Source organism: Lygodium microphyllum, chromosome 11, assembly GCF_053477565.2.
Source record: "Lygodium microphyllum isolate KBCC chromosome 11, Lygodium_microphyllum_v1.1.10, whole genome shotgun sequence".
NCBI lineage: Eukaryota > Viridiplantae > Streptophyta > Polypodiopsida > Schizaeales > Lygodiaceae > Lygodium > Lygodium microphyllum.
In genome coordinates, this window is record NC_141145.1 from 50,518,223 (window position 1) to 50,806,580 (window position 288,358).

Here is a 288,358-nt window from a genome sequence, read left to right on the forward strand (position 1 = left end):
TGACCTGATAGAGATGGTTTAGCAGGGGATTTTGGTACCCAAATCCATCGGTTATCTGCGTAATACCCTTGAGCACGTAGCAACGCTTTGGATATCCATCATGGCGTTGTGCTGACCCTCCATCGATGCATTTGTCTGTAAGGCTTGGGCTTCTTTTGGGGTCTTCTATTATATTTATAGGTCGAGATCCCGTCCATGGCATTGTCTCTTGACCTCCTTGTTCCAAGCATGGCCTTACTCTTCGCTAGTTCTCGTTGTTCGACCTATGCTTGTATCAGCTCTTCCAACAAGTCCTTGCTCTTGATGGTGGGCTTGACTGTTACGTCAGCACCTTCCTTGCCTTTCCCTCGAGGTTCGATGGGGTCACCCTTGCTAAAGGTTGTGACTATCCTCACACTCGGTAATGTCAGGTGTATCCTCTGTGCTACATAGTCAACCTCACATTTGGTTGCCCTTTTGAAGGGTCTTCCCAGGAGGGTTTCCTTACCATATTTAGCACTATTTGGAGGAACATGAAATAGGATAGGCAAGCTTTCAGTTTCAATTATTGCAAGGATATTGCACTTCCCTATGAGTGCTTGTGGAGGTCCCCCATAAGGGCTAAGAGTTGCATTAGTCAGTGTCAGCTCTGGTTGGCCTAGTAGTGTCCACGCCTCATAGGTCAAGACATTAAAATCTGCTCCTTCGTCAATCAGAGCATCGATAGTATGCTCTCTTTTCACGGTGAGTTTGACCCTAAGATAAGCAGGTGGTACTATGTCTTCATCTTCTGGGTCTTGGCTTGTAAATTTAAGCATTCTGACAAATGCCCTTGAGTCCCCAACTGCACGACCAAATGTGGATTCTCCACTAATATCTTGGCTTGTCAATGCAGTGCTATTCAAGGAGCATCTATTGTCAGGACTGTCATATCTTGTCATTCTCACTATCGTAGCCTGATATTGTTGCCTTCTGCTTTTACTAGATGTAGTCTGAAAACACGTATGTGTTTTTGCAATGTGGCCTCCTTGCCCTTGTTGGCTAGATTAGCCCATTGAGGTTCTAGGGTCTCTGTTTGTCTCCATTCGAGTACAGGCTCTTGGTTGCTCTCTTGCAAGTGAGAATCCATGCTCGTGTAGAGCCATCACTATGCTAGGGTCGAATTTGGAGGACTTGTCACGGCGCGTGTTTTCTCTCCGACCTACTTGGGGAAGGTGCGGAGAGGGGGGAGACCCCTCTGCGAGGATCCTCTCCTACTGGTGGGGTCCTTGAGTGGTTTATCTGACAGAGTTTCTTCAGTGATTAAATGCAACCCTCACTTTATGGTCACTTAATGTGTGTGTCACTCCTCGTGCACTTGTGCTCAGTCAGGCTTTCAATTTCTTTAAGTGCATTCAAGTGCGGAAATTCGCGGTGAGTGCAACAAACTACTCGAAGCGTCTTATGCACTCCCGCTTTGTTCGGGCCTGATAGGCTTGTTGATCACTTTTCTGGCCGCCTTGACAGGGTTCAGCACCTTTCTAATATATTACCGCGTTCGTTTTTAGCCAATCAGGTTTTAACTGCTCAGCGCTTTGCATCTAGGTCTCTGGGTCTTACTACTACCTAATTAAAGCTACCAAGCGGCTACTCCCTACGATTTTGTCTATTTCGTGTGCCAAAATCAGGTTCTGAGCATCCGAAGGACTTTTGACAGTTTGTGCTGCTGAGTTCTAGCCGGGTCAAGTAAAATTTCTAAAAATTTGATGAAAATCTACACTCAGCCCAGCTGGTCCGAATTGCAAGGTCCGAGTGGATCACTCGGGCAGGCCTAGGCACAGGGCCGAATTCCTGACTCGGGCAGAGCAGACTCGGATGAGGTTACTCGAACGGGCTGAGGCGCTTGGGCCGAGGGCCGAATGTGACACGTGGCTAAGGGCCCAATTATTGGCTCGGACGGGTTGAATCAATAGGCTCGAACGTTTTTATTCGGACAGGCCGAATGTCAGACTCGGACGGGTCGAGGCCTCATTAGGGTTTCGGGCCGAGTGGCCTGAATGGTAAGGGGCAAGGGCCAAGGGCCAATTCTGGGACTCGGCCCAGGAAAGACCACTCAAACGGGCCGAGTGCGGCGCGACGACAACACCCCGATGTCGATCTTGCCTGATTCTCGTGATTTACCCATTCATACCAAGCACAAACCTCTAGATCCTATCTAAGGGGATAGGGAAAGGGATTCATGTACCTGACTAGAGTGGTAGGCTCTTCAATGGCGAGATCCGAGTGGATCGTGCGATGGCTCTCTCTCTCCCCCTCTCTCTCTCTCTCTCATTGAAATGGTCACAAATGAGCTCTCCCTTGGCCTCTTGGCTCTTATGCCCCTTCCCGAATAAGGTGTTGATGCCCCCAATCACTCACTTGCTGATCTTGGGCATCACAAGCGAGCTTTTGCCATTTTTTGCACAATTTTTGCCCTATTTTACCCTACTTTGCAACAGTAAACCCTAATGCTTACTTTCTTTGTTTTTCTTTGTTTTCTCCTACTCTAATGCATCCAATTCACAAGGTAAATACCTACACTACTTCATTTCACAACATAAATCTCAAAAAAGCAAAAGACCTACTTGCCAAGGAGATCAAATACCATCTTCAACCCCCTCACTTCCTACCTATCTCAAACACCGGTTCAGGGAAAGCCCTTACTTCAATGCTCGATTTGAAGCGCGCAAATGCTCAAGGCTTGAATCCGTTGGTCCCGGCAACGGAACCAAAATGTGGAAGCTTTCGCTCAACCACCAAGACCCACGGATCGCTTATTGTTTCAAGCGTTCCAAGTCAAGCACTAATGGCTACCTCTCACATAGCCGACGCGCCATCCATATCTACGGGTGTAGTGAGCTTTCCTCCATATCGATCAAGTTACCTCCTCTCCCACGCACTCCGGTAGCTCCACGATCCAAGTGCAAGCTTCAAGCAAGCTCCATCCTAAAGCTCCATGCTCCAAGCTCCATCGCCGCGAGTAAGACAAGAGAAGAGAAGAGAAGAGAAGAAGAGAGGAGAAGATGGAGAGCTTCTCCTCCTCGGTCCCTCACCCTCACACACTCACTCCCTCACACTCTCACACTCCCTCTCTCAAGCACAAGCTCAAGAAGCAAGAACAAGAAGAAGAAGAAGAGGAGGAGAGCCACTTTTGGCCACACACAAGAATAAGCTTTCCATTCACTTTTCAACTTTATATACAAAACCCTAAATCCCTTTTGGGCGGTCATCCCCTTTTCCCGTTTTTTACATGGCTAGCCGTAGCCTAGGCCCTTTTTCCTATTGTTCTTCTATCTTCCTAGCTTCCTTTCCACTGCCCGTCTACATTTAAAAATTGCACGGGTGAGAGCCCGGCGCACCTTGAATTAAACCATGATGCGCTTGTGCTCTTTTACAAAAGTTTTGACTTGCACTTTTCCTTGTGCGCCTTTGTCTTCCATTTCTCTTGCCTTGGCCTTTGTCTTTGTCTTCTATTTTAGCTTTCCGGATTTTCCACCGCCTGGCACTCTTTTACAAGATTTTAGGGTGCGCCTTTGTACTTTAAAATGCACCTTTCCCCTTTTGCATTTGCCTTGGGCTTTTTAAGGTTGCCTCTGCTCTTTTGGCCTTTTCTCCTCTTCTTTCCTTTGTCGGGCTACCTTTTTTCCGCCTTTGCCCTGTGTCTTTTTTATTTCCTTTTTCGTTTTTTCGTGTTGGAGTTAATACAGTTGCTTATTTTTAACTTCATCTGTCATGAATACGATGCATAGTTTCCTTAGTACAATTTACCATTACATATATCATCTTTCATAGCATAACATTGGGTTGTAATATGACATGCTTTGCCATAATAATGTCAAACAATGTCAAAATTGCTAGAACCCCTATTCTGCTATCCACCGATTTCTGTAGAGCTCCACATGTCTCTAAAGTTTCCATGGTCTTCTTCTGAAACCTGCATTTCACTGAACTATTGATTTAAATTGTTTTGTTAGTTATCACAATAATGTCCCATACCATGGTCTCTTGAAGAGAATCTGCCATGTCCCCTTCCTGAACTTGAGTAAAATGATTGGATCTATTTATCGTTGCTTTTAGTTGATTCACCCTCCATGTTGATCTCTTTAATGATCATGAGAGAGATCAACTCATCAAAAACTGGAAAAGGCTTCCATACATACACAGAAGTAACAAACAATTTTTGGTAGGCCTTCTCATTATTAAGGCCACCTAAAGTAGATGAAACTAAATCATGATCGTTACACATTGCATCAATTGCTGCTAAGGCATGTACAATGCATCTCATTTTTAAAATATACTCATTTATAGACATCTTCCCTTTCTTCAAAGCATTCAACTCTTGCTTAAGTTGAATCTTTTATGCCTTTGTGTTTACTAAAAACATATTCTCAAAGATTGTACAAGTTGCATATGAAGTTTATGTATTTCTTATATATTCCAACACAGTGTTATTAATGATTGTAGACAACCAATACATTACTTTTTCACCTTTTGCATTCCATTCTTTCCATACCTTTATTCTTCTATAGTCTCGCAAGATTATATGGCTCTGACTCCTTTTTTTCACTTGAAACAAACTCATAGATGCCTTTTCCACCAATAAGAAAGTTTGTTACAAGAAACTTCATGAAGAGTAGTTATTATTGTCTAGATTCTCGATGATGGGGTTTTCACTATTCTTTGTCATTATTATAAAATTGATACAAAATAGTAAGCAAGTCTTCTGCAACCTTTCATAACAAGTGCATAGCAATACACAAAGTAGTCTTTTTTATTGATTATTCAATAGTACATGTAATCTGCATCTCATTAGCAAATAAAACTTGTGTTTACTTCTTGGAAAATATCTCAAAACTTACCATAAATCTCTAATATGTGTACTTACTTTTGATTGATACAGCTGAAATCATAGTATACTTTGAAATTGCTATTCGCCACTTTGTGGGTCTAAAATGGGACTTGAAATAGCCTTAAATGGCCAAAAAAGTAGCAAGAGTATACCAAAGGGCTTACCTATAGAATATATAGTGCTCTACTTGTATAATAAATCTCACAACAATCTGAGATTCTTGCTCTACCCTACTTTTGGTGCTTCCACATGCATTATCCAAGAGAAATAGTGAAAGAATGGAAGAGCTTCTTACCTATTACTTGCTTGCTCAAATCCTTGCTTCTTCTCTCCTTCACTTTACCCTTCAAAACTAGCCTCTCTTAGTGGCACTAGTCTGATATCATATCAAAATCATGTGGTGGGGGAGATTGCTTGAGCTATTGTACCAGAGACACATTATACACACAAGAGGAAGCTCACTTAAGAATAGAAGAAGAGGGATGGAGGCCAAAATATTTTCTTGCTGGTTTTTTCTTCTCATTTCACCAACAATACAATGTACACAAAGTAAAAATACAGCATGAAGAAAAGTGGCCTATTAAGTCAAATAGTGCATAATTGATTATACTAATTGATTGGCACTATAACCATGCTAGCTATAGGTAGGTGCAATAAACCAAATATAATAAGTGATAAGTCAATATCCATGTAAGATTTATAACAACTACTAACATGCTAAGTATAGATGTGCGAATCCATCTAACCAAGTTATTCACCATCAATGTTTGTATGTGTTTTGCCATCTCAACAGAGGAGAGTAAGTATTTAACACTTATTATGATATTGATGCTCATTGTTAAAATTTGAAAGAGGTACAAAATTTTGAAATGTCAAGCTCAACATGAGTTGACACTCACATACCTGAATGACCTATTTTGCATTCATATCACTGCTAAAATTCAGGGTTCAAAGATTTGATGTATGCAATCCACCGAAGCATAGCAATGTCCGAGGTAGCACAACTAGTAATCATACCCAATATCGGCAAACAATTAATCTCAATGACTACATGAGCACCCATTAAATACTACTTATCACATTTAAGGGCTATCACAATTCGCCATAATTCTCTTTTTACCTGTGGATATCTTCTCTGTCGTTCAGTCAATACTTTTGCACCAAAGCGAATTGCATATCTTTGCCCTTCCTCATCATCTTGCCCAATTGCCCATCCAATCCCAATTGGGCTTGTATCAACAGTAATAATGATAGGCTTTCCATGTGAATGGTTAGCCTTTCTCAATGTAGGAGTAGATTTTAAGAGTTGCTTCAAATTCTTCATTGCTTTCTGATGCTTCCTTTCCCAATGAAATTTCTGACCTTTCCTCAGAAGCTGATATAGAGCATCAGCTACATATTCAAAGTGAGGAATCCATATCAAATAGAGCACACATGTACCCAAGAATCTACGCACCTCTGATACATTCGTGCATACATCTTGCATTCTATCAATCCCATCTATTTTTGTCGGCGATGGTCTATGCCCATAGGGCCCACACATATGCCCAACAATCAAAACCTCTTCAACTCCAAAGACAGACTTTTGTCCAAAAAGAGTTAAATGCACCTCTTCTAGACGTGTCAAAATCCTCTCACAATCCACAATATGGTCTGCAACAAACTGTCTGCATCCATGAGCATCCATCTCTTCATTCTTTTCATCCACTGCACACCCTTTGATTGGAACATCATCCAAGAAAGGCATTGTCAATTGTGGTATAAAATCCTTGAGTATCCTATTTATAGCATTTGTCATGTGTGCCACTGAGTTTGTTGCACCCTGTGGGAGAGTACACATCCGTACTAACCCCAAAGGAGTCTTCATGGTTGTGATATCCCTACTTTCAATTGCAAGCTGAAACTGATCATAACCCGAGTAAAGATCACCCAAAGAATAGATTGTTCTACTTGCAAAAGCCTCTACAAATTCATCAACCACAGGACCTGCACCCACATTTCTTATGGTCACTTTATTGACCGGTTGCATGTCTTGAATAAATCTCAAAGCCCCATTCTTTTTGGGCATAGTAAACCAATGATTTGAGTATGGGGCTGAAGAAGGCTCCAAGATCTTCATGTGAATCTTTTCATTTAGCAAATCCATCAGCTTTGGCAAGTAAGCTTTAGGCACTGGAATAGGCCTCAAGTTCCATGGTACATGTGGCACAGTAAATATGACCATAGGAGAGACAACATTTGGGTCCACACAACCTATTTCAGTTGGCTGAAATGCAAATGCCTTTCCATGCCTAGCCAACATCCGCATAAAACAGTCTCTCTCTACAGGCAAAAGAAACCCTTCTGCACCAACTTTCAATTCTTGTAATGCTTCAGATGTAAACTGATGACCTATATCTTTAGGATCTCGTAAGCTTGGCTGTCTTGACACTTTTTCATACAAACCCTCGCTCTCTAGTGGAAGTGGCAAAGCAATTGGTTTCACTTTTTGTCAACTGTCTTATACTTTTTCTCCACAAGTGCTTCAGCCCATTGTAATCCTTCCTGTTGTGAGCAAACAATGCTATGACATCATACATGTCCAAAGAACATACTGACAACACTCTGTTTTCAGCCACATTTTCTGCATGTATAGTTGCTGAAATTTTAGCCATAGTGTCAGTAATATTCAGCCCATAAAAGTTGCTTGAAATGCCATCATTTTCAACTAACAACCCCAATGCTCTCAGTTTCTTAGTAGCCATTTCATAGATATGCATTCAGCCCTACACATAGCTTCCATAGGCTTAAACCAACATGAACTGTTTGTTGTAAATTGAGAATTACCAATAGTAAATACATGCTTCATTTCATCAAGAGGCGAGTACACCCTCTGAACAACACTACTATGGCCCCACATTACAGTAGTGCTTAATGAAAATCTAGGTCTTTGAATTCCCTTGTATTTGGAACCAAAGGAGACTCTCAAAGCATATCCCGATTTCTAGGATGATTAACACAAATAGTAAGAAATTGGACTACTTTTCTCCCATCCTTGCTTTTGACTCTTGCATAAGCAGAACCATCATCAAGCACCTTTGTTTCCATATGCACACCTGTAATATAGGGCTGTCCCAAAATCATTGCATATGAGGAATTATCTTGCACAAAGAAGTGTTGCTCTTCATGTACATCACCAATCGTCACTTTTACATTAGGACATGCAGCATAGAGCTCCCCTGAAGAATTATTTGTAGCCCTCATTCGCCAACCATGATCAATGTCTACAGGCCATGCACCATTTTCATACAATCCACGCTCAATGACATTTATCTCAGACCCATGGTCAAGTAAAGCAACACAAGGAGTTTTACACTCCCCTATTTTCACTACCGTTTCAGTGGTAGCTCTAGCCCAATGATTTCTTGTGTAGTGATTTCGAGAAATAAATCCTAGAGTCTCTTCTACATATTGTTGCATTTGCCTTACTCCACCATGCATATTGCTACAAGACAATGCATTTTTAGCCACTTTCTTCTCTTTTCCACATGCTGTCCATTGATTAGTAGCATCCTGCATAAACAATCTTGTACTTACTTCATGCTCATATTCAACCTGAATACCCAATAAACCAGTTTCCTCTTCAAATTGCAGCAATGCACTAGTGGTATCACCAAGGAACTGATGCTTCCTTTTAATTATGTCAATGATCTCATCATGAAATTCTTGCTTGGCAATGCCAAGCACCTCTCCCAAGGTAAATTCCACCCGACTGTTTAAGATTCGTTCTTCAAGAACCTTCTTAAGATATGTGGCTGTCTCAATGTTAGATTGCAACTTATATCCTGGCTGTTTGCCCTTCTTTTTGCCCTCTTGTTTGTTATCCTGTTTTTGCTCTTGACTAACCTCTTCCATAACATGCTTGAGAGGTGGCTGATTTGTAGCTTTAGGCTAATCCACACTTCTTCTTGTCATTCTTTTAGATGTCCCTACAATATCTTCATCTCTTTTTCGTTTTTCTTCCACAAGTACATCCGTGTTTTGTACCTTTGCTAAATATGCATACACTGAATATGCATCTATCGGTGATTCCCAACTAGCTATGCTACGAATGTCTTGCCCTGCATGAGACATTTCACTATCAGTGACCTTTCTCTTTTCAGCTATATGTAAATCATGTGTCCATATTTCAACCTTTGGACCAACCATCACTTGGCCATGCATTCTATCCAACTGTAAACCAAAAGTAGAAGCATGTATTGTCGCATAAGCATTTCGGACAGCCAAGTCTTCCAACAACTTCTGCATACATCTGTTTCCAAAATTCAAAGCAAGAGACAATCTCTTTACTTGTGCATGGATCTTGCCATCTTTCCAAAAGATAAGCTGTCGTGCCAAGGCCTCCTGATAGGCAGCACAATCCTTTCTCTCGTGCTACAAACTATCACACCACATACATCTTTCTCCAAGCTTAGGGGTTGTTGCCCGTCCCCTTTCCTCTTGTCCTTTTTCATCCAATTTTGCAACCTTCAATTGAAGATTCCGCATGCCTTTGACCAATTCATCTAATACATCTTCCCTAATAGAGGAAACAATAGTAGGTACAACCATAGGGTTAGCCATAGAAGTAGGTGGCTTACTGGATACATCAATTGTTTTGCCCGTAACAGTGGGCAAGCTAGAGACATGAAATATTTCTCTTCTTCTATGCTTCTTCACAAGTGCAGTAAAAGCTTCCTTGACATGTCTCCACTCTGTTTTCAAACTTGTCTCTGTAGTCTAATCCTCCAGCAAATCATCAAGCTTCTCTTGAAGCTCAGGATCAGCTGCCTATAGAAACAATTCAATTTTCCGACTTGCAAGAGCTTGCTGTTCTGTGAGATCCAACTACTCAAATTGACTTTCAAATTCTCTTAACAATTCCGTAGCCACAAGACCCTTATTGGGTTGTAAAAGCCACTCTTGAAAAGTCTTGCACGTAATCAAACCGGTGTCCTCAATGTAAAATTCTTCCTTGAGTGTCTTCTTGAAGGCTATCCAATATGCATCCTGCGAGTATAATTCAGTAATCCGCGCTTTCAGTTCATGAACAGTAACACGTACAAAATACTGGCTCCATGCAGATTGAGCCACTCCAAAGGATTCCATCTTTTGAGCATAGGTATGTACATATGCAGATACATTCCTGCCACCATTGAATAACTTCACCTCACACTCATCTGCTTGCAAAGCATTCATCACAACACTTTCTATTTGAGCTGAAGCTTACATCACCTATTGTTGTTGTTGTACGTGCATAAGTATATTCATATTTTGCACCAACTCTGGCAAAACATCACTGGAGAATGTATTCGAAGATTCTCACATCTTGTCTTTCCTTCTTCTAACGACCTTTCACATCGGGTTCACCAATGTCGGAGGGGTTTTTGTCAAAAGGTCGAATCCACCGGGGATCAGAAGTAGAAGGAAGTAGAGATAGGAGATGGAAGAGAAGATAGAGAATACCCAAGTGGTAAACACTACAAAAACAAATCACAATGAATTGAATCAATATGTATTGAAAGAACCTGGAATCTTCGCACTACTCAGAAGCAATCTCCAGGCATTAGATCTCCTGGAGCTTCTTCATAGAATAAAACATACATAAAAATTACAGCTCCTTCTCTATTGCTCGGAACCCAAATCTGATGGCTCCGTTGGCTCCGAAAGGGGGGTAAAACTCCAAGACACCTATTCACGCATCTCCCAGATCACTCCTTCTTCTTCTTTCAATTCAATCTGCAGTTTTCAGCCTGTTTACAGCGGTCGCGACGCACGCGATTTCGTCAATCTGTCCTTCTTGTGAAAATCCCCTAATTGGCTGAAAAAGCAACTTGCTTTTTGCATGCCATCCTAATCTAGAAGCTTTTCTAACTTTTTTGGCTTTTTACAATAAATAATATCAAATATAGGCTAAAATTATCCAAAAATCTAGTATTTTTTGATAATCCATGCAACTCACACTAATACTAATGACTCATATCACATTGACTCTCTTGATTAATAAGAAGTCAGATGATGATACATTCCATACTTTTTCACACTCTGTCCTCATAATATCACGACACCGTATTTACAATATTAAAGTGAATCTTGCTTTCCCCAAAGATAGGCCCTTTACAATCACTCTTTTTGCAACAGAGTTTGAATTAACTAGATCGATGGTTACAATCAGTTGCACAACTCTAAAATATCTTCAGTATATATTCTAAAAATCTCAAGTATCAATAAATATTTACAAAGATGATGTACGCATGCCTTAGAATAAATAGAGGTGCATTTATTTAAATATGTCAATGAAGAAGTCTTTGGAATAAATTGCTTGCCGCATATATCCAATTCATCTTACTCTACACATTAGCTGTCAAAAATTTAGAAAACTAATTAAATGATTAAATGCAACTAGCCATCATAAATCAACTAATCATTGGAATTCCATTAAATAATCAAATCACGTAGACGTTAACACTTGAGATGTGAATATTGTAGCATCACCTACGTACGGTGTCACCCACGTTCACATCTGCAAATCTCACTCTCAAAAAGGATAGGAATCCCCATCAACCTTCCACCAAGATGAAAAGTAATTTGCTCTTAGGAACGTGCCCCTCTTTAATGGAGAACCATTCAAGGCATTCATCTCATCAATGTGCACACAAGGGAGAATCATTGAAGGCGCTCATCCCCTCATGTAGGTCCACTTGGCAACAAGACATGTCAATCAAGATAGCCCACATTTTTCCACTCTAGGAGACATTCAAAGCTTGTGATATGGGCAAGTTATTCATCAAGGAGATCTTTCACTTACATGGACTATCCAAAAGGATTGTCAATGTGACATAGATATGCTCTTCACCTCCAAATTCTAAACGTGTCTCTTCCATTCCATTGGTAGGTAGTTATGATTTATTATATCTTATCACCCTGACACTAATAACCAAACTAAATATTCCATTGAGTTATTGAGAATATCCTTAAAGTTTACTATAGCAGTGAATCTAAGAGGTGGATTGAATACCTTCCTTTGGTGGAATTTTGATTACAATAATTCCTATCATCAACACATAGGGATGACTCCTTTCCAAACTTTGTATGGCAAGATTCTTTGTCCCCACAAAAATTTCCCAATCTTACAATCAAAGGTTTAAGCTTCTAAAAGAATGATTGTAGAGTAAGTTAAATAAATTAGGCAAGACATCAAAGCTACAAAAGGTAGCTAGAAAGCTTAGTACATCCAAAGATGTCAAAATTAGAGTTCAAGGAAGGAGACATGATTTTCTTATGTCCAACTCAAGATGACCTCGCTATCACTTGGTAAGTTTAAGAAGCTAAGTCAAGATATTGTGGGCCTTACTAGATTAGCATAAGAGCTTGGGTGAGCATGCCTATATGTTAGAACTTCCATTCAATCTCAAAGTATATGATGTATCCCATGTGAGCTTGCTCAAATCCTACATACCTAGTCCAAAATGTATACTCCATGAGGATCAAATTGTAATGCCACACACAATGAATTCTTAAAATGCAACTAGAAAGGATACTTGAAGTTAGAGAGAAACCTCTTAGGAATAGAGCTCTCTAGGAATACTGGATTGTACGGAAGGATTTCCTAAAAGAAGATGCAATTTGGGTTGAAGAAACCAATCATAAAAAAAGATACCCCAACTTTTGCTTGAGGTGAAGACATGGTGATTCCTCTAAGATGAGGATATAATGTACCCAACTTCCATTTCAAAAATTTTCTTGAATTTTTAACCTTGTCAAAAACCTTAGATCAAACCTAAGGGTAAAACCAAAAGTAGAAATCTAGAAGGAATACTTAATTGTTATTGGATTTGAAAAGGTTAAACTAACCTAGAGTTATATAAAAGATCAAACTAGCCCACATAGATAAACTAGAAGAGAATCTTAGAAATAAACTTAATGGACATGGTATAAGGAACAAAGTGTTGACTCGATAAAGCTATTTAGACAAAGGCCCAACCTTACCTTAAAAATTAAGAAGTGTAATACTAATTCCCTTCACTTAAAGATCTAATTATGGACCCAAAGTAAATCTTATAATAGCCAAGAGATATTGTAACTAGAGTATCCAATGAATTAACTTATCAAAATTAGAGTCAAATAAAGAATAAACCAAGCAAATTGGCGAAGATAATAAGTATTGGAAATCAAAGTAGATATAGTATCAATGTCTTGTGGACAAACTCGAATCAATGTAACCCAAAGATTGAAAGGGACATCAACATGATATATCTATTCTTATTGTACTAAACAGGATACCAATAGAAACCTGACTAAGAGACACAAAACATGAGAAGGAAAGACCTAGATTACTTTGACTGTTCAAAATTTATAACTACCCTAAAGACCCAAACATAAAGTTGGGTTGATAGGTCATTAGAGACCTATTGCTAATATGAATCTCAAGGAGTGTTTACCTAACCTTACAATGATATTACATCTACAATGAGTTAGAAGTGATACTTAGAATTGTCTGATTGTGAAGCTTTCTTGCCAAAGTTATGGAAAGTTGATGAGATATATCTTCAAAAGACTATTTCCAAGGTTGGAACTTGGTTGCATTGTTCTTGATTCTTAAAAGTTTACTAATGATAGTCTGCATATTCTAGTTGGGCAAGAATGAGTTATGGCAATGTGATCCCAAGGTCTTCATTGAGACCATGAGAAATTGGCAAGGCTCTCTTACCAAGAGATATGGACAAACTAATCAGAGGGGTGATTGATGCCTCAAGTAGTGGGTCTCTACAGAGGGAGGCTCTAGTCATCATTATAGTCCCCTTTACTTATCCTATGATGGAGAGCAAAGCCTATATAAGCATAATGCATTGGGCATTGAAAGATTCAATTCTAGATAAGAATGGGTTGAGCTAAGAGGGGTGGAAATTTGTTCTCAAGTGAGGAAGTTATATAGGAACTTCTTTGAAATGATTGTTTGCATCATCTTCATGTTTATGCCCAATGAATATTTCAAGGAACCATGTGTATTAGGTTTGCATCATCTTCATGTTTTTGCCCAATGAATATTTCAAGGAACCATGTGTAATATTTCAAAGAAGTTATATAGGAACTTCTTTGAAATGATTGTTTGCATCATGTTTGTGCCCCATGAATATTTCAAGGAACCATGTGTAATAGGCTAATTACAGAAGTCGCTTTTATATGTCACATAATGTGGTAGTATGCTTTGCTTAAATAGCTAAATATGTTTTGGATTTGTGCATGGAAAGTGGGTGTATGTTACTCTCAAGAAGTGCGTCCTATGGTTGGGGGAACACAATTGGCCATTCCAAATAGAAAATGATTGTCTAGTACTTGTCATTGGGCCATGGAAGTAATTGCCACTCTCCATGAACAAAGTGCAAGTTGATACATGTTTTGTGCTAATGCCTTTGTCCCAAAAGCACAACATTTTCCAATCTAGATTGCCTGTGATGATTGACATCAAATGCATGCTATGCCAAACGAGTCCATTGTATAATCCAAGACAAGATTGTCACAAGAAAATGGACCCATTCATGTGAAAGGAAAATGTAGCAAGAGAGAGTGTGTGTGATGCTCTTGAAAGAATAAGTGTATACTACACTCCATCACTAGGACTCATGGAGATACTTACTCAATGGTGCTCAATTTCCTTGCTAGTTGGAGGACTGGGAAGCAATCATTACTTGGAAGGATGGAGTGGTGATATAGTTTCCTTTCAGGAAAGAAATCTTGTAAACCCATCCAACCAAAATAAAAAGGCTAAATCAAGAAGATCCCATTTGGTGGAATAGGTAGAGTAGTAAATCAAGAAGAATCCATTTGGTGGAATAGATAGAGTAGGAACACTCTAAAAACTCTTAAAACCATACATTTACATATTGCATTTGAGCATTTGTATTGAGCTTTACTTTGGATGTTTTATGCATTGGATGCATTTTGGGCTCAAAAGATTATGTAAGAATCAAGAAAATCACTAAATTAATACTTCTCAATAATAAAATTAGTTATGTACCTCTCAACAGTGGCCTAGATTAATTCCATGCTTGCTTGACTTATTTTATACCTATCTTTCTACTTGCAATCTATCTAGTGATGGTATATTGGGACATATGCAATGGCTAACAAAGCTTCAATCGACTTGAGCTTCACATGTGAGCTTGAAATATTAAGGGAGATTAGTATTTTGATTTTTATATCACAAAATTTGATTGCTAATTATGTAAATATGAACATTTTAAGACTTTTGGGCCCTCCTTTTCAAGGGTTTTCTAAAAGGCTTTTTCTTGTTATATTGTTATGCACTTAATGAAATGGGTGCGCTACTTCTCTTTATTACTATTCTATGTATAAAGGTCCTATCTGCTTAATTGCTCTTTGATTTAGAGATCTTATTTTGTCTTCTTCTTTGCTCATTTTTCCACTTTATATTGCATCTTTATTTTGCTTTGTTTTAGATAAGACATAGACATTCACTACAAGATACATGCCTCATACCGATGTTCAAAGTGATAAAAATGTTCACCAAAAAATTGCCCCCGTCGTCGTTACACACGTCGATAATAGCAACACTGATAGCGACGATTTGTGATGTAAACTATGACACTAGTAGCAACACGTGCAGCAAATTTGTGACGTAATAGCGACGGTTACAAAAGAAAAAAAATTGTGGGTTGTATTTAGGGTATACAAAAGTGTTATAGTAAGGTGTACAATGGTTGTCAAAATGAAGGTAAAGTGTACTTGAATCCACAACTAGACTAATACATAAAATAAATACAAGATCGCTTAATAAAAGCGCTCATGGAATCATGGCAAGATACAAAGGATGATAATAACATAGTGCATTGAAAATGCTTACATAAATCACAAGACCAAAAAAGAAGAGGATGTGCGCTCCATGAATCCAAGCGCGAGCTATAGATCCTTGCCATCCGAAAGCTCGTCCCATCACAAAGGAGCATCGAACAAACTCTACAAAAAAAGAAACAACAAGACATTAGTCCACCCTACAATAATGCATTTTAATTAAAATTAGTAACCATATGGACAAGAAAGATGAGTGACTTACTGGGCCACCATGTGCATACATTCTATCGATCAATGTAGTGAGACCATGTCTCTCTGCATATTGAGTCTCTAGGCCAGTGGGATCACAGTTTGTAATGGAGTGCTGCAAAGAAAACAAAATAAAACTTTTAGAAATATGATTGTCAGTACAAGTGATATTGCAAAAAAATAAGTGAGAAGAAGAAAAGAAAAACTTACAAAGTCCTCTAGATAAGTCCTATGGTTGCCACTCCCAAGATGATGGATCACTCCTGCCTCCAATTGTGCCCTCGCTGCCTCACACTACTCTCTCCAACGTCCTGGATCACTTCTACTGAGTTGGCGGCAGTCATCTGTGTCTGGTCTCCTCATCAAAAGGTATTCATCGCCCATTAGTAATGATGTCATAAGAGACATGTGTGGGATCTTTCCCTCAACCGCCAAGACCCACGGACCGCTTATTGTTTCAAGCTTTCCAAGCCGAGCACTAATGGCTGCCTCTCACATAGCCAACGCGCCATCCATATCTACGAGTATAGTGAGCTTACCTTGATGCCGTTCGAGTTACCTCCTCTCCCGCGCACTCCGGTAGCTCCACGATCCAAGTGCAAGCTTCAAGCAAGCTCCATCCTAAAGCTCCAAGCTCCAAGCTCCATTGCTGCGAGCAAGACAAGAGAAGAGAAGAGAAGAGAAGAAGAGAGGAGAAGATGGAGAGCTTCTCCTCCTCGGTCCCTCACCCTCACACTCTCACTCCCTCACACTCTCACACTCCCTCTCTCAAGCACAAGCTCAAGCAAGCAAGAACAAGAAGAAGAAGAAGAGGAGGAGAGCTACTTTTGGCCACACACAAGAATGAGCTTCTCATTCACTTTTCAACTTTATATACAAAACCTTAAATCCCTTTTGGGCGGTCATCCCCTTTTTACATGGCCGGCCACAGCCTAGGCCCTTTTTCCCATTGTCCTTCTATCTTCCTAGCTTTCTTTCCACCACCCGCCTACATTTACAAGTTGCACGGGTGAGAGCCCGGCACTCTTTTACAAGATTTCAGGGTGCGCCTTTTTATTTTAAAATGCACCTTTCCCCTTTTGCCTTTGCCTTAGACTTTTAAGGTTTCCCTTGCGCTTTTGGCCTTTTCTCCTTTTCTTTCTTCAGTCGGGCTACCTTTTTTCCGCCTTTGCCCTGCGTCTTTTCCACTTCCTTTTGCTTTCTTCGTGTTGGGGTTAACATTACCCCCCTCCTAGACGAGTGCCAGTCCCATGGCACTCACCGTCGTAGGTAGTAGGCTGTAGCATGCACCGAAGACGTGGGTGACAAGGACGCCTGTGGTTTCCGTGGAGGAGTGTTGGTGGTGGTGTGGCAGAAGGTCCTGGGGGCCTGTTGGTGGCCAAGGTGGCTGGTGGAAGGTTGTTGGAGTTGGTGGTAGGTCTATGCTGTGTCACGTCCGATTCTAGGAGTCGGATCAAAAAGTGGTCCGATTCTGGGAATCGAATCGGACAGGGTGGTCCGATTCTGACTGGTCTGATTCTGGCCGGTTCGATTCTAGCTGGTCCGATTCTGGCTGGTCCAAGTCTGGGACTCGGACGGCCTGGTCCGATTATGGACTCGTCCGAGTGTCCGAGTCGGACGGATTGGTCTGAGCGTCCGATTCTCAAAATCGGACGGGTTGCTCCGAGTGCCACATGGCACGTCCGATCGGGCTGGTCTGATTCTCAGAATCAGACAAGGAATGATGGCTGGTCTGATTCTGGGAATCGGACCACAACGAGTTGGTCCGAGTGCGTCAGCGGGCGGGCGCGATTCCCGCGCATTTGTCCCTTCCTCACTGTCTGGTGCACAAAATCACCACAGACTTTCTAGATCTAATCAGAGCACTTATTGGAAAACACCAGACTCACCTGGAGTAGCATGAATCACCGGCTCCTAGAAATTGGGGCAGCGCTTCCTCGTCTTATGAACCAGAAGTTCTCTCTCTCTCACACACACACAAGGCAAACCAAGGAAATGAGGTATGTCCTGGTCTTCCAGGCCTCTTAAGGTCCTTTCCCAGCACTGCAAAACCTTACAGCTAGTTTCCTATCCCTATCTTACCCAGAGCTTGAATCTGGTCCCCTGTTTCCATGTTTTAGCCTGTTATACAGCAACAAAGAACCCTACTGTTTGTTTCTTTTTCTTTGTTTTTTCCTATCCTAAATGCATCCAAATCACAAAATAAATACCTATACTACTCCATTCCACAACATAAATCTCAAAAAGCAGCAAACCTACTTGCCAAGGAGATCGAATACCATCTTCAACCCCCTCACTTCCTACCTATCTACCTCAAGCACTGGTTCGGGGGAAACCCCTTACTTTGATGCTCGATTCGAAGCGCGCAAGCGCTCAAGGCTTGAATCCGTTGGTCCCGGCAAACGGAACCAAAATGTGGGATCTTTCCCTCAACCGCCAAAACCCACGGACCGCTTATTGTTTCAAGCATTCCAAGCCGAGCACTAATGGCTACCTCTCACATAGCCGACGCGCCATCCATATCTACGGGTGTAGTGAGCTTACCTTGATGCCGTTCGAGTTACCTCCTCTCCCGCACACTCCGGTAGCTCCATGATCCAAGTGCAAGCTTCAAGCAAGCTCCATCCTCAAGCTCCAAGCTCCAAGCTCCATTGCCGCGAGCAAGACAAGAGAAGAGAAGAGAAGATAAGAAGAGAGGAGAAGATGGAGAGCTTCTCGTCCTCGGTCCCTCACCCTCACACACTCACACTCTCACACTCCCTCTCTCAAGCACAAGCTCAAGCAAGCAAGAACAAGAAGAAGAAGAAGAAGAGGAGAGCTACTTTTGGCCACACATAAGAATGAGCTTCTCATTCACTTTTCAACTTTATATAGAAAACCCTAAATCCCTTTTGGGCGGTCATCCCCTTTTTCCCCTTTTTACATGGCCAGCCACAGCCTAGGCCATTTTTCCCATTGTCCTTCTATCTTCCTAGCTTCCTTTCCACCGCCCGTCTACATTTACAAATTGCACAGGGTGCGCCTTTTTATTTTAAAATGCGCCTTTCCCCTTTTGCCTTTGCCTTAGACTTTTAAGGTTGCCCTTGCACTTTTGGCCTTTTCTCCTTTTCTTTCTTCAGTCGAGCTACCTTTTTTCCGCCTTTGCCCTGCGTCTTTTCCACTTCCTTTTGCTTTCTTTGTGTTGGGGTTAACAACATGTTGTCCCAAAAGCTTATCTATCTTAGCTAAATTTGGATTGTCCTCCAAACCATCTTGATGCAAATTCATTCTCTTAACAATTTTGTACTTAGTTGGAAACATTTACGTAAATATATTCCACATGAATAGATTTAAGCAAGGTACATGAGTTGCCTTCTTGACCCTCCATCCACAATTTGTGTTGAAAAGTAGGAAATATCCTTTCCCAAGCCACAAAATCCATGAAGTGTCTATTAAAGGAAGGTGTGTCCTTCAATTCAAACCAATCTTCTTGAAGATGGTGGTAAGCCTATTTTGCAATGCCTTCATGAGTATGGCGCCCTCATTCTTTCCTTTGAAGAGGTCCATTCGAGAGGATGTCATCTTGGTCCTCTACTCTTTGCCATTATTATTAATTAATCCCATGCTACAAATGATTGAAAAAGAAAGTGCAAAAAGGGGCTATTTGGGGCATTTTGTTGCTAGATGGATAGATCCTTCCATTACAGTTCTTTCTAGATGTGATAACTCTAGTTTAGTATAGGTTGAAAAGACATCAATGGATTCACGCTTGGGAGTGCATGGAGAATTTGCTAAGTTCATAGCTTTGATAAGTAGTCATGCCAAGGCCCAAATGGTTCCCTTGACTTGGAAAGAGCAAGCATCGGCTTATGCGATATAACTTTAAGGTTCCAAAACATGGTGATCTTCAAGTACATTGGTTGCCATTTAGAGCTTAAGATATCCATGAAATGGATTTCTCTCAAGTTTGACAAATGGAGACAATTCCCTATCAATTTTGTAGCCATATTAATAATCTTGAACTCCATGCTCACCTCCTTGATTACCTTTGTTGTGACTAGCATGGTTTTTAGTTGAGCTGGTTGGGATGTTATAGAGAAGCACTTTGAAGATTTCTTATGGACAACTAATGGTAAGCACCGCCGATGTTTAAGAGCTACCTCTTAGAAAAGAAACAGATGGCTTGGTATTGAAAAACTAAGTGAGCAGGCTTGATTGCTACGCCTCTCCATGTATAAGAAGTTGGAGGGATGAACCTCGTGCAATCATTTTAGGGCATTGAATAAATGCGGGAGCTTTCGCTCAACCGCCAAGACCCACGGACCGCTTATTGTTTCAAGCGTTCCAAGCGAGCTCTAATAGCTATCTCTCACCTAGCCAACGCATCGTCGATCCTACAAGTGTAGTGAGCTTACCTTAGTGCCGATATGAGTTTCCTCCTCTCTTCCACACACCGGTAGCTCCACGATCCTAGATGCTAGCTCAAGCATCCTTAAGCCTCCTCCACCTCCAAGCTCCATCCTCCATAGCCGAGCGTGCAAGAAGAGAGAAGGGAAGAGAAGAAGAAGAGGAGGAGATGGTGAAGAGCTTCACCCTCTTGATCCCTCACTCTCACACACACTCACTCCCTCACACTCTCACACTCCCTCTCTCAAGAGCACACACAAGCAAGAGGTGAGAAGGAGAGAAGAAGAAGAAGACTCCTTTTGCCACACACCAAATAATGATCTCTTATTCACTTTTTGAACTTTATATATACAAACCCTAAAATCCCATGGGCACCCATCCCTTTTTTACATGACCGGCCATTGTGGCAAGGTCCTTTTTCCATTTTCCTCTTTTAGCCTCGTGCCTCTAGCCTACACCCATCTAATATTTTACAATTGGCACAGGAGGGAGCCTGGCACTCTTTTACAAGAATTTTCTGAGTTTTTTGAGGCGCCTTTTCTTTTAAGGTTGCGCTTTTTACCCCGGTTCATCTTTAGAGGCCGCCTGCGTGTCTTTGCTCTTTTTCCATCTTCCTTTTGCTTTTCCTCCATTTTTCGCCATCTTGACTTGGGGTTAACATTGCCCCCCTCCTAGACGGGTGCCAGTCCCATGGCACTTTGGCGTGGGTGTAAGGGTGAGGGCCACATGTGGACTCAGGTGCTTGTGGAGGCTCAAGAATGATGTTCGTTGGAGCAGCTCACTGGATGGCATGGGTATATGAGGGCCTCCGAAATTGGTGGTTGGGCGTTTTTAGTATACCTGAAGAAGAAGGTGCGGTGCTCTACCTAAGGGGAGTGCTGTCCTTAGCATGTTGGTGCAATGTGCTCATGCTAGTGGAATGGAAAAGTGGGTCTAACCGTAGGCGAGCCCGGGTGATGTCCCACACTTGAGGACCCCATTTGTACCAAGGGGATGTGGTGCCAGTGGCTTAGGGTGACAGGTCGAACCATAAGTGAGTGTTACCTCCCTAGGTGTGTCCTATCGTTGATGTGCCCTAAGCATGACATGGGGGATCAAAAAGGGCTAGGGGGTTAGGAGCAGAGCCAGCCGACCAAGGTCACTGGACACACCTAACTTAAGGACCCCTAGGTGCAGTGACCGTGCGTTTTTTTTTTTTGGATACATTTCGAGATGAGATTATCTGAGAAGCAGGACAGCCAAGTCTAATGCTCGTCTCGTCGGAATGAGGCCTGGAGGGCGGGCTGATGGATTTGCATAAAAATTGGTGGCTCGGCATGTACCCTTTCAGGTTCATACAGACGTGGAGAGAGGTGGTGAATATAGGAAGGGGTGATTGCACCCAGTGAATTGGTTGTCGCTCATATCCTCTAAGAGAGCTAGGCAAAATGAAAATAGTAGGCTAGTCCTCATTATTAAGCGGGTCATAAAGCAACTATCAATAGCATTAGGATCAAAAAAGAGGGGAGACAAGCCGTTTTCTTGCGGTGCCGGATCTTGCTTAAGTAGGATTTTAAGGAGCCTAAGTTAATTATAGGTGGTTATGAATGCGGAATCTGGGCATGAGGAGAACTCAATGAGGAAGCGCGTCATGGAGGCGGGCAAGCTTCCTAGATCAAAAAGTAGAGCGTCCTCAAAGGAAGTGGCGTTGGGATTGTAGATGATGGGGAAGTCATGCCTCCCATGGAGGGTGGCAACAAAATCCACACCTACCCTACGGGGATACGCCATAAACGTGGGGTCGTTCGGCTCGTAGGGTAGGGTGTTACAAAATGCCATCCAGGCGAGCATGTTGGTATTACATATTCGCCTCCTCTAGAGGGGTTGGCATCGTAGCCCCTTACCATGTGTGGCACTTCATATATTTTGTCTTGCCAAAATTCGGCCTCCTTCGTGACCCACAAAGTGGGGGTCCTTGCCCTATCCTCCAGCCATCTTTGGCCTAGTCGGCTGCCAGCCGCGATCACCTCCTCCATCACTTTGATCAGCAGGACCCTTCTCAGGCTATCAGGCATAAGGAAACTGAAAGAGAAAGGGTCATTTTCCATTTCTTGCCATTCCTAGACTACTAGTTCTATGTGGAATTCCATTGGGAGGTCTTTGGGGCATGGTGGGAGGGGTGCGGATGGCTGCACGACTGGCTTGGCCTACAGCCTTTTTCTAGCTTCTTCCAGCAGCTTTTTCCGTCGCTCCTTGAGAGCGGCTTGTCTGTCCAAGGGCGGGTCAGGTTGTTGCTGATCCTGTTCGTGCGGCAAGGGGGGTTGCGGGATTACATCTTCTCTGAATCTGTTCATGTCGATTTCGAGTTCAACTTCCTCCCCCTGCAGGTTTTCTTGTAGTGCTTTTTCTTCAAAGCCGAGGGCATCTACCTCCTGGGGGGTTAGACCGGCCAATAGTAGATACTTTCGCTGCTCCTCTAGGCCCAACCTTACCTCCGCCAGTTGGGGTGGCATCTGCAGCCCAGCATGCAGGGCTCTGCGTGCAATGCTTAATTTCTTCTTCACCACCTCCAACGGCTCCGTTCCCTTTGGTTGAGTTGTATCCAGCAGTATCTTGAGGAAGACCTGTTGTTGGGCAGTGAAGGCTATCTGGGCAGCATCCGCTTTGCTTTTTGCCAAGATTTTTTCCTTCTCCACCAAGGCGAGGCACCACACCAGTGCCTTCACCCATGCCTCGTTCTGCATAGCCCATTCCTCGGCCCTTTTGCTCATTCCTTCCATGCTCTCCCCCTGCTTTTGAGCTAGGGTTACGAGCTTTTGCTCCTGGGCCCTAAGCTCTTTGCTCATGTTGTCTTGTTCTTTCTTCCCGAGGTGTAGCTGATCAGTCATAGACTTGATCTCCTTTCATTGTTGCTCCTTCTCTTGGCTCCTCTCCTCTTCCTTGGCGCTCAACTCCTCCATCATCTGCTCAATGGTGGCGATCTTTGACTCCAATTCCTTATATTGCATCAGGAGGAGCTTGTACTCCCGCTGCATCTGCACGAGTTCCTGATTCTCGTCCTCCAGCCCTGCTTGTAGCTTTCTTCCCTGTCCTCTTTGGCTTTCAACTCTTGCTTGAGTTCAAATATTTGGCATTGATGCATGGCGATGATGCGGGTTTTTCCCAGTTGGAAAGCTGCCCACTGACTGATTTTCTGTCATCAACTCAGCCACAGCCATCCTTTTTTCCTCCTTCGCTCTCTCCAGTTGGGAGAGCAGCTCAGCGACATATTCGTCATAACTGGCTGATGGCGTCATTGTTGTGTGGGTGGGGGTGGTTGAGGCCTCCATGCGTAGACGCTTTTGGTCATGCCTTGATTCAACATCTGCAACTGGCCTTTTTGGTCCCGTGGTCATAGTTTCCATGCTTTTCCCTTGGGCCATTTCCTTGCTGATGAAGTATTGCATCCAAGCCACCACGTTGGACACTTCCAAGCTGGTGGGGATGCTAGGGGTAGGCGTAGTGGGTTCAGCGGGGGGTGCCATGAGGGTGGGGATGGGGTGCAGGGGTGCTTTGTCTTTTCCTTCTAGAACTGCGGGGGGCGTGGGTTATGGTGCATGCATGCTGGAGCTATGCCTCTCTTCCCTGGGCTGATTCCAAGCTTTTGGGTCATCTGCCCTGCACTGCTGCTCGATGGACCGGCGTGTAGCTTTGCCCAGGTCCTCCTCCTCTTTTCTTCTTAATTCCTCTTCCTCCTCTGCGACTCTTCTTTTCCTTTTCTCCTCAGTCTTTTTGCATTCTTCCTCTAGTTTTTCTTTTTCCTCCTGCTCTTCTTTTCTTCTCCTTTCAGCCTCTTGCTTGGATGCCTTTTTAGCATGCCTGACTTGCTCCGTTGTCTCTTCTTCTTCCTGCTTCCTCTTCCTTTCTCTCTCCTCTACCTCCCTAAGGGATTGTTGTTTTGCTTTCTCCAAGTCCTCCCTCTCCTTTCTACGGCCTTCATCCTGTTTCTTTTTCTTCTGCACTACTTTTTTCTTAGTCTCCTTAACCTACTTTTTGCTCTTCTGCTCTTCCCCTTCTTCCTCGGTCTCTGTCCTATCGTTGGACCTCTCCTGGTGTTGATGGGGAGGTGATCAGTCGGGTGTTTCTCCCTCCCCCTCTTCTGCTTTCTTCAAGGCCTCTTGGATAAGCGCCGTTAAGACGCCCCTGTATGCGATGAACGAGGCTTTGGAGGAGGCCCTTTTTCTTTCTACGGCCTTCGACATCGGGGATTCTCCTCCTGCTGGAATGCTTCCTAAGGCTAGCACTCGGGCTACTTGGTCGATAGTCTTGCGCACGTAGCCGTTCCAGTCGACTTCATGCAGGGTATGGGCCGCTACATTTTCCAGTATTGGTACGCTGATCCGATGCATCAACGCATTGTAGCGCTGGCTGGAAAAGAGTGCATATATGAGCTTCCCTGTAGCCTGGTCTCTGCATTGGGGATGTCCTGGATACTGATGCCATCGTTTGTTAGCACGTCCTCCTTTCTCATCCCCAGCATAGCATATACGTCCCTCTTTTGCTTCTTTTCCACCTTTGGTTCCAGTCCCAGTGCCTTCTCCACCAAGGCCGAGGTTAGACGAACCAATACCTGCTTAGCATTCTATCCTCTTCTCACTATGACAGTGCCGCATTCACTGTCGGGGTTGTAGGACCTGAGAAATTCCACACAGCTCGTGTGCTCAGGTTCTTGTGCGAAACTTTCCAGGTACTTCTTGAGGTTGCAGCTTTCCATGACGCTCCTGGCCACCTCTTCCTTGGCCATTAATTCTTCCAAATTGTGAATAGTTTGAAATTTCAATTGATTATAGGTGCGGCTCTCCAGGTTGATGCTGTACCGCGTTCTCTCCTCCTCCGTGAAGGGGAGTCGGTGGGCTCGGTCTTGCTGCGACATTTTTTGTTCCTATCATAAATCGTAATTTTCATTAGTGCTTGCAATATAATAATCGCTGAAAAAGAAAAAACTCTATGCTTTTGAATGAATTCATTAAGGTCTAGTGCAGATTCCCTTTTCAGACTTTGACTTTTTGCTCTTTAATTCAAAGTTTTCATGCCCTTTTCCTACCCCATCCGTCTTTCACAGTGTATGTCTACATACTTCACTGACTTTGATTTGATTTACTGCTTCTGATTTGATTCATCTTACCCCCTCCCCTTCTAGTTTGAGAAGAATCCTCCCTAGGATTGAGGGTTAGAAGGTGAAGGGCTTTCGACATGGAGATGTAGGGGCTACTTGTGAAGGAGACAAGTATAGTAATTGGGATTGTATTCCAAATGGGCTTTGTGGTCCAGGTCGGAGGGTTTAATCCCCACTTGGGTGATGTATGTGAGAACATCAATTAGGAAGTCACCCGAGTTGACACGGCTAGCAATGTGTAACTCCTCTTTGGTCAACAAGCGGTCGAGGTAGGGGTGTCTCTTAATGTGTTCTTCTATAGGATGGCCCCACAGCGTGGTTAACACTCAATATGATGTTGGTGCGACGTATGTGGGGTCGTATTTTGCTGTTTTGATAGCGCTTTACTACTCAGCGTTGGTCATTACTCAACATCCTTCAACTTTCCATTGCAGCCTAAGAGCGTACCAATGCCTTAAGAACTGGGATTTCGTCTCAACAAGTTTTGACAGCTCTGCCACTTCTTGGTCAGTGATGGCAGAGGTGGTTCGTTGATCATACGACATGATGAGGAGTTGTTTGATCGCTTGCTCTTTTGAGATCTCACCCGCTGAGCAACTTAGCAGCGGAGGTAGTGGCTTTTGTAAATGCAAATTCAAACTCTTCCCAAGAACAAGGCATCGTTTGAACTTCGGCTGCGAAGGATTCATCCAATAGGCCTAGGTCGAGGCAATCGTAGCTCAGAGCTAGTGACACAAAAGTGGCGTCCAGTCGCTTAATGCAATCCACCACGTCATCCCCTGTTTTCTCAGCTAAATAAACTGCTAGTGAGAGAAAGGATTTCCTCTCGTAAGAGGGCCTAAGACTTGCGGGTGGTTGGGGTTTGGTAGGACTTGAGCCTTTGGCGACGGAAAGTTACGGTGGTGAGTGTTCTTGAGCTTGCGATTGGGTCGCTGGGATGGAGGCTAGGTTAGCAGCGGCCTCAAGTGACAGCCTGTTGCTTTCAGGATGGATTTGGAAAGTTAGATCGTTTCCTACTTGTGATGATGCCTAAGCTGGCGGTTGTTGCTTGGTTCGACAGGCTTGGGCAATTCGCATAGGTTCGCGCATGGATGAGCTTGATGGTTGCGGGTCGGGGAAGCTCTGCGGCTTGTGTTTCAAGGTCCTACAGTTTTTGGGATGATCAAGCTTGAGGTTAGCGTACGAGTGGTGCTTCTGGCTGTGTGGGCCTTAGGTATCCATAGCCAAGCATTGCCCTCATAGTAGCCTTGTGCGCGCAAGAGAGCCTTGGGGACCCATCTTTGACTCATTATACGTCTATTCCTGTAACTGCGTTTGGGCCTCCTAGGTTTAGAGTTTCTGGTCTTATGAGGGTAGGAGCGTCGACTCCTAGGCGGCTGTTGCGGTTGTTTAGGCACCCTTTGAAGGCAAGGCTGTGGGGCCTTAGCTTTGGTTGGTATGGGTCACGATCAATGAAACTCGGAGAGGCCGCACACTACCCCCCTCCTTAGAAATTGCCTACAGGCATTTCTATCGGTGTGGCTGGGTGGCCCGTGATGAGGTTGCGCAACCCTTGCTGAAAGCTGTAACAATGCGAACGTTGCCTATTGCTAGGTGGATGTGCTGCGACGCGTAGTCGACATTGCAGTGGGTCTGCTTTTTGAAGGTGTGCCCCAGCAGTGACTCTGTGCCTGCATTTTTAGCATTTATCAACACGTAAAAAATCATTGAAACAGTCTCAGACTCGATAGAAACGACTGCCTTGCACTTGCCGAGTAGTGCATGTTGAGATATCGAGCTCCACTCATGATATGCCAGGGTGACCGTTGTGCATTTATGTCACCGACTTGTCAATTACAGATGCGGTTGGTACACCGCCCATGAATAATAGCTAGATGATAGCCATCCTTATCTACTCTAGTTCGTGGCTTAGTTAGTATGCCACCTTAGTTAGTTGAGTTTGGTTTGAGACCCATATATAGGGTTCTTCTATTTCTATGTACTAGAGTTCTTTTGGCTTATACAACTAAGAACAGGAAAATTGTTTTCAGCCTCCACCTTTGTGTGTATTCCCCCATTGTGCAAGCAGGAAAGCTACAAGTGAGACTCCTTCCTTCTCTCCCACAATCTTGACATGGTATCAGAGCCTTGTTCGTGGTAAGAAGATCAAGAAAGCAAGCCGAGTTCGCGGTGTTCTGGTAAGAGAACCAGTGTTGCTTTCATTTTTCTGTTTTTGGGAGCAAGTCTCTGTAGGTAGCACAGCCGGAAAGTGCAAGAGTGCATTGTCTCAGATTGAGACGCCCTTCGCGGTGTAGCAAGAGGGCAGTATATGCTGCGGGTAAGGGCTTTAGCCCTTGGTTGCTCTGTTTTTTTGATTTGAGGCCATTTCGGGCCTGTTTTGGAGGCGGAAGTTTTTTGCACGCACTCAGGAAAAGGCCCTGTTTTATGCTGTGCGACCACTGTTCTACAGGTCTGTGAAAAGTTACTGTAAAAAATTGCATCGTATGCTTGTGCGCAGAGACATTGGGAGTTACAGAATCATCCTTGTTGCCTGTTGATGCAAAATCGTCACTAGGAAGTGACTGTGTGGTCAAATACCACTTTTGTCAGTTTTGCAGTTTTGCCCTTGTGAGGCTGAAGCTGTGTTTTTGCAGTGTTCTGTAATGGCATCTGATTCTCTTTCACAGATTGTCACTGAAAAGCTTGACAAGAACAACTTCCAAGCATGGAAGTTCAGAATGACGAATTTCCTTATGGGAAAAGGATATTGGGATTTCGTTGCAGGAAATGAAGAAGAATCAGTTCTTCCTGATGTTCCCAATCAATAGCAAATGCAGGCATTTAAAGCATGGCATGAGAGAGCCAGGAAAGTTATGTACTGGCTGTCTATTAGCATTTCAGACTCTATGATTGTGCATATTCAAGATGCAAGTACGCCAAAGGAGGCATGGGATACTTTGTCAAAAATGTATAGCACAAATACGCAAGCCAAGAAAATGCAGTTCAAGCAAGAGTTGCACAATGTGCAAAGAGAAAGTATGAGCATCAATGACTACCACATGAAGTTGAAGAAGATTGCAGATGCACTTGCTTCTATTTGGTCGCCAGTGGAAGATGATGATTTAGTTTCTGTGACCTTGAATGGTCTAGGAAAGGATTATGCACAGTTCCGAACATCCATTTCCATCCGTAAAAGATTTCCTGATTTTGAGGAGTTGATTGCTCTTCTAATTTCTGAGGAGCAGAGAAATGGTGGTGCATCTTCTTCAGGAGGAACTTCAAAAGAAGCTGTCTTCTACTCAAATGCTGGAAGAGGTAGAGGCCGAGGTAGAGGAGGTCGATCTGGAGGCCGTGGTAGAAATCAGAATTTGCAGCAAACTCAAGAAAACCAATCCTTTGGAGGAGGACGTGGTAACTCTAGAGGCAGGGGGAGCCAAAGAGGTCGTGGTGGATGGCAAAGAGGCCAAAATGCAAACAGCAATGTTGAATGCTACTACTGTGGTAAAATGGGTCATATGGCTAAAGACTGCTATAAAAAGCAGAATGACATCATGAATGGAAAATTGCAACAAGGGAATTATGCATCTTCTAGTAGACAGGGTGATGACAGAAATGAGCATTTGTTTATGGTACAGCACATGACCAATTCTGTGACAAGTGCAGAAGAAAGCAACGATGTGTGGTATGTTGACTCAGGTGCATCAAACCACATGACAAGTCATGCAGAATGGATGCAGGATGCAAGGAAAATGGAAAAACCAGGATTTGTGGAGACTGGTGATGATACTGCACATCCTATTGTGTAGATTGGAAAATTTCTTTTGTCTATGCAGGATGGGAAAAAGAAATACCTGTCGGATGTATTTCATATCCCGAATATCACCGAGAACCTAGTTTCTGTTGGTCAAATGGTTGAGCAGGGCTTGCAGGTCAGATTTAATTCTCATGGATGCTTTGTTGAGGATATGAAAAATAAAGGTCGCTTGATAGCAAAAGGAAATAAGAAGGGCGGAATGTTTATGTTGGATGCAGGCATGCCTGAATTGAGTGCAGCAATGTTTGCACATGGGACAGGTGTAGTTGCAGATATTAATATTTGGCATAAACGCAAGGTTGCAAAAATGCAAAAGGTATATGAAGCCTGTCAATTTGGAAAACATGCAAGGAAACCATTTCCTAGACATGTTCAAGAGAGTAAGAAGCCATTGGAATTAATCCACTCTGATGTGTAGACTACTAAAGCATCTCTTGGAGGCTTCATTATTTTGTCACTTTTATTGATGACTATAGCAGAAAAGTTTGGGTGTATTTTATAAAAAAGAAAAGTGAAGTTTTTAGGCATTTCAAAACTCTTAAAGCTATGGTTAAAAAAGAAACAGGCCTGCAAATAAAATTCCTAAGGTCAGATGGAGGGGAAGAGTACCTCTCAAATGAGTTTGCAAGGTTCTTGCAGGAGCATAGCATAAAGCAACAATATTCATGTAGTCATACCCCACAACAAAATGGAATTGTAGAAAGAAAAAGGAGGCATATTGGAGAGGTATCTCATGCCATGCTAAATGAAAAAGACCTGCCAGATTTTTACTGGGTTGAGGCAGTTGCTACAGCAGTCTACATAATGAATATGACTCCCACTGCAGCAATACATGGCATGACTCTAGAGGAGAGGTATACTGGTAGGAAACCAGATATTTCTCATTGGAAAATTTTTTGTTGCATTGCCTATGTTCATGTGCCAAATGAGTTGAGATCCAAGTTAGATCCAAAAGCTGAGAAGTGCATCTTTATTGGTTACTCTCTGCAGCAAAAAGGGTATAGATGCTATAACCCTCTACTCATAAGTTTACAATGAGTAGAGATGTTGTTTTTTATGAGATGAGTAGCTAGTATAAACCAGTAAATGTGATTGATAATGTAGATGTACAAAATGGTAATGTTGCACAGAATTCACAGCAGCAGTCAAAAGATATTAGTGGACCAGGAGCGTCCTCTAGCAGTGGTTCACATTCTTCGCCATGGACAGGCAGATTGAGATCAGGAGAATCTTCTCAAAGCAATGCAGATAGTGGTATGCAGGTATCACGAAAAGGAAAAGAGAAGGTAGATCAGCCCATGTTTGATGTGAATGTAGGTCACTCTTATGTGGATGGTGAATCCAGTGGCTCAGAACAGAGCATTGATGATGAGTTGGATATTCCTTCTATTGTTATACCTGGAGTAAGGAAGACCAGGGATGTTTAGAGAGCACCTGGGAGTGAGCCTACTTTGCACAGGTCTACCAAAGCTAGGTATCCTATGGATAGGCTGAAATATGATGGGTTTACAGCCATTCACTATGCCTATATGGTCAAAGTGATACAGGAACCAGAACCCACTTCTTTTGAGCAAGCCATGGGAAAAGAAAAATGGAAGAAAGCCATGGATGAAGAAATGGATGCCTTGGAAGCAAATGCAACATGGGAATTGGTACCTTTGCCTAAAGATAAGAATGCAATTGGTTGTAAGTGGGTTTATAAGGTGAAACACAATGCAGATGGTTCTGTGAATAGATACAAGGCAAGATTAGTAGTCAAGGGGTATGCACAAACATATGGCATTGATTATGAAGAAACATTCAGTCCGGTGTCAAGGATGGCAACCGTAAGAGCAGTCATTGCTATGGCTGCATCAAAGGGATGGTCTTTACATCAGATGGATGTAAAGAACGCCTTCTTGCATGGTGATTTGCAAGAAGAGGTCTATATGGAGCAGCCACCAGGTTATGTGCATGTTGTTCATCCGGAGTTTGTTTGCAGGTTGAAGAAAGCATTGTATGGCTTGAAGCAAGCACCTAGAGCATGGTCTGACAAGATAGGACAGTATTTTGTCACTATTGGCTTTCAGATTTCCAAGGCAGATTTCTCACTTTATGTGAGAAAAACGGAGAAATGTATTATGCTGCTTGTCATTTATGTTGATGATTTGATTATCACAAGTGATAGTGATGAAGATATCCTTCATGTGAAAATGCTATTGAAGCAAAAGTTTGAGATAAAGGATTTGGGAGAGCTACATTATTTCTTGGGCATTGAGGTGATTAGATCACCAAGTGGAATATGGCTCTTGCAGAGGCAGTATGGATTGGACATGCTGTCCAAATATGGGATGACAAGCTGTAAGCCTATTTCAGTTCCTTTGGAGTAGAATGTGAAGTTGAGCACAGATGCATGTGAGCTTCTCGAAGACCCTACTATGTACAGACGCATAGTAGGAAGTTTGATTTATATAACTATTACCAGGCCAGATTTGAGCTATGTTGTTGGATTGGTAAGTCAGTTTATGCAGGCTCCAAGGAAACCACATTTGGATGTGGCTAGACGCATACTCAGGTATGTGAAGTCCAGATTGCAGTATGGACTATTTTATGAGACTAGGATTCAGATACAGTTGCATGGATACACTGATGCTGATTGGGCTGGTAGTATTTCTGATAGACGATCTACCAGTGGATATGTGTTCTCTTTTGGGAGTGCTGCAGTCACTTGGAGCAGCAAGAAACAACCTACAGTTGCCTTGTCGAGCGCACAGAGGCTGAGTACAGGGGTGCAACAATGGCTGCATGTGAGGTAGCTTGGTTGCATAAGCTACTTTATGATATGCATCAGTCTACAGATGGGCCAGTTGTCATTTATTGTGACAACATGAGTAGTATACACTTGGCAAATAACCCAATCTATCATGCTAGAACAAAGCACATTAAGGTGCATTATCACTATGTGCGGGAGAGGGTTTTACTAGGTCTTATTGATCTAGTTTATGTCAGCACAGAGGATCAAGTAGCTGACATATTCACGAAGGCATTGGGCCCATAGAAGCGGTGGAAGTTCAGAGACCTGCTTGGTGTGCAGGAATTGGGATTGAACTCGAGGGGGAGTGTTGAGATATCGAGCTCCACTCGTGATATACCAAGGTGACCGTTGTGCATTTATGTCACCAACTTGTCAGTTGTTGCAGATGCGGTTGGTACACCACCCATGAATAATAGCTAGATGATAGCTATCCTTATCTACTCTAGTTCGTGGCTCAGTTAGTATGCCACCTTAGTTAGTTGAGTTTGGTTTGAGACCCATATATAGGGTTTTTCTATTTCTATGTACTAGAGTTCTTTTGGCTTACACAACTAAGAAGAGAAAACTGTTTTCAGCCTCCATCTTTGTGTGTATTCTCCCATTGTGCAAGCAGGAAAGCTACAAGTGAGACTCCTTCATTCTCTCCCACAATCTTGACAGTGCATAGGAATGAGCCCCATATGGGCTTAATTTTGCAGTGGTGGGTTGAAGTTGTGGCTGGCCAAGTTGAGTCCAATGATCATAGGTCAGGACGTTGAAGTCTGCTATCTCATCGATCAAGGCAATGAAAGCACATGTTTGTTTTGTCGTGACCGTGATATGAAGGTATGCGAGTTCCACAGCTTCCTCGTCCTCATCGTCGATTTCAGTGATTGTGGCTACTCGTACCTTGACAGACAGTTCTAACATCGATGGTTCGTGCAAAGGATACGTAGGAGGGTAGTACCTCTTAACACGACTGCCATTGAAGAAGCCTATTCCTTCACCGTTTAGGGTCTTGAGTTCAACGTTGCCTGTTTGGCTAATTGCACGAACTTTGAAGGGTCCAAGACCTCTAAATTTCATCTTTTGCTTATGCCCTTTAACCGAGTAGAGGAGCACTAAGTCACCCTGTTCGAACTCGTGCTGCTTGACGTGCTTGTTAAACCATCTCTTGCATTAGGCTTTCTCACAGATCAGTGCATGGGTGGCAAGAAGACGAGTCTCCGAGAGACATTCGAGCTCAACTAGTCGTTGCGTCCATGCCTCCTTCCCTTCCCATCGCTCTTGAAGCGCTATTCTCATGCTAGGAATGAAGAACTCTAATGGTAGAATCGCTTCTGTCCCATACGTCATTCTGAAGGGGATTTGATCGACAGCCATTTTATAAGCGGTTCGGTAAGCCCACAGAGCTGCCATCAATTTGTTGTCCCAGTCGCTGCGTGAAGCAGAGACAACCTTGGTTAGGACATTGACAAGAATCTTATTCGTTGATTCGGCCTGGCCATTTGCCTGAGGGTAGTATGGCGAGGATTTGCGATGGATGATGAGGAAGGTGGACAGGAGATGCGCGATCACTTCATTGATGAAGTGCATGCCTTGGTCCACTGACCAGTTTGATGGGGCAACCGAATCGTGAGATTACTTGCTCCCATAAGAACTTAGCCGTCATTCTAGCGTCGTTTTTTCGTGTGGCTTGCGCTTCTGCCCACTTAGTAAGATAATCCGTGGCCACAATGATGTACTTAGCCTGCAAATACTGTGCCGTAGGACTGATGGGCCCAATGAAATCAATTCTCCATTTTTTGAAGGGTTATCAAGCAATAACCGAGGTTAGTTCCATTCGATCTTTGTGAATTGGGACCTTCGTCCGCTGGCACTCATCACAGTGCTTGACGAATTGTGCTGCGTCGTGGAAAAGCATGGGCCACCACAGTTGAGACTGCAACACTTTTCGTGCTGTCATGTCTCTGCGAAAGTGCCCCCCCGTAATGCCGTCGTGCGCTTATGAGAGCACATCGTGCATATTATATTTGCACACGCATCTGCGCAACAATCCGTCTTGCCCCAACCTATAGAGTTGGCCTACAATCAGCTGATAGGGCTGAATCTTAAGGATTAATCGCCTAAGCCGAGCTTTTTCTATTGGTCGATCAGGTAGTCCGTGCTCAAGCACTTGGACTACGTCATCTGCCCAATACGGCGTTAGATCAGCCTTAAATAGGTTTCTCTCGCTAGAGAGGTTAAACAGATGGGCATCGGGCACCTCATCAACAACACCTTGTCCAGTGGCTTCTCCGATGGGAATGCGCGGCATGTGATCAGCCATGTAATGCTGTTTTTCCTTCTGTACCACTACGGAGAAGTCGAACTCTAAAATTAGGAGCCATCGAGCTATGCAACCTGTAGCACAAGGTTTGTTTACTAGATAAAGCAAGGCTTGATGGTCCACAAAGAAGGTGAAGGGCGTGGCCAAAAGATAATGCCAGAATTTCTTCACTGCAAATACCATGGCTAATCCCTCTCTTTCCGTCGTCGAGTAATTCATTACCATCTCAGTGAGTTGTCTGCTAGCAAAGCTCACTAGATAGTCTAAATTGTGTGCGCCAGGCTGGCACAACACCGCCCCCATGGCAAACTTAGAAGCATCGATATGCACGTGGAAGGTGATGGTCTAATCTGGGGCTCGTAGGATTGGTGCTGTGGTTAGAGTCTTCTTCAATTCTTCGTATGCCCGTTGGCATGCTTCAGTCCATTCGAAGACTATAAGCAGCTTGTATAATGGTCTGGCGATCAACGCATAATTGAGTACAAACCGCCGATAGTACGCGGTATGGCCTAGGAAGCATTGAACTCCTTTGTAGTTGCTCGGGGGTGGAAGGTCAACAATGACGCTAACCTTCGAGAAGTCACAGAGGTCATTGACAAAGACTTCTAACTCCTTGCGAAGCATGTCCTTAAAGGTGGTGCACATGAGGTGTTGGAAAGTGGCAGGGGCATTAGTCAACCCGAAGGGCATGACTATATAAGCAAAGACGCCCCACTCAGTGGCGGAGGGAGTCTTATGCCTATCCATAGGATGCACTTGCACCTGGTTGTACCCTGAGAAGCCATCCAAGAAACTGTAGACTTCCTTGCCTGCCACTCTCTCAAGCATGTGCTCGGTGTACGGCAACGGACAGTTGTCCCTCTTGGTGGCAGTGTTTACCTTCTTGTAATTAACGCACACTCGGATTTTTCCATTCTTCTTCATCACGATGACTATGGGCGATACCCAGTCTGTGTGCTCAATTTCATAAATGAATCCTGCTCTCATCAGCTTATCAATCTCCTCCTTGACAGCATGAGCATGTTTTGGATTCATAGGGTACGGTCGCTGCTTGACCGGTATTGCGTCTGATGTCATGGGTGTATGTTATGAGTCACGACACTCGGATCTACTCCCTTAAGCTCTCCTAAGGACTAGGCGAAACATCTATGTACTCTCGCAAGAGAGTGACAAGACTTGTTTCTTCTTCATTAGTCAAGTCATCAGCAATGAAGACTGGTCGGGGTGGTTCCCCTTCTTGGGCTAGGTCCATCTCCTTGACCTTGGCTGGTCCCTCGATTGGTTCGCTTGTCTGTGCTTGACGTTTGGCACCTAACAGAACTACCACCCTATTACCCTTTTTGAATTTCGTGAATTGTTTAGGGAGGTCCTGCGGATTTCGCTATTCTTCCGTTCGAGTATCCCTGGGTTGTTTTGCCTTTTCCTGTCTCAATCGTCCGCGCCTCAGGTGGACTGGTAGGTCCCCCTTGGTGCGTCTGGTTGTGGGCGGCCTAGGGATCTCTGGATCACTATCCGAACTAACCTCAGATTCAGAGTCGAATCCCCCTCCTTCGCTAGAAGAGGTGGTCTCCCCTGGTGGGCACAGTTCAGATGGTGATTCAGTTCTAAATACTGATGTCATTCCTGGCTAGGCTAGTCCCACTTGCTCGAGGTCTATGGCTCCTACGTGTTTCAACCAGACACGGTCACATTTCACGCTCATGACTCCTCGCTCCATCCGGAAGATACTCTTTCTCTGCGGCTTGGAGTCTGCTCATATTTGCTCTATTTCTTGTCCTTCAATGTCGTATTCAACGGTATCTACCTCACCCTCACTTTCATCACTCACTGAAGGATTGGCAGTCTTCGTATTCGTCATTCGAATTCTCTTCATCAGATTGCTCGTCATCTCCTAGGACTCGGTCTATCCCTGGTCGTTGGTCAAGCACCAGGGCCCAGTTATACATGAGGTTTAAGTCATGCACTCTGGTCCATTGCCACTTGGATTCATCTAAGAGATCCTCGAGTGGTTTGAGATTTGCAGCTGGATTGCCAGCTAGCTTGTCCGACAAACATTCCAGTATCTCCTGGAGTTCCCTTTTGTTGGTTGGGATGTGGGAGTTGACCGGCTTTGGCTTCCCATGAAGGCTTCCTGCCATCATGTAGACTGGTATGGAGGGTATGTTGTCAGCCTTGCCGGTTGTTTTGATGGCTTGCTCATATGCCTCCTGATCAGAGAACGACAGGTCGATTGTAGCAAGGACATGCATCCAATCCCGCTCGTCCTCTGGGCATGGGATATACCTGGTCAAGGGCCCGTGGGACTTCTTGACCTGAGCATTACCCTTGAGCATAGTAGAGATGGCATCTAAGTCGACGGATGAGGTCTTCCAGGTGTCCATCTCTACTCTCACGGCGTCCGTCCTATTGCTAAGGAAGATTAAGCCGTTACCCCAATCTTCGATGACCCTAGCGTTGCACATCCAGGGGCGACCTAATAGGATGTCGTAGTCCACTCCCTTCATGACTATAAAGTCAATAGAGAACTGGACACCTGCAATCTTCACTGGCCAATTCTTAAGCACCCCGAATGGCTTAACTCTCATACCATTTGCTAGTGTGACATTAAACCTAGCAGTCTCAACAAGTGGGTTTTCCCAAGTTTGAAGCACTGTGTGGCTAAGCACACTAACCCCAGCCCCATTGTCTATGATTCCCTTCCTCGTTGTATCGCCTAGGGCTAGGACCGGTAAGACTGCATGCATCTCGGAGCCTTCCCAAAAGGCATTGATGTGCAAGGACTTAGGCGTAGAGTGCAGTGTCAAACTTGGCATTTGCATTTCTACCTCATGGTCATGAGGGTCTGTCGTGACATGCTCTTGTGACCCTTCCACCCACTGCTTAAGATCTTGCCATAGGGTGGGGTGCTGCCTAAGCAGATCTCCCAGGCTGTGTTACAGGGGTAGCAACCAACGTGGTTAGGAGATCGTTGGGTGTTCGTCTCCCTCCTAACCTGGATTGTCTTGGCCAGTGGCCGTGACTGAACCGCGGCCCTGTAGCAGCGCGGAGGCTTGGCCTTAGCGGCACCGCTTGTGGTGCAGTTGCTTCTCTTGACTTTGGTTGTGGGAGCAAGGTTGGCATACTTATGCTGGAGAGATCATCGATCCCATCCTCTATGATGGGCTCAGCGTCTTTTAGATGTTCTTGGGCTTCCCTCACCCATTCTCTCACCTTTTCTATGGCCTCTAAGTGTCGCTTCGGGTGCGGGTATTCCCCTACCTTAGCGCTTCCCTTTTCGGCCGTCTTAGGGACTAACATCTCTGCTTCCGCGTCCGAGACCTTCTTTCCAACGGGCAGAGTTGTAGCGCTCTCAGTTTTTAGTGTGATTTTAGCTTCCGACTTCATCCTTCGCCGTCTACGGCTCTTCTTTCCTATCAAGGTTGCATCGAGATTGCTAGGTCCTGGCAGAGAGATGCTAGCTTGCTTTGTTTGGGCACGGGTCATGACCCACAATGGGATAGGTGTGGCCTCCCCGTCGTGGTTCTCGACACCGAACAACCCCAATGGGACCGATGGCTCGTTGGCTGAGTTAGATGACGGTTTTCGCCTTGGGCAGTCGACGAAGAGATGGGTGATTCTGCACTCAGCACACCTTTGGTCAGCCTTATCTCTGTTTTGCTGCTCCCTTTCAGGGCAGCGCAATGAGACATGACCTGGGTGGCCGCAGGTTCAACAAGTGATTGGATCCTGTGTCTGCCCTCCTAGGCCTTTACCTCGTCCTCTTCCTAATACCATCAACGGTACAGGGCGATAATCCATGAGAACAGCGTTGCCCTCGTCGTCATATGAAATGTAAGGGCATATGTAAGCTTCCTCCTCATTTGGTTCTTCCACATAGTGGACATGAGCGTCACTCGATGGGTGGGTTACGTAAGGACCAGGCGGCCTAGGAATGCCTGTAGGATTTATTTCCATCCTAGGAATGACTGGCTTAATGTCATTAGGCACAGGGAGGGCCAATGGGGCTCCCCTTCTGAAAAATGGCTGCGGCCTATTCACTAGGTAAGGCTGGCCGTATGGTTGTGAGTATGGAAGTCTCATTGGCAGTCTACAATGCGCAACGTCATGACTGAACCTACCGCAGATAGCGCAAGGTCGTGACCTAGGGTCTTGACACTCGACTGGCAAGTGGTTTCTGCCACAATACACGCATTGGATGTGTGGGTGCATTGGTCATCTCAACATATCTTGCAACTTGGCTAGTTCCATTCTAACGTCATCCAAGTCTTGGTTCGTTTCGGTGGTTTTCCCCTTATCCTGGGATGATGGGGCTAATCGTTCACTCGAGGCTGACGCTCTCTCTGAGCTTCATGAGTTGGTCTCCTCTAGGTTCGCACTTCTGGAACTCCGCTCCTCCAGCTGATTGTCAACTCGGATGGCCTCCTCAAAGACCCAGGCTAGCACGTCTCGCTGCAAGCTCGAGTTGTCTGGCAAAGCCTTGTATAGTTCCTCGTTCTGAATCCCGCTAATGAATACAGTTGACACTGCTCTTTCAGTCGGTCGCTCTCCAGTAGGGATTCTCTTGAAGAGAATCCCTACTGAATACAGTTGACACTACTCTTTCAGTCGGTCGCTCTCCAGTAGGGATTCTCTTGAAGAGACTCCGTACTTGGGTCACGTAATCACGAATATCCTCCTTCTCTTTCTGCTTGACATTCATCAAGCGTACTAGTAGATTATCGGAGTATCCGGGCTCGGTAAATCTCTTAATGAAGAGATCCTTGAGGCCATCGAAGTTGGCTCACTCTGCGTTATCTAAGCTCATATACCATGTCCTACCCTTGTTGCCCAAGCAAAGCCCGAACGATTGAGAGCATTGAGTCAGGTCGTTGAGGCTGTTGGCCTCGCAAACTTGCTCGAATTGCTCAACAAAGCTATAGGGATCGTCATGGGGCTGGTACTTATCAAGTTGCTTGGCAACAATAGGGATTTTAGCCTGGCTCTTTGAGCCCTGGTTTGCTCCTAATCCTGCGAGCAGCGATGTCGCTAGAGCCGTGGCACTTTACTCTGCAGACAGCCGTGTTATCGAGCAGTCGCTTCATGAGAAGCTCACCCAGCGTTAAGTCTCCTTCTAGTACCCTCTCATGGTCCGTTCAATTCCTGCCAGCCAAGTTCAGTACCCGCTACACCTCTCGCAACTCCATGCCTTGCCTTTGGCTCCTAGCCTACTGATCCCTATTGTACTCAGCCATGCTTTGCAACGCTTTGCGGGCCAGCTTCCTCTCCTCTTCTAGATCTGCGATGATGGCGTCAGCCATCCTACCGCGGTGCTTGTATCGAGCATGAGCGTCGTAACTACTGACCAGCTGGGCTGAACTGAATTTGGAAAGGCTCTTAAGTCGAATTCCTCGCCATATCTGCGGTCTGGACTTTCTTCTGTCATTGTCGAGTTATCGTGCTCCACCAAGCTATCGATCAGGTTCAGTAGGCCCGTCAGGTCCACTTCGTCGATGTCCCTTGCTTGGTCCTACTTCTGCACATTGATGGTTTGTCTATGTATTGGGTTCTCTCCTATTGGTGGGTTCCTTGAGTGGTTTATCTGGGTGAGTTCCTTCAGTTATTTAATACAATCCTCAATTTATGGCCACTCAATGTGTCTTTCCTCGTGCACTTGTGCTCAATCAGGCTTTTAGTTTCCTTAAGTCTACTTCAAGTGCGAAAATTCAGGGTTAGTGCAGCAACCACTTCCTAGTCGTCTTACACACTCTCATGTTGTTTTGAGCCGAATAGGCTTGTTGGTCAACTTCCTGGTTGTCTTGTCAGGGTTTAGGGTTTCCCTAAGATGTTGCCTCGTTCGTTTTTGGTCCGATCAGGCCTTATAGCTCAGCGGGTTGCGTCTAAGCCTCCGGGTCTCACAACTGCCTACGATTTTGCCTATTCCGCGTGCCAGAATCAAGTTCTGAGCGCCCTACGGGCTTTCGACAATTTGAGCTATTGTGAGTCCTAGCCGGGTCAGGTCAAATTTCTAAAAATCTGGTAAAAATCTACACTCGGCCCAACTGGTCCAAATTGCAGGGTCCGAGTGGGTTACTCGGACGAGCCAAGGCGCATGGGCCGAGGGGCGAATCCAGGACTTGGACAGGGTGGACTCGGATAGAGTCACTCGGACTGATTCGTTCGGACGGGCCGAGTGGTTGACTCGGACAAGGTTGCTCGGATGGGTCGAGTGGTTGACTCGAACAAGGTTGCTCGGACGGGCTGAGGCAAGTGGGCCGAGGGCTCAATTTGACACGTGGCCAAGGGCCGAATTTGTCCACGGTCCGAATTATAGACTCGGACGGGCCGATTAGGGTTTTGGTCGGATGGGCCGAATGGCGAGGGGCCGAGGGCCGATTCTGGGACTCGGCCTAGGAGTGGCCACTCGAACGGGCCAAGCGCGGCGCATGTAAACATCGCAAACTCGATTTCGATTGTTTCTCATGCTTCTTTCAATCATACCAGGCATAACCCTCCAGATCCTACCTAAGGGAGTAAGAGAAGGGATTAATATACCTGGATGGAGTGACGGGCTCGTCGTTGGTGTGATCGAATCGAATCGGCCAGTAGCTCTCTCTCTCTCTCTCTCTCTCTCTTTCACATTGAAATGTTGCAAATGAGTGCTTCCTTGGCCTCTTGGCTCTTATACCCCTTCCTGGGTATGGTGTTGACGCCCCTAATCACTCAGTTACCAATCGTAAGCATAGCAAGCGATCTTTTTGCCAATTTTTGCACAAATTTTTGCCATGTTTTGCAATAGTAAACCCTATCCTTCTTCGGTGTGATTTCCTAATCCTATCCTACTCTAAATGCAACATGAATCGAAAGCAAAATACTAAATTGATTTCTCCATGTTTCCTAATCATCAAACAAACAAAATAACCCAAAATACTTACTTATTTTGAAGATAAAAAACACCCAACTTCCTACCTATCTCAAGCTCTGGTTCGGGGATGAATCCCTTACTTCGATGCTCTATATGAGGCACGCAAGTGCTCAAGCTTGAATCCGTTGGTCTCGACAACAGAACCAAAATGTGGGAGCTTTCGCTTAACCACCAAGACCCACGGACCGCTTATTGTTTCAAGCGTTCCAAGCGAGCTCTAATGGCTATCTCTCACCTAGCCGACGCGCCGTCGATCCTACGAGTGTAGTGAGCTTACCTTAGTGCCGATATGAGTTGCCTCCTCTCTTCCACACACCGGTAGCTCCATGATCCTAGATGCTAGCTCAAGGATCCTCAAGCCTCCTCCACCTCCAAACTCCATCCTCCATAGCCGAGCGCGCAAGAAGAGAGAAGGGAAGAGAAGAAGAAGAAGAGGAGATGGTGAAGAGCTTCACCCTCTTGATCCCTCACTCTCACACACACTCACTCCCTCACACTCTCACACTCCCTCTCTCAAGAGCACACACAAGCAAGAGGTGAGAAGGAGAGAAGAAGAAGAAGACTCCTTTTGCCACACACCAAATAATGATCTCTTATTCACTTTTTGAACTTTATATATACAAACCCTAAAATCCCATGGGCACCCATCCCTTTTTTACATGACCGGCCATTGTAGCAAGGTCATTTTTCCATTTTTCTCTTTTAGCCTCGTGCCTCTAGCCTACATCTATCTAATATTTTACAATTGGCACAGGAGGGAGCCTGGCACTCTTTTACAAGAATTTTTTGAGTTTTTTGAGGCGCCTTTTCTTTTAAGGTTGCGCTTTTTGCCCCAGTTCATCTTTAGAGGCCGCTTGCATGTCTTTGCTCTTTTTCCATCTTCCTTTTGCTTTTCCTCCATTTTTCGCCATCTTGACTTGGGGTTAACAAATCATAAGAGCTTTGATTAGAGGGGGTGTTTGGCAATGCCTTTCTTAGGAAGATGTATTGGAAAATGGCCATCTGACTATTAGAATCCTACATGCAAAAGTTGTGTAAGCCCTCATTAAGGCTTGGAGTATGGTGCTGTAGGAGACTACTTGGTTGGGTGTTCATGGTCTAAAGGAAGACTCTTTCGTAATTCATGACATTTGGGTGGCATCCTTTTGCTTTGACTCACCTTTTGTCTTAGTATACGTGAGTACTCAATCTTTAATGTCATTCACACGAAACATTTAATGAACTAGAAAGATGTATGAGACCTAAGTAGCCATGATGATTTTCAAGATGTAGACAACATATTTTTGCATTACAAGCTCAATGATGACAATGAAGCAAATTGGCTCCTCAAAGTTTGGCAAGAAAAGAGACATGATTGGCTAGCGGCTCAAGGTGTCTTCGCAATTCTAGACCTCAAAGGATTTTGTATTAATTGCATGTTAGGGCTTACATTGAGACTTGTCATCAAGGGGCGCTTGAACCCTTGACTACCCACTCAACATGTGGTCCCATTACAATGTCCATGTTGGTGATTGACAAAGTGGAAACATAATCACTTTTTTACATTGTACAAGATGCCTTCATCTACTGCTTGAGAGCATGAAACCCTTGATGTTGGGTCTAAGGCACCAACTTACTATTTCTTGTAGCGAGTCATGGCACACCTTTGCAATTTTATACCTAAAATTTAGTAACTTTAAACGTTTTAAAATTTTTTAAAGAAATGTGATGTTCTTAGGGCAATGTATTAAAGAGACCTTACACAACCCCATACTTGAAGAGAGCAATATATCCATTGTTATTGTTCACCAAGAACATTTTTGTTAGCATATACAATAACCTTTAGCTCGAAATTATGGAAGAATTTTGGAATCAAAATTTACATATAGCTGAAAATTTTATAAAACGGAGTTGAAGCCTTATTCTTCTGAAAATTTTACAATTTGAAGGTTCTGTGGTTCGAAACTTTTGCGCTAAACCTCAGGTTTAATTACATTAAGCGCTACCTAGCATCGACTCAAATGTACGAATAGAGGAGGAGGACGAGGAGGAGGAGGAAGCCATGGTTGGTCAGCAGGGACGAAAACTTGCGCATGAGCTCATCCAGAACCAATTCGGAGACATAGTCGGTGTAAGCTCTCCCGCTTTCCTGTTTTCTGACGAAACAAACGTCTTAGTTTAACTTCAAGGACAAATGAAGAATCCATTAGTGTGCCGGTGATGGCAGAAAGTTTGCAAGTCTCTGCTCTTCCGGGGTCGCCTTTCTTTGCCAGAGCTGGCAAGGTTCTCGGAGATCACCATTCCGGAGCTTCGCAACTGCCTTTTAGTCCTCGTCCAGCATAATTGCGTGCAGGGTTTTAAGATTGAGATTGAAGGTTGGTGCTGCATCCTGTTTTCTTCCATCCCTTACGAGAAAGATGTTTGTATTGAAGCTACATAATTCACTGACTTTCCGTTTTTAAAACGTTTATTGCCTCATTTCAAACATATAGTCTGGATATTTAAAAGGCGAACAGACATCTTGTTCTCAAAATCTACAGTGAAACACTCCTAGCTGGTTATCAGGAAGATCTTCAAGATCAAAGAGACTTGTATGAGGAATTGAAGATATGGAAGATTCCCTAAATGATGTAGCGCCTTATTCGCCTTCTTGTGGTGAAGTGGCTAATACATTGCAGTCGCAACCTTTTTGCCTGGCACCAAGATGCACCATTGTGCGAAGCAAGGCCAACACATCCCAAGGACAAGTTGGTCCTAAAGTTTATTGGATGCAACGTCACCTTGATTTTCTTCACATTTCTAGTATCGCACTCAATAGCCATAGCATGAAGAAGGCCCAACATATCACAAGGATAAGGGCCTCTCGTTAGAATATGTATTACCTCCTTTGACATCTCGCATAATATGCCTTACTTGAGAAATCCTTTCTTAAATATCTTGGTAGTTTTCTTGCCTAGAATTGTGATTGGGATTCCAACTAGTTCTAGTGATGCTGCATTGGCCTTTGGAAGGCTTACTCTAGGCATTTTTGCAATTGAAGGATGTTGCCCCTCTCTAAAGTAGCCAAAGCACTCGAAGGGTGTTTGCTAGAATGAGATGGAAACCTCCCTTGTAATCTTATGGCAAAATTGTGCTCAAGCAGCATCAATGTCATGGGTTGAAAATTGACAGGAGAATTTGATGTCTAAGCTCGTAATACATTTGTAGCACCACGAAACTTAGGCAAGAGTTTGTAAAGAACAGTCCCCATGAGATGGGCTTTGGGAAGAGCGCATTGCATGTTGTGAAGTGGATCTTGGATTTATGTCAATCAGAGAGTGAATGATTGAACTGTATTAGTTGCTTTGAATCCAATATTTTGTAATTGGCCGTAGAAGGTAACAACCCTCATGGTTGATGTAGCCTCGTACACAAGCTGGAGCTTCCCCTACACCTCGGGATATGTCCTACGAGATGTAAATATTGGTAAGACTTCCTTCGAAATGCATTGAAGAAGCACTAACAATGCTTTGGCATTGTCATTGTCTCAGTCTAGGATTGACAATGACAATGCTTTGGCATTGTCATTGCCTCAGTCTAGGATTGCTTCCTCATAATTGTCTTTGTCCCAATTAGATGGAAGAGGAGAAAATCATCATTGATGCTAGGGAAAACCTGAAACAATGTACTATAGACACTTTTGCACAAAACCGTGCTTTCATCACCACACTCTAAGTTAATTAGTTAGGGCGAGGGGCCTTGAAGCTTGTCATTAGTGTTACATAAATGAGGGTTTTAGAAATAAAATCTGTGGCACTTTATGGTTAATAAGGCCGATACCAAGAGTTCAACTAGTCAAGCAAGAATACTGGTGTAGCTTAAAGATGAGGAAGATATGATATGTGAAGTGAGTTTGGTCAACAGAGGCATAACAACCATCATGTATGGACCTTTTTTTGGATGTGTAAATCAGGCTGAAAAATGCAAAAAAGAATGGAACATACACAATCAACTGGTGATGCTTGTGAAGGAAATGGAAAACAACCACAAAATGATTAAAACTTTAACTGTATAGTACAAAACGGTGGTAGGGCTGATTAAAATGCAGGCTGTAGATGTCAAAGCTCTAAGCACAGGTACAACAAGGTACAACACAACAAAAATCAGTTAGCAACATCTAACAGATTTCATGGAGTATCTAAATGTTGTTGCTTGCAGCCTAGTTGTAGGATGATGCCCATGCCAGTGGGATAGGAATGGCAGCAAGATGCAAGGTTGCAAGATTTGAGGAGGGTGGATCAAACTTGAAGCAATAATCAACAAATACAAACAACATCAGATATCATAAGGACATGTATTTTTAATGCTTATCTTTGTATTGTTAAGTTATGCACATGTGAGGTGCATATGTGAAGTGCAAGTCAGTTAAGTCATGGTGATGGCCTAAGTAACTCACGTGAATAGTGGGTGACATTGGCAAAAGTTGTACAAAGTTATGTCAGGCAACTACTTGGTGTCAGTTTGGGGTCTAGGCTAGTAATTGGGCCATTAAATGTCTAGTGGTGACATTATGGGATTGGGCATTAATTAATAAATTAATGCTAGTCCAAGGCCAATTTATGTTGGGATTATTTAATGTCCCATGCCGGTTAGCACATTAATTTTCAGCTAGCCAGAGGGTGACCAGCATTTTGGCCCATTCCAGCGACAATTGAGAACTCTCTCTCTCTCTCTCTCTCTCTCTCTCTCTCTAGCTTGTGTCAAAATATGACAACTGTGAAAGCAAACGAGAGAGAGAGTAGGGTTTGTGGGGAGAAACATTGAGTGTGTACAACAAATATTGAGAGAGAAGAGAAACTCAGAAAACACAAAAGAAGAATAAGATGAATGAATAATCATTGAATCATGCTAAGTGAATCAAGTTGATATAGTGGAGCCAAAGCTTTGAAGATAACTACATTGTCCTGTCTGAATCAGGTGGCAACACCTGTAGGGAATCTGCACAATGAAGGGAGTGAAAAGCAATCCTTAGGTAGTAGAATATCGAAGGTAAATGCTGAAGATGAAGGATAGCTGTTGTGAGGGAGCAGAATGCAGTCCTCTCAGGTCGTCAGAAGAAGTAGGAGCCTCCAATCTCCAAAATGAAAATTTGAAGGTGATGCCAAATGAACTATTGATGCCAAGTGGAGGAATTGTCAAGCATAGGCAGAACGATGATACGAGGTGGAGCAGAGTTGACACTTGATGGAGGAGTAGTCACTAGAGGGATAAATGCAGCTTGTGGAGGCCAGAAAACCCCAAATGCAAATGTTTGAGGTGCAAAAGCTGATGCCAACTATTGAGTGTGGTCACTAGTAGGAGAGAGAAGGTCTACCACAATAAGTGCAAGCTTGAGGATGATGAAGACATGGCACCTAGCAATAGGAGTGATGGAGATGATGAAAGCCAACCACGAAGTGTAATGTCCTTATAAGGGGTGTGAACAGTGGAGAGGCTGGAGAGAGAAGGGAGGAATGTGGAGAGAGAATGACAAAATGTTGGAAGGAATGAATGAGTGGGATGGTGAATGGGTGGAGTTAGTGTTGTATTCATAGGCATAAATTGTTTGGAGTGGTGCCCATTGAAGTCTCCTGGGTGGTGCCCTGACTCTTTCAGGAGGTGCCCAAAAAGCCTTTTTGGAGCTGTAAATGGAAAGCAAAAATAGAAATGGAGGGGGGAAAATATATTGAATGACTTGGTTTCTCAACACCCCCTCTTAGACACAAAAAGGAGCGAAAAAGAGGAGCGCAAGAGGGAGAAAGATCAACCCGAGGATCATGGTGTTCCACTTGTAAGGTAACATGTAGTGAAAAATAGTAGACATGATGAGTGGATAGAACCCAAAACTCAAACCTCGGGAGAGAAGCCGCAAGGTCTATTACTCCATGTTGGGAGGTATAAACAAGCCTAGCCACCAAGCCATGGTTGAAACATCCAAAGCCTCGAACTAGGAAGAACTTGTAGATCTTGGTATCAATGGTAAAAAGAGAATGAGGAAATAGATGAGGAAATGGGTGATGTGGCATAGAGATGCCAACCACCCCAAGGGTTCTCGACAAGGTGTGTGAAGAACAGTAGGATGAGGAAGGACCCCTTTTGAAGCCGAAGGAAAGGGTTTCCCCTTTGAAGAAGAAAGATGAGTCCCTTTTGAATCCCCTTATGAGAGAGATAGGGAATCAAGAAACTCATGGGTCATGGCCTCCGAAAAATCTAAAGATGAAGAAAATACTACCAATAGTGCCAAAGAAGGTATTTGAGGCTCCATTGGAATAGAGATTGGGTAGCTTCTAGAGGTGGCCTCTCAAACCTAAGTAGAAGAGGGAGTGGAGGGAGGGGTATCACATAGAATCTCCTCGATGCCCGCGTCGAAATCAGTGTCCATGGTGCAAGACAAGGGAGGGGAGGAAATGGATAGCTCCTAGGGAGCCAAGGGTGAACAATAGTCACTCTCAGTGGAGCGGACTGCGGAGTCGAAGAAGAGGAAGGAGTCGGACAGCCTTTGTCTCTCAAAGGAGTGGATTGACAAGAAGACGGTATCCAACAATTGGTGTCTCTCATGTTGAGTCATTTCCTGGACGTGGCCGCATGGCAGGCTGCCACGTGGCAGCAGTCGGATAGTCCCGACTGCATTTAATGCAATCGGATAGTCCCGACTGCATTTAATGCAGCTGACCTGATCATTTATTGATTTATTTACAGCCTATAAATAGGCTGAGTTTTCAGTAGTCTATACATTCTCTTTGATAGATTTCAGTTTGCTGATTGCGGAGATTGCTCTTAGGGCTGACGAAGATCGAGATCCTCAAGGTGGAGACATACACAAATATTTTCTCTGCACCCGTGTATAATTCTGCATCCTTATACAACATTCTTCACTATAGATTTTTTGCGTTTCACTCTCTTTCTCTCTCTTTTCTCTCTCGGTTCACTCTTTGTCACGGTCATTCATTTCCGCATTGCTTCACTCTGACATGGTATTAGAGCATTGAAGGAGACTTATTTGAATGAGGAGTTTTCAGCGTGACACAAGGCTGCGTTTTCAGTGTTCAAGTTGAAGGGAAGAGAGTGCGAAATGGAGTGCGACTGCGAGTGCGCAATTGAGTGTGAGAGCGCGAGACGTGAGCTGTAGAACTAAGAGTTAGAGAGAGTGAACGCAGAGATAGGTGTACCAAATCGTGATGGTACACAAAGAATAAAAGAATGTATTTATATGTTAGGGTACAATAAGGGTGTGTTCACACCCGCATGACTATATACACGGAGATGAAGGGACTTTACACCCAACAACCTCCCACTTAAAGGTCCAAAGTGGTACCTTTAAGCTAACCAACTCCCACTAAACGAATGCAATGCTCATGCTAAGCCTTTGCAAGATACTTAGTGAGAACATTTGCAGGGTTATCTTGGGTTTTGACCTTAGTCAGTGTGACAAGACCATCATCCAAGACTTGTCGAATAAAGTGATACTGAACATCTATGTGTTTGGTATGCGCATGGAACATGGCATTCTTAGCTAGACATACTGCACTCTGGCTATCACAACCAAGCATTGGAGTACGTGAAGAAAGACCAAAATCTTGACCAGACGGCCAAGCCAAATAGCTTCTTTAGAAGCTTCGGCGGCTGAAATATATTCAGCTTTTGTAGTACTCAATGCCACAATTTTTTGCAATCTTGAACACCAAGAGATAGCCCCACCAGCCAAAGTAAAGACATACCCACTGGTAGATTTCCTAGTGTCAAGATCTCCTACCATGTCCAAATCACAAAATCCCTGCAATTCTAGTGTACTCTTTCCATAACATATACACTTTTCTTGTGTACCTTTCAAGTATTTGAAGATACATTTCATTGCTTTCCAATGTGGCTTGCCAAGGCTAGACATGAATCTACTAACAACTCCCACTGCATGAGCAATGTCAGGGCGAGTTGCAACCATGGCATACATCAAAGATCCACAAGTTGATGCATAAGGTATACCCTTCATGGCACTAGCAGCTGCATCATCCTTAGGGCAATCAGCTTTGCTAAGCTTTGTATGTGGTGGTAAAGGCACACCAAGAGGCTTAGCATCAGCCATATTAAACCTGTCAAGTACTTTGCTGATGTACTTGTTGTGTGAGAGAAATAGCAAACGCTGCCCCCTGTCTCTTTCAATGTGCATGCCCAAAATGCGTTCAGTTGCCCCCAAATGTCTCATAGAGAAGGCTGAACTCAGCTGCCTTTTAAGAGCATTCAAAGTACTTTATGCTATCTTGCAATCAGCATGTCATCCACATATAAAACCTGCACAATAAGGCTTCCATCATCAGCCTTTTTAGTGTATAAGCAATGATCTGCATGACTGCGTTTAAATCCATGGCTGAGCGTAAAGGTATCAAATTTTTTGTACCATTGTCTAGGGGTTTGTTTCAGCGCATATAAGCTGCGTTTCAGCTTACAAACCAAATGCTCTTTTCTTGGAATAGCAAATCCTTCTGGCTGCTTCATGTATAGCTCTTCATCCAAGTCACCATGAAGAAAAACAGTCTTCACATCCATTTGATCCAACTCTAAATCCAAGGATGCAGTGAGAGCAAACAAAACATGGAGCGTAGTCATCTTCACGATTGGTGAAAAGACCTCTTGAAAGTCTATGCCTTTCTTATGTGTTATTTGCATATAGAGACTTCATCTTTTCCTGCATAGCAAGCTCCCACTTTATCTTGTTTTCACATGATTGTGCCTCTTTAAATGTCAGAGGCTCACCCTCATTAGTCAAGAAAATGCAATCCAAAGATGGCTGAAACCTTTGTGATTGCCTTCTGACACGTGTAGACCTTCTTATCCAATGATCTGTATTATTAGGTAGTGGGCCTACATCCTGAGGAATGTGCACACCATCACTAGGTGGCTGATTTTCAGCATTTTCTTACTGCTGCAATCTGTTTTCAGCATGTTCTTCTTGCTGTCCTACTTCATCCTATGCATCTATTTGCTGTCCATGATCTTCTGGCTGTAGCACAATAGGTTGCTGCTCATTTTCAGCATCAAAAGAGGGACAAAACTTTCAGCCAAAGGCTACTGAATGGCATGGCTGTTCATGCTGAAGTTTGACCTTCTTTTTGTCAAGATCACCATGTGTAGCATTTTTTAGCAACTTTGCCTCATTAAATACTACGTCTTGGCTGCATACTATCTTTCTACCCTGAGGAAGCCAAACTCTATAACCCATCTCTTCCTCATCTCCATATCCCATGAAGATGCCCTTGATGGATTTCATGTCATGTCTAGTTTGGTCCTTTGTTCTACAGGTACATGTACAAAGGCATTACAACCAAAGACACGTAAATGGTCATATGAAGAAGGTTTGCCAGACCAAACCTCTTCAGGAATGCCATTTTCCAATGCATGATTGGGAGAGCGATTGCATACATGAACTGCAGTTTTAAGAGCCTCTTCCCAAAACTGCTGCGGGAGATTAGCTATGGACAGCATGTATCTGACCCTCTTACTAAGTGTGCGATTAAATCTTTCAGCCACGCCATTTGATGTAGGATTATAAGGGGTTGTCAACTCCCTCTTAATACCATGCATCTCACAAAACTTGTTAAATTCATTTGAGACATACTCACCCCCATTATCTGTTTTTATGTCTTTCAACTTAAGCCCTTTCTGTGTGGTAACAAAAGCATGAAACTTTTTAAAAGCATCCAACACTTCCTTTTTGCTCCATGACTTTCTATTGAAATCATCAATGAAAGTAACAAAGTACCGTGCACCTCCATACGAATTAACAGGCATAGTGCACACATCAGAGTGTACTAAGTCAAGAGCATTAGACTTCTTAATGACACCAGAGTAATAAGGAGACTTCACTTGTTTTCCATATAAGCAATCATTACAAAATTCGAGACCAAAGCCTTTTACATCAAATCTCCCTAAAGAGGAGAGAACCTGAAGGCCTTTCTGGCTCATATGACCAAGTCTTTTGTGCCAAAGCTCCATCTGTGAATGGACTTCAGCCACAACCAAGAACTTGCCAGGTAATGCTTTACAATGCAAGTAATATAAAGTCCTCTTTTTGCTGCCTTTAATAATCAGCATAGAGTCCTTATGGACCTTCCAAGATCCACCACCAAAGGTAGTAAAATACCCTTTAGCATCAAGTTGCCCAATTGATAGTAAACTTTTCTTTATACCAGGTGCAAATTTGACATCCTGCAAAATCAGCTCTTGGCCATTTTCAAGGGCCAAGTTAATGGTGCCAACACCCTCTATTTCACATGCATAGTTATTACCCAAATAAACTTTGCCTAGGCAACCTGCAGTGTATTGAGAAAATGACTCCAAAGAGAGGTAATATGAAAAGAGGCACCGCTATCCACTATCCATGATTGTGACAGCCCATCATGAGCTGAAAGTAAGGCATTAATTACCTCCTTTTTGGTGATGTGCATATCACTTGCTGCTGCCATAATATCTGCATCATTACATGAGACTACAACAAGTATCTCTTCAGTGTGAGGAAGCTTTTCAATGACCACACTAGATGCAACATTTGCCTTTGCAACTTCTTTTGAGGAAGACCTGTCATCATCTTTCTTATTATCCTTCTTTTTCTTACCTTGATGTTTTTTTCTTTCTTGCTCTTTCTTGAAGTATCGACAATCGGGCTTTTTATGCCCTTTACACCCACACTGATAGCATGTGACATCCTGCTGTTTGCCCTTGCTTTTGCTTTTGCTTTTGCCTTTACTGGTTGCATTACCCCTCTTTTCAGACTTGCCTCTTACATGGTAAGTTGAGCCACTGCTTTCACCGCTAGACTTTCTTCTGATTTCTTCATTAAGGATTGAACCTCTAATACCATCAAAAGTCAAAGCGGGGTTGTTGCTAAGTGACACAACCAAAGATTCCCAGCTGTCAGGCAAAGTCATCAATAGGAGAATAGCTTTCAATTTATCATTGAAAGTTGCCAAACTACAGTCTTGCAATTGACTCAAAACCCCTGTGACAGCACTCAAATGCTCAGATGCTGGCTTAGACTCATTCAACTCCATGTTCACAAGTTTACGCATAAGATGCACTTGATTCACAGGAGTTGTATTTTCATAAGTGTCCTTAAGCTTTTTCCGTATAGCATAATCTGTATCAAGACGCTTGATATTTGTAAGTACATCATCAGACACTGCTATCTTAATGTATGCAATGGCCTTCTTGTTAAGTCTAGCCCAATCCACATCTGTCATAGTCGTAGGCTTACTCTCCAAGAGAGCATTCACAGTCCTTGAGAAACAAAATTCCTTGCATCCTATCCTTCCACAAGTCAAAGCCAGTGCCATCAAACCTCTTGATTTCAAAGAGGGATTAGTGTCATTGCTGCTAGAAGCATTGCAGCCATTTTTCAGCAATACACCAGAAATTCAATGTTGCAATTTATGAAAGCAAAAATGAGCTGAATATTTAGCTGATTTCAGCCCAAATTTTCAGCAAATAATAGCAAGATTCAGTCCAAGTATATGTACAGCAGTAGAACAAATGACTTTTAGTAGTATGACTGCAATTTCAACATACATTAAATGCATATATCATTGCCATGTAACTCCCACCATGTAACTCCCACTTCAGCAATATCACCAAAAATACATCTGCAACAATCCCAAATCTGCAAATGATCACTAAGATTGCTGCAACATGAATAATCAGCAATACATCAACTCGATGGGAGTTGTCCAACATGTGTACTGCATACATATGTGCTCGTATCAACTTCTGATACACAAAACACTAAGAAATCTCTGCAATTTCTCCAAAATCGCACAAGCGGAAGATAAAAATGCTCAAATCACTCTGCCTATGGCAACAAGATTGCTTCAGCAATATTCCCAAAGTGCATTTCACGCTTCAACTTTGACAAAATCCACAAATTTCAGCAAAAGCACCAAAATTTCACTGACATTTGCCTCGATTGCATTAAAACATGTTTCCGAAAGCATATAACGGGCAAAATTAGCAAAATTTCATAAAACTTTGTAAAAGCCCCAAATTTCTTGGGTCCAAATGTGCACCAATGTCAGCCAATCTGACTCAGCTGAACAAAATTTCACCAATACAGCAAAAGCCCCAAATTTTATGGGTCCAATGTTGAGAAATTTTACTCAAATGAGCAAAATTTTACTAAATTTGAAAAAATCTCCAATTTAAACGCGCACAATGTTTGCAATTTCTGACGCAAATGCCTCAATTATGCATGAACAACAATCAATCTGAAAAGGCCCAATTTTTTGGACCTAGATATGCACAAATTTGCGCATTTGCTTGCGCACGCAAACCCCCATTGAGCCAAGGGGAAATTCAAAGAGGATTTTGAAAAAAAAAAAGGAAATTTTACTTTTAAAAAAATTGGAGTGATGAGGTCTGTTGACTTGCCCGTCTAATGGCAGTCACGTCACGTGACTTGGAAACCTGCCGGCCTGTCGTGGGGACTGTCCCTTGCCTATTGTCCAATCGTGCACGTCTGACGCGTGGCCTTGTTGCCACGCTTAGGTCAAGCTGTCAGTTTGTCCGTCTCTACATTGGTTCCCCCGTTGCACCTGTCAGTCGTCGCAAACGTCACCCGTTGCACAATAGTCGCCAGTCGCTCACGTCTGCACGGTCGTCTGCTGTTTGCTAGGACTTCCCTGTCGCCTGTCGACCATTGCTAGTCTTGGACCTGATGCTTGTTACCCAATTGCCTGTCTTGCAACCTAACACTTGTATACGTGTCACCTTAGCTGTCGATTGTTGTGCAGAAGCAAGCTTCTTCTCTTGTGTAGACTTGATTCGCACTTCTTGGGAAGCGCGAATACCATTACCAATGCTCTGATACCAGTTTGAAGGGAAGAGAGTGTGCAATGGAGTGCGAGAGCGAGATGCAAGCTGCAGAGTTGAGAGTTAGAGAGAGTGAACGCAAAGATAGGTGTACTAGATCGTGATGGTACACAAAGAATAAAAGAATGTATTTATATCTTAGGATACAATAAGGGTGTGTTTACACCCGTATGACTATATACACGGAGATGAAGGGACTTTACACCCAACAGGTGGGAGGGAGAAAAAAACTCCTAATGATGCAGCATATATATATTTTTTTGGGGGGGTTTAATGAGAAGATGTTGTCGCTTCTGCAACTTGTCTTTGCCTTCTCCGATGCATAGCATCTTCTTGGTTCTTTGAGCACCTCTGGCTTTGATACCATGTCAAAATATGACTATTGTGGAAGCAAACGAGAGAGAGAGAGTAGGGTTTATAGGGAGAAACACAGTGTGTAAGACAAACACTGAGAGAGAAGAGAAACTCAAAAAACACAGAAAAAGAAGAATGATGAATCACTGAATCATGCTAAGTGAATCAAGCTGATACAACAGAGCCAAAGCTCTAAAGATAATTGCACTGTCTTTTCTAAATCAAGCGGCAACACCTGTAGGGAATTTGCATAGTGAAGGGAGTGAAACGTAGTCCTTTGATAGTAGGATATCGAAGATAAATGCTGAAGAAGATAGAGATAGCCATTGAGGGAGCAAAACATAGTCCTCTCAAGTTGTCAAATCAAGCAGGAGCCTCTAATCTACAAAACACAAATTTGAAGATGACTCTAGATGAAAAAGTGGTGACACCAGGTGGAGGAATTGCCAAACATAGGTAGAAAGATGACACTAGGTGGAGCAGAGCTGATGCTTGATGGAGGGGTAGTCACCAGAGGGATAAGTCACTAGAGGGATAAATGCAACCTACAGAGGCTAGAAAACCCCACAGGCAGATGCCTCGCCAACTATGGAGTGTGGTTGCCAACAGGAGAGAGATGGTCTGCCACCGTAACTGCAAGCCAGAGGATGATGAATATAGGGCGCCTGACAGTAGGAGGGATGGAGACGATGGAAGCTGGCCATGAATTGTAATGTCCTTGTGAGGGGTGTGAATAGTAGTGGAGAGATAAGGTAGGGATATGAATAGATTGTTGGAAGGAACAAATGAGTGGGATGGTGAATGGGCGGGGTTAGAACCGTATTTATAGGCACAGACTGTCTCAAGTGGTGCCCTCAGGTGGCATTCTGACTCTCTTGGGAAGCGCCCATAAATCCTTTTTGGTGCTCTAAATGGAAACCAAAAATATGAATGAAGGAGGGAAAATGTACTGAATGACTTGGCTTCTCAACAACTTGCTCTCATCTTTCATCAATCTCTCAACAGTTCTAAGCCATTTCTAGCTTTGGTAAGGAACGATTGCAGAAATTGTTGCTGAAGCCCTAATTTACAACAGAAATTAGGGTTCCACAGCCACCTTGGGATCCATGCCCAATTATTGAAAACCCAGGTGCTTGGTGTAGCGACTGAAGGTACTAATTTGCAGCTGATCCAAGGGTTAGTTCATTCCCAAATTATTGTGGTCCACATGCAAGAGATTGAAGATCTAGTTTGAGCCTAGATTGTTGTGTACAATCAAGGGAAAAGTTGTACCCAATCAGTGCTGGTCATTTATGCCAGCCATTTGTATTGAAGATCGAAGGAGATAAGACTATATCTCATTGTATTTCAACCTTACAACAATACAAGATAAAGAAATACTGCAAGGGGCACCGGTTGTTGGGGCCAATGGGGTGTCAGTTGTCCAAGATTAAGTGGTAAAGTGTATATTTTCAGATTTGTGACTTTAATGCCTGCTATATTTTGAGTTAAATGAAGTTATCACCACCCTTGCCAAGAAGGCTGGTTCCATGGTTCCATGGTTCCATTGCTAGAATACATCAACTCCCTTGAGTAGGTAGTCCTGATGCACTTGTATGCAAGCCAAGTTGCATTCTTGTTGAAATTGTGATCAATTGAATGCATTACAGCAAGCATGTCTTCATACAGTGAGATGGGATGAAGCAGTGATGATGCCTTTCAGGCTGACACATGCACATAATAAAGGGGAAAATGCAATGCTCGATCTTGGACAAGGCACATAGCTTGGGCAGCAAGCTAAAAATGTGGGCGTTGAGCAAGAAGTGGGTCCCTCTAGGCCATAAGATGTTGATGATCGACAAGGAGATAAAGAATATGGTGATTGATTTAAGGCTCGATTGAGGACAATAGCTGACATCTTTGCTCAATTGTCCAAGGATTAGGGACCGGCATGGAGGAAGATTATCCAGCTTTGTAGAGCATGGAGAAGATTAGGGACCAGCATGCATTGATATTCTTTGGTAATGGAGCAAGAGCCAATTTTATTTGCAGACATGGCAGTCTTTCTAGGCCTTAGAGAGGATGAGATGGGACCCTTGGGAGAAATTGGTATGGTATGTAAGGGCTATGTCGAGCTTGTCGCATCTTTGATTGGAAAGCTTCATTTACACATTCAAAGTTATATAGACAACGAAGAGTTCTTCATTGCACCATTAGAGGGTTGTGACATATTGCTTGGTATGCCTTGGTGCCATTTTGTGCATGTAGTGATTGATTTCTATGCCAAAGCCATTACTATTCAGCATAAAGGCAAGGCCCACACATTGGATGTAAAATGAAACAAGGGATATGTCCCTATTGTATTAGCTTTTGCCACTTCAAAAGTAAAAACAAAAAAATATTTCTATTAGCTTGTCTTATTTAGTCAGTTAGTTAGTCATCTCCTGGTTGTGAGCCCTAGTTCGAGTTTGACAGGAGCGTTGGAGCTCGGACCGTGTCTTCATTCATTTTAGTGTGCATTTTCGGTGTTTGTCAGGCATTTCATAACTTGTGCTTCCCTGCTAGATATTGTTCAGCTTGAGACTGCAGCAATTTTCCCTAGAACTGCCACATCATCATTTTTCGCTGCATTAAATGCGAGTGGCTTGCATTTATTATAGTCGGCCATGTTTGGCATGTTGGACCAATTAGTAGTCAGCCATTTTGTCTTTCAGCAGTTGCTATGTTGGACAATCATCGTCTTTTGTCTTTTGTAGACTCTCTCCTCTCCCTTCTCTCCATGTTTCAACAAAGCCCACTCTACAGGCTTTAAAATGCATGACATGGCACCTCCCATACAATGCCTATTCCCCCTTCTTTACCCAAAGAGGACCAGCTAGATGGTGCCAACAATTTGCTTTGATAATGTAAGGTGGAATGCATCCTTGACACCTTTGATCTTTGGGAGCTTGTTACACTATCTATGACCTGTTTCGTGGAGGATCCTAGAGAGGGATTGTCAATGGATTGTGTGGCCTTATAGGATCGGCTCAACTCTTGAGCCCAATCCTTCCCTTTCATGGCCTTACGGGATTTTTTCCTACTACATGTTCGCAGGTTAAAGAAAATGACAGAAGTGTGGAAGAAGCTCGTGTCTTTGTACCATTAGAAGACGTTTGCCCATAGGATCTCTCTTGAGAAGAAACCTTGGGTGCTCAGTGTTGATGGTTCTTCTTCTATAAAGGATCACATCAACAAACTAGAGGACATGAGGGATGAGCTTGCATCGTGTGGGAGGACTATATCTTGAGAGGATATGACAATGATTCTCTTGACTCAGCTGCCATCTCCAAAGTTTGATGTGTTCTGTATCAGCCTTCTTACATCAAGGACCTTTGAGTCTTCTTTGGGAGGAGCTAGCCTCTCTAGTCTTGGAGTGTTGGGTTTCACTCATGCCTATGTTCACAGAGGAGTGTCGGTGATTTGCAGTAGGACACTAGGGCACTTTTTACTCTCTATACGAGAGATTTTTCCCCCTAGTCACATTATTTTCTATTTTGTGTGTTTATTCGGTCACTTACCATACTTTACATCTTTCGAGTGTGAATGCACCTTAACAACCCTAAGGTCTAAGGGTTGTACTTTGTGCTTTCACTTACACACTTGGGAATTGCATCGTGTGTTGTGCTGTGTCTTCACAATCACTTTCTCTACTATCTATTGTTTGCTTCCAGTTGAGAGTTGCCATCTCCCTTCTCACTTTTGGTATTAGAGCTCAGATTTAGCTTGGTCCAGCTGGCCTCTCCAGGCTCTTCAGCTCTCTTGCTGTCCAAATTTGTACCGGCCCTGTTCCCCACTTGGAACTGCTGCCAGTAGCTCTATCGCCAACTCTAGCTGCTGATTGCAGGCTCGCTAGGTCCACCAACAGCCAGCACCGCCAGCACTGTCACCCCTTGCTCCAGCTCGTTCGCTATGCCACCTGTCGCAATTGCCACCCCCTAGTCCTGCAATGCCACCAACGAAATGCTCAGAGTGCCGCCCCTTGGTCCTAGCATTTCCAGTGCAACCAGCTTGTCGCCACCACCTCTGCCAGGTTGACCTTGCTTGCCACTTCTGCCTGAGCTCTGCACAGCTCCACCAGGCCTCCCGCCTTGACTCGGCTCACATTGAAGATAAAAGGTACATTTAATTATTTTTTATTCAAAAATCCGAACTACAGAAAGGGGCTTTTGCCCAACGAGTGCATTTTTGCTCTTGGAGCAGAAATTTCTTGGGATTTGGGTTAGAAAATTTGGGGCTTTTGGATGTTTAGTAGACATTGGCACATGTGCTGAAGATTCCGTCTGAAATAGATTGAAATTGTGCATTTTGGACAGCTAAATTTTCAGGCTTTTGCATTTTATGTGTTGCTGAACACTATTTGTGCATTGGACAACTTGCACATTGGACAATTGTGATTAAGTGTGACACAATTTTGCTAATTACAGCTTGGTGTATGCTGTAATTTCTGGAAATTTGTAGATTTCTAGGTTGTTCCAGCTTTGGTTCTTGCTCGTGTTTTTTGAAATAGTGACATTTATCATGGCTAATCAAGGATAGAGTGATGTATTCACTTATGTATCCAAAGAGAATAGATTGGACGGCAATAACTATTCTCTATGGTCCTTCATGATGAATAGTGTGCTAATTGCAAAAAATCTTTGGGAGTATGTTAGCGGTGAAGAAATCTTTCCTGTAGTTGTGGCTCGTGCAACTCCTCCCCAAGAAGGATGTGGTCAGAGGCCATCTCCAGCTCAGGCATTTCCCCAAAGAACAGCTGCACAGAAGGCTTGGGATACTCAGGATGCCCAAGCATTGTCACTGATTACATTGGTAGTTTAGCGGTTCATAATCCCGCATATACGGTTTGCTATTGCTTCAGGAGTAGTATGGCTCACACTTGAGTAGATATTTTCTAGGAAAAATGAGACGCATTTCTTTCTTTAAAAAAAGCTTGAGAATGTGAAGATGGATGAAGGTGATGCCATGTAGGACCATGAGAATTTCTCCGTAGCCACTTACCTTTCTTTATTTGGTTAGTTTGCTCCTAGAAGAAGAGCAAACATGAAAGAATAGTGGAGTGGATGTTGTAGCCTCTGAACAGGCTTTCATGGCAAGATAGAAGGGCTAGGGCAGCCAGTCTAGAAATGCTCTGTAGAGTTTTGGAAGTTCAGGTACTTCACAGAGCAACAAGAAGCAGGGGGCACGCAAGCCAAGAAGGGCCATTATTGTGAGAAGCCAGGTCGGAAGCTAGCTATGCAAGAAGAAATGAAATCATTGTATTAGAATGATACTTGGGATTTAGTTTCATTACCCAAAGATAGAAAAGCTATTCCTAACAAATGGGTTTATAAAATCAAATGTGTGGATAGCAAACCCAAATACAAAGCTAGGCTTGTGGCTAAGGGCTATACACAGAAAGAGGGGATTGACTTTTAGGAAGTCTTTTTACTTGCTGTCAAAATGATCACTCTTTGGGTATTGTTTGCTATCGTAGCATCTATGGATCTTGAACTTGATCAGATGGATGTTAGAACTGCATTCCTACATGGTGATTTGGAAAAAGAGCTATACATGAAGCAGCTAGAAGGTTTTGTTATGCCAAGAAAGGAGCACTTGGTGTCTAAGCTTAAGAGAACCTTGTATGGCACAGTATGCATCTTTTGTTGTTGACCACGACTACTGTTTTTACACTTGCAGTTATAATTCTTCTTGGTAGATAGAGCATTCAGCTCTATAGAAGATGCTAGCACTTGGTTCTTTGACAGTGGTGCTTCTAAGCACATTACATTCCGCAAGGATATGTTTACCTCTATTATTGCAACTCTTGTCGGCAAATTTGTGCAATGTGCCAATGCATCTTACCCTGTTAGAGGTGTTGGGGAGATTGCCTTGAAAGCCATCGATGGCTCTACTCTTTGTTTACAAGATGCATTATATGTGCCAGCGATAAATGAGAATTTGTTGTCCATTTCTTCTTTAGCAAAGTGTGGTGTGCAGGTCACATTTGATGATGACAAATGCATGGTCAGGGATAAGGAATTCTTGACTTTGGTATTGACTAGCACATTATGTCATGGACTCTATGAGTTAGATGCTTATTTGATTGATTAGTGAGTCTATTTGGCATCTACTATCACTCCTGCTATGTCACAGGCAGAGTTATGGCATGCTCACATGGAGCATGCTAACTATGATAGTCTGATACTTATGCAGGGTACGCAGATGTTAGATGGTTTACCTCTAGAGAGACCTCTTGAACGTATTGGTGAGGGATGCATTTTGGAAAAAATGCACCGATTCTCTTTTTCTCGTGATGTTGCTTTTAAGGCAATAGGTAGGTTACAGATTGTGCATTTAAATGTATGTGGCCATATGCAGACAAAGTCATTGGGTGGATGCTATTATTTCGTCACCTTCATTGATGACTTTACTCGCTTTTGTTGGGCCTATTCATTGGTCAAAAAGTCAGAGGTGTAGGATGCACATTTGGCTTTTATTGCACTTCTTGAAAATCAATGTGGCTGTAGGATTAATACTCTCCGTTTGGACCGGGAGGGAGAATACATATCTTCTTTGTTGAATAATTTTTTGAAGCAGAAAGGCATTGCCCATTAGTATACTACTGTATATACTCCACAACAAAATGGGGTTGCAGAAGGGAAGAATTGATTACTCATGGAGATGGCGAGATGTATGTTGAAAGCTAAGAATCTGTCACATGGCTTTTGGATGGAAGCAGTTATATGTGCTTGTCACGTTTTGAATAGGTGCCCTACCAAGGCATTGAAAAATGTCACGCCTTTTGAGGATTGGAACAGTCGGAAACCTTTAGTTGGCCACTTTCATACTTTTGGGTGTCTTCCATATGCTTATATTCCCAAAGTATTGAGAAAGAAGTTGGACAAAAAGGCTGTTAAATGCATTTTTGTAGGGTATAGTAGTGAGAGCAAAGGATACAGACTATATGATCTTGTTTCCAAGAAAGTCTTTGTCAGTAGGGATGTGATTTTTAACGAAAAATCAGAATTATCTCTTGTTGGTTTTGACACATATCAGGCTGCAAATGATGTGTTTGAAGGGCTGCTGCCCATTTCTTTTGGCAATACAGTTAGAGTTTCCAATAAATAAACAAAATGTTTAGCCAACTGCTCCATTAAGCAATGCAGAAATTCATCCTATGGCTGATCTAAATATTCAGCAAGATGCTGAATTTGAGGTTAATTAGGAGCATATACATAATCAAGAGGCTAGGTAAATGCCTAGATGGTACTTGTAGATTATAAAAGATAGTCATTTGGATGCTTCTCTTGCTGGTTGTACTAGAAGACAAGCATGTCTGCATGATCATGCTAATACAATGGAGTTTGTTATGGCAACACACACATTTGATGATGAGGAGCCTGATTGTTTTGAGATGCACAATAGAGTGTGCATTGGATGTTAGCAATGGAAGCTGAATTTGATTCTATTATGAAGAATCAAACATGGGATTTAGTGACATTGCTTGTTGGAAAGAAACACTACAACATATAGACCCAATAGCGACGTTTAAAGCTACGGAATTATTCATGGAAAAAATTACCCCTGTCATCGCTATTTGCGTCGCTATTAGCGATGCAATCGATTCATTGCTATTAGTGTCGCTATTTAGGTTAGCGACGCTAATAGAGACGCTAATAGCGACGGTTGCAGAGTAAATTTCCGACGCAAATAGCGACGGTTACAGAGGGGAAAAAAATTAGGTGGCAGGGCATGCAGCCCTGCCACCCTTCTAGCTATATGCACTAAATATTCTTGCATAATTCATTTGTCAATGTCACCTACACCTAATGTCTAAAAATTGTGTATCAGAAAAAAAAAAAAAACTGAATCCTTTGATTGCAAAAGCTAGATATAATCAATTCGAAAAGGTATTTCGCAAGGAGCTTTTTCATCACTTGCTTAGGCCCAAGAAGATTTTGCAGTGGGAGTGGTTAGCAGATACATGGCAACCCCTGGCAAGAAGCATTGGGATGCAGTGAAAGGTATTATGAGATACCTCAAAGGCACAAAGGAGTTGTGCATGTGCTTTGGAAAGCAGAAGGCATCTGTTGTTGGCTTTATGGATGCAGACTATACTGGTCATGCGGATTGCAGGAAGTCCATTTTTGGGTATGTGTTTACTTTCACAGGAGGAGTGGTCTCTTGGATCTCCAAGCTACAAAAGTGTGTTGCATTGTCTACTACAAAGGCAGAGTATGTAGCTGCCACTGAGGCATGCAAGGAGACTTTATGGCTTTTACGTCTGGTGGGAGAGCTTGGCATCACAGCGTTACCTGTTCTCCATTGTGATAGTCAGAGTGCTATCATGCTAGCACGGAATCCTGTCTTTCATGCAAAGACAAAGCACATACAGGTGAAATATCGCTTCATTAGAGATGTACTTGACAGCAAGAGCATTGAGCTTATCAAAGTGCATACAGATGATAATCTTGCAGACCTTCTCACGAAGGGTCTTCCAACAGAGCGGTTTGCTCATTGCCGACAGATGATGAGAGTTGGATAGATATATTTATTTCAGCTTTGTACATACTTAGACTTAGCTAATTCTTTTTTCCTCTTAAGGCACATTGCCTTTAGGTGGGAGGTTGTTGGGAATAAAGGGCCATTGTGCCTTTTATATGTACACGGGTGTGAACACACCCTTAACACATTGTACTTTCATATATATATCTATCTAAAACCTAAAGTGGTACACTCGTCATTGTACCGAAAAACGTGTTCACTCTCTACTCTGCTTACTCGCACTCTCTCTGTCTCTCTCTCAGAGCGTAAGGTCTGTCTACCCCTATCTCCAAGCCTCATTGACTCCTACAATTCTCACACTATTTCCATCTTGGCAACCGAGCTGAAAGTCTCCTTATAATCTAGGCCATATTGTTGTGCATATCCCTTTGCAATCAGCCGGGCTTTATACCTTTCCAACGAACCATCTGACTTGCATTTCTCTTTATAAACCCATTTGCTTAAAGACATCGAGCACCTCATCCTTGTACTTTAGAATGTACAGCCATGTGTATTGGTTGAAATCATCTATCCAACCGACAGTAGATTCTTGCAAATTCTATTCTGCTATCTGTCCAACCGACAATAGATTCTTGGTAATAGAAGGTACATGTAGTACATTATGTAGGCTCTTCTTTTTGCCATCATAGCTGCAGCAATCTACCTTCCTATTGGTGGCCCATCCTGCACTCATGCCCAAAATCTCTCCATCCCTTTCAGCTCTAAGTCTTGCATGACTTCCCGAACAACCTTATGAAAATATCTTTTCGGGATGAGAAGCTCGTATCCGCGTTGGATTCTTCTTATCTCCCGAAGGGCGACAGTGCCTGGTTTCCATCTCCTCTTCTTCTCTGGTGGTCGTTGTGCTCTATGGGAAGCATCTGCTGTTGCACTAGAGGAGGCTCCACCTTGTGTTCCAGATGGCGGGCCTTGGCGTGAGGCCTTTCCATGGCCGAGAAATGGCGACATGCTTGCTTGGTGCCTGCCATGCAAGATCGAGGAGGACAAGATGGAGAAGATACAGAGGTTGGGGGTGTGAGAATGAAGGAAGCAAAGAAAGTAAGATGTGAAAATGAGAAGAAGAATGAACTTTTAACCCATTTAAACCCCAAAACCAGGTTAATGCAGCTTCATACGCATTGTCCATTGTGTGATCGTAAATCCATAACCTTTTATCGGAATGCGACGAAAATTCACACGCGCACTTGTTAGGTGGCCAAGAGCCCAAAATTTTTTTTTGGGAAAAAAAAATGCAGACCCCTGGTTCAAAGTTTGGCGTCTAAAGAATCCTTTCGTGCTTTTGTCCTCCTTCTTCTCCTTCACGGGTTTCCTCCTTCTTCTTTGTAGTTGTCCCCTCTCTTTTAGTGGATGCGGTGGCAATGGCAGCGGCAGCAGAAGCCTCTCTCTCTCTCTCTCAATCTCCCTTGTGTTGATCTGTCTCCCTTCTTCTTTCTATACATCTCTTCATCAACAAAAAGAAAGAGAGTATTAAAGAAAAGAGAAAAACAAAGAGAGAAGAGAGAATGCACTTACCTCAAAGCTTGAAGAAGAATCCTTTCGCGCTTCTCTCCTTCTTCTTCTTCTTCTCCTTCACAGGTTTCCTTCTTCTTCTTTGCAGTTGTCCCCTCTCTTTTTGTGGTGGATTGGCGGTGGCAGCAGCCTCTCTCTCTCTCTCTCTCTCTCTCAATCTCCCTTGTGCACATTGATCTCTCTCACTTCTTCTCTCTATACACTCTTCATCAACAAAAAGAAAGAGAAGTAAAGAAAAGAGAAAAACAAAGAGAGAAGAGATAATGCACTTACCTCAAAGCTTGAAGAAGAATCTCTTCGTACTTCTCTCCTTTTTTTTCTTCTTCGCGAGTTCCTTCTCCTTTACACTTGTCTCCTCCCTCTTCATGGATGGTGGTGGCAGTGGCGGCCTCTCTCTCTCACTTGTTTACAAACCTGTAAAATGCCATGCTCGAGTTTCGACACTTTTTTATGAAGCCCCTCTCTCTCCCTTTTTTTATTTCTCTCCATCTCTCTCTTCCTTCCCCTCCCTTCTCTTTATTTCTCTCCCTCCTTCCCTCCCCACTCTCACTCAACTCATCTCATTGCAAAGACAATCAAAGATAGAAAATAAAAAGCTTAAAAAACAAAGATATTGAAAGAAATGTCACCCCACCTCTCTTTATCTCTCTCTCCCCCTTCTCCCTTTACTTTTCTTTCTTAACCTTCTCTCTCATTCTCTCATTGTTTTCCTATTTCTCTCTTCCTCTCTCTCGCTCTCTATTTTTTTCTCTTTATCTCTCTTTATCTCTCTTTTTCCCTCTCTCTCTCTTCTTTTCACTCTTCTTCCTCTCTTTACCTCACCCTTCTTTTCTACCTCCTCCTCTCTTCTTTCCCTCTCCCTCTCTCTATTTCTCTCCCCCTCTATTTCTCTCTCTATTTTCCTTTCTTTGTTTCCTCTCTTTGTTTCTCCTCCCTCTCTCTCTCGTTGTTTCTCTCACTCATCCTCCTCTCTTTCTCCTTTCATCTCTCATTTCTCTCTTCCTCTTTTTCTTTGTTTCCTTTCTCTCCCTCTTTCTCTTTTCCTCTCCCTTCCTTCTTCTCCCTCCCTTCCTCCCTCCCTCTCTTTCCTTGTATCTCTTTGCAAAGAAAAACAAAAAAAGAAAAGAAGAGAACACAAAAATAAAACAAGAAGAGGCAATGTATCTACCTCAAAGGCCTGAAGATGAAACCCTTTGCACTTTCTCTTTGCACCTTCCCTCCCTTCTTCCTTGCACGCTTCTCTTTCTTCTTCGTATATAGCCGGCGACGGCGACAGTGACGATGGTGATGAGCTCTCTCCCTCCCTCTTTCTCTCCCTCTTCCTTTCTCTCTCCCTCTCAAAGCTTTAAGCTCTCTCGCTCTCTCTTTTATTCTTTCTCGCAAATGTTTTCTCGGAAAATGCCACGCTCGGGTACCGGCGTCGCTAATAGAATTAGCGACGCTAATAGTGATGCTTTTAGCGACACCGCTTTTTTGTGGTCGCAAATGGCCGTCGCTATTGCCCCATTCTCTTGTAGTGAAAGCCATTGGTACTAAATGGGTCTATAAGCTGAAAAGAAAAGTGGATGGATCCATTGATAAGTACAAAGCCAGGCTTATGGCAAAAGGCTATGCACAAAAGAAGGGTATTGATTATGAGGAAACATTTGCTCCTACATCTTGTATGACTACCATTCCGTGTATGGTTGCTTTGGCTGCCCATTATGGTTGGATTGTGCACCAACTTGATATTAAAACTGCATTTTTACATGGGGAACTTCAGGAAGAAGTGTATGTACAGCAGCCCATTGGTTTTGCAGTTGAAGGATTTGAACACTTGTTATGCAAGCTGAAAAAGGCTTTGTATGGTTTGAAGCAAGCTCTGTCAGAAGTGGATGCAGCAATGGAAGCATAAACATGTGTTGTAATAAATTGTCTAACACAAGAAAAAGAGAAAGGAAAGAAGAAACACTGAAGAACACAATATAGATGAGAACTCAAATGTATGCTCGGGAAATGGAATCCATATATCCAACACGAGACAATCGCATACAATAGTGAGCCAGTGGGCTGTGTGGGCACTAGCACCGGCTCCTCTCCCCAACAGAAGATCCACAAGTATGATGGTGAGTGAGTGATTGACTGAAGAGGAGGAGCTTGAATAAATAGGACAAAAATATGTCCTTAATATGATCAGGTCGGCCAATAATTAATGCTGGTTGGCCAGCAATAAATGCTAAATATGATCAAAATAAAGACCATGAAAAATGCCTAAAATAATCTAAATAGTGCCCAGTCCTAAAGCATGCATAGACTCACACATGAGTTGACATATTTGCTAACACCCTCTCTCAGATCATGGGTGATTTGATACAAGACAAAGGTACACTGATAAGGAATCATAAACCATACAACATAGAATCACCAAGTAGAACCATGGATACCCAAGCAGTGGGTGCACAAGCCACCACCAAGGTGCCTCGAAGAAAACCTAACGTCAATGTTGATCGTACTAGCACTTGAAAATAGAAAAGATCGTAGTATATCTTTGTGTTTGTCCCTATGTCTCTCAGGAGCATACATAAACATCCTATCAAAAATGTATTTGGAACATACGTGACCATGGATTCCCCGCCTTTGGCCACACCACCATAAGTGTCTCCCCATGTGAGCTCATGACTAGGAAGCAATCTCGTTCTCTGTTAAACAGCCCATCATGAACGTGGATGTCAATCCTAGCCCTAGGATTTGAACCTGTCAGACTTCGATCGATGCATCAGGGAAGTCTGTCTCTGGAACCGGTGCATCTGTATAGATGTGTAGATGAGATGCGGCTGCCCCATCTGTCCACCCTCTCACACTCCCTCTTTGGCACTGGAGAGTCCTCAAAGAGGCCATCATCACCACCACTAATAAGCAGCAAAGGAAGGGATCAACAATCCCTTAATGTGATCCGAAGAAGCCAATCCCTTCCGTGCCTTGGCCTTCGCGATGGCTAGAGGATCGCAGTCTGAATTTGAGGTAGATGAGGTCTCTTTGGAGGAGTCAGCATCCTACTTTGTCTTCTGCTCCTTCTACTTCCTGGAAAAGGCGCTAACTCTTTGCAGTCCTTCCATAAATGACCTTGCTTCCCACAGTGGTAACATTGGGGTTTCTTCTTCGAACCCCTGTCTGAAGCTGCAAAAGCCTCACTGGAACCTCCATCAGATGACAAAAGCTGACCATCTAACTGCAAAGATGCCTCATGCTCAAGTAGCATCGAGGTCATATGGCTAAAACTGACAGGAGTGGACGGTGCCCTCAAAGCATTCGCCACTCCATCAAACATTGGAAGGAATTTGGAGAGTATGAGGCCAATAAGATGAGCCTTTGGAAGTGCAGATTGCACTTGCCAAAGCTATCTTGAATCTAGGTCACACACTGTCACATAGGATTTGCGCGGGGGTTTTGTGAAAGTCGCTCACCACATGGACGCTTTGAGATGGAAGAACTCAACATAAAATAATTATCCAGAAGAATTTTGAATGTGAAAACAAATTCTTGAATTAAGATATAGGCAAGATACTCAAAAGACTTTCGGATTTGATCACAAGAGTTTTGGGAAAGGCAAAGTCGAAATCTCGAACTAAGAGAGAAGAGAAGAAGGTGGAATGTCGTGATTTGTGGAAAGATCTTCAAGGTGTTAGAGATCAGAGCCAGTCGGACTGCAGTCCAGTCGGACTGTACAGTCGGACTGCCACGTGGCAGTCCGACCTGCTGCTGTACAGTCAGCCAGCCGACCTGCCTGTTTATTGCCCCCAGTTTTTGGCTATTTATAGCCGGGTTTTCCCACAGTCTCCGACACTTTTTTGCTCGCAGATTACAGACTGGTGGCTCGCGCAGATTCCGTCTCTATTCGCAGATTTCTGACAGGAGACAGTGCAGACTGCAGCGGACTTCGAGGTGAACAGCAGGTTGCATCGTCGAGGTGGAGACACGCAGTCCAGCACACTGCGCCCGTGTACATATCTGCATATCTTTGTATACAGCACACTTTATACAGCAGATCTTCATCTTCCACTGTCTCTTTCTCTCTCTTCTCTCTGCATTCTCTCTCTCTCAGTCCTATGCTTTCGCACCGCTGCACTCTGACATGGTATCAAAGCAGTGTTAAAGGGCTGACTGAGTGCAGAACCAACTTGAAGAGGAGTTTCTATCGCGACACAAGGCTGCGTTTTCAGCGTTTGAGGGCAGGCAGGAGGGCTACGCCGCGGAACAAGGCTGAAGCGAGGGTGGGCGCGCAGGAAAGGAGTCCAGGTGGTGGATTTGCTGCTGTTTACTGCTGTTTGACGAGGAGGAAGTTTGAGTTTTCAGCTTTCAAGTGCAGGTTTTTCTTTTTCATCGCCTCCGGCGGAGGTGAAGAAGTTTCAGGACGCGGAAGAGCCCTAGCAGACTGAGTTATCACAGTCAGAGGGGGCTGCTTTTGCATTTGTGAAGGCATTACAAGTGAAGATGTCTACCGAGATTGACTTGGAGTTCCAGACGATTATGGACCGGAAGGTGCCTGTCTTACCGGCTCTTCCCGCAGATCAGAAGCTCGATGGCGACAACTACTGCATCTGGCGCGTCATGATGTTGGCCATCCTTGAGTCCTATGATTTGGCGGAGCTTGTACAGGAGGAGATCGACCGGCCCTCGGTGAGAGATGAGTCCAAACTCTCTTCCGATGCTCGTGCGGAGTTGGCCAAGGCACAGTCTCACTGGGACAAACTGAATGCCAGGATTTGTTCCTTTCTTTTTCTGTCTTGTACTACAGCCGTGATAGCTCACATCGAGCACTTGACGGTGGCTCGGGAGATATGGCTGGAGCTTGATCAGATGTATAACCGGATGACCCTTATGAAGCGGGTTTCTTTGGAGGTTCAGATGCGGACCTTGTCCGTGAACAAGTCTTCTTCGTTGCGGGAGCACATCAACAAGCTTAGACAGCTTCAGATGCAGGTTCAGAATGCGGGGAAGCCGATTTCCTCCGAAGACATGGCGATCACACTCTTGTCCCAGTTGCCGTCACGATTCGGTGCTTTCTACTCTGCCCTTATTGCTTCGGGGCGAGAGTCCACTCTTCGGTGGAAAGAGTTGGTTCCTATGGTCTTGGACCAAGAGGAACAACTAAAGGGACAGAATGCTTCCAAGTCAGAGGCACTGCCAGGTCAAGTCTCTCAGAAGAAGGGGAAGGACCAAAAGAAGAAGAAGGGGGATAATAAGTCAAAGAAGGACAAGGACAAGGACAAAGAATCCACATGCCATATTTGTGGAAAGACTGGCCATTGGAAGAAGGATTGCACTGACAAAGACAAGAATGACACCAACAAGAAGGACACGAAGGATTCTGGAGCGGTGGCTGCACCCTCATCGGCTGCATTTCTTCATCTAGCTGTCATTGAGGACTCTACACCGAATGCTTCTGATGCTGCGATAACAGCTCCCCAGGCTCGAGAGTGGATCGTTGAGAGTGGTGCCTCCCGGCACATGACTCCTTCATCAGATGGTGTTGCCCAGTTGCGACCCTCGGATGGGCAGATTCTCATTGGAGATAGCTCTTCCGTGTCTATTGCAGGATGGGATGAGATGCAGCTTATTCCAGATGGACGTGGTGGTACCCATACCTCAGAGGTCTTGCATGTACCAGGTTTAGGGTATCATCTACTGTCATTTCATAAGATTTGCTCCCTTGGACTTTTGGTGGAGTTTGACAGTGATTCGGTGCGCGTCCTTGATCGTGGGTCTAGGAAGGTTCTCTCATCTGGATATGAGGAGAACGGCATCTATAAATTGAAGTCTTCCACCACTCTCTCTACTCTTCTTCTTACCTCTTAGACACAGTCAGAGCTATGGCATGCTCGGTTTGGTCACCTCAACTATGATTATCTTCGGAGGGTGTCACGTGGACAGCTTGTTCGAGGGTTGCCGGATATAGTGGTGAGCCAGCAGCCATGCGTCTTCTGCATTCGTCGGAAGCAGCATAGGGATGCCATTTCCCACCAAGCTTCGCGGCGGTCTACTTCACCGATGGAGCTTGTATCTACGGATCTTTGTGGCCCTATGAGGAACGAGTCCTTGCGAGGGAGCTCGTACTTCATGTTGATCGTAGATGACTACAATAGGATGACATGGGCCTATTTCTTGGCATTGAAGTCAGAAGCTTTCTCCCACTTCAAGGATTGGCTTCTCTTGAGGAGAACCGATCGGGTCGGAGATTGAAGACCTTGCGATCCGACAAGGGTGGTGAATTTGTTTCTAATGAGTTTGCTCGTTTTTGTGCAGATAAAGGTATTCACCAGGAGTTTGCTAATACCAACACTCCTCAAGAAAAGGACATTCTTGAATGGAAAAACCGCAGTGTGATCGAGATGGCGCGCACCATGATGGAGCACCGACAGATACCATAGTTTCTGTGGGCCGCGGCTGTGGCTACTGCAGTCCACATCCTTAATCGATCCCCCACTTCAGCCGTTGATGGGATGACATCTTTTCAGGCTTACTTTGGGACTAAGCCCGATGTTTCTTATTTTCGGGTCTTTGGGTGTGATGCCTATGTTCACATTCCCAAGGCTCATCTTGATAAATTTGAAGCAGCTTCCCGAAGACAAGTATTTGTTGGCTACAGCTCCCAGTTCCAAGGCTATCGTTTGTATGATCCCGTCAAGCGGAATGTGTACACCAGTTGAGATGTTCAGTTTGTGGAGGTTCCGGCCATACCAGCGGGTGAGGAGCATCCCGTTCTTGGAGATCCAGGGGAGAGTTGGGCTCCCGCTACAGTTCCATTGGAGCCTGTGCCTTTTGATTCTGATTCTGTTTACTACACAGAGTCTACTGTTCCACCGGTCACCCTCGAGGAGTTACCACCGGTGGATATCCCAGAGTCTTCAGCTGATGGAGAGAGACGAGGGGAGGTCCGGCCTCCTCCTCGTTGGGCCCGTGACACACTCCGTGATTCAGGGATTGAGGGGGTCCCTGAGGAGTGGGGACTGCAGGATGGTCCGCGGCGGTCACGGAGGCACCAAGCACATTCTACGAAGCTTGTTTGCTCTAACTATCGTTTGATGACCCACGTTATGCAGGATCAAGAGCCCGCCTCCGTGAAGGAGGCTTTACAGTACGCACCATGGAAGAAAACTATGGAAGTCGAGTTGGAGGCTATTGAGAGGAATGGCACTTGGTCACTCGTGCCACGCCCCCCGAATAAGAAGGTGATTGGCGTCAAATGGGTCTTCAAGTCCAAGTACCTTAGCGATGGTTCTTTGGACAAGCACAAGGCTCGCCTTGTTGCTAAAGGTTTTGCACAACGCCCAGGGATTGATTGTCATGATACTTTTGCCCCCACTGCTTGTATGGCGACTATTTGAGCTGTTCTTGCCTTGACTGGCCATAGGAGATGGCCTATCTACCAGTTGGATGTGAAGTCGGCCTTCCTCAGTGGTGATTTGAAGGAGGAGATCTATGTCAAGCTGCCTCCTAGCTTTGGATCTTCAGATGGGAAAGTCTACAGGTTGAAGAAGGCCTTGTATGGCCTCAAGCAGGCTCCGCATGCATGGAACGAAAAGATTGATTCGTTCCTTCAGTCACAGTTGGGATATCGGCGTTCTAAGGCCGATCCGCAGCTTTATGTACACACTTTCGAGGATGGTTGTGTGCCTTTTGTGTTGTATGTTGATGATTTGATTGTCACAGGTGATCATGCACAGAAGGTCCAAGAGATGAAGGCAGCTTTACATCGGACGTTCGAGATCACGGACTTGGGTCTACTCCATTTCTTTTTGGGCCATGAGATTTATCAGTCTCAGAGGGGGATCTTCATCTCTCAGCAGAGATATGTACAAGAGCTCTTGGTTTCTTTTGCGATGGAGGATTGTCGGACCCTTTCTACTCTTATGGATCCGAACTGGAAGGCCACTTCCCATTCAGCTTCTCCCATGGCGGATGCTTCCCACTATCGTCAGTTGATTGGATCGTTGATTTGGCTCCCCAACACTCCTGTTGATCTTTGTTTTGCTGTTGGGCTCTTGGCAGGGTTTATGAGTGAACCTTAGACGGTGCATTGGCAGGCTGCTCAGAGGATACTTTGGTATTTGAGGGGGACGTTTGATTTAGGGATTCATTATCCAACTTTGCTGCAATGCGGCAATGAGAGTTTCATTGCTTTGGCACAGAACCTTGTTTTTCATGTCCGGACGAAGCACATAGAGATCCAGTACCATTTTATCAGAGAGAAGCTTTTGGATGAGACCATCACTCTGGCGTACTGCAAGACGGAGGACAATCCTGCGGATTTGTTTACGAAGGCACTTCCCCAGGCTCTACTTCGGAGACATTCCAAATCCCTCAGGCTTCTGCCCCGCCCAGGCTCTGAGAGGGGGTGTTAAATGCAGCCGACCTGCCTGTTTATTGTGCCCAGTTTTTGGCTATTTATAGCCGGATCTAACTGCTAACAATCTCTTGGGCCGATAGAGCACTTAGCTCTACAGAGGATGCTGACACTTGGTTCTTTGACAGTGGTACTTCTAGACATATTACATCTCGCAGAGATTTGTTTGCTTCAGTTAGTGCACCTCCCGTTGGGAAATCGGTATAGTGTGCCAATAATGCATCATACCCTGTTCGTGGTATTGGGGAGATTCAGCTCACAGCCATTGATGGCTCTATTCTCCGCATGCAGGATGCTTTGTTTGTGCCTGGAATCAAGAAGAATTTGCTATCTATTTCTTCTTTGGCACGTTGTGGTTTGCAGGTCAGATTTGATGATGACCGTTGCATGGTTAGAGATAAAGAACGCATGACTTTGGTCTTGACAGGATCTTTGTGTCATGGTTTATATGAGTTGGATGCTCTTTCAGTAGATCAGTCGGCATACTTGACATCCACTCTTACTCCTGCTACGATACAGGTAGAGTTATGGCATGCTTGTTTGGGGCATGTAAACTTTGGCAGGTTGATGCTTTTGCAGCGTACTCAGATGCTGGATGGCTTACCTCTCTTGGAGAGACCTCCTGAGCACTTATGCGAGGGATGCATTTTGGGGAAAATGCATCGTTTCTCATTTCCCAGTGATGTTGCTTTCAGAGCAACAACTAGATTGCAGTTGGTGCATTCAGATGTTTGTGGGCCTATGCAAACAATGTCATTGGGCGGTTGTTATTATTTTGTGACATTCATTGATGACTTTACACGTTTATGGTGGGTCTACTGTTTGAAAAAGAAGTTAGAAGTGTATGATGCATTTTTGGCTTTCAGTGCACTTGTTGAAAATCAATCTGGATGCAAGATTAAGACTCTCTGTTCGGACCGAGGGGGGGAATACATGTTCTCTATGCTGAATTCCTTTTTGCAGGAGAAGGGCATAGTCCATCAGTATACTACTGCCTATACTCCACAGCAGAATGGGGTAGCAGAGAGGAAGAATCGGTCACTCATGGAGATGGCCAGATGTATGCTGAAGACAAAGAGCTTGCCTCATAGTTTTTGGATGGAAGCAGTCATGTGTGCTTGCCATATTTTGAACAGATGCCCTACCAAAGCCTTGAAGACCATCACACCTTTTGAGGCTTGGAACAGCCGTAAACCTTCTGTTGGTCACTTTCGTACCTTTGGGTGTCTTGCCTATGCCCATATACCACATGTACTTAGAAAAAAGTTGGACAACAAGGCTGTTAAGTGCATTTTTATGGGATATAGCAATGAGAGCAAAGGCTACAGACTCTATGATCCCGTTACAAAGAAGGTTTTTGTCAGCAGGGATGTTGTTTTTGATGAAAAATCAGAATTATCCTTGGCTGGTTTGGACACATATCATGCTACCTGTGATGTTTTTGAAGGGCTGCTGCCCATTACTTTTGGTGATTCAGCTGGAGCTTCAGAAAATGAACCCAATGTTCAGCCAGCTGCTCCTATGGAAAGTGCAGAAATTCAGCCATTGGCTGATCGGAATATTCAGCATCATGCTGAAACTGAAATTCAGCAAGAGCTTGCACACAGTCAGGATGCTAGACAGTTACCTAGATGGTATTTGCAGACTATGCAAGATAGTCCTTTGGATGCACCCATGGCTGGTCGTACTAGAAGGCAAACTCGTTTGCATGATTCAGCACATACCTTGGAGTTTGTTATGGCAGCCAAGTACTTTTGATAATGAAGAGCTTGAATGTTATGAGGATGCACAACACAGTGTGCATTGAATGGCAGCAATGCAAGCTTAATTAGATTCTATTACTAAGAATCAAACTTGGGATTTGGTGTCCTTGCCATTTGGGAAGAAAGCCATTGGAACGAAATGGGTCTACAAACTGAAAAGGAAAGCAGATGGATCCATTGATAAATACAAGGCATGGCTTGTAGCTAAAGGCTACGCACAGAAAAAGGGCATTGATTATGAGGAGACATTTGCTCCTACTTCCCGTATGACGACCATTAGGTCTATGATTGCTTTGGCTGCACATTATGGTTGGACAGTGCATCAGCTAGATATCAAGACTGCATTTTTACATGGGGAACTTCAGGAGGAAGTTTATGTACAGCAGCCCATTGGTTTTGCAGTTGAAGGCTCAGAACATTTGGTATGCAAGCTAAAAAAAGGTACTATATGGTTTGAAACAAGCTCCTAGAGCTTGGTATGCAAAAATAGATGCTTTCTTGCTTGGTCAGGGGTTTCTAAACAACTCATCTGAGTCTACCCTTTACGTATGTAAAGAAGGGGGATCTATGCTGATTATATGTCTTTATGTTGATGACCTTTTACTCACTGGAACACATGCTGATCAGATTTCAGCATTCAAACAAAATTTGCAGCAAACTTTTGACATGTCTGACTTGGGAGTTTTGCATTACTCCTTGGGCATCCAGTTCATACATGATGCTCGAGGTATTGGGCTATCTCAGTCAAGGTATATTGGGCAGCTTCTTGAGAAGTTTGGCTTACAGGATTGCAAGCCAGTTTGTACTCCCATGGAACCTGGACTGAAACTGTCATTACATGATGACAGTGATTTGTTTGATATACATACATATGCTCCTGCAGTTGGATGTCTTATCTATCTATGCAACACTAGGCGAGACATACAGTTTGCAGTTTCAGCTTTGAGCAGGTATATGCATCAGCCACGTATGTCACATTGGCAAGCTGTCAAGCGTGTTTTGCGTTACTTGCAGGGTACTCGATCTCTTGGGTTGCTTTATGCCAAGGGGGGACCACTGCAGTTACATGCTTACAGTCATTCTGATTGGGCTGGTGATTATGATACTTGTCACTCCACTAGTGGCAATTGTTTGTTTCTTGGCTCTTCTTGCATTTCTTGCCTTACCAAGAAACAATCCACTGTTGCCACATCGTCATGTGAAGCTGAATACAAGGCAGCTTTCACTACCACAGTTGAATGCGTATGGCTTAGACGCTTGCTAGCTGATTTGGATGTATTTGTTACGGAGCCTACTCCTTTGTTCATTGACAGTCAGAGTGGCATTGCAGTGGCACGGAACCCAATGTTTCATGCTCGCACGAAACACATTGAGATCCATTATCACTTTGTCAGAGAGAGGCTACATGCAAGTGATATCAGCCTTGTCTATTGTCCTACCACCAGTAATGTGGCAGACATCTTCACCAAAGCTCTTCCTCGTGACAAAATTGAAGCATTTCGCGATGCTTTAAATTTGATATCCTTCGGTGGTGGATGATCCTTGTACTCTTGATCACTCTTCACTCCAGGGGGGTTTGTTGGGTATTTGACTCACGCCTCATTTACGCCTACGCTCATATGGGAGTGTCGGTGATCAGTAGGACACGGGCACTTTTTACTCTCGGTAGGAGAGGTTTTTTCCCCCAGACTTGTAGTCTTATTGTCGTATGTGCTTATGTGCTTATGTTACACACTTATGGGCACTTAGTGTGTGTCGGGTGTGAACACCCCCTACAACCCTAAGGTTTAAGGGTTGTACTTTGTACTTTCTGGTTATACTCTTTCAGTCTATTCTCTTGGGTGTCATGCTTCACTCTGTCTCTCACTCTCACACTGTCTATTGAATCTCAGCTGCACCTCGATCCATCCATCTCACACTTGCTGCCATAACAAACTCCATGGTATGTGCTGAATCATGCAAACGAGTTTGCCTTCTAGTACGACCAGCCATGGGTGCATCCAAAGGACTATCTTGCATAGTCTGCAAATACAATCTAGGTAACTGTCTAGCATCCTGACTGTGTGCAAGCTCTTGCTGAATTTCAGTTTCAGCATGATGCTGAATATTCCGATCAGCCAATGGTTGAATTTCTGCACTTTCCATAGGAGCAGCTAGCTGAACATTGGGTTCATTTTCTGAAGCTCCAGCTGAATCACCAAAATTAATGGGCAGCAGCCCTTCAAAAACATCACGGGCAGCTTGATATGTGTCCAAACCAGCCAAGGATAATTCTGATTTTTCATAAAAAACATCCCTGCTGACAAAAACCTTCTTTGTAACGGGATCATAGAGTCTGTAGCCTTTGCCCTCACTGCTATATCCCATAAAAATGCACTTAACAGCCTTGTTGTCCAACTTCTTTCTAAGTACTTGTGGAATATGGGCATAGGCAAGACACCCAAAGGTACGGAAGTGGCCAACAGAAGGTTTACGGCTGTTCCAAGCCTCAAAAGGTGTGATGGTCTTCAAGGCTTTGGTAGGGCATCTGTTCAAAATATGGCAAGCACACATGATTGCTTCCATCCAAAAACTATGAGGCAAGCTCTTTGTCTTCAGCATACATCTGGCCATCTCCGAGTGACCGATTCTTCCTCTCTGCTACCCCATTCTGCTGTGGAGTATAGGCAGTAGTGTACTGATGGACTATGCCTTTCTGCTTCAAAAAAGAATTCAGCATAGAGGACATGTATTCCCCCACTCAGTCCGAACAGAGAGTCTTAATTTTGCATCCAGATTGATTTTCAACAAGTGCACTGAAAGCCAAAAATGCATCATACACTTCTAACTTCTTTTTCAAACAGTAGACCCAGCAAAAACGTGTAAAATCATCAATGAATGTCACAAAATAATAACAACCACCCAATGACATTGTTTGCATAGGCCCACAAACATCTGAATGCACCAACTGCAATCTGGTTGTTGCTCTGAAAGCAACATCACGGGGAAATGAGAAACGATGCATTTTCTCCAAAATGCATCCCTCGCATAAGTGCTCAGGAGGTCTCTCCAAGAGAGGTAAGCCATCCAGCATCTGAGTACGCTGCAAAAGCATCAACCTGTCAAAGTTTACCTGCCCCAAACGAGCATGCCATAACTCTGCCTGTATCATAGCAGGAGTAAGAGTGGATGTCAAGTATGCCGACTGATCTACTGAAAGAGCATCCAACTCATATAAACCATGACACAAAGATCCTGTCAAGACCAAAGTCATGCGTTCTTTATCTCTAACCATGCAACGGTCATCATCAAATCTGACCTGCAAACCACAACGTGCCAAAGAAGAAATAGATAGCAAATTCTTCTTGATTCCAGGCACGAACAAAGCATCCTGCAGGCGGAGAATAGAGCCATCAATGGCTGTGAGTTGAATCTCCCCAATACCACGAACAGGGTATGATGCATTATTGGCACATGTACCGATTTCCCAACGGGAGGTGCACTAATTGAAGCAAACAAATCTCTGCGAGATGTAATATGTCTAGAAGCACCACTGTCAAAGAACCAAGTGTCAGCATCCTCTGTAGAGCTAAGTGCTCTATCGGCCCAAGAGATTGTTAGCAGTCAGATCCAGTCGGACAGGTGCAGTCGGACTGCCACGTGGCAGTCCGACTTGGCACAGCATAGTCGGCTGCATTTAATGCAGCCGACAGGCCTTTTTCTGGCACCCAAATCCTGGCTATTTATAGCCGAGTTTTCAGTCTTCTGTCTACACTTTTCTGCTCGCAGATTACAGATTGGTGGCTCGTGCAGATTCCGTCTCTGTTCGCAGATTTCTGACAGGAGACAGTGCAGACTGCAGCGGACTTCGAGGTGAACAGCAGGTTGCATCGTCGAGGTGGAGACACGCAGTCCAGCGCAATGCGCCCGTGTACATATCTGCATATCTTTGTATACAGCACACTTTATACAGCAGATCTTCATCTTCCACTGTCTCTCTCTCTTCTCTCTGCATTCTCTCTCTCTCAGTCCTATGCTTCCGCACCGCTGCACTCTGACATGGTAGCAAAGCAGTGTTAAAGGGCTGACTGAGTGCAGAACCAACCTGAAGAGGAGTTTCTATCGCGATACAAGGCTGCGTTTTTAGCGTTTGAGGGCAGGTAGGAGGGCTGCGCCGTCGAACAAGGCTGAAGCGGGGTGGGCGCGCAGGAAAGGAGTCCAGGTGGTGGATTTGCTGTTGTTTACTGCTGTTTGACGAGGAGGAAGTTTGAGTTTTCAGCTTTCAAGTGCAGGTTTTTCTTTTTCATCGCCTCCGGCGGGTGAAGAAGTTTCAGGACGCGGAAGAGCCCTAGCAGGCTGAGTTATCACAGTCAGAGGGGGCTGCTTTTGTGTTTGTGAAGGCATTACAAGTGAAGATGTCTACCGAGATTGACTTGGAGTTCCAGACGATTATGGACCGGAAGGTGCCTGTCTTACCGGCTCTTCCCGCAGATCAGAAGCTCGATGGCGACAACTACTGCATCTGGCGCGCCATGATGTTGGCCATCCTTGAGTCCTATGATTTGGCGGAGCTTGTACAGGAGGAGATCGACCGGCCCTCGGTGAGAGATGAGTCCAAACTCTCTTCCGATGCTCGTGCGGAGTTGGCCAAGGCACAGTCTCACTGGGACAAACTGAATGCCAGGATTTGTTCCTTTCTTTTTCTGTCTTGTACTACAGCCGTGATAGCTCACATCGAGCACTTGACGGTGGCTCGGGAGATATGGCTGGAGCTTGATCAGATGTATAACCGGATGACCCTTATGAAGCGAGTTTCTTTGGAGGTTCAGATGCGGACCTTGTCCGTGAACAAGTCTTCTTCGTTGCGGGAGCACATCAACAAGCTTAGACAGCTTCAGATGCAGGTTCAGAATGTGGAGAAGCCGATTTCCTCCGAAGACATGGCAATCACACTCTTGTCCCAGTTGCCGCCACGATTCGGTGCTTTCTACTCCGCCCTTATTGCTTCGGGGCGAGAGTCCACTCTTCGGTGGAAAGAGTTGGTTCCTATGGTCTTGGACCAAGAGGAACAACTAAAGGGACAAAATGCTTCCAAGTCAGAGGCACTGCCAGGTCAAGCCTCTCAGAAGAAGGGGAAGGACCAAAAGAAGAAGAAGGGGGATAATAAGTCAAAGAAGGACAAGGACAAGGACAAAGAATCCACATGCCATATTTGTGGAAAGACTAGCCATTGGAAGAAGGATTGCCCTGACAAAGACAAGAAGGACACCAACAAGAAGGACACGAAGGATTCTGGAGCGGTGGCTGCACCCTCATCAGCTGCATTTCTTCATCTAGCTGTCATTGAGGAATCTACACCGAATGCTTCTGATGCTGCGATGACAGCTCCCCAAGCTCGAGAGTGGATCGTTGAGAGTGGTGCCTCCCGGCACATGACTCCTTCATCAGATGGTGTTGCCCAATTGCGACCCTCGCGTGGGCAGATTCTCATTGGAGATAGCTCTTCAGTATCTATTGCCGGACGGGGTGAGATGCAGCTTATTCCAGATGGACGCGGCGGTTTCCATACCTCAGAGGTCTTGCATGTACTAGGTTTAGGGTATCATCTACTGTAAGTTCATAAGATTTGCTCCCTTGGACTTTTGGTGGAGTTTGACAGTGATTCGGTGCACGTCCTTGATCGTGGGTCAAGGAAGGTTCTCTCATATGGATATGAGGAGAACGGCATTTATAAATTGAAGTCTTCCACCGCCCTCTCTACTCTTCTTCTTACCTCTCAGACACAGTCAGAGCTATGGCATGCTCGGTTTGGTCACCTCAACTATGATTATCTTCGGAGGACGTCACGTGGACAGCTTGTTCGAGGGTTGCCGGATATAGTGGTGAGCTAGTAGCCATGCGTCTCTTGCATTTGTGGGAAGCAGCATAGGGATGCCATTCCCCACACAGCTTCGCGGCGGTCTACTTCACCGATGGAGCTTGTATCTACGGATCTTTGTGGCCCTATGAGGAACGAGTCCTTGCGAGGGAGCTCATACTTCTTGTTCATCGTAGATGACTACAGTAGAATGACATGGGCCTATTTCTTGGCATTGAAGTCAGAAGCTTTCTCCCACTTCAAGGATTGGCTTCTCTTTGAGGAGAACCGATCGGGCCGGAGATTGAAGACCTTGCGATCCGACAAGGGTGGTGAATTTGTTTCTAATGAGTTTGCTCGTTTTTGTGCAGATAAAGGTATTCACAAGGAGTTTGCTAATACCAACACTCCTCAAGAAAACGGCATTTTTGAACGGAAAAACCGCAGTGTGATCGAGATGGTGCACACCATGATGGAGCACCGACAGACACCTCAGTTTCTGTGGGCCGAGGCTGTGGCTACTGCAGTCCACATCCTTAATCGATCCCCCACTTCGGCCGTTGATGGGATGACACCTTTTGAGGCTTACTTTGGGACTAAGCCCGATGTTTATTATTTTAGGGTTTTTGGGTGTGATGCCTATGTTCACATTTCCAAGGCTCATCGTGATAAATTTGAAGCAGCTTCCCGAAGACATGTATTTATTGGCTACAGTTCCCAGTCCCAAGGCTATCGTTTGTATGATCCCGTTAAGCGGGATGTGTACACTAGTCGAGATGTGCGGTTTTTGGAGGTTCCGGCCATATTAGCGGGTGAGGAGCATCCTGTTCTTGGAGATCTAGGGGAGAGTTGGGCTTCTGCTACAGTTCCTTTGGAGCCCGCGCCTTTTGATTTAGATTCTGTTTCTGACACAAAGTCTATCGCTCCACCGGTCACCCCCGAGGAGTTACCACCGGTGGATATCCCAGAGTCTTTAGCTGATGGAGAGCGACGAGGAGAGGTCCGGCCTTCTCCTTGTTGGGCCTTGACACACTCCGTGATTCAGGGATCGAGGGGGTTCCTCAGGAGTGGGGACCGCAGGATGGTCCGCGGCGGTCATAGAGGCACCAGGCACATACTACGGAGCTTGTTTGCTCTAACTATTGTTTGATGACCCGTGTTATGCAGGATCGAGAGTGCACCTCCGTGAAGGAGGCTTTACAGTCCACCCCATGGAAGAAAGCTATGGAAGCCGAGTTGGAGGCTATTGAGAGGAATGACACTTGGTCACTCGTGCCACGCCCCCCGAATAAAAAGGTGATTGGCGTCAAATGGGTTTTCAAGACCAAGTACCTTAGCGATGGTTCTTTGGACAAGCACAAGGCTCGCCTTGTTGCTAAAGGTTTTGCACAGCGCCCGGGGATTGATTGTCATGATACTTTTGCCCCCACTGTTCGTATGGCAACTATTCGAGCTGTTCTTGCCTTGGCTGGCCATAGGAGATGGCGTGTCTACCAGTTGGATGTGAAGTCGGCCTTCCTCAATGGTGATTTGAAGGAGGAGATCTATGTCAAGCAGCCTCTTGGCTTTGGATCTTCAGATGGTTGAAGAAGGCCTTGTATGGCCTAAAGCAGGCTCCGCGTGCATGGAACGAGAAGATTGATTTGTTCCTTCCGTCATAGTTGGGATATCGGCATTCTAAGGCCGATCCGCAGCTTTATATACACACTTCCGAGGATGGTTGTGTGCTTTTTGTGTTGTATGTTGATGATTTGATTGTCACAGGTGATTATGCACAGAAGGTCCAAGAGACGAAGGCAGCTTTACATCGGACGTTCGAGATCACGGACTTAGGTCTACTCCATTTCTTTTTGGGCCATGAGATTTATCAGTCTCAGAGGGGGATCTTCATCTCTCAGCAGAGATATGTACAGGAGCTCTTGGTTTCTTTTGCGATGGGGGATTGTCGGACCATTTCTACTCCTATGGATCCGAATTGGAAAGCCACTTCCCATTCAGCTTCTCCCATGGCGGATGCTTTCCGCTATCGTCAGTTGATTGGATCATTGATTTGGCTCCTCCACACTCGTGTTGATCTTTGTTTTGCTGTTGGGCTCTTGGTAGGGTTTATGAGTGAACCTCAGACGGTGCATTGGTAGGCAGCTCAGAGGATTCTTCGGTATTTGAGGGGCAGGCACAGGTGGTTCAGATCTTGTTCTTGCAGGTTGGAGCGACTCCGATTGGGCCGGTGATGTGGACCACAGGCGGTCTACTACAGGTTACTGTTTTACCTTGGGTGCAGGTGTTATCTCATGGAGTAGCAAGAAGCAGCCCACGGTAGCCCTTTTGTCTACTGAGGCAGAGTATTGGGCCGCGTCTTCCACCACATGTGAGGCTGTGTGGCTTCGGAGATTGTTGGAGGAGCTTGGCTGCCCCTAGACTCGTCCTACTTTGCTGCAATGCGACAATGAGAGTTGCATTGCCTTTGCACGGAACCCTGTTTTTCATGCCCGAACGAAGCACATAGAGATCCAGTACCAGTTCATCAGAGAGAAGCTTCTGGATGAGACCATCACTGTGGAGTATTGCAAGACGGAGGACAATCTTGTAGATTTGTTTACGAAGGCACTTCCCCAGGCTCTACTTTGGAGACATTCCAGATCCCTCAGGCTTCTGCCCCGCCCCGGCTCTGAGAGGGGGTGTTAGCAGTCAGCGTGAGAGTGTGCAACGGAAGAAGAACACGAACACAGAGGAGGAGAGAGAGAAAGCAGGGAATGAAGGAAGAAAATCTGCACTGATTGTAATGAATGCTGAATACAAAACTGTGGACTGATCAGTCCCTGCACGCAGCCCGAAGCGTCAGTGAGGGTACCAGATCAGGTTGATGATGACGGTAGCACCGAAGACGGAGGAAGATGACGGAGTCGGAGTGTGCACCTGCCAAAGGAGGAGGGAAGATGATAATACAACTGATGCCAAGTGGGACATGGCTATAAATAGCCAAAAAACCCAAAAACTGGCCGACCTGAAATTTGAGGCCATAAATATGTCCGACCAGCATTTAATGCTGATCCGACCAGCATTTAATGCTGGTAAAAATGCCAAGAATGCTCAGAAAAATCCCGGAAAGGATGGACAATGTCCGGCAGGCGATGAGAGGAGAAAATGCAGTGAAATGCAATAAACAGAGTGCTCTAGAATGAGCTACCTCCTCCGTCAAAACAAGTGATAGACAAATCAGAGCTCCTAAAGTCCTCGTCTGACTCAGACTGAGGCTCACAGGTAGGAGATGATCAGAAAAATCCCGGAAAGGATGGACAATGTCCGGCAGGTGAGGCAGGCTGAAGAATGCAGAAACTGCCCCGGGAAATGCACATAAAATCCCGACTAGAGGAGAAAATGCAGTGAAATGCAATAAACTGAGTGCTCTAGAATAAGCTATCTCCTCCGTCAAAACAAGTGATAGACAAATGAGAGCTCCTAAAGTCCTCGTCTGACTCAGACTGAGGCTCACAGGCAGGAGATGACAAGGCATGACAAACATGACTGCTAACACCCCCTCTCAGATCCTGGATGTGGTTGAAGGCCAAGGGAGAAACGGACCTGGGGTGGCAAGAGGAATGCCAAGGTCGATGAAGTCCGTCGATGTAGACTGTTGCTGAAGGAGCTCCTCATGATCCTGGGAAGCCCCCTTTAAAACACTAGGGGCCAAGGAATCCACAACCGCATCACCGAGATCGTCCCCCTCTGAAAGGGATGGGGGGTACGAGGGAACCACCGGAGGAGAAGGTGGGGGATGGGAAGAAACCTGTGGAATAGGAGGTGCACAAGCGGGAACAGGTGTAGCAAAAGACTGCCTCGGAGGACCCTACATCAAAGAAGGGGAATGGAGCCTGTAAAGCCCGCTCTCCTGCCAACCTGTAGATAAGACAGCTCTTGTAAAAGAATCCTCAATAACAACGGCATGCTCGGTGAAGATCACTCGTGTGCCAAGCCTCGTAAGGCCATAAACTGAGAGGAGGGGAAGGCCCAAATCCGGAACATGTAGGACCTGGGAAAAGGAGCTCGAAGGTCGGTCGGTAAACAAAGGCAATGTGCCAACACCACTAATAGGCACCGATAAAATGTCACCAACAGTGACTGAACCCTCTGATGGACGGAGATCCTGTAACAAATCACCGCGGGGAGTCATATGACTCGAAGCACCACTGTCCACTAACCAAGGCTGCGCAGAAGACACTGCAGCCACGGAAGAAGGATCCTCTTCCAAAGCATGAATATGAAGGAACACTGACTCATGGGTAACAGCTGGTGTAGAGGTAGAAGAAGGCGCCGATGTAGATCCACCCTTCGCTCCCGAATGAAGGTGAGGGTACTTCTTCCAACATTTCTCCTCGGGATGTGTCCCTTTCCCACAGTGTGGGCACTTCGGTCTCTCTGAATCTGAGTCAGAGCCGGAAGAACTGTCCTTCTTCTTAGCCTTTGACTTTTTCTTCTTCTGCTTCTGTCCTCCCGAACCTGCAACAAAGGCTCGAGTGGAGTCGGATCCACTAGCACTGACCTCTCTGAGGCGCTCGTCATGCTCCAAGACAAGCGGGGATAGCTCCTCCCATAGAAGCTTCTCACGGGTCCTCAATGTAAGAAGGCTGGTGTAGAAGACATCAAACCAAGGCGATGGCAGCTGAGTCAAAAGAATCATAGCCATGTCTTCAGAAGATATTGTTTGACCGAGGGATGCAAGCTCATCCCTCATATCCTGTAATCTGTTGATGTGGTCCTTCATGGAAGGACTATCATCAATAGCGAGCATCCGCAACTTCTTTTCGAGAGATATCCGGTGGGCAAACGTCTTCTGTTGATAGAGAGACGCGAGCTTTCTCCACACGTCTGTTGCAATCATCAACCTGTGAACATGAACAAGGACAGAATCCTGCAAACTCAGAAAGAGGAAAGATCTGGCTCTAGAATTAAGCCGATCCCATAAGGCTGCATGATCCATAGATGTCCCATTTGCGGGATCCACCTTAGGCCGGGGAATAGGAACAGAAACAAGCTCCCAAAGATCGAAGGAGTCCAAGATACACTCCACCTTGCAGGACCATAGAGAAAAGTTGGAGCCATCCAACCGGTCCTCTGTGGGCAGCAGAGGAAGTACGGGTACCTATACAGGGGGTACCAAAGGCTGCATCTTCGGCCCACTGGAAGGGGATTGCTGAGATATATGAATAGAAGGGGGACGGGAAAGAGGAATAGACTCCGGACGACGGTCCTCGTGATAGAAATCACGCCTCCGTTCAGATGAGTGTCGAGACAAAAGCTCGTCATCTGAGTCATCAAAGCCCGTAAACTGATGAAAAGACATCTTCCAATCTGCAAAACACCAAACACCAAAGAAAACTTTGCCGATGCCGAATAATGACCAGCAGTCTGGTCACCAACCACCAAAACGCAGGCTGTGATAGCCTACAAACACCTGGAGCTGCAAAACGCAAGGATAGCTGATGAAGATCACCAGAACAGAAACCGCCAGCACCAAAACGCAGCCTGGGAGTGGGTTGCCAGCAGGAGATGAGCCGCCAAGAGTGGAAACGACCATCAGATTAGGAAAACGCAGCCTGATGATGTGTCGCCCAGCTGAAGGAGGGGCCGCCTGATGGTAAACGCAAGCAGGAGGGATCGTTTGATGATGTGGCATCCTCGGGAGTAGTCGTCTGCAGCAAGCGCAAGAAGAATGGCCACCTGGAGGAGCCGCCTGGGCAGTTGGAGATGAGGGGACAGCAGTAGAAGAGGGGTGAGGTATCTCTCCACAAGGTTAGATCCTCCGTGCTCTCAGTCAGGCGATGATACCATGTGAGAGTGCGCAACGGAAGAAGAACACGAACACAGAGGAGGAGAGAGAGAAAGCAGGGAATGTTTACGAAAAAAAAAAAAAAGAAAGCAGGGAATGAAGGAAGAAAATCTGCACTGACTGTAATGAATGCTGAATACAAAACTGTGGACTGATCAGTCCTTGCACGCAGCCTGAAGCGTCAGTGAGGGCATCAGATCAAGCTGATGATGACGGTAGCACCGAAGACGGAGGAAGATGACGGAGTTGGAGTGTGCACCTGGCAAAGGAGGAGGGAAGATGATAATACAATTGACTGCCAAGTGGGAAATGGCTATAAATAGCCAAAAAACCCAAAAACTGGCCAACCTGAAATTTGAGGCCATAAATATGTCCGACCAGCATTTAATGCTGGTAAAAATGCCAGGAATGCTCAGAAAAATCCCGGAAAGGATGGACAATGTCCGGCAGGTGAGGCAGGCTGAAGAATGCAGAAACTGCCCCGGGAAATGCACATAAAATCCCGACTAGAGGAGAAAATGCAGTGAAATGCAATAAGCTGAGTGCTCTAGAATGAGCTACCTCCTCTGTCAAAACAAGTGATAGACAAATCAGAGCTCCTAAAGTCCTCGTCTGACTCAGACTGAGGCTCACAGGCAGGAGATGACAAGGCATGACAAACGTGACTGCTAACAGTCAGATCCAGTCGGACTGCCACGTGGCAGTCCGACCTGGCACAGCACAGTCGGCTGCATTTAATGCAGCCGATAAGCCTTTTTCTGGCGCCCAGATCCTCGCTATTTATAGCTGAGTTTTCAGTCTTCTGTCTACACTTTTCTGCTCGCAGATTACAGACTCATGGCTGGCGCAGATTCGGTCTCTGTTCGCAGATTTCTGACAGGAGACAGTGCAGACTGCAGCGGACTTCGAGGTGAACAGCAGGTTGCATCGTCGAGGTAGAGACACGCAGTCCAGTGCACTGCGCCTGTGTACATATCTGCATATCTTTGTATACAACACACTTTATACAACAGATCTTCATCTTCCACTGTCTCTTTCTCTCTCTTCTCTCTGCATTCTCTCTCTCTCAGTCCTACGCTTCCGCACCGCTGCACTTTGACAGAGATGTCATAACTGCAAGTGTAAAAACAATAGTCCCTGTCCACAACAAAGGACGTGGACTCACTAGCAGTGGAAGGAGTAGTAGAAACAGACATTCATGACTCCTTCTTCTTCTCTTTGGCAATGCGCTTCCTGCACTCAGTGATATAGTGGCTGGGCTTCTTACAATAATGACATTTTCCTTTCTTAGCTTGCGTCCCCCCTTGTGTCTGATTCTGCAATGTGCCCGAAGTGCCAGAACTCTGTGGAGCATTTTTCACCTTGCTGTTTGTGCCTTTCTGTCTTGCCACAAAAGCCTGCTCAGAGACTATAGCATCCACACCACTATTTTTCCTTGTTTGCTCCTCCTCTAGAAGCAAACTAACCAGCTGAATAAAAGTGAGTGGGTGCTCAGCAATCCTCATGGTGAGGTTCAATGCAGTATGAAATGACAAGTACGAAGGAGGTAAGGAATTCAAGGTGGTGGATATCAACTGTGCATCCGAAAAATACTCATCTACATTCATGAGCTGCTCCCTCAAGTCCTGAATCTTATATCATCTACATTCATGAGCTGCTCTCTCAAGTCCTGAATCTTATTTAAGTGATCCTGCATAGAATCACCCTCATTCATCTTCAAAGTCTTCAACTCTTTCTTCAAGAAAGAGATCCGAGTCTCATTCTTTCTTGCAAACATATGCTCCAAAGTCAACCATGCATCTCGTGAAGAAGATGTTGAACGAATGTGAGGGATGATGGACCGCTGAACTGCCAGAGCAATCAGCGACAAGGCCTGTACATCAGGGGTATCCCAAGCTTTTTGAGCTGCAGTTCTTGGAGGAAGTGGCTGAGGTGAAGCGGGTTGAGGTCCCCGTCGTCCATGTGCGCTATGGGGAGGAGGAGTAATGGGAGCTACAACTCCCGGTCGAGTTTCCTCTCCACTGACATAATCCCATAAATTCTTGGCCACTAATACATTCTTCATCATGAATGACCATAGCGAGTAATTGTTTCCGTCCAATCTGTCTTCCTTGGATACATACGTAAAGACATCACCTCCTTGATTTGCCATGATGACAATTTTTCAAAGACAAATGAGCAATGTCAAAGCAGTAAGGACTGGAAATCTGCAAATTTTCAGAAATTGCAATAAACACACTTCTGCAATTAATGTGCAAGGGTGTACTCTGTCAAAAACTGTCTTTTAATGCACGCTTTCCAAGGTGCAAACAATGCTCAGCAACACTGTTATATCAAAATCCCCAAAATTTTTGCCAAAATGTCTATCAAAACAGTCTTTCTGTGACTGTAACAGCAGTTCATATGCAACTGTCCTCAAAATACACAAAAGCCCCAAAATTTCTGATGAACCAGTCCAAAAATTTGCATCAAATTTATTGCATACCTGTATCCTGTGCTGTGCCTGCCGCGTATGAACCTCCTCTTCCAGAACTTTGTTTTGGACTAAAAATAAAAAATTTTGTTAAAAAAAATACCTGACGTGGACTGCAGGCTGACGTGCTGGACAGGTGTAATGGTGGTGGTGTCGCTTCAGACAGATGAATGGGCTTCAGGTAGGCGGCGCAGGAGACGGGTGGCCTTGGAGACAGGTCGCGCTGGTGACAGGCGGCGCAACAGTGGCGTGTCATGGCGTCTGATGGCTGACGGTTGACGGCTGACGGCTGACGGGGCTGACGTGGCGTCTGATGGCGAGCATGAGGCTGGCGACTGATGAGCGGGAGGCTGGCGACTACTCGTGCTGGCGACGACTGACGAGCTGGAGGCTGGTGAGACTGACGAGCGGGAGGCTGGCGATTGACGAGTGGGAGGCTGAAGACGAGCATGCCTGCTGGCGACTCGAGCCCCTTGTGCACGCTGAGCAGACGCAGGGCTGAGGACACGCTTGGCTGAGATGGCGGCTCCTGCAGGTGCAATGGAAGCTCCAGGTACAGGGCGAAACTGACGGGGGCTGCAGACAGTGGGAGCTTCAGTCTGCAGACTGCAGACTGCTCTGATACCAAATGTGAGATGGAAGGATCGAGGTGCAGCTGAGATTCAGTAGTAGACAGTGTGAGAGTGAGAGACAGAGTGAAGCACGACACCCAAGAGAATAGACTGAAAGAGTGTAACCAGAAAGTACAAAGTACAACCCTTAAACCTTAGGGTTGTAGGGGGTGTTCACACCCGACACACACTAAGTGCCCATAAGTGTGTAACATAAGCACATAAGCACATACGACAATAAGACTATAAGTCTAGGGGAAAAAACCTCTTCTACCGAGAGTAAAAAGTGCCCCAGTGTCCTACTGATCACCGACACTCCCATATGAGCGTAGGCGTAAGTGAGGCGTGAGTCAAATACCCAACAGATACAAGGGAACAAGGGTGCCGTAGCACAAGGAAGACAATGAAGACAACCACGAACCACAAATCGCAATGTTCTCTTGAAGGGGTGTGAGGATAGTGGAGAGAAGAGGTGACGACGGATTGAATGAATCAGCCGTGAGGAATGAATGAGAGAGTAGCCTATAAATAGGCATAGTCAATCTAGGATGGCGCCCCTTTTTGGGGCTACAAACCCTAAACCCAAACCCTAAACGAAAATGCAGAAACGTAAAAACGCAAATTGCAGGTGAATGGTTTCTCAACAGTCAAGTCCATGTAACTTATCATCGATGGATGTGTACGAAGAAGCCATTTGTAGAGGATGAGAAGATAAAGAGAGAAAAGAAGGTATTTGGAGAGGGAACACAGCCAAACCACAAGCACAAACTGCAAAAAATGAGAGTTTACATGCAGTACTTACCAAAGTTTGACCAAAAGAAGAAGAAATCTGTTGCGAAAAGTCAAAAATCCAGCCAAAAACTGCATGAAACAGCAAAAACGGCTTGATGATGCAGTCACCCAATTAGGAGGAGATGTAGAGACATCAAACCGCAAGCTGGATTAGAAGCGTAGGCAGTAGAGGGGTTGATGCAAGCTGTACAGATGCCGACGTTAGCAAAGACGTAGGAAAACCTTGGAACAACAGTCGCCTGATTAGTAATGGTCAGAATAATCCTGAAATTGACAAAGAAAACACAGTAGGAGCACTGAATCTAAAGTCTGATACCATGTTAGAAGTGGATGCAGCAATGGAAGCATACACATGTGCTGTAATAAATTGCTAAACACAAGATAAAAGAGAAAGGAAAGAAGGAACACTGAAGAACACAATACAAATGAGAACTCAAATGGATGCTCGAGAAATGGAATCCATATATCCAAAACGAGACAATTACATACAATAGTTAGTCACTGGCTGCGTGGGCACTAGCACCGGCTCCTCTCCCCAGCAGAAGATCCACAAGTGTGATGGTGAGTGATTGACTGATTGAAGAGGAGCTTGAATAAATAGGACAAAAATGTGTTCTCAATATGATCAGATTGGCTAGCAATAAATGCTAAATATGATCAAAATGAAGACCAGAAAAAATACTTAAAATAATCTAAATAATATCCAACCCTAAAGCATGCACAAACTCACACATGAGCTGACATATTTGCTAACAAGCTCCATGAGCTTGGTATGCCAAAATTGATGCATTTTTACTTAGCCAAGAGTTTATTAATAGCCCATAAGTGTTTACTCTTTACATATGCAAAGAGGGGGGATCCTTGTTGGTTATTTGTCTTTATGTAGATGATCTTTTGCTCACAAGGACACATGCTGATTAGATTTCAGCATTCAAGTAAAATTTACGACAAACTTTTGAAATGTCAGATTTGGGGTCTTTGCATTACTATTTGGGCATTTAGTTTATTCATGATGCTAGAGGCATTGGATTGTCACAATCTAGATATATTAGTAAACTCCTTCAGAGATTTGGCTTTCAGGATTGCAAGCGAGTTAGCACACCGATGGAGATTGGACTCAAGCTGTCTTTGCATGATGACAATTGTAACCAGCCTTCCTTTCGTGGATGGGTGGTAAATCCTTGATTACAACTTAATTACAGCAGCAAACGTTAATGCAAATCTGAAAATACAAATTTACCTATTGATCTTGGACAATGCACACCCAATTGGTCCCAAAATTGGCGCCCCTTTGGGTATTTCTTTAGCTTTATTGAAAAAGAAGTTGATTTACAATGGGATTCTCCCAATCCCTTTTGGTATTCCGACTCTCCTTGCTGTTCAAAATCACTAGCAAGTCTTTAATCTGATTTGCCCCTTGATTCGGGCAATCAATTGGCCTTCACCCGCTTTGATGGAGATGGAAAATGCCCCAAATTCAATTATTTGTTGGTCCCTCCACTTGAATAGGCTAAAAATAGCTTCATCGTTGTTGAATCCAAGTCTTGGAGCTTCCAATTTTTGGCACGCTTCCCGATGCTGTTGCTAAATCCTAATTTCTGCTGTAGATTAGGGTTTATAGCAAAGAAATCTGAAAATTTTCAGCCTCCAAGGGTCCAAATGTCGAGATCTTTGGAGCAAAGCTGTGAAATGGTTGGGAGATGAGAGGGGAAGCTGTAGAGAGAGAAAATTTAGAGTTTTGTCGCGAAGAATGACTAAAAATCAGTCAAATGCAGCTGTTGCCTTGCCATAATAGCTTGTAGATGCAAAGAACCGAAGAAAATCAGTCATTTATTGCTACTGCCCTGTCTCAACAGTCTGTAGATGCTGTCTCTTGCTGTTGATTGGTCTTCTTTTGCCATTGGTAGCCTCAAAAGGTCTCTTGCAGGCTGAATTTATAAAAATGCCTCTCTCTAGCCCCTGAAGACATTTTTTAGTCTTTCATTGGCATTTTTGACAAGTGGCAGCCTTCCCAAATACTTTTTCCAGCATTTTTCATAATTAAATATTAATTTTCAGTCTTTAAATACTGAAAATTAATCTAATAATTATTTTGGTACCTTGAAAAATAATATGAATGGCCAATAATTAAATTGGTTAGGCAACTAAAATTCCGGAGTGTCTCTGCGCCATCTTTGTGTCACAGTGCAGCGATGCGGAAGCGTGGGACCAAGACTGAGAGAGTGAACACAGAGAGAGAGAGAGAGAGAGAGAGAGAGAGAGAGAGATTACGAAGGAGAGAGAGAGAGAGAGAGAGAGAGAGAGAGAGAGAGAGAGAGAGAGAGAGAGAGGTTAGAGAGAAGAGAGAGAGAGAGAGAGAGGGAGAGTCGCGATGGTGCTCCCGCGTCGTCCCGCCCTGCCGTCGAATGATCTGGCGCGCCCTGTGGTCTGCGCTGTCGCCGCCTGACGCCCTGCCAGACGCCACCCCGCGTTCGCGCCCGCCCAGCCTCGGTTCGTTGGTAGGTCGCGCTGTCCATCGTCGAGGGCTACATCGCTGCCGCTGGTTGACGGTCGCGCCTGCTCACGGAGCCGTCCCGCCGCCCTGTTTCTGCCGCCCTAGCCATGGCAGCCTGCCCCTGCGGCCGTGAGTCAGCGGATCCGCCCCTGCCTGTCTCGCTGAATCATCTGAAGCCGCCCTGTCAAACGCCGCTGGTTGACGATCGCGCCTGCTCACGGAGCCGTCCTGCCGCCCTGTTTCTGCCGCCCTAGCCACGGCAGCCTGCCCCTGCGGCCGTGAGTCAGCGGATCCGCCCCTGCCTGTCTCGCTGAATCATCTGAAGCCGCCCTGTCAACTTCGCCTCTGCTGCGGCTCAAGGCGCCGCCTGCGTGTGCTCCTCCTTTCGTGCAGAGGTGCCCAGTTCTTGTGAAAACCCTGAACCTGACCTTCGTCAGAGAGGAGAGAGTTCGTCCTCTGTGTGAAGACAGCAGTATGGCTGGCCTGGATTTGGATTTTCTTGACCGGACGGTGGCAGCCCTTGGCCCTGATTCCGATGCAGAGGAGCCGGAAGATATGGTGCCATGCACGGAGGAGTTGCCGCCGAGTTCTGAACAGCCGCCTGCCGGCAAACGCTCCAAGCCTACGCCTGATGAGCCAATGAGTCCTCCGGAACGCTCCTATGCGCAAGTGGCCTCTGATCCGGTGGATTCGCAGGAAATCGACTGGGAGCATTTGCTGGACTTCGCCAATACTCTGCTTGGCGATTATGTCCAGCATAATACCGAATCTTTTTCTGTTGCGGGAACGGATGATGTGCTGGAAGCCACGGTGGACCCCAAATCGGTCTTGCGATCTTTCTCGGTGTTCTATGACCGTGCAGTTATTCTTTTCTTCACTGGCAGGATCCCAATGCTTTCGCATATTCGCCAGTGGCTGCACCATCTATTGCAAGGGGAGTCGGTTGAGGAGATTTTCCTTGGACCTCGCGGGTTTTATGAGGTCCTGCTGAAATCGGAAACGCATCGCGCTGAGCTCCTGTCCAAGTTGCCGCTATTCTTTGATCGCCGGCTGGTTCATGTTGTGCCATGGCGCCCCATGGCCGACTTCCAGCGTCTGCTTCAACGCGAATGCCCGGTGTGGGTAGAGGTGGAAAACTGTCCGGCGGTCTATTGGCCCATGTTGAAGGATGCGATGGCAGTTGTGGGAACAGTGCTGGTTCCCCCAAGCCTTAGGGCGATGAACCGCAACCGTTTATGCATGCTATGGGACACGGCCAGGAAAAGGCCCGCGTGGCTTCGCCTCAATTGTTCGGGCATGCATCCTTTGTATTTCCGCTTAAAATGGGGCAACTTTGCGGGCCACTGCTTTTCATGTGGTAAATTGGGGCATTTCATGGCCGAATGCCCTGAAAAGCAATCGTCTTCGGATGATGCGCAGGTTGTGCTGCCCAAGGACGACATGGTGCTTGATGCCACGCCCCAGGAAGCCCTTCAGTCTCCTCATGTCATGGACAAAGGCAAACAACAGGTCCGAAGTGTGGATTCCCGTTGTACTGACTGGATTGAGGCACGTCCTCAAAAAGGTAAAAAGTTGGATACAGGCTTGGCGGATCCTGGGCCTCCCGCTTCCCAGGATTCCGTGCGCACGTATACGCGCCGGAAAGAAATGGCCACTTCACAGCAGGCTCCGCGTCCTAGGGCCCCGTCGGGCCCCCGCAATCAGTCTCCAAGGAGAGCCTATACCGACGGCCCCAGAGGCCCACCTGCCAAGCTGGCGTTCGATGCCAAAGGAAATGTTATTACACCCTGGGATCGGCGTTATCCCCGCCCCTCTCCCAAGGCAGTGGATTGCCCTTCTACCTCCAACGCAGGTCGCCAGAATTCTTTTGCAGTATTGGCTGATTTTCTGGATGAGGGTGTCCTGGATGCTCTCGTGGAAAAGGTGAAATCGAGGCAGCAGGTGCCTCGTTCCTGACTTCCTTCTTTGAGAATACATGAAGATAGCCACGTGGAATGTGCGAGGCATTTGCTCTCGCCATAAGCAACATGCCATGTGGACCGTCTTGCACGAGAACCGGTGGGATGTATTGTGTGCAGTTGAGCACAAAAGTCACGGGGAAGCAGGAAAAGTGATGGATTGTCATGGATTCCGCCTGTTTTATGCAGGGACCCATGCTACGCACTATTCGGGCGTGCTGATGATTGTCCATGAGAAATATCAGCTTGTCCTTGTTAAAAATGATGTGCAGGGCCGCTTTCTGGTGATCGAAGTCTTATTTGAAGGCGAGATTTTATGGCTGTTGGGCCTCTATGCTCCGAATGATCCCGCATCCCGGCGGGATCTTTGGTCCACTTTGCAGGGCTCCATGTCACTCGGCCGAAGGGGATTCTTGATGGGAGATTTCAATATGTGTGTCGACTCTTCTCAGTCCACTTCAGGGCATTCGGTCATGGATACGCCGAAAAGCCGGGTGTGGAGTTCTTTTGCTTTGCACGTGCTCAAGCAAGATCTTTGGTCGTGGCTTCACCCTTCTTTTTCAGGGTTTACTTTTCATTCCGCACAATATGCAACTACCTGGTCGCGGCTGGACAGAATGTATATCATGCAGGGCGATGACTTTCTTCCCGACATGCTGGAAATGAAGGTCTTGCGGCAATATGCGTTGTCGGACCATTTCCCCCTCTAGCTTGAGATGCGGGCACACTCTATTGCACCTTTTGTGCAATTCCTGGATAGGCTCCCTTTACGTTTCAACTCCTCTTATCTGAAGCATTCAGTTTTCCAGGGCTATATGCAGCAGTTCATTGAGAGGTTCTTATTGGACTTCGCCTCTGAGGGCTGGCCTTCATTTGCACGGCTGCTCTCTAATGTGCAGCGGGTTGCTCGCCAGTATGGGATCCATCATGCCTCGCTTTGCCGCCGACGTCGACATGCAGCAGAAGACTTACTGGCCTTGGTCTGTTCCTTGCTCCTGGATTCCCCTGATGATGATTTTCTGCTGTCTCTGGAAAGGCGGTTGGCCCATCTTATTCAAGTGTTTCAGTTGAAATCTTATCAACAGGCCAAGCTGCACAACTTGATGGACACAATGCAGGATAGCACCTGCCAGTCTCATAAGTTCTTTCGCGCCTTGCATGCATCTCCGCCCCGCGAAAATATGACCAGACTCCAGGATTCGGAAGGTCGCATGGTCACGGATCCGCAGACCATTGTCACTATGTGCAGAAACTATTTTATGGATCTTCTTGGTTCCTCTTCCTCGCCTTCTAGCCAGGTTACACATGCCCGTGCGGTCTTCTATCATGTGGTCCGCCAGCAGGTTCCAGTTGATATGCAAGCCGCTTTGGAGATGGATATTTGCGAGGACGAGGTTATGGACGTTTTGTTGCACCTGCCGAATGATAAAAGCCCTGGCTGGGATGGTCTCACTAATGAATTCTTTCAGACCTCGGCCACGCAGTTGGCAAAGCCATTGGTGGCCATGTTTCAGCAGGTGTGGGAAACGGGGGTCATGCCCTCCTCATGGAAAGAAGGCCTTATCAAACTAATTCCAAAGGTCCCTTCGCCGTCAAAGTTGCAACACTGGCGACCAATCTCTTTGATGGGCTCCATGTATAAAATCTACTCCAAAGTGCTGGCGAATCGGCTCCACAAGCACCTTCCAGCTATTGTGCATCCGCTCCAATATGGTTTCATTAAGGGCCGCAACATTCTGCATAATATCTTAAATGTGCAAATGGCCATTGACTATGCGCGGCACTCCGGTCAGGAAGTGGTATTGATCCAATTGGACTTGGAAAAGGCATTTGATTATGTGGACTGGTCTTTCATTGCAGACCTCATGTCGGCTATGGGCTTTGGTACCCGAATGTCCCGATTGATCTACACCATCAGTACTGAGGCTTCCTCCAGAGTTATGCTTAATGGTGGAGTTACCGAGCCATTTGTCCTTGCACGCTCGGTCCGACAGGGTTGTCCTTTGAGCCCTCTCTTCTTTGCCCTGGCGACTCACCCGGCCCTTTCAATGTTATCCTCCATGGCAGCCTCTGCCCAGCTGGCCGGTCTGTCTCTTCCGTTGGGTCAACACTTTGTTAGCCAATCTTTGGCGGATGACACCTTTATGATTTTGCAGGCGGACAGGGACAACATTCGAAGGGCATTAGATGTTTGGACACTCTTTGGTCAGGCCTCTGGGCTTTGCATCAATGCCCTTAAGTCAGCCCTTCTCAGTTGTATGGAGCCTGATTTGCAGTCCTTAGGCTGGCAAGGCCAGGTGGTTTCCCGTGGCTCCATTGTCAGGCATCTTGGATACCCATTGGGGGTGGATGTACGGCCAAAAGCCCTGCTGGAGTGGATTTCACAAAAATTGGCAGCAAAGTTTATGTATTGGAAGTCGCAAGCGTGGCCATTCCATGTCCGCCTCAAAGTGGCCCAGACAATCATGCTTCCAATGCTAACGTATTTCCTGCCATTGTTGCCATGGACTCCTACTACTTTGAAGGCCCTCACTCATCCCATCCGTTTCATGCTATGGAAAAAGGACTCATTGTAGGCCGGCATTTCCTGGATTTCTTGGTCACACGCATGTACCCCTAAGCGCATGGGTGGCGGAGCAATTTTGGATGCGCACACTCATATGTTAGCTCTCTGTTGGTCCCTTTTTCGTGCCATGTGTGTGGATCACCACCCTTGGTCCATCATAGCCCGTTATTTTCTTGAGGACAGCGGGCTCCGCCATGGCAACACACGGCTTCGGGCCTCCTGGTGGCATGTCCTTAATGCTGACTCTCGTGTTTCCAGTCCTTCTTCCTCTTTGTTACTGCACTTGGTCGGCTCTTGGAAAGTGGTGCTCCAAAAGGCCCGCTGGCACCCAGTGGGGGACCGCTTGCAGACTAACTCCTTTCAGCTGGAATTGTTGGCAGTATCGAGACTCCTTTCATGGGAAGATAAACATCAACTCAGACCAAGATTTAATCGCATGGCCCGTTTAGGTGTGATGTCGATTGCGGATTCTACCCTTGCTACTCACAATGTCCTCGTCTCATTTCGGACTGCTCGGCGACTCTTTAAGATCCCGCGTGGATACCGTGATTTGTGGGAGCAGCTTTCGTCGAAGCTTCGGGGTCGGCAACCCTTTTCTGCCTTGACGGTGGATCGCCCTTGGCAGGACTGGGATCTTGCAGGCCGCCTGAGTCTGGAAAAGGCCTCCACTAATCAGGTGTATCATCTTCTTGTTCAAGATCACCAATGGCTGGGAGAGAAAGCTAACACTGTTTGGGGACTGCGGAAATCGCTGTCATGGTGGCACAAAACGCTGATGGAGGGCTGGCAAAATAAGACACCTTTCAAATGCAAGGTTTTTCTTTGGCGGGTAATGATTGGTGGTCTTCCTCTGGCCTCGGGCCTTTCCAAGCGTCGCATCTCGAATGGCAATTGTTTCTTCTGTACCACACCGGCGGAATCGGCCCGACATCGTTTTCTCGCTTGCCCGCTCGCCAAGAATATCTGGTCACTCTTGTCGCACATTTGGCGCGCGGTGGTGGGATCCTCGCTAACTCCTTTCGATTGGGTTTTTGTGCGCCCAAAGTATTCCGCACCGCCACAGTTGCATGAGAAGATCTTATTTCACTTTTTCAGATATTGGGGATGCTGGCACATTTGGACCACGCGCAATGCTTTTCTCTTTGATTCGGCCTCTAATGTACCCCGACATATTGCCTGGCTTAAAGGGCTCTTGCATTGGCAGCTGGATATCATCCGACACTCCGACTTGCTCCCTCGAGAGGATTTGCATCCGTGGCATATGGCAATTGCCTCTGGGTCGTTGCCATGATTGGTGTAACTTTTTCAGTGCATTACTACGGGGCTTCCCCACACGTTGGCCTAGGGCCCTCGTGTATCTTGTAATCAGAAAAAAGAGAGAGAGAGAGAAAGAGAAAACCTCTTCACATGATGGCTTTGTGTCATCATGTATCTTGTAATCCAGTAATCTTGTATTTTTTTCGTAATTAATATAATTACATTTTACGAAAAAAAAGAGAGAGAGACAGTGGAAGATGAAGATCTGCTGTATACAAAGATATGCAGATATGTACACAGGCGCAGTGCGTGTGACTGCGTGTCTCCACCTCGATGATGCAACCTGTTGTCCACCTCGAAGTACGCTGCAATCTGCCCGATCTCCTGCTGGAATCTGCAATCTCAAGTGAGAAACAGTGTGCTGGCTGCCGGCTATAAATAGCCTGAGAAAATGCGATAAAATATGACAGGTTGGCTGCATTAAATGCAGCCGACTGGTACAGATCTGGCCAACCTGCACCAGACTGCCACGTGGCAGCTGACGTGGCACTGGTCTGCTCCGTCAAACCCTGACGGATCCGTCAACGTGCTCCGCACACTCTAAACCTCTCGGGTGGCTGTCCGGCTGGAAAACACACTGTATACTGCTGTACAAACCCTAACTGTGCAAAAACCCTAACTGTGCCTGTCCAGGGGATGACAATCTTTGTCCAGGGGATGACAATCTCTAACACCCCCTCTCAGAGCCTGGACGGGGCATAAGGCTGAGGGATCTGGCATGTCTCCGAAGTAGAGCCTGGGGAAGCGCCTTTGTAAACAAATCTGCAAGATTGTCCTCCGTCTTGCAGTACTCCACATCTATGGTCTCATCCAGAAGCTTCTCCCTGATGAAGTGGTACTGGATCTCTATGTGCTTCGTCCGGGCATGGAAAACAGGATTCCGTGCCAAGGCAATGCAACTCTCATTGTTGCATCGCAGAAAAGTAGGACGAGTCTGGGAGCAACCAAGCTCCTCCAACAATCTCCGAAGCCACACAACCTCACATGTGGTGGAGGACGCGTCCCGATACTCCGCCTCAGTAGAAGAAAGGGCTACCGTGGGCTGCTTCTTGCTACTCCATGAGGTAACACCTGCACCCAAGGTAAAACAGTAGCCTGTAGTAGACCGCTTGTGGTCCACATCAACCAGCGCTCCAACCTGCAAGTACAAGATCTGAACCACCTGTGCTTGCTGGATAATGAATCCCTACGTCAGAGGTCCCCATCAAATATCGAAGTATCCTCTGGGCAGCCTGCCAATGCACCTTCTGAGGTTCACTCATGAACCCCGCCAAGAGCCCTAGAGGTCCCCCTCATACCGAACTATCCTCTGGGCAGCTTGCCAATGCACCTTTTGAGGTTCACTCATGAACCCCGCCAAGAGACCTACAGCAAAACAAAGATCAACACGAGTGTTGAGGAGCCAAATCAATGATCCAATCAACTGACGGTAGCGGGAAGCATCCGCCAAGGGAGAATCTGAATGGGACGTGGCCTTCCACTTCGGATCCATAGGAGTAGAAATGGTCCGACAATCCTCCATTGCAAAAGAAACCAAGAGCTCTTGTACATATCTCTGCTGAGAGATGAAAATCCCCCTCTGAGACTGATAAATCTCATGGCCCAAGAAGAAGTGGAGTAGACCCAAGTCCGTCATCTCGAACGTCTGATGTAAAGCTGTCTTCGTCTCTTTGACCTTCTGTGCATGATCACCTGTGACAATCAAATCGTCAACATACAACACAAAAAGCACACAACCAGCCTTGGAAGTGTGTACATAAAGCTGCGGATCAGCCTTGGAGCGTCGATATCCCAACTGTGACTGAAGGAGCGAGTCAATTTTCTCGTTCCATGCACGTGGAGCCTGCTTTAGGCCATACAAGGCCTTCTTTAACCTGTAGACTTGCCCATTTGAAGATCCAAAGCCAGGAGGCTGCTGTACATAGATCTCCTCCTTCAAATCACCATTGAGGAAAGCCGACTTCACATCCAACAGGTAGACAGGCCATCGCCTATGGCTAGCCAAGGCAAGAACAGCTCGAATAGTCGCCATACGAGCAGTGGGGGCAAAAGTATCATGACAGTCAATCCCTGGGCACTGTGCAAAACCTTTAGCAACAAGGCGAGCCTTGTGCTTGTCCAAAGAACCATCGCTAAGGTACTTGGTCTTGAAGACCCATTTGACGCCAATCACCTTCTTATGAGAGGGGCGAGGCACGAGGTACCAAGTGCCATTCCTCTCAATAGCCTCCAACTCGGCTTCCATAGCTTTCTTCCATGGTGTGGATTGTAAAGCCTCCTTCACGGAGGTGGGCTCTCGATCTTGCATAACACAGATCATCAAACAATAATTAGAGCAAACAAGCTCCGTAGAATGTGCCTGGTGCTGCCGTGACCGCCGCGGACCATCTTGCGGTCCCCACTCCTCAGGGACCCCCTCGATCCCTAAATCTCGGAGTGTTTCACGGGCCCAACGAGAAGGAGGCCGGATCTCTCCTCGTCGCTCTCCATCAGCTGAAGACTCTGGGATATCCAGCAGTGGTAGCTCCTCGGGGGTGACCGGTGGAAGAGTAGACTCTGTATCTGAAACAGAATCGGAATCAAAAGGCGTTGGCTCCAAAGAAACTGTCTTAGGAGCCCAAGTCTCCACTGGATCTCCAAGAATGGGATGCTCCTCACCTGTTGCTATGGCCGAAACCTCCACGAACCGCACATCTCGACTGGTGTACACATCCCGCTTTACGGGATCATACAAGCGATAGCCTTGGGACTGAGAGCTGTAGCCAACGAACACCTGCCTTCGGGGAGCCGCTTCAAATTTATCATGATGAGTCTTGGGAATGTGAACATAGGCATCACACCCAAAAACCCTAAAATAAGAAACATCGGGCTTAGTCCCAAAGTAAGCCTCAAAAGGTGTCATCCCATCAACGGCCGAAGTGGGGGATCGGTTGAGGATGTGGACTGCAGTAGCCACAGCCTCGGCCCACAGAAACTGAGGTGTCTGTCGGTGCTCCATCATGGTGCGCGCCTTCTCGATCACACTTCGGTTCTTCCGTTTAAGAATGCCATTTTCTTGAGGAGTGTTGGTGTTAGCAAACTCTTGGTGAATGCCTCTGTCTGCACAAAAACGAGCAAACTCATGAGAAACAAATTCACCACCCTTGTCGGAGCGCAAGGTCTTCAATCGCCGGCCCGATCGGTTCTCCTCAAAGAGAAGCCAATCCTTGAAGTGGGAGAAAGCCTCCGACTTCAACGCCAAGAAGTAGGCCCAAGTCATCCTGCTATAGTCATCTACGATCAACATGAAGTACGAGCTTTCTTTCAAGGACTCGTTCCTCATAGGGCCACAAAGATCCGTAGATACAAGCTCCATCGGTGAAGTAGACCGCCGCGAAGCGTTATTGGGAATCGCATCCCTATGCTGCTTCCCATGAATGCGGTAGACACATGGCTGCTGGCTCACCACTATGTCTGGCAACCCTCGAATAATCTGTCCACGTGACGCCCTCCGAAGATAATCATAGTTTAGGTGACCAAACGGAGCATGCCATAGCTCGGACTGTGTCTGAGAGGTAAAAAGAAGAGTAGTGAGAGCGGTAGAAGACGTCAATTTGTAGATGCCGTTCTCCTCATATCCTGATGAGAGAACCTTCCTTGATCCACGATCAAGGACTCGTACCGAATCACTGTCAAACTCCACCAAAATTCCAAGGGAACAAATCTTATGAACCGAAAGTAGATGATATCCTAAACTTGGCACATGCAACACCTCTGAGGTATGGGTACCACCACGTCCATCTGGAATAAGCTGCATCTCACCCTGTCCTGCAATAGACACCGAAGAGCTATCTCCGATGAGAATCTGCCCACGCGAAGGTCGCAACTGGGCAACACCAATTGATGAAGGAGTCATGTGCTTGGAGGCACCACTGTCTACGATCCACTCTCGAGCCTGTGGGGCTGTCATCGCAGCATCAGAAGCCTTCGGTGTAGAGTCCTCAACGATTGCTAAATGAAGAAACGCAGCTGATGAGGGTGCAGCCACCGCTCCAAAATCCTTCGAGTCCTTCTTGGTGTCCTTCTTGTCTTTGTCGGGGCAATCCTTCTTCCAATGGCCGGTCTTACCACAAATATGGCATGTTGATTCTTTTTCCTTGTCCTTCTTTGGCTTCTTGTCCTCCTTCTTCTTCTTTTGGTCTTCCCCTTCTTCTGAGAGGCTTGACCTGTCAATACTTCCGACTTGGAAGTATGCTGTCCCTTCAGTTGTTTCTCTTGGTCCAAGACCATAGGAACCAACTCTTCCCACAGAAGAGTAGACTCACGCCTCGAAGCAATAAGGGTGGAGTAAAAAGCACCGAATTGTGGCAGCACAATTGGGACAAGAGTGTGATCGCCATGTCTTCGGAGGAAATCGGCTTCCTCGCATTCTGAATTTGCGTCTGAAGTTGTCTAAGCTTGTTGATGTGCTCCCACAACGAAGAAGACTTGTTCACGGACAAGGTCCGCATTTGCACATCCAAAGAAATCCTCTTCATAAGGGTCATCCGGTTATACATCTGGTCAAGCTCCAGCCATATCTCCCGAGCCACCGTTAAGTGCTCGATGTGGGCTATCACGGTTGTAGTACAAGACAAAAAAAGAAAAGAATAAATTCGGGCATTCAGTTTGTCCCAGTGAGACTGGGCCTTGGCCAACTCCGCACGAGCATCGGAAGAGAGTTTGGACTTATCTCTCGCCGAGGGCCGGTCGATCTCCTCCTGTACAAGCTTCGCCAAATCGTAAGACTCAAGGATGGCCAACATCATCATGCGCCAGATGCGGTAATTGTCGCCATCGAGCTTTTGATTTGAGGAAAGAGCCGGTAAGACAGGCACCTTCCGATCCATGATCATCTGGAACTCCAAGTCAATCTCTGTAGACATCTTCACCTGCAATGCTCGCACAAACGCAAAAGCAGCCCCCTCTGACTGTGAAAACACAGCCTGCTAGGGCTCTTTCTTCCGCGTCTCGAACCTTCTTCAACCGCCAGAGGCGATGAAAAAGTAAAACCTGCACTTGAAAGCTGAAAACACAGCCTTCCTCCTTTTCAAACAGCAGCAAATTTACCAACTGGACTCCTTTCCCGCTCGCCCACGCTCGCTTCAGCCTTGTTCCGATGCACAGCCCTCCCGCTCGCCCTCGAACGCTGGAAACGCAGCCTTGTGTCACGATGGAATCTCCTCTTCAGGCAGGTTCTTCACTCAGTCAGTCCTTCACTGCTTTGATACCATGTCAGAGTGCAGCGATGCGGAAGCGTGGGACCAAGACTGAGAGAGAGAGTGAATACAAAGAGAAGAGATAGAGAGAAAGAGACAGTGGAAGATGAAGATCTGCTGTATAAGGTATGCCGTATACAAAGATATGCAGATATGTACACGGGCGCAGTGTGTGTGACTGCGTGTCTCCACCTCGATGATGCAACCTGCTGTCCACCTTGAAGTACGCTGCAATCTGCCCGATCTCCTGCTGGAATCTGCAATCGCAAGTGAGAAACAGTGTGCTGGCTGCCGGCTATAAATAGCCTGAGAAAATGTGATAAAATATGACAGGTTGGCTGCATTAAATGCAGCCGACTGGTACAGATCTGGCCGACCTGCACCAGACTGCCATGTGGCAGCTGACGTGGCACTGGTCTGCTCCGTCAAACCCTGACGGATCCGTCAACGTGCTCCGCACACTGTAAACCTCTCGGGTGGCTGTCCGGCTGGAAAACACACTGTATATTGCTGTACAAACCCTAACTGTGCAGAAACCCTAACTGTTCCTGTCCAGGGGATGACAATCTTTGTCCAGGGGATGACAATCTCTAACACTTTGACCATCAGATTGGCGTTAGGTACCATTAAACACCACTTCTCAAGTGTCACCAACTGACACTTATGGCCAAATGGATGACCTAGGCCAACAACTGGCACCAGATACCACCAAGTACATGTGCGGCATAACTTATAGCAACTTTTGCCTTTGACATCCTGTGATTTCTTCGGGTCTCGGGCTTGTAAATTTACTTTAACCCTAGTTGCACCTCACATGTGCAACATTTACTTAATCATGTGATTAAAAATTAATCCATATGTTAAGTGAGGTTTCAAAATTACATGTCCTCATGACAACAATGATTTGTTTGACATTCATACATATGCTCCAGCAATTAGATGTCTCATTTATTTATGTAACACAAGGCCATATATTCAATTTGCAGCTTCAACCTGAGCAAATATATACACAGCCCACACATGTCACACTGGCAAGGTGTGGAGTGTGTTTTTCGTTACTTACAGGGTACTAGACTCTTGGATTGCCTTATGCTAAGGGGGGGCTGTGATTACATGCTTACATTGATTTAGATTGGGCTGGTGATTTTGATTCACGTCATTCTAGAAGTGAAAACTATTTATTTCTTGGCTCATCTTGCATTTCTTGGCTTAGCAAGAAACAATCCATTGTTGCCACATTGTCTTGTGAAACTGAATACAAGGCAGCTTTCACTACTACAGTTGAATGTATCTGGCTGAGACGTTTGTTGGCTTATCTTGATGTATTTGTCACGAAGCCTAGTCCTTTGTTGATTGATAGTCAGAGTACCATTGCAGTTGCACGGAACCTAGTGTTTCATGCACGCATGAAACACATAGAGATTCACTATCACTTTGTCAGAGAGAGGCTATATGCAGGGGATATCAGCCTTGTCTATTGTCTTACCAACAACAATGTGGTAGACATGTTCACCAAAGCTCTTCCTCGAGGACAAATTTGAAGCATTTTGCAGGATGATCCTTGTATACTGATCACTTTTTACTCGAGAGGGGTTTGTTGTATTTCAGTGTTCACTCGCACCTATGCTCACAGAGGAGTGTTGTTGATCCGCAGTAGGACATCAGGGCACTTTTTACTCTCCGTACGAGAGGTTTTTTTTCCCAGTCACATTATTTTCTATTTTGTGTGTTTATTCGACCGCTTACCGTACTTTACATCTTTCAGGTGTGAACACACCTTAACAATCCTAAGGTCTAAGGGTTGTACTTTGTACTTTCACTTACACACTTGGGAATTGCATCGTGTGTCGTGCTGTCTTCACTCTCACTCTCTCTACTGTCTAGTGTGTGCTTCCAGCTAAGAGAAATCTTGAGGATAGATGCAACGACTCGAAATAGTTTCCAAGAAGCGGCATAGCTCAAATGTGTTGAAATATTCAATATGTGCTAGGCTGCCATGGTTCTTTCTAAGCAAGAGCAATGGTCTCAATAGTAGAAACGCTCCTCGCTTGAAAGAATGTCCCTCACAATGAGATTCACCCTTTGCTCTAACTCTCTAGGTCAATAATCCCCAAACTACCCCTCGATTTGGGCTGAACGGTAACATCCTAAGCTATCTTAGCCCTTGCAAGGTTACTGTCTCCACCTAACCAGATAAAATTCATAATGAGTCACTTCATCTAGCCAATGCATGACCTAGAGAAGGCCCAAAAAGAAGTAATAATGGTGGCCAACAAAACTTGGTTTGCCACTACCACCCTCCTTTTGAGTGGTCTCACTGTGCTCCAAATGACTTGTAGGATTTGAGTGATAGCTTCCAACAAGCTATGGATTTCGATGTCTCCTTAACCTTGGAGGCTATGGAAAGGAAACTTCAAGAGTTGCAAGACCAAGGAACAAACACTCTCAACCGATTGTTGGACCTTAACAATGACACTAGACAAGAGGTCGCAACCATGCAAGCTGAGATGGAGAGTATTCGAAAAATGATGTTGAATGTAGAAGCAATGGACTTGTCATAGGATTCTTTCTCAGATCTTGTGCTACAATGCCTATTTGACTACTCAGATATGATGCAAGTAGGGATCCACATTGCACAAACCATTCCACATGGAGCATGATGAGTGGCTTAGAGAGATGGGAGGCAGTGGATCTGGATCTAGGAAGGCTTTCATAGTAGGTTCGAGAGGAGGGAACAAGAAGGAGAAGCCCAAGGCAAAGAAATTGGAGGACAAGAAGAATGATAAGAAGAAGCCTAAGTACCCATACTGTAGGAAGGGTAGAGTTTGCAAAAGTACCTCCATTTAAAGCCCAAGGAGGGGTCTAAGGATTCGAAGGCAACCCCAACTACCACGGAGTCTGTTTCGTACATGTGTTCAAGGAGGAAAATACAACTCTTGCTTCTTTCATTGTGGAGCAGCCTTGGCTTATGGACAATGGGGCTTCCTCCCACATGACCTATTGATAGGATTGGCTTCAAGACATGAGTGCTAGAGGTAGATCTGCCACCATTGGTGACAATGCTTCCGTACCCGTTCGTGGAGTGGGGATAATTCCCCTGTTGCTGGATCGGCAACATTGCTTGTTATGTTCCACTCGACCTTGAATTGGTTCTTGATCTTAGGACTAAACGATCTTGTTGGACTGTTTATCCGTTTGTTCAAGTGAAAAAACTGCATGGAGGTGAAGGGTACATGGGAGTTGGTACATTCGTTGAAGAGTGGTTTCCTCACTTTGTCCTTGAGGATATTTTGAGGACAGCAATCATTCATAAGGGGAGAAGTGTTATATCTTTCGATATCCGGATGGGCGCTAGTAGCATTGGTCATAGGGGTCATGAAGTGAACTTAGTGTGAATGCACTAAGGCCACTTTGGGTTTAGGGCAGCCAAGTCCTATTTATAGGACTCAAGGCTCTATCATGCACACTCATTGTGTGATCACCACTCTTGGACTCTTGGCCTGTTGGCCAACGCATCCATACATCAAGATGGTTGGGTTGGTAGTTTGGGGTGCTAACCCTTGGGATGTGGTTGTGACTTGGAGTGCTGCCAGTTGCTAGGCTTAGGGGAGAGCCCGATTGGCTTTACGGTTCGGAGATAAGTTTGATGTCTAGTCCCTTTTATCTATGGATATGGTTTGTGTCGTGTCTTGTGCATAGGTTGGATCCTAGGGGGATGTTTCAATTGTGCTTTGAAGCTTGTAGACACCATTGTCCTCTTTCCCTTGTGGAGATTCGTTTGTTGTTTGTTTGTGCAGTAACAATGGCGGTAAAGTCCTTTAGTGGTGGATAGGTGAAGATGGCTGCCTTTTTGGAGCTAGAGGAGGGGTTAGTCAACATGTGAAGTCATTCAAAGGTAGAATAGGATGTCTTCTAAGGTAGACATGGTTTTCAGTAAATACAAAGGCTCGAAAGATTCAACTCAAGGAAGAGTTGAGTACATTGAAGAAAGAACAAATGTATGTCAATGAGTATGTTTTGAAGGTGAGGAGCATTGTAGATGCTTTACGAGCACGATTGATGCAATGCCTAATGATGATGATTTGGTTTCATCTACTTTTGGGTGGTCTTAATAATGAGAAGACTTGGAAACCATTTGTCACTTCTGTATATGTATGGAAGCCATTTCTAGATTTTGATGAATTGGTCTATCTCATGATTACCGAAAGATCAATATGCAAGGTTAGTTTTTGGCATATCTTACACTCACAGACATATCTTTCAATGTCAGCTCTAAAAGTGGGCCAAAAGAAATATCTTTCCAATGCTTGAGTAGTGGGTAGAATACCCCTGTATCCAGCATATGGAGATGCATTTGCTTCATCCATTACCTTGTGTCGCAATGGTAATGCTATACAAATTACTTGATGATGATACATATAACCATCTCAAATTGAGTAAGGTGTAATTGGCTGACCTGAGTTAAGATGATCCCATATGGTTGAGAAGTCGGAATCAGTTGCATTTATTTTGGGTAGAATAGGATGCCTTCTAAGGCGGACATGGAATTCTAGGCCATCATCGCTATGATCAAAAGCTCGATGGAGAAAATTGCAACATGGTGAGTGAGGATGGAGGTCATCTTGGAGTAATATGATTTGGCGGGACTTGTCATTGAAGCCATTGACCGTCTAATGGTCAAGGAGTCTTTAACCCTTCCTCAAGCCGAGAACAGTTGCAGAAGGCTTAGACACATCAGGGCAAGTTGAAATAGGTGCCTGTGCTCACTCCAGCCATGTGTTGATGTACAACCTTCCCCTTTGCACCTGTATGCTAGAAATCCAGCCTTTCTATCACACTGAACCTTCATCTTTAGGTCTGTCCATGCTTGATTGGCCCCTAACATTGCTTTGATACCATGTTAGAGTTCAGTGATGCTGAAGTGTATGTGTGGACTGATTGTAGTTGCCGAACACACAGAGAAAGAGCGAGAGAGAGAAAGAAAGAAAGAAAGAGAGATATACTAATGTCTTTTGAGGTCCAAATCGGCCTATGCGACAAGAGTATATATGGTGTTGATCGTCATTGGACATAAAAAATGTGATGTGCTGGAGTATGGTCAGTGATATACTGTAAAAGAAGCCAAGGTGGTGTACAAGACAAAATAGTGCTCACATAGGGATACAATGGGAGGATGGGATAGTATATGTCTAGTTGTGTGGTTGAATGAAACTCGTATATCTTGTTCCACCCAATTTGGTTCGATGGATAGAGTATGCCATACATCCTAGATGAAATAGTATGGGGGTAGCATTTAGACTGGGCCCTCAACTTTGTCAGCTGTTGCTTGTGTCGTTGGCGGATCCCTCCGTTTCCCCCCCCCCCCCCCCCTTTGATGTAGCATTTGTGTTTGGTACTTGTGTATCGGCAGGTGGCATGTTACTTTGATCTCCTTTGCTCTTTGGACTGCCATCCCTCTTTGTGTAGGTGTTGTGTGTGTGGTCACTATCTGGAAGAAATCAATAAGTTATGACTAGTGCCAGCTTGTAGTAGTGATGTGCAGAGCCTTGGAATCTCAACTAGGAATTGGCCCAAGTGGTTCTGGTGTGAGAACTCCATAACTAGTCTGAGTGAGCTGTCTCCTCCAAATAGCATGGGGTGCCCAGCTTAGATTATGTTGTAGGCTCTGCATCTGTAGATGTACTGCTCCTCACTCTCTACCTCCTGGCATAATCTACGGATCCACTCAGCTCTAGGGATGTGGGCTGCTCTCCCAAGCTGGTGAGAAGATACCCTAAGCTGGCCAATGGCCACTTGCCTCTCATGTGGCATGTATACATCTAGGTTCTCTCAATGAAGCCGTCCATGGTAGTCTTCATGAAGTGGTCTTTGTAGTAAGACATCTTCGGGGGAAGGGGCTGCTTGGATGATAGCCATGGTTGTATGTACATATGGTAGAGATATTGTTGCATGACCAAGTTCCGCTCTGTGTGGGAGAGGTGTATGAAGGGGGAGTCAGGATCATACTGAAATGGGGGGAAGATGGTCCATATCGATCCGATATCTTGTTAGCCATTGCTCGACCTGTGCATACCATGAAGTCTCCTGTCTTGCATGAGCTAGCTGTCTAGAGGCCTCAAAGGCTGTCCTAGGTAGTCTATCTAGATGCGTGTTATATACTCTTATGTATGAAGCTGATGGTCTAAAAGAGGGACTCCATCATCATGGGGGTGCAGCAAACTCGGCTCTAATAATCTCATGTGGTACTGAGGCTTTGCTGTGGATCATCCATAAGAGAGAGAAACAAAGATCCTATTAACGTCTTTGGGAGGCCAATTTTGGCCTATAGGACTAATTAGTTGCTGACAGCAGCAGCAAAAGACTTCCTGCTGTCCATACTATTGCTGCAAGACCTAGAGGGGAGGCTGGTAAATCATGCTTCTAGACCTAGAGGCTATGACTGTACTGTGGTGACTGGAGGAGAAAGAGTAGAGGGCTGTGATGAGAAGAAGACTGGGGGCTGGCAGGGAGAGAGAGAGAGGGAGAAGAATGCTGAGAATGCTGAACACTGAAGTGAATAAATCAGGGCAGAACATGTACAAAAGGATGTGTGCATATGTGGACAGCTGGAACCTCACACACTCTGTGTACAATTGACTGACTGATGACAACAGGCAAGGCATCTATAATTAGGCAGGAGTGGGGCCTCAAAGAGGGGCAGGTCAGCAGGTCTGCCAGGCTGCCATGTGGCAGTCCAGACTCCAACCTGCCCTGCTGCCTGTGATCTGCCCAATACACCTGCTGCTGCCCTGTCCAAAACTGACAGCAGACACTGCCCGCCCGCCTAGCCTGCCTGCCTGTCCAGGATGTGTCCATCCTCTAACAGGAGGACCAGCTCGTGGCTATGAGGATTTTCAGTGGACCATTGCCTTTCTCAGCACGGGATAGCATGTGAGCATTAGTACTACTACAAACTTCGTAGGCATACTGGACAGAAGACCGTACATGGGAGTTAATCATATTAGCATCATAGCTAGTATATATGGACAGCGAGATGCAGTCATGCCATTGAGCAGCAGAACATTTCTGTTTTTGAGACTGTCTCTGGGTCATGGATGGAGATTATTGAGTATCTAAGAGAGATGGAAGAGGATCTAAGAAGGCTTTCAGCACACGGAGAGGTGCCTTCTATCTATCTGAGACACAAGCACCTTCTTTCATTTGGGACCTCACTTTGAATGGCTCTACAGGCCTTCAGGTGGTTATTCTATAGAAATTTGAGTAGATGTTCCCTTGGGAACTCAAGCTTGGGAGGGTCTTTCCTTCTGCTTATTTATATGTTATCATTATAGGGTTGTATTGCATATTTCTAGCTGAGTTGTTTCTAGGCTGGGGGGGGGGGAAATGTTCTAGAGAAATTGATGGTTTAGTATTTCCAAGACCAAAGTTGTGCCATCTATGAAGTAGGTATAGTCAATTAGTTGATAGATTGCTTTGAATTTAGTAAGGTGAATCTTTCTCTTTCTAGTAATGCCTGCCTTCAACTGTTGATCCTTGATTTGTTATCAAGGCAAGGCATCTTGATAATGGCTTTAGTTAGGTATATATGTGGCCTTACAATTGTACTTACTGATTTCCAGGCACTGGCTTAGCACCATCCAAGATATTCACCTCATATGTTGCTATTGTTAACAACATTCTTCATAGGCTACGCTTCCCGAAGTTTCTGATAGTGGTGCGTGAAGATCTTGGAGAAGAGGTATTTTTTCATTTCAAAGTATGAGGGTACACACAAACTGAAGCATTAGCAATGTGAAATTTTCTTTCTTTCTTCGTGTTCCTTTGTTTGATTTATATGCATGAATTGTGTTTCGATTATAACCTTGCCTTATTCACACATACTCTCAATCTCTCATTCTGCTTTGGTACTATAACCACTTGTGAGATCCATTTGCATTATTCCATGGGTAAGTGGTGCAGCTTCTAATAATGAGCTAATCTGCTGCATCAAAGCCCCTTGGTTCATTGCACCTAACATTGTTATGCATTTTAGGTCTAAAAATCTCCTCCATCTCAATGTGACGCTTCAATTCCTTGGCTTCTCTCTTTTGCTTGTAATCAGTAGCCAAAAACGTAGGATAGTGGTACACATGGTTTTATGTTCAATCCTCTCTGCTTGTGTTAAATCCTCTGCTATCCTGCTTCTCACATGTATTTGACCTGTCATGACCTTGTCACTGTTGTGGTGAAATTCAACTATAGGGTCAATTGGAACAATCCGCCATCATCTTCTCTTCAGTCCTGAGGACTCTTCCGAAGAATCTTTAAAATGGTAATTTGAGCTGGATTCAGAATCTGGACAGTCCTGTATGTGCCTCATAAACTTCATAGTCCTGATTTCATATATCACAGTCCTAGCTCTTGCTGTATTGTGTATTATCAACAATCCTGCGTTCTAGTCCTATATATCATGGGTAGCGAGAAGGCAGTGCCTCCCTAGAATGATTGGGTAAGGATGCTCACTACAAGCATCACAGAGAAGTCTACAGGACATTTGATCCCTGTGATTGCAACCTTCAACCCTTGCACTATTCCCAAGTATCTCACCTTTTGTGGCTATTATCTGTGGTCGCCCTAGATACTTGAGCCCTCAATCTTCTTGTAGTACTTTGTCACCCATCACACAAACCTAGGCTATGCCATCAACATATACATGCATTGTTATATGATCTCCTAGGATTGTACATAAATAATTGGCACTAAATCCATAGACCTACTTTGGCCAACATTGATGCTCCTTCCCTTCTCCTCTTCATACCCAGGTATACAAAGTGGTAAGATTGCAAACACTGGAACACATCAAGATCTGAGTGGATATTATCTATTCTGTTTGCCAAAGCTGCCTGACTATTGTGAACCCATGCTTAAGCAATCTGAAAACTTACTTTTACAGCAGAACTAATTATCACAGTGGCTTTCTTAGCTGTCAACTTTGAAGCTGTGCTTAAACTTGATGCTTACTAGGGACTTAATTTGACAGGAACTTTCTTGGCATTCTACAAACTATGCATGCTTAATTGCCGCATTGCTGATAACTATGGTAGGCTTGATCATTGTTTTGTTGTCAATAGGCAGAAGCATTAATTGAGGGATTGCTGGAGCATGGCAGACTCTCTTTAGACCAGCTGATTCAACGGGCAGCAGCAAGATCTAACAAGGGTTAGTGACTTCTCATAGGTTAGCTCTGTTTGCTGTTTGCATTGTTTTATATGTCTGAATTCATTGTGTAAGGTCATCCTCTCAAATTATTCAGCCAAAAAAAGTGCTTGGGCTGTCCTTAATTCCAAATTTTCCAAGTCTGTTACTTGCTGGGTATGTTTGTTTCAGTTTGTGGTGGTTGTATCTGTTCATGGGTTTTGATTAAAGTGCCATTTCCTTGTGATCATTTATCTATCAAGTTGTTTATTCCATGTCGGTTTTACATGCAAAGGCTGTATCCATGATAGAAGCAATATCCTCTTGGGTGATGCAAAATACTGTTGATTATTTGCATGGCATGAATATGCACACCTTTTCTTTGTGATATTCCTCTATCTTGATTTGGAAGAAAAGAAAATGGAACCATCTGTACTGCGTTGCAGACATATCATCTTGATCTGGTTTTGCACGCGCATTATGAGCAGATGTATGAGATTGTGGTTGAAAATGTGCTGTTACCAAAGAGATGTATGAGATTGTGGAGACATATCATCTTGATCTGGTTTTACACGTGCCGTGCATTATGAGCAGATGTATGAGATTGTGGTTGAAAATGTGCTGTTACCAAAGAGTGAATGCGTGCACTGAGCATGGAACTGCAGAGCATCGTGAGAAGCAGGAGAGATTCTGCTGAAGAAAGTAGATAAATCATTTCAGTAAGGTTGTTCTTCATTGTTTTAGAATGTTGCTACTTGCTAATACAAGTATGATGAACAAGCCTTACCTTGTGCATGTTTTAAGCTCAGTTTAGACCATTCATGAAATTCAGGTCTGTGTCATGATGTTTGAGTTAGCAAAGGAAATTTTTAATGCTTGTAGATGCTGCATATACGTGGAGTATAAGTATAGCTGCTGTATTTTGACAATAAAGTACAAGCTGACTTTATTCATATGAAGTGCCTTATGAGTCCAGTGCCTTCTGTTGGAACAGATATTTGGATGGACATGGTAGAATAAGTAGTCTTATTGTTAATATATGACTTACAGGTGTCTCAGAAGTGGAACAACAACTGCGAGAGACATTTGCAACCCTTGCTCGTTCACGTTATGTTGAACGCTGTCCTGAACCTGAGCCATTTCTTCCTCCAAAACCTGCCTCTGAGACAAAGCGAACTCGTGGCTCTGCAGTAATAACTTATTGCCCATTGAAGTATATCTTTCTATGGAAATATGCTTGGATTCAGCCTTTATAATATAAGTACTCTCTGTTTTCCATAAATGTATTTCCTAGTAATCAAGTTATATTTTCTGAATATAAACGTTTCCTTGTGGGTAGTTAAGAAATTAAAGAAAGAGAAGCTAGATGTGAACCCTTGAAGCATGGAATACAATTTGAAACCAGCCTTCGTAAGTAATCTCAAGGGTAGTGATTATAAAATAACTTGTATATACATGAAATAAATCAGCAAATAAACAAAACACTTATAGAATATGAGCTCTTGCATGGTAGACCACACATAATAGGCCCCAAAGGTTGGTGCTCCTTTCGGTATTTCTTTATCATTATTCAAAGCTTGCATAAATCACAAGTGTCTTGTTGTCACAAACCAACACATTCTTGATGCCAGTGATTCCCATGTGCCTTACTTTTGAATTAGCCTAGACTTGTCTCTAGCGTGGTGTCCTTAGTTGCTCTCACCAACCTTGATCAAATGTGCAACAAATCTGTCCATTCAGATAGATAAGTGTAATACACAAGAATACATGCAGTCCTTAGTCCATCCATGTTGATAAGTGTAATGCACAAGAATACATGATGTCCTTAGCCCAATTGACCTGTAAAAGTGACATTGGAGATGAAAATCTGGTCCCACATTGTTGCTCACTACCAAAATGTATAATACATGCAACTCTTAGTTTCAAACCGATCCAACTTGCTTTATGAAGCCTTAGCCCTATTCATGCATCAATCCTAGTGCTTTACCTTAACCTTGCATGCCCAATTTACTATTGAACTGAGTAAATCTAGACCTGCATTTTAGATTTGAATTGTTGCCACAACAAACTAGAATTCAATTCATGCCCAAAAACAAAGGGCAATTGCTTTGATTTTTGCAATATGTATTCCATTAGGTATTGCCTTGCATTTTCCTAATTTTCACATGTATATTCTCCAATAAAATGGCTGAATTTCTATGATTTCATGCGGCACAATTGATTCATAGGTGCACAATGACTTGTTACCTTTAATATTAGCCTCCAACCAACTGTAGAGTGTTTCAAAATGCATTTAAACACTTCAGCTTGCCAAACCTAAAAAATGATGGTTAGTATTTGAGCCTAATTTCATGGAGCATTTTCCTAGACAGTTGTCTTGTATAGTTTCCATACAATCCTACATTGTTCCTCTCATAAATAGAGGGATTTCTCCTGATGAAATTATGAGAAAATCATATTCTTTGTGACAAAGTTGTCTAGAAAGTGCACTAGGTGTGAGATCTTAGAGGAGAAAGGATAGTTTACTTGTAGGGTTATAATGATCTGTTTTGTTGAGAATTAGGTAAAAATAGCAATATATCTTGCTATACATGGAGATACAAAGTTGCTAAATTGATTCCTTATGCCAAGAGGAGAAGATTGGCTATTGTTCCGACTCCATACACATCGTCATCTCATGTTCCATGATTGAAAATTGCAATTTTTGCAGCAAAGAAGATAATAATGACTGTCCTCAAACTTGTGCTTCTTAAATGAGAGAGAGGAAAATCGCAAATAGCTAAGATTAAGATTCTAAATGAGTAACTTGTTGCTTCTTAATTTAATCTCATTTTTAATTAAAGGTTGATTAGTGACTTAGCCATTAATCATAAGTGAGCTCCTCATTGGATCAAACTTAAGCTTAGGGCTTGCTTTATAACTTAAGTGAGTTGCTTATGGGACAAAACTTTCAAATGATTATAAAACCTAGGTGTAAACTTTAAATTAATGAAAGTTTCGTATTGCACCTTGTTTCTTTTGCTCCGCCCTTGTACCACACAGCCTATATACTTGTCCACTACATATTCTAGTGTCAAATTCTTCATTGTTGGTGCAATGGTCACCATGCCAAGAGCTAGGGGTACCAAAATTAGAGTTCATTTTTAAGTAAATCATTAAATCTATTTCTTATTCTAGTGATATAAGTTTAATCACTTTATTTACGCTATTATCTTCTATTATTTTGAATGTTGCATTGCAAAAAACTTTTATTGTAAATTTGAGCCCCATTGGTTTTATATAGACGTTCATATATCTTTCTTTCTTTCTCTCTTGATTCTCTCTCTCTCTCTCTCTCTCTCTCAATTGAAGAATGGAGGAATGAGAAAGCAACCATGCTAATAGAAATTCAACGATTAAAAGAGGGGATTGTGGCATTGAAGAGCATCGGACGAGAGGAAGAAGAGATCCAAGAGGACATGATCACTGCCATAAAGAAAGAAATCTCCAAAGTAGTGCTCGTTAAGCTTGAGGCCATGCAACAAGGGTAGGTGGAGGGTGAAGAAGAATATAAAAATGATGGCTGACTTACTAGGATTGAGACAGAGTACAGGACAGATTGAGTGCAAAGTTCAGAGTAGGAAGAGTGAGTAGGAGTGAGAGCACGACACACAAAGAGTTTTGGTACAATGACAGGGGTGTACCACTTTAGGTTTTGATAATATATATAAAGTACAAGTGTAAGGGTCCGTTCATAGCCGAACACAGTAAAAGGCATGGTGAGCCTTTATTTCCAACAATCTCCCACCTGAAGGCAACGTGCTTGAAGGTAGAGAAAAGAATAAGCTAAGTATATGTATGTGCAAAGCTGAAATACACATATACTATCTAATCCCCATCATCTGGCGGCAGTGAACAAACCGCTCTGCTGGAAGATCCTTTGTGAGAAGGTCTACAGGGTTATCATCTGTATGTACCTTGATGAGCTCAATGCTCTTGCTGTCAAGTACATCCTTGATAAAATGATACTTCACTTGTGTGTGCTTCGTATTTGCATGAAAGACAGGATTCCGTGCTAGCATGATAGTACTCTGATTGTCACAATGGAGGATAGGAACCTTTGTAATATCAAGCTTTCTCACTAGACGTGAAAGCTATAAAGCCTCTTTGCATGCCTCAGTGGCAACCACATACTTTCCCTCTGTAGTAGACAATACAACACACTTTCGCAGCTTGGATATCTAAGAGATTGCTCCACTTGTGAATGTGAACATATATCTTGAAGCAGACTTTTTGTAGTTAGGATAATCAGCATAGTCTGCATCCGTGAAGCCAATAACAAATGAATTCTGCTTACCAAAGCGGATACACAAATCCTTTGTGCCCTTAAGGTATCTCATGATATCCTTCACTGCTTTTCAATGCTTTTTGCAAGGATATGCCATGTACCTGCTAACCACTCCCATTGCAAATGCAATGTCAGGACGTGTAGCAACCATAGCGTACATCAAGGTACCAATAGCTTAAGCATAAGGTATCTTGGCCATCTCAGCCTTTCCATCATGAGATGTAGGGTTGTCATCTGCACTAAGTTTCACGTATGGAGACAATGGTACACCAGTGGCTTTTCCCCTCTCCATATTAAAACGCTGCAAAACCTTAGTGACATACTCTTGCTGTGATAGATAAAGAAGACTCTTCGATTTGTCCTTGAGTATACACATGCCAAGAATGTGATTGGCCTCACCAAGATCCTTCATATCAAAGCTATTGTGTAAACTCTGCTTCAAGGAGTCCAAGGCATGAACATCCCTGCTTGCAATCAGCATGTCATCCATATACAAAACCAAGAGAATAAGGCTGCCATCTGTTGCCTTCTTGGTGTATAAGCAGTGATCAACTTGAGAGCGATATAATCCCTAAGATTGTATAAACGTATCAAATTTATGATACCATTTGCATGGTACCTGAAACTCTTGTTGAGTTTACATACCATATGCTCTTTCCCCTTTGCAACAAAGCCCTCAGGTTGCTGCATATAGATCTCCTCATGTAGATCACCATGTAAGAAAGCTGTTTTAACATCTATCTATATGAGTTCCATATCCTCAGATGTAACCAAGCCCAAGATGGTTTGCAAAGTAGTCATTTTGACTACAGGAGAAAAGATTTCATTAAAATCAATTCCATGTTCTTGCTCTTACCCTTTAGCAACCAGTTGTGCCTTGTACTTTGGCAAAGAACCAGAAGCGACTTTCATTTGGTAAACCCATTTGCATAGTAACACTTTCTGTCCTTTAGGCAAATGCAACAAATCTCAAGTGTCATTTTTCATGAGAGATTTCATCTCTGATAATATTGCCTTGTGCCATTTCTTGCTATCTTTTCTGAAGCATGACGGCTCACCACAATTTGTCAACATGACATAGTCAGCCACATAATTGACACTAGGAACAAGCCTATTTGGCTGTCTTTGCACTCTGGTCAACCTATGGACCCAATGGTCAAGATTTGCTGGATGTTCAGCCTACAAATTTGCATTAACAGCTTGCTGTTCTGTAGGTTCAGCATGTTGTACAATTGGTTTTAGTTGTTCCAAAGGTATCTATTCTTACTGAATTTGTGGTACATCATGGGCAAGATCTTGTTGATCGTTTTCAGTATTATTCCTCGCATTTTCAAGGACATTTTTAGCAGGTAATTGTTGTTGCCTAATGGGTATTCTTTGCTGTCCTATCATCGGTACATCCTCTTGGAATACAACCCTTTTGATCTCCTATGTCTGTTTGGGCTGTTTGCGCATGCGATCTTCCTTGAAGATAACATCTTTGCTACGTACTACTTTTCTTTTCTCGGGATCCCATAATCAATACCCCTTTTCACCTTCATCACCATATCCTAGGAAAATACATTTATAGGACTTTGGCTCAAGTTTGCTGCGTTCTTCCTTGTGAATGTGCATAAATGCCTCGTAGCAAAACACTCTTAAGTGAGCATACGACGGTAGCTTACTCAACCACGCTTCTTGAGGGACTCTTCCTCTCTTCAAACATCCAAAGACCTATTTGGTGATGGATTAATCAAGTGTACGGCTGTCATAACAGCCTCTGCCCAAAATCCATGAGATAAAGTAGCATGTGATAGCATTGTACGGACCTTGTCTTGAATGGTCTTGTTCATACGCTCTGCAACACCATTTTGGGGTGGATTGTGAGGGGCGATGAGCTCCCTTTCAATCCCTTTGCTGTCACAAAAATTCTAAAAGGCTTTGGACACATACTCCCCGCCATTGTCAGAGCGAAGACACTTTAATGTCTTGCCAGTTTGATTTTCAGCAAGTGCCAGTAAATTTTTTAATTTATCCAAGGCCTCGTCTTTGCGACAGATTGGATAAACCCATACTTTGCACGTGGCATCATCAACAAAGGTAATGAAATATTTCTTTTTCCCTAGAGATAACCATGGCATTTGACATACATTTGAATGTACCAACTCTAAGGGTGAAGACTTTAGAAAAAGAGATTTCTTATGTGATGTTTAAGCATGCTTACCATAAATACAATGATCACACTGTTCAAAATCAGCATACCTCAAAGACGGCAAATAACCCTTGCGAGAAAGCACTTTCATTCCAATTTGACTCATGTGTCCCAATTGGCTATGTCACCAAAGAAACACTTGGCTGCTCGGTTATGGCGACTACATAGTGACGCATGCTAGGTACATGCAAAGGATACAAAGTATCACTTTTGGAGCCCTTGGCAACAATGCGAGACCCCTTATAAATTTTTCATTTGCTATCCCTAAAGGTGGTGTGATAGCCTTCATCATCTAGCTGCCCTGTGCTTATCAAGCTCTTCTTGAGTTGAGGTATATGCCTTACATTATGCAAAACAAACATGGAGCCATGTTGAAATTCTAGTTTCACACTGCCAATGCCTGTAATTTTACATGCATAGTTATCCCCCAAGTGGACAACACCACATGCACCACCATTGTAGTCAGAAAACCACTCATGATGTGGTGTGCATGAAAAGACACACTTGAATCAAGTATCCAAGTGTGCATGTCATCCTCAGAATGTGCAATCAATGCATGTGCACTTAAAGAAGAAGCAAGAAGTACATCACTGTCACTATCATTCTCATGAGTGACTACATTTACCTCTTCTATTTTCACATTGCTCTTTTTTGTAGGCTCGCTGTTTTTTTCTTAGTCTTGTTGTCTTCAGTGTTTTTGTTTTTTTGCCTTTCTCTTTCTTCAATTGAAAATAGTCTCATTTGTAGTGCCCTTTCTTGCCACAATGATGACACTCCACATTTTTGCCATGAGACTTGCTGTGTGCTCTATTTTCAGAATTGCCCTTTTGCTGAAATCTGTCTCTAGTGTGCAATACATTAGAAGAACTCTCCACATCAGAATATAACAACTGAGCATTTGAGTTACTCAAAGCTTTCCTGAAAGTATTCAAACTTCAGGGAAAGTGCATAGCAAGAAGGTAGCTTTGAACTCATCATCAATATGGAAATCCAAAGTAATCAGCTGACTGAAAATGGAATTGAACTAGTTCAAATGTACAGACATAGTTGTACCTTCCTTCATCCGAAAGTCCATTAACTTTTTCAGCCAATAAACCTTACTGGCTGTACTTTTTTGAGCATACAATTCTTCAAGTCTTTGCCACATTAAATATGCTGAATTTAGCTTCTCAATGTTAAAGAGCAAGTTGTGTGACATTGAGAGCTCAATGGTAGAGCATGCCAGCTCATCCAAATCATCCCATTTTTCTTGTTCCATATCTACTGGTTTTATTCCCTTCATTTCGATAGGCTTCACCTATTTCTTCTGCACCAAGACATTGTAGCACGTTTTTGCCATATTGCAAAATTATGTGCACCCTCAAGCTTCTTGATGTGCAAAAGATTGCTACTATAGCCATAATTTGCAATACTAAATTAACTCAAGAGTCACCAAATGCAAGCCCAAATGTCACACAAGTGACCATGGTACACTGCAAGTACCAACCAGCAATGAAAAATCAAAAGATTGTAGAAATTTCAGATCTGCAAATAGATTTTCAGAATTAGAGAGTGTCTACTGTTGCACTTCACAAGCAATTATAGCCAAATTCAGAGGTCAAGGCACCAATTACATGTGAAATCCCCAAAATTTGAGTACAATTTTTGCTCCAAAAGCATTCACGAGCACAAATTTGATAGTTTCAGTCAAAAGTCCCAAATTTTCAAAAGGAAATGTGTCTAGATTGCATCAATACATGTATCCAAGTGCATATACGAGACAATTGTTGTACAAAGTGAAGGAATTTTACAAAGCTCCAATTTTCTTGGGTCCAGTGTGTACGAATTTTAGTGAAATTGAAGAAATTTCACTAAAATGTGAAAAACCCCAGAATTTCTCGAGTAAATATGCACCAAATTTGCAATTTCTGAGTTAGATTGTCTTCTATTGCATCAAAGTCCCCAAACTTGGGAAAAGCTCCAAATTTCTGGGTCAAAATTGCCCACTGTGCTTGTGCATACGAACACTCAGCAAAGGGAAGAAGAAAAATTGCAGAAAATAATAAAAAATTGGCAAAAAATTTGTGTTACGTGTTGCTTGCTATCTACGTTGCCTTCGTCAGCTGACTGTCTCGCTTTCGTCGACTGTTGGACCCATGTGCGTGCGCTGTTGCCTGTCGCCTCTGATTTGCGCGCTTGCGCCGTTGCTTGTCGCCTCTAACTTGTGCGCTTGCACACGCGACTGCCGCCTGATGTGCTCCGTCTAGTCGCCCGCTTGCCTGCACATCACGTGTTGTGACTGTCAGTTGTCTTCTGCCCTTAGCTCACCTGTGACAACTGACTAATTGCCAGACTGCCTCTAACCTCGCTTTAATACCGGTTTGATGGCCGACTTGCTAGGATCGAGACAAAGTACAGGACAGATTGAGTGCATAGTTCAGAGTAGGAAGAGCGAGCAGGAGTGAGAGCACGGCACACAAATTGTTTTGGTACAATGATGGGGGTGTACTACTTTAGGTTTTGATAATATATATAAAGTATAAGTGTAAGGGTCAGTTCACACCCGAACACAGTAAAAGACATGGTGAGCCTTTATTCTCAACTAAAAAAGGAGGTGGAAAAGGACAACCAAAAAGAGGAGGTACACATTGTCAATGCCATGTTGGAGGAAGAGAGGATGAGGCAAGCTAGGGGACTAAACATATGGGTAAATGGCATACGCGAGAAGGGGAACTCATTGCCCGAGGAGGATGGTAAGAATTTGTGCATATGCCTCAGATATAAAGAGGAAGAAACACTCCCGTTTACAAAATCCTGGAGAGTTGGGAAGGAATAGCAAAAATGCACACTCATCCTTAGGTTTCGGGATGAAATGGAGGGGATGGTCTTCATGAGGAAGAAAGCCATACTATGCGACTCCCAAGGGATCCCATCTACCTGGATGATGACCTTACTAGGATGTAGGTGGAGCATAGGCGCGCAAGCATACTCAAAATAATCAAGGCTAGGAAGAAGGCCAGAAGGCAGTATATAGAGATGGTCGAGTCATCATTGATGGGGCAAGGCAGTTGAATAGGGAAATGCGGCTTGTGAGGCAAAAATCTCAGAGATAGGAATGACAGTATGGAACTATAACAGCTCATTATGGATGGACCCAAGGAGGATGGAGGAGGTGATGGAGAAGAATGAGCGGATTTTAATCACAAAGATACACACTAGTCTCGAGAGGGGCTGCCTAGAGTACAGAATATGTATGGGAGTCCACTTATAGGAGCTACATAAGACATTAGGGCACCACACAAGGATTAGGAGAAGTGACGATGTTGATTAGAGAAGAGCTACATGATAAGAGTTCGCAACGGAAAGAGAAAAGTGAACACGGAGAGAAGAAGGAGACAAAGAGAGAATGTAGGAGAAAGAAGGAACAATGTGATTGCAGTGGCTGAAGGTACAAGGTTGCAACAGTTAGCCCCAACACGTAGCTCTATGCATTAGTGTGGGTGAAAGATGGTAGCAAGGGGATGGGAGAATGAGGGTTGGCTGATCACAAAGGAGAAATAATGGATAATGAAAGTGGAAAAATCCTAAATATGATCAAACCCCTAAAAATAGCCAAGAGTGCCCAAAAAGAAATGCACTAATGTCACCTCCATCTAAAGTGTCTAAAATACATAAAATGAGAGACAAATACAATGTTAGAGCTCTTAATGTCCTCGTCTGACTTTGTAAGTATGGGGAAGAACGTGAGAATGATAATACTTTGAACTTAATCAACTTGATCAATTATCACCATGAAAGAGAGAGAGAGAGAGAGAGAGAGAGAGAGAGAGAGTCGACATTGGAAAGGCTAATAAAATATGGCATATTCAAGATAGCCAAAAGAAGTGGCATGAAAGATTTATCCAACTCTAGAAGTTTAAGATTTCTTATCAGGGTAAAGTTTTCATATGGAGATTGCTTATTGGAGGTCTTAACTGGGGATGTGTTGCGTGCTCGCAAGATCTCTCGTGGTCCCTGTGTGTTTTGTACTACATGCGATGAGACATTGCATCATCTCTTCGTCTCTTGTGCTGTTGCTCGATAGATTTGGAGTTTTGTTTCCTGTGTGTGGTTCTCAGTGATTCAACAATGGATATCAACTCGTTCATGGATTATGGAAAGGTTGTCTTCTATGTTCACCTTGCAATCGGATCATTCGTGCCTTTTCCATTTTCTTAGTTGGATAGCTCTGTGGCATATTTGGCGTACTTGGAATGTCTTCATTTTTTATTCTGTCTCAGGTATCCATGGTCATGTGGCCCGTGTTTGTGGTCTATTGTTATGGCAAATCTCCTCTATGGTTTCAATTGAGGTGGTTTTTCTTGACATTGCTGCTCCTTGGCTAGATATTGTTCGCTCCACTTCGGCTATCCTTTCTGTGTGATATTTGTGTTTTATGGTCTTAGTGGCCTTTCGGCTTGATTTGTGTTTGTTTTATTTTTCTTAGTTGACTTGATGGTATTGCCATTTAATTCAACTATCTTTACGAAAAAAAAGAGAGTTGGCACCTCGTTGCGAGGGGAACCCATTTCTCCCCCTTTACAGTAATTTATTGAAACAAACCTCGAGCATCGAGTGCTTGAATCATATATAAAATGATCGATTTGTTGTAATTTTGAAAATTAGGGTATTGAAATCCTAATTTCTGCAAAGTCCAGATAGCAAGATGAATTTTTTTTTTAGTGCTTGGATTAGATCAAACTAAGTAGAAAATGCTTCTTGGATGAGAGAGAGATTGGAGAGTCCAAAGCATATGGCTGAAATTTTAGCATGAGAGCTTATTCCAAATGAAGAGAGAGACCTTTAATATATAGGTGTGGGGCTTGGGTGCTCAAAAGTAAAAAGTAGAGGCTACAAGTGATAAGTGTAAGGATACTTATCTCTTCAAAATGACATATCCTCTTCTAGATGTCACATGTCACTTTTCTAAAAAAAGAAGTTTCCAAACCTTCTACTCTAAAAATCTCTCAAGTGGTTAAGAATTTGAGATAACTATCGAAGATATAATTATTCCTTGCCAAATTTAGCTTTTGGAGAGCTTCATCATATAGATTCACCAGTTCATGGTTTGTTTCTTCGATCATGAGTGTTTGGTTTCACTTTTTGAAATCACTTATTATATAGGCTTCTAGTTAATGTGACTATCCGAGTGTAAAAGTCTTAGTCATTTGAGCTTTTTGGTCAATTTGACCGTCTGACTAAACTTTTAATTTCTCTTGGGTATCTCATCAATGACGACCCAAATATAATTATAGGGCATTCCAGCCATTGACTACTCTTAAATAGAAAGATAAACATTTAATCATATTTTGAAACACTTAAATAATACAAATCGCCTTTCAAAGTATACGAGTATCAAATTAATTTGGAATCATTGAGTCAATATATCTTGGTAACAATTAATATACAAAAGGTTTGTTACATTCCCCCCTCTTGAAATCCGTCTTGTTTTGTTAAATTTCAGCCACACGTAATCTTCTTCGTATAAAATCAATTGCTTTCGATGCTTATTTGTTGTTTTCATTGTTTTTCATGAGATCTTTGGATAGCTCATCTAACTTCGACGAAAGCTGTATCCATATCACGTAAGAACTCATCGGCATGAAATACATCATCCTTTGTTTTGAGAATAAGTAATAAGAGTGGTTTTTATATATGATCTCAAATAGTGCTTTACCTGTGGAAGTCTGAAGTGTGTTGTTATAGGCATATTCTACCAAAAGGTAAATACTTTTTCCATTATTGGTTGGCTTGATGGCAATAGCAGAATATCTGATATTGTGAGACAGGCTATCTCACTTTGATAATTTGTTTGAGGATAATAAGAAAAAGAAAATGTAAGCTTTGCATCCAAATTTTCAAAAAGAGATCGCTAAAAGAGACTAGTGGTTCGTGGATCTCTATCACCCATGATGGATTGTTGTAATCTATGATACTTAAAAGATTTGTTGAATAAATATTCTAGCCATATGTTAAGACTTGATAGTCTTCTTGATTGGAATGAAATGAGCTTGTTTGCTAAACTTATAAATAACGATCTATATGCTATCATTGCCGTTTGTTGATTTTGGCAAGCCAAAATAAAATCCATAGCAATGCTTTCCTAAGATTGGCTCAGAATTTGTAATGGTTGTAAAAGTGTTGCATGTTTTTGATAATCAAACTTAAATCTTTTGGTACAAATGTCTTGACGAAGACTTGGCTAAAAGAAATACATTTCAAGTGCCTTGGTTATGGCCAAAATACCATGATGAGCCATGTAAGGAGCTGCATGATATTCTTTCATTACTTTAGGCATGAAATCTCTAGTAACACAACTTATTCTCCATTAAAAGAAATCTATCTTTGATAACATAAGAGTTTACCCTTTTACTAAGTTCTAAATGCTCGCAGATGATTTTAAAATCTTCATCAGAAGTATATATGGCTCTCATACTAGTGAAATTTGTATGATGAATCATGGACATTATATAAGTCCGAGGTCTTCTTGATAGGGCATCATCTACCTTGTTTTGCTTCCCAAAAATATGTATTATGTGAAAGTTAAATTAAGCTAAATAATTGGCCCATCGAATATGCTTCTCATAAATCTTTGATTGGTTGAGAAAATGTCTAAGACTGTCATGGTCTGTCTTGATGAGAAATTATCCATCTAAAAGATAGTGTCTTCAATCTTTGAAAGCTTGAATGATGGCCATTAACTCCTTTTTATAGGTAATAACATTCTTCTTTGCATTTTGCAACCTTCTGCTTGTATATGCAACTGTATGTCCTTTTGGTTTAAGATTGCACCAATGCAATTTGCGGAAGCATTATATTTCACAAAGATAGGTTTCGACAAATTAGCTATAATCAAAACAAGTCCTTTGCTGATATAGAACTTTAGAGCTTCAAAAGCTTCCTTTTCTAGTTTGGTCCATTGGGATGCCATGACTTTCTTGGTTAAATTATGTAATGGTCTAAGATATAGCCATTGCAAACCATTTAATGAATCTCATGTAATAAGAGCATAATCCCAAGAAACTTCAAACTTCATGAACACTAGTCAATTTTAGCCATTTTACGATAGTCTTGACTTTTTCTGGATCCATTCGAATCCGATATTTGGATACAATATGGCCCAAGTAGTGAATCTCTTCTAGGAAAAATTCACTCTTTTTGCCATTCATATAAAGTTTGTGTTTGTGGAGTTTTTGAAACACTATTTTCAAATGTTGCTTATGCTCTTCTTCATCTTTTAAATGAATTAAAATATCATCAAAGAAAGTATACATAAAGGTTCTTTTCATCATTGTATTAAAGGTTGCAGGAGTATTAGTAAGACCAAATGGTAGCACAAGAAACTCATACAAACCAAAAGTTGTCTTGAATGCTATTTTATGAATATCTTAAGGAGCAATCCTTATCTGATGGTAGCCACTCTTTAAGTCAATCTGACTGAATGGGAAACCTATTTCGAATTGTAACTTTGTTGAGGGACTTGTAGTCCACACACATGTGCCAAGATCCATATTTCTTTTGCACTAAGAGGGTTGGAGAGCAAAAATGTGAGAAATTGGGTTTTATTAGACCCTTTTGCAAGAGCTCATTCACTTGCTTCATAATCTCCTCTTGTTGTGTTGGACTTGTAGTCCACACACATGTGCCAAGATCCATATTTCTTTTGCACTAAGAGGGTTGGAGAGCAAAAATGTGAGAAATTGGGTTTTATTAGACCCTTTTGCAAGAGCTCATTCACTTGCTTCATAATCTCCTCTTGTTGTGTTGGACTCGCATATTTTGGTGGCCTATTTAGAGGTGAGTTCCCAAGAATGAGATCAATATGATGATCTTTTGGCCTCTATAGTGGTCACTCGTTAAGTAAAGTGTTTGTAAAACAATCTTTATACTCCTTTAAGAAACTCATTCGGTCCTCGTTCATATTTGAGAGAAACTCTTCAATTCTAGACTTTGTTAGAATCTTTGGCAAAAATCAAGTACGAGGAAATAGACTTTTTCATTGCTTTACAAATTGGTATATGTGATAAGATGGGAATAGAGTTTCCTTCCACTCCCACATCATTTTACCCTTGAAAGGGAATCTAAACTTATTTTGATTCCAATCAATTGTTGGATCTATTTTTCTATGCCAAGGTATTTCTAATACAACATCATAATGACCAAGATCTCTCATTACAAAACTCTCATGATTTACATAATCTCTTGTCTCAATTCGTAGTTTCCTCAGAATGGGATGGATATAATGATATGTAGCCCCTGTATCAAAATGAATGAGAATAGGTTGATAAGCAATCTTACCCCTAGCTATAAAAAGCTGTTGCAAGGATTGCTTAGGTACAACATTTGTATGAGGTGCCTTTTGGGGCTGGTTTTCCTTTTTAGCCTCATTAGGACATTGACTAGCCATGCGTCCTTTTTCTCCACAAAGAGAAACATCGTCCTTCTCTTCTATATTTTGCGGACTGCTAATATGTTAGCTTCTTTTTGGATGGCAAAGGTGGTCTATCTCCATCCTTATGCTTTGGTTCTTGTTTATCTGACTTCTTTTGGTCAAACATCTTGGTCTTCTTTCTTTGTGATTTTTCTTTTGAGGCTTTACCAAGCATCCATGGCATATGTAGTCCTTCAGCTTTAGAGGCCGCATCTTGGGCTACTTCCAAAGTATCAAGCTTTGTCATCTTGATAACTCGCTCATCTCCATATCGGAAGGAACTTCATTAAGAGATGTAAATTTAAGAGAAACAAGTGCAAACTTGTTGATATATGTTTCAACATTGTCTCCATGGCTTTGCTTTAGCTCATTTCATTCTTATTGGATATTGGCTCCAAAGGATGTAGGGCAGAAACTTCTTGTTGAACATCTTTTAAACTCTTTCCAAGACTTGGGTTCCTTTCCGTGTTGAATAACTTTGAGCCATCAATTTAAAGTAGCATCCTTCAGACGCATTTTAACTATCCTAATTTTTAATTTTTTTGTATAATCTTCACCACCAAAAGTAGCATCAAATTATCTAGTAAAAGACATAGCTTTTTGAGAATCTCTCTTACCATAGAAAACATTAAACTTGACACTTTTCTCTCGAGGCTTGAAGTCTCTTTTAGGATAGTTTTCCTTTGCTAAAAGTATATTTGGAGATTCAACTACCATGGAAATAGACGGTGCTTTGACTTTCTCCTTGTCCTTCTCCATGGAGGGATTTTTGGGACAAGAGGAGATAGCTTGTGTATGATGAGACTTTGAAGTCACCGCTTGGGTGGATCCTTGAATGATAGGTGATATGCTATCTTTCATAGACTTAGTTGCATCAATAACATTGATACCTTTCATGTTGAGATAGGTCTTCGTAGTTGTAATACTATCTCTCTCAAGAGCCTTCTCAGTAAGTAAATCTTCAAAGACATTCGCTTCAGCGTGTGCTTTAGTCCTTCTCTCCATTAAATCAATTTTTAGATCGGTTTTCAACTCCTTGTATCTTTGTATCTTCTCATAATCAGAGAAGCATACAGACATAGAGTGTCGGGAGTCTTTCGGTTGGTCACCAAAATTCTCCCCTTTATCTCTTGACACGGTGAGAAAGTTCGGCCCAAAGATCTTATCACCTAGAAAAGTTCTTGCAAAAAAAAAGTGCTTGATCTGATACCAATGTAAGCAAGGTGAAGAATGTGAGAATGACAATACTTTGAACTAAACCAACTCGATCAACTATCACCATGAAAATGAGAGAGAGAGAGAGAGAGAGAGAGAGAGAGAGAGAGAGAGAGAGAGAGAGAGATGAAATGAAATGATATATTAACGTCTACAAAAGGCCAAAATGACCTATGAGACCATGAGTTACAATCATGTGTATGATGGTAAAACTGTCTGGGCAAAATATGTGTGTAGCACAAAGCAAAATAAGAAAGGAAACTAACTATAGCTATGTGTAAAACATAGAGCTCTATCTAGTAACAATGAGCTCCAAATGATACAATCTCATGTGGGTATGGAGGACCTAGCTCTAGCCCAAGCAATAATCCCTTGTATCTGCCTATGAAGGTATCGTCGATGTCTGTGCTGAGGCCTAGGACGTCTGGATCGGCTAAGCTGAATGGCTCGATCAATCAGTACTCCTTGTGTGTGTGTGGATTGTGGCGGTGAGAGAGGCTCTTGTGTGGACATGGCTGTAACTATATTGAAGTCTTCTGAGTCTCCTTTGCAAAGAAGTCTGTAAGCTGCCTTTGTGAAGGGCCTCGATGTCTTGGGGCAGCTGTACTCCTGAGGCGCATGTCATGAAGCTGTCGTATCTCAAGAAGAAAGAGATCAAGGCATCGCTGATCGGTAAAATTCATGACTCTAGATAGTGGTCCAAATCCGTCTCTAAAGAGACAATGGAAACAACCACGGACCTCATAATACGCTGGGCAGCGGCAAACATAATGGTCCTCTGTCTCTGACTCTAATTGGCATATTTGACATATGTGCTCCTCTAGTGGGAGAGGGAAACTGGCCACTTCCTTATTATAGGAATTTATTGAAACAAATCACAGGCATCGAGTGCCTGAACCATATACAAAAAGGCTGATTTGTTACAATTTTGAAAATTAGAGATTTAAAACCCTAATTTTTGCAAACTCCAGACAGTAAGCTGATTTTCCTCTTTAGTGCTTGGATTAGATCAAACTAAGTAGAAAGTGCTTCTTGGATGAGAGATAGATAGGAGAGTGTAAAGTAAGTGACTGAAATTTCAGCATGAGAGCTTATTCCAAATGAAGAGAGAGGCCTTTAATATATAGGTGTGGGGCTTAGGTGCTCAAAAGTGGAAAGTAGAGGCTACAAATGACGTGTTTGCTGAAATTGACAAGTATAGGGACATTTGTCTCTTCAAAATGACACATGTCCTCTTTTAGATGCCACATGTCACTTTTCTAGAGAAATAAGCTTCCAAACCTTTTACTCTAAAAATCTCTCAAATGGTTAAAAATTTGAGGTAGCTGTTGAATAAATAATTGTTCATTGCAAAATTTCAGAGCTGTTGATGAGAACAAAATTTCCATTTGAGTAACTTTCAAAAATAGTAACCTCCTATATTTTAGGAGTTGCCAAATTTAGCTTCTCGAGAGCTTCATTATATAGGTTTAGCGGTTCATGGTTTGTTTATTTGATTATATATATTTAGTTTCACTTTTTAAAACCACTCATTATATGGGCTTCTAGTCAATGTGATTATCTAAGTGTAAAAGTCTTAGTTATTTGAGTTTTTTGGTCAATCTGATTGTTTGACTAAACTTTTCATTTCTTTTGGGCATCTCGTCAATGACGACTCAAGTATAATTATAAGGCATTATGGCCATTGGCCACCCTTAAATAGAAAGATGAATATTTAATCATATTTTGGAATACTTAAATAATACAAATCGCCTTTCAAAGTACATGAGCATTAAATTAAAAGTCTTAGTCATTTGAGCTTTTTAGTCAATCTGACTGTCTGACTAAACTTTTCATTTCTCTTGGGCATCTCGTCAATAACGACTGAAGTATAATTATAGCGCGTTCTAGCCATTGACCACCCTTAAATAGAAAGATGAATATTTAATCATATTTTGAAACACTTAAATAATACAAATCACCTTTCAAAGTATATGAGCATAAAATTAAGTTGAAATCATTGAACCAATATGTCTTGGTAACAATTGATATACAAAAGGTTTGTTACAGACTTAGATTGAGGCTCACAAGCAAGAGATGACTACACAAGATATACATAACTGCTAGCACCCCTCTCTAATCTTGGATGTGATGGAGGGTCAAAAGAAATGCGGATCCGAGGGTGGCAAGAAGAGTGTCAATGTGGATGAAGTCCATCGATAAAGAAAGCCAACCGAGTAAGCCCCCCTTTTCATAGAAAAATCTGATCAAACAGAAGGCTACCAAAAGGCAATGGACACGGAGAGGCCTTAAACAGGTCACTCTTAAAAACACTAATTGGGGATGGGTGAGCCAAGCCTTGAATCCAGCGATAAGATGATAGTGAGGAACTATTGAAGGTGCCATAAGCTGCAAATAAACAATAGGGACCAAGGGCCAAGTAGCAAGGGATGGTGGCTCGATGACGAAGAAAAGATATTGGTGCATAAAAGAAAGGCCTAAAGTAGATTGGAAACCCTGAAGAAACTCTTGATGATCCTCGGGAGCCACCGATATCGTTTCCTTTTGAAAGGGATGGGAGATATGAGGGAACCACCAAAGAAGATGGTGGGAGATGGGATGGAACGTGTGGGTTAAATGATACACGATCGAGAACGTGTGCGGCAATAGAAAGCTGCCTTGGAGTGCCTTGTACAATGGAAGGGGAATGGAGCATAGATAGCTCCATACCTTGCCAACCTGTCACAAAAGTGACTCATGTAGAAGAATCCTTAACATAGATGGCTGACTCGGTGAAGACAATGTGGGTCTTGAGTCTAGGAAGGGCATAAACTGAGAGGAGAGGGAAGCCCGAGTTTGGAATATGTATAGCCTTGGAAACAAAGCTCAATGGATGGTTAGACAATGGAGGCAAGGTGCTAATACCACTAATAGGCATTGAAGAGATGTCACTAGTAGTGACGATACCCTCTGACGGATGGAGATCTTACAACAAATCACATCGGGGAGTTCTATGACTCGATGCACCACTATCAATGAGCCAAGGCTGCTCAGAAGACAAGACAATCAAAGAAGGCTCTTCCACCTGAAAAATATGTAGAAACATTGACTCGGTAGTAATAGTGGGTTATGAAGAAGATGTAGATGAAGGCTCCAATGTAGATACACCCTTTGCTCTTGGACGAAGATAAGGATATTTCCTACATTCCTCCGGATGCGAGGTCTTCCCACAATGAGGACACGTGGGATATCCTCTACGCTTCCCCATAAAATATGTATCAGAGGCGGAAGACGACTCTAACTTCTTCCTCTTCCCTTTCTTCTACTTGGCTTGTTCTACACTTGGAGATAAAGCTGCATAAATACGGCCATGTGCACGGGCTCCGCAAGAATTTGTCTCAATGTGACGTGCATCCTGCTCAAGCACCAAGGGGACTAGTCTCTCCCAAGTGAGAGTCTCTTGGAGGCAATGAGAAGTGAGAAGACTGGTGTAGAATACATCATATGTCAGTGACGGAACATGCGAGAGAAGTGTCATAGCTAGGTCCTTCGAAGGAATGCCCGTACCAAGGAATGAAAGCTCATTCCGAAGCTCCTTCATGCTATGGATGTGATCCCTCATCGTAGGGGAATTTGTGACAAAAAGTTGTCATTGCTTCAACTCGAGAGATAATTGATGCCCAAATGTTTGTAGCTAGAAGAGAGATGCCAATCTCCTCCAAACCTCTACGGCAGTGCGAATACATCTAACATGCACGAACACATAATTTGTAGAACTCAAAAGGAGAATAGAGCAGACTCTAGCATTCAATTGATCCCATGAAGCTGTTGAAGTGGCAGTCACACCATCATGAGGATCCACCGTAGGTTGGGATATATGGACAGTAACAAAATTCTAAAGGTTATAGTCGTCGAGGAGACACTCCATGTTGCATGACCATAGAGGGTAGTTTGTCCCATCCAGCTTGTCAGATGTGGACAGAGAGGGTAGAGGCCTTGAAAGAATATAATGGGAAAGAGTGATAGGATGGTGGACGGTCTGAATGATCTTGAACCATGTGATCTCCCATAGCATACACGTTGGCCATAGATGCCCTTCAATAAGTATTTGCAAGAAAACAAAGATGTTGCAACTAGGGTGTACTCCACCTGTATGGGGTTCATTGATCTGTGACGGGTCAACAAAAGATGTATCTGCAGCAGTGTAGAGGGGGAGTATTCGAGCGGAGAGAGATGACTCAATGCTAAGCAGAGAGGGGCAGATCTACAAAATGCAGATATGGCTGCAATAAATGCAATCAAAGCAGGTAGAAAACTTGTTGCCTGGCTAGAAAAGGGTCCACCTGGCAAAGAAAGTGATCGTGGCAATAAAAGTCAACAAAAAAGAGTCTGTCTGCATGAAAAACAGGCCGCCCAGCAAAGAACAATGCTGCCATCCATCCATAAAGGCTGCCACCCTGCAGAAAGGAGGCTTTCCATTAGCAAAATGTAGAATTAGAGGGGGGCTGCCTGCAAAAAATGCAGGGCTTGTTCATGTAGCAAGTGTTCCAGAGGCTGCCTGCAGAAAAACGCAGGTGATATAGGGGCTTATTCTAGAAGACCCAAAAACGCAGCAGCTGTGGGATTTGCCTTAAAAAATGTAGGGTCGCCTGGTAGAAGTTGCCCAGGTATAGATTGAAGCCTCCTAGCTTGCTAGAAGCTGCACGAGGCCAAAAATGAAAATCTGCCGTGGTATACGCAGTAGTAAAGGGTTGGAAATAGGCAGCAGTTCCCTGTTTAACTCCAAATGCAAGGCCTGCAGCATGTGTAGAAGGCACCCAACAAGTTTCGTTGCGGACAGCATGTTCCTCTTTGAGATTTCCGGCTTCCACACGTGGCTTTGATACCATGTGATAGTGTGCAATGAAAAGATGAAAGTGAACACGAAGAGGAGACAAAGAGAGAACGTAGGAGAGAGAAGAAACAATGTGACTGCAATGGCTGAAGGTACAAGGCTACAACATTCAGTCGTAACACACAGCTCTACACGTCTGTGTGGGCGTCAGATGGTAGCAGCAGGATGAGAGAATGAGGAGGGCTGGCTGATCATGAAGGATGAATGATGAATAATGAAAGTGGGAGGGCAAGCTGCCTATACATAGGCAAAAAAATGGAAAACCCTAAATACGGTCAAACCCCTAAAAATAGCCAAACGTGCCCAAAAAGAAATGCACTAATGTGCCTTTCATCTAAAGTGTCTAAAACACAAAATGAGGGACAAATACAATGTTAGAGCTCCTAATGTCCTCGTTTGACTCAAACTGAGGCTCACAAGTAGGAGATGACCACACAAGTCACATGACTGCTAACAGATGCTATATATTGCCCTTTGCTACTAACCCCCATAGGGCTGAGATATGCTATTGGGGAGCCACAATAGTAGGAGGGAGAGGGAGATGGAGGAGGAGAGTCCCCTTTTATAGATGTATCTAGTGAGATCGTACACTACTCTAGCCTAGGGGAGATTCTCCTAGTCGGAGATTTTAATGTAAGGACGTAGAGTAGACAATGCTATATATATGATTTTGAGACTACTGGTGATGGATGAAGAGAAAACATACTCATACAGGATGCCCATTGATGTTGGAGACAATACTCACTATGGCTAGTACCTATTAGAGCTAGAATCTTGGCACCATCTCGTTATTTACAATGGGATGAAAAAATGGCTTGGATCTGAAGCATTGACTTGCTTCTAGCCCATCGGCTCTAGCATGGTAGACTAGGTTTCATCGAGATGATGAAACTAGTTAGATCCTTCACCATCCCCCCTACCCAATCGAAGTAAATCATACCTACTTGTCCCTCACCATATCCCCCTCCCCACACCCACAGATGCCAGCCATTGCCCATGCCGAGTCTATCACTTTCTATTTTAGGCATGAGCTAGCTTACATATACAACCATCACATTTATGATGGGCTCAAACAGTTTAAGCATACTGCCCTCCTAGGGACACTCACCTCCCAACTCACCTCCATCCTCCACTCGGCTACTCTCCAGAGCTCTCCAGAGCTCTCTACACTCTACACACACTAGAAAATCCACTGGACTTGGGACAATGCCTCAGAATAGGTGGTATGATGATGAGTGCAGAGAGCTATACAGGCACCTTCAGATCTAGAGAGGACTAGGTTCTATCACAGAGGGAGAAGCCCGTAGGCAGATGTGGATCTTAACTCCTTGTAAACAACGGGCACATGAGGAGGCACAATATTGAGATTTGTACCATTTATTCATGAGCATAGATGTAACCACAACATGGTGCAAATTGCGAGCACCACGCCACCCCACACTCATCAGTGACCCAGAGACTTGGCACTCCTATGCAGAGGGACTATACGATGTACCACATCAGCCACCAATGCCTTATCCCACCACACCCAACTTTTTCACACATGATATGGTGAGGAGAGCGATAGAGAGCCTACAACATGGACGATCGATGGATCACACAAAGCATCAAATTTAGAGTACCATGTACGACGAGCCTGTTTGAGACAATAGAGAGCTTTATGCAACTTGCATACTATGTGCTCTTTTCCCTTAACCACAAACCTTGGAGATTGTGACACATAAACATTCTCATGCAAATCCCCATTCAAAAATGTTGTCTTAATGTTCAACTAATGTACTTTCCAGCCATAATTTTTAGCCATAGCAATCACACATCTCACGGTACTCATATGGGATGTCAAAGCAAAAGTTTCCTCATAGTCTATGCCCTTCTTTTGTGCATAGCCTTTTGCTACCAACTATGCTTTGTACCTGTCAATAGTGCCACGAGCCTTGTGTTTGATTTTAAAAAGCTATTTGGTGCCAATGGCCTTCTTACAAGGTGGTAAATCCACAAGATTCCATGTAGAGTTTGTGACAATAGAGTCTAACTCATTCTACATGACTTGCATCCAATGTATATCTTGCTGAGCTTTGCCCAAGGAAGGAGGCTCATCATCATCCAATAGTGAGCTCATAAACACATGCTCATCACAATTATCTACTTCCAAAAAATCAGTAAAATGTGCTTCCCTTGTATTGTGTGTTGCATGTCCAGCATCCATTTTATACACTTATTGTGTTCCTCCTATGTTTTGGTATGAACGCTCCCTTATCTCATGCACACTTTTTACCTTCTTGCTGAAGAAGGGTTTTTTTCTCGTGTGAACACTCGTCAGTGGGTGTGGTACTTAGTACTCTAGGGATTGCACTTTCATTCATTCTCGCATAGTGGATATGACCTTCCAACACTCTTCTCTCTTGCTATTCACTTGTTCATTGTGAGTGTGTGAGTGTGGGCATTGCTGAACCCTAACCTAACAATAGTATCAGAGCCATACCTCTCAGCCAGTGCCACCTTGCTTTTGTGCCGCCATAGCCACTATTGAGCCTTGATCTTGGCTACTCTCCCTCTTCGTGGTACGTGTGCCACCATCAGTTCGAGCTCGATTGCTTGCTGCGTTCCTTGTATTGCGCGCCATCCATTTGCCTAAGTAGCACTGGCTCATGCGTACACTGATTGTTGTCCAATTGTTGCTTGTTGCTTAACACGTTGCATTGGCCAGAAACCTTCACGTTAGAGGAGACGTTGATTAGTCCTTGCCAGGTAGTGCCACGTCGCTTTTGCTTGACAATCTAGTTAGCAAACAATTGTTTTTGTTTGTACCATTTGCGCCCTGATCCAGATAGTTTACTCGATAGTTGCTTTGCTACACACGTTGCCTTTGTGCGATAGTTTGCCACACCATGCCTGTAGTCCTGAATCTATCTGTGCTCGACAGCCCATTCACTTTTAAAGTGCCGACAATTGTGCTTCGTCATTGTCACCCAACAGCTTGCATGGATTTGACATTTGATGCCTCGATAGTCACCTATTTAATTATTATTGTTCCCCAAGTCTTAAACACCATTAAACCACTTAAAATTGCTCCCGTTTGCGCACAATGCCCCTGACAAGCACAAAATTCGGGGATTTTTGTAGCAAATCCCAAATTCCCCCAAAATTTATCCTAGAATTTTGGGGCTTTTGCCTAAAAACCCCAAATCTCGCAAACATTTAGGGGATTCTGCAATTGCTCAGTTTTGTGTCTAAATTTGGGGCTTTTCACATTTGGGCTTCAATCTCACCAAATTTCATTATTAAATTTGGGGCTTTTGCAAAATTTCCCCAAATTCATGGACATTGAGGCCAATTATACCTTCTACATCGACATTCACACACATTGGAGCCCTTTAGATTGAAAATTCTTCATGGACACCATCAATTTTTCAAAAAATTGTGAGTTTTTAGTTAGTTCTTTGCTTTATTTTTGTGTTGCAACTGCATTTGTACTTGGAACAACAGCTGTTACACAAAAAAACCAAAAATTTCAGCAATCAATGACCAGACAAAATGATTTGCTCAACATGTTTGGGGGCTAGACAAATTAGATGGTAGTAATTATTCAATGTGGGCATATATGAGGAAGCATGTACTTGTTGCCATGCAACTTTGAGGTTATGTATGTGGTTCAAAAGTTGGGCCTGCAGAACCTTATACACAAAATGTCACAGGTTCTTCGAGCTCATCCGCAATCACTAGTGGATCTTCAGCTCCAGCTCCTCGTGCACCTCCTAGAGTAGATTAATTGAGACGGGACGGGTGTGATGCCCAAGCTCATGCTTTGATTTCACTTTTGTGCTAGAGAGGTTATCCCGCATATTTAGTCATGCACAATAGCCAACGGTGCTTGCATCACTTTATCAGGTGCGCAATAAGGCTTGTGTAGTGTACTTGCATAAGTAGCTTGAGATAGAGCACATGACAGAGGGTGATTCTGTCTTGTGCCTTTGTTGTGTGTTGTTTGTATGATCCTTCTTCACACGAGTATGGTCTTCCAATTGCTGAAAATTGCAGCACTTGGTATTTTGGAGTGGTGCTTCTAAGCACATAACACCCTTTTGTGACTTGTTTGTATCATATGCAAATGTACAAAAGGAGGGGGATCAATTGTATGTGCAAACAATGCTTCATATGCTATTTAAGACATTGGTTTGATTCCCATTATTGACTGCAGAAAGTCTAGTTCTGGTTATATATTCACCTTTACAAGGTAAGCAATTTCTTGGATCTCCAGGCTACAAAAGTGTGTTGCATTGTCTACTACATAGGCAGAGTATGTGGTTGGTATTGAGGCATGCAAGGAGGCTTAATAGCTTTCACCTTTGGTGGGAGAGCTTGGCATTACTGAGACCCATGTTCTCCATTGTGATAGTGAGAGTGCTATCATGCTAGCACAGAACCCTGTCTTTCGTGCGAAGACGAAGCACATACAGGTGAAGTATCACTTTATTAGGGATGTACTTGATAGCATAAACATTGAGCTTGTCAAGGTACATATAGATGATAACCCTTTAGATCTCATGAAAGGTCTTTCAGCAGAGCGGTTTGCTCATTGCCGGTAGATGATGGGAGTTGGATAGTATATGTATTTCAGCTTTGTACATACTTAGACTTAGTTGATTCTTTTCCTCAACCTTAAGGCACGTTGCCTTTAGGTGGGAGGTTGTTGGGAATAAAGGGCCACGGTGCCTTTTATATGTGCACGGGTGTGAATGCACCTTAGCACTTGTACTTTTCATATATCTATGTCAAAAACCTAAAGAGGTACACTCTATTGTACCCACACATTGTGCATCTTTCTCACTCTCTACTGCTCTATTGCTACTCACATTTTTCTTTCTATCTATCATCGCCATCATTGACCATTGCATCTCCACTACGTATGGCTCACTTCACATTGTATGTGCTGAATTGCAACCTATTTAGGGGTTACAGCCGCAAACACATGCTGAACTATAGCCTTTTTTTAAGCCCATTGATCAAGGCATTGTTGATTATCAAGTAGCTGATGAGAGGGCTGCTATTCGGAAAGATACAATAGTCCCTAGATGACTGTTAGATACATTATGGGACAACAAACAGCTCGTTCCTCTTCTTGGTAGAACTAGAGCAGCCACTCGCCATGCATAGGGTAACTTGCTTGTGTAGGCACTTGTAGCTGCTACATGCAATGAAGAACTTGTTTCTTTACATGATGCTTTACAAAACGAACATTGGATGGCAACTATGCAATTAGAGTTAAACTCTATTGATAAAAATGACACATGGGAGTTGTGTGACTTGCTTGTTGGCAAGCGTACTATAAGCATTAAGTGGGTTTACAAATTAAAACGCAAATATGATGGTAGCATTGGTCGCTACAAGAGATGTCTTGTTGCCAGAGGTATGCCCAACAGCATGGGATAGACTATGATGAGATATTTGCACTCACTTTACGTATGACCACTATTCACAGTGTCATAACTTTGGCTGCTCATTATGATTGGCATGTGCATCAGTTGGATGTGAAGATTGCTTTTTTGAATGGTGATCTTCATGAGGATGTTTATGTCACTTAACCTCCTGGCTTTGTTCATAAACCATAGAACTCCACAACAAGTAGTTTGTGCCATCAAGTTTGTTCTCTTGAGTGAGGACACCAAGGATGCTGCTTTGATAATTATGCCCTTGACGTGCCATGCTGTCAATGATGCACAAAAATAAGCAGCCAAATACTTCACAAACTGAAGTATAGTGTGTACTCTTTTGAGTACCAAAAAATCCCCACGGGATTAGAATGCAAGTACCAAACTATTAGAAATATGCCCAAATGTGCCCAATGTCACACAAATTAGCACTCAACTTGCAAATTACAGCAATCCACTGCTGTACCGCACGTGCCTCGAAATGCGTGTCTAAAAATACAGTTTACATCAATTTAATGTTAAGTCTCACCAAAATTGATTGAATTTTCCTGAAATTTTTCTGCTCAATTTGATTGTAATAGCAATTAAGTGTTGCTATACTGCTTTTTTTCTGCCTTGGAATGCGTGTTGGGCAAAAGTCCCAAATTTCTTCACAACATTTCAAAGAAATTGAAGAAATTTATATCTTACACTTTGAATTTTTGTAAAAATGTTGCCTTGGGAATGGTGCCAATAGTGAACAGCAGATGGAATCTACTTCATGATGCATGTTGGAGCCTTTGGAACAAAAGCCCCAAATTTTTAATGCAAATCAAGATGAAATTGTGCTATGTCGGGTTGGCTAGTATCAATCCGCATGTTGGAGACCAAATCGAAGAAAAGCCCCAATTTTTGGATACCTCGAGAAGTATGCATAGTGTATCGGACCTCTTGGCAGTCAATAGGATTGATCGAAGAGCTAACATGGCACGTCCAATAGAGTGGCAGCATTGGCGGGTGGTGTTGGTGATATTGATAGCTCAAGCAGGGTGCAAGAGGTGGTGAATAGCTGGCACATTTGACAGAGCACGAGGCGTAGAGAGCTGATGGCTAGGTGGAAGCAGGAATAATACATGGCAACATTGGCAGTGCTACACATAGGCGGGAGGTGGTGGCTAGGGTGAAGGTGCTGGCGGTGGGGCATAGTACTATGTGGTGGTGACAGGAGCAGGGGGGAGGTTGGACGTAGCATACGCGGCCAGTTGCAGGGTGTCACAGTTGGTGGGGAGATTGGGAGAGCACAGCGTGGCGGTGGTGCCTCAGGCGGAAAGCGCACTGTAGGCGGAAGTCCTTGGCGATTTGCACAGGACCAAGTGGCGCAGCTGGCGATAAAGTAAATAGCAAGCGTGCAATATCAGCGTTGCTTCTAAAGGCTGCTTGGGGCGGACTGGAGGTGGTGACGACAGTGACACAGCTGAGCTAGGCAGCTCAGCTCCTCTTTCTTCTGCCTGGCTGATGACAGCTGTTTTGCACTTCTTCCTTGGGCTAAGAGTTAGGATGGTGGCAACACGATCTCCGTGGAGTGGCATTGACTGGCGGTGGCTGAACGGAACTTGCCCAGGAGGTGCTTTGATACCAAATGCGAGAAAAATGCACTTGCTATGGAGGAGACTCGAGAGAGAAACGAGACAGTGATAGTGCATGAGCTGAAGCAAGAGAGTAGAGTGTACTTGCTGAATTGAAGTGAAAGAGTGAAGGTACAACCTAAGCTAGGTCAAGGGTTGACCTAACGGGTCCTCCATCAACTGACTCGAGTTAAGCTATCTAACTCTAGTCCCTAGTGTCACTACTCTTAATGTCAAGATAGTAGGTACACATACACACACAAAAGTGACACTTATTAAAGTGTCCACACCACAGGAATTACATGGACACTGTTCATTTATTGTACACAACATGGATTGATGGTTAATCTTGGGAAAATGAAGATCTTGATCTTCCATACATCGGTCCCAATGGAGAGATCAGTTTGCACCCTAGGAGTTAGACATGTGGAGGTTGTGGACTCATACCTCTATCTAGGGGTTGCTTTCACTACAACAGCTAGGAGATTCACCATGGCACAAGCAGCCAAAGACTGACTCACATGAGGATACACAACATTGGCCTTGATGGAGAGATAGTGCCACTAGGCACATATCCAGGAGCCTCACACACGGAGGTGGCTATTCGACACACTTGTCACACCAGCCATGATGTATGGTGCACCTATTGGGACCCCTGACTGGGCTACATACCTATGGACATAGTTTGAGAGACCAAAGATCATCATGCTCTCATGGATGATCCGTAGCAAACCATCAATACCACATGAGATTATTAGGGCTGAGTTTGCTGCAGCCCCCATGATGATAGAGGCATTCTTTAGACTATTCCTAGTACAGAGACCACTTCATGAAGACTACATCAGATGGCTTCATCGAGAGACTTGGATACCTAGACGTATACATGCCACATGAGAGGTGAGTAGCCATTGGCCAGATTGGGATATCCTTTCACCAACTTGAGATTGAGACAGGGAGGAAAGCCCACATCTTTGAGTTGAGCCGATTTTCAGACTATGCCAGGAGGAGGTGGAGAGCGAGGACCACTACATCTGCAGATGTAGAGGCTAAAGCGCAGTTCGAGCGAGATATCCCTTGCTATTTGGAGGAGATACCTCCCTCAGTCTAGTCGTGGAGTCCCTACACTTGTGCCACTTGGGCTAAATTCTAGTCGAGACTAAGAGGCTTCATACATCACTACTACAATTAGCACCACACAGAGAGGGGGGGGGGCATCAGTCACAGTTGACTGATTTCTTCTAGACAGTGACAACACACATAACACCCACACAAAGAGGGGTGACAATCGAGAGTGTCGAGGAGATTAGAGCAGCACGCCATTTGTGGATACAGGGGTACCAAACATAGATGCTACATTAGAGAGATGAGAGAGATCCGCTAGCGACATGAGCCATGGCTGACAGAGTTGAGGGCCCAGTCTAGATGTTACCCTTATACTATTTCATCCGGGATGTATGACATACTCTATCCATCGATCTTGATTGGGTGGAACTAGATACAAGGATATCATTCAGCCACACAACTAGACATGTACTACCTCATCCTCCCATTGTATCCCTACATGACCACTATTTTGTTTTGTACATTACGTTAGCTTCTTTTCACAATATATCACTGACCATCTTTTAGTATGTCACACTTCAATATCTAGTGATGGCCAGCATTGTACATGGTTTGTCTCATAGGTCAATTTTGGTCTTAATAGTGCTTATGTATCTCTCTCTCTCTAAGCAGAGTATTGTGGTTGTAGATGGGTCCCTCAAATGTGGTGCAAGTTGCTACCAACTGTATCCAATTGTCCATGTATGGGTTGCTTGTTTGAGACTAAGTTTCCCATGATTGTACGGACTTCATGTGCAAGTCATTGTTTGGATTTGTTCATAAAGACATTGGGAAGTTCAATTGGGTGATTGGGTGGTGTATAAAGCTCCATCATTATCTTCATGGTAAAGGTAAAGGTACTTGCAATGTATCGGACTATGCAAGCCTGCACCTCCACCAATGCCACTGTGAAGAAGTGAACGAGAAGGCCCATGATGGACCCCTCATGATCACTCATACGCAACACCCTATAAAAGGGAGTCATAACAATCACAATGGCATGAACCTTCTGCCAAAACTGTTCATTGAGGCAAAAGCGTTGCATGACTTTGACCTCCTCTATCTCATGCTCATCCGACACATTTGGAGAGGGGCAAATCACACCTCATAAAGACACTTCAACAACAACCACATGAAAACAAATTGAGTTGAAAAGGCTTCTTCAACTCAGTGTGCTATGTCACACATTCTAGAGATAGCAAAGAGGAGATGGGCATGGATGTATAAGCACATCCATGGTTTTGTAGCTTTGGTACATTCGGCCTACAAGTTGCTAGTGATCATGGATGATAGAGACCTCCGTTTAGACTAGCTTGCATATTTGATCAGCGTGCTGCCTATAGATGACCACAATGTAGTGCTAGAGGAGCTTGGATGCTATGCAAATTAGATAGGGCATGTGGCATTTGCTTCTCCCACTTATTGAAGAAGAGAGTTACTTGTGAAGCCTCACTTTTGGTAGTAGAATTTTGGATATGCATTGAAGACTGACCATGAGAGTCCTTGCCTAGGATTGCTCTTTGAGTGTATGTGGGAGAAACTAAAGTGCCTATGCTCTCATACATACAAAGATTCGCAATCAACTTAGTATACTATAGATAGAGTAGCTAGTCTATTGTCGCAGTTAGGCATGATGAGGGCCATGCTTAGCATGGTAGTCCAAAGTAGGTCAACACTTAAATCATGAATCATGATTCATAAATTTAAAATGATAAGTCAACTTGTTGCTTTCAACTTTGTACTTTACTATTGTCGCACTTAGGCATGATGAGGGCCATGCTTAGCATGGTAGTCCAAAGTAGGTCAACACTTAAATCATAAATCATATTTCATAAATTTAAAATGATAAGTCAACTTGTTGCTTTCAACTTTGTACTTTACAATTTAGTATTTACAATATTTATGTGCATTGTATAGGTGAATGTTGATACCTTCAAAACAATGGGTGACACTCTTTCAAGTGTGCTCTAAGAGGTTGATAAGGAGGAGTTGAACTTTTTGAAGCTGTATAGAGATTTCATGGCAGCTCATAGTTGTGACACTTGCAATTAGCGTGCTTGTGGGTAGGGAATTCAAATAAGTAGCGGCAGAGGCGTGGTCATTCGGTCCCCTTTGACATCCATGAGGGATGGTTCGAGTGGTTTGTAAACATATGCGATGTGGGGCTCTAGTAGCTCTCATCCTGTGTCTCATGATGACATCCCTTCCTTGCCTACATAGCCATTTCCTAGGGAGTCATCATTTGATGATGATGGTAATCTCATCACTAAGGATGAGTATAAGACTCTAGAAGAAAGTTTTGAAAACTAAATGGTAGAGAAGTAAAAAGAAGAAGAAGAAGAAGAAGAAGAAGAAGAAGAAGAGAAAATGCCTTATTATTTGAGGAGTCATATTCAAACCCTCTTGATGAGCAGTCAGATGGTCCCGACGATGATTGTAATGCCTCATGCTAGGTTGTTGAGAAACCCTTTACCTGCAGTTTGCGTTTTGTGTTTTGCATTTAGGGTTTCACAGTGGACAGTCCCAAAAAGGGGCTGGGTGCCCACACTGAGGCATCACCCTAGACAGCCGGTGCCCTCTCTTCAGGTGCCACCCTGGACAGTCTCTTGCCTATTTATAGGCTGCCTCTGTCACTCATTCTTAACGGTTGATTCATTCAGTCCGTCACCTCTTCTCTCCAACCTCCCCACTGCCCTCACACCCTTTTAGGAGGACATTGTGGTTCGTGGTTCGTGGTTGTCTTCATCATCTTCCTTGTGCTACGACACCCTTGTTCCCTTGTATCATATTCACTCCGTGATTCAGATCTTTATCATTCCATTCATCAAAGTTTCTTCTCTCTTCTTTTCTCTTCTCAGTAATTATTGAGTTCACTTTGTGTTTCTCGCTGCTAACCCTACTGTCTTATTGGTACGTTGCCTTTTGACATGGTAGCAGAGCTAGATTTGCTCAAATAGTGGTAAAGATCCGCAGACATTACTCATTCAATGGGAGTTGTCAGTAGTTTATGTCAAATCTTGGCAAAACACATTGAGAGGTTGTCAAGTTTATTCTTCGATATCTAAAGGGTACATAAAAAAAGTGTATTTGCTATGGGCAGGGTGCAATTAATTTGCAGGGTTATTGTGATGCAGACATGGTAGGTGACTTGGACACTCGCAGGTCCACTAGCGGGTATGTCTTTACAGTTGGTGGTGGGGCTGTTTCTTGGTGCTCGAGGTTGTAGAACATCGTAGCATTGAGTACTACTGAAGCTGAATACATATTAGCTATTAAAGCTTCTAAGGAAGCTATATGGTTGAGTAGACTTGTAGAGGATCTCAGTATGTCTATGAGTACTCCAATTCTGGGATGTGATAGCCAGAGTGCTGTGTATCTGACTAAGAATGCCATGTATCATTTTCACGCACAAAGCATGTAGATGTGCGATACCACTTTATCACACAGATTTTGGAAGATGGTCTAATCACATTGACCAAGATCAAAACATAGGACAACCGTGCAGATATTCTCACTAAAAGTCTAAGCAAGGCTTAGCATAGCATTGCATACAACTAGTGGGAGTTGGTTAAACGTTTACTTCGGACCTTTAAGTGGAAGGTTGTTGGGATAAAGGTCCTTTATTCACCTCCATGTATTGTACACGTGTATTATTATATTGTACATGTGAATGCACCCTTACGTGTCCTAAGTATAAATACATTTTATTCTTTGTGTACCAACACATTGTTGGTACATCCAAATCATGTCGTACTCTCTCAACTACTCTCACTCTTACCTACACTCTTCTGCTGTTGAAGATCTTCACGCTTCCTGATATCCACTCTTAATAGACATTGCGGTTCGTGGTTCGTGGTTTTCTTCATCATCTTCCTTGTGCTACGGCACCCTTGTTCCCTTGTATCACATTCACTCCATGATTCAGATCTTCATCATTCCATTCATCAAAGTTTCTTCTCTTCTAAATGTTTGCTGAGTTCACTCTGTGTTTCTCCCTGCTAACCCTACTGTCTCGCTGGTATGTCGTCTTTTGACATGGTAGCAGAGCTGGATCTGCGCAAACAGTGGCAAAGATCCTCTACTCCAGTGAAGACAAAGACCGTTGGTAGGTACGGCATCCACTTCTCTTCTTTTTTCACTATATCAACACCTTACTTCGCGGTTGCTTTACCCTACACCTATTGTTTTCTACCTGCATTTCAGCCTGCTCCCAGGCAGTCGACAGCTCCTCCGAGTCAGTCAACGGCTCCTCCTTGCTGTTGGCGGCTCAGCCAATCTGCTGGTGGTTGTTCTTTGCAATCTGACGGCATTTTTTGATCTGCTGGAACTTGCTTTTCTAGTTGGCAGCTCCTCCTTCTGAGCCGGTGGCTCCTCCCTTCAGCTAGCGGCTCCACCATACTAATGTACCTTGCGTTTTTTTGCTGGCAGTTTTACCCAGTCCGTTGGTGGCTCAGCCCGGTCTATTGGTGGCACTTCTTGACTACTGATGGCATTCCAACACCACCTTCTGTTGCTGAAAGCTGCATTTGCAGCTGGCGGCTCTTCCAAGTCAGCTGCTAGTGGCTACTCTTGACTGCTGGCTGCAACCTCTTATTGCTGGTAGCATGCTCCTCCCACTAGCAGTTCACTTCTAGCCCTTCCACTACTCTCCTACCCCTTGAGGCCAACATTGCAGTTCGTGCTTTGCACTACCCTCACACCCCTTGAGACGGACACTGCAATTCATGGTTCGTGGATGACCTCTTCCACCTCTTCCTTCTTCAACAAGGCACACTGGTAACCATGGCTTCTTTACCAATAGATGACCAGTCATGACCAGTCTACTGGGTGCTCCTATTATGGCATCACCAGACACACCACCGATGCTTGCCAACTTCGACCTTTGCTTGCCACCCCCTCGGAGTATATGCATCTCCCACTTGGCACTACTTGTACCACCTCCAGCCCTTCCACTACTCTTGACTGCTGGCTGCAACCTCTTATTGCTAGTAGCATGCTCCTCCCACTAGTAGTTCACTTCCAGCCCTTCCACTACTCTCCTACCCCTTGAGACCAACATTGCAGTTCGTGCTTTGCACTACCCTCACACCCCTTGAGACAGACATTGCAATTCATGGTTCGTGGATGACCTCTTTCACCTCTTCCTTCTTCAACAAGGCACATTGGTAACCATGGCTTCTTTACCAACATATGACTAGTCTACTGGGTACTCCTATTATGGCATCACCAGACACACCACCGATGCTTACCGACTTCGACCTTTGCTTGCCACCCCCTCGGAGTATATGCATCTCCCACTTGGCACTACTTGTACCACCTCTCCTTTTTGGGCCATAGAGATTGTTTTGCATCGGCTAAAATTTCATGTTATTGTTTTCTCTACTACTATTGTACTGTACCTTATGAAATCTTAAGGTACCATTTAATGTCGTATTTTATTGTACCGTATTGTATCAAACCTTTTGTATTTGACAACTATGTGTTTGCTTTAACAATTTCTTTCAACAATTTCTTTAGTAATGAAAAATCACCTTTTTGCATACCTAGTTTTTGCAAAATATATTAGTAAAGATCATGCTAACTCTAATGTTTCAATGCTGAATAATGAGTGGACAGAATGCTTAAATAAATTCCAAGGTTGTTTTTGTGACTCCTTGGGAAATAACCAGCTGAAAGGTCAAAGGATAATTCTATTGACCTTGTGCCTAGTAGTGCTCTTTTGAACATGCCATCTGCCTAACAATAGGAAATAATCAGATAGGTTACTGAGCTGTTGAAAAACGGATTGATTCAGACTAGTTTATCACCCTTTTGCTCACTTGTACTCCTTGTGTTGAAAAAGGATGGCTCATGGCGAATGTGCATCAATTACTGTGCCTTGAACACGAACACCATCGGAGATAGATTCCTTATGCCAGGGATTGATGATCGACTTGTTCGATTAAAGGGAAGTGCAATCTTCAATAGGGTAGACCTTAAAAGTGGGTATCACCAATTGTTCGTATATGGAATCTATTTTTTAAAGGTGTGCACAATACATCTTTTGAGATCACTTTTGGGTTATACAAGTTCTTGGTCATGCCATTTGGGCTTATAGATTACATGATAGATCATGTTTTTCAACCCTACAGGTCTTTCATTAGCACATTCTTTGATAATATCATAGTCTACTCAAAGAATGACCTAGAATATTGGATACTTTTGACTACTTTGCTCGAGGAACTTACAAAACACAAGCTGGTTGTTAATGCAAAAAGCATGAATTTTTCATGTCAGAGATTCACTTCTTAGGGCATATTTGATCAAAAGATGGTGTCGGAATGGATCCTACAAAAGTGGAAGCAATATGCGACTGGCCTCATTTGGGAACCTTGCATGATGTATGCAATTTTTTGGGGTTGTGTTTGTACTATAAAAGGTTCATTCATTCATATGCCACTTTGTTGAAATTGCTTCACCTCCTCATGCATTGCAGAAGAAGGGATTCCCATTCACATGCCTAATAAGCAAATTGCAACATTCAATAAGTTGAAAGGAAAGCTTACTTTCAGATGTAGTGTTGGTCTTGCCAGATATTTGAAAAGCTTTCTTTGTTTAATGTGATGCATATGGAAACAAGATTGGTGTAGCTGGACTGTAGGAAGGCCATGTTGTGACATGTGAGAGTAGAATTTTACAAGGTGTTGAGAAAAAATTGTAGGTTTATGAGAAGAGTTGCTTCATGCAATTCATGCTCTTTCAACTTGGAAACATTGCCTGCTAGGGGCTGGTTTTATTGCACACAAATCATCAAACTTTGCAATATTTTCTTACTTAAGCTAAGTTGTCTGAAAAGCATATGCGATGGGCCAACTTCTTATTCATGTTTCCCTTTTAGATAGTGCACGTGGAGGGTAAAAAGAATGTTGTGGCTGATGCATTGTCTAGGAAACCACATCTTTCAGCAATGTTTATAGCATATCATCATGAGTTAGATGAGCTGAAGACACAATGTGCAGAGGATGAGAACTTTGCTAGAGTTTTTGATCTCTTATCATATTGTTAGCACCATGAGGAGTATACTTTTAGAGAGGGATTTTTTATGATATATGGTTGGTTATGTGTTACAAAGTAGTTATGGGCCAACGCTATGGTTGAAAGTTGTGCATCTCCGTATGCAAGGCATTGTGTTATTGATACTATAGTGAAAGTAGTTGAGATTTTCTCTTATTGGCTAGCTTTAATACGTTATGTGGATCTCTTTTTGCGCACATGCATTGTATGTTAGAAGGTTAAGTTTGATTGATAGAAGGCATTGGTTTTGTCGCAGCCCTTGCCTATACTTGATAGGTTGTGAGTCAACATAGCCATGGATTTTATCTTTGATTTTCCTAGGACACCTACAAGGAATGGTAGCATATGGACTATTGTTTGCAGGTTTAGTGAATAGGCTCATTTCATTTTGGTGAGGAAAAAGATAATTGTGGATCACATGGTAAGATTGTTTATGCAAAATATATTTAAATATCTTCTTTTCATCCACAGATAGGAGAAAAATAGTAGTGTCATAGATCCTTTGAAATGCTGAAATGTTATGTGTCTAAACATAAAACCAAATGAGAAATTTTTTTGCCTCTTATGGAATATGCTTACAACAACATAGAGTATAGTTTCACTGGCAAGGCATTGTTTGAGATTGTTTAAGGGAAAAGAAAGTCCCACCCATTTTATATACAAAGGATAAGATCTTTGAGGTTGACAAATATGCTGTGGGTATGGATGAAGCTTATTCTAAAGTAAAGATAGCTCTCCAAAAGACTCAAGCAAAGCCAAAGAAAGTAGTTGACCTTTACCAAAGAGCTTTAGAGGTGATTGGGTCTTGTTATACTTTGAAAAGGCCAAGTAAAAGGAAATGGAGGGTAAAGAGTGTATTTTCTCTAAACTCAGCATGAGGTATTATGGGACTTTTCAAGTGTTGCAAAGGATCAATGAGGTTGCTTACATGTTTAAGCTACTTGATTGTTGGAAGGTTCATTGTGCTTTTCACGTGAGTTTTCTTAGGTCTTTCCGTGGTGATGTGCCTTAGGATATTGGTGATGAGATATAGCCAGAGATTGAGAAATTTGAAATCTTGGTTCTTGAGAAAATATTGGTCTATAAGAAAATAAGGTCAATGGTAAAGTCTCTTGTCGCTATTTAATGAAGTTTTAGAATTATGCACCTCTTCATGCAAAATGAATGGAGGATTATTTGGTAGAATCACCTCATCTATTTCAACTTTACCTTGATGCTTTTTAGTTGAAGCCACTTTGGTTTTGGGCTTGGTCAAGCTCAGTAGAGCGTAGATTTAGACCATTGGTATGATGTTCAAGAAGGGTGGTATTTCTACTTTCTTGGTACAGATATGCTCATGTATCTAGAGGCCGTTTTGAGATCTTTTAAATTCCACATAGGTACTTCTATGATCAGCCTACTAGACACTTGTGTTTCTATAGCTATGCTTGGTCATTTACTAATGCTGAATACCATTTCTATGGATTTGTACGGTTGTGATTGGTTGTATATTAGTGTAGTAACTATTATCTTGGAAAAATGTATATTGCTAGAATATGAAGTAACAACAGTGTGATTGGTTACTTTGGAAGTACGTGGAGTAACAACGATGTGCTTAGTTACTCGGAAACACGTATGAACAAAAACTTTTACTAAATTGAAAGTCTATACCTTAGAATTGAGTTATATTGAAAGCTTTGCTTAGTAAGCAGCTTAGAAGAGCACTTAGGAGCAAGCCTTGAGCTTAAGTTAGATCCAATAAATAACTTACTTATGATTAATGACCAAGTCATTAATTAGCCCCTAATAAAAAATGAGATTTGATTAAGGAGCAGCTAGTTACTTATTTAGAAAGCTTATCTTGGCTATTTGGGTCTCCTCCTCTCTCATTTGAATAGCCTAAGTTGGAGGACAACCATTCTTCTTTCCTTCGTTGATAAAATTATGGGTTTTAACCTAGGATATGAGCTGAAGCATAAAGAACGGTGGACAATAATCAATCTTTTTCTCTTGGAAGTTGGCATAGGGAATCCATTGGGCAGCTTTGTAACTCTGCTTACAACAATGTGTATTGCTGTTTTTGAAGTAAATATCAGAAAACAAGTTATCGCAGTACTATGGGCTGAGATTCTATTCTCTTTTGAGATCTCAAGCCTAATGTAGCTTCTATACAACTTTGTTGCAAAGAAAGTGATGTTTACAGACATATCATGTGAAATCCCTCCCTTTGTGAGAGGAACAATGTGGGATTGCATGGGAACTATATAGGAAGCTATCTAGGTAAATGCTCTACCAAATCGGGTTCAAATGATGTTGTCATTTTTAGGGTTTGGTAGGCTGAAGTGTTCATTCACATTTTTGAACACTCCGTAGTTAATTGGTGGCCAACATTGAAGATTGACAAGGTCATTGCACATGTGTGGATGAGTTGTGCCGCGTGGAATCACCGAAATACAACCATTTCTAACCAATCTTGAGCATGCATTAGTAATCTAAAGAAACACTGAAATAGGTGCTAGGCTTTGGGGCCAATTGGTGTCATGTGTGGTGTAGGAGCACTCTAGCTCCAATTGTGTGTGGATTTTTCTTGCTGAATTAATTGTTTACTAAAATGTGATCTACTGCCTTTTGTGCTTCTGAAGGCTAGTTTCAATTGTCAATTCTCTTAATCACTAAAGCAGAAAAAAAAACAAGAATGACTGTGTGAAACTGAACATAGCCACACAGTAACTATAAAGAAAAATATACAAATTACAAAAAGAATGGAGATCCACCCAAGAGCAAGCATAAATAAGCATGCATATTAAAAAAGAACTAGAGGGCAATGCTCCAGCGCATGAGATGCACCCTTGTTCATTGAGCTTTTGCCATTGATTTCCTTCCCTGATTTGTGTTTTGTCTGAGTTCATTTTTTTCTCTGAAAATGCTAGTGTATCTTTACACATAGAACACAACACCACCGAGCCACCCACCCACACACACACCACTGCATTAACTTCATATTAGTGGCACAATTTCATAATCTGTAGTACTTTGCCTCTTGATTGCATGATTGTCAGACGTAAGGAAGATTTCGTTGTGCTTCATCTGTGTGAATGAAATGTTGTGCTGGAATTTTTGGGGGTGTGTATGTTTGAGGATGTACCTCAAGCACATCAATGGAAGTTTGAATGTTCAAGTTGCTGGTGTTGAATCTCATCTTAGTCTGTTTTCTTGGTAGCATCTCCAAACTGAGCTGTTAATGGAAAGTGAAGAGAATCAGTTGCTTGTCTGAGTTCATTGTGTTAGCTGTGCTTGTGCACTTTCTATATTCTCTCTGCAAACCCTAGTGTATCCTTGTCCGGGCAAGCAATCTGTGAACTAATTTCAAGGACTGCGACATACATAGGTTATGTCTCTAAACTTTTCAAAAAACCATTATGATTGATGTCCCAATTGATTGTTAGTGGTCAGCAGTGACTGTTATTGCATGGTGAATTCTTGAGGGAGTTTGCCTTCTTAAGAATGCCCTTATTTTAGCAAGGTCTGTGGCCACAACTTTGTTTGGAGTGAGAAATCAATGTATTCATTTTTCACCCATCCACAACAACCAAGATATTCTCATAGCCCTAGTAGAACTGAAAAACTGAAAAACTAAGTTGCATCCAGGTTAGTGAAACTAGCTTCATATAATTGGCACAATTTCGTAACGTGTGGACGTTTGGCTCTTAATTGCATGATTATCAGACATATGGAGGATTTACATTTGCTGCATCTAGGTGAATGAAATGCTGTGTGTCATTGATGCTGGAATTTTGGGGGATGCATATATTTGAGGACCTATCTCAAGCAAATTAATGGGCCTTTTGAATGTTAAGGTGCCGGGTGTTAAATCTCATCTTGCTCTGTTTTCTTTGTAGCGTGTCCGAACTGAACTGTCAATGGAAAGTGAAGAGAATCGGATACTTGCTGCTGCTGCTCCTATGGAGGCTGAGCGCTTTTTGTTGACTTTGACTACTGGTAACAGTTCGACGGTAGAAGAAGTGCTGAAATCTGCAGATGGCAAAGTGGGCCAGAAGGTTTGTTATTGATAAAAACTCTTCACCAAAGATCTGCAAGCATCACAAAATAGTCTGACAAATAATATCCACCACATTGAGAAGCATCTGTATGATGTGTGTCACTATTGACATCCACATCATGATTCCCTGGTCTACTATATTTGTGGAACTGACACATAGGAAAAATTGCACTATAGTAGCTATGTATAGAGTATTAATGTAGGTTCTTAGCTGAGGGTAGTTTATTGTTTGAATTTACTAACAAGGAAAGCTCAGATTGTTGAGTGTTAGGGAACAGTTCACAAGTTCTATATACAGATTTAGTTTAAATTATCGAGCAGAGGGAACTTAAAAGTGCATAGGCACACGAGAGTTGGAGTGTTATCCCATGTACATGACAAGTATCGCCAAACTGAAGATCAGGTCAATTTATGATCTCGGTAGCAGCATAGGAGTCGTGAGTGTAGGGGCTCAGATGTCAAGGAAAGCTTGCCATGACCGCATGCTTTTCAGCTACAATTAGCAGTTTGGTAGTTTTATAGAACTGTTTGTGATGGGAGCATAGCAAGGTATGGTCAGTTTCAATCGCTGTTCAATTATCTGCTTTGATTTGGCAATACAGGAATCTCTTTTGTGTTGGGAAATAGGGTAGGGGGACTGATGGAAATGTACAAGGTTGCCAACTGTGCTGACGACATCAAATCTGTTTAGTAAACACTTCACTCGCCCTAGACTTGTGTTAGAAGTCCAGCATGATGCAAAGGTTCTCCAGATCATATTATATGCATGTGTCTTTCAGTTTTCTTCTGCATTTGCTAGCATTAAGGGTTGATTGAGTCACAATTATTGCTGTAAGTTCTCTGAAGTTTCGGCACACTGCTGTATTATTTTTCACAACTTTGATATGCCTGCTGGTTCGTAGATATTATAGGTGAATGTTGCAGTCAATTTTCCTACAAGTTTTCAAGGGGTTGTTGATTGGGCTTTTCTATGAGGGACATGCGTTCATTTTCCATTTACACTCTCAATAGGATAGAACCTTCTACTTGTTTGGTTGAGTCTAAAGCTCATGTAGATGTGCGCATGGCAGTTGACAGGTGGCAGTAGATAGAGAGGGAGGAGATGGTTGATGGGGGGTGGTATAAGAAACACTTGTCTACTTCGTACTTTAATGGATCTGCCGTTCGCCAGATCAGTGGATACCACTGTCTCTGGTGAAGGGCATATTGCACCTCATAAACACAGCTCTGTAATGGCCGGATCAGTGTGACAGACAGGCAGTTGGAGCTGGACAGCAGACCAATCTGATGACATGGCAGCTGATTGACTGGGGCTGACTACAAAACACAGCCAGCAGGGGCCATTTGGCAGGTTGTACAGCAGCAGGAAGCACAAAACACAGCAGTATGTGCCATGTGGCAGCAAGTCAACAGGCTGCAGACCCTAGGGGCTCTACGGCAGCACTAAATGATGATGTGGCGGTACATGCAGGCTGGTCAGCTCGTAGAAGCAGTTGCTAGGTGTTCAGCAGCAGTAGACAGGCTGAAATCAGTCAGGAACAGCAGTAGAAGGCTGGACAGCAGGCGCCTGATGATAGGAAGTAGTGGGGAGCATCTCGAACTAAGATATCCCTCTGCGAACAGGGTGTGGACAGTAGAGAGAAGGCATTTGCAAGCTGCAAAAATGAGATTAAGGCTGAGTGGTGGGCAGCTTGTCTATTTATAGATGGCTAGGTCCTCCCAAACTAGAGCTTGGCTTATGGGACACAGACACTCTCTAGGAATGCATTTCTTTTAATGAAAGTTTTTGTAACTTAATTGATTAAGCTTGTTTTGGAGCTGTTTTAAGTGACTTATTAGCATGTTGTGCATTCTTAGCTAGACTTCTTGTACCTTGTAGACAAACATGACTTGAAACAGATAGGTGCAGTTCATCCCGTCGGCTAGGTCCCCTGCAAAGCTGTCTGCAACCATCGTTCGAGCTGTCATGCAGTCAAGCACAGGCTTCATTTACCAACGTGCACAGCGTGGGGAACAGGTGCACAGTTCAAGGTGTGGACAGACATAGACACATAGCCATACTATGAATACATACACAGTTTTTTTTTCAGATGTGTTTCTGGATAGACAGGACAGGTGATGCACATAGGCATAGTACATACACACTGTCAAGTGCCCAAACTTGGGTAACAGTGTGAGACAAACACAAAGTAGGTTTGCAATGGTTTTATAGACAGAAAGGCAAGCTGGAGCACTGACCTTGACGAGATGCAGGCGTCTAGTGGTGTTAGTGTGGATTTTCTTAATCAACATCTTGTTCAAGAGGATGAAAAAGAATTAGCAGATTTTGACATTGACATTTTGGCTGAGGACTTTTAGGAGTTGGTGGAAGGGGATGCGATGGGGAAACATCGCAAGCTGACATTTGATGCTTTGGTTTTGGGTGTTCCGGAGATGTCTCAGCAGGGTATATGTGTTCTTCACTCACAACCAGATGAGTCTTTTCAGTATATGCTTGCGAGTGCTAACAGTCTTATGGATGACTACGTGCATGCTAATGAAGGTAGAGCGAACTCTTTACTAAACGGTGATCATGTGTGGCTGTCATAGACTCATAGGAATAGATGTAGTGTTGCAAAAGAATGCCACCTTTCATGAGAGAGCAGCCATCTTTTGTTTCATGGGAAGGACTCCCTTGTTTACTTCTATTAGAGCATGGCTGTCGCAGGGTCACTGCGAAATGCGTTTCAGTGACTGAGAAATGGGAAACGCGTTTCGTATGCGAAACTTTTCAGCATGGTGTGAAATGCCCAAACATTTCAGTCCAGGAAAATAAAGCGCTTCCTTAAAAAAGGTTTTGGTCGGACCTTTTTCATTAAGTTAGTCGGATCATCTGTTAATAATTGTTGCTTTTTAAGCAATGATTTAACAAACAATTGAAACGTGTCAATTGTGGTGACATGGACTGCCACACTTCATACGTTTGTGGATGTAGACAGCATCAAGCCAACCGTGAATCATGATTCGTGGACAACATCGATAACACAACTTTATGACTGGTTGGCTGTGTGTTGCACGGACATGTGACAGGTGACGACTCAGTCTACAGGACAACAACTTGTCAATCTAGTGTCCACTAGGCTGCCAGCTCGTGTAACGTTGTTCAGAATCACTTCAGGTTGGTCCAGTTTCCAAATCTCTCTCTCTCTCTCTCTCTCTCCCCCCCCCCCCCCCCCCCCAGTCTTGTTTCTTTCAGCTTTGCCCAAATCAAGATAGTGGACTCTTTCCCCCTCCCCCCCCGTTTTGATTCTTTAAATCAGAAACTTAGACATTTTGCTCCAATTTCACCAAAATTGCCCTGCCTGTAATAAATTTAGCTTTAAATATGATAAATTTGTCCCAATTCTACCAATTTTTATCCCGATTCTAGGAAATTTCGCCCCAAGTCTACATGATTATGTCCAATTTTTCTTGAGCCTCGAATTGAAAAAAGTTTCCTCAAATGTTGAAATGTTGCCCCAGTTCTTTTCCCAAGTTTGAAAATTGAACATTTTGCACCAATTTGAATGTTTCCCAATCTTATTTGTCGGCCCAAAATTTACCTAAATTTGCCACAAATTTGAGAAATTCAGCTCCAAATCTTTGAATTCACCCCCAAATGCGAAGAACTTTGCTCCAAATCTAAATTTTCCCCAAATGTTGAATTTTTGCCCCAATTCTTTCCCCAAGTTTCAAATTTGAACATTCTATCCCAATTCGAATGTTGCCCAATCTAAATGTTGATCCAATTCTATCTAAATTTGCCCCTTGTGAATTTTAGAAATTAGGCCCAAATCTGAACCAAATTTGCACTTTGAAAGTTTGCCCCAAATATTAAGTTGAATCAAATTTCCAAATCTGAAAACTGTATTCCAAATCTGAAAACTATATCTCCAAACATTCCCAAATCTGAAAATTGTATCCCAAGTCTGAATAATTCAGTTTGGGGATTATCTGCAAGTTTCTCATTTCTTAAATTGTGTAGGTGCTCAATGCTAACACTCTTTCTAAATTGTAAATTTTCTCATAAATTTTTAATTATTTCATCCTTTGTTTGCCAGTTAAGCATGGTTAGGGGAACTACTCAAGGGAATCAAGCAAGTGGCATCCAAGCCAACACTCCCAATGTTTGGCAAGAAGTAATTGTAATTAAAAGGTATCCCAGATCTAGCTCTAGGAAGTGGGTATGCAAGCATTGTGGAGAGGTACTTGCAGGTGGTGTCACTCGAACAAAAGCCCATTTTACATGGGTAAGTGGTGATGGAATACGTGGATGCATAGGGGTCTTTGAATTGATATTTTTGGCATATCGTGGAGAATAGTCAAGGTGGTTGAGAATTTTGGGAGAGCTAAAAGGTTCTTTTGATCAGGACAGACTCAACATGATAGCAGAGAGAGAGAATGCAATAGTGAGAGGCCAAGCTTCTCAAACTCAAACACAAGCAAGTGGTGAGGCAGTAGCTATATCGACTCATGAGCGTGGCTCTCCTAGCACTATGGATGTGTCATCAGTTGGGGCCAATACTCCATGTGCTAGTACTAGAGCACCATTAGTTACTAACACCCTGTGTGGTAGTGTTGTGCCTAGATCACCTCCAATGCCTAGAGGACAAGGCTTTTCTAGTAAGCGGACATGTGTATCATCATGCGCAAACACACTGCAACAAAGTTGGACACTTGGCTTGAAAAAGAAAGCTAAAATAGTAGAAGAGAGATTTTTTTTATCAATGTAACATTGCCTTTCATGTGGCTCGCACAAGTGTCTATAAGAGATTAATCAATGCTATTTTAGCTACAGCTGCTGCAGGACCACCTATCACTCCTACTGGTTCGGAGGTCTAAGGACCACTAGATTGAACTGCGGGGTTGATCTAATTCACACAAGCTTGGAGGGTCATAGAGCATCATAGGAGAAATATGGATGCACAATTATCTTAGATGGATGGAAAGATACTCACAACCGTCACTTAATGAATCTCTTGGTATCTTCTTGTAGTGGAACGACATTTCTAAGATCTATAAATCTATCAGGCCATGGTGTGCGAATCACAGGTATCTTCTAGTTTCAACTTGTAAATACACTTTAGTTTTTATTAATTTGTATTTAGCCTAACTACTCCTAGGTTATGTATAATTTAATAGGAGAGGTAATATTTAATCATATCAATGAAGCAATCTAGGAGATTGGGCCGGACCATGTTGTTCAGGTTGTTATAGATAATGCAAGTAATTGCAAGAGTATAGGAGAGCTTTTGGATTCCCAATAGCCACACATTGTATGGACACCATGCGCAGCCCACTCCATTGACTTGATGATGGAGGACATTGGATTGATTCCATGGGTTGGATCTATTGCGGATAAGGGTTTAGGGTTGATCAACTTTGTTCTTCGAAAGTCATTTGTTCATAGCTTATTTTGGTATCATTGCCAATGGGAGCTTGTAAGACCGGCCAAAACAAGATTTTGCCATATATTTCTAGTTTTGTGTAGGTATGTGAGTTATAAATTAGATTGTGTCTTATCCTTATTACAAATTGCAAATTGCAATCATGATTTATAACTTACAACTATAACTAATGCCATATTCCCTTAATAAACACATGGTTCATCTCAGGTTAGTGAAGTGCAAGGATGCATTGAGGCGTATGGTAGTGGATTAGGAGTGGTTGGATTGGTTAGAATGCTCTACTCCAGATGCCTTCAATATTTCTCACACAATCTATAACATTGAGTTTTGGAGAGAGATAGATGGAATCCAATGTGCACTACTTCCTATAATATCAATGTTGCGAATGCGTGATAGTGAAGGAGCTACCATGGGCCTTTTGTATGAGTTTATGGAAAGGCTTCATAATGCTATCTGTGAATGTACTGTATTGTCAGTTGATAAGTAAGGAAATATGAATTATTCTTTAATTCTATAACATATGTTGTAAGGACACAATACTTGGAGAGTGTATCCAATATCTGCCATGTAGAATAGCATTGAGGATGACCTCCTAACTTATAGGGGAAATGTAAATACACAATTTGCAAGACAAATAGCAAAGGATAAGGATAATCTTGCTCTTCCAGTATCTTGGTGGGAGAAGTTTGGGGGTTTAACTCCAACCCTTGAAATGGTGGCTTTGTGAGTATTATCACAACCGGTTAGTTCTTCAGCAGTAGAGCACCTTTGAAGTATTATGGGTGATATCCACACCAAAGACCGCAATAGGTAATGGTAAATATAAACCTTCAAAATAAGCTAGTGACTTACGAAGTATCCTAAACATTATAATTTTTATATTGGGTCCTTTGTGTTGCTTGCAGGCTTAGCACTAGCCAATTGAATAAGTCAGCATATACAAATGTCAACCTTCGAGTGCTTGAGAAAATGGGAGCTTTGGATGGTGAGGGATTGACAAGTTGAATACCACATCAGCTTGACCCTAGAAAGATTGTTGTGCGAGCAGTAGATGTGACTATGTTGCAACCCCAAATCCTTGAAGATGATATCTTTGGCATCATCTATGAGGACATTGAGAGGATGAGGCGCCAGTCCTGATCCTCTACATGTTGGTGTCGTGAAGTTGCAGAGTCATCTGCTGCAGCTGCTTCTTGTGTTCCTCGTCGCCGTGCACAGAGAGGCCTAGAGCCTTCGAGATTAACTCTAAGTTCATTTGAGTGTGACTGTGAAAGTGATGATAGTTCTTGTGAGAGTACTAGAGAATATTGCTTTTGAGATCTGAGAAGTAGAAATTAGGGATTTTGAACCATTCATTTTTTAAGAGATATGTGCATTGTATTTTGTATTTAATCATGATTTTACATTCTCAAAGACTCTTAGAGTCTTAAGTCTTGGCTTGGAAGTTGAAACTTTTATCCTAAATTGTTAGTTGATGTTGGTGACTATCGGAATCTCAAACTATTGTTTATGATTTGTATTCTTTGGGCCTTCAATTAATTAAATCCATCGTGCATATGAAGTTTGAACTCGTCAGTTGCTTGATTCTTCAACTAACCAATTTAATGTCTAGACTCTCGACTCTCGACTCTTTAGCTTGTGATTGTAGTGTGTTAAATGTTGTTTATAAGCAAATTGGACACTTTCATGCCATGATTCTCAAGTCTTAGTACTTGTATAGAATACTATAGAGTGACTCATGAGTAGTAATATTCATAAGAAAATATATCTTACATATATTATTCAGCCGTTTCAATTGGCATTTCCCTTGAGAACTTCTTGGAGGTGAAACGTTTCGGGCTGAAATGCAATGTTTCAGGGGTGAAATGTTTCGCGGCTACCCTAGGCTGTAGTCAATGCTTTTTGAGCAATGATTTGCATTAGAATGATGTTAATGGGCAAGTGCAAACCCCCATTATTTATCATGGACCGAAGGGGTTCTTTGAGATTCTCTTTTGTGGTCCCATGGAAGCCGTGTTAGCCTACCTTTATTTTATCAATTTGCCGTCTCATGGTTGTGAGCCCTAGTAAGAGTTTGAGAGGGACATTTGGAGCTTTGATTGTGTTTTCCTTCTGAGTTTTGTGCGTTTGTCAGTTGTGCTCTCTTGCCGAATGATTTCTAGCTCCAAGAGTGCGTGTGATTTTTCCCAGATTGCTTGAGTGCCACATCAGCATTTTTGTGACTGCATTAAATGCAGTCGGCCAGTTTTCCCATTTTTCTGCTATTTATATTAATCGGAGTCAATGGGCAGATCACTTCATTCTTTGTCTGGGTGGTGCTTTGTCAGGTGGCTACAATCTTCTCTGTCTCCGTCGTGGACAGCAGTTGCACACACTTTGTCTCCGTCACGATCACAAGTGCTATCATCATTATTCAGCCCAATTGGCGCCCTCATTGATGCCTTGGGGTGCATGTAGGGACTGATCAGTTCTCATTGTATTCAACTTTCTTCTTTGTTTAGTGCAGATCATTCTTCTCTTCGTGCTTTCTCTTCTCCTCTCCTTTTCTCTCCATGTTTGCGATTCTCTTCTGTTGCGCACTCTTACATGGTATCATTGCATACATGAGGACATGGAGTTTCCAGCCCAAGAGGAGACCACACTGTTGCTGAAAACACAAATTTCAGCCTGCTATTCGCTGCTGTAAATGCGATTTTTTTGTGTTTTATTGGTGACATTCAACAAAGGTGGGACATCCACAACTCTTTTCTTACAAGCATTGCTGATTTTCTCTTCATTCGAGCTCTCCTACAGCAAAATACAGCAGCCTTGTGTATTTGCAAGTTATACGAAGATGTTTGATCCTTGGTTCCAAGGCTTTGATGACTCGGATGAGGAGGTTTCCTATCACTCCTTTGAACGACGGTGTGATTATTGCAAGTCCTTGAACTCTTTTGTACAGTCTCATCATACAAAGCGGCCTTCTCCTCCCCCCTCTCTCCATGTTTCCCACAAAGCCCATTCTTCTGGCTTTAAGATGCCTAGCATGGCACCATCTGCCTATGTGCTTGTTCTCCCTTCTTTACCCTAAGAGAACTACCTCGATGGTTCTAACTATTCGCTTTGGTCATGTAAGGTTGAATGCATCCTAGACAACTTCGATCTTTGGGAGCTTGTTATCCTTTCTATACCCCATCTTGTGGAGGATCCTTGTGAGGGCACATCAATGGATTGTGCAACCTTATGGGATCAGCTCAACTCTCGAGCTCTATCCTTTCTTTTCACGAGCTTACAAGATTTTGTCCTAGTGTATGTTCCTAGGTTGAAGACGATAGCAGAAGTGTGGAAGAATCTAGCGTATTTGTACCATCAGAAGATGTTTGCCCATAGGATTTCTCTTGAGAAGCAGCCTCAAATGCTCAGTGTTGATGACTCTCCTTCCATGAAGGTTCACATCAACAAACAAGAGGACATGAGAGATGAGCTTGCATCCCTTGGGAGGACTATATCTTTGGAGGATATGGCAATGTTTCTCTTGACTCAGCTGGCATGTCTAAAGTTTGATGTGTTCTATATACCAACCTTCTTACATTGAGGATCCAAGAGACTCTTAGCTTGCCTTGCTAGTCTTGGAGCACGATGAGCGGCTCAAAGAGGTAGGAGCAAGTGGATTGAGCTCGATGAAGGCTTTTGTAGTAGGTTCAGGAGGAGGAAAGGAGGAGGAGAAGCCCAAGGCTACTAAGAAACAAAATGAAAAGAAAGAGAACATGAAGGATAATAATAAGAAGAAGTGATCCCCATGTGAAGCCCAAGGAGGGGTCTAATGATTTGAAGGCTACTCCCGCTACCACTGAGTGCATCTTCATACACGTGTTCGAGGAGGAGGATACTGCTCTTACTTCTTCCTTTGTGGAGAAGCCTTGGCTCGTGCACAGTGGGTCTTTTTCCCACATGACCTATTGACAGGATTAGCTTCAGCACATGAGTTCTAGAGGGAGATATATTTGTGAGTGTGCAACGAAAAGAGGGAAGTGAACAAGGAGAGAAGAAAACAAAGAGAGAATGCAGGAGAGAAGGAACAATGTGACTACAATGGCTGAAGGTACAAGGCTGCAACATAGCCCCGACACGAAGCTCTATGTGTTAGTGCGGGTGCTAGACGGTAGCAGGGGGATGAGCAAATGAGGAGGGTTAGTTGATCATGAAGAATCAATGATGGATAATGAGAGTGGAAGGGTAGGCCATCTATATATAGGGAAAAATTAGTAAAATCCTAAATAGGGTCAAAATCCTAAAAAAAGCCAAAAGTGCCAAAAAAAAAAGCACTAATGTGCCCTCCATCTAAAGTGTCTAAAACACATAAAATGACAGGCAAATATAATGTCAGAGCTTCTAGTGTCCTCTTTTGAATCAAGATTGAGGCTCATAGGCAGGAGATGGCCACATAAGACACAGATGACTACTAACACCCCCTGTCAAATGCCTAGATGTGGTAGAAGGCCAAAGGAGATGTAGATCTGAGGGTGGGGGGAAGAGTTCCAATGCCAATGAAGTCCGTCGATAAAGATAGCTAACCAAGGAGCAAGATCCCCTCTCCATATAAAAATCCAATCAAACGCAAGGCTACCAAAGGGCAATGGAAACACAGGGGCCTTGAACAAATCACTCTTAAAAACTCCAATCAAGGATGGGTGAGCCAAGCCTCTAACCCAACTATGAGATGATAGCGAGGAACTATTGAAGGCGCCATAAGTTGCATAGAAAGAAGAGGGACCAAGGGCCAAGCAACATGCGATGGTGGCTCGATGACGAAGAAAGAGGTTGTTGTATAAAGGAAAAACCCAAAGTAGAGTGGAAACCTTGAAGCTCACGATCTTGGGAAGTCCCCTCTAAAACAAAAAGAGCTAGGAAATCCACATCCGCATCACCAATATCTTCCCCCTTTGAAATAGATGGGAGGTATGAGGGAACCACTAGAGGAGATGGTGGGGGATGGGATGGAACCTGTGGGATAAATGGTGCACAATCGGGAACGGGTGTAGCAATAGAAAGCTGCTTGAGAGGGCTTGTATAAAGGAAGGAAAATGGAGCATAGATAGCCCTCTCTCCTGCCGTCGTGTTACAAAAGTGGCTCATGCAGAAGAATCCTCAACAAAGATGACTGGCTTGGGAAAGACAATACGGGTTCCAAGTCTAGGAAGCCCATAAACTGAGAGGGGAGAGAAGCCCAAGACAAGAATATGGAGGGCCTCAGAAACGGTGCTTGATTGACGGTTAGAATAGAGGCAAGGTGCCAACTCCACTAATAGGCATCGATATAGTTTTTTCATACGTGAATCAAACATCTCTGTACCAAAATCATACACGACTCTAATTTTTAATGAGAAAAATACTTTACTTACAAGCATCTTCAAAACAACTTTGAGATAAATCATAATAGATAACATGAAGTTTGAGACTTTGAGTCAATATAGAAGGAATTGACATCAAGCCAACGGCTTACAAGACAGTCATAGACACTGGAGGCATGCCAACTGCATAGTAGACTAAAAACTCAAAAGAAACAACCAAAAGTAAACTATAGTGAGTTGTGACTAGTCTGTAACAAAGCTATAGGCTACAGTCTATGGATACTAGACATCAATGACCAGCTAGCATCAAGTAGTCACTATCAAGTGATCTACTCATCATCTTCATGATTCTCAAGAGTACAGTCTTCTTCTTCTTCTTCTTCTTCTTCTTCTTCTTCTTCTTCTTCTTCTTCTCATCATCATCATCATCATCATCATCCTTTTCCTCCTCCTCCTTTGATGTGGACCAAGATAACTCGAGCTAGGAACATTACTAGTGCTTGCTCCTCTCTATGACAATGAGGCTACAATGTCCTCTTCCTCATCTTGTATCTACTGCAATGCAAGCAATCTATCATCATCCTTCTCCTTATTGAGCATGTCCAATGTAACCTCCATCTTTTCATAGCCCTTTTCTTTAATTTTGTTAATGAGACAAAAGTTCATATGAATGTATACAAGCTGCTCTATACGTTTTGGAAGCAACTAATTCCTTCTCTTTGTTTGAATAAGTGAAAATGTGCTCCGATTTCTCTCATAGGGAGAGACATGAGACCCTGGTGAAAGTATCCTTACAGCCAATTGCTGCAATTTGGGCGTGCATGGCCCAAATGTCTCTCACCATTTAATACCTTGATGCATTCTTTTCTCATCTCTTGCAAGTGGCTGAGAAAATGCACTTGATTTCGAATTGTACATGTCAAGCTCATCACATATATCCACATCATATTTTGTATACCTTTCTATCAATGTCATCCATCCTTCATGCACCTCCTTGTCACTATCAAGATTCTTGGCTCTCCAAATAGGATGCAAAACAGAGGTTGCAGCATGTGAAGGTGAATGCATCATATCCTATTTGTCCACACAAATCCCTTTGATCTCTTGCATTCTAGAATTAGTCACTCTTTCCAAGGAATCCATTTTCTCTATCATTCAATTAGTCATTACATACAAAATCCCCATAGTGGCCCCTTTCTATCAACAAGATGAAGGATTACAAATCTTTACAAGCATTTTAGCACGATTTCAAAAACGTGCTCCCAAAACAAACTCAACTATTTCTATTCCCTTCACTGTACATGAAGCTTTCTTTCTTGCCCAAGCATCACTAACAACCATATGACGCAAGCCATTGTAGCATCTCTCATCCAACAAGTTCACTAACATGATAAAACATGTAAGCAAAGCGCATAGTTGATGTCTTCAATGATTCTTTCCGGTTGAATTGGCGATACAATGCCAATATTGTATGCTTATACGTAACAAATGTGATAACTTTACTTGCTTTAGCCAGCACAGGGGCAATCCAAGCAAGCTTGTGAATATCTTCTAAAAGAAGATCCAAACAATGGCATGTACATCTAGTAAAAAGAGATGTTAGGCCACTCCTGCTCAATCAAATCACCAACCCTTACACAATTAGCTGCATTATCCATACATACGTGCACCACATAATGTAGCCTAATTCAAGGATCACATCTTTCAAGATGCCAAAGATGAACTTCCTAGACTTGTATTGGCCACTTGTATCAACAGCTTTTAAAAAAACTCAACCATAAATGGATGTAACCATAACATTTATAATAGGCTTGTGCCTTGCATCCATCACAAACAATGTTGTATCCATATCTCTTTCACTTCTCTCTAGTATCAAGCAACTCATAGGCAATGCATTTAGTCTCCTCCACAAGGTCCTTCGTGCATAGGATGTTATATGAAGGTGGTCTATAGCTTTGACCCACTTGCCCAATTGCCTTTAGTATGCCAAGAAAATACGGGCTCTTTGCTTTTCGAAATGGGATATTCTCTGCATAAAAGAACTGACGAATAGCAATGTTTGCATATGCCTCTGCCTTTGATACGAAGTCCTGGATTTTTTGGCTCTTGATAAAGTCATATAAACAATTACATATCATACAAGTGTTGCACAATTTTCTTGTGAAGCAAACTTTCTCAGTTTGCAGTAAGCTCACAATAACCCTTGCAGCGCAAAAGAGAGGATCTTCAGATGGATGGAAAAACAATGGCTACAATTGATGAAAAGGAGGTCCTTTGGCGAGTGAATTATGAGGAATTTGTGAGGAGGCTAAGACATAAGGTAAGTTACCTTCAATATGGTCTTGTACATGCATGTTCTTGTGTTTTGTTACTTTATTACTGGATTTTTACCTGTGCTCACACATGGTGCATACTGCTTCTCTTCACTTGCAGGCATGTGTATCTCATGCAAGAACAAGGGTGGATATTGGGGCAGGATCTATTCTGCAAGCCATGTTAGAAGCAACAAAAAATTTGGAGACAAACGCCAAACAACGTATTTCAGGTGACATTGTATCACTGAGCATGGGTTTTTCATGGCTTTGAGGAACATGTGATGATGATATGCATTTTATATTTTTGCAGATACTAATGTTTGTGATTTATAGATCATGTTCATTTATCAGGCATGGCATACAGTTTACAGACTACATGCATAGGCATGTACACTTGTATATGACACTATAGATTCATGCTCATTTTCCACTGCTTGTACAAGTCCCCTTCAATTCCTTTGAGTTGCAATGTGGCCATATTTTCGAGGCAGAGGGTTTAACACTGAAATGATGATGATGGTGAACCTCTTTTTTCCCAATGACGACAGTGAATTTCTTGGGCCATCACCATAGTCCATGATAATAGGGGGCTTTCAATAGTTCTTAAAAGTTATACACAGAGCTTCCTAGTTTGCTGACATTGATATTGATGCTTTCACATGGGCACATTTTGCCGAGCTGTTGGTGTGCATTTGGTTTGGCTAGCTTTTTTGGGGCATGTCCCTTCCAATTATAACCCATGAATGCTTGTCTAGACCCCCCTACTTGTAACACTGGGCTAGGATCCATCCTGCACACGACACAACATAAGCCATACAATCAAATAAACAAGCACAAGGAGATGGACATCATGCTCACCTCCAACCATGGAACCAACATGAGCTTACTCTTAAGCCTAGGAACTAATAGCAAATGGACTGAACCTGTACCACAAGAGCTAACTTCCCAAACCACCAGCTCACACCATAAGGGTTTGTGGATGGAGCCACCTAGGGTCTCAAGTACAAGAGAGTGTCTTATGATAATGTGTGCAAATGCGCCCCTAGGTTCCTTTAATAGAACCTAGCTGCCTAGACCCTATATTGCCTTGAGCATGCACATTACAAAATCCTTTAGTTAACCCTGCTCTGCCCCGAGTATGTCCACATTGTAAGACTATCATGACTTTTAGAATGCATTCATACCTAGTGACCTTTATTGGCTAATGCGGTGGGTGCCCATCCATGCTCTCCAAGGATGTAACACTTCCCCCCCCATGCATAAGTGCTATCCTCAGCACTATCCTCAGGGATAGTGAAAAATGGTGACTCTTAAGCAAGCATGCTGACTCTCATGTATCCTTTGACTTCAGGCAGTTCTTCTACTGGACAACAATATGGGATAAACAATCCAATAGATTTGTTTAGTCATTGAACTGTACAAGATGTATCGTCCAAGTACAAGAATTCTTTAGTCGGGACAATCAATTCACCCTGCCCCAAGCGTTTTGCCAAATGCCTTACATGCTACACCAAGGAATGTGGATATCCTAGACGAAAATCGAAGTGGAAAGATACTCCAACTAATCTTCTTGATAATTAAGACTTACTTACAATGCATTGACGATAGTTTATCATAGATATCAATGTTCCTCAAGTTGGAGGCATACAAATGTCTGTTGGATACATCACATGGATTACGATGAACTAGCGATCATTGAATTTTGCAATATATTGCATAGAAGTTGACTAGAGACTGTAGACTAGCAATGATCAACATTTCCAACATATGAATCCTTGGACTATTGGTGGTTGTGGCTCATAAAATTAGATGATCGAGTTGGAGAATAGGATGTTCCTTATCAGATTGCGATTTGGAGACACAGCTGAACACATCTACTCCAAGGTGTGATCAATCATTTCAGTCCATCTGTCAGTCTCAAGATACTCCAAGGACAACAAAGAGAAAGGAAACTTTGAGTATGCAAGTCCATTTGCTGAAACAAACAAGAAGCTTAAAAGGATGTTCATTAACGATTTCATGGGGATGATAAAATAACAAGTGGATCTCCAACTACTGAGAGACTGGTTTCTAAAAACAATAGCAGATTGACCATTGCTGCTAATTCATGTGGGCAACTTATTAGTTCCTAGGTCTAACAATCAAATAAGCCAATTCAAGGCTTTACATGGACTATCTTACAAGAATGACGACAAGCTATCTTGGCGAGGACACGAATTATATCATGGCCATGGTTATATGGGGCAATCCTCTTACAACACTTCCAAGGATCAGGGTTTCTATGCATGTATGGTACGTTTTGTATGGTACTGTACCATACATTTGTTTCTTATGGTATTGTACGGTTTGCGTGCATTCGAATTGTACCCCATTGGTGCACTTTTTTGAAATTTTGCCCCTTTTTTTGGGCTGTTACATATTCAAAATTCTCTTCTTTCACACTCCCTTTTTCATAGTTCTTCCTCTTCTCTTCTCCCTCACCTCAACCCTTACAAAAGGGCAGCTCCCTCCCCCCATCCCACCATACAAATCAGCCTCCATCTTCATCAATCTCCCTCACTTGAGCTCAACTCTCAAGCCCCTGTCTTCTTCAATCACCCTACTCTCCTTGTCCCTCTCTCTCCCTCTCCCTCTCTCTCGCCTTCTCTTCCTCCTATCCCTATCTCTATCCCTCTCCCTCTCCCTTTCTCACCTTCTCTTCCTCTCCTCTCCCTCCCCTTCTCCCTCTCCGTTTCCGTCTTTCTCTCTCTCACTTTAAAGGTTCATTCATAGATATTACACCCTCTCTTTTTCCCCAATCGCTCTTCCTTTCCCTCTCCTCCTTTCTCTTCATTTTTCTCCACAATGCCTAGGCCTTTTCATGATCTATCTTTAAGTTGCATATTTTATATGTGTAGGCTGATTTTATATGTATTTTTTTTCATGAACGTACGAAACAACATATTTTGTTCTTAAAAATTTTGTGTATGTTCCATACCATACATATTCGTGTACCGAATGTATCATACTAAACGTACAAAACCACCCTGCCAAGGATGTAAGACACCAATAGAAATTTGCAAGGGATGAGAAGCCCAACCAATTAGTACCCTTCAACTTATGTTCATACACAAGCATGCAGGCTATGGCCAATAGTCAAGTGCTGAGTGCTATCATGAAGAAATAAAATCTAAGGAAGACTAGGCTTTTGTGAAGATCATTGTTGTAAGATACATACACAAATTGTATCTTTAAAGTCTAGAAGAATATTAAGACCAGGTCTTTCATTTGGTGAAGGCTGTTTGCTAGTAATTGTCAACAACCTAGGATTACAATGATTGCCAATTTCTTTGGGCAAACAATAGAACTTTTCCATAGAGAGTGAATGGCTTCCAGCTCTGGATGGTATAACTACTAGAGGGGACGAGTGACCATCAAAATAGAATCATGAAATCTACAAGTGCTATTCAAAAATAGTAAAACTTAGATGCACACATGGATTTCATTCTAGGGAAAAATTGTCTTATAAATCTTATACGTTTAAACTCTCCTAGTACACTTTGTGTTGTGTGCTCTCAAGCATCTTCTCTAGCTTTGTGTGTGCATGCTTGTAACCCAAAATACAACATTTGGTGTAAGAGTGGGCGTCGATCTTTGGGGTGAAGTTGTGAACACTATCCGCTTGATCCCCTTTGATTGCGTGAAGATTTGATGAGCACTCATAAGTTGACTAATATTGAATGGGAGCCCTTTGGGCAGGATGTTGTCAGATTTTTCTTACTATTCATTTCGGGCTCCATTTGCACTACTACGAGTATTTTGCAAACTATTTTGCCCTTTTGTTTATATTTCTCGACAATGTTCACTTGTGTAGGTAAGGCCTTTTACAGTTTACTTTGTGTTGTGTATATATATATATATATATATATATATATATATATATATATATATATATATTGTGTGTGTGTGTGTGTGCAACAGAAATAGTTGCTATTGAGGATGTTGTAGGTTCTAGTTGTTCTATTGGAATTAATGCTAGAGCCCTACCACTTATTGTAGAGCGAATTTATTGGTATTGCAGAGATATGGAGATTCATGCCTTGATTGTATTATTTGTTACACGTACCATGAGCTCATACATTTGCTTATGCAAGACAACTCAAGCGGCTTGTATAAGCTTGCACGCTTATATCAAGGAAGAAATGATGCTTGTGTTGCCTACCTGTATATGCAATTAGAGAGTGAACTCATGGATAATGGTGACTCTATGGATAACTTTTTGACAAGGATCAAAAATCTTAGGGAGTAATTAATTATTGCATATGAGATTTTTCCACACTTTGTAGAGTCTATCCTCAATGGTCTTCATGATTCTTATCAAATCTCTATGTCTAGTTTTCGTTTGATGATGAAAGGTAATCCCAATGCTTGTCTTTTGAGGAGTTGGTTTCTCTTTTGCTGCAGGAAATCCAAGCTTAAAAAAATAGATCCATTATGTGTTGTATAGATTAAGCTTTGGTTTGCAAAAAAAAGCATAGTGTACGATCATGAATGAAACACAATGAAAAAGATACTAATGTAGAAAGAAAAATCAAAGAATTGATATGAACTAAATGAATGAGGAGTGCTGATAAAGAATAAATGAATGAATGAATATATGTACACAATGCAATCCAACAGCCAACAGCTCTCCATGCAAGCAACCATTGTGTTCAGGCAGAAGACAATGAGGATTTAGTAGACTAGAGCTGAGGGTGATGAAACATTAGCAGTTGTGGGCTGGTCAATGCAATAGACTCATGTAGAAGGTTTGAACGACAGGTAAACCCAGCAATGTACAACCTTGCCATAGTCTTCAGATGATGAATGATGATGTTTGAATGAAAGACAATAGTATGATGACCTCTAGGTTCTATACAACAATAGAGCAGCCAACTAGAACAAAACATAACTGTCTAGATTTCCTCTGGTGATAAGTAGTAGCAAGGTGACGTGCTCGGAGAAAATACAATTGTTTTGAGGTCATAAAGATCACAGTGGCAGCTGGATACTAAGTGGCCAGGGGTTAGAGCAGTTGCGAAGGGTTGATGCTGGGGATGAAATGCAGCAGTGTGATGACCTTGAGATGTTGTACAGGTGGCAGCTGGATATTGACTGGCAAAGTGTTGGAGTAATTGTAAAGGGCTTGAAGGCAACGTGATATTGGAACTGAATGCATATGATGACAACACCAAATAATTGGGGCAATAGTAGCAAATGGTCAATAGCTGGAGTGATAGGCAGACACGATGGCTAGGGAAAGTGACCGAGATATAAGTAACATAGCTCACTCTCTCTTTATGATATAGAATCAACCAAAAGTGTGTGGGTTTGCTTATGGGATACTGAAGCACACTAAGTGCATTTGAGTTATGGGGTTGTGAATGAGCTAATGAAGGTTTAATGTGCAATGCATATTTTTGAGCTTAGCATCTTCTTTCAAGCCCAAAACAAGCAAAGCAAGACTAATAAGGATGATAAGAAAAATGAGAGTAAAGTTTTGTAGTTACTTTAAGATAAGAGATTATGCCATTAAGGATTGTCCTAAATTGACTACGAAAGAGACTAAGAAGTAAGAGGCTAAGATGGCTATTGTAGATGGCTCTCCTTCAAATTGAGGATAAGCAATTCTTGTGTAAGATAAAGAATTGGTATCTAGTGTGTAATGTTGTTATGACCTTTCAACATGATTCTTATATATCTATTGTGGATTTAGATGTATAATACTTTGATAGGGGTGATACTAAGTATATTACTTTTTAGGGCAGTTTCTCCACTTCTCTTATGTCTGCCCCTAAGGATAGATTTTTTACATGCGCCTATGATTCTTAGCTTGTTAAAGGAGTTTGTAAAATTGTGACTATTTTATTGTTAATGGTAGTACTTTAACACTTTTAGATGCTTTGCATATGCTAGAGATAAAAAAGAGATTACTATCAATTTGTGCACTTGTTGAGATTGGCTTGATTGTCAAATTTATAGATGTTAGATTTACTATTTATGATATCTCATTTGGCTATACAATTGTTACATTTGGTTCACTATATCATGGGTTGTACAAGTTGAGCAATAATGGGAAATGTATATAAAACATGGCATCATGCAGTTATAGATTCTTGGACTCTCTTAGAAGCAAAACTTTGGCATGCACATTTTGATCATATGCTAGTTTGCTACACCTCTAGGAATTTTACACGGTCTCTCTATTGGCTACTACTCTTGATGCACTTATAAAATACATTTGTTAGGGCCACATATTGGGTAAAATTAAAACATAGTTCTTTGGCTAATACCTATATTTTGTGACTTTTATTAATAATTACTCTAGGCATGCATGGTTGTATCCTTTGAAAGCCAACTCCGAAGTATTAAGACTTTGTATATATGAGTGGAGGTTTACTAGGATCTAAAGTGGACACTCTTTATTTGGGGAAATATATATCCAAACAGTCTAATACATTTCTAGCTGAGATGGGATAAAATACCTCTACAATATGCCACATGCAAGGAGATGACAGGATAAATGAGCAAAAGTCTAACTTCACCAACATAGATTTTGCTTGAGTCTATTATTTGTAACTTATATACTAACGCACTTTCCATCAAAGCACTATGGTTTGTCACTTAATATGAGGCTTGGTAGTGTTTTTGGTTGGTTGGCAAATTAGATGAGAAGGTTGTGAAATGCATCTTATTGTTTACTATTCTAAAAGCAAAGGTTATAGATTATATCATCTACAAGCTAATTGTATTTTGATCAGTCATGATATTTTCTTTATGAGAGCTGTTGTGTAGCCTTTACCTTCATGTACCTAAGGGAGAGATGTATGATCATAGGATATACATGATATTTTGTTGCCTCTCTTCACCACCTTATGGCCTCTTTCAATTCTCTAGAGAGTATAGTTCCCAATCTTAGAAATAGTCTTTATAATGGAAATATCTTGCAAGTCAATGGCATTGGCTACATCTCATAGTTTGGGATGTAATCTATGATATTGTTTTTGAGTCCATTGGGCTTGTGAGCAATCAGGAGTGGGATCCAGCTCCAATGGTGACGAATGATAAGAAAAGAATAGCTCCCTTGAAAATTCTCATATCTATGTGCTGGACCTTTGTATGTGGCTCAAGCCCTCGAAGTTGGTAGTATAGTCTTTGTTGTGCAATGAAAGACCATCTTGAGGGCTCACCTCTACACCTCTTGAGCTTTTGGACAATCTCATAAGTGGTTTCTCTGAGTCTTCTTTAATTCTCCATGTCTTGCAAGTGTAGTTGGGCCTTTGCCATAACCAAGCCATGTATCAACTGCCAAATTCCTATAACCTACTAGCCATAGGTGGAAGATTCTTCCTAGGCTTGAAGCTAGCTATCAGGTATTGCACTTTCACAATGGAGGAGAATGAAGCTATCAAGTGTTGCACTTTCAAAATGGAGGAGAATGATAGCTTTCACAATGGAGGAGAATGAAGCTATCAAGTGTTGCACCTTCACAATGGAGGAGAATGATAGCTGGGTTCAAGCCTAGGAAGAATCTTCCACCTATGGCTAGTAGGTTATAGGAATTTGGCAGTTGATACATGGCTTGGTTATGGCAAAGGCCTAGTTATTTCTCAAGCTATGATGTAGTTAGGTTATGCTTGTTAAGCGAATAAAGATGCATTACACATTAAATGTAGGCATTAAAACAGCCCCAAAACTCCAATGTTACCAAAGTTTCAATGAGCAAACACCCAAACTTTGGGAGGATCCACATGTATAAATAGGAGGCTCTCTCCATATCCCCCATCTGCAGGTCTTCAGCCATCAACTTTCCTTTCACTGGCTGTCTTGCATTCTGCCACATCATCACCAGCCCTTGATGCGGGTTCAACATTGCTTTGCCTACTGCCTCTAGCTGTTAGTGACCTGATTTGGAGTCATCAGACAACTGCATTTACTGTTTGTGGAGCCTGCCCTGCTGTCTAGGCTCCTTTAGAGTATCGCTCAACTTCCATTTTTAGCAATGCTAAGGCTAGTTGTTACATTAATGAATGTAACGTATGGGGAAATAGCACGAGAGATGACCATCCGGGAGCCTTGGGCACCCATACGGGGTTCGGGGGGGCTTAGGAAGTAAGTGGGAACGAGGCCTAAGGTAAGTGAGTTATAAATTAGTATAACTCATGAGAAACTGACGGTTGGCGAGATTCGACATGCGCTTCTTCCTGCATCTTCCTTAGCATGGCTGGGAGGTGAATCGACAAGCTCTTGTGCTTGCCTACACTGGGCGACTGCAAAAATAGAGTTCCACTACACTGGTATTAGAGTTGTTCGACGCCTGTTAGACGCGAGAAGAGTAGGAAACTGCTAGTCGATTTTGTCTAGGCTTCAATTGGCTTTCCGTGGAAGCTTCCTACAGTCTTGGACATCGCATCGGTCAGCAAGTCGACACTCCCTCAGGCAATTTCAGCAAGTCGACACTCCCTCAGTTCATGGACCAACCCTGCTCGACAATTTGCCCGCAATCCTCCTGATTGTCGCTACAGTCATCCAGTTTGCGCGCTGGGCTGCAACTTCGCCTGCAGCTCCCAGCCACGTAGTTGCTTGATGTCCATGGGGCACTTGACTTGACAAGCAGCCCATCAGCAAACGTCATCTTCCAACCTAGCCGTGCGCCATATTGCCGTTGATTCCCACGTGCTTGTCCCCTCCTGTAGACGCAATACAGGGAAGTCCCTCACCTTTGTCTGCAAATTTCTTACATTTTCTTTCTAATTCCAGTGTATAGATGGAGGGGAAAGAGAGAGAGGGGGCAACGGAAGGCTCTAATTCTGGGGACCACCCTATGGTGGATCCCCATGAAACTGAAATGCAAGAAGAACACTGGGAAGAATTTTTTGCTACACGAGAGCAATTTGATGATTTAACTGCTCGTGTGCAAGCACAAGGGGTTCAAATGGAGTTGCTAACTCAAGCACTCACCAAAATAAAATCCCAATTAGCCTTATTGTTAGAAAGGGGCGAAAGGGATAAAGATAAAGCAGAGGCCTCAGATATTCCATCTTCATCGAAGGATGTAGATGTGACTATGCGAGACCCAAGGGAACCCCACCAAAAGCTGAGAGATAGCCTAGTGTTAAAAGACATGAAATCCCCTCAGTTTCATGGGGAGGAAAAAGATAGAAACAAAGACACTATCTTTAACTTCCTCCAAAAACGGGAGGATTTGCACAAATTAAAGAATACTCTGCCACATCTTCAAGCGCGCTGGAGGCTAGTTTAACCTTGGGGTCAAAGGCATATAAATGGTGGAGAACTTTAAAGGAGGCAAATAAAATACCTGAAACTTGGGCTCAATTTGAATCGGTCTTTCTGAAAGAACTCCTTTTTGAGAATGAAATGGAAAGAAATTGGGAAAATTGGGATTTTGTCGGACAAAAGGGAAAACCTTTGCTGACATATCTCGAGGAGTATCGTGAGATAATCCTCAAATTGGAAGGAATAGATGAATTTCAAAAGACAAGAGGATTTATAAGGGGACTTGATAAGGCTTGTAAAAAGGAAGTGAAAAGGAGTTCACCTAAGATGCTTGAAGAGGCAATTAAATTTGCATTAATCAATGAAGATAATACGCGTCCAGGTGCACTCACTAGTCCCATCGACACAGAGCCCAAGACTAAGGAATTTGAGGCCTCAAAATTTGCCGGCAAATCCAAAAGGAAAATGCCATTCCTTAAGGGTAAGAAACAACCCTTTGAAAAGAGACAATATGTACGGCCGAAGCTAAGTCAAGATGACTTTGATAAGGCAAAAAAAGAAAGGCTATGTTTCAATGGCCTATCCCCTAACCATGCTGCTTGGAATCGCCCTCAAAGAAAGAAGGGGGAAGATAAAGGAAAGGATAAGGACAAGGGTAAGGGAAAAGAGAAACAAATTCATGTAGTGCAGACCTCGGAATTAAAGGGGCATGAAAAGTATAAATCTTTAGAGGTCTTGCACAAGGATGTACAACACAGGTGTTGTATGTCAACTTCCATGTGGCAACCTACCTTCGGGCCACATGATTTACTTAGAGTGCATGGATCGATATGTGGGAAGAGTATTAGAGTCATGATTGATGACTCCGCCACCCACAATTTCATAAGTTATACACTTGTTAAAAAGTTTAAACTTCCCCAACAAAAGAGTAAGCATCAATATCTTGTTCGTATGATGCGAGGTCAGGATAACAAAATATGGGATACAATGGTATTCAATTGGGAAATCGAGATCCAAGGATATAAAGATAAGCTCAATTTCCAAATTATGAATATGGAAAGGGCTGATATCACTCTAGGAAGGGAGTGGCTATGGGGATTAGAACCATCCTTAAAGCTTAGTTATCATCATAGTACATTGGAATTTGAAAGGGATGGTAAGACTTTTGTGATTCAAGGTGAACATGAAGTATCTGGTAACCCTTTGATGTGTTCCCTTGAAGTACAGAAGTTGATGAAGAAGGAAGCTTGTGAGGTATATATGTTATAGTCCCTCCCTGTACAAGACACTCTTACTTCTTGTAATATAAAGCAGCAATTTTCTTATGCTTGTGAGTTGAATGTAAATAATGAATTAAGTGGTTTGTTAGATGAATTTAAAGATGCGTTTCTATCTAACTTACCTAGTGGCCTTCCACCAGATAGGGGTGATGTAGATCACCCAATCGACATAGATAGGGATACACGCCCTGTCTCTAAACCACCTTACAGGCTAAGTGAAACACATCACCAAGAAATCGAAAGACAAATCAAGTATTACCTTGATAAGGGGTTTATACAACCTAGCAATTCAGCTTGGGCTTCACTAATTTTATTGGTGAAGAAAAAAAGGCTCTATGCGACTTTGTGTTGATTATAGAGCACTTAATAAGATAATAGTGAAGAATAAATTTCCTATGCCCAGGATGAAAGATCTTTTTGATCAATTACAAGGGGCAAAATTCTTCACAAAGATTGACTTAAGATCATGCTATCACCAAGTAAGAATTAAGACCCAAGATGTTTCTAAGACGGCATTTCGTACTAGATATGGGCATTATGACTTTTTGGTGATGCCTTTTGGCCTCACAAATGCACCAGCTACATTTATGAAGTTGATGAATAGTGTGTTACGGCCCTATCTGGGATGCTTTGTAGTAGTCTTCTTGGATGATATCTTGATCTTTAGTAAATCAAGAGATGAACATTTGGAACACTTACGGTTAGTATTCCAATTGTTAAGAACCCATTCTCTTTATGGGAAGAAAACTAAATGTGAATTCTTCACACAAGACGTCAAATATTTGGGGCATATTATCTTGAAAGAGGGAATCAAGATGGATCCAAAAAAAGTAAGGGCAATTATTGAATGGCCATCTCCAAGGAAGTTGAAAGAGCTGCAGATCTTCCTAGGTTTATCTGGATTTTATTGTAGATTCATTCAAGATTATGCCAAGATAGCTATTCCAATGACGGACCAACTTAAAGGGAAAGGAAAGAGCTTTAATCGGGAAACAGACCAAAATGAAAGAAGGTAGCTATGCTACAACTCTAGTACTATTAATTGTGGATCCCAATAAACCATTCATGGTTGAAGCTGATGCCAGTGATAGGGCAATTGGCGCGGTTTTATTACAAGAGGGTCGATTTGGTTGCTTTTGAAAGCGAGAAATTAGATTGTGCGAAAAGGAATTATTCCGTTTATGAGAGGGAGCTATATGCAATAGTACATGCAATGAAGAAATGGAGACACTATCTGTATGGTGCCAAACTTTTAATCTTGTCGGATCATGAAAGCATTAAATGGCTTAATGACCAACCGGATCTACAAGAGCATAAAGCCAGATGGGCCGAACTCCTCCAAGAGTTCGACCATGAGATAAGATATAGAAAAAGAAAGTACAATATAGTGGCTGATGCGCTCAGCAGAATGCCCATCATAAATGAATTGAGTTTTACTCAATTCTCTTCCGAATTGCTTCAATCCTTTAAAGGGAAATGCCAGGTTGATCCGGCATATTCCAACATATGGGAGGTAATTTTTAATGGGGATCCAAATGGAAGGGCCTCCACTAAGGAAGGAATATCTGAGGATGTTCAACAAGGAAATGGAGCATCAGGGGTTGCTCAAATGGGATTCAAGTGGAAGAATTTTACCATTGATAATGGTTATTTACTCTACAAGGGTAGGATATATGTCCCGAAAGATGAAGAAATAAGGCACGGGATACTCTTTGAGTGTCATGATACCCCTAGTGCGGGACATCCAGGAGTTAATAAGACTTATAGTCTTATTAAAAGGCAGTTCTATTGGCCTGGAATGAATAAGGATGTCCTTGACTATGTGGTCAAACGTAATAAGTGCCAGGTTAATAAAGCTGAAAGATTGAAAATGGGAGGACTTGTCCACCATTAGAGATTCCTTCGGGAAAATAGGAGAGTTTCTCCATGGACTTTATTGTCGGGGTACCCAGGACACTGAGGGGGCATGGCTTTGTGTGGGTGATTGTGGATAGGCTAACCAAAATGGCTAGGTTTATTCCAACTTCAACTAATGTTAAAACACAAGAATTGGCTAGATTGTTCATAGAGAACATATACCGATGTATGGCCTTCCGGCAAATATAGTTTCTGATCGAGATAGAAAATTTGATAGTCAATTTTGGCGTGCTGTATTTAGGAAGTTGGATACTAAACTTAGCATGAGCACGGTGGAGCACCCGCAAACTGATGGGCAAACTGAAAGGGTTAACCAAATCCTTGAAGATATGTTGAGAGTATATGTAAGTAAAAAGAAAACTAATTGGGAAGAGTATTTACCGATAGAAGAGTTTGTATATAATAGTGCCAAACACTCTTCTACTGGATATAGTCCATTTATGCTAATGTATGGGTTTCAGCCTAGAGCTCCTCATGCAGTAGGACTGCATAAGGAAAAGGTTCAGGCAGCAAAAGATTTTTCGGAGGATATGAATAGTATGTTAAAATTTGCTCAAGAAAATATTAAGAAAGCTCAAGATCGAGCTAGAGCTTATGTAGATCATCACTGAAGAGACATCTCCTTTGAGGAAGGGGAATTGGTCTATCTTAAAGTGCTTGGACAAATTAAAACCATGAAAATGGGATGATGTCCAAAGCTTTCACCTAGGTATTGTGATACTTTCACAATACTTAAGAGGGTGGGGAAACAAGCTTACAAGCTCCAACTACCTGCTGATAGTAAAACACATCCAGTTTTCCATGTAAGCAAGCTAAAAAAGAAGCTGGGTGATATGGATAATCTTGTCTTAAATGATAAGATTGAGGAGCTATTCAGTGACCAATCTATTCCATATGAACTAGAAATAACTTTAAATGTTTATAATAGATAAACAAGGCATACTATTTATCAAGAATGTCTAGTAAAATGGAGAGATTGTTAAGAAGAAAGCTCAACATGGGAGCAAGTAAGCACTTTAAGAAAAAGGTTTCCCAATTTACCGTTAGGCCTTCCAAGTATCGTTTTTGAGTAGTCACGCTCAATCGTCACGTCACGCTGCTGTCCCCCTGCCCCGACTATGCGCCATCCGACTGGTCGCCCGTCCGATCGCGTTGTCCGACTGTTTCGCCCACTGTCCGACTGCTCGCGCCATCCGACTGATCGTGGCCGCTATTCAACTGTTTTGCCCGTTGTGCGACTGATCATTGCCATCCGAGCACTGTCCGTGCCTCTCAGTTCTGTTCACGCGCCCTCGCTGCAACGCTGTGTAACGGCCGCCTGTCTGCCGTTTCCCCCTTCTGCCTGGCTGTCCTCCTGGTTGGCCGGTTTGCCCCGCCCCGAGTGCCGCCTTGGCGGGAGGCCTGGCCCGCGATAAGGTTGTAACACCACCGCCATTGAAAACAGAAACCCCCCACCCCGACTGCCGCCTTGACGGGAGGCCTGGCCCACGATCAGGTTGTAACACCACCGCCATTGAAAATAGAAACCCCCCCCCCCCCCGGCCCCTGTAGCAACTCCCCATTCAGTAGCACAGTAACGCGATAGGTAGGTTCTCCTAGAAGGGACAGGCAATGGAAACCTTTGGTCACACGCCGGCGTACTCACCGAGTGCCGTGCCCCCCCCCCAGTCGAACACCTTGCGCGTAGTCCTCTCTGAGGAGCAGCTCTTAGCCGTCCGAGCTAAGGAGCTGGAGCTAATGGAAACAACAATTTATGGTCAGGTAGTAGGACATTCCCCAGCTAGGGCCTAGGTCTGGGACTGGCTCCACTCCACACTGAGCATCGGCACGGCGCAGATCATGGAGGCGGTCCTGTTGGACCAAGGGATCTTCATGGTCCGCCTTTGTTCAGTAGACGTAGCTCACGAGCTACTCGCCAGCTCACCATATGCATCCATGAAGGGGGTTATATACATGGTCCCTTGGTACAGTGGCTTCACTGTGGAGGCGTTTGCACTCCACAACAAGTTTCTTCGGCACCCGGTCACCCTCCTCTTCCCCGGCCTGGCGATTGAGTACCGCCAGTTGGTGGAAGACTTTGGGAGGCTCTTCGGCACTGTCCTTCCCGTGTCTTTCGCAGATGCAGTGACAACGGCAGGGGTCCCAAAGATACGGGTGGCAGTGAAGGAGGTCAAGAATATCCCACAGTTCCTAGAGATTGATGCAGGCGGGCATTCCTTTAGGCAGTAGGTCATTGTGACTGGGCAACCAAGGCAGTGCTTGCGCTACCACGACTTTGGGCATCAGGCAGCAGTTTGTACACAATTTGGAGCCAAGGCGGCTCTGCCCACAGGTCCGCAGGTGGATGCTGACGGTTTCACAAGGGTCTAGAGACGACAGACAGGGAGAGAGCAATGGGGGGCACAGCTAGCCCCTCAGGCCCAGCCTCGTCAGCAGGGTGATGGCGGACGAGCGCCCCCCTTTCGACAGAGCACCCCACAACCTCGCCTTGTCCGCCCCACCCGACAGGACCGATCCCTTCCATTTTCTCCACATGAGCCACAGACTGCCTCACCGGAGCCCCCACAGGCCCCTCACCCACACCACCCCAAACAAACCACCCCCCCCCCCCCCCCCCCCCCTCCCCCCAACATCCCATCGGCCCCCTCTCTCCACTGATCTTGGTCCACAGCCCCCCCTTGCCAGGGCTACCACCCCCTCCCCACACCCACCATGCATCTCTAGCCATCCCACCATAGCGCGATCCACTCCACCCCCATCACCCCCCCTACGGAGCACTCCCCTTGATCCGCACCCAGGTCAGGTGAGCCCCCCCAGACCCACTCCCCCTCCTCCCACAGGAGGTGAGGAGCCACACACACCTACCTCCTCCGCACATCAGCAGCCCCCCCCGTCCACACAGCCACCAGCTCATCTGCCCCTGCTACCCGCCATACTTTCCTGAGACAGGCACAGCTGCTGCCACAAGAGTTTTTTCGTAGTGGCCCATGGTCTTACCTGCGAGTTGCGGAGCGCGGAGAGTTCCCACTACCTCTAGAGGTGGGGATCTTCGTGGTTCGTAAGTCAAGGAGGGGCAAGGTCCACCTGCTAGCACCACCGGATGGACCAAACTACGCTTTCTTTTTTCAGTCATCCTTCTTAGAGGAGTGGACGACTATACAGATTGAGGAGGAATTGAAGAGTCAGGTGGCAGATCACATCTCCCAGTGGATGGGAGATGAAGGACTAGCACTGTTCGCACAACAGTGGCCAGGTTGCATGATGGACATTAACTGGTGGGCTGGCGCCGACGTCCCGCATTTGAGCATTATCTTTCAAGCCCCCCCCACAATGGGGAGCGTCGAGGGACGTGATCAAGTGGCCCCTGGCACAGGCGGCCTGCTTCTACCAGTGTGCAGAGTCGCGGTTTTCAGCATGGCTGATAGATGCATTGATAGTACCTCCTGGAGCATCTATTACCTCTATGGTTCGGCCGAGGGCTACCATGGGGGACTGGAGCTCACCATCCAGACCGGTGGCAAAACGTACCTGCATGCTTCGCAGTCTCTCTTCCTCATTTGCAGCTTCCACACGGAACAAATGCCTGTTCGGTCAGTCACAGGTTTCCCCATGAGCCTACACCTTGCATCCTGGAATGTGAATAGTCTCCACTACAGTGGGGCACGTGGCTCGAGGAAGCTGATTGTCTGGCAGGAGTTGTAGCCTGCCCTCACCGGACGGATAGACATCTTGCTACTGCAGGAGCACAAGCTCACCCTCACCCAGGCTCAGCGGGTTGGGAAGGTATTGCCGGGCAGCTCGCATACTTATTGGGAGCAAGCCATAGGGGCCCACGGCAGGAGCGGAGGCGTATGCACCTCTATTGGTCCGAGTCTCACCACCTGTGTACGAGACCACGGGACGATAGTGGCAGGAAGGGCTCTATGGATCAGACTCTGCTGACGACCAGTTGACATCATCCTCATGTGATTACACCCCAGAGACTGTTGCATTTTGGTTTCCAGCTTGTTGTCCTTCTAGTTTCAGCACCATCTCAATTCTGATTGGTGGTTACAACACTCTGGATCTATCTTTGGTGGGTATCACTTTTTGACTACTTCCTTAGCAGGCTCCTAGAAGAGTAATTGATTATTGGATAGCTTTGCTTTGTTAGATATGCTCAATGCCCCACCCTTGCAAGGTGCCGCCAATGATCCATGGTGCTCTAAGTTGTAAGGCCCTTGTTATGAGGAGAAGCCATGTGTGAGCACAGATATTGTTTGGGTCCTGAATTGTATATCGAATGACATCTATGTGATCGGATGGAAAAAAGGTGACCTTTGTGGATCTAGCATTTGGTTTAGATAGAGTAGTTATGCTGGTAGCAACTTTATGCAGAATGCATCGAGTTGCGGGGTGAGAGTTATCAGGGACGACGGTAAAGGATATTTCTTGGTTGACTAGGGAAGGTTCATAACATGGTTGCATAGGTCGACTAGACTACCTTCCCGGGCATAAAAGGAAGACCCCTCCAAAGCCATTGTCAATCTATCTTTCACCTAGTTAGAGTTCTTCCAGCTACCCTTAAGCTCTTCGTCTATTATCTGTCTGGATCACCATCTAGGCTTCACAGTGGAAGCGCACGGGTGGACAGAGCCATCTTTATATCAGTTTGTTTGAAATTAAAGCAATTTCTGCTCTTCTCATATTTGTTGTCTGTTCTCTACTCCTTGCTCAGATTCTATCTGTTGTGCTGTGTAATTTCTACATGCCTTTGAGCATCTTGTACACTCTTTCCTTCATTTACAAAATCCATTCATTCACTTCAGAGTTCTTCTCTATTTGTGGTTTTGCATTTTGTGTTTTTGTGTGTGTGTATTTTCTTTTGGAGACACTAGCACATCTCCATAATGCCCACAAATTGACATGCAAGTTATTGGATGTATTTGTACATAACATTCCAATGCAAAGGTGGATATAAATGAGCAGAATCGGAGCAAAGCTAGTTGCTCAACAATGCTTGCATAGACATGGCATCTTGGCATTCTTCTTAAAAGTATCTAGAGGAGACTGGATGATAGCTTTAGACATTGGAAAAACTCTCTCTTCTTGTGAGTGTGGTAGTTGGCACCTTGGAAGAAACCTCTCTTCTTGCGAGTATGGCAAGGCTCCTAATAGTGTGTGCAAGATGTCAAGATAGAAGAGGAGACCTAGAGGCACTTTCTATGGGATTGTCCTTGTGTCCAGAGGTGTGGAAAAGAGTCCTCACGATGGTCTTTCGTGGCTCAATTGAGATTACGGTAGTGATTTGGGAGGTGATAGCTCGAGTCACAAACCAAGGCCTAGGGCTTGTGGCCTATCATGTAGATATGATGATTTTCAAGGGAGTCCCTTTTTCTCATCATTGGCTAACACTAGAGTAGGAATTCACACAGTTTACATGCAAGCATAGTGGAGTGAGGGCTCTATCACAGATCACAGATTGGAGGTGATTGGTGGCATCATTTTTGGATTAATTTGGAGTGTAAGTGTAGCCTTGTTATTGGCCTTCAAAATGTCTCTACTTAGTGCCGCATTTGGTTTGTCATTTCAACCCACCAAATTGGTTGTTCGCTCAATATTTTATTTATGTAGATGGTTTTCCCTTATAGGGCCTTTTTTGTACTTTTATCTTTTGTATGAGGGATTTCTTTGAAGAATTTATTAATACTATTTTCTTTTAATAGAAAAAGAAATGTTCCAATATATCATTGGTTAGGCCCTAGAATGTTGATTGGCACACTTATGGTTTGGCTAGGATAGGTTTTAGGTTAGTAGAATCTTGGACATCCTATAGAATGGAAAGTAACTCTCAAGCTTCTTTGTAGGGAAAGGCTTCCCAAGGTAAACCTCAGCCTTTTTTTCCATCAGGTCCACCTTCACCTCAAACTCAAGGACAAGCACCTTCACCTCAACCTCACCCTCAACCCCAAACTGTCTTCTGCCATGAATGGTGCATGTGCTACTATTTCTCTTCTTCAACACCAACCCATTCAACATCAGGCCCCAGCCAGCTCAGGCTCAATTACAGTGGATGTCTCGATAAGGTGTTGCAAGAGTAAACGTCAGTCCCCTTCTTTCAAAGGCTCAGCCATGGAAAACTCAAAAGACCACCTTAGGCCTGAAGCATGTTCCTTAACCACAGGGTTGAACAAGAAGATGCCTTGTTTGTCCTATTTGTCCACTTTGGAAGGTTAGTTCAGCCAGTTCTCTGGTAACTACTTTTCAAACTGGTGAGCCCTCAAGGGGCACTTTGTGGAACCATTCTCCTCGGGTAATCAGGAGAATTGCATTGTAGAGGAGCCAAGTTAGCCGTAGTGGCCACTACACAGCAGAGAAATGGGAAACATGAGAGATCAGTGCCATCATAGATGACTTCCAGAAGCTACCTGTCAAGGTAGAGAACATTCTAAGGCTGTCTGAAGCAAATGTGTTGGGCTATCTGAGAGCCACACCCACTTTCAAAGAGAGAGGAGGGGTAGCAGAACTTCAGAAAAAACTGGAAGCACTGATGTTAGATGATGAGAAGCACTAAAAATCTTTCCCTTCAAAATGGATAGAGTTCAAGCAGCAAGTAGCTGGCAGTCAGTTCCTCTTAGTGCACAGCATGCTCGTCCAGGCTAGTTGCATGGGTTGCCGAACAAGAGGTTCTGAAGTTTCTGCCATGGCGAGGCACAGTGGCCTAGAGTTGTACCTCAAGGGATTATTGAAAGGCATGGTCACTCCCAGTAGTTACAGCTACTTCCAAGGCATGATCAGTCTAATCTCCAGGACCCAGCAAATCACTCACCCTATGTTACTATGGCAATCCCCAAGAGTAGGTTTAGATACTGCTGAGTACTTCACAAATTCAAGCGTTTCACGCAAAATGGAATTCAAGTGTGCATAGTGGGATCTTAATTTAGTTAGGAATGAGCATTCTTAATGCTGATTTAGACTTACAGCTTCCGAATCATGGAAGCAGGAAACACCTGAAATGTCTCTTAGAGGTGCCCGAAACTCTGAAACAGCTTCAAAATTTCCAAAACACATTTCCCTAGGGGCAATGCATCTTCTTGTCGGAAACAGCGTCACGTGGCATTCCCCTTGGATCTGAAATGTTTCCCTTGGCATTTCCCTTTTCAACTGGGATTTAGAATTCCAAGTAGTAAATTTGTGTAAATGGACATAGTTCAAGGCCCTGACAAGCCTAGACCTCGTTCTTTCTTTAATACACACTTCTGCTCTTTCTTAGAATGCTCTGTCCCTTTTTCTCTTTGCATGTTTGTCCCTCTTCTTCTCTTCTCCCCGACTTGTTAATGACATGGTGCTTCCATTTTCCTCTCCTTAGTGACCCTAAACTATGTCTCAAATGCTTAGTTCAGTCCTGCACATTATTCAAAATGTGAATCTTCTGATCTGTCCAACAATGTTACAACCAAGAGGGAATAGAGTGCTGCATAAGTCTAACCTGTATAAGAAAGGTGCAGAAGGAAAGCATTGTGAATGGTTTGAAGACATGCAAAAAGCAGCTGTTCAACTGTCAACTCCAACTAGTTAACGGGGGCAGATGTTGCATGAAAGCAGGATAGCAATGCAAAGGTCCTGACAGTAACTTTTGGATCAGGCGGAACAAAAACGTGAATGAACAACTGGAAGGGTATCACATGTTAGGAATATATCTTTATTCAGGAAGGTGAGGGGGGAGCAGAGGGAAGGAGGCAGAAGTGGACAGAGGTGAAGGGAAACTAGGAGATGGGTGATGTTGAGCAGCTGCTTTCTTTTTATTGTTAGATGGAGCAAATTTTTGCATGTTGTGTTAATTTTGGCTAGCACCAGTTCAAAACGCTCATGTCATGATCTTTAAAAGATTTGTTTGAGTTGATTCTTGATCATTACTTCGACACAATTCAATGCTGAAAGAATATCAAAGAATAAACTTATATCTCTGGAAAATGTTGTTGATTAGTTGGACACAATTCAATGCCTAAATACCTAAGTAGTGCTAACAAGTTACTTGCTGTTGAAAGTTAAATTTATGAGTGACAGGATTTTTTGTACTCTTGTGTGTGGTACTACAGCACCACTATCTATGGATGCTATCTTACAAGCCGTGAGGGCGATGCCAGAAGGGCGAACAATGACAATGGAACGTGTTAGAATGGCCCTGCAGATGATGTGTGCTGAATCAGTCGGCTTCTTAAGCAAAGCAGGTGACATGGGGAATCAGTATGTAATTAGTATCCTACACTAAATGCTTTTAGCTGAACTCAATGAAAGGATCATTCGTTCTTTTTAGTCCCAAGATACTCGTGTTCCTTTACAAACTTACCAGACCTTTACAAGATTGTAGAGTCTGCTCGTCGACGTGAGGTACCTGTGCAATCTAATATGATTTGAATTTATGCACACATGTTTTTGGAAATCAAGCAATTTGAAATGTTTTTATAAAGATGCTACATATGTATTACAGCTTGAAGGTATCATTCTTCAACGATATGGAAAGGAGAGTTGCCGAATTTTCAGGCTTTTAGCCATGAAGGGACAACTAGAACAAAAGCAGGCACTTCATTGAACTGTAATGTGAACATTTTGAAAGTGCCTTAGCCTGTTTACAACGTTAGATTTCTTAACCATCAAGTGTTTTGATGCAGATATCTGACATTGCTCTTGTAGCATTGCAACAAACAAGGGATGTGCTATACAGATTGTTCAAAGAGGAATACTTGGAACTTCAGGTGTCCCCCCCCCCCCCCCCCCACAAGATGTGGACTGCTTTTAGAGTGATCTGTCTCATAAGCCTATTTGGCCTTGAGTAGATCTCTCTCTTTTTTTTTTTTGTAATGGATGTTATATTTATAAAGTACTAAACGACAAAAGAGTTACAAAAGTCATGGCAAAGACGCAGAGGAAATTGCCATATGCCAGGGAAGTAAGTCCTCCCGAGGGAGTAAGTCAGAGTGCCGAATGAGATCTATCTGCCAATGCAAGAGACCTTTAAGCCTAGCAATATGTCCCTGAACATTAGAGGCTGAATCAAAAAGAAAAGCATTCCGAATGGTCCAATTGTGCCAACAGCCCCAGTATCTGAGAAAGTGAAACAAGATCTTCATATGCGACTGTGCCGGTGTGGGGTATTTGGGCCGCACAAAAACCCAATCAAAAGGGCTTAGCGAGAAACCAACCACTGCTCGCCAAACCGGTGACAAGAGTGACCAGATTTTCTTAGCGAGAGGGCAAGAAATAAACCGATGACGGGCCAATTCCACACTCGTGGTGCAAAAGAAACAATTGTCGTTGGAGATTCGACTCTTAGAAAGGGCTGAAGCAAGAGGAAGACCGCCAATCATCACCCTCCAAAGAAAGACCTTGCATTTGAAAGGTGTCTTGTTCAACCAGCCCTCCATCACAGTTACCTTCCACCATGACTGAGATTTATGCAATCCCCATACAGTATTAGCTTTAGTAACTAGCCATTGATGATCTTTAATCAGAAGATGATACACCTGGTTAGCTGAGGCCTTTTCCAAGTTCAGCCGGTCTACAAGGTCCCAGTCCTGCCAGGGACGATCCGAAGCAAGGGCAGGAAAGGGTTGTCTGCTCTGGAGCACCATCAAAAGCTGTCCCCATAAATCATGGTATCCACGAGGGATCCTGAAAAGCCTCCTGGCTATACGAACGATATCAACACATTGCAACTGGCAAGGGTGGCATCTGCAAACTGAAGTCAAGCCCAAACGTGCCATGTGGTTAAATTTTGGTTTGAGCTCATGTTTGCCTTTCCAAGAAATAATCGCGAGGTTGCCAACAATTCCAGTTGGAAAGAGTTAGTAGCTAAGCGGTTCTCCGTTGGATGCCATTGAGCCTTCTGGAGAACCAATTTCTAGGAACATACCAAATGACCAAGCAGGGAGGATGAAGGACTAGAAAACCGAGAGTTTGCATTAAGAACATGCCACCAGGAGCTCCGAATTTGGGTATTACCATGCACAAGCCCGTGATCCTCAAGAAAATAACGGGCTATAAAGACCCACGGGTGATGATTCAAGCACATGGCACGAAAAAGAGACCAACGGAGTGCCAATATATGAGTTTCGGCATCCAAAATAGCCCCACCACCCATGTGTTTGGGGGTACATGCATGCGACCAAGAAATCCATGAAATGCCTGCATGCAAGGAGTCCTTCCATAACATGAAACGAATGTACTGAGTAAGAGCATTCAATGTAGTAGTAGTCCAAGGCAGCAATGGCAAGAAATATGTGAGCAGTGGCAACATAATTGTCTGAGCCACTTTGAGGCGAACATGGAAGGGCCAAGCCTGTGACTTCCAATACAGAAACTTAGCTGCCAGTTTCTGTAAAATCCACTCTAGTAGTTGCTTTGGCCGAACATCAACACCCAAAGGGTACCCAAGATGCCTGACAATGGAACCACGGGGAACAACCATTCCCTACCAGTCCAATGACTGCAAATCTGACTCCGTGCAACTGAGAATGGCTGATTTCAAAGCATTGATATGAAGACCAGAAGCATGATCAAAGAGAGTCCAAACATCTAATGCTTTGCGAAGATTATCCTTGTCCGCACGCAAAATCTTAAAGCTGTCATCAGCCAAGGATTGACTAATGAAGTGCTGCCTAAAAGGAAGAGACAATCCAGCTAGCTGAGTAGAAGCTGCCATATGAGATAACATCGAAAGAACCGGATGAATCGCAAGGGCAAAAAAGAGAGGACTCAAAGGGCAACCCTATCTCACAGAGCGTGCAAGGACAAATGGCTCGGTAACACCACCATTCAGCATAACGCACGAAGAAGCCGCAGCACTAATAGTGTAGATCAAACGAGACATCCGAGTACCAAAGCCCATAGTAGACATAAGAGTAGACCTCTCTCTCTCTCTCTCTCTCTCTCTCTCTCTCTCTCTCTCTCTCTCTCGTACTGAGTGATTTGTATTATATCAAAGTGATTAGAAGATTATAGAAAGTCTAAAAGAATACAAAAGTCATAGCCAAGCAGCAGAAATCGCCATATGCCAAGGGACCAAGTCCTCCTTGGAAAGAAGAGCAGTGTGCTGAACAAGATCCAGCTGACGGTGTAGAAGACCTTTTAGCTTAGCAAGGTGTCTCCGAACACCAAACTTGGAATCAAAGACAAAAGCTTGCTTGGTATTTCAATTATGCCAATAGCCCCAGAAATGGAGAAAAGGAAACAAGATCTTCATATGTGGTTGTGCTGGAGTGGGGTATTTGGGCAGGCCAAATAACCAATTGAAGGGGCACAACAATATGCCAACCACATCCCTTCAAATATTTGACAAAGGGGTCCAGCTTTTCCAAGACAAAGGGTATGAAAGAAAGTGATGGTGAGAAAATTTTGCATTGGTGAGACCGAGAAAGCAGTTGCCATTGGAAATTGGAGGTTTTGCAAGTGCCGTGGCAAGTGGAAGCCCACCAATCATCATGCACCAAAGGAAGACTTTGCATTTATACAGTGTCTTGTTGAACCAATCCTCTAGGACAATGATTTTCCACCAAGCTTGAGATTTATGCAAGCCCCAAATAATATTGGCCTTGGTGGTCAGCCAATGGTGTTCTTGATCCTAACGTGGTACACCCGATTAGCTGAAGCCTTTTGTAGATGAAGTCGACCTACAAGGTCCCAGCGCTACCATGGGAAATCAAAATCAAGGGCAGGGAAAGGCTCCTTGGGCTGTAGTGCCATCAGAAGTTGGCCCCACAAGTCCCTATTTCCTTGAGGGATCTGATAAAATCTTCTGGTGGTACAGAAGTGTTGAGTTAAAATATGCATTACTTGCTGATTAGCCTCTTAAACAGCCCCAAAACACACTAAAAATGCTCTTTTAGAGTAAAACCCTAAAACGGGGAGTGGTTCAAGAGAGTTAAGTGGAAACCCTAAAATGGGGAGCGGTTGGCGAGAGTTTAGTGAAAACCCTAATTTTTAGGGCGCCCTTCCACATCTATAAATAGACAAGCTGCCTCCATTCAGCGATCATCCTTGTTTGCAGGTTACACCAACCCACACACCCTCTATTGCTGTTGGCGCCTAGTTTCCAGCTTGCACTCCGTCTCCATCTACTGTCCAGCCATCATCGATTGCAACCACATTATCTTCAACCTATCCATTGCCGTAGGCGACAACTCTCAGCTGCTGGCGACTGCTCTAGATTGTCCCAGATTGCTGTTCAGCCTGCTGTCCATCATCTCCAGGGTCAGCCAGCCTGGGTTTTCAGCATTGCAAGCCCTGACACTCTCAGACACTGTTTCAGCCTATTGTTTACAGCAGACTGTGCATAGTTTTCAACCTCCGATTGGTGGTACACCGCTGCGTTTACCAGTTTCTAGCCTCCAGATTGCTGTGTTTTGGTAATCAGCTTGCTGCCATTCACTATTCAGCACTTCTACACTCTGATTGGTGGTCACAGACTTGGGATCCGTCTTCGGTGGACATCACACTCCGACATTGCTTTGCCCTTGAGCACACTATACACTCTTACATTCATTTACAACATTCATTCACTTCAGAGTTGTGTTCTCTCTCTCCCTTTTTCTGTTTGTGTTTGAGTTTTGAGTTTTGCGTTTAGGGTTTGAGTTTTTCCCTCTGTGTATGTGTCTGTGTCTGTCTCTTTGTGTTTCTGTCGTGGTCATACACTCTGTGTGTCCTCAGTGCAAACTCTAGCAGTTTCCTTCACATGGTATCAGAGCCGGTGCTCTTGTAAAGAGTATCCTGCAGATATTGTGGAGAGCTAGTCTTTGTGCGAGGCACACAATACGACTCGTAACCGAATCACAATGTCCCAGACACCTTCTCCAGCTCCTATGATGTCTTATCAGACTTTTCCATCATTGGAGGCCCCGAGACGGCATTATGGATTCGGTGAGGAGGACGACACTCCACCTTCACGAGATTTCACTAACATGATAGAGGACTTTGAGAAGTACTATCGCAACAAGTATGGTGATGTTTACACCCCTCCTACCAGTTTTGCTACCACATCCAGACCGGTTGGTGAGGCTAGCCACCTCTCCAATCATGGAGGACATACGGCATTCGGAACGTCTGGCGATCCATCTTCATCATCTCAGTCAGGTCCAATGTCAGGTTTGTACAATTCTTTTGTGTTGCATGAATCAAAACCCTCGCTTGTTTCTTCTTTTGAGATACAGGATCCGGATGGCTTTGCGTATGTGAACTTCAATAGAAGTACATCTACAACTTCTGTTTCATTTGAGCATATCACACACACTTCTCACTTCCCTCCCATCCCACTCTCTTCTATATTACACCTCTCATCATCTTTCTAAAACCTTGGATTACACTCCACATCTACATCACACACTCTAGGGGTTGGATCTTCCATCTCCGCTCCTAGCACCTTTTCCTTTTCCACCCCATTTTCTACCTCTTTGCACCATGGTACTTCATTAGGGGGAATGCCACACTTTAACACAGTGCCTCTCACCTTTTAGCACATGAGCACACCCATAACTCTTGGGATTATTGTGATGGGTATCCCCCTCACTATCCCTAGCTTCACATCTCCCATGACCACTCATACACAAGGGTTTCCATCCTTAGCTTATGGTGTGTCTTCACACTCTCCTTGGGTTACACCTACGCAGGGATTCCCATCTTCTGCTCACCGTGTTCTCGTCCCACCTCCTTGGGTTCCTCATGTAACTACCATGTCTATGCCTAGTCAACCCATCCCTACCTATGGATCCACCTTGCACACTACACGCATGCCTGGTGGGCACTCTGGCGCCCATTCCCAAGTGTACTCCACTCCCCATCCTACCTACACTACACTTTTTCACACTATTCATCTCCGAGCACTACCACTCCTATTGCAACGGCCAAGAATGCCTTCACGGATAAGACACGTTTTAACAGGTCAAATTTTACCACTTGGTCTAATTTCATGCAACAAGTGCTTGAGTCTCAGGGTGTTTGGGACCTCTTCATTGGTCTAGAGTCTATGCCGGGCCCTCGACTAGCTCACCCTGATTACATCCATCAACGGAGAGCCCACAATGCCACAACCAATGTTCAGTTTATGCAAGGATTGCTTCTTGAGTTTCACTCTCAGTTGCAGCACTTCGCGCTTGCGTCAGAGCGTTGGAGTCACCTTCTCGACTGCTATGCGGCTCGTGATCGTACTCGACGCATCAATCTCGACTTTAAGCTTGAAGAGTTCTCTATTAAGGAAGGGGATGATCTGAAAGTCAAGTTGGTTGAATATAGGCGGTTACTTACCGAGTTCGCCACTACTAGCTGTCCAAAGTCAGATGACGATCAGGTTACACTCTTCTTGAATAAGTTGCTCGATAAGTACTTCAATTTCATTCAACACATCATCTCCTAACCTAGATTGCCAACCTTCTACGAGTTTGAGTGCCAGTTCTTGCATTACGCGAGGCTGTATAATCAAGTCCACAAAAAATCCTCATCACAGCCTTATTCAGAGCAGAGGGGGTGGTTGCCTCTTCTTTGGGAGGGACAACCACTAGTGGCAAGAACTTGCTAGATGCAAAGGTAAGCCAATCAAAGGGTGACTCCTCTTCCTCAGATGGAACCAAAGAATCTAGACCTATCTGGCAGCAACTCCGTAAGAAAAACCGGTTTTCCACACATTGCCAAAGAGCAAGCCATGTGGACGAGGAGTGTCGCTCCAAGGCCTAAGGTCTTCTACCTAAAAAGCCTCTGCAGACTGCTGCGACTGCATAGTCCAGTGGGGCTATGCCCTCCGCTCTGCTTCATCTGCTCCTTCAGTACCCGTTGTTGCTATTGGACATGTGGCTCGAATACAGCCTTAGCGGCCCATCTCTTTCACTACCCCTGAGGGATTGGCTGATTGGTCTACAGGTTCCGATCCTGTTGTACTTCATGCATCCATCTCACCTTTCTCTCCACCTCGTCAGGCGTTCCCTTGGCAGAGCTCTACTACTGGACATACGCGATGGTAGCCACCTTCTTTGACTTGCATGCCTCTAGGTCCTTTCAGATACCCTAGGTCAGTCTAGCATTCATTTTTCGCACTCTTAGAGTCGGGCCCATAGGATTCATTATCCTTAGTTTTTCCATTTTTTTGTCTTCCGTTGCATTTCCTCACATGCGTACACATTCATTGCATTTATTTTGAATTTAGATTTACTTTCTGTTCTGTTTTGCTTTGGAGCATCTCACCACTAACCTCTATGTTTGCAGATTCTCATCTCTTTTGTAGGGTTTTGTCTTTCAGTGTAGGGCTAACTTGCAGATTGCTTTGGTCCTCCCTGGGCCAGAGACGTGGGGATGCCCACCATTCCTTTCATGGTTTCATCATCCTAGGAGTGCTTGCTCTTCTTCCAGCATGGCGGTTTTCCCTCTCGAGGCGGATCGTGTAGTATCTCTCTTGATGCTATCATGGCGGTGACTTCTCCCTTGCTCTTCTAGTGGGGTGCTTCATCCACTTCATCTTCTTTCATTCCTTATGGTTCTCTGCACCATATGAAGACCGACATCAAGCTCCTCTTTCTTCTTTGGCATCTACATCCAGGTTGAGAGAGGGTTCCTACCCTTCTTGGTATTCTACAAGCTTTGGCACTTTGTCTTCGACTTTGGCTTCTTTCCCCTGTTGTACCTTACCCTTTGCATTGCATAATTACATCATCCTTATACTAGGGCGCTTGGGCAAGTGAACAATTTTTCCAAGAGGAACATTGTCAAAGTGGCACATGCTGCATGAGCATTCTTCAGCATGTAGCATACTTTGCATCTCATTGTGCAAAGCACCACTTGCACGGATCCTAAGCTGTTTCCACCGGTGGCTGTTGTTACCACACCACCATTCTTCTTCATCACATGGATACCTCATCACCTATTTTTCCTTGTCATTGACATCTTGAGTGGATGGGTTAGCTTATACTGTTTTGTTATGTGTTGGGTGTAACCTCCCTACTTCCGTCTTCTGGATTACTTTTACTCAATCGGCCGTATCCCATCACATTTACTTCACTTATTTAAAAAAAAAAACATTCAATGTAGTTCCATCCGCCTTTGTAGGGCTTGGTAGGCCACTGGGCAGCCGATGTGCACCCTTTGTTGGATGTCCTATCCTCTCTGAGGTGACTACTTGGATTCCCTTGGTACGATAACAATCGCCTCTGTGGTCTTGATAGGCCACTGGACAGCCGATGCGCTTCCTTTGTCCGATGCCTTGGCTGCTTTGGGGTGGGACGCCTTGGGATACATAAACATCACAATGGCTGGCCTAACCTTTCAGCTCAGTTTTGGGCCTAAGAGGGGGTGTTGAGCTAAAATATGCAATACTTGTTGCTGATTAGCCTCTTAAACAGCCCCAAAACACACTAAAAATGCTCTTTTAGAGTACAACCCTAAAACGGAGAGCGGTTGGAGAGAGAAAATCTAGCACCATCCATTCCGGTCTTATATGTGTTCAGTGGAAACCTTAAAACATGGAGTGGTTCGAGAGAGTTTAGTGGAAACCCTAATTTTCGGGGCATCCTTCCACATCTATAAATAGATAAGTTGCCCCCATTCAGCGATCATTTTTGTTTGCAAGTTACACCAGCCCACACACCCTCTATTGCTGTTGGCGCCTAGTTTCCAGCTTGCACCCCACCTCCATCTGCTGTCATGTCATCATCGAATGCAGCCACATTATCTTCAGCCTGTCCATTGCAGTAAGCAACAGCTCTCAGCTGCTGGGGATTGCTCTAGACTGTCCCAGACTGCTATTCAGCCTACTGTCCATCATCTCCAGGGTCAGCCTGCGTTTTCAGCATTGCAGGCCCTGACACTCTCAGACACTGTTTCAGCCTGTTGTTTACAGTAGACTGCACAGTTTCCAACCTTCAATTGGTGGTACACTGCTGCGTTTAAAAGTTTCTAGCCTCCAGACTGCTGCGTTTCGGGGACCAGCTTGCTGCCATTCACTATTCAGCACTCCTTCACTCTGACTGGCGGCCACAGACTTGTGATCCGTCTTCGGTGGACGTCACACTCCAACATTGCTCTGCCCTTGAGCACACTGTACACTCTTACATTCATTTACAACATTCATTCATTTCAGAGGTGTGTTCTCTCTCTCCCTTCTATTGTTTGTGTTTGAGTTTTTGTGTTAGAGTTTTGAGTTTTGCGTTTAGGGCTTGAGTTTTTGAGTTTTTCCCTCTGTGTCTGTGTCTGTCTCTTTGTGTTTTTGTTGTGGTCGTACACTCTGGGTGTCCTCAGTGCAAACCCTAGCAATTTCCTTCACAAGGACATGAATCCCCCTACGACTCACTAGAGTGGCATAAAAAATAGAAGATAAGCCTAGGCATGCGATATGTTTAAATGTAGGATGGTGCTCTTGTTTTCCATCTCACAAAAGCAGCTTGGAAACAATCAACAATTCCATCTTATAAGAAATAGTGACGAAGCAATCCTTCGTAGGATGCTAGTGAACCTTTTGAACAACCAACTTCCACAAGTAGACCAATTGAGTCACTAGGAAGGAGAAAGGGGCATTAGCATTAAAAACATGCCGCTAAGAACCCAGGATGGTCGTATTACCATAGACCACACTGTGTTCTTTCAAAAAGAGAGACCATAGCATGAAAGAGAGACCATCTAAGAGCAATCATGTTCTCTCTCTCTACACAACATGCATCCAAATAGACCACCTAGGAGAGCTTTCAAGGCCTTTCGACAACTAGCTCGGGCAAGATGTCATGAGGACGTGAAAATTTGATTCTTTGCTTATGTCTAATTGACATTTGATTAAAGGATTAATCAAATGTGCAATTAAAAGATGCACATGTGTTGCACATGTGAGGTGCAAGCTACTTTTTCAGCTGAAGGCCGAAGGACCCTGTGAAAAAGATGGGTGTCAAAGGCAAAAGTTATAACAAGTTACACTTGTAGATTCTAGTTGAATTTTGGTGTCAGTTTGCCCCTAGGACCATTAATTGGCCATTAAGTGTCAGTGGTGACACTAGGGGCTAGGCATTAATTAATGGATTAATGCTTGTCCAAGGGTCAATTAATGCATGGCACCACTTTGGGTTGCAAATGGCCTAGCCAATTAATTTTTGGATGGGCAAGCTAAATTTTTTGGGCATGGATTAAGGGCTGAATTAATTTTCAGAATTAATTAATTCTGAAAATTAATTAAATGACTGGAAATTGCTGAAAATAGATTAAGAAAGCTGCTACTTGGCAAAACTTTCCCTTGTAAGTGGGGGAAAGGCTTAATAGGGCTGAAGGGAGAGGAAAGTTTTTCATTTTGGAGCTGTTGGGAAGAGGTGTTGGACTGTTGCTGCGAGCTTTTGGGGCCAATTCCCAGCCATTGGAGACCATTTTGGTGATGGAGATTGCATATTCTTGACCTTGAGAAGTTGACAATTGCTGTCGATGTAGTTTCTCCTGAAGATCACAGCCTTTGATGCTCCTATTGTTGTTGGTGCATCCGTTTGGGGCTGGTACAGCAGGGCAGCAACTGATTTTGATCAGTTCTTCGCGACAAATCTCAAAATTTTCTCTCTTTACAGCATTCTCTCATCTCCTTCAGCCTATGCTCAGCCATTCTCAGCAATTCTCAGCCATTTGGAGGAGATTTCAGCCATTTTTGGTGGGCTGATCTGTAATTTCTGTAGTAAACCCTAATTTACAGCAGAAATTAGGGTTTAGCAGCGACCTTGGGATCCGTGCCAGAGATTGAAGGCTAGGGACTGAAATCAGCAGCTGATAATTGAAGATTATCAAGGGATTTGAGGAGCCAACCCATCCCGAATTGATTTGGAGCAGCATTTGGCTAGCCAAGGGTCAAATAAGAGAAGTCCTGGGTGAATCAAGGGGCAAATGACCCAAAAGGCTTGCTAGTCATTTATGACAGCAAGAGCAATTGGTTAGCAGGAGGAGATTGAAGAATCTCAAGTTGTACCCTTTCCAATTGAATGAAAGCTAAAGAAATACCGCAAGGGGCGCCAGTTTTGGGGCCAACAGGGAGTCTACTGTTCAAGAATGTTATGGTAAAGTGTGTATTTCATTTTATGTGGAATTATTTTATTGCTGTAATTAACTCTTAAATCAGGTTATCACCACCCATTCCAAGAAGGCAGGCTGGTTTCACAGGATATGAGATTTCATGGTATGCATAGGTCCAACAGTGGCTCACAAGATACTGAATCGACATGGACCACCTCCCCTCCCTTTTAGTGTAATCGTGATTCCCCTTTCATACATCTCTGCCACATTGAGAGGAACTTGGTCATGTGACAAGACCTTTATCAGCTATACATACAACACACATGGATTTCACCCCAATTGCCCGTTTCACTGAAAATATTGTACTACAGGGATCACTTTATGAGGACTACAGGGGATGGCTTCATTGTGAGACTAAGATATCTAGATGTGTACATGCCACATGAGATGCGAGTAGCCATTGGCCAGCATAGAATATCCTCTCATTAGCTTGAGATTGAGACCGGGAGGTCTGTCCACATCCCCAGAGCTAAGTGGATTTGCAGTCTATGCCAAGAGGAGGTGGAGAGACAGGAGCACTATATATGTAGATGCAAAGCCTATAGTATAATTCGAGCTACATAACTCACACTATTTGGAGAAGACATCTCCCTTGAACTAGTCATGGAGTCCCTAGACTAGCATCGCATGGACCAGTTCTTAGTTGAGATTCAGAGACTGCACACATCATTATTACAGGCAAGTGCCATATAGAGGGGGGATGTCAGTCACAACTTTGATTTCTTCCAAATAGTGACTCCACATACAACAGCCACATGAAGAGGGGTGATAGTCCAGAGAGCCGAGGAGATTAGAGTAGCATGACGATTATGGGTAGAGGGATACCACACACAGATGCTACACCAGAGAGATGAGGGAGATCGACCATCGACACGAGCAGCATATGAGAGAGTTGAGGGTCAGTCTAGATACTACCTTGTGCTATTTCCTTAAGGGATGTATGACATATCCTACCCATCAATCTTGACTGGGTGAAATTAGATATATGGATATCAATTCTGAGATTTTCAGATTGGTCCAACTTGAGACATTGCTCTTTTTCTCTCTGATCAGCATCATTTATCATGGCAAATCAGCTAGACATGTACTAAAAGACGTTCGGCACCTGTCACGTCGAATGCTCCCCCCCACTACGTCGGATCGCGCCCATCCCCCCAGTTCATTCACGCCCCATCGCTCCGGCTGATCTCCCTCCGCCCCGTCTGATCGCGCCTCCAATCTCGTTGGCTGTCCCCGTCTGTCCGCCCATCCGAGTGCTTCCTCCTGTTTTTTCCTCCTTCCTATCCGTCAGTTGTGAACGTCCCGCCCACATGGATTCTTCCCCTCCGCTTGGCCGCCCCCCCTTTCCCCCTGCCTGTCCGCCCAGGTGAGACAGCGCCCCCCCCCCCCTCCCCACCCCAACAGTTTGCTATTCCCCCCTCCCCCATGCGTGGCCGCCCTAGAATAGACTGTCCCCCCCGCCCTAATAGCCCACTGCCCTCCCCCCCCCCCCCCTCGGCGCGCTGCCTCCGTTTGTAACCCTGAATCCGTCCGCGGTGTATCAAAACAAAAGCAGTCTCCCCCCTCGCCATTGATCCCCCACCCTCCAAGTTGCTCCCTCGATTTGCAGCAACTTCCCCTTAGGCAACATTGTGACGTGATTGGTAGTCCTCGCAGAAGGGACATGCAATGGAAACCTCTGGTCAAACGTCAGCGCACTCAGCGAGTGTCCCCCAGTCAAACACCTTGGGCGTCGTCCTCTCTAAGGAGCAACTCTTAGCCGTCCGAGCTAAGGAGCTGGAGCTAAAGGAAACAACGATTTATGGTTAGGTAGTAGGACATTCCCCAACCAGGGCCCCAGCTTCAGGACTGGCTTCACTCCACGCTGCGCATCGGCACAGTGCAAATCGTGGAGGTGGCCCTAATGGGCCAAGGGATCTTCATGGTCCGGCTCAGTTCGGCGGATGCAGCTCGCGACTTACTCACCAGTTCACCATATGCGTCCACGAAGGGGGTTATATACATGGTCCCTTGGTAAGCCGTCTTTACTGTGGAGGCGTTTGCACTCCACAACAGGTTTCTCTGGCACCCAGTCACCCTTCTTTTCCCCGGCCTGGCGATAGAGTATATCGCCAATTGGTGGAAGACTTTGGTCGGCTCTTCAACACTATCCTTCTCACGTCCTTTGCGGATGCAGTGACAACGGCAGGAGTCCCAAAGGTATGGATGGCAGTGAAAGAGGTTAAGAATATCCCACAGTTCCTAGAGATTGAGGCGGGCGGGCACTCCTTTAGATAGTAGGTCATTGTGATGGGGCAGCTAGGGCGGTGCCTGCGTTGCCACGACTTTGGGCATCAGGCAGCAGGTTGCACGTATTTTGGAGCTAAGGTGGCTCCGCCGACAGGCTCGCAGGTGGACGCTGATGGCTTTACACGGGTCCAGAGACGACAGAGAGGGAGACGGCAAGGGGGGGCGTAGCCAGCATCTCAAACCCAGCCTCGGCAGCAGGGAGTAGGAGGGCGTGTGGCACCCCCTCGGCAGAGCACTCCACAGCCCCCCCTGCCTGTCCCACTCGGCAGGACCGCAGCTTTCCACCACCACCCGTGCACAGACTATCTCTCCTGAGTCCCCACAGCCTCCATACTCACCGCCCTCCACATCCCATGCCCCCCTCCCCCCCCCCCCCCCCCCCAACACCCGCCATGTACTTCCGTCCATCCCACCATCCCTCGATCATCCTCCCCCCCACCACCTCCCGTACCGAGCATCCCCCCCCTGATCCGCACCTGGTTCAGGCGATCCCCCTAGACCTATTTCCCCCCCCCTTCCCACAAGAGGTGATGAGCCACAAATGCCTACATCCTCTTCACACCAGCAGTCCTCCCCCTCCCATACAGCCACCAACTCATCCACCCCTCGAGACCACAGGATGATAGTGACAAGGAGGGTGCTATGGATCAAACTGGATATTGGGGACTTGTGCCTTGGAGTCCTTAATATCTATGCCTCTACGAAGGTTAGGGCACGCAGCAGGTTCTGCGTGGAGATCACAGAAGGACTCCCAGAGGTGGACTCTTGGATTGTTGGAGGAGACTTCAACAACCTGGAGGCTTTGGAGTACCAGGAGGGCAGAGGGAGAAACTACCAGGGCATGGCCGGGGAGGAGCAAGAGGCATGGGAGCTGTTTCTACTCGCAGTAGGAGCACGCGATGCCTGGAGAGACCCCGCCTTTCATAGGAGGGAGAGGTCGCTGGACTTCTCTTGGGGATACAGGCGGTTAGGTGGAGTTCTACTGGAGCAGTTGAACAAGTTTTATGTGGGAGAGTGGGGAGGCTCTCGGGGAGGTTAGATTGGGCAGTTGGCGGGCACCACGTTGTCCGATCATTGCCCAGTTCTCCTGACACTAGGTCCCCCAACATTTGCCGTAGATACACGATCTTGTCGGATCCTTGACTCGATCTACAGGAGGGAGGAGGTGACGAGACAGATAGAGCAGATTTGGACCAGAGAGTGGGGCAGGAGGGGCTAGATCGCAGAGGAGGTTGCAGAGGCCCTAGTTGTGTCGAGCAGAATCTGCCAAGAGGCAGCCATACAGGCCAGGCAGCAGAGCTGGGAGAAGAGAGCACTCCGGCGGGACCTTGCAGCCACGTAGAGATTATTACAGGTGGCACTAGGGGATCCCACTCTCCACGCATAGGAGGTGCATGCGCGAGCAGCCATTGCTGGCCTAGAGAACAGGCGCTCTGAGTTCTCTTTCCGCACCTCAGCAGCTTTCTGGGCGTGGAAGGGGGACACGATGTGCATGGAGTTTTTTCAGGTACACCAGCCTCGCACCTCAAGAGAGCAGATACGTAGGCTCCGAGATCAGTATGGGAGGACCCGTTCTAGCCCAGACGAGATGATGGAGATTGCCACCAACTACTATAGTCGTTTGTTCCAGCAAGAGATAGCCTGAGCTAGAGGACAACGATGTAGATAGCAGGTCTAGGATAACATCTCGTCCCTCATCACAGAGGAGATGGGACGCTCCCTCCTAGCCCCCTTCATAGAGAAGGAACTAGAGGAGGCTTTCCATACACAAGACGGGCAGAAATGCCTGGGAGAGAATGGCCTCTCTAAGGCTTTCTTCACTACCTTTTGGGAAGTTGTGAAGGACCCCCTATTGTTGGCCTTTCAAGAGATTTTCACTTCAGGACAGATGCCAGGGAGTCTATCGGCAGGCCTTATTAGTCTTCTCCCCAAAGGGGGAGACTGGTTGGAGCTTTCCCAGTGGAGACCGATCACCTTACTGTTAGTGGCCTATAAGGCACTGGCAAAGATGATTGGTAGGCGACTACGCCCCTTGCTTCCAGACATCATCCATGACACACAGACAGGCTTTGTCCAGGATAGGAGCATCCTGGACAATATATTCACCTTCTTTGAGGTGACAGAGTGGACCCAGTACAGTGGGCAGAGACTGGCCGTACTACTCTTGGATTTTGAGAAAGCCTATGACAGGGTTTCCCCCAGGCTTGGATTTCTAGGGTCTCTGCACTTTACAGATCGGCCACCAACAGGGTTCTCATAGGAGGGAGGCGAGGGGAGGAGTTTCCGTTGGAGAGATCCGTCCGACAGGGCTGTCCCTTGGCCCCGTACCTATTTCTTCTCTTTGCAGAGGTGATGTCTCACTTCCTCAGGTCACGTGTGAGCGGTTTACGTGGCCTCCGACTTGCAATAAGAGAGGAGACCGAGTTGTTAAACTCAGAGTATGTTGATGATACAGCACTCTACATAGAGGATGACGAGTTGATGCTGGAGAGAGTGAGGTTGGCTCTTAAGGTGTTCTGTTCTGCAACGGGAGCAAAAATCTATTGGCGAAAGTCGGTTGGTTTCCTCACAGACCCGGACTCTAGCACAGAGTGGGGCGTCCACCTGGGATTTAGATGGGTGAGCAGAGGACAGACCGTCCGATACCTAGGGTTCCAGGTGGGACTCGACATCACTCCCGCCCAGCAGTTTCTTCCAGTCCTCAATTCTATTCGGAGGAAGCTGACCTACTGGAGCACGGCTCGCCTCTCACTAGCCGGCCAAGCCCTAGTAGTTAACCAGGTCCTTCTAGTGACGGCCTGGTACATCGCCTCGTGTTGGTGCTTCTCCTCCTCCTGCGTAATGCAACTTTGCTGCCTAGTGCGGAATTTCCTTTGGTCCGGATCAGACGGCTCCAGGGATTCCAAGGCCAAGGTGGCATGGGCGACCATTATATAACATCGGTCAGAGAGAGGGCTTGGGATCATAGACCCAGAGTATCAGAGTATGGCCCTCTTGGGCAAGCTAATTGTCCGCGGCCTCACACCGGGAGGGCAGATCTGGAAGGTCCTATTGCAAGAGGGTCTTCAGGATTGTAGACCAAGGCTTGGCGATGAGTAGAGGCCGTCCCTAAGATGCATCTTCACGTCAGCCCAAATCACCCTTCCTACGCAGCTTGCTCCGTGTGTGACAAGGTCTCCGTAAGGCCCTTATCCAGAGCCCCCCAGGCTGCTAGGAGGAGATAGACCGTCAGTCGGTGATTTGGAACCCCTAGGTCAGGGACTGGGAAGGGGCACAAATTGGCGAGTGCCCCCACATCCAATGGGCTGATTGGGAGGCTGGCCCGGCTTATACTATCACGATATGGCGGGAGGTGTACAAGATGGTGGATGAGGAGGTGCTGAAGCAAGCATCAAGCTGCCAGCGAGGAGTGGAGTTGAGGAGAAGGGAGATAGACGCAATGATACCTCAGGAGTGGCTTGCTCCCTCGATCCGAGAGCCGATAGAGCCAGGGGAGGTATGGGCTGCCAGGTTTTCACTAGCAGGCATCCCCCTACAAGTGGCAAGAAGAGTGGGTGGCGCTCCACCTGGGACATTTTTCACAGTGCAGGAGGGGGAGCGTCTGGCTCTTGACAAAGGGCAGCAGGATGAGGGGATAGCTGTCCTTTCATGGAAAAGGATCCGGGTGGTTGGCCTTCAGGGGAAGACATGGCAGCTGGACCCTTTGGTCTTTTGGCAAGAGCTCAGGAAGTGGTGCCTCTGGATGTGGGAAGGAAGTCCACTTGAGGAGTTGGAGTGGGATCCGGGAGAGTGGCTTTGGCCGGCCACTGCGGTCGCCAAGAAGCCACCGAGGTTCCTGGAGTACATTGCCAGGATTGACAGACACGTACTGATGCAGGAGGACATGGATTGGGCACTATCACGTAGCAAGCACTGGGCGGAGCACAGCATCACGGAGCCGTTCCGACAAACCTTCTGGCGCCGCCTATGGGACAGCTGGAGGCCGAGGAGGGTATTGTACTTTTTATGGCTAGTGGCACATGGAGGCTTGGCGGTGGGAAGCTGGCTTGCCTAGATGCAGAAGGGAGTTTGTAAGTGTTGCATACAGCAGTCGATGGAAACCCCAAAGCACTGCCTTTGGTCGTGTGAGGCGGCACAGCTTGTGTGGAGAGGAGTATGCTGCATCTTGCGCCGCATAGCACCCAGCCTTGGATGTATCTCTTGGGGTGCTTTCTGCTGGCAGGCGGTCAGCCAGGGCCGTCACCTTCTGTATGAGGCCGGGATGCAGGACACGATATTCATGATCGAGGCAGGGTCGTGCGCAGTGGTGGGTTTAGAGGCTCTACCCATCCACCAAGTACTAGAGCCCATAGCAGACCGCTCTGAGGTATGTGAAATCATAGGGAGTCTTACTGGTTGGCATATCTGGAAGGCGCGGTGTGAGGTGGCTTTCGGTGGGGAGAGACTTTCAGTACAGGCGATCCTAGCGGAGCTCTGGACCTTCATCATCCACTCCCTTTGAGGCCGATGGGATCAGGTGTAGGGCAAGTCCAGGGCTCGTCAGGAGCTCCGAGGTCATTTCATGTGCACTTGGGGCGGCCAGGACCTGTTCTTCGTGATGCAGGCAAGCAGCCCCAGATGGCGACACACACTCCCCCCCCCCCCTCCATGGCTTCTTGCCCCTATCCCCCCCAGACCGCCTTGAGAGGCTTGTATATATGATGTATCTGTGACTTTCACCAGCTCCAGCTTGGTCTGTTGAGCATGAGCACTTCTTTGTATTCAGGTTTTTTTCGGAAGTAATATAATTAGCCACACTTTATTTGCAGAAAAAAAAAGCTAGACATGTACTCCTGTATCCCTACATGGACACTTTCATCTTGTACATCACTTTAGGTTATTCTCATAATATGTAATTGATCATCTTTTAGCATGTCACTTTTGGATGTCTAATGATGATCAGCATTGTACATGGTTTTGTCTCAGGCCGATTTTGGCCTCAAAAGATGTTAATATATCTTTCTTTCTTTCTTTATCTCTCTCACATAATCTACATTCGGTGAAGCAAGGTTGCACCTCAACATCTACGCTATTTGAACTCTACATAGATGAGACAATAGTATACATAGAAACTTGAAAGAGTGTGAGGCTTACAACAACATATAGATGCATTCCAAACCTCTTGTATTGATAGAGAGCTCTCAATGAATCTAGGAAAGACCAAAATTTTGGTTTTCAACATCACTCAGGCATGGGTGACTAGAGCAGAGCCTTAATCTACTCTTTAATAAAATAAGAGAAACAAAAATTCTATCAACGACACCTTGGAGAATTATTCCTGAGATAAAATTGTAGAGTACAAAGAAGGCCGGGTAAGGGGCAATTGAGTACATCATACGTACAATGGTTCTATGAACAACCCATTTGGTGGGCTATAGTCATCATATGAGGGACTAGGTGAACAAAGTTGCTGGAATCCCATGTCCACATGAAAGCATCTTGCCTTCTTGCTCAGAACTGGTCTGCAGCCTCTCTCATCTCTTGCAGATTTACCAAATGACACTAAGAGAGAGAGACTCTAGGCCCTAGAAGAGCCAAGACCATGTTATAAATAGTGTTGGGGGGAGTGTCTTCCTAGTGGGGGACATGCAAACAGGTCTCAGACCTGGATTGGTCGCTGTTCCAAAGGAAATATCCTGATTGGGATGATTGCGATGAGTAGTGTATCTTGTAGAAGACGGAGGACTTATTCGAGAGAATTTGAATTAGTCAAGTTCACAGGTTGCTCTTATTAGGGGATCAATGTAATGACCCATTGCAATAGATGGTATATAGATCTGGATCTGGTTTACTTGTATGATGAATGACCTCTCAGATTATACCGGGGGCAGTTATGGAAAAAGCTTTAGCTTGTGAATTTCATTTTTTTGGATATCCCTGTGTGGGAAGTGGTGCCAGCTGCTGATGAAGATTGTTATGGATAGGAAAATAGTGGCTGATCAGCAGTCATTGTTGACCTTTATTCTTATCTTTTCTGTCATAGTCACAAGAGATGATCATTTTTGGACTTGAGGATTGCAGGTATGGTAGCTTCTTTCTGTCCCATGTCCCATTCCATGTGAGTATATAGTCATGAGTGACGACAATTCCACCCGGTGACCTGCCCTGGTCCCCACCCCGTTTTCTATCACTTGTGATTATGTTTTTCATAGAAGAGCTGTCAGTGCTGCCATATTTACAAGCCTTCAGCATGTGCAATACAACGAGCTGATGGCATTTCAGCAAAACTAAATACATCAAAGTCCAGTCTGGTGAAAATGCTCAGCTTAAGAATACTTCCTACAAAGCTAGCCAAGCACTCAATTGTGGGATGAAAGAATACTACCATCACCACCAGCCCGCCCCAAAAAATGAAAAACCATCACCGACCCCAACACAAACAAAACCTTCAGCTGCCCACAAAGATAGAGATAGAGATAAACACTGCCACAAGGTGTTTGGGGGTTGTGAGATGGTGTTATAGACTCAAGCTTGGCTAAGTTATTCCCTTATTGTTTCTCTATCATATACTGAAGGGGCTGCATGCCTTCTTTGAGCTGTAGCCAAGGTAGAAAGAAAGAGGACCCAATGAAATCTGTTCTCCAAAGATGTGTGTGGTCTGAAGCACCTGATAAAACATGTTCCCCTGTACTAATGCAGTAATGGCAGCCTTCTAAACACATCGCTAGTTGATGCTTTGATTTCGCAGGAAGTCGCAAAAGCTACTGATCATGCTCCAAACAAAACATTTTACCTATGGCGGGTTAACTACCCTCATATTGTGGAGCACATCCTGGAAGACATGTTCAGGGCTGCATCCAATGTTGGACGGCGACTTGCACATGAATTAGAGCAGGAACAAGAGGTATTATGTGCGTTGGATGTCAGCTAATCTCTTCTCGCAAAATGCAGTGGGTTTGGATACCACGAATTAATCAAGTGCAAGAGTAATCATGTTCCTTTTGCTTTTCTTTTTGGAGGGACTGTAGGCACTGGATGTGCTGAAGCAATACCATCATTCTAAAACAACTAAAGATGCAGCCCATGTCACACTCACCCGCACTCAACACGAGCAAGTGCAACGCATACGCCGAATCGCCAGTGCGTTGGAAACGTCCTTGCTCAAATTAGATGATTCGATATTGTTGTTTTGTGACTTTTGAGAATCTTGACGCGAGTCTCGCTTATCCTCCGATATTGTTGTTTCAAGAAATCAAAGTTTCTCTTCTTTTCGTATTTATGGACTTTCCACGTTTTAAAATCTTGTAAAACTCAAGTGTTCTTCCAGGCATCTTCTTTTTCAGAATTTCGTGAACTTAAAAATAATACAATTCTCTCTCTCTCTCTCTCTCTCGGTAAAAGCCTGAGACAATGTTCAATGCTCAATAGCGTTTCACACTTAGAACTATGCAACTTCTATTATAAAGTAATTCATATTGCAGACTATGGGTGTGGGACTATATAAACGTGTACACCATTGCAACTGCTTTAGTTACTATTCGACCTGTAGAATCTCAATCATCATACTTTTCCTTATTAATGATTTTGTATCTATCTATATTAATTTCTTACTCTTAAAGTTCCTCTTACTACTTTAGTTATTTTTAAGCTTCATGTTGTATTTGGACATCATCATATGAATTTCTATTTGAATCATTTCGTGCTCCTTATTGGCTTTCATTACCTATCTTTGAGAAGTTTTGGAACTTATCCCTTGTGAGCACAAATTTGTATAGTCATCAACAATGGTATATCATCAAGGGGTGCAACTGCTCCAAACATGTACACCATTGCAAACTCATCCAAAAATCAAAATATTCCAAATGTTTGTTGGAAAATACGGTTAGTAGTTACAAAGGTAAAATGTATTGTAATTGGCATTTGTTATGATAGACATTGGATATGTAAGGATACTTTTATGTAATTGACATGTATCCTCTCATCTTTCCAAAGAAAAGAGACCTACGAACGCATAGTGTGATGCAACAATGGAGTAGAAACTTGTAAGGTTTAGGTTACATAATGAATATACAGTACAATGATGTATGGCTTAGAATTTGTAAAGCACTCATAGGTGCCTTGCCTTCAGCGAGCACATAAGTTAGGAAAAGATTGGTTAACCTCTTGGCCATTCACACTAATTGTCTATCCTTTGACCTTGTGGTCCATATACCCTTGTGCCCCAATCTAGACTATCTCTTGATCCTTTAACAAATGCCTTAGCATAGTGGTCCACTACCTACTATTAGTGTTACGGGCGAGCTATTCTATAGATTGTGTCTACTCAAGATTCGTCTTGATGGTACTCCCCTCTTTTGGAATAGTTTTTGTCTTCAAAAACAAAAGTGGGAAATCGCTTCTCGAGTATTGTAATGTTCTCCTAAGTAGAACTTTATTTAGGTCTATCTTTTTACTTAACCAAAATTTATTTGCAAATATGATTATGTGTACGATACTCATGATAATCTAGATCTGTTTTAATTCATGAGGTTGAATCGATTGTTCAATAATTTCTACTAACATTTTTTTGTCTACAAAACTGTCATCATTATCAGGCTTTCTTTGCAATTGGCTAACATGAAAAACATGATGGACTTTATTAGAGGAGGGATCTAATTTGTATATAATTTCACCAATACATTTAAGGATTCAAATGGGCCATAATATCGTAGAGATAACTTAGGAATTAAACTTAAAACTTCTTGAATGTTTTGGAACATATATGTATACATATATCTATGTTCATTTGTACATTTTTTATAATGGCCTTGAGCTTGTTTAACATTCAAGCGTGTTACTTTTAGCACATCAAAATGTAGAATTAGGTTCACTCGCTCAATTTACCCATCTGTTCGAGGGTGATCTGTAGCACTTAGATTTAGCATTGTATCTAATCTTTTGAATACAACTATTTAAAAATGGCTATTAAACTTTTGATCATGATCGTTGATGATATTTGCTAGCAAGTGATAGAATTGATAAATATTCTTCACAAATAGTCGGGCTAATTTAAGAATTTTAACAATTGTCTTTGTTAGAATAAATCTACACATCTTAATAAGTCTATCTATTATTACACACATGGCATCATGACCATGATTGATAGCAAGAAGTTCAACAATAAAATTCATAGAGAGGCTTTTTCACTTGCCATTAGGAATCTCCCAAGGAAGTAAACTTGTCTACCTTCAGGTACTCAGCTTTGTTCGATTGATACTTTTGACATTGAATAACATATATTTTCTATATCTTTATGCATTATAGACCAATAATAATATCTATGTACATGGACATAGGCCTTTCGTGTCCTTGGATCATCTACAGTAGGGCTATCATGATACTCCTAAAGAATTTGGTGCCATGTGTTTGTTTGGTGGTACACATATTCGATCTTTATGAAGTACCCATCATCAATTGTAAAGTTTTTTCAATGATTAAACTCATCATTGGTTAGAGAGGAGTCCTAGGTGGAGTTTACATCTTGTGTATGAGTTAATGAGGGATCACTTTGTTTAACCACATTCCATACCTGTTACTAAGATTGATCGTGCTCACATTTGTCTCTTGGAGATTCTAATATATCACTCTTTAATATTGTAAATGAGAGTGTGTAAATCTTAGGTATTCTACTTAGAGCATTAACTTATCAACCCTCGCGATATTATAGTGTGTAGTCAAACTCTTGAAGAAATTCAGTCCATTGAGCCTTTTGTTCTTTCAAATCTTTTTGGATAGTAAACCATTTGATGCTCTCTTGATCAAATACTTCAAATGGAGCCTCACACAAATAATATTGCCATTTTTCCAAAGCATGGATAATTGTGTAGAGCTCATGTTCATAAGCAGAATAATTCTATTGAGCCTCATCTAGCTTTTTACATTCAAAAGCTACAGGTTGACCCTCATGGAGGAGGATGACTCCAATGGTTGTGGCGCTAGCATCAATTTTCACCTCAAATAGTTTGCATGGGTTCACTATAGGTAGGATTGGAATAGTAGTAATAACTACTTTAATTGATCAAAATTGTGTTGTTGTCCCTCACCGCAAGAGAAAGTGCAACTTTGATCTTTCAGTCGATTTGTCATAGGAATATTTATCTTAGTATAGTTTTTTATAAGATTATGATAAAATCCTTTTAAATTAAGGAATATTTGTAACTCCTCTAAATCTGTAGGATGAGAAAATTTCACATTTAGTTTCCTTAGTATAAAGTTTATGTTACCTAAGCAATTTAAAGACTAAGTGAAGATATTTTCAATGTTTTTCTTTAGATTGACTAAAAATAAGAATGTCATTAAGGAAAACAACAACAAATTTTCTGAGATATTGATATAAGACACTATCCATAAGCATCGTGAATGTGGTAGAAGCATGAGTTAGTCCAAAGTACATAACCAAGAACTCATAATGGCCAAAACGGGTTTGAAATGCAGTTTTTGATACATTCTCCATGTGTATACGCACTTGGTGGTAACTTGACCTCAAGTCCATCTTTGTAAAGTATTATGCTCATTTGAGTTGATCAAACAACTCATCCACTCGAGGAAGCAGATACTGATTTTTAATGGTGATTGTATTTAGACCATGGTAGTCTATGCATATACACATGGACCCATCATTTTTCTTCACCAACAATATTAGCGAAGCCCATGGAGAAGAACTAAGTTGAATAAATCCTCGTTGGAGATAATCAGTCGGTTGCTTCTCCACTTCGGTAGCTTCATTGGCACTAAGTTGATAAGGTGGTTGACTAATGGGTTTACTTCTTGGGAAAACATCAATACTATGTGTTACATTATGTTCAAGGGGTAAACCTAGTGGCAAGTGCGGAGGAAATATGTGATTGTGTTTGTTAAGTAGTTGGTGCAACTTATTATGTACATGTGGTAGAGAATGAAAAGTTTGTAAGAGAATGTTGTGGTGAGGAATTTTGTTTCAAAGAGAGAGAGCATGGACTTAATTTTTCATTAGATTCTAGTAAATAAATATTCACAACATCATTAAGAGAAGATTAAGACATGTGAAGAATAAAGGAAAACAATATATAACAAAAATAGACATTTTTTATTTCATTATGTTTGGCCAAATAATGAAGTTCAATTATATATATATATGAGGGGATAGCAAAACATTCTCTTCACCTTGTAATAAAACATGCACACCATTGTCTTCAAATACAATATTATTATGTTGATAACTATGTTTTAATGATGTAGCCAAACTGTACAATTGTTATCATCCCAATGCCAGATCTGCCTTAGTAATGTTCTTAACTTGAAAGTTTATTTTCATAGTATGCCCTTGCACTTCCAATGGAACATCACAAACTTTCGCATCCCACATATCTTTGTCATCCCCATTCATGAGAGAGATGACATGAGTACTAGGTACTTGGGGAAAATGTAACTTCTTAACCAACAAATAATTAATGAAGTTGTGAGTCAACCCATCATCCACAAGAATACAAACTTATTGTCCATTGATTGTACCATGTGTTCAGACCAAGTAGTGGGGGCCAAACGTGGGCTGCCATGGTGCAATAGTCAAGCAACACTCATGCTCATTAGTGTGATGGTGGCTAACTTGTACATCTAAATATTTAGAACAGGCTTTTAAAGGAAGCATATGCACCATGTGTACTATCGTTTCTTTGTTGTTGTTTTTATCAATCTCATTGCCTTTGAGTTTTGGAAATCCATTTTTTCATAAGAGCCTAAGTAATTGAAGCATAACTTCTCCTTACGTGCTCTCACAAGCTATTCGCTTGAGAGTGGCCCTCTAGTCCCTTTAGGCTTCTTAGTATTCTCCTCTTTGGAAGTAGCATTGAACTTTCTCTTCCCTGCTAATGCCGATGCAGTTTTTGAATGTGCAAATGCATATGCAAATGTTTTCCTATCTAACATATCATAAAAAAATTGTGCACACTTGATGACTTCTCTAGTGTTTTAGGATATTGAGTTTTCACCTTGGCCTTGTACTCATTGTCCAAGCCTCAAATGAATCCCTTAACCTTTTAAAAATCATCTAAGCCATCAAGTTTGAGAATTATTTCTCTTTATTTGGAGATTTATTGGGTTAGTGGCAAACTGTCCATTGGACACTTATCTCAAGCAGTCCAATAATGTTCCTTTTCATTCTTAGGAAGAAAATCCTTTTGAAATATTTTCTCAAACTTGGCCCTTAGGATGAGTAGTGGCATCAAGACTCGTCCACCACTTGTAGGCCTTTCCCTCAAGTGTGAGGCTTGCCTCAAGGGCTCTAATAGAAGCTCGTGTACACTGTAATCGATGCAAGTCACTCCACTTTTATAAAAAAGTATTGATTGCTCCTTATTATGATATTGTTCCTCTCCTCAAAACACATGAGATAGGAAAACTTTATTATTCAGAGCAAGTCGAAGGCTTATAACTTTATGGTTAGTTTCCTTGTAGTTAATCATTCTTGGGTATAGACAATAGTTGGATGGGTGACTTCCTGAGAAGTTGTGTCTTTAAGTGAACGCATACACCTTGTGTGTAGCCAATGAAGCCTTCGTAGTCTCATTGCCAAGTATGCCAATGTCTATGCCTTGGTTGCCCCCCTTGGTCATATGCCGTGGTAGCATGCCGGTAAGAGTCGTGTGGTTGTGGGGTTGTGGTGACATGCCCATGGTACGTGGTACGACAGTTGTGGGGTTGCACGACAAGTCCATTGCATCAGTATTGCAATCTCCTTGATCTTTTCCTACAGTCTCACTTTGATATACCACTGTAAAGCACTCAAAGGCACCTTGCCTTCAGCAACCATAGAGGTTAGGAAAAGCTTGGTTAACCTCCCTTGAAGCCAATGAAGCCTTTGTAGTCTCATTGCCAAGTATGCCAATGTCTATGCCTTGGTCGCCCCCTTTGGTCATATGTCGTGGTAACATGCCGGTAAGAGTCGTGCGGTTGTGGGGTTGTGGTAACATGCCCGTGGTACATGGTACGGCAGTCGTGGGGTTGCACGACGAGTCCTTTGCATCAGTATTGCAAACTCCTTGATCTTTTCCTACAGTCTCACTTTGATACCATTGTAAAGCACTCAAAGGCACCTTGCCTTCAGCAACCATAGAGGTTAGGAAAAGCTTGGTTAACCTCCTAGCCATTCAAGACGATAGCCTCTTTTAGCACTATGTTGGTCTCTTTAGGTAGATCCATGGACTATATTTAGACCCTGACTTTTAGTGTGTCCATTCACACTATTTGCCTATTCTTTGACCTTGTGGTCCATATAACATTATGCCCTAATGTAGATGATCTCTTGACCCATTAATATCGTCACCTTAGCATATTGGTCCATTACCTACTATTAGCACTACGGTTAAGCTATCTTGTGGATTGTGTCCTCTCTCAAGACCCTTGTCATGATAAAAATCAATTGCCTAAGGAGGTCCCTCAAGTTGCCTCCATGTTGTATATGACAATATATATTAGAATGCATTCATAATTATAGTACAAGGTTGGATATCCAAGCATTTGGTAAGCAAGTGAATGTTGAGATGCCTTGGAGAATACATTGATATTGCTCAATCCCTAATCTAAAACTAAAGCTAGTCAAATTTTCCATGCTAGTCACGAATTGCCTTGTGGGAGAATATCATGACCATGAAATTTTGGCCTTTAGTAACCTTTCCAAAGGGTTTCCCATGAGAGAATCATCTACGAGTAAATTTAGCTCATCATTAGAGGGGCCATGATGGATCGAAAAACACCACCTTTAAGGTTTTAGGATTGTCACATAATTTGATGCACATTGGAAGTTGTACGCAATGAAAATTTGACATTGGGATGTCCTATTACCACCATTCTCTCACATTCCCTCTTTGTTTAGGAACTCATGAAGAGAGAGAACATCATTAGGGCTAGAAGATGTATTGTGTGATCAGAATAGCTTTGGCTATTTGAGCGAACTGGAATCAAGTTAGATGATGATGAGGAAGATGTGCCACCCTTGCACTGTTACTCCTCTCAAAAAGCTACTAGCTTCTTGTAATCTCTCGGAGATGCTAATTCTTCCCACAAAAGTAGGATTTTTGGTTCTTATCACCCTTGTCCAACCTTAAGAGTCGTGGTATAGTTTGTTGTAGCTTGAGAAGGCAGTCTTAGTTGGATACCATGAAGAAGTGAGTCACTCGTGCCATGTGTCTCCTCTCATAAACCTACTATCTTCTTGTAATCATCTGCGGTTATGACTCTTGCCATAAAAGTAGCACTTTTTCTTCTCATCATACCTCTCACAAATTGTAAGTGTCATTGTATATTTACCTTTGGCTTAATAATGCAACATCCCATACAACAAAGATATATATGTGGAAAGCAAGTGATAAAGATATGTGGGGTGATTGAGTTACTAGTTTATATCCTTCTTTCAATTTGATATGATGCACAATGCTATTGGTATCCCTCAGTTGATAATATTTAGTAACAAATAGCCTTGGATATTTTGAAAAATGGCTAAATACTTAACTCATTCACCATCAATCAAAATTCATTTCCTAGCATGTTTATTAGCTGAGGTAACCCAGCATTAATTTCACACTGCTAATTATGCATTTCCTACTATGGGTGATGCATTTTCTATATAGGATTTACTATTTTCTCCTCTTCTTTTGGATGCTAAATTGAGAGTCCAAAAATGTCAACATTTCTAGAAAGTAAACTGACTTTCCATTATCTTTTTTATCAATGCTAGAACTTTCTGAGTCTCTGGTCTCATCCCTTTTAACATCACTTTCATGTCCACCTTGAATGATAGAACATGCCTTCATATAAAGAATCCCCCTCTTATGAGTGGCTTTGTCCAAATAGAGTTATGATTTGCCTCTATATCAATCCTATCTTGATCTCATACTAATAAACAATGCTTGCCCCAAAATGACATGACATGGCCCGAGCTTTGTGAACATGAGTCCAAGCATGCCTTCTAGCCTCCAATATTAGTCTCCAAGTTTTCAATGACTCCCAAATACTTTACATTTGAGTTGTTAGCCATTTTAACCTTAAACATTGCTTTTCTTATCATTTTAAGATGCATTTACAACATTGTCTCTTCAATAATTGCATAGACTTGTGCACCACCATCTACATTAACTTGATCAGCTTTTATTTCATATATCTATGCATCCATACCAAGTTTAATATTCTTCACATTTGACAAACACACGACCTTCCCTCTACTCCTCCCTTTTCTGATAGTAACTAGCCCATGCCATTGTCTCCTCAAGGATGAACTCATTTGCAGTAGTTGTCCATATGTAACATCAGTTTTTTTGCTTTTAATATCCTCAATTAGGTTGTAAGGAACCTCATTGACTCCCAAGGCAAAATCCCCCATTTGAATTTTCCTTCCTTGTCTAGCCTTCTTGCTAGTCTCTAGCTCATCTGTGACCCATTTTCCTTTTTTAATTCTTGCTATCCATTGAACTTCAGTTTCAGTATCCCTTTCTTTGGCTCTCTTATTGACCAAAATATTTGCATTTTTCCCATCATTAGACATGTTTTCAATTAGATTCATACTAGATGGGCCTTTATCAGTCCTTTCTAATTGTTGCCTAGTAGATTCAGGTTGTCACTGGTCTTGCTACAGTCTAACATCTTGCCTAGCATTTTGTTATGGATGGGATACATCTCCTCTACTGTTCTTCTTGGATATGGACAATCAAGGAAATATGTCCTCTTTTCCTATAGTTCAAGCATTCAAAGTTCTTCCACATGTTTCTTGGGGATCCTCTGAGTCCCGGTCATAGTAGAGGTTGCCTAGCTTGCAACATATTCATGTTAAAATTCGGATTTGCTAGCTACTCTTGTAATTTCTAAAGTACATCATCATCGAATTTCCTATAACCTTGCTATATACCATTTTTGGGTTTCTTAAATATCCTAGGAAGATTTACAACTTGTTGTCATACACCTCTTGGTAGTGCTAATAACCATATTAGGCATTTGTATTATAGGTGCATGAATGCTTCTTAACTATTCCAACCTTATTTGCCACTTCTCTGCTTTTCCTTGGCTATTTTAACTACATTCTCAAATGAGTCAAGGTCTTTTATCTTTATCGTTTCTTTGATTTTAGGTTCGAGCAAAGAAACAAATTTATCATTTTTCAAGAACATGAATGGAGTCTCCTCCATACCCCATGTAACGGTGTCACATGAGTGGTGATCAAAGAAAATTTTCTCACACAACCCAAAGACAAGAGAGAAAAGGAGTGCCAAAAAAATGAATGACAGTATCAGAGTGTAGAATTCAACAAAATAAATTTTATCAAACATGAGAAAAATGACAATACCAAAAAGCTTCTTGTAGCCACATAGAACATGAACAAAATAGAAAACATGCTCTTCTATAAAATAGACATTGAAGGTATTGAGTTCAACGAAGAAATTCTCTACAGAAAAACAATCTTGTACCTCTTTCAACAAGAACCAAATTCCACATCCACTAGATTTTTTGTGTGACAAAATCTCCACATTATACGAGCCTTAGGCTTCAATTCTCCATTGAAATTGCTTTTTATGTGTGATGCTCATGTCTTCTCACATAAGAGGAAAATTCTTACACATAAGAAGGTCCCCCTCCCTTCTTACACCTTGAGGTTCTCTCCCCCTAAACAACAAGTGTTTTAGAAAAGCTATATGTGTTTCCTTCACGTTTTTCTTATTAAAAGGCCTTAATATAGCTTTTCTTCTTTTAGTTGCTATATAATATACTCTTTAATATAGCAACACAGAGTATATTATATAGCTGTTCTATTATAATTATAAGCACGGCTCCCACCATACCTGCTTGTGAAGAGCATGCACCAAGTGCATTTAACAAACGTTTTCGCATTTTAAAGGCGCAGATTCCTTAAGCCAACTCCACACATTCAACAGCAGATCGATAATCACCCTTTTGCGCCATGCTCATGTCATTGTGGTGCTCATGCGGGCTCCGCTCCAAAACACACGAGCCTTCTCTCGTACTGTTGTGCCCTCCATTCCACCATCCAAAACCAACAGTCTCTCACTGCTTTATATGATCGTACCACACTTACAATTGGCCACCCCTACACTATCCATTCTTCATCTCAACCACCCACCATCTTCATGTCCCCAAGTCCACACTCCAAACACAAACACATAAAAACCTTCAAGCTTTTTTATATCAACCTTGCAAGTCTTACTGTATATTGCTTCTTGCTTGGTGACATAGGCAAGAGAAATTATATTATTTTTTTGGACTCACAATGTGTGCTTATTCTTAAGGATAAGAGGAGAGAAGTAAATGAATCCATCCTTCTTGCTAGATTGAGGTCTAACATATCTAAATTTGCTTGTTCTTAAGAATGATATTTTTCTATCAATTAAATTTTTTTATATACTCATTATTTTACTGCTCTTTTTATTAGTTGTATGATGCATGAGCTTCCTTTTAATATACATCAAAAGGTTGAGATTCTTGATCCTTTAATCTCCCATCACATGAGGCTAAGTGAGCTTGAAGCAAATGTATTTGACAATTGGCTTAGTAGAATTGATTTTGATATCTTAGAGCTTGTTATGATTCCATATCATGAAAAGTAAGTTGTTTGATAATGTTTTCTACTTTTAAAAGAGTTTATTATAATAAATTATTTACATATGATTTTTCAAGATCTTATTGGAGCTTGATTGCCATAGGCTGTGTGGATAAGCAATATTTTTTATTAATTCCTTGAAAGAAATATAATATAGAAATGCTAAGATATAAGTTGAAATTTTTCAAGGCTCCTTGATCATTTGAACATTTATCTACTGTAAGTACTCTAAATTTTATTTGTTTTTTATATAGAGCTACAAGAACATTAATTAAAGTTCTACAAAAAAAAGCCTCCTATGCCTTTTAATCTACTTACGTAAATGGTGTATAGACAAGTTGTGGTAAGCTTTTTATCAAATACACCAAGATACTTGATTTCATAAATTACCATAAATAAGTTGTTTAGTTTTGCTTTGTGTTTTTATTTGTAGAACCCTCATCAATATTATAGTCATTCTTGTGGTTGAAGGTTAATTGTAAATGCCAAAAGATTGGTTAAGTTTATTTATCTTAATGACCATAAACTTGTCGAGGTAATGTAGAGACGACTTTTAATTTTAGGATATTTCTCTACTCAAAAGAGAGAACATTGCAAAATAGCTTTCAACTAACATTCCTTTCTTTGAAATATATTATAGTTTTTCAATGATATTTACAATAGTGAGCATGTTTGAAATGTACAAGCAAAGATTTTCAAGTACATACTTGTCAACTACAGACAAGAAGAACAAGGAGACAATAAGGGAGTATAGGAGGACCTAGAGATTGTGGAAGTAGAGAAGAAGGGGCCCTCAACACCTAAGGTAACCAAAGCATCAAAGAAGGCAAAATAAACTTCTAAAAAGGATATTCCTCACAAAAAGAAATAGCCTTTGTGTATTGTCTTATATAACCTTATGTATATAGATCATAAAGAAAGAAAATACAAATCTGTTGCAATATCTGAGCTTCTATTTATATTGAAAGTAAAGAAATTTTTTCTTCAATATCCTTGCACTAAATCTTTCTCTCTCTTCTCTTTGATATCTACAAAAAAATTAGCATAGATATTTACCATTCAAGAAGTGAAATCAAATATATATATCCTATATATGACTTGTTGTACAAACTTACTCGTTTCTTGTTAAATTAGAATGCAAATGGACATGACAATTCAAGATCAACATTATGTAAATCAAGCCTCTCTTGATGTAGTGTGTATGATGATCTAACCTTTAGTATTGTAATAATATCTTCATTGAGCCAAATATCAATGTCCACATCAAAATTTTAATCCGAAGTAACTAGACTACTATCAACATAATGCCATTTATTGTAATAAAATCTAAGGATCAAATTTTGAATAGCAAGCATATATTTATAAGTAATAGAGACTTGATCTATCTTACAAGTTATCTTTCATTATATCCTTGTATTCCATCCCTCATCAACAAATTGTAGGATATGATCATACGCTAGTTTATTCTTTGTTGACAATATATCCTTTGATCTTCATATCTCAACATTGAAAAAGAAGGAATAAATGCATAATAGATATAAATGAAGTAATCTTGCTTAGCCTACTTGAGATATTAGGTTTCAATGTTTTCTACATCTCAGAAAAGATTTTACATCTATAGCTCTCACTAGTGGTTGAACTTGGTAAAGACCACTCAAGGCTTGTAAAATTAGTCAAAGGAAATATCGCTCCCCATTGGCCATTATGCATAGGGATACTATAAGAATGGTCATATTCTTTGTGATATGTGTTTTTCTCTTACCTTTGTATATTTTTTCTCTAATGAAATCATGCACAACATCAAGAATATCAAGAATATAATTGATGGGCTGCCATTCCTCAAGATTAGAAGGATATACATCTACAAATAAAAACAAAACTTGTCACAATAAAATCTAATCCCAAGTTTAATAAAAGAAAAACATTGAGAATAAAATACTTACAGTTCGGTCTATATAATGGAAGACTTGAAGCTCTAGGTTATAAATGTCACTCTCTATGCATAAATACATGTTGTATTAAATCTCTTTTATGCTTTTCTTATTTGATCCAAGTCTAAAATCTTTGATCTTACCCTTCCAAGTAGCGATGAAGGAGCTCTAACATCTCTATCTTTTCCTTCATTTTACTTGTTGCATGGTAATCTAGCTACCTAATTTGCTAATAATGGTAAGAATCCATCTTCCATCAATTTGGACTGAATTAAATACAAATATGGATGTGATTTCAAAACTTGGACACCTTATTGAAGGTTGAGTTTCTGTATCCATGCAAAGAGAGAGGAGAGAGAGAAACAAGCAATCACCAAGGAAGGAAAGAGATGAGAAAAGCAAAACAAGGGAGAAAAAAAGATAAACACTAAGCTTTTTGGCAATTTGGATTTAGTTTCAATTGTTATTATCATACAATCCCAGATATATTATTAATGCAAAGTGATCGAGACTCTATGCCATTAATGTAAAGGATGTCATAATCACAACTAGAAGATGATAAATATAGATAATAATAATAATAATTTGTAGTAATATTATATCCATGTTTGTTTATCAAATTATTTTTTGCATTTTTAAAAATAGAATTTCTGTTACGGAAGCTTTGCTCTCATTGGTCTAGAGCACTCTCTCTCTACATCCTAAAATGCATTTTTGAGATCTCAAAACTCCCCTAGTGTGAATCCATGTAGCCTACAACTATCCATGAGCCCATTAAACTCAATGAAAGATGTACTCAAGAGTAGAAGAGGAAACTCATAAATAAACTAGTTCAGAATATTTGCACAATATTTCAAGCAATCAAGAGAGGGAATAATGTAAGAAAACTATTAGATTTATGGTTACAAGAATGAAGTATATAGGTCGAAGAACAAGAAGCTTGAGAGAGTAAGATTTACGAGACTAATCATGCCCTAAAAGTGAATAGGTATATTTTCAAGACCAAGGGAAAAAACATCCTAAAGAGGGAAAAAAGTGCCCCATTGTCAGAGCGTATTTAGTGGAAGGTCATCGATCGCGTCGGGGTACAAGACAAAAGTGTGAGTAGGGATTCAAAGATAGGAATAAATGAAAGAGAAGAGTTTTGGAAGAAAATAAGATCTACATGAGAACAATAGAGGTGACTCCTGTCATTTTATTTCATAGAGCTCAACAGAGAATACAACCTAACATACATATAACACATTGGCTCATAATCAAATTAAGATAAATACATCCATATGAAGGTGGGACGATAACCCAAGACACACTGAGGTGATAGCTTAGCTCATATAGATTTACATATCATTATCTCAAGATAAGCAACTGGTAAACCAAAAGCACCTGCCAAATCCCTGCCAACAAGGTTGCCGAATCTCATCAACCCTATTATTTCTATGTATTTACAATAGTTAATCAAGAGCCATAAGAAGCTCAAACTCCAAGATAAAGCTGATTGAAACTATCTAGACTATGTCTAAAACTGTTAGAGATCTCTTTCGTGTCAAAAGCTCTTCAAAAGAACCACCTTGATGCATCCAAATTAAAAATCATAACAAGCTACCCTAATTTTGACTATTTATTACAGCAAAGAATAGCCCAAATTGAAAGTCCAAACATGACCAAAAACACGTCTTTGGTGAAACATACAAGTGCTCCTACTCTTTGGGACTATGAACTGAGCATAATCCACCATAAAGTGGTCTAAGAGAGTGCGTGAAACCCATTTATAGCATCCAACCCTACTTTGCCCTATCATAAATAGTCAAAACAACCCAAAAATGAAGCTCTAAACTTGTAGACTAATCCACCAATGATCAAGTGTAAATCTTCCATTATCAAAGGCTACGTATCCAACAAATGATGACATAGATGGGTCAAAGAGAAGATGATAATCAAACATTTTTCTTCAGCCTTATATGCTTTATTGATGACTATCAAAACAATCCCAAATCAATCCAAAAATGGTACTCATGAAACATAGCACTCTCCTTCCATGAGCAAAGATGAATCTTCTATTGGTAAAGTCCAAGATGCAAGCATAAGAAGCTATGGATAGCTTACAGAGAGAAGAAGAGAACAAATTTGAGTATTCAGCCCTGAAAACTCAATTCCAAAATTGAGAATACATCAACACACTCTCTGCAAGAGAGCTTCTTTGCCTGAACAAAAAGTCATTTTACCTTCCTCCAATCATTGAGAGCTTCCTCTTCATCTGCCACTTGAATTGCATGGCACCCATAAGGTCTCCTCTATCCCTTTTTCTCCATGACTAATACAGCACCATGGTGCCTATCAAAACATGCAAAAAATTATGGTGAAGATCATGGCCATACTGCATGACTCCTTATCTACCACTTAACTCTCTAGTGAGTCACTTGAGTGACTAATCAAGGCTTAAGTGGAGCCGTGAACTAGCATGACTTGTCAAGTACTTCCCACGGCCATCAAATAAGTCAATCTTCAAGTAGACCGTCATTACTTGGTGAAAAAGAGAATAGCTCTACTATTGCTAATTGGAGTTAAGTGTCCAGTTTCACACTGTGTACCAAAACTACTCCAACATTCACCCCCTCTGAATTGGCACATCCTTCGATATATGCCAGAATATTATATTTTAGCAGATTCAAAGACGCCCTCCTCATCCATATCCATATCATCCTCATTCTCTTCTTCCACACTATCATGAACAAGACCTATAACCAACTCATCTAGCTCATAGGTTGTAGACTCCCTTTGTTTGAATAGTTTAATCATTTTACCAACCACTGGAATCTTGAATGCAATGCCATCCAACTCACTAAGCAAATAGGTTGCATTATCATGCACCACTTGTAGTACTACATACAGCCCAAACCATCTCTTTGACACTTTGTGAAGAGCACTGTGTTGATTATCTAGGTTGCTATTATATAGCATTACACTCTCCCTCATGTATAGCTCATGGTGGGAGTCTATATTGTTTATTAAATCTTGCTTTGTTTTGAATTCTTATTGCATTGAGCTTCTCCACTACTACCCTTATGTCTTCAGGTCTTCCCTCCAAGTGCTTTATGCAAAAAACCAATGATGCTTCTCTATCCAAACTCTCCTCCTATGGTAAGACACTCCATGTAGCAACTGACTCTTCAATAGGCATAATAGGCTGATTTCCATTCATTAATTTAGTAGGCATGAACCCTATGATAGCACTGTGAGTAGTCCTATAAGCTCATAAAGCAAACAATAGCATTCTAGGTCATTCCTTGATCTTCCCCTTGCACGATTTAGCTAGTGCCTTTATGATTGGTGGGTGTCCTCTTTTCCTCTTGCCATTCCCTTCATGATTGTAGGATGTGGTTAATGGCAACTTAATGCCCAAGTGTGATAAAAACTCACAAGACTCATCAATATCTAATGTAGCTTTGTCATTTGTCACCTTACCCACACATCTATATTTATAAAATACCTCCTTTCCAAAGCCTAAGGCTAAGAGCTCTTCCCTTGACTTGGTTTGTCAAATCCTCATGTGCAAGCATAAGATAGCACATATTCCATAGACCTGTAGGCATGATAACCAAGTCTATCACCCATTTGTAGCGCATAGATAATGGGCAAGTCATTTGAAGACCATCTCTATGCTCACTACAGAGTATACCTAACAAACACTACATGACTCCACAAAGTGAGCTACATCCTTGTACATATTCTACCACTAATATTTCTCCTTGATATTTTCAAAAGCACCCCAAACACCTCTATGTCTAGCCCTTAAGCTTTTATGAAATTCAAACATCACTTACTCTTGTGTAGCTTGATCTCCTAGCACACGCAAAGGCACTCTTTTCCTTTTATTAGCATGTTTCCAATACCCATCCTTCAAAAAGAAACCATAAGCTTTCCATTTGATCCTCTTAAACTCTTATTTAGCATTCAACCCTCTTTGATAGTGCCATGCTAAGATATTGGCCTATTTTCAACCAATCATTTGTATATAGTTCTTCCTAAAAATGTTCCATAACTAAAGCATAAGACCTATGATATTTCCTTTTAGCTGTCCATGCTTTTCCTGTAACTCAAACCACTTTTCTTGCTACCAATTTGTCTATTATAGTAGCATTTCCTAAATGTGTATATGTTGTACCAAATTGAATCCAATGTTGTCCCTACATTAAAGACAACTATATTTGCATTTAGAGCATCTGTACCTACGTTTATAGCACATGTACCTACAATTACAGTAGCTAAAAACTCAATCCCTGCTGCTGTCAAACATTCATTTTCAACAAGTATAATGTCCTCCTCCTCATCTTCCATCATCTCCTCTTCATCTTCAACGTGCACACGAAATCATATCAACCATCAGATTCTCCCTACCTACAATATGCTACAATTCTTGGTTTAGTAATTTAATGCAAGCAATCCAACGTAGCATGGTAATATCAGGGGTTGAGCAATTAGCAATCGTATCCAAAAGAGGTAAACAATGAGTCTCTACCACTACATGAGCACCCATGAAATATTCACGGTCACATTTAAGAGTGGTGATCACAATCCAAAGCTCTCTCTTCACTTGTGGGTACCTCCTTTGCATATTGTCCAACACTCTTTCTTTGAAGCTAATGGCATATCTATTTCCTTCAGCATCATCTTGACCCATTTCCCATCTAATACCTATAGGGATTGCATCCACATTGAGAATGATAGGCCTTTCCTCTGAATAATCAGTTTTCTTTAGTGTTAATACATAATTTAGCAAATTCTTTAACCTCTAAATAGCTTTTTTATATAGCCTTTCCCAATAAAACCTTTGCCTCTTCCTCAATAGTTGATAAAGGCTTTCAATCACATGTTCAAAATAAGGGATCCAAATCAAATAAAAGACACGTGTGACTAAAAACCTTCTAACCTCTGAGACATGGGAACACCTCTCTTGCATCTTGATGATCCCATCAATTTTAACTTGCGAGGGCTTTTGGCCATAGGGACCACACATGTGCCCTATAATCAGCACCTCCTCAACACCAAAGACAAACTTGGCACTTGAAAAAGTGTGATGTACTTCCTCAAGTTGAGCCAAAACTTCTCATGGCCATATATGAGGAACCACAAATAACATACATCCCTTCTCATTAATCTTCTCATTCTTCTCATGTACTTCACATCCTTTAAAGTGGACATTGTCAAGGAAAGGCATAGGCAATTGCGGGATGTACTCCCTCAAAACTTTATGCATAGCATTCATCATGTGAGCAACTAAGCTAGTTACTCCCTACGGAAGTGTGCATATACGTACCAAGCCAAGTGGTATCTTCATAGTTGCAATATCCCTACTTTCAAATGCAAGTTGAAACCGATCATATTTGGAGTACAAATCACCCATAGAGTAAATAGCCTTGCCAAAAAAGGCTTCTGCAAACTCATCGACAATAGGATCTACAACATGCTCTTGATCGTGACCTTGTTGAACTGGCTAGATATCATGTATAGACCACAATGTCCCATTATTCTTAGGAATAGTAAACAAGTGATTCAAATATGGAGCTAAATGTTGGGGGTAAAGGTGCCTCCGCCAAGCTGCCCGTGTATGACTACACTGACAGTACCCATGCCTACACACTGCAAGTAGTGGACGCCCATCACTATCACTTATTTCTTTATTCTTTTAGTGAAATTTGAATAAAGGGAAGGCCAATCACACATTATGACTATTGTTCCCACATTTGGACTCTCTCTCTCTCCTTTCACCATAGGTGTTGCTCAAGCTGGTGCTTCCACTTTAAGGCTCACCTCCCTTCAACTAGTATCAGAGCCTTCTTCTTTGTAAGCTTGAGTGGCACACTCTCATCTTCCATTCAAATACCTACAGTAGTCATCTTTTTGTTGGTAGTCATAGCCACTCCGTTTGAGCTTCTTATCAGTTGCATTCTTCTTGGGCACTCTTTGAGCCTTCTTGAGCAACTTGGAGCAACCCCCCATTGCCCTCACCCTGCTGGTGAAGCATCGTGTTGCGTGAAACAGGCCCTTTTTTAGCAACGGCCCACATTTTTCATCTCCTATAGCATATCTTCTTTATTGGGAAACTATACAACCAATTATACACTTGGTTTTAATGCTTGGCATTGATCCTTCCACTCTTAGCTTTCAATTTGAGCATTAAGTTTCAATTTTAGACTATTATAACAATCCACAAACTGTCATAAAATAGGGTAGCACCTTGTTTAAAGCTTCTATGGTAAGCTTTGTTGGTCTTATGATGCCTGATTACGTTGGGGTGATGTGTGCATGTATGGAAATGCTATGCCTGTGTTATGGATTGGATTTGGAGCTGATTTCGGTACTAAAATAGCTTGGTTTGCAGGGTGGGCTAAACATCTTTTAATCGAGATTTTATATGCCTATTGCTCTTGGTTATGATTCAAGTGTTCTATATGCACTATTTATGTGTACCATTGATGCTAGTACACTGGTATATCATATGCCCATGATTTGAGGTGGCTTTGAGCTTGATTTGAGGATTGATTTACTTAATTTTGATAGTGAATTTACTATTGTAATAACCAAGGCTGATGCCTATTTGTTCAGTGTATGCTCTACTTGTTGCTTTACGGATGCTTTCGGAGTGATTCATTTGACCATACGGATGTGTATGGAGGTTGGAAAATGCTTTGTTTGGTTCCAAAATGCTTTTAAGCAGTGATTAAGCTTTGTTTTGGTCTACACTATTTGCATTGCACTACAGTTGGCATTGTTTGTGATAGTTTATGCCTATTGTCTATGCTTGACATCTAGGCTTCATGCTTTGATGCTTATATAAAAAATAGATGCTACTTGGACAGCCTATGTCTGATTGACATTTGGGGCTTCATCTGTGATTGCATTTGAGCATTTTGGAGATCATGGACACTCTTTCTAGTTGCTAGCTACTTGACTTTGAAAGCTTTAGTGCTTTATGCTTTAGGTGCTTGAGCTACTTTGGGATTTATGCTCCAAATGTATCCTACTTGGATGGCAAATATCTGATGATATGTACTTGATGTATTTGAGTCATGCTTGCTTTTTCTACATCTGACTTTCCTTCCAATGGGATATTATGGCCTATTTGGATGTACATAGAGCTTTGACTTTGCGGTTGAGCTTGAGATTGTGGGACATTGACATGTATTTACTCTCTCTATGCTTCATGTATGCAATTCATGCTTAATGGGCTGATTTGACACTACTCTTGGGCAAGCACCTATCTCTGTCATGGTGTTGTCAGTTATGTATGCATCTTGAATGGCTTTGTATTGAGCTTTACTTACACTGCTCTCTCAGTTGTGCCTGTGCTTGGTCTCTTTTGTTACCTCAAGTTTTGTGACATGCATGACTTTTATGTCTATGAGATGTATCTTGTTTGACACCCTACTTGGTTTTGACATTTCTTGGTACCCATTGCTCTTTTTCACTCACTGCTAGATGTATTTGCTTGTTGGCAATTGCAGTGATAGCTCCGCTTTTGGCTTCTTTTACCTGTTGATGTGATTTATTATAGCAAGTTGTAAATTGTAGACTGTGAGCATGTATTGAGGGCAATCATTACTATTTGACGCCTTTTTGGTCATATTTGATGGACAATTGGTCATTTTAGCAGTTTCTCTTATTTTCAGCTTGTTTTGGTAGTGGTTTTGGTATATTTCTTGCTAATTATGGCAACTTATTTTATGCATCCTCTACCTCTATTTGACTCATTATGGTTGGTCATCTCAAAGATACAGCTTTGTTTAACATTGCCAAGTTGGATGGTACCAACTATGGCTACTGAAAGTCTCAAATATGGTAGGTTTTGGTGCAAAAATTGCAGATTAAGCCACTAAGAAACAAGGGTATTGAATCCAAGAACATGGATGATGATGAGTGGGCTGATTTAGATGCAGTATACAAGTCCACTATCATTTATTAGTCTCTGAAGAGTTCCACAATAATGTTGTTGAAGATGAAGATGTGAGTGCATGGAATCTATGGGAAAAGATTCACGAACTTTATGCAAAGCGAAGCCCTGCTTCGCAGATGTATTGGCTTAAATAGTTGATGGATCTCCGCATGAAGGAGGGGACCCCATTGTTTTCTCACTTTACCCAGTTTCATTCTATCATGAAGAATCTGTTTTGATAGGATATTGAGTTTTAAGATAATCTACATCCTTTGTTTTTGCTTGGCACTTTACTTGAGTCTTGGGATGTATTTTGCACTACAATCTATACCAACAAACTTGATGGGTTGAAATTGAAAGATGTAGAGAATTCTTGGCACTTTGCTTGAGTCTTGGGATGTTATCTTTTAGGAGGAGCCCCTTGCTCCCACACAGCCAGCTAAATAGCCTGCACACCAATAGCCAATATTGATGGCTAGGATGTTAGACATGATATTGGATAGGTAGCATAGCTTGCCTTGAGGTGTTCTACTAGAGATAGAAAACCTCTTGACCGTTATATGCCCTCCATGGATTATGTCTTGGTTACATATGCAGGAGAACCTCTCACCTATAATGAGGCTATGCACAAGGGTGAGTGTCACTCTTGGGAGAGGGCTATGTAGTAGTTTGAGATTGACTCATTGCATTAGAATCATACGTGGGACTTAGTTTTCTTGCTTACTAACAAGAAGGCTTTGCCTTGAAAGTGGGTATACAAGTTGAAAAGTACCCCTGGCCACCCCAAAAGTCGGCATATAAGGCCAGAATGGTTGCTAAGGGTTTTAAGTAGGGACAGGGTGTTGACTTTGATGAAGACTTTTCTCCTATGGTCAAGATGACTACCCTGCACTTAGTCATGGCTTTGGTTGCCCAGGTTGACTTGGATCTTTATCAATTGGATGTTAAGATAGCTTTCCTACATATGCGGACTTGCATGATGAGATATACATGGAGCAGCCTAAGGGTTTTGCAGAGCTTGATAAGAAACACCTAGTGTGCAAATTGAGGAAGTGTCTTTATGGTCTAAAGTAGGCACCTGGGAAATGGTACCACAAGTTTGATGCTTTTATGCAGTCACATAGCTACAATCATAGTGCTATGGATTCGTGCTTATACACGAAGAAAGCCCATGATGGTTCATTATTGATTTTGGTACTCTATATGGATGACATGGCTTTGGCACAAAAAGGTCATGAAGAACTAGATACTCCTAAGGCTTAGCTCAAAAAGATATTTGAGATGAAAGGTTTGGGACATGCCTCTCATATACTTGGTATGCACATTATGTGTGACAGATCTTAGGGACTACTCTATCTATCACCACAGAAGGAGTATATCCATTAAGTCCTTGAGCACTTTCGTATGCAGAATGTGAAGTCTATTGGCTATCCATTGCCTTCTCATGTGAAGGTATCACAGGCCAATTGTCCACAAATAGACGAGCAGAAGATTGAGATGGCCAAGATTCCCTATGCATTAGCAATGTGCAGTCTTATGTATGCCATGATAGCCACCTGTCCAGATATTGCTTTTGTAGTTGGTATTGTGGCATGTTATATGACTGCACCTGGCAAGAGGCAATGGGATGCTATGAAAGATATCAAGAGGTACCTGAAGGGCACTATTGACATATGTATTTGTTATGGCAACGAGGATACAGAAGTTGTGGGGTACACTAACTCTAACTATGTAGGACATGTAGATAGTAAGAAATCCACTTTTGGTTATGTATTCACTTTTGCTAGAGGTGATGTTTCATGGATGTCCATGGTGCAGAAATGCACAGCCCTTTCCACTACAAAGGCCAAGTATGTTGCATCCACTAAGGCTCGCAAGGAGGCCATCTAGTTAGGCCGTTGGTTGTTGACCTTGGTATGACAGATGTTATCCCTACACTGCATTCGAATTCTTTGAATGCTATCCAGTTAGCCAAGAATCTGATCTTCCATGCAAAGACAAAACACATTGAGTTGAGGTATCACTTCATTTTTGAGGTCTTGATGACATGATTATTGATCTTGTCAAGATCTTGACTGGCCAGAATCTTGTAGAGTGGCCAGAATCTTGGAGCGTTTTGCCTTCCGTAGGAAGATGATGGCGTAGGATGAGATGGCATCTTTCCTCATCTTGTTGTATCTATGTACACTTGTACTTTTTTCTTTTTTTCCTCCTCATTGAGGCAGATTCGCTTTTAAGTGGGATTCGTGCTTGTACAGAAGAAAGCCTGTGATGGTTCATTATTGATTTTGGTACTCTATGTGGATGACATGCTTTTGGTAGGGAAAGCTCATGATGAGCTAGATGCTTTTAAGGCTCAGCTCAAAAAGAGCTTTGAGATGAAAGATCTAGGACAAGCCTCTTATATACTTTGTATGCGCATTACGCATGATAGGTCTTAAGGACTACTCTATCTATGACCACAAAAGGAGTATATCCATAAAGTCCTTGGGCGCTTTTGTATGCAAGATGTGAAGCCTATTAGTTTTCCATTGCCTTCTCATGTGAAGGTATCACTTGCCAATTGTCCGCAAATAGATGAGCAGAAGGTCGAGATGGCCAAGGTTCCCTATGCATCCACAATGGGCAATCTTATGTATGCCATGATAGCCACTCGTCCGGATATTGTTTTTGCAGTTAGTGTTGTGGCACGTTATATGGCTACACCTGGCAAGAAGCATTGGGATGCCATGAAAGGTATCATGAGGTGCCTAAAGGGCACTATTCATATGTGCATTGTTATGGCAATCAGGATACAGGAGTTGTGGGGTACACTGACTTTGACTATGTAGGACATGCAGACAATAGGAAGTTCTTTTTTCTTGCTATGTGTTTACTTTTGCTAGAGGTGTTGTTTCATGGATGTCCAGGGTGTAGAAATGCACAGCCTTCTCCACTATACAGAGGGTAAGTATGTTTTGTAGCACTGAGGCTTGCAAGGAGGCCATCTAGTTAGGCCGTTTGGTTGCTGACCTTGGTATGACGGATACTATCCCTACATTGCATTCGGATTCTTTGAGTGCTATCTAGTTAGCTAAGAATCTGGCACTCCTCTTTAGCAAAGTCTTTGATAACGTCAAGCATATCCAAAGAACATATATGAATAACCTAATTTTCAATCTTATTTTCAACATTAGTAGCTACTATAATTCCCACAAGTGTATCAATAGCATTCAACCCTGTAAATAGTCCTAAAACACATTCATCTATAAACACTATATTAGGGAATTTGGAAATTCTCATATAATTTAGGAATTCCCAATATATTTAATATTTAGCCACATGATCTAATATTGTCCCCTCACTTAAAAGTGGAGTCTACCCTAATTACTATATAGGTTGCCTTTCCAAGTCCCACTTTGAAGTGTGGGTTAAGATATAGCCACATGACCAAATCTTTACCTCTTATTTGAAAGTGGAACTTGGGAGATTCCCAAATTCTCTAACATGGTATTTACAGCCAAAATACCTTGTTTCTTCATCTCTTTTTTAGCATGATATACATAACTCTTTTCAGCCCTGCACATGGCTAAAATACTATTTAATATGCCTATATTGCTTATTATCCGTCCTTGCAAACCAGCCACAAAGACAAACTCCCCTTTTCTTAGAGGCAAAAACATCTTCCTGATAGGACTACCATAGCCCCTATCTATAGCAATGCTATCTAAAAGCCCTTGATAATTCATGAGCATTGGATGGAACCAGATACTCTCTCAACATATTCCAATTGCAAGGATGGTTAACACATATGGTCAAGAGTTGAACCCACTTTTTTCCATCCCTACTCTACACACAAGCATAAAAAGAACCATCATCTAATACTTTAGTTTCCATCATTGACTCTACAATGTACGGTTGCCCCAAAATAGCTAGGTAATTGCATGACTCTTGCACAAAGAATTGATAAGCTTCTCTAACATATCTGATAGAGTGGCACACTTGGGCATGCTGTATAGAGTTCCCCAAATGAGTTATTTATTGCCTACATATGACAACCATGATCTACATTAATAGGCCATCCTCCATTTTCATAAATATTGCATGCCATGACATTTATTTTAGACCTATGATCCAAGAGAGCAATGCATGTCGTCTCCCATTCACCGATCTTCACAATGGTCTCTCTTGTTGCTTGTGCCCAATGTATATGCGAGTAGCTGGTTGCTAGCAATAAAGTGAGCATCCTCTTCCTCATGTGCCTGTTGCTACAAATCTCCCTTATGCATAGTGCCGCCCCTATGATTAGTGTTTCCCACCATGACATTTTCAACCATAACCTCAACTTTAGCATTCCCATACAGCCCATTTTCAGCATCAACCTGTTCATAGCAGTAGCTGGTGCATCCATATATTCCACAACTGAATGCCTTGTGCTTCCATACCCTCATAGGTCGAACCAATAGGCATAACCAACTATTTACCCATAGGCATAGTTGGCTTAGCTGCAATTTTAGCCCCTTTTATAGGAACTACAATCATAGAGCATGTATCAAGCCTCTGTCTTATCGGTTCTTGCTTCAGCCTCTGTAACATCAACCCACTGAGTTTTCAACCCAGTTTCTAAATATGCATCTTTAGGCCGATCAGTGAAATTCTCCTACAATATGAGATTTGCAACTTTTAAAAACATATCAATCTTCTAACTTTCCAAAGACTAGTGATCATCATCATCTAACTCAGCATAGTGGCTCTCGATTTTGTGCGATAGGGCTATAATTGTACGCCCTTTGTGAGGCTTTTCAATCCAATATTGAAAAGTCTTCTTGGTAACCAATCTTGTGTCTTCAAGGAAGAATTATTTCCTAAGAGCCTTCATGAATGCTGCCCAATCTATATCTCGACAATACAAAACATCTTTGCCTTCCTGCAATGCATGCATAGCCAAATGGAGACTCCATGCATATTGTGGAACCCCATGAAACAACATATTTTCAACATACAACCATATAAAAGTTGATACACTTTGACCATTGAATTGTTTCATGTCGTGTCCCACAGCTTGCAAAGCATTCATGGTTGCACTTTCCATCTTATCCATATCCTGCATTTTCTACTATTGTTTGCAACTATTCTTACAACTATAACTATTGTTTTGGCCGATGTTGCTATGCCTGTAATAATAGCACAACCTGCTATAATGCATCACCACTTGAACTTGATGAGTCTCCCATATCCATAATGCTCCTACCGATTTTCACATCGAGGTTTTGAGACTAAAGGATGTGTAGAGATTCAAAGGAAGGAATAAATAAAAGAGAAGAGTTTTGGAAGAAAATAAGATTTAGATGAGACCAATAGAGGTGACCTATGTCATTTTATTTCACGGAGCGCAGTAGAGCCTACACCCTAACATACACATAATACATTAGCTTATAATCAAATTAAGATAGATACATCCATATGAAGGTGGGATGATAGCCCAAGACACACTAAGAAAATAGCCTCATGCACAATTATATATTGTGATCTCTGTTGACGCAACCCATATGTTGTTGTAGGTATTCACTTCAACTCCTCATGTAGACATTAAACTAGTAGTGGTAGATGGTTAAGATCACCCACCATAACCAAGAGAAGCAACTCGCAAACCAACATCACCTGTCAAATCCCTGCCAAGGCTGCCAAAGCTCATCAACCCTGTTATTTTTGTGTATTTACAGCAGTCACAATCAAGAGCCATAAGAAGCTCAAACTCCAAGATAAATCTGATTGAAAATATCTAGACTATGTCTAAAACTGTTAGAGATCCCTTTGGGGTCAAAATCTCCTCAAAAGAACCACTTTGATACATCCAAATCAGAAATCACTGCAAGTTACCTAATTAAGTCCATACATGCCTGAAAACTCCTTGTTGGTGAAACATACATCTAGGACCATGAAACAAGCATAATCCACCATAAAGTGATCAAAGAGAGTACATGAAACCCATATACAGCATTTAGTCCTGTTTTGCATTATCATAAATAGTCAAAACAGCCCACAAATGGACCTCCAAGATTGTAGGCCAATCCACCAATGATCAAGGGTAAATCTTCCATTATCAGAGGCTATGTATCTAGCAAATGATGACATAGATGGATCAAAGAGACAAGAGGATAATCAAAAGTTTTTGTCTTCAGCCCTTTATGCTCTATTGAGGTCTGTTGGACTACAGAGAGGAGAAAGAAAGAGGGAGAAGATGAGAGAAGAAGAGAGAGAAAGACTAGCACAAGAGAGAGAAAGACAAGAAAATAGAAAGAAAGATATGGGAAGCCATGAAAGCTGGAAGAAAGGGAAACAGAGACTTGATTATTGATCATTGATACCTAGATTCAATACCTTAGATACCCCATCAGTGTAATCAAGTATTATCCTGCTAACCCATATCCTACCTATCTATCCCCACTCTTTTACGTTCCATCCCAAACCCGAAGGTTTTTGCACTCAAAAACAAAAAGAGAACTTGGCTTGGGGGCAGAGGGCAAGGGGGGGCAAGGGGGGAATTGCAAAGTACTACTCTGTCCAACATTTCAAAGGGTAATATAGGTATGGAAAAGTACAATCTCATGTGGAATTGGGATGTACATATGTATATAGCATATAGACAACATGTGCAAAATGATAGCATATGAGTTTGACCACCAATTCTTGACAATTAGGGGCTGACAAAATGGAAAACATGATGTCCAGAATAAGCCTGCTAGAGAAAACATGTCATAACTTTCTATGGATAGATTTATTTGAGGTGTGTGACATGAGAAAATGAAGTTTGTGAACCATAATTTCAGCCCATATAGGTGACACTTGACTATCATTAATGCAGGGTAAAAATTATTCTAAAACAATGTACTATTTGCAAGTTGTTTGTAATCCAAACTAGGGCAAGTTAGCTAATCCTTGATCAAAATTGCATCCTTAAAGTAGAGAGGGGACTGCATTGGTGAAATGTTGATCGAGGTAGAGCTTTTTCAAACCATTCCTTTCCCCAAGATCAAATGTATAACTACATGGTAAGCATCAAGAGCATAAGGGTCATCCATATAAGCACGGGTCTCCACACTACCACCGGAGTCAAAAGGATAATTGCAATCCAATACGTCCACTAGGGTCAAAAGGATAATTATGATCCAATTCATCCACTGTATCATAGGAGTAATTCATGGTGTCATCCTCAAGCACTAGTGGTGGCGCAAGATCCATACTGACCCGCATGGTAGCATACATTGACTTAACTATAAACTCGTCAAGACCCATTGTGCCATGTAGGACCAAAGTAGATGGGGCTGCAATCACCACTAAATTCACTCCCTCAACCCCTAGGTATTACATGTCCATGAGCCCCACATTTGTGGCTACTACTGGGCCATCAAAGTTAAGGGCCTTGGAGTGAAGCGGCTCCTTCCCATGAAACTATAGTGAGGTGCACTGATCATGGCATCATCTGTGAGAAGCATCATGTTGCTTATAAGGATGATCGTGTTGCTCATAGTAATGATCAAGTGGCTGATAATATCGAGCACTCCGTTGTTGCTAATAGTGATGTTGCTCACCATATACATATTCATATACATTTGCATGATGCTGCCCATGGACATATTTTTGTCAGATGCCAGTCCATGATCATGACCATAATGTTGCTCATAAGAATGCGCATAGTTATCAAATGCATGCTACTGCTCATAATATGCACAATCATCATACGCATGCTCACCATAAGCACATGCTACTTCCTTTGTACATCGGACCCATGCCAGTGGTCATGGTACTCATAATTTCCATGAGAATGCTTATGTTGTTGCTCATAATCATGCTAATCCATCCTTTAAATTGCAACCATCCGAGCAACTGCAGTTGTAAGGGGTGTAAGTTTGTCATTGGTTGCCTAGGCTTGAGTGTTGGTGGCTGAGATGGCTAAGATTAGTTGGTCCGTCTTAAACATTAATTTACTGTGGGTCTCAATTAATCTGTTGTGTCTTTCAGCCCTGATAACTTCTTGTCGCCATAGAGCAGTGCATTCAGCCTGGGATGCCAAGAGTGGGAAAAATAGCTGGAGCTATTAGACATGACTGGATTAAATTCGATTCACTATGATTACACAACCTAGAGATAGAGAGTTGATGGCCCTACTAAGGAAAATGCAGTATGCTCTTTTGATGCAATCACAGTTATCATCTAACCTCCCTCTTAGCAATGACATGCTCCTCCATCATGCACCATTAAACTATGGCTCATCATCACCATAAGGGCACTATAAGCCCATGATTCATCATCACCATCATCTCAGTAGTCACTTTATCTTCAGCAGATAGATCAACTGCTTTTGTATCAAGGAATGTTGATGCCATATGCATATTTAAAACTTCAATATCATTGGTAGGCTTTGCCAGCTACTGCCACGATCGTGGTTTTGTCTATCTGTTCCAAAGTTGTTGGAATCCACTACTTATGATTCAGGTTTTAGATAATAATCAATGAAATTTATCAAACCTCTTCTCATCATCTGAAGGCTGATAGACATGGTTTTAGCTGAATTTATTCTTACAACAAGACCTGGAGTCCCATACAAATGTGGATGACAACTAAAGTAGACTTGTCGTCTTTGAGTACTCTGGGTGTGTAGTGCATATGACAAAATCAATTGTACCACTATGATCTTTATCTAGACATTCAAAACCATTAGTATCAGCACAATAGAATGCTTGATAAATTGTGTAGAACCCTGTAATTTAACATCATCAACATTTGTATTTGTATAGCCATCAATATCATTCATATAGAAGCCATGCACTCAAGGAAAAATCATGTGGCTAAAAGAAATGAACCTTCTCAACACGCCATATAAGATTGCACCATCTTTAGCATCAAGTATAAACAAATTTCCTATCCCCATATGCAAAACCAATGCTCAAATTAGCAAACAATAAGCTTTATTGTTCCAATAGCCTTGTCTATTGGTACTTTCCACCATCCATTTTCACCTCTACTGCAGCATAAACCAATCTAGCTATGAGGAAGCTGCCTGCCCCTTCACCTCAACATGCTCCAAATGAGCAAGGAGTGATGAGATCCTCCAATATTGAAGAGGCCTTGCATGCTTCTCTATTATCAACTAGTGTAGGGTGCATATTTTATGCAAGATTCAAATATTTACAAACTTGGAAGACATATAATCAAAGTAATCAAGGAAGCTCTCAAAATCCCTGTTTTAGCAAATGGAAACATCAAATGCCTAGATGATGTTTAGGAATGCCTACAAGAGACTGGTGCAAATGCAATGTTCTCTATAAAATCTTTTTTGAAAAACCATGCCCTGTTGCTGGCTATCAAGTGTCAGAGGCTTCTGTTTGTCTGGTGTCTCAGAGGCAAAAGATAGCAGATTCTGTCAAGCAAATTCTAGATGTTTGCAATCCACGCCTCAACCATTACAAGTGGGTCAAAACTTTAAGTCTTCTGCTGTTAGCTCTTCAATTCAGGGCTCTCAGGTGCCAAACCCGTAAATGATCAATCCTGCACCACCAATATCACATCCAAATGCTGGTCCTTCTGTAAGCCATGGGATTCCTAATTTTGGCCCTTTGTCTCTTATCACACTTGTCTTGCCATTTCATCAAAGACATCAGCTTCTTAAGAGGCCTTATTCACCACTCTCCTTCACCACTACAGCTAATTTACATATTCCAGTGCCTCCTTCTTTCTAATGTTTGTCCTTGAATGCTATTTTGGTCTTCTAAGTAGCTCTTTTGGTCTTGCAGTGTAACCGTGTTCCTCTGGTAAGGAACTTTTACCAGCTTGATAAGTCCTCTTCCAAGGGACCACAACTGCCTTGTTAATGGCCAAGTCCTCTACTGTGATGCTTGATCCATTCTGAAGCTTGTCAGAAGCATCCCAAAGATTTTGTTGGTTGCATATATGTAGTAGTCCACCTCTGTTCCAAGTCCACATAACTGGGGAGCTTTGAAAAGCAACTCCTGCAGCTGTTCCAACGATACAGGCATGTTCAATTTTAGGCTTTTCAAGTTCATGCACCTGGTCACAAGTTGTTCCAAAGCTTGAAAGTTATTCCAATGGTGTTGGGTTAGCTGAATCGACCATTGTCAATGGTGACACATCTGGGAACAATAAGGAGCGTGTCAATTTGGCAGCTCCAGTGAAACTGAAGCACGGAGACATTGATAGCTCTTTTGGTTTGGGCCACATGAGATCTGGTGTAATAACCAACAAAGGCTCAGATTCTGTGATTAGTGAAAGCACAGAATCTTTTCCTCGGGCACCTAGTAATACTTGCTAGAGCCTCAACCACATTCTCATCTTGCAAGCCACTAAATCCCACATCATTGTTACAGGCAGAGTTGAAAATGGCATGCCTTAGTCAGCTCCAAATCTGGCTGCACAAGTTTTCCCTTGACATTTTGATATGTCAGGTCTTAGGATTCACATGTACCTGAGAGGAAGTCATGTAAGGAGAGCATTGCCCCACTCCAATGCCAACATAAGTAGAAACTCCTGAATGAGCATCACATACATGCTGCTCTACTACATCGAGGACAAGAATGGTTTTGTGCTTCTGCAATCACAGTCCAGGATTAGATCTTCCATCTTCACGAGTTCCCACAAGAGGCCCATACACATTTGAGCTTGCTGCAAGGTTCTGTTATGGTCTTAGAATGGAAATTACATCATCTAATGCAGTCTCACTAAAGTGTGCTGCTAAGTATCTTGCTATGTCTTTTGTCTGAAACTTTCGACAGGTGGGATTGTTGCTACCACCACCGCATAAATCTCAATAGTGTTTCAGTTTTGCAACGTCATGCTGATGTTGTCGAAGATAAGATGAATGCCACATTGATGTTCCCACTCCATATGCAGATCACCTATTTCTCTAAGAGAAAACCTCCTGCGTAGTCCAAGAGTTGAATCTTTGGCTCTTACTGCTTCCACCTCGGTCCTCTAGTGCCAGATGGTATCATATCTTTGAGCCCTTCTGCACCATATTGATCACGAATCGCCCATTTATGTGGATCACAAACTATGTCCATTTATGACTCTCTAATCTACTAGAAGTACGCCTCTGTCTCTTTCTTATTTTCCACTGCCGTTCCTGGCGCGCTTCGTGCGCAAGGAACGCTTCGCGGCAGCCGGGTGCAAGGGAAGCTTCCCTATCGCACAGTGGGTAATGCTATCACAAAAACATCAGATGCTTTACTCTGCGCAAGGAATGCTTCGCGGCAGCGGGGTGCTAGGGAAGCTTCCCTATCGCACAGTGGGTAATGCTATCACAAAAACATCACATGCTTTACTCTCCTCTACTCACAACCCCTCTATCTCTCATCCCATTTACACCTCCCCCCCTCTGTATCCACACTCACTCACTCACTCAATCACTCTCAACCTCCCTCTCTCTTTCTCTCTCTCTCTCTCTCTCTCTCTCTCTCTTACACACATGTACAAAAGGCCAAATATGCATTTGCATCAAGGAGTACATAGACTCATATATACATGCAATGACCATGCACCAAACTTATAAACTTGTATCTATACTTGCTCTGCACAACAATTAGAAACAACTTGTATCCTTGGATGTTACAATGAGAAATAACATTCCTACAGTAAAACGAACCACACCACAAATTTAAGTTTGTCCAAGCATTGCATGCAAACTCTCAATATTAATAACCCACATAGGTGAAGCAAAGCCCGAAACCAAAGTTTCTTCTAGAGACAGCACCAATAACATTGCACCACAATTTCAAGTATCAACAAACCACAAAGTGTCACTCCTTAATTGTGCCTATGCATCTACCTCCAAATGTTACCATAAATCCAAGTATCAACAAACCACGAAGTACCACTTCTTGATTACACCTATGATAAATAGATATAAATACATCTACATCCAAACGCTACAAAGATGTTGAAACTTTCCATCGGGCCTAACCAAAATGAAGCTTTCTTTTCTTTGAGAAATCACTGGGAAAAATTCCATTCTCCAACACAGCATGCTCAAGAGAAGCAAGTCCCATTGCCACTCTTCATTCCGGTGATGGTACAGGGGACATGATAGTCTTTCCTCTCTTTCTTGCACCTAAAATTTTAAAAGCTCACAACGTAAATATTCACATCCAACAATATACGCTGGCCACTCCCTTGGTATTCTATCAGTGTGAGATCGCCGAAACCTCTTATCCTGCTCAGCTTCACCCATATGCACTCGAAAGCACTGAGTATACCCACAATGCACCACCTCAATAAAGAATGGAAGTAAAATCTCTATGTTGACATCATCATACAAACGCTAAATGACCCTTGCAAGCGTTCTTCTTATAATATCATTCGTTGTCACTGCGCGCAAGTTACACTGCAATTCCTTCTGATACTTAGAAGCTGGATAATAACCCCAGCTTGGAGTAGGCATTTGTAAAAGTCAAGCAAACACTTATATACAGTGTAGGGAATATATACTCAATTACCATCGAGTATATGCCAACCGAATACAACTTTGAGGCTATCTCACGTACACACCAAGAAAGGACTACAAAGCCATCAAATTTCAATAGATACATCTCTAAAAAAATGCAAGCATATCTTCCACTCTCCAAAAAATTCATCTCCATATGCATCTTTGCAAAAAAGCAATGCACCTCAATGCCTCTTCTGAAGTACCTCCTTGTACACAATGTTCGTCGTGACATTCACAGTGCTTCCATCCTCATCCAATAACAGCCTCACACTGCATGAGGATTTCACCCTTGAAAATGCAACATACAACTGTCCATCTATAAATACTGGTGTCTTTAAGTAAAGACCAACAACAAACAATGTCTGGCCTTGCGACTTATTGATCGTCATAGCAAAGGCCAATCGAATAGGAAATTGCCTCCGCCTCATAGCAAACGGAAATTGCAAGGTGCTAGGAATAAAAGTGATCCTAGAAATAAAAACTCGTTCCCCTACATTTTTTCCTGTTATTATTTCAGCATCTATCACCTTTTTATTGAATGCCTTACACATCAACCGTGTACCATTACACAAACATTTTGCTGGATTTAAGTTCCTAAGCAGAATAATAGGTGCATTTATCTTTAGCAACAATAGATGGGAAGGAAATCCACCTCCAAGATCCAGTATATTTAAATACTCTACAGAGTATAAAAATGAGCTATCACCCGTCTCTGCAATTGAATCCGCACTATAGTATTGTATAACTTCTCTTGGCATCGATTGCAATGCACAATGATTCAAAGAAGCCACCTCTGTATACCGCGCTGCAAGTATAGCACGCTCGTTAAAATATGCCCCAAAGTCTCTCACCGCGGATACTTCACCGTACACACTATTAACCAAGGTTTCAATAGAGCACCCTTTCAATACCATGCTAGATGGAATATGTAACTTATCACAATTCTCCGTAATACCCACTCCATCCCCTATTCCTTGAATCCAACCAACAAATCCACTATCCATTACACCACCAGCGGTTGACATCCTCATATTCCCAGATAACCTTAGCACCTTAACATACTGCCATAAATGAGAGCAACATAGTGCCGCATTAGCAATATCTTCACGGGTGTCCTTCATCACAACGGGCAAGATTTGCCTAAAATCACCCCTAAGCAAAGTAACCTTTCCACCAAATGGTTTATCACATCTCATAATATCTCTTAAAGTTCTATCAGCAGCTTCAAATGCAAACCTATGCATCATGGAAGCCTCATCCCATAAAATAAGGCTCGATTGTCTGAACAGTTGAGCAAGATTACTCTGAACAGGAATATTACAGGTGGATCGATTACATAGATCCAATGGAATTTTAAATCTCGAGTGAATAGTACGACTACCCTGTAGAAGCAAAGCAGCAATTCAGATGATGCCGTTGCCAATGCTATATGACCATCGCTGCGCAACCTAGCAAGTAAACACTTGTAAAGAAATGTCTTTCCAGACCCACCAGAACCATCCAAAAAAAAACATCCCCAAAGTTTCCACCAATGGCACCTATAACTGCATTATATGCAACCCTCTGTCCATCATTCAACATTGCCTCCATACAAACACAAACTCTACGTTGCTCCAGTATATCATATGTATATTCATCTTCTAAAAGAGGATTAGCACACAACTAAGAATCTATTCGATGAGGTTCTGGAAATCCATCAAAGTCAGACAATCTTCGCCCATGTTGTCGCAAAAGATCCTGAAGATGCAATAAAGCCCTCTTTGATACCTCTTATTGTAGAACTGCAGAAGATATATGCATGTGCTCTAGCTGTAACTTATACAAAATATCCTCCACCATCGGTGACATAAACCTATCCCAGAGCTGACCAGGCTGTGTGCAGGCTCACAGAAGACCAAAATTGCAGCAAACAAAGTACGCAACTGGGCACCAATTTGTATAGATGAAGCCTCTTCCAAGCACACAACACACTCATCATCACCCTCTAACATGCCCTTTGCAATGCAAGCTTCCTTAAAGGTGTTGTACACCACGTTGCCAACAGTACGCAAATCATCAAAAGACATACATCCTCGAGACACTGTCAAGAGCATTCGCAAGTAATAACACTCACCAGATGTGGGCGGCACAAAGTATATTCGACCACATGTATTTCCACGCTCCCTGAGTTTCCAACAAAAAATTTAATCATTGCACGATCATGTCCCTTGTATATATACTTATACAAATACTTGACAGCTGCCACCATTGAGCATACCTCAACATTTATATGTGCATTGTATTTTTTACTCAAGTACGGATTGTATGGAACAATCCATCGATTATCAATAGTATTACCCTTTATTGTGACTATCTTTCCATCATCTCGTCTTCTATAAACAGGATAGCCAGAGCTATCAACAGTTGTTACATTCACAAACCTCCGAGGGAATTTTTTAGTGCATCGACCATTGCGCATGCAAGGGCTCTTGGGATTCATTACATCGCAAGGACCATGGACATTGCATTTTGAGATAGTTTCAAACAAATCTGAAAACTTTGCTCTATCAGGAAACTCAGCACAAACAAATCTATCATAACGGCATGCTTCAGAGGGTTTAAAAGGGTGCTCCAAAATTAACAAAGTATGAGAATGTGGTAGCCCCCGCTTTTGAAACTCAATCACACTAACATAGCCTGCAACATTTCCAAATAGATTCCTTTTCAACAATGTATGCATCATATCAGCATGTTTTTTATGGAAGACCCGAGCAGTCAAGTCCGAACGATCATAAGCAGTCTGTCCAAGCAACAAAGCATTAGTTATCTCTAACCACTTTGGATTACATGTCATCGTTATAAACAAATTAGGTTTTCCCTTACTTCACACTATAGCCATGGCATCCTAATACAACTGATACATGTGTCTTGGCCCACCAATAAAAGAAGACGGCAAAACCACCCTTTTACCAATAGAGGCACCAATAATCCCCATTGACCCATCATCCATCACTCCTGCCATATATGCTAAGCCCTTATAAACTTCCGAGCATAAAACTGATTGATTTTGACGACACTAAGCTAACCTACATTGCTCTATACTACAATAAGCATCAACAATAAATTGTTGCAACAATTGGCCACCCCACAACATGCACACCTCAGTGTCCTCACGCACTTGTAGTCGAAATGCATAAAATTGCATCTGAGTAACACAGTCCTTATTAGACAATCCATGTATATTAATTGGGACATTAACACCACTATAAGGTACCTTTACATGCCAACCATCATCACCCATAGGAAAAAGAATGACGTATAGCATTGGCATATATGCCCTATGCAAGTTTGAAATAGCAATACATTGTCCATCCCGACTATAAACATGTATGTCTCGACGATCAAGAGTATTCTCATCACCTTGTCCTGGCATGATAGCCGTAACCTTAGTTGCCACTGGAGCTAAGTATTGTCTATTAGCATGGTGAACCCCAAAAATAGTCATTCTCAAATCATGCAAGGGATTGTTTTGCAATTTCATACCCACGAATCTAAAAGCTTGTGCATATGCATTGTGTCGATGCATCATAGACTGAAGCTCCCCAAGCAAGTTTGGCAATAAATTAGGCATAATATCCAACCGATTAGATAACTCATGCTCAGTATCATAAACATAAAGTTATGCAAATCTTGGCCTTTCCTGTCGTTGCACATTAGGAATCAAAGAGCCTATACGATGATAAATGGAGCTATGCACTCTAAAGGTATAAGAATTTCCCACAATAGGCAAAAGCTCATTAACATTGGCACCAAGCGACACAAATGCAAGAGCACTATTATATGCTCGTATATTATTTGTAAATACTCTACTTTGAGGATGCATACCATGCAACAAATCATGCAATAGTTGTGGTGGATATTGCAGCTGTGGCAACATTACTTTTCGATTTTGACAACAATGTTTACCAAACAAAACTGACCCCTGCACTTGAGCCTCACATCTCCACAATTTAGCCAGAACATCGCTCACACATCTCAGAAAGACTCCCCATGGAATGCACAATCGGGTCTTGAAATAGAAATATTGTAGTTGCAGGATGAATATCCATTGCAGGCAAAGCATGTAAAATGGAGCAAAAACCTCCATTTCGAGCACTAAAGGTTGGTGCATTATTGACATGTGACTCATTAATCACAGCATTTTCTAGGTTTTGGTGATTTTCAGTATCACAATTATAATCATTAGCAAATTGCTGCTCAATCAAACTGTGAAGTCCCTCACGAATCAAGCTATCATGATTTAGAGCCCCTCCTTGCAAAACGTTCCGGCACTCAACTATAGTAGAACACATCTCTTTATACCCCCTCCGATCATGTCTTGCCATTTGAGCCCTAAGCCTAGCAATCTGTCGTCGTCTATATCATGTAGAGTTGAGTCTATGCCTATGAATACGCAACACATAATCCCTGCTAGTTCTCTGATTATTTAATCCCATATTGTTTGGATTCTCACAAAGCCTGCACATCAAGAGAAAACATGCATTCTTTCAAGGAGAGACTTGATTGGGATGTGTATTTGCAAAAAGACTTAAAAGTAGAATCAATCTAGAATCATATAATCCAAAATACTACGATAATTTAAATCAGCACAATCCTCCTATGTGCAAGGAACAATAGTAGTCAAAATTAGAATCATCATATATTTTTATATATCCTATACAATTAGATATATCTAACCCAAAGACAAAAAAAAAGCTATATCCAACCGACGTGCGATCCGCCAACCTATAACTCAAACCCAAACATCACTCTTCAACATGAATGCGCAATAAACTATAAAATGTTAGGATTCTTAAATCAATGAACTATTCTCTATAGATTGCAAGACATAATAAGTATTTCTATAGATCAAACCTCAAGAAAGAGGCAATATACTTAAAAATAAAAATGTAATTAATATTTACAAACTCTTGAAAAGAGAAAGAATACACAATCTTATTCCAATCCACAGCAAGTTCCTAGACATTGGAACTTATTTTACAAAGAACATTACTCTTTGATACGTACTACATTGCAAAAATCAATGAAGTTTTCTCTCTAGATTGCAAGACATAATAATTATATCTATAAATAAACTATAGATCAATGTTTACAAACTCTTTAAAAGAGAGAAGAATGCATCACCCCCAATAAATTGAACCAAACACTGGAGAGAGAGAGAGAGAGGGAGAGAGAGAATATTACAATTAGACCATAGAATTAGAAAATATTACTCACATGCATTACACCATAAAAATGAATATCAAGCGTCAAGAAAGAGACATCACACCACACTGTAGATACCCAATACAGTTTACTCAATCCAGTCTCGTTACAAAAAAAGATAGCACACATTATCACAAAAAAAGCAGTGGCCCAAGCATTTCAATATCTTCATAAGCAAGACAACAATAGATCATAACCCTCATCGAAATGTTGAAGAGAGAGATAGAGAGAGAGAGAGAGAGAGAGAGCGAGTGAGTGAGTGAGAGAGAGGTGAATATTACAATTCACATTGCAAGACATGATAATTCTTTATGCAGAGCAAACCTCAAGAAAGAGGCATCACATCGTTACATTAAAACCAATATAAGCTTCACAAAAAGGAAGCAGACATCATCACAAAAAAAACATTGGTCCAAGCACTTCCAAGTAAGATATAAGCAAGACGATAATAGATCATAAGCCTTAGCCAAGCAAATCCTCCTCAATTGGGACCGTTCATTTGACGACTCAATTGTTGTAGCAAGGCATTGAACCTATTAACATTCATTTGGAACTGCAAAAATGGTAGTCGACAACCCCTCTGGCAAATCATAGGCTCGCGGTCATCTCCAAGGCCCCAAAACGATGCCCACATATCATTCAACAACAAATTCATCAACCTACTTGTCTCAGAGACAATTATTGAAAGTTCCCTCACTTCACCACCCAAACAACTCAAGACTTGTTGAAGAACACTCTGGGTGTGCTTTGTCTCGCACGCAACACCGTACAAACTTTTAGCTTGTTCATGCGACTCTGCAGAGTAAATAGCAAGCGCATGATCGACACGTGTGGATAAACTTGTCTACAATTCCATCAACTCATTCATCTTGGTCTCGAGGCATTTAAACTCCAAAGAAGCAGTCTTTGTGTTTCTTCGAATCATTGATGTCCTTGTGGATTTACTAACATGCCCTCCCTGTTGCCTCGCCACTTCTTTCATCTTTCGCACATTAACTTTATTCACTCTATTAAACTCCACATTTTGGCTGTAACAAAATACACAAATGACTATCTCCCCAAAAAGAACAAAATACCTTGGTGAAAATACAATTATTAGAATAACTATCTCCCATACCCATGCGAACGGCTCCAAGCAGGCAAGCGTCGAAGAGATGATGTTATCGTTGTTTTCTTTGATTCAACCAAATCAATTGCATTCAATGGAGTCGAATGCACTATGTCTGGAACATCGTCCATAGCTTTGTTTTGTTCTATAATAACTACACGAAACTTTCAATAGAGTATAAGAGTCCTAATAGAGAAATCTCAAAGCCATTGAAGACAAACACATTTTCAACTGAAAACCCTAAATCGAAAGTGTCTTGGACTCAAAGACAAAAGAACAGTCATGCATGAACACATGTAAATAATCATGCATGAGCACACACATACACAATGCTCATCATCATCATCATATAAACTAATTAGATATTATTATTATTATTTAGATATTATTATTTAGATTTAGATATATATAATAAACTAATAATATCTATCTAAACAATGTTAAACTAATAACTAATAATATCTAAATTTAAAAAAATTAATAATAAATAATAATAATAATAATAAAATAATCATAATCATTAATAATAATAACTAAACTTAAACTATAACTATTAACTATTAATTAATTAAATTATGTAAATCTAAATTCTAAATCTTATATCTTAATCACAATAAAATAATTCATCATCATCATCATCATCATCATCATCATCATCATATAAACTAATTAGATATTATATTATATTATATTATATTATTATTTAGATATATATATAAACTAATAATATCTAAATAAACAACAACAATAATAAAATAATCATAATCATAATTACTAACAAAAAAACTTAAACTATAACTATTAACTATTAATAATAACAATACAACAGCAATCATCATCATCATCATCATCATCATCATCATTTTAGATAACAAAAAACGAATAAACTAATAAGATAACAATAAACTAATTAGATAGATAACAATAAACTAATAAAACTAATTAGTTAGTTAGAAAAAACAACAACAATAATAAAATAATCATAATCATAATTACTAACAAAAAAACTTAAACTATAACTATTAACTATTAATTAACAATACAACAGCAATCAGCATCATCATCATCATCATCATTTTAGATAACAAAAAAACTAATAAACTAATAAGATAACAATAAACTAATAAACTAATTAGATAGATAACAATAAATAATAAAACTAATTAGTTAGTTAGATAACAATACACTAATTAGATAACAATAAGCTAATAAACTAATTAGATAATAACAATAACAATAAACTAATAAAACAATTTCATCATTAACATTAACAATTAACAATAAACAAAAACAACAACAATAAACTAAAATAATACCACGATAGACAATAGATAAACTATAAACTATAAACTAACAATAAACTAATAAAACAATATCTAATCTTATCTTAATCTAAACATCATCATCATTATCATCATTCATCATATAAACTAATTAGACATTGTTATTATTATTATTATTTAGATTTAGATATATATAAACTAATAATATCTAAATAAAAAACAACAACAATAATAATAATAAAGTAATCATAATCATAATTACTAATATAATATAATTAACTATTAATCATAACTATTAACTATTAATAAAATAAATTATAATTAAATTATCTAAATCTAAATAAATTTTAAATCTTATATCTTAATCACAATAAAATAATTCATCATCATCATCATATAAACTAATTAGATAAAACAATAAACTAATAAACTAATAAACTAATTACTAAACTAATAAACTAATAAAACAATTTCATCATTAACATGAACATTAACATTAACATTAACAATAATAACAATAAACAAAAACAACAACAATAATAATAAAATAGTCATGTTATCTAATCTAATAAACTAATTAGATAGATAACAATAAACAATAATAACAATTTAGTTAGAAGTTAGATTAGATAACAATAAACTAATTAGATTAGATAATAGTAAACTAATAAACTAATTAGATAACAATAAACAATAATAATTAAAAAATAATCATAATCATAATTAGATAACAATAAACTAATAAACTAATAAACTAATTAGTAAAAGTAAACTAATAAACATGAAAAAAAAATCATCATTATCATTATTATTATCATTAATCATTAATTAATTAACATTAACATTAAAAATTTTAAAAACAACAATAATAATAATAAAATAGTCGTGTTATCTAATAATCTATCTAATAAATAAACTAATTAGATAGATAACAATAAACTAATAAAACCAATTAGTTAGTTAGATAACAATAAACTAATAAACTAATTAGTAAACTAATAAACTAATAAAATAATTTCATCATTATCATTATCATTATTCATTAATTATTATTATTATTATTAATTAACATTAACGTTAACAATAAATTAGCAAACTAATAAACTAAAAAGCAATTTCATCATTATCATTATCATTAATCATTGATAATTAATTATTAATTATTAATTAACATGAACATTAATTTAAAAAAATAACAACAATAATAATAAAATAGTCATCTTATCTAATCTAATATCTAAAAAATAACTAATTAGATAAACTAATAAAACTAATTAGTTAGTTAGATATTATCATTATCATTAATCATTAATTTTTAATTATCAATTAACATGAAAATTAACAATAAAAAAAACAACAACAACAATAATAAAATAGTCATGTTATCTAATCTAATAATCTAATCTAAAAATAAACTAATTAGATAAACTAATAAAACTAATTAGTTAGTTAGATAACAATAAACATAATAAAATAGTCATAATCATAATCATAATATCATATCATAATCATCTATTTAATCATAATCATAATTCATAATTATTAATTATTTAGATTAGATAAACTAATAAAATAATTTCATGTTATCTAATAAAATAGTCATAATCATAATCATCATATCATATCATAATCATAATCACAATCATAATCATAATCATAATCATATCATAATTATTAATTATTTAGATTAGATAAACTAGTAAAACAATTTCATGTTATCTAATAAAATGGTCATGTTATCCAATCTAATAATCTAATCTAATAAATAAACTAATTAGATAGATAACAATAAGCTAATAAAACTAATTAGTTAGTTAGATTAGATAACAATAAACTAATTAGCAAATTGGTAAACTAATAAACTAATTAGATAAAAATGTAAACAAACTAATTAGATAGATAACAATAAATAAACTAAAAACTAATAAAACTTATAAAGTTAAACTTAATAACATTATTAACTATTATAAACTTAATAACATTATAAACTTAAACTTAACTATTAACTATTAACTATTAATAACTATTAACATTAACATTAACATCTATATCTATCTATAATCTATAATCTATAACAATAATAATAGATAATAGATAGATATAACAATAATAATTTACTAATATAGTCTATATCTATCTTCTATCTATAATCTATAACAATAACAATAATAATAGATAATAGATATAACAATAATAATTAACTAATAACTATTATTAACTAATTAACTAATAATAACTATTATTATTATTAACTATTATTAACTAATATAATAATCTAACTAATAAAATAATGCGACCGGGGGGGGGCCTTGGCGGGAGACTTGGCGGGAGACTTGGCGGGGCCTTCACCTTCACCTTCGCTTCCTCCATCTTCATCGGCCGTCACCTTTTGCCATGCGCCAGGAGAGAGAGTCCTCCATCTTCATCAGCCGTCACCTTCTGTCGTGCGCCGAGAGAGAGAGAGAGAGAGAGAGAGAGAGAGAGAGAGAGAGAGAGAGAGAGAGTTGTACCTGAGCCAGGTGGCTCCCCTGCAAGCGTGCTCCTCTGCGTGAAGCGTGCTCCCTTGCAAGCGTGCTCCTTTGCAATTCCAAGCGTGAGACCCTGCAACCAAACAATCGAAAAGAGAGATAAAAAATGTATGATATAGATGTCTCTCACTAATCATGAGAGAAAGAGGTCGTGGGGTATTAAAGCCTTGCATGCATGCAATTCAAAATTCAAAAACAGGCTTGGGATTTAAAAATAGGCTTGGGATTCAAAAGTAGGCTCGGAGAAAGAAATGGAGGTTCGGGAGATACCGAACCTCCATCCAAAATGATAAGTAGAATAGATGTTATTTTCTGTATGCTCAATATGAGAAATATTCTTATGAGGGGCTAGCAGCCATGGACGCCCAATTTCCCAAAAAATTTGAGTGTCCATTGGCTAGTGTGTAGCAATTTGATTTGCTCCACTTTTTTCGATTGGCAGACGCTTTTGGGTTTTTCTAGTTAGTGAACACTTTTGGGCAGGTGATTTTCCCGCCCACAATTTTTTCCACGCCCACTACTAGACGACAAGACCTTTATTTTTTAAAAATTTCCTTGCATCTGACAAGATTTAAGCCCTCACCAATAGGGATGAGGCAAAGCTTTAATAACCACTAAGACATGTCACTTTTGGTGTTATCAAGGCATCGTTTTGGTATATAAAGAACCGGACAGATCGTTTTATAGGCACCCGAGCACAGGATTTAGCCCTATGTGTAACTGTTCTTAGTAGATACAAATAAAAACACTAGATCTGTAAATAACAAACGGCTTACTAGAGAAGATATTACCTCTAAACTAAGGCCAACCCTACTTAAGAACCTTAGTAGTCCAGATAAGGGTCTCTCAAGAGTCCATAGAAAATGTAAATGTAATAATTGAAGAAGTGAAGAAAGGAATTGGGGGTTCTCCCCTCCATCCAACAAAATAACTTCCAGCACTATCAGCCTTCTTTAATTGACTTGTATAGGTCTGAGTCAGAGGGGGAATTCATGCTTGCACACATGAAGTCATCTGTAGCACTTCATGATGGTGCTTAAAATGCTCCACAACAACAAAGGAAGGCTCTTGTAGGGTCTTTGATCCAAGAGGAGTGGAGAACAAGAAGAGAGATGGAGGTTTCTTGCTGAGAATCCATGGAAACTCTCAAGAATGAAGAAGAACAACCCTCTTTTCAAAAAGTAGCTATAATTAAAGCTCTCTCCAAGTCTTGTGAGCCTTGTTCAACCAAGAACCCTTAAAATTTACTTCAAAGTAGAAAATAAGCTGCTAAATTTGACCTGAGTACCTCCAACTTGGCCATGGCTTTTGTGAGATCTCCAAGAAAGTCTGCTCTAGCACCATGTGGTATTCCATTAAAGCTTCTTGCAACTCTTGTCCCTACTATACATGTCTGACTAGGGTTTTTTTGTAAACTATAACTAGATTTGAGGAAAGAGAAAGAAGAAGGGACCAAAGACCGAGGCTCTGATGTCAACTATAATAAAGGAGACCTAGGCAAGAGAAGGAGAGAAGGGAGAGACTGCATAGAGGATAAAGAAAGAGGGAGGAGATGAGAGAAGAAGAGAGAGAAAGACTAGCAAAAGAGAGAGAAAGACAAAAAAGGGGAAAGAAAGAGATGGAAAGCCATGAAAGCTAGAAAGGTAAAAGAGACTTGATTATTGATAACAGATACCCTGATTTGGTCTCTCAACACCTACAATACCCCATCAATGTAACAAGGTATTCCCATGCTAACCTAATGTCCCATCCATCTATCCCCACTCTTTTACAGCCATGTATGCTCTATTGATGTGACTGTTGAAACAATCCCAAATCAATCCACAAAAGGCACTCATGAACATAAAGAGAGCTCATTGTTTTTCCTCTTCTCTCCCACAATCATTAGCTACTAATGTAGATTGTTCCCTCTTTTGATGAAATCACTAGTTGCTAATGTAGATCATTCCCTCTTTTGAAGAAATTTGTAGCATTCTCTCCTTGATTTCTATTTGTATTAGTAATGTTGGATTTCATGTTCAAGGTTTCCCAATCTTTTTGAGGAGTCTTTACATCCATTAGGGACTACTATGGCCTAAAGTTATCTTGTACTAGTCTATTGAAGGGCATAAAGATATCATGCACTAATATTTTGAAGGGACCAATGCATTAGTTAGACATAACAATAAATTAATAATGGCATTTTCTTGTATTAAAAGTTATCTTTGGAGTATCCTCTTCTTTGACTTGATTTGATAATACCCTAGTTTTAAATCTATTTTCTAGATTATATTTGCTCGTTGTAGCATATCTAGGAGCTCATTGATCTAATAATAGGAGAATTTACTTTTATAGGAGCTTGATTTAATTCCCTATAAATGATGCACAATCTAAGATTTCTTGGATGGATAAATCCTTAATTCAACATCTGCCTAAGCTACTCCTTCAATTGATATCTTTAGGAATAAAATATTGGGGTATAGGCTAACAGCATATAGCTAGGTAGACACCCTTATATATGTATACATTTTACAATGATATATGAGTGAAGATAATAAACAATAAGGATACCAATCATTTCATACCCACATAACTCTCTTGTGTTCTTTTCTCTCTCGATCCTCTTACACTCATAGCTTCTACATTGCATCCCACCATTACTTTCCTCTCAATTGTTATCATAGTAGTGTTTGGTGTTCTTGGGAGCTCATGCTTGGATCAAAGAGTGCGACGAGTGAAGCTTTGTTAAGAAGGTCAATGATTTGAGATTTTTTTTTGACATTGATACTTGTTTCCCACACACTGGTGGAGGTACTATTCTCACCACCAAAATCTAGATTTGAGTCATTGAGCCATTGAGGCTTCATTTGGGGCTGTAGTACCCACTTTATAGTGATTTGAAAGTTGTTTATGGCTAGGCTTGAAGCAAGATAGCTTGGTTTTGGATGCTTGGAAAGAGATCTTGGTACATAGTTTGGATGTATGCAAGTGCAAGGGCTTCTTAAGCATAAGGGCAACTTGTTTTTTAGAAGCAAGGGGTTTAAACAAGGGGTCTTGTTTATAGATTGAATAGAAAAGGGTTATGTTTTATTTAGGGAAAATTCACAAATAAGGATATTTATCAATAGTCCTTGAATACATGTGATATGGAGGATATACATATAGTAAACTCCCCGCAATAAATGATAAATTTATAATTGTAGGCAAACAATCAAACCACAAAGCTTCCACTACCAGGGATATCCAATCACTAGGATATTAAATGAAACTATCATTGCAAAATAGAGCATAAAACCACCAAGTTACCAAATGTTATCATAGACTCAAAGATGTTAGATACATAGATGCAACCTCAAGCAAAGAGTAGCATTTACATAAGCCAACTGTGTATAAGAGATCTCCAAAAGAAACATAGATCCACCAATCTGTGACTAGCTCATTGCATATGAGTAGTGAAGCTCAAGTACATAACAAAGAATGCATCAAAGATAACAAATACTTTGACCAAAGAAAGTAATGGGTGTATAAGCCAAAGCTAAATCATCCCACAATCATCAGTGTCTACAAGGACACTATATATTTGAACCAACTAAGCATATGTACATAAGCAAGAGACTCCCATTGTCTTGAATAAACCAAGATCAATAATGAAAAATATCAAATTGCTCACATGGAAGCAAATAAAGAATTTCCAAGATTAAATAAAAGCTCAATACATGTGTCTCATAACATCTAGGTGCCCAATGGTATAAAGCAATACATCTAAGAGCATATACCTATAATATGCCTTCAAGCCTATAAAATTGGAAAACCATTGAAGTAAATAATTGAGTAAATAGCCACTATAAGTATGTATACAACAGAGCTCACATCCAAGGTTTAGGACTCAACATAAGCATATCCATGCATAATAATCAATACCAAGCATCTATATATCCATGTAGCATCCCCAAAGTGCCTATATACATTCAATACATAAGCATTCACTATGTATGCTTGTTGTCCATAGGGTATAACAATAAAGAATCCCACAATGGCAAAGATATTCGAGGTCTAATGGATCCAAAAGCCTTTCTCGAGCATCAAGACATCATTCGGGCACAACAAACTTGCTCCATAAGGATCAGCAAAGCATTAACCAAACAAATACAACTGTTATCCAAATGATGAACATCATGTTTGTCCTAAATAGTAGGTCAATAATGGTTGACCTCAAATTCTCAAGACAATGCAAAAAATCGAAGCCTTCCATGCCAGGGCCAAAAGATGGGCTTATCTATTCATTTTTTAGCTTTTATACATAGGGTTTTGAGTTTGGACTTTCACCCCCTCATCTCTTCTATTTAGCTCTTGGTCAGTCTTTTTCGATTTGTGTGCACGCATTTCAATTATATCAATCATCCATGAAAGTTAATGAAAGCTAATATCCACACCCCTATTGAGCTGCACATCTTTTTGCTTGTGACAGAAGATGTTAAAATTATAGCGGTGCTACACCCGACTCTCAAAATAATGTTACAATTAATAATATGACTATGAACACTTATAAAAAAATTATTGCATAGTAGTGTGCCCTTTTCTTGATTTGCACTTCTTTTGCTTTTGCCACCTTTGTCCAAGTTTATTGATTGGCTCTGCCATTTTACCACCTTTTTTTTCATGGTCAACAATGTTGAACTCATTGAAGTGATTAGAAATTGAAGCCCTAGTCTCCATGTGGATATCAAAATGAGTTTTCTCAAGATTGGCTCTGCCATTTTACCACCTTTTTTTTCATGGTCAACAATTTTGAACTCATTGAAGTGATTAGAAATTGAAGCCCTAGTCTCCATGTGGATATCAAAATGAGTTTTTTCAGGCAATAAACTTGTGAGACTACACTTTCTTTTTCATATAGGTCACCAAGATTTTTCCATACACCATATGCACCTATTGTGTCTTTCACATTAAGATAAATAAACTTTGACACTATCAATATGATCATGGAGTGTGCTAGCTCTTTCAATTCCTCCCATACATTTGCATCCATGGCCTCAAGATTAATTCCACTACATTTGATCAGCTTCACTTGTTTCTTTTGGACCAATACATTGTATGTTTGCTCTTTCCAATATGAATTTTTTTTTCCATCAAGCTTTTCAATATTAAAGAATGCATTCTTTGAACTCAATGAAGAAGCCATAATGAGAAGCATATGTCTGCATGCCAAAAACAATAAGAGATGTCCAATTGTAAGCTCAAAAAAGACCATTCAATTGCAACAAAGTGTCCCACAAAGCCAAGAAATGGCTATCCAAACATCAAATCATCATAAAGCTGATGAAAAAATGGTATTTTTGTGGTCCTAAATGCATACACATTTTTTGCAAGATCTCCAAGTATTTCCACTATCATTTGAGTATAAAATAACCCATCAAAGACCAAGTACATGCAAACTACCTTCATAAATCAATTTCAGCATGCACAATCTCTATAAAAGCATAAAACAACATGGGAAATCCTCCAATATGATAAGTCCAAATTTGTGAGGAATCCAAATCTGGGAATGATTTGGGAGCTTTCTAGTGCGAATTAGTTACTAGAAATCCTCCGAGATGACAAATCATCAAAGTTTGTGTGAATCCAAAGCCAAGAGTAATCTGAGAGCCTTCCACTATAAATTAGTCAATGTGTTAACTAATGTTTAAGCCTTATAAAAGTGATTCCATGATAACATGGATGCCTATAGCTTCTAAATATTCAAATTTTGTGAAAAACTATAGTGATAAGCCTAAATCACCAAAAAACATCAGGAAAGATTGTTTTCATATAAACAAACTCCTAGAGAAAATTAGTAGCATAGCCCATAGATATCACTATCTTGGCAAATCATCAAGTCTCTCTCTCTTTTCATATCTCTGTAATAGACAAAAGCACAATCCATGCTTCAAAATGAGTAGAGCCTAAGCTTAAGCAAGCCCCTTGCTAGATCCAAGATTTATATTACACCCTTTTGTATGTAAAACATATATAAATGGTATTTTAAAAATACCCTATTTTGGACACATTATGCACACATATATTCATGAGTGACCTCCCTGAGATATTTTTTAGTTGTAGTTTTATGGACAGCTATGCTAAAATTTAGTTTTGAGTAGTTTTTTAGAGAGTAGACACTTGTATTGAGTACTTTAGTGTTTCCTACTTATGGACAGCAATGTATTGGCTCAGTTTTCCTCCTATTGTGTGATTTTTGTCTTAGTTTTAGGGTTGAATTACTATTATTATAGTATCTCATATTCTCTTTTGTTGGCAGACATAATGGCAAGTATTTCAAACGCTTCCAATGATAGTGCTATCTTTAACATAGAGAAGTCCACTATCACGATTGAGAAGATAAAGGAATTGAAGTGCAATTCAAATGATTAGATCATTGTTTCTTCCTTACTTGTTGCTACTACTCAATTGACTCATTTCTAGTCCCCTTACTCTTAATATTGGCTTCTTGATCTAGAGCTTTCTTTCATGTGACCATGCATCATCATTGGTTTTATACCTACCACACTATTATAGATTCAATTAGATTGGATGAGGATCATGTATGTGATAGTGTTGGCATAGGGGATGTGAGACTATAGTTTGATACGGGTACTCTTTTTGTGTTGCATGATATATGTCAAATCTGGGCTTTGACTAAAAGCCTTATCTCAACTAGACAATTGGATGATGATAGGTATCATGTATTTGTTGGTGATTCTTCATGGAAGATGACAGTTGGTGTGTGAAAATTCTTAACCATGATATATCACCACATGCTAGCAAAGTAGAAAAGTAGTGTAAATGCCATTCACTGACTTTTGAATGCTTATCCATAGTGAAAGCCATCTTAAATGGATGGAAGTCTTAAGTGGTGTAGAGGCGAGCACAAGCTTTACCGCCAAGTCCCACCGACCGCTTATTGTTCAAGTGTTTCAAGCGAGCACTAATGGCTACCTCTCACATAGCCAATGTGCTATCTCTCTCTACTAGTGTAGTGAGCTTACCTTGATGCCCGATTGAGTTGCTTCCTCTCTCAAGAGCTCCATGGTTCATGATGCAAGCTCAAGCATTCTCAAACCTCCAACTCCAAGCTCCATCCTCCATAGCCGCACGCGAGACAAGAGAAGAGAAGAGAAGAGGAGAGAAGAAGAAGAAGAAGAAGAAGAAGAAGAGAGGAGATGTTGTAGAACTTCTCCTCCTTGATCCCTCACTCTCACACACTCACTCCCTCACACTCTCATGCTTCCTCCCTCAAGCACACACAAGCAAGCAAAGAGAAGAGAAGGAGAGAAGAAGAAGAGTCCACTTTGCCACACACCAAAGAATGAGCTCTCATTCATCCTTTGGACTTTTTTATACAAAGCCCTAAATGCCATTTGGGCGGTCATCCCCTTTTTACATGGCGTTGGGCCCTTTTTTTTCCATTGTTATCCCATCTTCCTAGCTTCCTTCCTACCACCCCTCTACATTTACAATTTCACAAGTCAGAGCCTGCCGTTCTTAAAATAAATCATGGTTCGCCTTGCGCTCTTTTATAAAATTATTCACTTGCGCTCTTTTATAAAAGTATTCACTTGCGCTATTTTATAAAAGTATTCCCGATGTTTCTTGGCATGCCTTCATTCTTCATTCTGCTATTGCCTTGGCCCTCTCGTCTTCTCTAGATTTTCTGGATTTTCCACCTTGTTTGTTTCAGGGTTAACAAGTGGTAACTCACATGTTTTCCACGTGCTTTTGCTACTTAGTTTTAAAATCTATCCATGTTGTAGAAAGTGCAGTCCTTCTAGTAAGGTTTTGTTGGAATATTACTTCTTCCACATGTAGTCATGAGCTTATGTACATAGCTATGGTATATGATACCTTAAAGTGTTCATGGTTGTGTGTTAGAGAGAATGTGTGTGTGTGTGTGGAAAGAAAAGAGAGCAAGACACAAACTAGATGCAGAGTAGACTTGTATTCATGATGATAGATCCAACGGTTGTGTGACAATGAGAATGAAACTTGTATTCATGATGATAGATCCAATAGTTGTGTTACAATGAGAATGGGCCTCTTATATAGATTGAGGCAAGTTGTTTTCTTACATGACTAGTGATGTCAGGATCAGATGGGTCCAACTACTCTCAAAAGAGTCTAAATACATCCCTCCCTCTTCAACCAACTAGAGGAGGATTCACATGACCCTATTAGAGAGACCTATTTTCAATACTCTCCCTAGCTAGAATAATAGGCAAGAGACAGATAAGGATAGATAAATGGGATAATTGGGCTAGGTGGTACTTCATCCCTAGATAAAAGACAAGAGAAATTCTAGATCAATGTCTAGGAATACAAACTGGAATAAACCATATGGATGAGAGTCTAGGATTACAATAAGAGAAACATCTAGATCTTTGGTAAAATAAAGTCTAAGCTTACATTATAGAGACATCTAACAGCACTACTCAAGATTACACAAATAGAAACTTCTTGTACTTGAAGCTTAGGATTACCAAGAAAACAAAATACTTATAGGACTTACATTGGGATACAAAATATGGAGATACCAAGATAAATGAAGCCTAACCTCTATAAAATAATTTTAAATGGTCTTCAAATTCTCTAAGTGAGAAGCCAAAAATTGTTAGTTATGCTTAATGGCAAGTATATAGTGTGACTCTTAATGAAAGAGAGAACTTGAGCGTAAAAGAGCCAAAGTGCATTGATCCTAATGAGAGTAGTTTGTCGATGAAGAACTTCTTTGTTTGACATATTGATTAATGACGTTGATGATGCACAAACTTATTTTGCATTGTTGCTCTTAATAGAGTGGTCCAAAATAGGCATGTTTAATAGCCCTCCCTTGCTCCTAGGATAGAAACTTGACCTTCCCTTGGTACCATGAATTTGAAGTCGAACCTTTGTCTCCATGTTTTTCTCTTAAAGTTTCTTATAATGAATGGCTTCTTTGATGTATTCTTGTGGATGAAAAATACTTCTTGGGATCAAAATGTATTGTACTTGTCTTATCAATGTTCTTTGCATACAAAGTTCCTTAATATGGTAAGCTTTTATAAAAAAGCTTATCTGTGGATGATAGAAAACTTCTTTTTGACAGTGAATGTTGTAGAGTGAAATTGATATCATTAGGAAAAAAATGAACTCACAAATGCGCCTTTTAGCCCCCCCTCTCCTCCTTAAAACAAAGAAAAGATGAGAGAAGAATAGTAAAATAATCCTCTTCTCTCTCCACTTTTGCAATCTCATTTTACCTTTTTTATATTATCTACAAAGATATACTCAGATTCCTTCTCTCTTCTTATTCAATAAGTCTTTTTCAACCAAATTTTATATTTAAAAAAGAGTTAGTTACGAGAGTGTGGTGCTTCTTTTTCAATGCAAAATGATTAGTAGGTACGAGGTAATTGATTTTTTAATCGAGAACAAGGAAAATAAAATTTCGAAAGTTCCTTTTAAGATATTTTGGGAATTTTTTATATTCTAGCTTTTGGTTAAAAAGCAAACAAACTGATCAAATTTCGTGTTTTTTGGAAATGTTTTTGGAGGTAAAATAGAAATGTCTAAAATATTAAGTATTGGACATCCCTACCCTCTGAGCTATTTTTTCCCATATCTATACTCTCTCATGGCTCTATTGTGACCTCTTCTCTATGTTTATGTAACCTTCATTAATAGAGTGAATTACTTACACCCTCCTTTCCCTTGGCACCTTTGTGTGCCTCTCTGTGCATCTCCACTCTACCTCCTATGACAACCAAGTAGGCACCCCATTTTTATTAATAGTAAAATGAATACATGAAAGAAGGAGCTACATATTGAGGTAGAGATTGAATACACCCCATTATTCAAAAGAACCCAGTGTACTAGTGTCAACCCTCAGGTTTTGCAGACTTACGGACAAATGGGATTGAAACATGTGGAATTGTGGGTTGATGGGGGAATCTACCCAATTGACCCCTTAAACAATAGACCTCCAACTTTCTTGGGAATCACAAATTTTCTGAAGTATGTGTGCGAGGGTGAAAATGGGTTGCTCGGTTACACTAGGCGGCTCAATGATCAAGCGTTGAAAGTATTTACAACTTGCCAAGCAACCATAAAAAATTGTCATGATGTGATCGTTGCATATCAACTTCATATACAACAGCTCATGGGACAAGTGGTACAACTGAATGACACTATAATTCAACAAAACAATCAAATTATTTCAATGCACGATACTATCCATGACATTAGTATCTCATATGAGGAGGCAAAGGCAGAATTGGATGACCTGAGAAAGACCAACAGCAAGCTAACATAGGAGTGTAAACAAAAGAAGAAGCCAATCAATGAGTTAATTGTGAATAGCGGCCAGTGGATGTAATGTATCGAAGCATATAAGGTAGCTCATAATGAGAACCTAGGTGAGGGTGAGGTTGGATCATGTATTAGTAAATTGCTAAAGGCAAGTACATTGAAAAATGCTTTGAGCAATCCTAAGTTTAAGGCTGTGAAGGAAAAGGTGATTGAGTGCACATTAAAAGATGTGTCAAACGAGTTCTCAATTGTGGATGCACAATTCATTTGTGGCAGGGCTGATATTAGCACAGCGACTTACTTAAAGATATTCAAAGAAGATGTGAAGGCTGGGTTTGGTCATGTGCTGAAGAGAAATATAATCGTGCCTCTTCCTCAACCTTCAAAGTTAATAGAGGCTCGACGATAACTTAATACAAAGGTTTTGGAGCTGATAGAAGATCCCATGCATGTTCAATGGGTGGAAACACTAAAGGTTGGGACCAAAACTGCATATGAGGTGAAGTTCACTGAACTCAACAATTACTATTTAGATTTGTACAAGGTACAGTCGGCAATGGTAATGTACTACAATATGTCTGTTGAGGAATGTAATGGTAAATTGCAGTTTTTTATAAAATTAGATGAAAGTGAGGTCGTCAAAGGATTAAAGCTTGAAAGAGTTAGTGTAACTCTGATTAATAGAGCTTTACAATTTGACAAGAACAACCCAGGGAACTTTAATATTCAATCCAAGCATCATGTGTGGTGGCTCACTACATTTGAAGTTCCCATTAGGAAAAAAATAAACTCACAAATGGGCATTTTAGCCCCCCCTCTCTCCTCCTTAAAACAAGGAAAAGAGGAGAGAAGAATAGTAAAATAATCCTCCTCTCTCTCCACTTTTGCAATCTGTTTTGCCTTTTTTATATTATCTACAAAGATATACTCACATTCCTTCTCTCTCCTCATTCAAGAAGTCTTTTTCAACCAAATTTTATATTAAAAAAGGAGTTAGTTATAAAAGTGTGGTGCTTCGTTTTCAATGCAAAATGATTAGTAGATGCAAGGTAATTGATTTTTTAATCGAGAACAAGGAAAATGAAATTTTGGAAGTTCCTTTTAAGATATTTTGGGGATTTTTTATATCCTAGCTTTTGGTCAAAAAACAAACAAAATGGTCAAATTTCGTGTTTTTTGGAGATGTTTTGGAGGCAAAATAGAAATATCTAAACTACAAAAAGTCTTGGACATCCCTACCCTCTGAGCTATTTTCCCCCATATCTATACTCTCTCATGGCTCTATTGTCACCTCTTCTCTATGTTTATGCAACCTTCATTAACAAAGTGAATTAATTACACCCTCCTTTCCCTTGGCACCTTTGTGTGCCTCTCTGTGCATCTCCACTCTACCTCTTGTGACAACCAAGTAGGCTCCCCGTTTCTATCAATAGTAAAATGAATACAGGAAAGAAGGAGTTGCATATTGAGGTAGAGATTGAATATGTCCCATTATTCAAAAGAACCCAGCATACCAGTGTCAACCCTCAAGTTTTGCAGAGTTACATGCAAATGGGATTGAAACATGTGGATTTGTGGGTTGATGGGGGAATCTACCCAATTGACCCCTTAAACAATAGACTTCCAACTTTCTTAGGAATCACAAATTTGCTGAAGTATGTGTGCGAGGGTGAAAATGGGTTACTTGGTTATAGTAGGCAGCTCAATGATTAGGCGTTCAAAGTATTTACAACTTGCCAAGCAACCATAAAAAATTGCAATGATGTGATCGCTACACATCAACTTCATATACAACAGCTCATAGGACAAGTGGTACAACTGAACGACAATGTAATTCAACAAAACAATCAAATTATTTCAATGCAGGACACTATCCCTGACATTGATATCTCATATGAGGAGGCAAAGGCACAATTGGAAGACTTGAGTTATGTATTAACCCCTAAATAATAAGCATTTTAAGTCTGCCCAGTAATCACCGATATGCCATACAAATCAACATGGCATTAAGAGATGTTTACACTTTTGTAAACAAACATAAACATCGATATCAAAACGCATGTGGATATATACATCAAACCAAAGTATAGATTTAATTTCAAGACATCACTTTAATCATACCATTTACATGAAATATAATGAAAAGAATAGCACAAGAATACTCAGAGAATTTTGCAAAAATCAATTTTATTATAATGAAGAGGAGTCTAATTTGACTCAATACATTGTATGAAATGTAGGTATTATAGAGTAGTTGTTACAAGGATAGCAGCAACATGGCATGCAAATCTTAATAGGCACATTGGATTAACATCTGAGATATTCTAAGACTCAACACATTGTGTGTTATATGGATGATATGACACAAGAGTTTCATGGATCATTGCCAATTGGCATGGAGATCCAAATGGACACATAGTACCAATAAAGCAGAGGATTTTTGAACCATAGACTTCCAACAGATCCATATTATCCAACACAATGGAATCACTCACCACATCAAAATAGTTGATGGAGAATTATATGCGTCACCTAAACCTTGTACAATACATGCATGTACAAAAAAAACACCTGCATGAATCCCTTTTAACAAAAATACTTGCATGAATCCCTTTTAGCAAAAAATGTCTAGACAATTGCATGAATAGAAGCAATACAAAACAGGGCCAATTTACCTTTAAGCTGATTTGCTGAAGATAAGATTGAATCATTGCTAATCAAAACCCATTGCAAATGATAGACATAAGAAAACATCAATCCCATCAAATATAAAAGTCACTAATTAAATGAATAAATTTTGGCATCACAAAATATGGTAGATTTACCTGTAAATTGAGCTACAGAATCTCTGCTCTACCTTGTGTTAAGTGCTGCAACGGTAATTGATCCTTAGGTTAGAACTAGCATCAAACCCTATTGCAAAGATAGTAGAAAAGGGATAATGCAGAGAGAAAGAAAGAGAGAGTTTTTGTGAGTACGCGGGAGAGAGAAAGAAATGAGCACATATCCAATCTTGCCCAAATTGATCTCTGCAAAAGACAATTTTGCAAGAGTTAGTATTTACATGAAGGTATACTGAAAAAATAGTAGAAAAGAGGAAACATAGACAGAGTGAGGGAGAGGGAGAGAGAGAGAGAGAGATAAGCACTTATGCAATGTCACCCAAAATGATCTATGAAACAAAACAACAACAAGGGTTAGAACTAACATTGTGTTGTATTGAAAAGATATCAACAAAAAAAAAACCAAACAGAGAGAGAGGTTAACACCTTTGTCTCTTGCTCCAAATAAACTCTGCAAGAAAACAACAATTAGAACCAACATCAAATTCTAATGAAAACACAACATAAAAGAGAAACAACACATAGAGAGAGGGGGGAAAGAAAGGAGAGAGAGATGAGCACCTCTGTCTCCAGCCCCAAACAACCTCTGCAATAAAACAACAACAATAGTAAGAAACGACATCAAATCCTATTGAAAAAATAGCAAACAATAGAAAATGAAAAGAGAGATGGGCACATGTGTTTTGCCCAAAATCTAGAGCTGTGTGGAGAAGAAAGTGCAGAGGTAAGCAAAACGCTTAGAACCCTAATTACTCTCAGCAGGGAGCTTCAAATGGAGACGAAAATTCATGAGTATAGAGAAGAGAGGGAAAGTGGTCTATTGCTCAACTTTTGGGTCAAACTGATTTCATGAGACGGAAAAAACCAAAATTAAAAATTCTCCAAAAAAAAGGGGAGAGATACGAGGTGAGAGAAACTCAAATTTTGTGTACTATTCATTCTCCCTTTTTTTAATAGAAAACCCAAGATTTGGAGAGAGAAGATTCACCCTCCATGGATGTCAACATCTAGCCTTCCTATTGGACAATCCAAAAGGCCCACATCTTAAACTATATTATTTTTAAGGGCCCATTTGTGAGTTCATTTTTTTCCTAACGTAAGGAAACATTTGAGGTGCTGCAGTTGTTCTTTATGCACACAAGCGTTCCAAGCATCATCGATCATCTAAAACATGGTAAGATGCTCTTGGTTGAAGGGTATGGTCAATGCTTGGTTGAATGGCATCTTGCAGAAGACTTGAAAACTTTAAAATGCATGTGTGGAATCTCCAATGGTGCAAATACAAAGAATCCATGCCTATATTTCTTATTGACAGAGAGGGTGGAAGGAAAGGACAGAAAGAAGAACTTGAAAAGGGTGACAAGTGCTGCAGTGATGCACAATGGAGAAGATTCCACTTGGAAGCCCATCTTCAACATTCCATTGGATCATATTCACATTTTTTCATTGCATGCTTTTGTCAGAATCATAGAGAAACTTGTATATGAATACATTTGCTTTTCTTATAGGATATAACCAGAAAAAGAAGGCATTGCAATGTGTAGGAATATGGAGTGAGTGCTATCAAAAACTGGGCTACACAAGCATCAAGTGACGATTGAAAAAGATGAGAAGAGATCAGGAAAATCTGGTAACTTGCCAAAAAAGCCTTGCTTTGGAGGAGCAAAGGCTAGGAAGTTTCTGTCAATACCTGTCAATGAGAAAGGGAATGTCATGGTTCATACGCCATAGGACTACGATAGGTGGAAAAAGTTACATTTTGCAGTTCCTAATCGAAGTAATGGAGGAAAAACAAGGTTGTCCAAAGCTAAGGTTTGGATAAGTCTTAACAAATTGGCTCCCTTACTTCGCAAGATGATGTTTAATAATGAAGATAAGCAAGAATTTATTGATGTTGTGCAAAGCTTCTACAAAAACATGGTGAAAGCATGGGGAAAAAGGTCTATCACACATTATATGGTACATATTAAGTTAATATTTTAAAATTGTATGAATTATATAAACTATTGAGCATAGTTTTAGTCATGTGTGATATGTGTCTTTGTAGCATTGCCTTAAGGCACATGGGCCATCCTTTGCAGAAAAGGGAAGTATCGAAGTTTGGTTCACACAAGGGATGGAAATTTCACATTAGATAGTGCGTGGTGCATACCAAAGAAAAATCGATCATGGTGAAGGGGTGAATGGTAGCAATCTAATGATCCAATTGCTATCTTGGTGGTATAGGATTATAGTAGTAGATGAAGCTAAACTTTTGCAAAAGAGAGAAAATAAAAGTGCTGATGAATCGGCTGCAAACATGATAAAATCACGTCATGTCACTAAAAGAATGCATTATGAAGCCTCAAGTGCCAAAGAAAACCATGCCAAGTGGCTAGAAACAAGGCTTTGACAAGGCAACAAATGGGTTCGAAAAGAGCTAAGATAGTAAGATGAATAATGTGAGTTAGTGTGAATGCAATTCATAGTTTAAGAGAGAAAGAGAGAGTGTGCATCTATGGGAATGAGTCTCATAGTTTAGGATTATATAAAAGAGGGTTTCACTTTCTAGCTTATTCATTGAGTTCTCACATCTCTTATGCACGAAAGATGGCTAGGTCTAAGGTAGTTACAAATAAGCTTCCGCTTAGAGCTCCATATTGTGTTCAGCCCCTTGGAGCATCTACTAGCTCAGATGCACCGCCTTCTCAACCGAATCCACCTTCCTCAAGTCGCCCTCACAAGGGTCCTCCTCAGCATCCCCACGAGAGACGCAAGTGGAAGCCAAGTACAGTGGTCTTGAGAGAAATTAGAAGGTATCAACGCTCTTTTGATCTCATCATTCCAAAGGCGAGCTTCTCGAGACTTGTTCGCGAGATTGTGCAAGACCTCTACCGCACAGAAAGCAGGAGGTGGTTTTTGGCACAAGGTCAGGATAGACCTGATCGCTTCACAAAAGAATGTCTTCATGCTCTACAATGTGCTGCAGAGGCCTTTTTAGTTGACTTGATGATGATGACTGATGCTTGACGTTGTGCAATACATGCGAAGTGCATCACTGTAACTCCCAAGGACTTTCAACATGTAAGAAATCTTCAAGCAGTGAAGGATGCATTCGTTCCAATGGAATAAACACAGTTTGTAATGTTATCTTTTTTGGCATATTGTTCACCTCATGCATTGGACATATGACTATGTCCCAGTGAAAAACTGTTGTACGCGGCCTTAAAATATAAATTAAATTTTTACTCTTGTCCTTGGCTCTCAACTTTGACTATGCATCTTCACTGTATTTTCAACTCTTACTTATAGTTTTTGCTAGCACTGTCAATTTCAATAGGAAAAACATGAAAAAATTTTCCATTTCTTCTTTGTAAACTTTACTCTTGATGTCTTTGTATAGTCTATGTGGTGCGAAGTTTCTAAGGGCCAATAGTCACAATGTTGATTTCTCGATTATCAATCCATCCGTAATTTTGGTGTGGGATAATTTTTAAAATACTAAAATACGCACTATCCAATCCATTGTGTAATCCTAAATCCATAACCTTTTATTGGAATGCGACAAAACTTCAAACGCGCACTCGTTAGGTAGCCAAGAGTCCAATTTATTTTTTTATTTTGGAAAAAAATGTATGCAAAGCGCTAGTCCGAAGTCTGACATCTGGAGCCACTTTTCTGCCAAGGTGGCCAAGAGCCCCCTTTTTTTTTTGGAAAACAAAATGCTTGCAGACCCCTAGTTCGAAGTCTGGCATCTAGAGCCGCTTTTGGCTCTTGGCCACCTAACGAGTGCGCAAGTGAAGTTTCATCACATTCCAATAAAAGATTATGGATTTACGATCACATGCCATTCTCACATCCCCAACCTCTATCTCTTCTCCATCTTTCCCTCCTTGAGCTTGTGTGGCACACACAAAGCAAGCATGCCGCCATTTCGGAAGACCTCATGCCAAGGCTCGCCTCCTCTAGTGCAACAGCAAGTGCTCCCCATAGAGCACAACGACTACCACAGAAGAAGAGGAGATGGAAACCGGGCACTATTGCCCTTCGGAAGATAAGGAGTATGCAACACGGATACGAGCTTCTCATCCCAAAAAAATCTTTTCATAAAGTTGTTTGGGAAGTCATGCAAAACTTGGAGCTAAAATGGATGAGAAGATTTTGGGCGCGAGTGTGGGATGGCCCACCAGTAGGAAGGTAGATATGGAGACCCTGAAAACAGTTGCATAGGGGTTTCTCATTGACGTGTTCGATGATACACAGCTAGTAGCCATCCATGCAAAGCGCGTCACAATCACAGATAAAGACATAAACTTTATCATTCGGCTTCGACACGGCAAGTGGACTCCTCCATAGGTTATGAGATTAATGATGCAAGGTTTTGTAATGAGTGTTATAACACCATAACATCTTGGAAGGCTAAAAAAATTTGTATACTTTGCTACATTGGAATATATATATATATACTATATATATATATATATATATATATATATATATATATACATATATATATATATATATATATATATATATATATATATATATATATATATATATATATATATATATATATATATATATACACACACACACACACATAATATCTCATGTGATGTGTACTGAATTTAAATAATTGAGTAAAGTTGTTTTGTTTTGTTTCTTGAAACGCACGACTCTTAATTTTTGTTTAACGTATGCATGTATCTAAAGTAGTAATACATACAAATACGAGTTACGTTATTGCTTATGTACAATCGCAAGTGCAATACTACGCGTTAACGTATGCGAATGTGTCATTCATGTACCACACATTATCGTCACACTTACACAAACCACACATTTATTCAATAAATATTTATTTATATGGACAAAGTAAAATATATTATATTCATCAAGAAAAATACATGCGATGGGTGATAGTGATGGCAGATACAAAAAGTCAATAGCTAACAAGAACTCTCATTCGTTTCTTGGCTTTTTCATCGGTGGAGAGGAGGAGACAGCTTCCGATGAAAATAGAAGTTCCTTCTTTGCTTCAAAAATGACACACTCTCTCTTTAGCTCTTTCTCCAAGAGAAGCAAATCTGACACTTTAGCAAGGTCACCTAACGTAGCAAGCACACACATTGCTCCACCATGTGTTTGGTCAAACAAGTAAAGAAGCTTTGACCGCTTGATTAGCACCACCTTCTCCAAGCTAGATGTTACAAGTATCGCTCGAAAAAGGTCCAAACTTGGTCCAAACTTGAATTTTCATGATTGTTTCTTGCCCTCCTAGTGAGCACTTCTTAAGGAAGACCAGCAAGTCTACAACAAGGTTGTTAATGTACTACTTCAGAGCTGAATCCTTCTGTCAATCCGCATGCCAACTTCTCCTTGCCTTGATACAAACTCATCTATATGTAGTATATCCTAAATGACAAAGTCAAATCAAACAATATATTTAGCAACTAACCTAGAGTTATAAAAAAGTGAGGAAACTTGATGGTAGGGTGCATCGGCTCTCCGCAAGGGCAAAAATGATGCTTGTAGCTGCCCTATTTGAAGTTTGGCGTGTAGGGCCACTTTTTGGGCTAGAAAGTAGCCCCAAACACCAAGACTGCATCATTTTTTGTCAAGATTTCACCGATGGAGGACCCGATGCACCCTATCGTCAAGTTTCATCGCATAAAAATCTATGGTAGTTAGAAATATCACCTTCTCCAGATAATCTTGTATCTTCATTTCCTCGTGTATTAGCGAGGCACCTCTTTGGGCAAAGGGATCTACAAACTCCTTGGTAGGAAACTGGGGCCTTGGTCCAAATAGATCATGGTGTAGTGCTTCAAATTCAACATCTGGCACAAGGTAATCTTCTTCAATCGAGGTAATATACTCCTGTGCTTTTATGATGGCACTCATTGTATCTAAACTTGTGCCATCATATCTTCCAATCTCTGCCATCATCGGATGCACATCCATGTAATCATAATCGATTAGGTCTTCCATCAAATCCTTGACTAGGATGGAAAACAACTCTTCTTCCTTCATTTCCAAGTATTGCAGCACATCTGATAAAAGCAAGTATTGTACACCATCTACTTCAATGGGCGTTAAGGAGGCAAGGTTGGCTTTGTCGACTTGTGGCTATTCTAAAGAAGATGGCACCGTGAGAGCCAACCCTTGCTCTGCCACCACCCGATATTCCTCTTCAACATTTATGAGCTCTTTAATCGATTCTTCTCTCGTGTATGTGATAGCAACAACCTGTGGAGTTATATCTTCATAGCTCTCCTCCTTTAGGGGTGTATCCAATGCAAGGAGGTAAATTACCTATGTGCAATCACACTCCACAAGATCCAAATGTGTTGTACCTGGGGCATTGCCCATGAGAACATTGCATACTCTATGCGAAGGATCCACATGGGCCAGACACCTATTCACCACTTTCTGATGATTCTTCCCTGCTTGAAATACCATGAGTTGATCCAGAGGCACCCAAGTCATGTCGAATCCCGCGATGGAGTATGTGCAGGTAGCAATGGTGCTCACAAAGTCTTCCAATTCTTGAAGGGGGGATCTACTAATGAGAGCACACTTTCAAGGTTGAAGTTCTTAGAGAGAAAACCTGAAATATCTCATTACCATGGCTAGCAAAGATAGTCTCGTGGATCCACTCATCAAAGTGTGCGCGAGCATCCATCGTAGCAGGTAGGAGAGATGTGGTGGATATAAAGAGATGAAGAGAGAAAGTATGAAATGAAACAATAAAACAAGAACTAAACTAGTTCTACCTAAAAAACCTTAAGTTCTAAACCATTAAGTATTGTTCGCATACGATATTTAGTTATGGCTTTACTTACATCTTTGTAAAGTTTACATGCATATATAAATGTGTTGACATGGAAAGTGTATAGCAAGTGTATGATTTTGCATAAATACCATAATTTTTAAATATTGCAAGTTTGCAAGCGACAATATTATATTGGAAAAAAATATCTAAAAATTTACAAGTGTTATCTGAAAAAAATATTACAAGTGTATGATGTGGTCCCGTAGCAAGCTGCCCACATTCTTGAAAATTTCTAAAATATATGGAGCCACACGCTTTCCACTTGTAACAGTATTTTATCTCATTCAATCAAGTATTCACTAGGTCGTGGTGTTGGAACAGGTCTGGTTACCTCAGGTTATCATGCATGTCCATTGTGCGGGCCATAGTTAGACTCCCGAAGGTCATGAACCATGAAGAAGATGGTATATCAAGGACACGCTACTTTCTTGTCAGAGAATCATGAACTTACGGAAGGTTTCCTTGGACGACCTCCAACACGTATGAACACCGCAAGCTGGTACGACCTCCAACACATATGAACGCCGCAAGCTGGTACGAGCTGAAAATGGTCCATGCGGAATCACATCCAAATGGAATGCGATGGTTCTCAGTTTTCTATGAGTTGCCATATTGGGCCCACTTACAGGTCAACCACTTGTTGGACTGATTGCATATTTTCAAGAATGTGGGCAGCTTGCTACGGGACCACATCACAGGAAAGAGAGACACTATAGGGGCGCGAATGGATTTGAAGGAGGTAGGTAAGATGGAGGCACTTTGGCCGTAGTCGAGTGCTGATGGTCGTGTGTAGCTTCCTTGCACTCCTTGGATTTTGTCCACTAAAGAAGAGCGCATTGTGAAGCAAGTAATCAAGTCTATCCGCACTCTGACGGGTATGATGCGTTCTCTCAAGTCCGTATTTTCTAAAGACGACCAATTATTGGGGCTAAAATCCCATGATTGGCATAAGATATGTCAGGTTTGTGCTACGAATGGATTGCAATTAGCGTGGGCATTTTGCTATTTGGAATGTGGCAATTATTCATAATGCTTTTTCATTTGTGGCAGTTTGTACTACCAATCACGATTGCAGGATGCCTTACTCCAGAAATTCGCGGGGTCATTTACAAGTTGTCGACTTTGGTGCAATGGATCTCACAGAAAGAGATTAAGACATCCTCTATTGAATCCGCGAGGCGAGGAGCAGTGGAGACGGTCTGTCTCTTTGAGAAATACCTGCCCACTAGCATGCTCACGATACAAATCCACCTTCTTGTGCATCTTGTGGACGAAGTGGAGATTGCTGGACCTGTCGATGTTCTTTTTGGATCGCTTCATGAAAACCCTGAAAGACTTTGTGTGACAACGAGCTTGGCCAGAAGGTAGCATGGCCGAAGGTTGGTTGGTGTCTGAGGCGCTAGTGCATATTTCACAATGGCTACCAATGGTGGAACCAGACAATGAAATGCTATGGTCGCTGAAGGATGATGATAGACTGATTGGAGATGTGGTGGTTGGAAATGGGGTAGAAAAAATAATGGATACCTCAATGGAAGAGAAGGTGAATCGCTTTTGTATGTTGCACCATGCCTCCATGGAGACGTGGCTCGCCAAGTACCAGATTGCAAGGCAAGATCGAGAGGAAGCGCGAGCTGAATTCCGACATAGTATGCGTCATCGACCGATTCGATATCCCGAAGGCATGGAGGAGATGCCGCGGTTTATGTCAACGCGATGGTTGCATGGAGCCCTGACCGCAGCACCTTGCGAAGGGATAGAGGCCTCAATGGAGGAGTGGGAATTCTCAAGGGGATGTAGTCCAAAGGTCATGAGGGGTTTAGAATCTGTCGTATCTAAATTTTATATGCGACATCTAATTTGAGTGTTTCAATGTACAATACAAAATATATAGTGCAGCGTGGTCGTGCGGACGGCATTTTCGCGTGGAGCGTATTGACAAAATGCGCTCCACAATGGACTGTGGTGTCATGGCAAGGTTCGAGCAAGAGAGCCGGCGACGAGCAACGGATCTAAACACAGTTGTTGATGAGATGGAGTATTTTGGAAACTTGCAAAGTATTATTATGGTAGATTACTGTAGCTTCTCCATGATACTATTCGATGTGCAGTGGTCCAAAAAGGTACTTGGAGGAGCTAGAGCAACAGTTCGACGAGGTCCATCTGGATTTCTCGAAATAGATTCTGAAAAAAAATGGACGGATTTGCGCGACACCTTTGTGTTGCCGGCCCATTGTGAACAGGTGCATGGAGTCATTTGTTTGCTAATTGTATTACGACATGGTTTATGTCACAATGGTTTGAACTCTCTTGTACGTGTTTGTGAACAGGTAATCTTCTATCCAAACCCCCGACAACCTCGATGGTGGTATGTTATACCTTCAACTCCCCGAAGTGCGAGAGTATATGATCAAAGCGGTGTTCCGAGCATAGATGAAGATAATATGCAAATAGAGGGGTCGATATTGCAAGGTGTGGAGCCAGCATCAGCTAACAATGATGGAAATACATGAGTCCAAGAATTTTTTGAGAATGAGGCGGACTCATTCTTTTGTGGTGACATGTCTATCGACCTTTTAGTGTATGCAAAGTTGTGTCAAGAGATTAACATGGGACCATAGGATACTTCATACTTGGAGCATCCACTTACTCAATTCGTTGACCAATCTCTTATAAAGGTACATAAGATATGCATTTTAAGTGAGATTTTTTTAAAATGATTTATATTACTGTGCTTTGTATGATTTAAATTGATTATTCTAACATCAATTTTTTGTCTGTGCAGGTGATGTTTTCAGGATGAGTCGAGGGATGAGCGATGAGGAGTTACAGAACATCTTCGCACGCATGTCTCTAGACCAGCTCGCCAGATTCAGAGAGATGGCAGACCAGGAGCTGTCTCGTTCTTCGTCAAGGCGCTCTGCTAGATCTACTTCAACGCGATCGGATGCTTCGGCTTCAAGCAGACGATCTCGACGCTCACGACTTGGACCAGAGGGAGGGAGTGCATTGGGATCAGGGGGATGCTACTGTGGAGACACGGATGTGGTGTCTCCGTCTCATCGTTCAGCTGGAGCTGCGTCACCTCTAGGATTTGTCACACCTATGGGGATGTCTATTCCAGTTACTCCGGCTTTTGCGTAGCCGTCAGCAGGGTGGCACCCCTTTGGGTGCCACTCCGAGAGAGATTACCCCTGTCGGTACACCAGATGCAGAGGGGTCTCCTGAATATGCCCAGGAGCGTGGACGTAGATGGGAGAGGACCCATCTTAGGCAGACTCCTAGGGGTTATGGATATCTAGTCGATAGTAGGTCAGGAGCCATCATCATGAATGACGAGGGGAGGAGGGTGATGGCTCGCATGAAAGAGTTGTGCCAACAAGTTTTTCGGCACAACGTCTTGGATCATTGGAAGAACATACCGGAGGGGAGCAAGAACTACATAGTAGCATCCTTGCACGAGGAGTTTCCAGTGCCAACCGCAGTAGATAGATTCTCTACGGGCTGGTTGATGGATTGCATGCGTGCATACATGTCACATAGACGATCCGACGCACGCAAGGCAATCAAGAGTGGGGCTGTAAAGCCCGAGTGGTTAGATGCAGACGACTGGCGCCGACTGAGGGAGAAGGCTACAGATTCTCCAGGACGTTGAAGTCAGTAGCGCAAGGCGGCGAGGGCACGACTCGAGGCCGGAGTGGTCCATCATGTTGGGAGTAGCGGCCACATGACATATTTGGAGGACTTTGTAAGTTTTTCTTTTGTTTTACTTGTTTGTTTTTTTGAAATATTCTTCGTACTGACAATCATGTTTCTAACAGTTAGCATTTTGTTTTCTTTGCATAACTCCATTACAAATCGCGATCCGACCGGCTTTGAGACTCGATATGCAGAGAGGCACGGTCTCAATGCATTGATCGACCGATTGTATAGACGCGTCGACCTTGTAAGTCACTCGTCTTTCTTGTTCGTAGTTACCATGAGATATTTGAATGCATTATTGTATGGTGGACTGATGTGTTGTTTCTTTTTCTGCAGAGTCCGTTCGATGCTCCTTTGCGGCGGGACGAGCTTTCGGGGGCCGAGGATGCATAGCTCGCCCTTGGATCCCTGGAGCTCACACACCTTTGTCTTTGAGTCATCTAATCTATGTAGACATGTACTATGTATTAGTGATATCCTGTCATGATTGTAACAATCGCTTTTTATGGGATCATGTATTTATTTCATGTATCAGTTTTATGATTTCAGTATACATTCTTTTTGTTTGCAAGTGCTTTGTACACAAAAATTTTTATCCCTATTAGCGTCGCAAATTTTACTGCTCACGTCGCTATTGGCGTCACTATGCGCATCGCAAATCGTCGCTATCACCGTCGTTATTTGCGTCGCTATCAACGTCGCAAATGCGATGCAAATAGCGATGCTAATAGCGACGCCAATACCGACATTTCATTTTCATCACTTTAAACGTCGGTATAAGGCCTATATCTTGTAGTGTTTCTGTAACTTACATTTTATAGTCACAAGACCCTAATTCCACACCTCTAATTCTTAGAGATTTTCACACCTTGTTTTCCTAAATTGCCTCATACATTTGGTGTGATATTCTCTTGGAGTGTTAATGACATTTCTACTCTCACAAATAATCAACTAATCAATATCTATATTAACCTGAAGTATAGGATAATGTGGTGAATCTTTTTATATATACCCAAAAGCTTATAAATATTGGGGTGAATTTGACTTATTTCTTTGAATTTTTCTTTCACAACATGAATGGAAAAAGAGCCTTCATAACCTCAATATATCTTAGAAATGTGGATAAATAAAAAATCTCAAAGTTAAAACTTTCCCTATTCAACTTTCAAGGAAAAAAATTGCAAATTTATTAAATTTTAGCCAATTCGTAAATATTGGCCACTAAAGGGATCCGGGAGGGATCTATGAAGCTCAATACATAGGGTAGCTCTTGCAACTATAGTTGAGTGTGTTTGGCTCAAATGCCTCTTGTAACGAACCATCCCTTGACCCCCGTCTCAAGGTGGCCCCATGGGGACTACTCGGATTAGACCCGCTACTCCTCATGACACGATCCATGGGGGCCTTGGGGTTGCATAACAAAATCCCCTTTAGAGGATTCGCGATGCAAGGTGCATCACGGAATGCTCTACACAAAAGGTAACATGGCACAGATACAAGTAGGCGCAAGATAGCAATAGTAGGCAAAGAGAGTAGAATGGCTATTCTTGGGTCCTATCACATTATGAAAGAAAGTTACAAGCCAAAGGTGCTTGCATAGAGGGACGACTTGGAATTATGATCACAGGTGAGGGAGGAGCTATCAACACACATACGTCCATGACTTAGCATTGTGGGTGAAGGACTAGGTCAAGAGAGATCACCAAATCCTTCTGCCACCACCATCTTCACTCACTATCAAAGTGCATTAGTAGCTGCATGGAATCCAATGTTTTATGCCTGTACTAAGAATATTGAGGTGCACTATCATTATGTTAAGGAGAGACTCTCTATAGGAGAGATCAACTTGGCTTATGTGCCAACATAGGACAACCTTGTAGATCTTTTCACAAAGGCTTTGCCTCGTGAGAAATTCAAAGGTTTCTACAAAGCTTTGGTTTTACTCCCCTTTTTGGATTGATCTAGTCCACTTGTCATGGCACTTTCCTATACATGAGTGCCAACTCTCATTCACCATATCACTTCCAAGGGAATTTGTCATTATGTTTTGGTAGTGATGTGTGTTTCACATACCTTTTAGGCACTTTTTCCCCTCTTTGCAAGGTTCTTTTTGTCAAGATTCTGGGAGAGAAGGAAGGAGTCTCACTTGTAGCTTTCTTGCTTGCACAATGGGGGAATACACACACAGGTGGAGGCTGAAAACAGTTTTCCTCTTCTTAGTTGTGTAAGCCAAAAGAACTCTAGTATAAAAAAATAGAAGAACCCTATATATGGGTCTCAAACCAAACTCAACTAACTAAGGTGGCATACTAACTGAGCCATGAACTAGAGTAGATAAGGATAGCTGTCATCTAGCTATTATTCATGGGCGGTGTACCAACCGCATCTGCAGCTAACAAGTCAGTGACATAAATGCACAACAGTCATCCTGGCATATCACGAGTGGAGCTCGATATCTCAACACTCCCCCTTGAGCTCAATCCCAATTCCTGCACACCAAGCAGGTCTCTGAACTTGCGCAGCTTCTCTGCGCCCAATTCCTTTGTGAATATGTCAGCTACCTGATCCTCTGAGCTAACATAAACTAGATCAATAAGACCTAGTAAAACCCTCTCCCGCACATAGTGATAATGCACCTCAATGTGCTTTGTTCTAGCATGATAGACTGGGTTATTTGCCAAGTGTATACTGCTCATGTTGTCACAATAATTGATAACTGGCCCATCTGTAGGCTGATGCATATCATAAAGTAGCTTATGCAACCATGCTACCTCACATGCAGCCATTGCTGCACCCCTGTACTCAGCCTCTATGCTCGACAAGGCAACTGTAGGCTGTTTCTTACTGCTCCAAGTGACTGCAGCACTCCCAAAAGAGAACACATATCCACTGATAGATCGTCTATCAGAAATACTACCAGCCCAATCAGCATCAATGTATTCATGCAACTGTATCTGAACCCAGTCTCATAAAATAGTCCATACTGCAAATGTGGACTTCACATACCTGAGTATGCATCTAGCTGCATCCAAATACGGTTTCCTTGGAGCTTGCATAAACTAACTTACCAATCCAACAGCATAGCTCAAATCTGGCTTGGTAATAGTCATATAAATCAAACTTCCTACTATGTGTCTGTACATATTAGGATCTTCCAGAAGCTCACCTGCATCTACGCTCAGTTTCACATTCTGCTCCAAAGGAACTGAAATAGGCTTACAGCATGTCATCCCATATTTGGACAGCATATCCAATCCATACTGCCTCTGCAAGAGCCATATCCCACTTGGTGATCTAATCACCTCAATGCCCAAGAAATAATGCAGCTCTCCCAAATCCTTCATCTCAAACTTCTACTTCAATAGCATTTTCACATGAAGAATATCTTCATCACTATCACCTGTCATAATCAAATCATCAACATAAATGACAAGCAGCATAATATCTTTCTCTGTTTTTCTCACATAAAGTGAGAAATCTGCCTTGAAAATCTGAAAGCCAATAGTGACAAGATACTGTCCTATCTTGTCAGACCATGCTCTAGGTGCTTGCTTCAAGCCATACAAGGCTTTCTTCAACCTGCAAACAAACTCAGGATGAACAGCATGCACATAACCTGGTGGCTGCTCCATATAGACCTCTTCTTGCAAATCACCATGCAAGAAGGCATTCTTTACATCCATCTGATGTAAAGACCATCCCTTTGATGCAGCCATAGTAATGACTGCTCTTACGGTTGCCATCCTTGCAACGGGACTGAATGTTTCTTCATAATCAATGCCATATGTTTGTGCATACCCCTTGACTACTAATCTTGCCTTGTATCTATTCACGGAACCATCTGCATTGTGTTTCACCTTATAAACCCACTTACAACCAATTGCATTCTTATCTTTAGGCAAAGGTACCAATTTCCATGTAGCATTTGCTTCCAAGGCATCCATTTCTTCATCCATGGCTTTCTCCCATTTTTCTTTTCCCATGGCTTGCTCAAAAGAAGTGGGTTCTGGTTCCTATATCACTTTGACCATATAGGCATAGTGAATGGCTGTAAATCCATCATATTTCAGCCTATCCACAGGATACCTAGCTCTGGTAGACCTGTACAAAGTAGATTCACTCCCAGGTGCTCTCAAAATATCCCTGGTCTTCCTTACTCCAAGTGTAACAATAGAAGGAATACCCAACTCATCATCAATGCTCTGTTCTGAGCCACTGGATTCACCATCCACATAAGAGTGACCTACATTCACATCAAACATGGGTTGATCTACCTTCTCTTTTCCTTTTCGTGAAACCTGCATACCACTATCTGCATTTTTTTGAGGAGATTCTCCTAATCTCAGTCTGCCTGTCCATGGCGAAGAATGTGAACCACTGCTAGAGGACACTCCAGGTCCACTAATATTTTGTGACTGCTGCTGTGAATTATGTGCAGCATTACCATTTTGTGCATCTACATCATCAATCACATTTACTGGTTTATACCATCTACTCATCTCATCAAAAACAACATCTCTGCTCACTGTAAACTTACGAGTAGAAGGGTTATAGCATCTATACCCTTTCTATTGCAGAGAGTAACCAATAAAGATGCACTTCTCAGCTTTTGGATCCAACTTGGATCTCAACTCATTTGGCACATGAACATAGGCAATGCAACCAAAAATCTTCAAATGAAAAATATCTGGTTTCCTACCAGTATACCTCTCCTCTAGAGTCATCCCATGTATTGCTGCAGTGGGAGTCCTGTTCATTATGTAAACTGCTGTAGCAACTGCTTCAGCCCAGTAAAAATCTGGCAAGTCTTTTTCGTTGAGCATGGCACGAGATACCTCTCCAATATGCCTGTTTTTCCTTTCTGCAATTCCATTTTGTTGTGGGATATAACTGCATGAATATTGCTGCTTTATGCCATGCTCCTGCAGGAACCTTGCAAACTCATTTGAGAGGTACTCTCCCCCTCCATCTGACCTTAGGCATTTTATTTGCATGCATGTTTCTTTTTCAACCATAGCTTTAAGAGTTTTGAAATGCCCAAACACTTCACTTTTCTTTTTCATAAAATACACCCAAACTTTTCTGCTATAGTCATCGATAAAAGTGATAAAATAATGACAGCCTCCAAGAGATGCAGCTTTAGTAGTCCACACATCAGAGTGGATTAATTCCAATGGCTTCTTACTCTCTTGAACATGTCTAGGAAATGGTTTCCTTGCATGTTTTCCAAATTGACAGGCTTCACATACCTTATGCATTTCTGCAACCTTGAATTTAGGCAATCATGCAACAATATTTTGGGCTTGCATTGATTTAAGTCGATGTACATTAACATGACCAATGTGTTTATGCCAGATATCAATATCTGCAACTACACCTGTCCCATGTGCAAACATTGCTGCACTCAATTCAGGCATGTCTGCATCCAACGTAAACATTCTGCCCTTCTTCTTTCCTTTTGCTATCAAGCGACCTTTATTTTTCATATCCTCAATAAAGCATCCATGAGAATTAAATCTGACCCGCAAGCCCTGCTCAACAATTTGACCAACAGAAACCAGGTTCTTGGTGATATTCAGGACATGAAATACATCCGACAGGTATTTCTTTTTCCCATCCTACATAGACAAAAGAATATTTCCAATCTGCACAATAGGATGTGCAGTATCATCACCAATCTCCACAAATCTTGGTTTTTCCATTTTCCTTGCATCCTGCATCCATTCTGCATGACCTGTCATGTGGTTTAATGCACCTGAGTCAACATACCACACACCGTTGCTTTCTTCTACACTTGTCACAGAATTGGTCATGTGCTGCATCATAAACAAATGCTCATTTCTGTCATCAACCTGTCTACTAGAAGATGCGTAATTCCCTTGTTGCAATTTTTCATTCATGATGTCATTCTGCTTTTTATAGCAATCTTTAGCCATATGACCCATTTTACCACAGTAGTAGCATTCAACATTGTTGTTTGCATTTTGGCCTCTCTGCCATCCACCACGACCTCTTTGGCTCCCCCTGCCTCTAGAGTTACCACGTCCTCCTCCATAGGACTGGTTTTCTTGAGTTTGTTGCATATTTTGATTTCTACCACGGCCTCCAGATCGGCCTCCTCTACCTCTGCCTCTACCTCTTCCAGCATTTGAGTAGAAGACGACTTCTTTTGAAGTTTCTCCTGAAGAAGATGCACCACCATTTCTCTGTTCCTTAGAAATTAGAAGAGCAATCAACTCCTCAAAATTAGGAAATCTTTCACGGACTGAAATGGATGTTTGGAACTGTGCATAATCCTTTCCTAGACCATTCAATGTCACAGAAACTAAATCATCATCTTCCATTGGCGACCAAATGGAAGCAAGTGCATCTGCAATCTTCTTCACCTTCATGTGGTAGTCATTGATGCTCATACTTTCTCTTTGCACATTGTGCAACTCTTGCTTGAGCTGCATTTTCCTGGCTTGCGTATTTGTGCTATACATTTTGGACAAAGTATCCCATGCCTCCTTTGGCGTACTTGCATCCTGAATATGCACAATCATAGAGTATGAAATACTAAAGTGGTATTTGACTACACAATCACTTCATAGTGACGATTTTGCATCAACAGGCAACAAGGATGATTCTGTAACTCCCAATGTCTCTACGCATAGGCATACGATGCAATTTTTACAGTAACCTTTCACCGACCTGTAGAACAGTGGTCGCACAGCAAAAAACAGGGCCTTTTCCTGAGTGCGTGTGGAAAACTTCCGCCTCCAAAACAGGCCCCGAAATGGCCTCGAATCAAAAAAATAGGGCAACTAAAGGCTAAAGCCCTTACCCGCAGCATATACTGTCCTCTTGCTACACCGCGAAGGGCGTCTCAATCCGAGACAATGCACTCTTGCACTTTTCGGCTATGCTACCTGCAAAGACTTGCTCCCAAACTCGAAAAATGAAAGCAACACTGGTCCTCTTACCAGAACGCCGCGAACTTGGTTTGTTTTCTTGAGCTCCTTACCACGAACCAAGCTCTGATACCATGTCAAGATTGTGGGAGAGAAGGAAGGAGTATCACTTGTAGCTTTCTTGCTTGCACAGTGGGGGAATACACACACAGGTGGAGGTTGAAAACAGTTTTCCTCTTCTTAGTTGTGTAAGCCAAAAGAACTCTAGTACAAAGAAATAGAAGAACCCTATATATGGGTCTCAAACCAAACTCAACTAACTAAGGTGGCATGCTAACTGAGCCACGAACTAGAGTAAATAAGGATAGTTGTCATCTAGCTATTATTCATGGGCGGTATACCAACCGCATCTGCAGCTAACAAGTCGGTGACATAAATGCACAACGGTCACCCTGGCATATCACGAGTGGAGCTCGATATCTCAACACTTTTTCCCCAACTTTATATATATGCTTATTCATATATAGGATGTACTTAGTCTTGCAACTATTCCTTATTGATACCTCTCAATACACTTTGAATTGTGCTCTCTCAAGGTTCTTCTTCTCCAAGTTGTGTACTTGCATTGATGCAATCCTAAATCCAACACTATTAGGCTCAATGTTGAGTCATAAAAAGGTTGAAACCTTTAGGATGAACTTCTATCATGGTGCATAGGTTCTTGCAATCATGAGACATTGAGGTTGCTACTATCATCAAGCATATTATGCATCTAGTTGGTCTAACTATCACAACGATGCAACATTTTCATGGTTGATGGAGAAATATAAGAGAAGCATGAGTAGTGGAAGACAACTAACTTATCTATTGGAGAGAATTTTGTTATTATTAGTGCATACTTTAATCTCATTAACTACATACACTATACTGATTTTTCCATTTCAAAGTAATGTTTGGGATAATTATAATCTTATCATGTCATTTTTGTGGTCTTTTTTATCAAAACATTTGGCATGTAATAGTTATTTTTGATAAAGTGAAAGTTAGGAGGGGAAATGTATACTGTCAATCCATTCAATTAGTTGGAATTAGATTATTCCAAGAAATCACAGTCATTTTCATTAAGTCTTTGGATTATGATCTCTAATTATTAGCTAGAAATGGGAGAATGCTGGATGGGGGGAATAGGCTATTCATGTTTCATCCAAAGCTAAGAGTTATAGCATCAAAACTAGGTGTACCTATTGTCAATATTGGAACAAGTTTTTTTCATGATGTTGATTAGATTAGCTCATTTGACTAGTGTTCACAGAAAACCTTTTTGGTGGTAGATACAAAAACCTCTAACTCAAAATTTTGGATGATGTATTTCATTAATATTGCATTTGACAAATAAGATACCTCTTTGCAATTGTGGATACGACTAAATGCACTAGCATTCAACAATTTAACCACTTTAGCAAAATGTAATCTAGTATAGATAAAACCAAAAATCACCATATACCAATTACAACATACCCAACATAGAATGAAAAAGATCAAAAAATAGTGTGGATAAATTATTACATCATAACTTTAAAAAATGAACAAAAAAAATTCGAATGCAAAAAATAGAACAATGAACACCATTGTCATTGCCAATATTCACTATCATTTAGAACATTGCAAATCATGAATCTTGCATGAATCATGAACTATTGATAGACCTAGAAAGACATTACTACAACACCCATGACTTTTCATTTGCGAACATTTGTTTAGACCATCTAGCATCGAATGCCCAACACATGGCATGCATAGTTGCCTCAAACCCACTTAGATGCATCTTCTTCCAAGTCACTTGAATCACATGTGAGCATGTTCAAAAGAGCAACCATCGTTGGAAGAGGTGCCATAGTAGTAGGACTAGGAATAAGAACTAAAGGACACAATAAGCAAGAGCCAAAGCAAGAACAACCAGAACTTGCAATAGTAGCTCAAACAACAATGGGAAGCCAATTCTAAATTAGAGATGGACTAGGAGGGTGAGACAAAAGTGGCAAAAATGGATGATAATTTAAATGTCAACATTACATCCACAAATTGATCCAATTCCACAAAGGTAGCTCAGGGATATTGTAAAAGACCATCTTCAATACCAAATCCTCTATAAATCACACTGCTTTTCCTACATCTCCATCTACAACTAGTCTCTATCAACATGAATGAGATCTATCAAATAATGCACATGAATGCATGTGTTGAAGAAGTCTATCATGATACTCCTCTAGAGAGTATTAATATGCAAGAGATGTCGAGTGACTAGTATCTCTACTTTATTTAATCTTAGCACTCATGTTGGCATGCTCCGATTGCTCCTTGATGTTTGATTGCTCATCATTGGTGTACTTCTACTAAGCATCGTACTATTTATCTAGTTAAGCATCCTTCAATATTTTCCTAGACCATTTAGTTAAGCTTGTTGATCCAGACTTAGTAGAGGTAGGAGTAGAACCACTTGCAAGAGCTAGAACCAAAGCCAAAGGAATTGTGGAACCTAGCAAAAGAAGATATTAATGTTGCAACAACTAGGTGTCGGCATTTGTCCTCATCCTCAACAATGAGAAGAGGAAATTGAGCATGTAAATTATGCTATCATTGAACCATCAAACAAACTTCTTTTGCAACAACAATTACTTTAGCTCCTCTAACTACTCTAATTGAATGACAATATAATTATCTTCATCCTCCTAGCCCGCTATCTGAGCCCACAACATTGTTGTCATAGACTATGTAAAATGTAACTAGTTTCCTACTTGATCTGTAAAATCCAGTTGTAAGCTTGTTCCCATCTCTCTTTCTCTCTACATACTCATTTTCTCTCTGATCCACACATCATGAGCACCTTGAGGTATCATCCTCCATAGCTAGCATGTGAGCTCCTGAGTAGTAGACATTGTATTTCTAATAGTGACACTCCATATGGAATTTGATTGGTATAAAGATAATATTCATTGGAGATACTAGAGAAGTATGGAATGATAACATGTAAGCCAATAGATACACCATTTGATCAAAACATAAAGATGATTGATGATAGATAGCATATTAAGGAAGTTACTATGTTCAGAAAGATGGATGGTAGCTTGATCTACCTAACCATAATAAGATCGCACTTGAGCTATTCAATGGGAGTGATAAGCCATTCATGCAAAAGCCATGAAAGTCGCATTTGGATGGAAGGAGGAGAGTCTTGAGATATGTGAAGAAGACAATTAGCTACAACTTACTTTATGAAAAAGGGATCGAGTCTACATTATTTGAATACATAGATGCAAACTAGACAGGAAGGATTATGAATAGGAGATCCATCAGTGGTTATGCCTTTTCATTTGTTTAAGCCATGGTGATTTAAATGGCAAGAAGAAGCCCACAGTTGCTTTGTCAAGAACAAAAGCAAAGTGTAGAGGCATTGGCAACATTGTTGACATGACAAGCTCAATACGTGCGGACATTGATGATGGATCACCTGGCTAGATGGGTCCACACATCTACACTTAGCACATCGGTGGTCATTATGACCCTCACATGGCCACTAACCTATCACTTATTATATTTATTTTGTTACACCTACCTACAACTGGCATAGTTATAGTGCCAATCAATTAGTATAGTCTATTATACACTGTTTGACTTAGCAGCTCACTTTTCTTTATGTTATATATTATCTATACTTTCTGTACATTGTACCGAATGTGGAAGAAGAAGAAAAAACTAGCAATAAAATTTTTTGCCCTCCATCTCTCTTCTTGTGTTCTTGAGTGAGCTTCACGTTATGTGTATAGTGTGTGTGTGTGTGCAGTAGCTTAAGAAAGTCCCCCCACCACGTGATTCTTGATGTGGTATTAGAGTGGTGCCACTAAGAGAGGCTATTTTGAAGGTTGAAGTGAACGAGAAGAAGCAAGGATTCAAGCAGGCGAGCAATCAATAAAAAGCTCTCCCATTCTTCCACTCCTTATTGTGGATAGTGCATGTGGAGGCACAAGAAGCAAGATGGAGTGAAATTTTCATATTGCTATGAGATTTGGTGTGCGAGTACAGCACTATATATTCTGCATATTAGCACTATAGGATTGTTCACTATTTTTTTGGGCATCTGAGGCCATTTTGGGCTTAGTTTTAGAGCTGCAAGGTTGCGGACATCAGTTTCATAGTGTACTACAATTTCAGCTATAGATTTCAAATCTATAATTTTTTAGGTGTTTGCTAGGAAGCAAACATAAGTTTTATTAGCAAACATGTTGCAAGTTACATGTATAGTTGAGCAATCGGTGAAAAAGGTTGCGTAGTGTATTGTTATGCACCTATTGTGAAAGGTTATAGAAAACTTGCTTGCTATTTTGTATCATTTTTGTGATAATGGCAGAGAACAATGAAAATCCTATCATTGAGAAGCTAGACAAAAACAACTACCCTTCATGGAAATTCCGTGTGATGAACTTTCTCATTGGAAAGGGCCTTTATGAGTTTGTTTCAGGTAAAGTAAAGGAGCCAAAGATGAGTATTCATGTGACTACATATGAATTAAAGGCATCAAAAGAATGAAATTCAAAAGACAAAAAGGTGATGTATTGGCTATCTGCAGTAGTCATTGATAATACTATGATGGGACATATCAGGAATGCAGAAACTTCACATGCATCTTGGATAAATTTTTAGAATATGTTTTCAGTACATACAATGTACGAAAGATTCAACTCAAGCAAGAGTCGAATACCTTGAAGAAAGGGAAAATGTCTATCTATGAGTATGTTTTGAAGGTGAGGAGCATTGCAAATGCTTTAGCAGTGATTGACACAATCCCTGATGATGATAATTTGGTTTCATCTACTTTGGCTAGCCTTAATAATGAGAAGGCTTGAAATCATTTCACTTTTGTATACATACAAAAGCCATCTCTAGATTTGATGAGTTGGTTTCTCTCATGATTATCGAATAGATCAATATGCAAGGTGACTTATTTGAAAGAAATGGTGAACATGTCTAAGCATTTTACTCAAGTTCAAGAAGGAGATGTGGTAGATCCTCTTTGAGAGGCTGTGGTATGGGATATGCTGGTGATAACCAGGAAAATAGGTTAAATGAGCACTTTGGTGAAATGCAAGTTTTAGGAGGCCACGGAAACTTTAGAGGCAAGGGGAGCTCTAGAGGAAGAGGTGAATGGCAAAACAAAGGTTATGGAAATTTTGCTATTTTTTGCCATTATTGTGGCAAAACAGATCATATTGTAGCCCATAGTTATACTAAGAAGGATGATATCTACAGTGGTAAATTGTAGCAAGAAACTATGCATCATCTTTACGAAAAAATGAAGATAAAAATGAGTGTCTATTTATTATACAGCATATGATGAATGTTTTTTACAAGAAAGGGAACACATGATGATGTATGGTGTGTCAATTCAGATGCATTTAATCATATGACTATCATATTGAATCATTTGAGATATATAGAACCTACAAAATCCAGGTTATGTGGAAGTGGATGATGATTCATGCCACCCAATTTCACACATTAGAAATGTTCCCTTGTCTTTGTATGATGGCCAGACAAAGAGTATGTCAGATGTATTACGTGTGTCATCAATCATGAAGACTTTAGTGTTTGTTGGCCAAATGGCAGAGCAAGGGTTGTAGGTTTGACTTAATACAAAATGTTATTTTGTAAAAGATTTTAATAATAAGTGCAGGTTGGTCGCAAAAGGAAGTAGAGTTGTCACATGTTCACTTAAGATGTTGGAATTCTTATAATGAATGCTGCTATATATGCTAAAGTACATGAGTGATTGTAGACATTGAAATATGGCATAAATATATTAGACATGCAAATGTGCAAATGCTAAAATTAATACAATCCAAAGGATTGATTACAGGGTTGTTTGCTTCTAGAGTTGTAGAATTTCATAAAGTGTGTGAAGAAGGATGCCAATTTAGTAAGTAGGCAAAATAATCTTTTTCACATGACAAAGATGTGTGTGGAAATATACTTGATGTTGTGCATATAGATGTTTGGGGGCCTATACAAAATGTATCTCTTGGTGGCAGCAAATACTTTGTCACATTTATTGATGATTGTCAGGGAAACTATAGGTATATTTCATAAAGGAAAATAGTGATGTATTTAGTACTTCCATTCTTTCAAGGCAACTATTGAAATAAAAATAGGCTTGAAAGTTAAGTGCTTGTGATTACGTGGAGGGGTAGAGTACCTCTCTAATGAGTTTAGTGGCTTCTTGAGATCTCATGGGATAAAGAGATAGTTTACTTTGCATGTATAGCCCACAACAAAATGCAGTTGCAAAAAGAAAAAATATGCATATTGAAAAATTTGCATGAGCATTAATGAGTGAAAAGAATGTGGCAAAACATTTTTGTTCTAATGCTATTCATACTGCTATCTATATTATGAACAGAACTCCCACAGCAACAATTCATGGGATGACCCCCGAAGAATGATTCACATGCAAGAAGTTTGAAATGATTTGCGAAACAAGCTTGATCCAAATGCTAAAAAATATATTTTTATTGGATACTCTTTAAAGCAAAAAGGATATCATTATTATAGCCTTGTTAAAACAGGTGAGCTCAGAGTGAGCATGGATATTATTTTTTATGAGATGTGAGCAGTTGCTATGTATCTAATGGTGGTGTATTAGATGATGATAATGATCATGATAGTTATGTGCAAAAATAAAAGCAAGAATCACAAAGATTTAGTGGACTAAAAACATCATATGGTACTACACCTACAATTAGCCCTTGGTCTAGGAGACTAAGGAGTAGCCCCACATCTTTAGGTGGATCTACAAGTGTTGTAGATAGAGACAAAGTAAAAAAGAAAGTGTTGGATGGTAATGTTGCATCTACTAATCATTTGGGATTTGATAGAGATTCTAGTGGTTTAGAGAGTTTGGATGATGAGCTTGGTATTCCTTCAGTCATTAGGACACCATGTGTACAAAGATCACATAGTAATGTAAAGGCTCCACTGAGTGATCCAATAGTACCCAGGTCTAGTAGGGTTAGATACCCTGTTGAAAGATTTGGTTTTGAAGGTTAAGAAACTCACCATTATGCTTATATAGTGAAGGTAGTTGAAGATGTTGAGCCCGCTTATTTTGAGGTGTACATTGGGATACAACAATGGATGAGGAGATGGCTACATGAGAAGCCAATAAGACTTGGCATTTGGTACCCTTGACTAAGGGTAAGAAAAGCTATTGGCTGTAAGTGGATTTACAAAATCAAGTATAATGCAAATGGTTTGGTTAGCATGTATAAAACTAGGCTTGTTAAGGAAGGCTATGCTCAAACATATGGCATAGATTATGAAGAGACATTCAATACAATTTTGCTAAGATGGCAACTGTTAGATATGTGATTGCTTTTACAGTAGCCAAAGGTTGGATTTTGTAGCAAATGGATGTTAAAAATGGCTTCTTGTGCATGGTGAATTGCAAGAAGAGGTGTATATGGAGTAACTAGCAGGTTATGATAATTTAGAGCATCCGACATATGTATGCAGGTTAAAGAAGGCACTCTATGGGGGGGGGGGGGCCTTGTGAATATTGGCTTTTATATTTCTGAT

The 288,358-nt window shown here is 42.1% G+C and overlaps 1 protein-coding gene and 1 pseudogene across 2 annotated transcripts; one reads left to right on the forward strand and one right to left on the reverse strand.

Annotated features, from left to right (window-relative positions):
- Positions 1-43,195: 43,195 nt before the first annotated feature.
- On the forward strand, positions 43,196-208,802 carry LOC148028803 (RNA polymerase III subunit RPC82 family protein). Of its 2 annotated transcripts, XM_087687593.1 has the most exons (14): positions 43,196-43,351; positions 43,448-43,595; positions 111,395-111,513; positions 112,886-112,973; positions 114,000-114,139; positions 153,070-153,228; positions 166,196-166,306; positions 166,420-166,531; positions 186,832-186,990; positions 187,086-187,123; positions 187,224-187,313; positions 187,405-187,488; positions 206,814-206,969; positions 207,094-207,632. In XM_087687593.1, the coding sequence occupies exons 1-14, from the start codon at positions 43,283-43,285 to the stop codon at positions 207,265-207,267; spliced, it is 1,647 nt and encodes a 548-aa protein (XP_087543719.1). In that variant the 5' UTR covers positions 43,196-43,282; the 3' UTR covers positions 207,268-207,632. The 2 variants fall into 2 exon arrangements, with proteins under 2 accessions (XP_087543719.1, XP_087543720.1); XM_087687594.1 differs by lacking the exons at positions 206,814-206,969; positions 207,094-207,632 and adding an exon at positions 208,660-208,802.
- LOC148028804 (uncharacterized) lies at positions 164,316-166,124 on the reverse strand (annotated as a pseudogene).
- Positions 208,803-288,358: the final 79,556 nt, after the last annotated feature.

What these genes read in the sequence shown, in the direction of transcription:
- LOC148028803 (XM_087687593.1), top strand. Translation starts at nt 43,283, where the DNA reads ATGGTTGGTCAGCAGGGACGAAAACTTGCGCATGAGCTCATCCAGAAC. An exon ending in GTGAAGATCTTGGAGAAGAG is followed by an intron (nt 111,514 to 112,885) that starts GTATTTTTTCAT and finishes TGTTGTCAATAG; the next exon opens with GCAGAAGCATTAATTGAGGG. An exon ending in AATTAGAGCAGGAACAAGAG is followed by an intron (nt 206,970 to 207,093) that starts GTATTATGTGCG and finishes GAGGGACTGTAG; the next exon opens with GCACTGGATGTGCTGAAGCA.